General features: G+C 46.2%; 2 protein-coding genes and 1 long non-coding RNA gene across 5 annotated transcripts; 1 reads left to right on the top strand and 2 right to left on the bottom strand.

Annotated features, from left to right (window-relative positions):
- Window positions 1-122,480: 122,480 nt before the first annotated feature.
- tox2 (TOX high mobility group box family member 2) lies at window positions 122,481-247,301 on the top strand. 3 transcript variants are annotated; one of them, XM_052031288.1, is made up of 9 exons: window positions 122,481-122,922; window positions 207,552-207,617; window positions 222,988-223,233; window positions 228,499-228,750; window positions 231,125-231,352; window positions 237,886-237,966; window positions 240,232-240,645; window positions 244,583-244,722; window positions 246,258-247,301. In XM_052031288.1, the coding sequence occupies exons 1-9, from the start codon at window positions 122,815-122,817 to the stop codon at window positions 246,292-246,294; spliced, it is 1,572 nt and encodes a 523-aa protein (XP_051887248.1). In that variant the 5' UTR covers window positions 122,481-122,814; the 3' UTR covers window positions 246,295-247,301. The 3 variants fall into 3 exon arrangements, with proteins under 3 accessions (XP_051887248.1, XP_051887247.1, XP_051887249.1); XM_052031287.1 differs by having other exon boundaries at window positions 228,496-228,750; XM_052031289.1 differs by lacking the exon at window positions 237,886-237,966 and having other exon boundaries at window positions 228,496-228,750.
- A 6,040-nt stretch (window positions 247,302-253,341) lies between these two features.
- LOC127578998 (uncharacterized) lies at window positions 253,342-256,487 on the bottom strand. The gene is made up of 3 exons (XR_007957620.1): window positions 256,207-256,487; window positions 255,562-255,726; window positions 253,342-253,441 (listed from the first exon to the last, which is right to left on the bottom strand). It is a non-coding gene; the product is annotated as an uncharacterized LOC127578998 (long non-coding RNA).
- An 8,081-nt stretch (window positions 256,488-264,568) lies between these two features.
- snta1 (syntrophin, alpha 1) lies at window positions 264,569-288,111 on the bottom strand. The gene is made up of 7 exons (XM_052031348.1): window positions 287,542-288,111; window positions 274,627-274,831; window positions 273,196-273,403; window positions 272,215-272,345; window positions 269,527-269,723; window positions 269,036-269,226; window positions 264,569-265,491 (listed from the first exon to the last, which is right to left on the bottom strand). Exons 1-7 carry the CDS (start codon window positions 287,978-287,980, stop codon window positions 265,399-265,401), a joined length of 1,464 nt encoding a protein of 487 aa, XP_051887308.1. The 5' UTR covers window positions 287,981-288,111; the 3' UTR covers window positions 264,569-265,398.
- Between the last annotated feature and the right edge of the window lie 247 nt (window positions 288,112-288,358).

Genomic DNA, 288,358 nt, shown 5'->3' with positions numbered 1-288,358 from the left:
CTCCAACAATGGCCACTCCACTTATACCTACTTTCCTTCTATTCGCTGCTGTTAATTAGCCAATCAACTATTAACAATTTGTAAATGTGCCTCTTTTAGACTTCTGCAAGGTGAAACTCACAAGCACAAACACAGAGACTCGCCTTTTTTCAAAGCTTCCACTCCAAAATTTCAAAGGCACCATTCCTTTCATGACTGCCTTGTTCACTCTTCCATTGCCACCAACCACCCCCTTTATGGCACTTTTCCTTGCAACTACAAGTAATGCAATACCTGTCCTTTTACCTCTTCCCTTCCCACCATCCAGAGGCATAAGAAGCCTTTTCAAGTGAAGCAGCGATTTACTCACCCTTCTTCTTACTGCATTTGGTGTTAACGATGTGGTCTTCTCTACACTGGAGAAAACAAATGCAGATTTGGTGACCGCCTTGTGGAGCACCTGTGTTCAGTTTGCAGGGGCGACCCTGAGCCCATTGTCTGCCTCTTTAATTCTCCATCCCACTGCCACTTTGACCTGTTGGTCTGTGGCCTCCTGCGCTGTCGCACTGAAGCCCAACATAAGCTTGAGGGACAGCATGATGGTGATGTTGAGGATAAAGGGAAGGTGGCTCTTGCTTTTCCTAGAGGTAATCATTGTTTGGCATCTGCATTGGTTGAATAATAACTGCCAGTTGTCAAACTAAGTCTTGACATTATCAAAGCTCTGGTATGGGTTTTTTCATCACTAGTAGGTTGGAGCTGAGTCCATGAAAACTGTGAATGATTCACTCAACCTGGCTTCATAATAGTTGAACTAGGGGTAATTCAATGAGAAACTCCTGCACTGATATCTTGGGCATCAATGACTTACACACAGCCTGCTAGATCATTTTAATTAACTGAAAATTGAGTTTTCAAATAAGATTGTGTTTTTGCTATTATCAGAGCATTTGAAAGTGAACAGATCTAAAGAGTTGATTGCATGTTTATTATTTTCATTCAGAGCTTAATGAATGGCAGGAATGATCTGTTCTCCTTTAACCTAAGAACATTACATTCAAATAAAATTCTGATAATTTAGCTTGGATACAAAATCAAACCTGGAGCCCTACTGATCTTCTTGACTTTCCTTCCTGATCCTGGCTCAGGAACTCTTCAAGTAATAGTGACTTCCACCAAGTTGCCAGGAGGCACGGTTTTCAGTATATGGGACTGAAACATGTTTTTACTTTAATTTGCAAATAAAAGTAACCAGAAAATAAAGAAGATAAATAATTTTGTGAAATAAAATTTCCATAATTATGTAATGGTTGCAAATCAAGTTAATATAAACTGATAAGAAAAAGACCCTCTCATATATTAGCAGGTGAATATTAATATGCATTTCAATTATATGCTATTTTTCAAACATTATATTTCATTACTTCATTCAATGACTTTTAAACATCTTACTACTGGTGAGGAGCACGTTCTTCAGATGGTAGTGGATGAGCAGATGATTACCTAACAGGTGGTTCTCTTCTTTATGGAGCACCAGGTGGTAGGGAGTACATTATTAGAAAGAGTCTCTACAGATAAATCCACAGTGGTGATCATGCAGAGATGTTGATGCAATAACGTGGCAAGTTGGAACACAGGAATTGGCTGCATGGAAGCAGGAGGCTTCTCCATGTCATATGGAATATTTTACTTGGCATTTAGAAACCCCATCAATTTCTTTTGCACTCATCTGCAGGAAGCAACATGTCCCAAGGTGGTTTACAAAATCGTGAAGTAGTTTTTAAAGACAGAAACTTGGTGTGACCATTCAAAAATAGGCAAGTGTTATGAAGAGGAGTGTTTTGCCATATATCACTACACAGCCACGTTGCTGCAGGCCATGATGGCTGTGTCCGTAACATCACATTCCAAAAATTTGCATTGATACTAAGCATAAAAAAACTTACAAAACTATTGCAAGATAAGTATCTATACAAATGATGCACTTTCGGTTATAGTATTACGCAACCTAAGAATCCTCTTGCTAAATACATGCCTTAAAGAAAATGCATGTAGAGTCATTAGAAAGATACAGCATGAAAATAGGCCCTTCAGCCCACCAAGTCCATGTTTACCATCAAGCGTCTGTAGTTACACTAATCCTAATCTAATCCATTTTATTCTCCCACTATTTCTTCCATGCAGGTTAGACCTTTCTGTACTGTTAAATTCCAGGATAGGATTATGACCAAATTCAAAATTCTACTGCAGGACCTAAGGTAAAATTAGTTTTGCAGCACTGCAGAATCAGGATTAGCCTGTTACTTGTTTTAAAAAAAAGCAGGTTGTGGACTCTAAATTCTCATCAAATATATCACAGGGCTTTGTGGTTATAGTAGCTGGACAGAGGTAGGGGCAAGAAAATGTGATTGATGAGGTAGGACATGCATATAAATGGACATTAACAAAGTGCTTTAGTCTTGAAGTGGATGCAAGTGGTTGAAATATAGAAGAGTTCTGACTGAATGAAATAATGTGGCTGTGTGGTTATGTATGGCAGAACTCTTCTTCATAACACATGGTGTTAAATACCAGTCCTCCATCTTCAGATTCATCTTACATGCAGTCTGAACATGATGCAGAGCAAAGCCATTTAGAATATTGTGAATACATTTTAATGTTGTGGTAACTTTAACCTCTAGTACACGTACCCATTTCTTCTTCATTTGCAGCCACTTTGTCACATTCTGTTTCTGCCTGAAGATATATGACATTCTAGTTGCTTAACGAAATACTTTAAGCACATTTCATTGGCATTGCAGAAGTCTAGGTTTTTGCTGCACAAAGCATTTAATACTTGAAAGAACTTTTAATAATTTAACATTAATGCAAGGTGCTTCAACTTGATTAAATTTCATAAAAGCTTTAATAGGATATACAAATTAAACTAAGGTCTTTGTTGTGTCAATTAGTTTATTAACAATCAGATGGTCTGTGAGCTGAAGCAATTTGATCTGTTTTTAAAGGGGATTTCTTTAATGAAGTACAGGGAATAGAGAATGAGAGAATTTCAATTAAATATTGGCATGCATTGAATGACAATATATATTAGATATATTAAAGCTTTTAGTCTAATTACATGCATTTTCATTAAGGGATTTATTTAGCAAGAGATTTCTTAAGTTGCTTAATAGCTAAAAATGTATCATTTGTATTGATATCTATCTTGAAATAATTTTTGAAAAAATTGTGTATTCATTATTGGAATGTGGATTTTGCTGACAGTGCTGTCATTTACTCACCATTCCAAACTGTCCAGAAGAAGGTGGTGGTGAGCCATCTTCTTGAACCACTGTGGTCTTTGGCATTTGAACCCTACAATGATGAAAGACCAGCAACATTTCTTGGTCAGATTGATGTGTGACTTTCAGAGGAATGTGCAATTAGTGGTGGTTCCATGCAGCTGCTGCCCTTGTTCCTTGTGGAGGTAGGTTTTGGAGGTATCCAGGCAAGTGGCTGCAGTGTATATTATAACTGCCACATACTGTAGCCACAGTGACCTGAATGAATTGGAATGAATGTTTAGGAAGGTGGACAGGGTGCCAATTAAATGGGTTTCTTTGTTCTGGATGGTGTGAAACTTCTTGAGGGTTGATGCTATTGCACTCATCCAGGTAAGTGAAATGTAGCTCATCACACTCCTGACTTGTGCCTTGTAGATGGAATCACAGTCATAAAATTATATAGCACAGAAATAGGCCCTTTTGCCCAACTCGTCCATGCTGACCAAGGTGCCTATCTGAGTAAGTCCCATTTGCCTGCGTTTGGCCCATATCATTCTAAACCTTCCCTATCCAGTGTCTTGTAAATGTTGTAATTGTTCTAACCTCTACCACTTTCTCTGGCAGTTTGTTCTATATATCTACCACCCTCTACATGGGGAAAAAGTTGCCCCCCAGGTTCTTTTAAATCTTTTCCCTCTCACCTTAACCCCATGCCCTTTAGTTTTAGACTCTCCTACCCTGGGTAAAAGACTGTGACTGTCTATTCGATCTATGCCCCTCATTGATTAGATAAACATCTATAAGGTCACCCCTCAGCCTCCTTCGCTCCAGGGAAAACAGTCCTATCCTGTCCAGTCTCTCCTTATAACTCAAGTCCTCCAGTCCCGACAACATCCTTGTGAATTTTTTCTGCACTCTTTCCAGCTTCATCACATCCCTTCTAAAGCATAGCAACCAGAGCCGCACACAATACCTCAAGTGCAGTCTCACGAGCGTCTTGTACAGCAGTAACATGACATTCCAACTCTTGTGCTCAATGACCTGACTGATGAAGGCAAGCGTGCCAAACACGTTCTTCACCATCCTGTCCAACTGTGCTGCCACTTTCAGGGAATGATGCACTTTTACCCCTAGGTCTCTCTGTTCTACAACGAAGATTAGATCACATGGAATCCAGGGAGACCTGGCTAATTGGTACACAATTGGCTTGATGGTAGGAAGCAGAGGGTGATGGTAGAAGGTTGTTTCTTGGACTGGAGGCCCATGACTGTGGTGTGCCTCAGTTCGGTGCTGGGCCCATTGTTCTTTGTCATCCATATCAACAATTTGGATAAGAATATACAAGGCAAGGTTAGTAAGTTTGCAGATGACACTAAAGTAGGTGGTATAATGGACAGGGGGATCTTGATCACCTGAGTAAGCATGCTGAAGAATGGCAAATGGAGTTTAGTTCAGATAAGTGTGAGGTATTGCATTTTGGAAAGTCAAATCAAAGTAGGACTTTCACAGTGAATGGTATAGCCCTGGGATGTGTTGTAGAACAGAGGGACCTTGGAGTATAAGCACATGGTTCCCTGAAAGTGGAGTCACAGGTGAAGAAGGCTTTGGCATGCTGGCCTTCATCAGTCAGGGCACTGAGTATAGAAGTTGGGAGTTTATGGTGCAGCTGTACAAGATGCTGGTGAGGCCGCAATTGGAGTATTATGTTCAGTTTTAGTCACTCTTCGAGAGGAAAGATGTTATTAAACTGGAAAGACTGTAGAAAACATTTACAAGGATGTTGCCAGGACTTGAGGCCTGAATTATAGGGAGAGGTTGGACAGGCTAGGACTTTATTCCTTGGAGTGTAGGAGACTGAGAGGTGATTTTATAGAGGTGTATAAAATCATGAGGGGCATAGATAGGGTGAGTGCACTCGGTCTTTTTCCCAGTGTTGGGGAATCAACAGCTAGAGGGCATAGGTTTAAGATGAGAGGGGAAAAATTTAATAGGAATTTGAGGGGCAACTTCTTTACACAAAGGGTGGTATCTATGTGGCACGAGCTGCCAGAGAAAGTGGTTGAAGCAGGTACAATAGCAACCTTTAAAAGACAGTTGGACAGGTAGATGGATAGGAGAGGTTTAGAAGGTTATGGGCTAAACATTGCAAATGGGACTAGCTTGATTGGGCATCTTGGTTGGCATGGACCAGTTGGGCTGGAGGACCTATTTCCGTGCTGTATGACTCTGACTCCCCAGGGCTGTCACACTCTGCGTATGCCCTGCCCTGGTTTAACTTCCTATTTACACTACACTTATCCGAGTTGAATTACATCTGCCATTCCTTGGCTCACTTCTCCAGCATGGATCCCTGCAGCACACCACTGGTCACAGGCCTCCAATCTGAGAAACAACAATCTACTGCCACCCTCTGATTCCTACCACCAAGTCAATTTTGTATTCAATAAGCTAGCTCACCCTGGATCCCATGTGATCTAACCTTCCAGACCAGCCTACCTTGTAGGACCCTGTCAAAGGCCTTGTTAATGTCCATGCAGGCAATGTTTACCTATCCATGTACCCATCTAACTGTCTTTTAAAAGATTATTCACATATTGCTTGAGAAAACTTTCATGAACAAACTTAACACATTCTGTTCCATCTAATCCCTTAGCACTACGGCAGTCTAGCTCAATATTATGGAAGTTAAAATCACCTACTATTACAACCATATTATTCCTACAGCTATCTGTGATCTCCTTACATATTTACTCCTCTAATTCCCATTGACTATAATACAGTCCTATCAAAGTGATCACCCCCCCCCCCCCTTATTTCTAAGGTTGACTATTTAGACTCACTGGAGGTTCCCCTAAGAATTTCCTCTCTATTGATTAGGAGAACATCACGGCTGTTATGTTCCCCTAATCAATATCATACCTCCTCCTCTGCTCACCTCCCTTTATCACACATGTAGTATCTGTATCCCAGAACATTGAGCTGCCAGTCCTGCTCATCCCTCAAATATGTTTCTGTAATAGCTATGATATCACAATCCCATCTGCCTATCCATGTCTGAATTTATCTGCCCTATCTGTCAGGCTTCTTGTATTAAAATGAATGCAGTTTAGTTTCCAGACTTTCCTTGCTTCCTGCCTATCCTTGCATGGACTTTAACATGGACTTGGACTGCCTATCCTGCCAACTGGACTTGTTCACTTTAACTTCTATATTTGCTTCAATTTTCTCATCTGCTACACTACTACATTGGGTCTACGATGGCAGAAAGACTTTGGGTTGAGTCATCTCCTGCAGAATACCCAAAGTCTGAGCTGCCACTCCAGCCACAGTATTTATTTGGCTAGTCCAGTTCAATTTCTGATGAAGGACACTGCCTTGAGGAACTCCTGTAGTGGTGCCCTGGGGCTGGGATTATTGACCTCCATCAACCACACCTACCTTCCTTTATGAAGCATTCCCCCCTGGATGCCCATTGACTTCAGGTTATACCAGAGCTCCTTGACGCCACACTTGGTCAACTGTTGCCTTGATGTTAAGGGCGATCACTCCCACTTCACCTGTGGAAGTTGGCGCTTTGGTCCATTTTTAGTCGAAGGTGACATTGAGGTCTGTAGCTGAATGTTTTGTAGCGAAACCCTAATTGTTCATTGGTGAACAGGTTGTATGAATGAGTGTTTCCTAACAATATTGTCAATGACAAGTTACATCACTTTACAATAAGAAGGCTATTTGGCTCATAAAGTCGATGTCGAGTGTCAGAACGTTCCCGTCAGACTCATCCGCCCACTTCTCCATCTGGTTTTGTTTCTTTGTGTCTTTCTAGTGGCTTATTACAAATGAATAGCTTGCTCGGCCAATGCAGAGGGCAGTTAAGAGTCAACCACTTACTGTGGGTTTGTTGTCACATGTAAACTAGACCAGGTAAGGATGTCAGATTTCCCCCCTAACAGGACATTAGTGAACCAAATAGGTCTTTACAACAATGGAGTGTGGCTTTCATTGTCATCATTGGACATTTCAATTCCAGAATTAGAATTAGAATTTTTATCACCATCTGCCGTGGTAGGATTTGAACCCAGGTACCCAAGACTTTGCCCTGGGTATCTAGATTATTAATCCAGTGATAATACCACTATGCCATAATGTTCCCCCATGTCTCCCTCCAACACTTTCGGCAGAGAATTCCAGAGATTCACCACTCTCTGAGAAAAGAAATTTCTACACATCTCAATTTTAAATGAGCAGCCCTCTTTTTCAATCATATGTCCCCTTGTTCAAGACTCTCCCATTAGTGGAAATATCTCAACATCTACCCTGTCAAGCCCTCTTAGGATCTTATATGTTTGAATAAGGTCACCCCTCATTCTTCTAAATTCAGAGGAATACAAACAGTCTAGCCTCTCCTGACAATGCTACTATATCCTTTTTTTTAGGTAAGGAGGCCAAAACTGTGCACAGTATTCCAGGTGTGGCCTCACCACACCCTGCACAACTGTAACAAAACCTTCCTATTCTTAAACTCCAACCCCTTTGCAATAAAGCACTTCATGCAGTTTGCCTTCTTAACTATGTGTTGGATCTGTCTGCTAACTTTTTGTGATTCATGCACTAGAAATCTAGATCTCTCTGTACTTCACTCATTTGCAGTTTCCATTTAGATAATAATCTGCCTTTTGATTTCTCTACCAAGTGCATGACCTCACACTTCCCCACATTAAACTCCATTTGCCAGATTTTTGTCCAATTACTCAGTCAATGTCCTGTTCCAGAATCACAATGTCCCCATCACAACATGCCCTTCTGCCTATTTCAATATCATTTGCAAGCTTGGAAACTTTACATTTTGTTCCTTCCTCCAGGTCACTAATGTAAATAGTAACAATTGAGAGCTGAGAACTGATCCCTGGAGTACTCCACTAGTTATATCTGTCCAGCCTGAAAAGGACCCATTTATTGCAACTCTCTCTTTTCTATGTGACATCCAGTCTACATTGTGGGATTGGAATCATCTGTTGGATCTGTAATTTATGATGTGCTTCCTCATTGGGTGTAAATTTTATTCCATTTCTTTTTATGAAAACTGAATGTGGATTCTCAAACTGCCATGGCAGAATTTGAAATCCCAGTCTCCAGTGACATAAGCATGATACTGTCGTTGCTCATTTTTTGTTTTAAAAAATACTTTATGTTTGAAAAAAAAGGTATTGATATGGGCATTAGCCACCAGATTGGTTGTTAATAATATTCTGGTAGTGTCATAGTCACTGTTATTTATGTTAGCTTTCATTTAATTCCAGATTTATATTATTATTGAATTTAAATTTCCCAGCTGGCATGATGGGATTTGGATGTTTGTTTCACAATCATCAGTTGAGATGTCTGGATACAGATCCAGTAATTCAATCACAATGCTGCCATACCCATCACAGGGAGAGCTTCACCATTAGAAGACTTTAAAAAATGAAACTGTTTGAATAAGCAATGATTACTCCAACTGCTTTGGTTCTGTTCATTTATTTTTTACTTCAAGAATAGATGTTGATATCATTTCTGGTATTAGCTTTGAAGAGCCAGCGAGCCCAAGATACGAAGAGAGCTCAATTAGTATATAGACATCTGATGCAGTATGAACTCTGGGTTAATAACAATTTCTTTGCTCATTCCGATTCACACAATTAATTTAAATAACTTTTTGAGGCAGCATCCTAATGATACTAGCAGCACTCATTGTTTAAACAAAGAATTGAAATTGATAGAACAAACAATTATAATTCTTAATTCAAAAGAGAAAAGCAAAAAAAAACTACAGATGCTGTCTGACCTGTTGAGTACTTGCTGCCTTCTCTGTTTTTATTGCATGCTTAATCAATTGTTTTCTAATGGTCATTTGCCTTCTTTAAACCATTCAAATGGTGTGGCCTGGATGGCTCAAGGGGTGCACATTTGTTCTGTTATGGTAGTAAAGATAAAATGCATACACAGAAATAAAAACCAAAAATGCTGGAAGTACTCAGCAGATCAGGCTTCATCCATGGAGAGAAAATCAGTGAGCATTTCAGGGCAGTGACCTTTCGTCTGTTCTCTCTCCACAGATGCTGTCTGATGTGCTTTTATTTCAGATTTTCAACATTAAAAAAAATGTTTAAAACATTTTTCAGGATCTGGGCATGGGTAGCATTTTATTGCCTATCCCTAATTCCACTTGAGAAGGTGGTTATGAAATGTCACCTTAAACCCCTGGAGTACTTCTGGTGAAGGTACTCCACAGTATTGCTGGGGTGGGAGCTGTGATCCATGATTTAGACCCAACAATGATTAATGACCAATGATATATTTCAATATCAGAATGGTGTGTGACTTGGAGAGGAACCTGCAGGTGTTGATGTTCCCATTGCACTTGTTGCCCTTGTCCTTCTCGCTGCTACAGGTTGCAGGTTTAGAAGGTGCTGTTGGGGTAATCTGGCTGCATTACTGCGATCCACTTTTTAGAAGGCACACACCACAGCCACGTGCACCAGTGTTGGAGGAAATGAATGTTTAGGGTGGTTAATGGCGTGCCAGTCAAACGAACTGCTTTATGCTGGATGCTGTTGAACTTCTTTAGTGTTATTGGAACTGTGCTCACACACTAAAAATGTTCCAGGCAGAACAATAAGATAAAGAACATGAATTGATAGTACAAAAGACAGCAGTTGAGTTAGAATTGCAGATGTTAGCAAGAAATGACCATAAAGGTTTTGATTATGAATAAATGTCAATTAAATTACTGTAGTTTTCTTTCAGCACACTTATCTGTGTTTTGAATGCAGACTTAACTCATCGTTACTATTTGTAGTTTTCACACCCACTCCCATGTCACTCCCCTTTATTTATTACTTCCCTTCATCTTTTATAGGCCCCTTTCATACCTCCCTTATTTCACCCCTCTCTGGTACCCTGACCTTAAGTCCTCTTCCATCCAAGTGTTCACTCCTGATTAGAAGAAGCTACAGGTTCTCTCTGTGCTCACCAAGTGCTACGTCCTTCTCTTATAACAGTTTACCTGTCCTGCTGAGCAGCTGGAGATTAATTTTAATAATCTCCTTCTTGTCCAACTCATTGCTTCTACTGTATGTGTTCTACCAGTGGATCAACTTTTATTGCTCATTCCAGGTCTCCCTGCAAGATGTTCATTTGCTCGTGAACAAAGCCTTGCCATCCATCAACTTACTGTGGATTATTAAATCATTATCATGCTGACCAATTAGTTTGTTACTCTTGACACCTAGAGTCATAGACACCTGGCCTTTTAGCCCATTGTATTTGTGTTGGTCATCAAGTACCTAGCTATACTAATTCCACTTTCCAACACTCATCCCATAGTGATTCAAGTGCCCATCTAAATACTTCCTAAATGTTGTGAGAATGCCTTACTCCATTATCTCCTCAGACAGTATGTTCCAGATTTCCACCGTCCTCTGGGTGAACAAAATTCTCTCTCAAATCTTCTCTAAACCTCCTACCCCTTAGACCTATGGCCACTGGTCATGGACATCTCTGCCAAGGGGAAAGTTTCTCACAATCCACTCTATCTATGCCAGTCATAAGTTTTATATAGACATAACTTTAACCCTCTGCTCTTACATTCTGTATCCTGGCAAATGAAGGCGCATCTCCCCTTTGACTTCTTAACTGCCTTATCTACCTGTGCAGATGGCTTTGTGAATCCTTGGACATGTACACCAAGGTCCCTCTGTTCCTCAATACTTCCTAGGGCCATACCATTTAATGTGCGTATTCTAGTTTTATTAGTCTTCCCCAATTGCCACACATTTTTTTCAAGATTAAATTCTATCTGCCATTGCTTTGTTCACTTAACCAATTGATTATTATTGTAGCTTAAGACTACCTTCCCCACTGGCCTGTAATTACCTAATTTATCCCTGCTGTCCTCCTCCTTTGAATTTACCTCCTTTGAATAAAGGTACCATATTTGCTGTCCTCCAGTCATCTGACACATTCTCTATTACCAAAGAAGATTTGAAAATCTTGTCAATGACCCAGCAGTCTTGTCCTTTGCCTCCTATGGCAGCCAGGGATACATCTCAGGCCCTGGGAATTTATCCACTTTGAAGCCCACTGAGCTTGTAATACCTTCTCATTTTCTGTACTTCCACTGTTCCCCTTCCTGAATTCTCCAGCTATAATGTCCTTCTCCATTGTGAATATAGATAAGCATTCATCTAAAGCCTCACCCAAGTCTTCTGGTTTTCCTCACAGATTACCACTTTGGTCCCTAGGGCCCTACTCCTTCCCTGGTTATCCTCTTGCCCTTAGTATACATAAAATGTTTGGGGATTTTTTTCTTAATCTTGCCTGCCCTTTTGCCTTCCTAATTATTTTTCTTGGGTACCCCCTGCACTTCCTGTACTGCCATATTGCCTCTCCTGCTTTCAGTTCTCTTTTCTTGCCATAAATTATCTTTATCCAACTTTTGATATACAGGCTTCCTTGGACTTTGGCTTACCTTTCACTCTTATGACAACTGGTTAGCCCTGAACTCTCACTGTTTCACTTTGCGTGACTCTCACTTAGGTCATATGTAGACTTACCTACAAGTAGTGTGCTCCTAGCCCACTTTTTGCCATGTGGCTGCCTTATCGTATTGAAATCAGCCTTCCCCCAATTCTGACCTTTAATTTCTGGTCCATTCATGTCCTTCACCATAACTACCTTGAATAGTATGGTTGTTATCACCAAAGTGCTCTCCCACTGAAGCTTGCAATTTTTTTCCGGTTGCGTTCCCAAAGATTTGGTCCACTGCCACTTCTCTTGCAGGATTGTCTACATACTGGCTCAAAAAGGTCTACTGGATGCACTTTAAAAAATGTTGCTCTCTCTAAGCCTTTCATACTAAAGCGATCCCAAGTAACATTTGAAGTAATGTTTGAAATTCTGTACTACTCTTATCCTACTATTCTTTATACTTCTCTGTGATCAATCTACATATCTGATCCTCTACATCCTGCTATTAGGAGGCACATAACTCTCAGCCTCATGGATACACCATTGTGCCTTCAGCCGGTGCTCAAGCTCCATAATTTGGCACTGGTCAAACAGTTGGCACTCCCTGTTAATGTGGCCATCCAGGAGTGTCAAGGAATCACACATGCTGCAGGCCACTCAACACATAGGACTGAGTAACCCTGTCATACTGTTAATTCAGAAATTAACTCTTTTGCCCCATCAACCTTCCCTCACCGAAGCCCATGCTCTGAAGATGCTACACTCCAAGGCTCACCATGTACATATTATTGCAATAGTTTCTCAGACTCCCTTTTTAAACGCTGAAACAACTCTAGTCAAATCAGCTGACCACTTGTGCTAGCATTCTATCCTGAGAAATATTTTAGTGTATTGCAGCAGCACTGTGTGGAAAATTTCCCCACACAGTGTCTGAATTGTGCTCAATTATTGTCAGTATATTTATTTCCTATTACTCACCTTCATGTAATATCTTTCCATCTCCTTTTCAGAGATTTAATAGATATGTATTAACTGAAATGTGTGAACTCTGTTATGCAGTGGAAAAAAACATTCTTCCTAAACTGTTGAGATAAGAAAAGCTAATTGTGTGTTAACCTCTCACTTTCTGGCCATGATGTAACTTTTCATAAAATTCGAATATCAGTATTGGGTTTGTTCTGGTGCTTGAGTTCTTTAAAGTCCTCACAACAGTCTTTTTTATTATCACAGGGCATGGCCAGCGTCTGATCGCGTCAAGCGTCAAGCCATGATAAGTGTCAAAGACGTTGTTGTGGATCTGGAGTCACATGTAGGCCATACCAGGGTAAGGATATTTGTGAATCAGGTAGATTTATGCAATAATTTAATGCTTCATGTTATCCCTGTAGCTATTTATTTGGCTGAGGAGAATGAAATTGCTTTTATGCTAAGTAGGGTGCACACACTGCATTTTCAAACTTATGAAAAGACAGTTCTAAAATAAAAACAAACTGCTGGAAACACTCAGCAGGTCAGGCACATCTGTTGAAAGAGAAACAGAGTTAACAGTTTAGGGCAATGATCTTCCATCAATCTTTTCAGTGACATTTCTGTTTTTCTCCCCATAGACACTGCCTGATATGCTGAGTATTTCCAGTATTTTCTACAGTAAAACTCTGATAATTCAGCATCCTTGGGACTTCAGTGGTGCTAAATTAGCAGATTTTCCATCTATTGTATCTTACTCATATTAATACCAAAACACTTTTATTTCACTTTTTTACATGTGACACAGTAACATAATATAGTTTCCAGTGAACCTGGTGAGTTTAAACGGAGTGGAAACTAGATAAGTGCTCTGGACCTCTGCTTCAGCCGCACACGTGGCGCATTTTCCTGACCCCTGGTGTTCCAAATCCCAGCACTGATTCCTGCTGCACAGAGCCTGGAGCCTGATCCCATCTGTCCTTCAGACCCTCGGCACTTTGCATGCCTTGCTTGCACTGTGGACCCTCGGTTCACATTCCAGACTAATGAGTGAGCCAGGTAGAGTGATAGAGTCATACAGCATGGAAACAGGCCCTTCAGCCAAACTGGTCCATGCTGACCAAGATGCCCCATACAAGCTAGTCCCATTTGCCAACGTTTGGACCATAACCTTCTAAACCTTTCCAATATTTGATCAGCAGAGATACACTAGAGCTTAAATTTCCTACTTATGAAAGGTTTTGCTGAAAAGATTCATGTTGGGCAACGTTTTCCATAAGAACTTACAGAAAGAAATGGTCTATTGTCTTTCAACTATAATTTGCCCAGAGTCTATTTAATAATTCATCATATACTTCTACTTACCACTTGTACAAAGAATACTATAAGGAATTCACATCCTAACCAGTCTGATTGCCACAGGTGAACCAGTTCTAAAGTATAGGCCTGGAAGGCAAAGTCATGTAAAGTTGCAAGTCCAATCACACAGCCCTCAGCTGTCCTCAGTAAATTAGTAGTCTGAGGAACTATAAGGTTCTGTTCACTACATGGATGAAGAACAAAATGAAAGACATCTGGGAGCTCTGTCACCCCTGTGGACTAAATGCAGGTGTTTTACACAGAGGTCATCCAATCTGTATTTGTTTTCTCCAGCATAGAAGAGAATTGGAAGAAGTACCACAGTGAATTGCTGCTTGGAAGGACTATTGGGTCTCAGGATGGTGAGATGGAGAGAGATAAAAGGACAGGTGTTGTACCTCCTGTGGTTGCATGAGAAAGGATGAAGGAGTCACAAGGAAATATTCCCTTTGAAATGCTGAAAAGGGAGCGGAGGGGGGAAGATGTGCTTGGTGGTGGAATTTTGTTGAAGCTGGTGAAAATTGCGAAAGATGATCTGTTGAATATGGAGGTTTGGAAGGTGAGAACCAGTGGGACACTACACTCATTTTGTCAAAGGTGCAGGAAATAGATGAGATATGGTCAAGGGCTCTGTCCATTATGGTAGAGGGATGCCTCAATTCATGAAGAAGAAAGACGTCTCAGAGGCACCTTTGTGGAAAGATCATTGGAGCAAATATAATGGAGACAGAGAATGGAGTTGTTACAAGAGGCAAAGTGGGAAGAAGTATAGTCAATAACACTGTGGGAGTCTTGAGGCTTGTGATGGATGTTTGTGGTTGAGATGCCTATCCCTTGAGATGGAGACCTAGAGAATGAGAAAGGGAAGAGAAGAATCAGAGATGAACAAAGTGAAATTGAGAGTGGGTGGAAATTGGCAAAAATAATGGAATTTTTGGGTTCTGTCTGAGTGCAGGAAGCAACACCAATGCATTCATCATTTTCCCGTAAAAGACCTGAGGGAGGGGGTCTGACTTGGACTGAAGCAATGACTAGTGCAGGCATCCAACAAAAGGCCGGGTGTAGTTTGGGCCCATGTAAGTTCCCATCGCTACACCTTTGATCTGAAGAAAGTGAATGGAGTTGAGGAGAAGTTGTTCAATGTGAGGGCAAGTTGAGCCAGGTAAATACATGTGTTGGCGGAGGCGATCTGGTTAGGCCTCTGTTCCAGGAAGAAGTGGAGGACCCTCAGATTATCCTCGTGTGGGATGGAGGTGCAGTGGGATTGTACGTTCATAATATAAATGAGCTGATTGGGATCAGGGAATTGGAAACTGTGGAGTTGCAGAGGACATCAGGAATGAGAGGTGATTTTAAAACATTTAAGATTCTGAAGAGATTGATAGGATGGATTCTGATGTTTCTCCTAGTGGGGGTTTCTACAACTAAGGGCTGAGGTTTCAGAATTCAGGGATTGCCCATTTTAAGGCAGAGGGGGATTTTTCTTTCTCAGAGCACATCATGGCTCTTTAGAAATCTGCATCCAGACAGCTGGAAAATGGAGGCAGATGCTGGCAGCTATTGAAACTACAAGGAGAATTGTTAGGGTATGGAGGGGTGTGAGAAGTAGCTTTGAGCCCAAGACTGGATTAGTGGTCCATTTTATTGAATTCTGGGCAGCAGCAATGATGAGCCAATTAGCATATCTGCTCTTATTTCTATGCTCTTATGAACACTTTGTCTATTAACTAAAGATGAAAATCTTTAATGTTGGAGCAGATATTCATTAAATGCTGGATGAAGTCAGGAAAACACACACCAGTCCTCATTGAGGGATCAGCAGTGGAAAGGGTGAGCAGCTTCAAGTTTCTGGGCGTCAATATCTCTGAGGATCTATCCTGGGCCAACACATTGATGCAATCACCAAGTAGCCACGCCAGCGGCTCTACGTTGTTAGGAGTTTGAGGAGATTTGGTATGTCACCAAAGAGTCTTGAAAATTTCTGTGGATGTACGGTGGAGAGCATTCTGACTGGTTGCATCACAGCCTTGTTATGGATGGCTCCAATGCACATGATTGCAAGAGGCTGCAGAGGGTTGTAGACTCAGCTAGCTCCATCACAGGCACAACCCTCCCCACCATCGAGGACATCTTCAAGAAGCAGTGCCTCAAGAAGGTGGCATCCATCACTAAGGGACCCTCGCTATCTGGGACATGCCCTCTTCTCATTACTACCATCGGGGAGGAGGTACAGGAGCCTGAAGACCCACACTTAACGATTTAGGAACAGCTTCTTCCCCTCCGCCATCAGATTTCTGAATGGTCCATGATCCCATGAACACTACTTCATTGTTTTTATTTGCACTATTTATTTATTTTTTAATTTATAGTAATTTTTATGTTTTTGCACTCTACTGTTGGTGCAAAACAACAAATTTCACATCATATTATTCAGTGATAAAAGACCTGATTCTGATATGATATTAAGATATGTCAAATTACAATTTCATTCATCTTATTCATTGATAATAAACCTGATTCTGATTCTGATTCTGATTCAATAGAACATAGAACATAGAATACTACAGCTCAGTACAGGCCCTTCGGCCCACAATGTAGTGCCAACATTTTATCTTGCTCGAAGATCTATCTAACCCTTCCCTCCCACATAACCCCCTATTTTTCTATCATTCATGTGTCTATCTAAGAGTCTCTTAAATGTCCCTAATGTATCTGCCCCCACAACCTCTGCCAGCAGTGTGTTCCACGCACCCCCCATTCCCTGTGTAAAAAACTTACCCCTGACATCCCCCTTATACCTTCCCTCCAATCACCTCGAATTATGTCCCCTCATGTTAGCCATTGTCGCCCTGGGAAAAATTCTCTGACTGTCCACTCGATCTATGCTTCTTATCATCTTGTACACCTCTATCAAGTCACCTCTCATCCTCCTTCTCTCCAAAGAGAAAAGCCCTAGCTCGCTCAACCTATCCACATAAGACATGCTCTCCATCCAGGCAACATCCTCTGCACCCTTTCTAAAGCTTCCACATCCTTTCTATAATGAGGCAACCAGAACTGAACACAATACTCCAAGTGTGGTCTGACCAGTGTTCTATAGACCTGCAACATCACCTCGTGGCTCTTAAACTCAATACTCCGATTACTGTAGGCCAACACTCCATCTGCCATTCTTAACAACCCTATCGACCTGCGTGGCAACCTTGAGGGATCTATGGACGTGGACCCCAAAGATCCCTCTGTTCCTCCACACTGCTAAGAGTCCTGCCATTACCCTTGTATTCTGCTTTGAATTCGATCTCCCGAAGTGTGTCACTTCACACTTATCTGGGTTGCACTCCATCTGTCACTTCTCAGCCCAGCTCTGCATTCTGTCAATATCCTGTTGTAATCTACAGCAACCTTCTACACTATCCACAACACCACTGTATCATCAGCAAACTTACTAACCCACCTTTCCACATCCTCATCCAAGTCATTTATAAAAATCACAAAGGAGCAGGGGTCCCAGAACAGATCCCTGCAGAAACACCACTGGTCACTGACCTCCAGGCAGAGTACGCTCCATCTACCACCACCCCTCTGTCTTCTATGGGCGAGCGAATTCTGAATCCACACAGCCAAGTTTCCTGGATCCCATGCCTCCTGACTTTCTGAATAAGCCTTCCATGAGGAACCTTATCAGATGCCTTACTAAAATCTATGTACACCACATCCACTGCTCCACCTTCATCAATGTGTTTTGTCACATCCTCAAAGAATTCAATCAGGCTCGTGAGGCACGACCTGCCCCTCACAAAGCCATGCTGACTGTCCCTAATCAGCCTATGCTTCTCTAAATGCCCATAACTCCTGTCTCTAAGAATCTTCTCCAGTAATTTGCCCACCACTGAAGTAAGATTCACTGGTCTGTAATTCCCAGGGTTATCCCTACTTCCTTTCTTAAACAAAGGAACAACATTTGCCACCCTCCAATCATCCGGCACTACTCCTGTGGCCAGTGCGGAAGCAAAGATTGTCGCCAAAGGCGCAGCAATCTCTTCCTTAGCTTCCCTTAATAACCTTGGATATATCCTGTCTGGCCCCGGTGACTTATCTATCCTAATGTTTTTCAATAGTTCCAGCACATCCTCCTTCCTCACATCGACATGCCCTAGCATATCAGTCTGTCGTACGCCTTCCTCACAAACGTCAAGGTCTCTCTCTCTGGAGAATACCGAAGCAAAGTATTCATTAAGGACCTCCCCTACCTCTTCCGACTCCAGGCATATGTTTCCTCTTTTATCCCTGATGGGTTCTTCACATACGTGTCATCCTCTTATTCTTCACATATGTGTAGAACGCCTTGGGGATTTCCTTGATCCCACTCACCAAGGACTTCTCATGCCCCCTTCTATCTCTCCTAAGTCCATTCTTAAGCTCCTTCCTGGCTACCTTGTAACTCTCCAGAGCCCCGTCTGATCCATGGTTTATAAACCTCAGGTAAGCTTCTTTCTTCCTCTTAACAAGATATTCTGCATCTCTTGTCAACCACGGTTCCTTCACTCTACCATCCTTACCCTGCCTCAATGGGACAAACTTATCCAGAGCCCCATACGAGTATTCCTTAAACAACCTCCACATTTCCGCTGTGCACTTCCCCAAGAACATCTTTTCCCAATTTACCCTTCCAAGTTCCTGCCTAATAGCATCATAATTCCCCCTCCCATAATAGAGAAGCATCTTAATAGAGAAGAAAATGTGCCAGCTTAAAGGGTGGAGTGTTATCAGTAACCAGCTCACATTGCAAAAATTGACTCGGCTTAAATGATCTATTCTGTAGAGGTGTCTGATCCAAATGGAAATACTAGGAACTACTTTGAAATAGTTGAAAAGGGCCAGAGGGTAGTTGAAAACTTGGATGCTCTGCCTGAGGGGGTTGGTGGAGACAAATATTCTCATACTGAGGAGATATTTGGATGAGCACTTGAAACTACATGGCACAGAGGACTACAGACTATGTACTGGAAAATGGGATTAGTATTGATAGGTATTTGATGGCTGGCACAGACAAAGGGGCTGAAGGGCCTGTTTCCATGCTATATGACTCTGATTCTAACAAATACCCTCTGGCCACTGCCTTCATATGAACAATGCCCATACGCTGAGCATGAATGTTCTTCAGTACATGTGCCTGTCATACCTTTGGAGCCACTACTCTGTGGTTCCGCTTCAGGCATCTCTGACTTACCAAGAGCTTGTCCTTCTTCTCCAGAAGGGTCTGATCTCATTTCCAATTCTGATTTATTCCATCTTGCCTCAGAGGAATACTGATGTTAGTTGTCAGCTGTGCCTGGAAAATCATCTTAAATGACTTGAAAAGTTCCCTGTTCTAAATCAGCTGTTGCCTTTTCATAAGGCAGCCATGACAACACAGCTGTGGTGGCATGCTGTTTTGACATCCAACACTTATTGATCAGCTGCAACAGCACAACATTGTAGTTGAAAATCAACAGATTGCAGGTGCTGAAAATCTGAAGTTAAAACAGAAGAACGGTCCTTCCAGGTGACACAATCATCTTCCAATCTAGCATACTGCATCCAGTGCTCATGATGTTGTCTTCTCTACACCAGAGAAAGCAAATGCAGACTGGGTGACTGCTTCACAGAACACCTCTGTTGAGTCCACATGATGACTCATGGGAGTATGAAAAGAATTCTTTGGAGAGAGAAACTGAGTTAATGTTTCAATCAATGACCTTTCATTAGAGCTGACACACAACAGAGGGAAATGAGCCATAAGTGTTTTTGGGTGCAGTACTTGAGATCTTGGTGAGGAAGACCTAGAAGAGGAGTGATATTCTGAATGAAGATTTTTGAGTTATCAGGAGAATCATTCATCCAGTTCTTGGCCTCTGAAAAATTATGCCCAAAGCTTACATGGTTCCAGAAGTATGGAAAACAGCCTCTTCAAGCATTGCAGTTCTGTTAGTTATTCAGTTCATCTAGTGCTGGAGGATACATGGCAGTCAATCCATCCACTAGTATCTCCATATTCTAATGTGTTCCTATAACCCACTTGGATTGACAGATTGGCTTCTTGGAATAACGTGGAAAGAATGCCTCTGCATGTTTCTGATATTTCAATTAACAAATAAGACTGGTAAAATAAAGATAAAGAAGGAACTTGGGATGAGAACTTGCTGAGTCCTGAAGCACATAGCTGACTCAGTGGATCTGTGGCAGGTAATGAGTGAACCAACACAAGGGATAAACTGACTTATCCAACCTAACTGTGACAGATGCACCTGTCCATGGTAGTATTAGGAGAAGTGACCACCACATAATTCTTGTGGACACAAACACACATTCTTAGAGGCATAGAGTAATACATCACGGAAACAGGCCCTTCGGCCAACTCGTCCATGCTGAGCAAGATGCACATCTCATCTAAGCTAGTCCCATTTGCCTGTGTTTGACCTATATCCCTCAAAACCTTTCCTATCCATATATCTGTCCAAATATCTTAAATTTTGCTATTGTACCTGCTTTAACCACTTCCTCTAGCAGCTCATTCTCCATATTCACCACCCTCTATGTGAAGGAGTTGCCCCTCAGATCCCTTTTAAATCTTCACCCTATGCCCACGTTTTTGATTCCACAACCCCAGAAAAAACTTTGATCATCCACTTTATCTATGCTCCTCATGATTTTATACACCTTTCCCACTTCAGTCTTCTATGCTCCAAGGAATAAAGTCTGAGGCTGCCCTACCTCTCCCTATAGCTCAGGCCCTTGTGTCCTGACACCATTCTTGCAAATCTTCTTTGCACTCATACCAGCATAATGATGTCTTTCCTATAAGACGGTAACCAAAACTGCACTCAATACTTAAGGTGCAGCCTCACCTTTGCCTGTACAACTGCAACATAATGTTCCAATACCTATACTCAATGCCCTGACAGATGAGTGCCAGTGTGCCAAATGCCTTCTTTAGCACCCTTATCTACCTGTGATGCCACTTCCAGTGAACCATGTCAAAGTCAAAGTCGAGTTTATTATCATATGCATTACAGGTGCAATGAAAAACTTACTTGCAGCAGCATTCCAGGCACATAGCATCAGATAGACAACATTCACAAGTAAAACATAAATTAAACATAAGTTATACAGAATTTTTGCAAGAAAGAACACTTGTACTGCTAGGTCCCTCTGTTCTACAACACTCCCCAGGGCCCTACCATTTTTCTGTAAAAGTCCTACTCTGGATTGTCTTCCCAAAATGCAACACCTCACATTTATCTGAATTGAATGCCATTTGTCATTCCTTAGCCCACTTACCTGGCTGATCAAGATCTTGCTGTAATTTTTGATAACCTTCTTCACTGTCTACAACACCACCTATTTTAGTGTCATCTGCAAACTTACTAACCATGCATGGTACATTCTCATCCAAATCGCTTATACTGTATTGTTGTTTGTAAATGAACAACAAAGGTCCCAGCACCAATTTCTGTGGCACACCACTGGTCACAGGGAATACTCTGGACATGGTCTATATCCCTTCATTCCTTCATAGATCTCCTTTAAACTCTCCCCCTCTCACCTTTAAGCTATGCCCTCTACCCTATCTATGCCTCTTATAATTTTATAAACTTGTATCAAGTTGCCTTCAGCTTCCAACGCTCCAGACAAAACAATCCAAGTTTGTTCCCTGGAGGGAATACATGCATGGGAATACCACCACTTGTTCAATCCCCTTAAAATCTCACACCATCTGATTTGGATGTCTACCACTGGTCCTTCATCGGCACTGGGTCTAGATCCTGGAACACCCTCCCCAACAGCAATGTGGGAATATCTTCACCAGAAGGACTGCAGTGGTTCAAGAAGGTGATTCACTCCCATTTTCTCAAGGGCAATTATGGATAGGCAATAAATGCTGCCCTCGCCAGTGACAATCAGTCCTGAAAAATAATTTAAAAAACTATCTTTGAGAATCTATGACTCTATCCTGACCGTAGTATTATCACCAATAATTAAATTCTCTAAACCTAGATCTTCCTTTGGAGTTAAGAGGATATGTAATTAGTACCAATATAATTACTAATTTAACTTGACAAAGACTAGTGCTTGTTCTAATGGAATGGATCTGTGGAGACTTAGCAGATTGGATTCAAAATTGACTTGGCGATAGAAGACAGAGGGCTGTTATTCTGAATGGAGATCTGAGACCAGTGGTGTTCCGCAAGGATTAGTGGAGATCTGTGACTAGTAACGTTCTGCAAGGATCAGTGCTGGAACCTTTGTTGTTTAATGATTTGGATGAAAATGTGGGTGGGCTGATTAGTAAGTTTGCTGATGACATGAACATTGATGGAGTTGTGGCAAGTAAGGAAGGTTGCCAAAGATACAGCAGCTTATAGACCAGTTGGAAATGTGGGCAGAGAAATGACAGATGGCATTTAATCCAGACTAGAGTGAGATGTTGTACTTTGGGACATCAAATGCAGAGGAAAGTATATTGTAAATGGCAGAACCCTTAGGAGAATTGATGTACAGAGGGCTCTTGAGGTGCAAGTCCATTGCTCCCTGAAAGTGGTAACACAAGTGGATAAGGATGGTAAAGAAAACGTATGGCATACTTGCCTACATTGGTCAGGGCATTTGAGTATAAGAGTCGGGATGTCATGTTGCAGCTGTATGAAACTTTGGTTAAGTCACATTTGGAATATTGTGTGCATTTCTGGTCACTGCATTGCAAGAGGGATGTGGAGGCATTAGAGAGGGTGCAGAAGAGCTTCACCGAGTTGCCTGGATTAGAGAGTATTAGCTATAAAGAGAGGTTGGACAAACTTGGTTTGTTTTCTCTGGAGTGTTGGAAGCTGAAGGCAACCTGATACAAGTTTATAAAATTATGAGAGGTATAGAAAGGGTAGACAGTCAGAAGCTTTCTCCCTGGATAGAAATGTCGAATACTAGAGGGCATAGCTTTAAGGTGAGAGGGTGAAAGTTTAAAGACCTATGAAGGAATGGAGGGATATAGACCATGTGTAGGCAGACAGATGGGATTAGTTAAAATTGGCATGGTCAGCACAGAAATGGTCGGCCGAAGGGCCTGTTCCTGTGGTGTACTGTTCTGTAACAGGGCAGAAGGTTTTCAGTTCTCAATTCAACTGAAGTTAAGTGAGCACTGCTAGCTCTGCAGACAATCCAAATGCCACCTCAAACCAGCTACATTCTGTACAGGTATAGTGAAGATTAGCCACTGAAGTGCACCCATTAACACCAGAAATGTTCATTCAAATGGCAAAACACCAATGGAGCAATGAGAGGAACAGATGGTGAACAATGGAAAATGTTCAAGAGGTGTCAGGAGAGGTTGAGAGATTCATAAGGAAGGATGGAGAGTTAGATTAACTAAAATGATAAATCTTGAGAAGGTGGTATGAAATGTACGTCGTATTCTCCCCGTTCCATGCCTCCCAAGGTGAGGCTTACTGAAAGTTTTTTAATCCTTCTGTTAAAAACAACAAGAAGTTGAATTATCAAAGTATTTCACTGTGTGTTTTGATGTACATGTGGCTAATAAAGATATCTTATATCTTATCTCTTAATTATCCCTAATTGAGTAAATATGTCATTAACAGTGCAATTTTGTGATGGCTTAAATTATCACAAATACACTGAGTTAGCTGGTATTTTATCAGGAGCTATAACTCAGTTATACAAAACTAATAAATTAGACACATGGCCCATGTTCTGTGTAGATAATTATCAGTTTGATTGAGCCTGGTGTGGTTTCCTATTAATTAAGCTTTGATGTTTTTACTATAATCAAGAAATAATGTCTGCTGGAAGGATTGGAGGGGTGGGAGTAACTGTTTTTGTTGAAAATTGCATTAGAATGCAGTGTGGTGTAGTCCCTCCACTTGTACCCCCAAGTGTCAGTTGAGGTGGATTTCTTCTCAAGGTTTTAGTAGTGCTAGATATAATTTATCCAGAATTGGAATATGAATCTACTTGCTTCAGTGGACAAAAAAAACGAGCCTCTAACTTGATTAAGAAGTATTTTAAGCAACATGAATAAATGTTTAGATTACAGAGTTTGCCCAATGACTAAGACAGTAAAAATATTTTCAATCTGTTCAGATCCACAATCTATCCCACAGAGTTTATTAGATAAGTTAGCCTGATCTAGCAATGTTGAGTGGTTGTTGGAAAATTATCATGAACTTAGAGCACACAAACATGGCTTGCTGCCTAAAAAATGTCTGTGTACCACATGACCTCCTGCCATCCTTCTTCATCTGACTGCATCACCATATCCTTTCTCTCCTGTGTGCTTGTTTACTCACATGTGATCTGCTATTTGTGTTAACCACTTTGTGTGCCAGTGACTACCCTGTGGCTATAGAAATTTCCCAAGATAACCCTTACCTTTGGTTTCATTCACAAGTGGTGTTACCTCTTAACTTTATTAAAGACCTGTGCAAACTTATCCTTATTAGAGGAAAAAGGTCTGCTCAAATTATTGGGATTTGAGCAGTAATAGGATTAATGCAGGGTTAGTGTAAATTCATGGTCAGTGCAGACTTGGAGGGCCAAAGGGACTGTTTCCTCACTATCTTTATATGACTCTACTTGCAACATTCCAGGTTCATCAGATTTTGAAGATTAATTCCAGGATGTTCCTGTGAGAAAAAAAATTGGGGGCATTAATTATTTTTCATTTTCTTTACAAATTTTTGTTTATTTCTTATTAAAAATATACACAATGAAGGAGAAGCGCTTTTCAATATTGAAGAACCATTCAGCTGCTTTTGAATTACAATTAGTGAGAGCATCATGAGGGTGGACATATTTAGCAAACAATTGCAGGAGTCTGTGTTGGTGGGACCATTGGCAATGGGCAGCCATGTAATGAAACAGCAGGCAGAATTACCACCATTATGTTACCACTACTCCCCCACCCCTAGGACTCCTTTACTTCTAAGATATTCCATTCACCACAGAACATAAGAATTAGGAGCAGATATAGGCCACCTGGCCCTTCAACCTGCTTCATCATTCATCAAGATCTTGGCTGATCAGCTAACTCAACACCATTTTATCTGTACTATACTTTCCCCATGCCCCTTGAATCTCTGTTTTGAACGAACTCAGTGACTGAGCCTCCATATCTCTCTGCTCTCTGGAGTAGAAAACTCCAAAGATTCATCACCCTCTGAGTGAAGAAATTTAACCTTGTCTCCATTCTAGCTGCTGTACCCATTATTCTGAAAATGTGGTGTCTGGATCCTTCCTGCATCCAACCTGTCAAACCCTGTAAGAATTTTTATGAAATCACCTTTCATTCATCTAAGTTGTTTGCACCTTGCCTACTCAATGTCTCTTCATGTGGCAATCTGCCATCCCTGGAACCAGTCCAGTGAATCTTTGCTGCACTCCCTCTCTGCCAGGAAACCAAACAATACAAATTACCCTTGGTGCAGTCTCATCAAGGCCCATCATGGTTGCAATAAGATGTCTTCATACCTAAAAATAAAGGTTTTCAAAAAATCCTTTTTTCTGTTCAGTGTATCAAATGGATGATCTCAGATTTTTTCCACATTATATTCCATCTGCCATGTTCTCACCTACTCACTCAGTTTGTCTATATCCCCATAAAATCTCTTGATATTCTCCTTTCTACTCATCATCCCACCTAGTTTAGTATTGTCAGGATACTTGGAAGTATGACATTTGGTCCCCTCAGCTAAATCATTGACATAGATTGTGAATAGCTGGAAATCAAGCACTGATTCCTGCAGCATCTCACTATTCACAGTCTGCCAGTCTTGAGACAGATCTGTTGCCACTCTTTGCTTTTCCTTGTTTTCTCTCGCCTAAGTTGCTTTGATCCTGGCATTTGTTGTGCTCAAAAATACCTAGTTTTGACTTTTCTATCTTAAAATCCTTGAACACAATGCTTGCCCCCAGTCCTAAGCCCATTTGTCTTTCAGTCTTGTCAATCTGGTTTCCACCGTCCTCATTAACAATGAGGGTGGCTTTGGCCAACAACACAAATTACATTGAAGGGTCTTGATCCAAAACGTTAACTGTCCATTTCCCTCCATAGATGCTGCCTGATCTGCTGAGTTCCTCCAGCATCTTGCGTGTTGCTCCAGATTCCAGCACCTGCAGTCTCTTGTGTCCACACAAATTACATTCATTGTTTATGATTGTGACCATGGGACATTATCCCTCTTTGACCTGTTGATCTTTTGTGATTTGATTTGAGGCAGATTTTAATGTGGAAAGGGTGCTATTTAAATACAGTTTTTTTTTACAGATGCACCATAGAAAGCATACTTTTCAGATGTATCACACTTTGGTATGGCAACAGCTAAACACAATGTTTCAGGAACAGCTTCTTCCCCTCTGCCATTGATTTCTGAATGGTCCATGAACCTATGAGCACTACCTCGTTATTCCTCTTTTGCACTATTTATTTATTTTTGTAAGTTATAGTAACTTTTATGGCTTTATGTCTTGCATGTACTGCTGCCACAAAACAACAAATTTCACGACATATGTCAGTGATAATAAACCTTACTCTGATTCTGAAATGTTCCAGGGTACAGGTGCTATAGGCGGGATAGAGGTAGAGAAAAGAAGTGGGGGAGTTAGCATTTCTGATTAAGGAGAACGTCATGGCAGTAGTCACAGATGAAATTACTGAGGGTTCATCCAGTGAGGCTTTATGGTTGGAGATAGGAAATAAAAAGGGGATGATCACCTTGTTGGTATTGTACTTTATACTCCCTAATAGTCAATGGGAATTAGAAGAACAATGGAGGGACATTGCAGAAAGTTGCAAGAATAATAGGATTGCCATAGTAGGTGATCTTAACTTTCCTAATATAGACTGGGACTGCCATAGTGCTAAGGGCTTAGATGGGGTAAAATTAAGTGTGTTTAGGAAAGTTTCCTCAGGCAATATATTGAAAGGAGAAGGCAAAGCTTGACCTACTCTTGGGAAATACAGCAGGACAAGTGACTGAGGTGACAGTGGGGGAGCACTTGGAGACCAGTGACCATAGTTCTATTAGTTTTAAATTAGATATGGAAAGGGACAGCTGTGGTCCAGAAGTTAAAGTTCTGAATTGGGGCAAGGCAAATTTGGATGGTATTAGACAGGAACTTGCAAAAGTTGATTGGAGTAGGTTGCTTGCGGGCAAAGGGACATCTGGCAAGTGGGAAGCTTTTAAAAGTGAGATAACAAGAGTTCAGGATCTGGCAGGAGTAGGGAACCCTGGATGATGAGGGTTACTGAGGCTTTGGTTAGGAAAAAGGCGGCATGGGCCAAGTACAGGCAGCTGTGATCAAGTGAATCCTTGGAGGAGTATAGGGGATGCAGGAATATACTTAAGAAGGAAGGCGAGGTCCTTAATGAATACTTTGCTTCATTATTCACCAGTGAGAGAGACCTTGACATTTGTGAGGATGGCCTATAACAGGCTGATACACTAGGGCATGTCGACGTGAGGAAAGAGGATGTGCTGGAACTTCTGAAAACATTAGGATAGATAAATCACTGGGTCTGGACAGGATATATCCAAGGTTATTACGGGAAGCAATCTTTGCGTCCTCACTGGCCACAGGAGTAGTGCCAGATGATTGGAGGGTGGCAAATGTTGTTCCTTTGTTTAAGAAAGGGAGTAGGGATAACCCTGGGAATTACAGACCGGTGAGTCTTACTTTATTGGTGGGCAAATTACTGAAGAAGATTCTTTGAGACAGGATTTATGGACATTTAGAGAAGTATAGGCTGATTAGGGACAGTCAACATGGCTTTGTGAGGGGCAGGTTATGCCTCACGAGCCTGATTGAATTCTTTGAGGATGTGACAAAGCACATTGATGAAGGTAGAGCAGTGGATGTGGTGTACATGGATTTTAGTAATACAAGTAATACAAGGCTGAATACAAGGTTAATGGCAGGACTCTTAGCAGTGTGGAGGAACAGAGGGATCTTGGGGTCCACGTCCATAGATCCCTCAAGGTTGCCTTGCAGGTTGATAGGGTTGTAAGAAGGCATATGGTGTGTTGGCCTTGCGGTTAGCATGACACTATTACAGTGCCAGCCATCGGGGTTCAATTCCCATCGCTGTCTGTAAGGAGTTTGTACGTTCTCCCATGTCTGCATGGGTTTCCTCCGGGTGCTCTGGTTTCCTTCCACATTGCAAAGACGTAAGGGTAGGTTAATTTGGGTTTAAAATGGGTGGCACGGACTCGTTGGGCCGGAAGGGCCTGTTACCATGCTGTAAAATAAAATTTAAAAATTAAAAAAAATTAGTAGGGGTATTGATGTCAAGAGCCACAAGGTAATGTTGCAGCTCTATAAAACTCTGGTTAGACCACACTTGGAGTATTGTGTTCAGTTCTGGTCACCTCATTATAGGAAGGATGTGGAAGCTCTAGAGAGGATGCAGGGGAGACTTACCAGGATGTTGCCTAGATTGGAGAGCATGTCTTATAAGGATAGTTTGAGTGAGCTAGGCCTTTTCTCTTTGTAGAGAAGGAGGATGAGAGGTGACTTGATAGAGGTGTATAAGATGATTAGAGGCATCGATCGAGTGTACAGTCAGAGACTTTTTCCTAGGGTGAAAATGGCTAACACGAGGGGGCATAATTTTAAGTTGATTGGAGGAAGGAAAAAGGGGGATTAAATTTAAATTAAATTTTATTTACAGTGTGGTAACAGGCCCTTCCGGCCCAACAAGTCCACGCCGCCCATTTTAAACCCAAATTAACCTACCCATATGTCTTTGGAATGTGGGAGGAAACCGGAGCACCCGGAGGAAACCCACGCAGACACAGGAGAACGTACAAACTCCTTACAGACAGTGACGGGAATGGAACCCCAATCGCTGGAGCTGTAATAGCATCGCGCTAACTGCTACGCTGCTGTGCCGCCGTGTGTAAGGTAAGTTCCTTACACAGAGAGTGGTGGGTGCATGGAAGGCACTGCCGGCAGAGGTTGTGGAGGCAGATACATTAGGGACATTTAAGAGACCCTTGGATAGGCACATGAATGATAGAAAAATGGAGGGCTATGTGGGAGGGAAGGGCTAGATCTTAGAGCAGGATAAAATGTCGGCACAACATTGTGGGCTGAAGGGTCTGTATTGTGCTGTAATGTTCTATGTTCTATGAAATCAGAAGGGCAAAAAGGGGGCATGAGATAGCTTTGGCAGAAAAGAGTTAGGAGAATCCAAAGAGATTTTATATTAAGGGAAAATGAATAACTAGGGAGAGAATAGGTCCCCTCAAAGACCAAAGTGGACATCTATGGTGGAACCACAGAAGATGAGTGAAGTCATCAATGAATATGTCTCCTCTGTTTTTACAGGTGTCTTAAAATGTATGCAGGCAGGTAAATTACCAGGGCCTGATCAGGTATATCCATAAACACTGTGGGGAAACTAGAGAAGAAATTGTAGGAGCCCTGGCTGAGATGTATGCATCATCGTTAGCCACAGGTGAGGTGCCAGAGGACTGGAGGGTGACTAATATTGTACCTTTGTTTCTGAAGGGCTGTAAAGAAAATCTGGGGAACTACAGACCAGTAAGCCTCACATCTGTTGTAGGTCATTTACTGGAGTGGATCCTGAGGGTTAAGATAGATATACGTGCATTTGGAAAGATTGATTTGATATAGTCAACATGGCATTATATGTCTCAGGAATTTGATTCCTGAGAAGAAATAACCAAGAAGGTCAATGAGGGCAGGGCGGTAGACGTAGCCTATATGGACTTCAGTAAGGTATTTGAAAGGTTCTGCATGGTAGACTGCAATGGAAAGTTAGATTGCATGGGATCTAGGGAGAGCTAGCTAATTGGATACGCAATTGGCTTGATGGTAGGAAGCAGGATGGCTGGAGGTTCGTGACCATTGAGGTTCCTCGGGGTCAATGCTGAAGCCTCTGTTGTCTGTGATATATATATTATATGTATATATAAATGACTTGGATGAAAATATAGATGGGTAGATTAGTAAGTTTGCAGGTGACACAAACATTGGTGGAGTTGTGGAGAGTGTAGAGAGTTGTCAAAGGATACAGCAGAATATAGATCAGTTACAGGTATGGGCGGAGAAATGGCAGATGGAGGTTAATCTGAGCAAGTGCGAGGTGTTACACTTTGGGAGGTCAAATGTAAGGGGAAAGTGTACAGTTAATGGCAGGGCCCTTAACAGCATTGATGTATAGAGCGATTTTGGGGTTCAAGTCCATAGCTCGCCTAGCATAGAAATTTTGTTTTAGAGCAAATGATGTTGTGGAAACTGATGGTGCAAATGTCCTTGCACAAAGCTTGATGTTCCATGCCCAATGAAAGTGCAAGAGAGCTAATCTTCTGGCTGAATAGAGTTAGAGGGATATGGGCCAAATGCAGGCAGATGGACATTTTGGTCAGCATGGTCAAGTTGGGCCAAAAAGCCTGTTTCCATGCTTGAAAGCATGTACCACCAGACTTATAGAACATAGAATATCAAATGTAAAGGGCAAGTACACAGTTAATGGCATGACCCATAGCAGTGTTGATGTGCAAAGGGATCTTGGGTTTCAAGTCCATAGATCCCTGAAAGTGGCTGCAGAAGTAGATAGGGTGGTAAAGAAGGTGTATGGTATGTTTGCCTTCATTGGTCAGGGTATTGAGTACAAGAGTAAGGAAGTCATGTTGCAGCTGTATAAAACTTGGTTAGGCCTGCACTTGGAGTATTATGTGCAATTCTGGTGGCCCCATTACAGGAGGCTGTTACATAGACACATGAACCTGCAGGGAGTGGAGGGATATGGATCATGTACAGGCAGAGAGGTTTAGTTCAATTTGGCACCGTGTTTGGCACAGACATCATGGGCTAAAGTGCCATGTGTCCTGTGGTTGAAGGTTGCTTCTTAGACTGGATGCCCATGACTAATTGTGCTAATTGCGTTCTCTCTTATATAATTTTGTATAATTAATGTTTAATTTGTTTTTCTTCTGTATGTTGTGCCTGTGATGATATGTGCCTGTGATGCTGTTGCAAGTAAGTTTTTAATTGCACCTGTGCATACATGTACTTGTGCATATGACAATAAATTCAACTTCAACCGGTGGTGTGCCTCTGGGTTCAGTGCTAGGCCATCGTTATTTGTCATCTATATCAATGATTTGGATGAGAATGTACAAGGTATGGTTGGTATGTTTGCAGATAACAATAAACTAGGTGGTGTTGTAGACAGTGAATTCAGCAGGATCTTGATCAGCTGGGTACATGGGCCGAGGAATGCAAATTGAGTTCTAATTTGGATAAGCGCGAGGTGTTGCATTTTGGAAGGAGACCAGAGTAGGACTTTCACAGTGAACTGTAGAGCCCTGGCAAGTGTTGTAGAACAGAGGGATTTAGGAGTACAAGTACATGGTTCCCTGAAAGTGGTTTTGCAGGTAGACAAGGTGGTGAAGAAGGCTTTTTGGCACACTGGCCTTCATCAGTCAGGGCTTTGAGTATAGAAGTTGGGATGTTATGTTTCAGTTCCGACAAGATGTTGCTGAGGCTGCACTTGGAGTATTGTGCACAGGTCTACAGCCATAGGTGTTACTGATCAATGCAAACCAGCCATAACGTGAGCTGTCAACAGTAACTGGTCAGATAGCCCCACTGGTTATGTGCTCAAATGAAGACCAACAATAATAAGTTATTTCCAACTGAAAACTCTTTCTACAATACAGTTTGCATTAGTCTGTGAATTAAATTCTTTGCTATAACATTGTTAATATTGTGAGTACCACATTTCTTGCATGTATTAGCCACTCTTAAGTGATGCCAGTGAATCGAAGTGGGGCAGCATCGCCAACAACGGTGCATCTCTTCCCAATAAGCTTAACACATTCCGTGCACGTTTTGAACAGAGGGCCTCCAATGCACCTGAAACCATAGTCAACGTTGCAGACATAAGGTCAGTCTTCCGGAGAGTGAACCCACGGAAAGCATCTGGCCCAGGTGTTGTCCCTGGCCGTATGCTCAGATCTTGTTCTGATCAGCTGGTGGGGATATTTGCAAACATTTTTAACCTCTCCCTGCTTCAACCTGAGATTCCCACCTGCTTTAAGAAGACCACTATCATCCCAGTACCTAAAAAAACAAGGTAATGTGCCTCAATGACTACCACTCGGTGGCTCTGACATCCACCATCATGAAGTGCTTTGAGAGGTTGGTCATGGCACGCATTGACTCTAACCTCCCAGACAACCTCAACCCACTGCAATTCGCTTGCCGCCGAAACAGATCTATAGTGGATGGCATTTCCCTGGCACTGCACTCATCTCTTGAGCATCTGGACACCTACATTAGACTCTTGCTTATTGACTACAGCTCCACCTTCAATACTAGAATTCCACGCAAACTTATCACCAATCTCCGAGACCTGGGACTCAACACCTCGCTTTGCAACTGGATCCTTGACATCCTGACCAACAGACTGCAATCAGTAAGGATAGGCAGCAACACCTCCAACACGATTATTCTCAACACTGGTGCCCCACAAGGCTACATCCTCAGATCCCTACTCTACTCCCTATACACTCATGTCTGTGTGGCCAGATTCTGCTTTAACTCCGTCTACAAGTTTGCAGATGATACCAGTGTAGTGACCATATCTCAAATAAGAATGAGTTGGAGTTCAGGAAGGGGATAGCGAGCTTAGTAACATGGTGTCATGACAACAACCTTTCCCTCAATGTCAGCAAAAGAAAAGAGCTGGTCATTGACTTCAGGAAGGTGGGTGGTGCACATGCTGCTGTTCACATCAATGGTGCTGAGGTCGAGAGGGCTGAGAGCTTCAAGTTCCTGGGAGTGAACATCACCAGTAGCCTGTCCTGGTCTAACCATGTAGACGCCACAGCCATGAAAGCTCACCAGTGCCCCTACTTCCTCAGGATACTAAAGAAATTTGGCATGACTCCTTTGACACTCACCAGTTTTTATCGATGTACCATAGAAAGCATCCTATCTGGATGCATCACGGCTTGGTATGGCAACTGCTCTGCCTGCTTATTCTGCATTCTGTATTGTTTTACCTTGTACTACTTCAATGCACTGTGCATTGAATTGATCTGTATGAACGGTATGCATAACAAATTTTTCACTGTACCTCGGTACTATGTGACAATAATAAATCAATTCCAATTCCACAATGGTAGTTTTCAGGTGAAATGGAGTTCAAGAATTGGATACAGCTGGATCAGGGCACACAACTAAAATTTCATTTCTTCAATAACACCATTAAGCCATTTAGTTTTGTGCCCTCCACAGCATCTAGATAGGTTATTAATTTAGTAACAGCTTGTAATGTCTGTTTTAAAAGGATTTTCTGGCTCCAAGTGCAATATTGATGCTAATTTATTTTGCAGAATAAGAAATAAAATCAAGCTTACAGTCTTCATTTGCTTAATTAATATTTTGGAGTTGCTAGTTGATGATTATCATATAGCAACATTATCCAGAATGAAAGAGGTTTAAAGGTAATTCATAACATAATGTCACAAAGAAATGGTCAAAAAAGTACTTTCGATTGTGAGCCCATAAGGGAAAGATGATGAAAGGAAGATGGAATATATAGCATGCATGCATGCTAAATTATCAAGAAATAACAAAGCATTTAAATCTGATTTTATCTGTATATATTTGCTCTTTCTTGAGTAGTGTAGAAACATCAAAATAATTTAGAAAATAATTTTCAAAAATTCACATGCATAACATTAATTTTGCTGTTAATTTTGCTAAACTTTATTTTTTAAACTTGATTCCATGGGTCAGTGGATTCACACATAGCCTTATTATTCTCCTGATACTGTATTGGGTGTAGTTTGAAATGGAATGATTGTTGTAATTGAGGAAAGACAGCATCTTACATGTGCAGAGTAATGCCCAATAACAGCAGTGAGATAATGACCAGGTAACCAGTTCTTTCATAATATTGGTTTCTTTTAATGCCCTTGAATTTGCTGACAATTATTTGGACAGATTTAATTAATTATCTTCAACAAAATATCCATATGGACCAGGACGAAGACAAAAGGGAGGCACATTATTACAATAGGGAGAATTCTGATATTATCTGTGGACTATTTGACAATTATTTGTGGATTCCAGAAGCTGACAGTGATTGATTGGTTCTCCATAAAGAGCTGTTGTTGTGATCTTGCCAAGAAATTATTATTGAACAACCTCTCTGGTCCTGAAAATCTAGTTTGAGAAGTGGAGAGTCTAATTCCCTCAGTAATTACTTGAAAATTCTGCATGTTTGAAAATGAACAGTAATACTAATTTCTATTTTAGGTTTGCCCATGATATATAGATTTTTAGCTTAACCTGTGTATTTCTCAACCTTCATTGTTTTAAAAAATTATAAACTATGTGCTTTTAACCAGGTAATTTGATGTTTATCAGAATTCTTCAATCTGATTGGCTGATCAGGTCTGATTCTATGATTGGCTGCTCAGCAAACTTGATGATGTGACTATTACTGGACATTGCAGACCCTCCTCAAAAGATCCTGACACCAGTTGATATTGCCAAGGGAAGAGTCCATGCCCTGAGCTGTTGAAACTTCTTCAAAGCTGGTAGCGAGCATATAATCCAGGTCAGTTTTTCTACAAGGATACTAAAAGGGAACTTTTATAAGGTTATGCTCCTATTAAGGGTCGTTACCTTACCTCCTATACATTCCCTTCAGGAGTATATAAAATGTGAATTTAGCACGTTACTCTCATGGCCTTAATAAAAAGAAAATTTAAGGAGGTATGCACCCAAGTCCCTGGCATGCACCTGAATAAGACTGTAAACTTGTACCATTGACCTGTGGATCTGAAGGCTGCACTAATTTGAACTCATAAATTCAGACTACTGTATCTGTGCTGTTTCTTCTGCTATATCACTCTCAGTTGCTTAGAACTTTCAGTTATTACATGGAGGGTTGGGTAAGGCTGCAAACACTTATGAAATTTCACTCCTTTCTCCACTCCTCTATGCTATCACTTGAGCCACAATTGGCATCTTTCAAAATTCGTTGCACAGTTTTTAACCCAGTTAGAATCATAGTTGAATCGCATTTTTCTCGAATAGTTTTCTCCCTCCCTCACCTCTTAACTCATTGAACCTAGGGCTATAAGTTCACTCCCTTCCTTCTTTGGTAGCATGTTATGTAGAGGTAGAATTTGTCTTCGGTCTCATATACTGAATATACAAAGTGGTACTAGCAATGCCCTGTATCCTAATTCCATATTTCTGGTGCATAGTCACCTCATTTGGACCAGACTTTGAAAGCAGAGTACGATGTGCAGTGAATATTATCCTGCATATTTAATTATGTCTCCTCCTAACATCCAAAGCACTTTGCAGTTATTAATGTTGTTACAGGGTGTAGTCACTGTTATAGCCTCTTTGTTTACAGTAAGGACCAACAAGTAGCAGATGGGATAAATGAAATAAAAAGAGAAAAAGGTGGAAATACTCAGCAGGTCAGGCAGCATTTGTGGAGTGAGAAACAGAATTAAAGTTTCAATTTGATGTTCATTGAAATAAATCAAATAACTGGATATTCACCATAAAATTCTCGAGGGTCCTCCCTCTATGGTTTCACAACTTTGACAGAAGTATAATTATGGGTTTTGTTGATGTTCAGAGCAACCAGTTTGTAGAACCCTCGAGTACATTTCTGGTTGCCAGAAATCCATGTATTCAATGTTCATGTTGAGTGGTCAACTCTACAAAGGTAGATCTCTCCAAACTGCAGAACTTCATTCCTACTTCAGTTTTTTAGCTCCTTTTGTATCTTCTTTGTCTGTGTATTCTTGGATAATTTCCTCTGTTCTTCCAATAATGCCATGGGATATTTGGCTTCCACATAAGTATTGACTAAGGGCTTCAGTTTAACATTTCATCCAAATAACGGCACCTTTGTCAGTAAAGCACTCCTCCATGACCGCACAAGTATCAGCCAAGATTGTGTATAAGTCCATAGCCTGAACTCTGAATTCTCTAATTCAAGGAGGGAAAACAATCAACTGGGCTTTTGTATCTCTGACTCTCCTCTAAATTTGGTCATTTGTATTATTCAGTAAGGATATTAGGAATGGAATGTTTTTCCCCTCAACCCTGCTTTCATGTTCAACAAGATCATGGCTGATCCTGTGCCTTAGTCCTACTTTCCTGCCCATTCCCAAAAACTGAGCATCCGCAGCCTTCTGAGGTAAAGTAATCCAAAAATTTACAACCTTCAGCCTGAAGAAACTTTTCCCGATCCTTGTCCAATATGGTACATAGTTCGTTGAAAGCGGCATCACAGGTAGACAAGGTGGTGAAGAAGGCATTTGGCATGCTGGCCTCCATCAGTCAGGGCATTGAGGATAGGAGATGGGATATTATGTTGCAGTAGTACATGACATTGGTGAGTCCACACTTGGAGTATTGTGTACAATTTTGGTTACCCTGTTACAAGGAAAGACATCATTAAACTGGAAAGAGTGCAGAGAAGATTTACAAGGATGCTGCCAGGACTCGAGGGCCTGAATTATAGGGTGAGCTTGAGCAGGCAAGGACTTTATTCCTTGGAACGTAGGAGATTTAGGGGTGACCTTATAGAGGTGTATAAAGTCATGAGGAGTATAGATAGGGTGAACGCACATAGTCTTTTTCCCAGGGAAGGGGAACTAAAAACTAGAGGGATAGGTTTAAGGTGGAAAGTGAAAGATTTAAAAGGGACCCGAGGGGCAATTTCTTAATACAGAGGTTGGTGCATAAATGGAATAAGCTGCTAGAATAAGTGGTTGAGGCAGGTACAACAGCAACATTTAAAAGGCATTTGGATAAATACATGGATAGGAGGGGTTTAGAGGGATATGGGCCAAATGTGGGCAAATGAGACTAGTTTGATGGGCACCATGGTTGGCATGGACGAGTTGGCTGAAGGGCCTTTTTCCATCCTGTATTACTCTATGGCTTTATTTGGTATGGTGCTATATCAAAACATTGCAGAAAATAAAAGCTCATGGTGTAGGGGATAATATATTTTATGGATAGTACATTGGCTAGCTAACAGGAAACGGATAGTAGGCATAACTGTATCTTTTTCCATTTGGCAAGATGTAGCAAGTAATGTGCCTCAGAGACCAGTGCTGGGGCCTCACTTTGAAGGCATGAAGGCATGGTTGCTAAATTTGCTGATGACACAGAGATAAGTGGAAAGTGAGTTGCGAAGAGGACATTAGATTACAAAGGGATAAAGATAAGATATCTTTATTAGTCACATGTACATCAAAACACACAGTGAAATGCGCCTTTTGCGTAGAGTGTTCTGGGGGCAGCCCGCAAGTGTCGCCATGCTTCCGGCGCCAATGTAGCATGCCCACAACTTCCTCAACTGTACGTCTTTGGAAGGTGGGAGGAAACCGGAGCACCTGGAGGAAACCCACGCAGACAAGGGGAGAATGTACAAACTCCTTACGGACAGCGACGGGAATTGAACCTGGGTTGTTGGCACTGTAATAGCATTACGCTAACTGCTACACTACCGTGCCTGCCCATAAAAATAGGTTATATGAGTGGGCAAAGAAATGGGAAATGCAGTATAAAGTTGTTCACTTTGGCAGGAAATATAAAAAAAATCTGAATGGTAAACTAATTTTTTTAATTGGTTTATTATTGTCACATGTACCGAGGTACAGTGAAAAACTTTGCTTTGCATGCCATCCATACTGATCATTTCATTACAACAGTGCATTGAGGTAGTACAAGGGAAAACAACAACAATGCAGAATAAAATGTTACAGTTACAGAGAAAGTGCAGTGCAGGCAGACAATAAGGTGCAAGGTCATCATGAGGTAGATTGTGAGGTCAAGAGTCCATCTTAAGGGACCATTCAATAGTCTTATAACAGCAGGATGGAAGCTGTCCTTGAGCCTGGTGGACTGAGGTGCAGAGGGATTGGGATGTCCTAGTATGTAGGTACAGCACAAGGACTCAAGAAAATAAGAGCAGTGGGCCACTTGGCCCCTCAAACCTGCCCTGCCATTCAGTATGATCATGGCCAAACTGCCCCAGGCCTTAACTATTTTTCTGTTCACAATGGCCCTCAATTCTCTATTCCATCAAAAATGTATCTACCTTCTCTTTACATACCCTCAATGATCTAGCCTCTACAACCATATTCCAGAGATTCACCACCCTGTGTGAGAAAAATTCCTACGCATCTCAGTTTTAAATTACCTTCCCCTTATCTTGTAACAGTATCCCTTCTATGAGACTCTCTCACTACTTCTTGCCAAAGTGAATAACTTCACATCTACTCTTTCCCACACTATACTCTTTTGCTTTTTTACTCACCCTGTTCATATCCCTCTGCAGACTCTTATGCTCCTTCTCACATAAAATTTTGCGTCACCAGTACATTCGGATATGTTTCACTCTTTTCATCTAAGTCATTAGTATAAATTGTGAATAGCAAAGGGCCTCGTACTGATCTCTTTGGCACCCTCTTAAGCTACCGAGCATTGAAATGTTCCTGGTTTGGAGATCTTAGCATTCAGATGTTTGCTGCACAATTGATGGCAAAAGATCAGATTGTAGGTAAGCCTAGGGCCAGATTTTTTACCAAGGAGATTTCACCCGATCTTTTGCTGTCTCTTCAGTGTTTCTGCCAATCTTCACTGAAACTATGACAGATTGGGAATAACCCAAAGGAATTCCACGTATTATTAATGCTGGGGTTGCACGTGAATTTTTAGTGTAGTTCCTTTGTAAAGCAAAAGCAAAATCTAATTTGTCATAATTTTCTTTTCAGGCACAATGCAACATCCCATGCCCTCAGTTGCTACAGTACTAAATACGCGGTTTAGTCACATGAGCATTTTGGACTTGGCCTCCAAAATTAATTCAACATGCACAGGGAAAATAACTCACTGTTGGGCAAGGGGAAGAAAGTTCCAAATGTGATCTTTTTGTGCTCTATACAGCCAAATGAACTTTATTAATTTGGTGTATGTAGAATACACTAAATGGCTGCATGGAAAGACACCATGCTCATTGAGATGAAGCACAGTAACTTGCTCAGCCAATAATTGTTACACATTTATTGTTGTATAAAATATTCTTGAAGGAAATGATTTTTGGAAAGATCACTTAATCTTTCATCTGTGGGTCTGACAGCCATGTTTCGGTGAGCATTGTGTATCAAATAATTGATTTTATAGAAAAGATGAATTTATACCTCCTGGTAATCTTGAATGAAATTATGTGTGACAGATGATAGTGAAAACTAGATTTTAATGGGGCAATCTAAGGCAAAGGAAGGTAAAGATGACAAATATAGGATGTTGTGAACAAACAATATATTGAACCCTATTACCATTCTGATGGAAATTAATTAATGTAACAAGGATTTAGAATCAAACCAGGAAGCTCCTAGGGCTATGGGGATAAGCTTCCATCCTGGGTACTCTACACTCAAAGGTATGAATACAGCCTTACCATCTAAAGTTTAGTGGTGAAAATAGTCAATTAAGTTTCAATTTCTCTTAAAATGAGTGGAAGGTTAATCAGAAATATACTTTTGTACAAATATCAGAACTTACTTTATGGGTGACATGAATCATACATCGTCATGGAAAGTGCTGCTCTATCCACAATGGTTAGTATAGGATGACGTGGACTGCTCCGTGACACTCCCTCTTATTTTCGATGTTTGTGGTGTTGAACTGCATTGTGAAATTGGATCTTCTTGGGCTGAATTTGTGGCCTAACTTCCTGTACCTGAACAGTGCCAAAAGCCTGTCTGGGTGGTGTATTAGTTCCAGGATTGTTGAGGTTATTAACACTCAAACTGAAAATGTTTCCCTGAGGGCGACAGTATACATTGAACCCGCTACGCTTACAATAACCAGGTCCCCCTGCAACCTAAAGAAATTGTTGGAAATCACGCCATAAAAATATGTTTTGTAAATTAAATATCTACAGGGGTATATTTTAGAACCCAATTGTAACCAGTTTTGCATATGTTAGAAACAGTGTATTTGGCTATAAGAATTATTTAATGATAATTCAAGGGATGTATGTTCTAAAAAATAAAGGGTAATTCAAGGGATGTATGTTCTAAACAATCTAGGATTGCAGTTTTAGGGTTGGTTGTGTCTTGCTCCAATATCTACATGTTGCCTGGGTGTGAATGTGTTCCCTAGTAAGCAGATCTAGCAGGCTTTGGCTCCATAACTTGTCTTTTATGCTTCTGAAGGGCTTGGTGCTTATAGTAATGTGCTGCACCTAGCAGTAGTGAATTATACATCATTCTTGGCTTCATTTAAGTATTCTGTATTATCTTCCCATTTAGTACAAGCATGGTATAGAGAGCGATGATGTCTTGGTTGAATTTTAATGGAGAGTGGCGTGGATTAAGATTATTTAGATTGAGATTGAGGTTGAGAAATGTTATACTATGCACCAAAGCATGGATTCAGAACCCTCTTGCACAAGAGGACAGAGTTACTGATCTTAACCATGTTTCTGGGTAAAAAGTGGAAAAAAGCCATGTGCTTCTCTTTGATGGGATAGAGTGAAGCAAGAGAGCCATTGCTGAAACACCGGCCTTCAGCATACATTGTGTTAGAGCGGATCAGGGCACTGTGCCTGCTATTTTGGTTGATTTTGGTGTGGTCAGGGTAGGATCAGTAAAGTGGAAGCATGAGAGAAAAGAAGTAATAACCCTTCATTCAAATTAAATTCTGGAAATGGGGTTTTAACAAATCCTCCACATCGTCTTAGAATGGCACACAATGCCGAAGTGAAAATCATTATTTTTGATTAATTCTCAGATTCATTCAAAGGTTCCAGGTTACTTCAGCTGTAAGGCGAGCAGAAATCCCAGTGTAGTTGAGATGCTCTTCATGTTTCCTTCAATGTTGTAGCTACTAATTATATTCAACCTTTGTCTTCTTTTTTCAGAAGGCAAGCTATCACTATGGCAACCACACATCTGTAGACTCTAAAAGCTAATTGGTTTGGAGGGATGGCAGGCAGAGCGTGATCACAGAAACAATATGGAATGGGGATAATATTACTGAACCCTGGGCAGTAATTTCACAGCCAGTATTACATTCAGCAAGATTTTTCACACATAATTACTGTCTTCTTGTGAGCACCAACACTGCAGCCCTCAGGGCAGATAATGTGTATTGCTATAGAGACTGCACTGCAATAATGTAACATCCATTACATTAGACAAGCATTAAAAGAAGAGACTATCATTAGCAATACTGGAGACATTGAATAAAGATCATGGGTGAACCAATGTTTTCTGCTTTTTTACCTCATAGTAACCCTTTGAGGACCACATGGCATTTCTGCCTCAATACCACTTTTGTTTTAATGTACAGTTCTATTTTCCATGAATTTCCATGGTAAAATTGGTAAAAGTGCTAAAAGTAAAATGTCACATCTGTGTACGTCACTTCTGTACGTTGCATGTCTTCCCTGGGGACTCCAGTTTTAGGAACATATCCTTCTTGAAAAGTCCTCAGCATTTATTCACAAACTATTCTCTGCCTGCAAGAGTCTGAGCTGCTCAGTTTTCCGGTAGAACTCAGTATGGGAACACAAGAGAGACTGCAGATGCTGGAAATCTGGAGTAATGATGACAAAAAGCTGCACGAACTCAGCAGGTCGGGCAGCATCTATGGTGTGAAATGAACAGTTGCCGTTTCGGGCTGAGACCTTTCATCATGACACAGTATGGACTGATAGAACCATAGAACAGTACAGCACAATACAGGCCCTTCAGCCCACCATGTTGTGCCGACCTTTAAACCACACCTAAGACTATCTTACCCCTTCCTCCCACATATCCCCCAATTTTAAATTCCTCCAATGCTTATCTAACAATCTCTTGAATTTGACCAATGTACTGCCTCCACCACTACCCCAGGCAGCACATTCCATGCCCCAACCACTCTCTGGGTAAAAAACCTTCCTCTGATATCTCCCTTGAACTTCCCACCCATTAATTTAAAGCCATGCCCTCTTGTATTGAGCATTGGTGCCCTAGGAAAGAGGCGCTGTATGGGAAAACTTGGTGCCCAGATTGCAAGGTTCGAAAAACTTGCAAAACAAACTTGAAACTTCAACTTGTAGTCTGTGGATGTCGGCTGAGTTAAATACCATAAATCTTTGCTATTGAGTTCGCAGGAATTAGTAGCATGGGAGATGCAACCTACTAGTAGGTGTTGTTGGATTCGACTGTTTTAATTAGTTTTTTAACATGCATAGTGTTTAATACACCTCAAGTAGCTGCACAAGGAATGGCCGCTTCCTAGTTTATTGGTTCGTCCACCAGGTGAATATGTGTTTTCCCATTGGTGGTTTGGCCACAAGTATCTAATAGGTTTCCTGGTTGGACTATTGTTGGCTAAGGAGTATCTCTTATCTCAGGTATAAAAGGTGTCGTTTTTTGTTAATCACTCTCTTGCTTATCTCTCTCTCTTGCCTCTATCTCTCTCTTGCTTATCTCTCTCTCTATCTCTCACTTGCTCTCCTCCACGCACCCCCCCACCCTCGCCCCCCCCGGCCTGAGCTCATCTTTAGTTCCCTTTGTCTCAGCTCATCTCCTAGTAGTAAAGCTAGTGCCATGTGCTCTGTGACTGTTTCTTTGTTTTAAACTTTTCCAATAAAACTTTGTGAAGCACCAAGTTGTTTTCAGCTCATTCCTGGACTCCTGAAAGAACCTGCGGTTTTGAAAATAACCGGATCCGACAGTGTGAAGAGGACAGTCTGATAGACTGGGAGTTGCAAGCCAGCAGTGGGAGTGGAAGGATCAGATCAACACGTGGCAGAGGCCAGTTGGGCAGTAGGAATGGAGCGGGCAATGTAGCCTGAACTAATGATACAGCTGACAGCTTGGGTAAATGACCAATATATCCCCAAAATAATCTATTTATATTGGACTTCATGGAAATTTAAAATTCTATTTAATTTTGGATGTAGATTGCAAAAGTAATACTGTAGATTACAGTTCATCAATATTTCTTCTTCTCTGAGCTCACAACAGCCTAAATGTTTACCTGCTAATGAGGCACTTTTGAAGTGTAGCCAAGTTATTACTACAGCATGTAACACATTAAGCCATTCCTTGATTCAAGAAAGGGTTGTATTTCTGGAAAACATTCTGTTAAGCTGAATTTTGTAATTCAAAAGGCTGGGCAAAATGCACTATGGATATTTGAGTACAGTGTATTCCTACATGTGGAGAGTGGCACGCAGTACATTATTGTGAAAAATAGCTTTGTACGTAAATCAGAGTTATGTAGCTTAAAGAGTCAATGGTGTTATGGCAAACAGTGGTAAACTGAGGAATTAGAAACATAGACATAGAAACATAGAAAACCTACAGCACAATTCAGGCCCTTCGGCCCACAAAGCTGTGCCGAACATGTCCCTACCATAGAAATTACTAGGCTTACCCATAGCCCTCTATTTTTCTCAGCTCCATGTACCTATCCAAAAGTTTCTTAAAAGACCCTGTCAAAGTATTGAAATATAACTAAAGACCATTAAAACATAACAAGTAGAAGTGGGGGTAGGCCAAAAAACTCCTGTAGCCCACCTTGTCAAAGTTTGTGGAAACAGAATCTTGGAATATTTTTAAGGCAGAGGTAAATAGATATTTGATCAGCAAAAGGGTGAAAGGTTACTGAGTAAACTGGAGTTGAGGTTACCATTGGATCAGCCATGATTTATTGAATGGCGGGGCAGGCTTGAAAAGCCCAGTGGCAGCCCCCCCCCCCCACTTCCTGCTCCTAATTCATATTTTGCATGAGTACTGAAGTATGAAAGAATGAAGGGGAATGTGTTGGAAGACAGGAGACTAAAATTTGTGCAGGCAGGTGAGGATGGGAACTCAGCATATTGTGGCCTTAGTGAAAGCAGAATCATGTTCAGTGTTGGGATGGGCTTGGGTGGAGAGGGGTGATCAGAAAACTCGGCTACTGTTGACATTTTCCACAGGTGCTGATCCTTTGAACTTTTCCTTTCAATTAGTACATGAATAAGGACTCTGGAGGAGTGTCCTATTCTGACAATGAAGTTTTTACTGGCAATGGTACTCTTTCCTAGTAATTTTCTGCTGATTAATTCTGATGATTTTTCACTAAATTTACAAAAAATGTAATCTTTTCGGTCCTGGATAAATGTCAAAATGCCAGCATGGGAAAATAAATTAATGCTTGCAGGAGTGCACGCTGGGATTTTGGTTTCCTGCAACTTTGTGACTGGGAATCTGCAGCGGACCATCTCCTTGGTTGGTGCACATGTAGGTGAAATATCATTTGAGAGCTGAATGAATAAGATGTTCCACTAGCCTTCTGTGTCTCTTCACGATTCTTGATGTTCCAGACGCTACCCACACTTAGAATAAGAAATGTGTGCATATGCAGATACACAATAAATTGGAGACAGGGATAGAAACAACAGACCACATGAAGCCAGATAAAAAACTGGACCCTCTGTCTGGTAAGAAGATTAATCTGAGAGCCAACAGCCTTGGTGATCACAGTGATAGTTGAAGGCAATAAAGCATTGCTGGGCATCGTGGCAGCTAACAGAGGAGACCTGATAGGAGTATATAAAATTATGAGAGGTATTATTAGGGTAGATAATAAGAGTGGAAATATAAGAAGCTGCAGTTGCTGAATTCTGGAGCAACAAACAATCTCAGCAGGTGGAGCAGCATCAGGACTTGACCCGAAATGTCAACAATTCCTTTCCTCTCACAGATGCAGCTTGACCTGCTGAGTTCCTCCAGCAGATTATTAGATAGTCAGAGTCTTTTTTCCAGGATGGAAATGTCAACTACTAGAGGGTATAGCTTTAAGGCGAGAGGGGGAAAGTTTAAAGGAGATTTACAAGGCGAGTTTTTTTTTTACACAGAGTGGGAGGTGCCTGGAACATGCTGCCATGGGAGGTGGTGGAAGCAGATACAATCATAATGATTAAGAGGCATTTGAACAGGCACGTAAACAGGGAATAGAGGGATACAGACCATGCAGGCAGTTGGGGTTAGTTAGATCAGTATAGTCAACAGAGACATGGTGGGCTGAAGGGCCTGTTCCTATGCTGTACTGTTCTATGTTCTAAACTTATATGATTTATGTAAGAAGAGTCCAGGATAATTATTAGTTCACAATAATATGACGGGTGTAGCAAAAGTCTGATAGTCCACTATCTGATTTTTCAGAAATCCCACCCATTTGGGAGTTGGCTCACCAGGCTTTGTTTCCTGTGCTTCCTTTTGACTCAACAGGACCTGGTTCCTGTGTTCCTATATTACTGCTTAAAACTTAAGGAATTAATAGGAATAACATCAAAAGTCCGCAAAATCTACCAGACTGGCATCACAATCCTGAGGGTGCCAGATTATCAGAATTTTACTGTCTGTTGAAACTTGCACATGATGCTTCCAATTATCAATTGTAATCAGTTATGTAAAGGATGACGGTCAAGTAAAAACAATCGCATCACATGCATTGACAAAGACTGAGCAAAATTCTGCTCAAATTGAGAATGAGGCATTGGGAATCATCATTATGTTGAGGAAGTTTCATCAGTTCCTGTTGGGCAGACTTTTTACCTTGGTCACAGACTGAACACCTTTATTGGCGCTTCTTAGTCCTAACTTGGCAACTGCAACAAAGGCTTCATTGAGAAAGTAAGGTGGATCTTTCTTTTATCTCAATATGACTATGGATCAAAAATGGAACTTCAAAACAAAATGTTATTGTGGATCGTTTGTCAAGGCTACCACGTGAGAATTCAGATATTGGGAGTGAAAGTATGATCTTCAGATTGAAAATAGTAAATGATGATTTTCCAGTATAGCAATGGAAGTAGCTGAGAAAGCACAAAAGGATGTTTTAAAATAAGTACAAAAAAGCTTTAAAATGATGGACTGACACAGATAAATGTCTAGATGAAGACATGGCTGATGATATGAGTTGTTAATAGAACAAGGTCATGTTATATAATGGACACAGAATTGTCATACCAAGAGTGTTAGTAAGACACATTTTTAGAAGAGCTTCACATTGAACATTCTGGTACTTTGAGCATTAAAGCTACAGGCAGGTCTGTATATTAGCCTGGGTTGCATTAAGGTCTTGAAGCTTTAGTAGTTAACGTACTATCTGTCCCTATTGTAGAATCTTACCTTTGACAAGGTGCTGCACATGAGGCTGGTAAACAAGGTAAGAGCCCATGGTGTTAGAGGCAAGATACTAGCATAAGTAGAAGATTAGCTGACTGGCAGAAGTCAGAGAGTGGGGATAAAGGGGACCTTTCCAGGATGGCTGCCTTATGGCTAGTGGAGTTCCTCAGGGGTCAATGTAGCAACCACAACTTTTCACTTTATACATCTCCAGAGAAGATGCTTAGAGACAGGATTTATGGGCGTTTAGAGAAGCATAGGCTGATTAGGGACAGTCAGCATGGCTTTGTGAGGGGCAGGTCGTGCCTTATGAGCCCGATTGAATTCTTTGAGGATGTGACAAAGCACATTGATGAAGGTAGAGCAGTGGATGTGGTGTACATAGATTTTAGTAAGGTGTCTGATAAGGTTCCTCATGGAGGGCTTATTCAGAAAGTCAGGAGGCATGGGATCCAGGGAAACTTGGCTGTGTGGATTCAGAACTGGCTCACCCATAGAAAGCAGAGGGTGGTGGTAGATGGAGCATATTCTACCTGGAGGTCGGTGACCAGTGGTGTTCTGCAGGGATCTACTCTGGGACCCCTGCTCTTTGTGATTTTTATAAATGACTTGGATGAGGATGTGGAAAGGTGGGTTAGTAAGTTTGCTGATGATACAAAGGTTGGTGGTGTGGATAGTGTAGAAGGTTGCTGTAGATTACAACAGGATATTGACAGAATGCAGAGCTGGGCTGAGAAGTGGCAGATGGAGTTCAACCCAGATAAGTGTGAAGTGATACACTTCGGGAGATCGAATTTGAAGGCAGAATACAAGGTTAATGGCAGGACTCTTAGCAGTGTGGAGGAACAGAGGGATCTTGGGGTCCACGTCCATAGATCCCTCAAGGTTGCCACGCAGTTCGATAGGGTTGTTAAGAAGGTGTGTGAAGTATTGGCCTTCATTAGTCGGGGTACTGAGCTCAAGAGCCGTGAGGTGATGTTGCAGCTCTATAGAACGCTGGTCAGACCACACTTGGGAGTATATGTGTTCACTTCTGGTCGCCTCATTATAGGAAGGATGTGGAAGCTTTAGAGAGGGTGCAGAGGAGATTTACCAGGATGTTGCCTGGATTGGAGAGCATGTCTTATGAGGATAGGTTGAGTGAGCTAGGGCTTTCCTCTTTGGAGAGAAGGAGGACGAGAGGTTTCTTGATAGAGGTGTACAAGATGATAAGAGGCATAGATTGAGTGGACAGTCGGAGACTTTTTCCCAGGGCGACAATGGCTAACACGAGGAGACATAATTTTAAGGTGATTGGAGGAAGGTATAAGGGGATGTCAAGGGTAAGTGTTTTACACAGAGAGTGGTGGGTGCTTGGAATGCACTGCCAGTAGAGGTTGTGAGGGCAGATACGTTAGGGACATTTAAGAGGTTCTTAGATAGACACATGAATGATAGAAAAATAGGGGGCTATATGGGAGGGAAGGGTTAGATAGATCTTAGAGCAGAATAAAATGTCGGTACAACATTGTGGGCTGAAGGGCCTGTACTGGGCTATAATGTTCTATGTTCTATAATGGTATTGTGCCCAAGTTCGCAGACAATACCAAGACAGGTGGAGGGATAGGAAGTGTCAGAGAAGCAGGGAATCTGCAAAGGACTTGGACAGGTTGGCAGAGTGGGCAAAGAAGTGGCAGATGGAATACACCATAGGGAAGTGTGGGGTTATGCACTTTGGTAGGAAGAATAAAGGTGCAGACTATTTTCTAAATGGGGAGAAAATACAGAAATTCGAGGAGTCCTCGTGTTGAGTTGGTAGTAAAGAAGGCAAATGCAATGTTAGCATTCATTTCGAGAGGACTAGAATATAAACGCAAGGATGTACTGCTGAGGTTTTATAAGCTGTACATAAGACAGCATTTGGAATATTTTGAGCAATTTTGGGAACCGTATCTAAGGAAAGATGTGCTGGCCCTGGAGAGGGTCCAGAGGAGGTTCATAAGAATGATCCCAGGAATGAAAGGCTTAACGTATGAGGAGCGTTTGATGTCTCTAGGCCTGTACTTAATGGAATTCAGAAGGATGTTTGGGAGGAGGGTGATCTCATTGAAGCCTACCGGATACTGAAAGGCCTGGATAGAGTAGATATGGCGAGGATGTTTCCATTAGTAGGAGAGTCTAGGATCTGAGGGCACAGCCTCAGAATAAAGGGACGTCCCTTCAAAACTGAGATGAGGAGGAATTTCTTTTAGCCAGAGGGTGGTGAATCTGTGGAATTCATTGCCACAGACGGCTGTGGAGGCTAAGTCATTGGGTGTATTTAAGGCAGAGACTGATAGGTTTGTGATTGGAAAGGGGATTAGGGGTTATGGGGAGAAGGCAGGAGAATGAGGTTGAAAACAAATCAGACATGATTGAATGGTGGAGCAGACTCGATGGGCCAAATGGCCTAATTCCGCTCCTATATCTTATCGTCTAACCAAGCCACCAAATGCACCTTCACAGAGCTAGAGATGGCCAACATTGCATGTTTAAAGAGTATGCATAGATTATTGTGAGAAGGTGATCGATAACTACTCGGTACTCAGATAATTACTTGAAGCGGTTCAATGTGAAACATTATACAGGGTGTATGACACAGAAATAGGCCATGTGACTCAACCAATCAGTGCTGGTGTCTGTGCTCCACTCTAACCTCTGCCCATCTTTCCTCATCCAAATCATTCTTCAAAAAGTGGGAAGAAGTGTGTATATAAGTCTATGACAAATGAGCAGTTAAGTTAGAAAAGCAAATCAACAAGTGAACAAGATCTAGGATCCTTTTAGATCTCTCCATGTTTTTGAATATTTCCTGCACTACCCACAGTTAGAACAAATCCTCTTATGCTGTTAGAACAAATCCTCGGGATTGAAGATGACGCCTTCATGCCAGTTCTTTGGCTGCACATTGGCTGATTCTACAGATTCTGCCACATGGAGCAGGGGAGTGGGCAAGTTGGGAGACTGTGCATTCCTCTGCTATTTATGCTGGGCCTTTGTGTGCTCCCAATTTCACGGATCACAGCCTTCCACTCACAAAAACGATCTTCCACCATCACCCTCTGCCTTTTATTGCTAAACCAATTTTGGATTAAATTTGCCGATTTGTTGTGGATCTAACCTTTTGGACCAGTTTCCCATATGGGAACACAAGAGATTGTAGACGCTGGAATCTGGAGCAAAAAATAAACTGCTGAAAGAACTCACCAAGTCAAGCAGCATCTGTGGAGGCAAAGGGATGGTCCCTTTATATATGGGACCCTGTCAAAGGCCTCACTAAAATCAGTGCAGACTATATCAACCGCACTGCCTTCATCTATGCATTATGTAACCCCTTCAAAAAATTTAATCATTTGTTCAGATAGGACCTCCCTCTAATAAAACCCCTGTGAGTAACTTTGATTAATCCATGTCTTTCCAAGTGTAGGTTGATCCTGTCCCTCAGATTTTTTTCTATTAACTTTTCTACCATTGATGTTAGACTCACATGCCTGTAATTATTGGCTTATCTCCTGGTGCCATTTTGAATAAAGATGCCACATTCGCTGTCCACTAGTCATCTGGTACCTCACTTGTGGGCAGCAAAGATTTGAATAACTGTGTCAGGGCCCCAGAAGCATCTTCTTTGCCTCCCGTGGTAGCCTGGTTTACATTTCTTCAGGCCTTGGAGGTTTATCCATCATCAAGCCTACTAAGACATCTAATACCTGCCCAATACCGCAAGAAATTGCAGAGTGGTGGACGCAGCTCAGCGCATCACAGAAACCAGCCTCCTCTCCGTGTCTTCTCGCTGCTTTGGTAAACAGCCAACAGAACCTGGACATTCTCTCTTCTCCACCTTCCCGTCAGGCAGAAGATACAAAAGCCTGAGAGCACGTACCACCAGGCTCAATGACAGCTTCAGCCTCACTATTATAAGACTGTTGAACGGTCCCCTAGTACAATAAAATGGACTCTTGACCTCATAATCTACCTTGTTATAGCCTTATACCTTATTGGCTGCCTGCACTGTGCTTTCTCTGTAACTGTAACACTTTATTCTGCATTCTGTTATTGTTTTCCCTTGTACTACCTCAGTGCACTATTGTAATGAATTGATCTAGAAACATAGAAAAACTACAGCACAATTCAGGCCCTTCAGCCCACAAAGCTGTGCCGAACATGTCCCTACCCTAGAAATTACTAGGCTTACCCATAGCCCTCTATTTTTCTCAGCTCCATATACCTATCCAACAGTCTCTTAAAAGACCCTATTGTATCCGCCTCCACCACCGTTGCCGGCAGCCCATTCCAAGCACTCACCACTCTCCGATTAAAAAACTTACCCCTGACATCTCCTCTATACCTACTCACCAGCACCTTAAACCTATGTCCTCTTGTGGCAACCATTTCAGCCCTGGGAAAAAGCCTCTGACTATCTACCCGATCAATACCTCTCATCATCTTATATACCTCTATCAGGTCCCCCCTCATCCTCCGTCGCTCCAAGGAGAAAAGGCCGAGTTCCCTCAACCTGCTTTCATAAGGCATGCTCCACATTCCAGGCAGCATCCTTGTAAATCTCCTCTGCACCCTCTCTATGGCTTCCACATCCTTCCTGTAGTGAGGCGACCAGAACTGAGTACAGTACTCCAAGTGGGGTCTGACCAGGGCCCTATACAGCTGCAACAATACCTCTCGGCTCCTAAATCCAATTCCCCGATTGATGAAGGACAATATGGATGGCATGCAAAACAAAGTTTTTCACTGCACCTCAGTACATTTGACAATAATAAACCAATTGACCAATTTACTTTCTTGTTTATAGTGATAGCATGTACTGGAATTTCAGCATGGCCCTTCTCTGAACTTTACGACTATAATATCCTCCCCTTTAGTGAAAGATATAAGTCAGCAGTATTCATGTAAGACCTCACCTATGATGTCTGGTTTCATGCTTAGGTTGCTGCTTATTTTCTAATGGGCCCTATTCTTGGTTACCCTCTTGCCATAAGATATTTAGAAAATGTTTTTGGATTGTCCTTAATCTTGTCTAACGATGATATTCTGTGGCATCTTTTTGCCCTCCTAATTTTTTAAAATATTCCCCTATACTTTGTATCCTCCTGAAGGATTGGTCTGTTTTCAGTTTTCTATATCTGCCATAAGCTTCCTTTCTCTTTCTTTATCCATCCCTTGATATCCCTTGACATCCAGGGTTCCTTGGACTTGTTGCCTTCCCTTTAACTCTTATGGGAACACATTGGCCCTGAACGCTCATTATTTTACCTTTGAATGACTCCTATTTGTCAGATGCATACCAAGCTGAAGTAGCTACTACTAGTCTACTTTTGCCAGATCCTGTCATATCATATTAAAATTGGCCTTCCAGCAATTGAGGACCTTAATTTCCAGACCATCCTTATCCCTTTCCATAATTACCTTAAAATTTACAGAATTGTGGTCACTGTCTCCAAAATACTTTCCCACTGACACTTCAACCACTTGCTCAACAACATTCCCTAAGGTTAGATGTAGTACTGTCCCTTCTCTATGTACTGGCTTAAGAAGTTCTCCTGGATGCATTTTAAAAATTCCACCCCACTATACTTTTCATACTAATGTGATTCCAGTTAATATTTGGCAAACTGAAATCCTCCACTATTATTGCTCTATTACTCTTGCATCTCGCTGTGATTTGTCTACATGTCTGCCTTGGTTCAAACATGGACTGTAGCACTGAATTCCAGAGGTATGGAGTGACTGCCCTTGACATCAAGGCATCATTTGACTGAGTGTGACATCAAAGAGCCTTGGTAAAACTGATCAATGGGCATCAAGGGGAAAACACTCCAATACTTGGAGTCGTAACTTCCACAAAGAAAGATGGCTGTGGTTGTTGAAGGTTGATGATCCCAGCCCCAGGACATCACTGAAGGAGTTCCTGGGCCCAATCATCATCAGCTACTTCATCAAAGACCTTCCTTCCATCATAAGGTCAGAAGAGGGGACATTCACTGATGATTGCACAATGTTCAGATTCATTCAGCAAATGAACATATAACAGTACAGCACAGCAACAGACCCTTCGGCCCCGATGTGTGTGACAATGATGATGCCAACTTAAACTAATTCCATCTGCCTGCCCATGATTTATATCCCTCCATCCCCTGCCTGGTCATATGTCTGTCTAAATGCCTCTTTTATGTTGCTATCATAACTGCTTCCACTTCCTTACCTGGCAGTGTATTCCAGGCACCTACCACTCTCTGTGTTTAAAAAAAAAGTTCCCTCCCAAATCTCCTTTAAACTTTCCACCTCTCATCTTAAAGCTATGCCGTCCAGTATTTGACATTTCCATCTTGGGACAAAGACTCTGCCTATCTACCCTACCTACGCCTCTCATAATTTTATATACTTCTATCAGGTCACCCCTCAGCCTCAAACACTCCAGACAAAACAATCCAAGTTTGTCCAACTTCTCCTTATAACTAATCCTCTCTAATCCAGGCAGCATCCTGGTGAACCTCTTTTGCACCTTCTCCAAAGCCTACACATCCTTCCTGTAATGGGGTGACCAGAAATACACACAATACTCCAAATGTGGCCTAACCAAAGTTTTATACAGCTGCAACATAATTTCCCAACTTTTATACTCAGTGCCCCAACTAATAAAGGTAAGTGTACTGTATGCATTCTTTACCACCCTAATTACTTGTCTTGCCACTTTCAGGGAGCTGGGGACTTGCTCCCCAAGATCCTTCTGTTTATTTTGCTGCATGCAGCAAGACCTAGGCATGGGCAAATAAGTGGCAAGTATTGTTCTTGTTCACTTCACAGAGGAGCCAGGCCATGACTACTTCCAATACGAAAAAGTCTAATCACCCTCCCTGACATTCAAGGCATTATATTACCAAGTCACCCACCATCAACATCCTGTGGGTGAAGGGTAATCAGAAACTCAACTGCACCAGCCTCATAAATATCGTGGCTAGAAGAAATTGGGTATCCTGTGACAAGTGGGTCATCTCTTGACACCCTGAACCCTTTCCACCATCTTCAAGGCACAATGATAGTCAAGAAATCGCACTATCCAGGACAAAGCAGCTGCTTGATCAGCACCCCATCTACCTTTAAACATTCATTCCCTTTACCACTGGTGCACAGTGGCTGCTTTGACAAAATACACTGCAATTAATTGCCCAGACTACTACAACAGCACCTCCCAAGCTCACAATCTTTACATTTAGAAGGACAAGGGCAGCAGGTGAATGGGAATGCCATCACCTGCAGGTTCCCCTCCAAGTCACACCATCCTGACCTGGAGATACAACACTATTCCTTCACCGTCACTGAGTCTAAATGCTGGAACTTCCTACCCAATGGCATTGTGGGAGTACCTTCACCAGAAGGACTGCAGCAGTTCAAGAAGATGGGCCACCACCGTCTTCTCAAGGACAATTAAGGATGGGCAATAAATGTTGGCATCGCCAGCAATGTCCAGATTCCAAAATTGAGCTTGTAAACAATTGAGACAGGATTCTGGGAACCTTTGGGAATGTGACCTGAAGAATTTCTTTGTCTGACCAAATGTTTTGAACTTGGAATGGTTTAGAGTCGTACAGCACAGAAACAGGCCCCTCAGTCCCTGCCGACCTTTTTGCCCATCTACATGAATTCCATTTGCCTGCATTAGGACCGTATCCTTCTGCCTTGCCTCTGTAACTGTCTGTGTAAATGCCTTTTAAACATGGCAATTGTATCTAATTGCACTATTTTCTCTGGCAGCGTGTTCCAGATATCAACTGCTCTCTATATAAAAAAAAGTCAGGACCAGGGTTTCGACCCGAAACATCGACAATTCCTTTCCTCCCACAGATGGTCCTTGACCCGCTGAGTTCCTCCAGCAGATTGCTTGTGGACTGAAGCTATGAATTGCCTATTGCACATACTTCATGAACTTATCTCCATCAAAATAACTTCTGGCAACAGCTGTTACTTTTGGAGTCACCAAATTTCTTCTACAATGCCCCTTCACCTTAATCACTGAACACAAGCCTCCATTCGAACATAAGAAAGTAGGAGCAGGAGTAGATTACAAGGTGCCTCAAGCCTGCCCCACCATTCAGTATGACGGTTAGCTGTCTTTGGGCCAAAGGTGTCCATTCCAGCTATGGTGGCCTCCCAACTTAAGCGCTGGGCTCTTGGTTCCACTACACCATGCAATATTGTACATATTAAACAGAGTGCTACTTGATGCCTTGTCACGGCTCCCATGTGTGATAGCAGCCTCCAATTTTGAGATGAAAATCTTTGTAATACCATTGATGGGGAATTTCTAGTTCTGGATGATGAGGTTGTCAGTGCCAGGCAGTGAGGTGTTGACATGTGTCTTTGAGCATAGTTCTAGAGGATGGCATGAGCCAGAAGTAGCTTTTAACCTTTCTGGGAGAGGCTGCATGAGCTCAATGCAAACTAGAGCTGTGTAAAGTTGGGCCACAGGGTTGTCATCCTGAAGTCAATTTAGGTCATATCTATGAGATTAATGCTCAACATGTTGATAATTTATGAAGTTGGTGGCCCTGATTTATGTAATTAGGACAGGAATCAACCAGGATGTTAAGGATCAAGTCTGATGTTGCTTTGTCTGCCAGGACTGCAGGGTCCAGACACCCAGTGTTCTGATACAGACATGCAGATGGCTGGCTCGGCTGCTTCAGCTGGTGCACATCTACTGTTTTCACGGAAGCTCTGATCATTTTCTCATCTTGGTAAAAAGTCACTCGAAGTTGATTAATGTGTGACTGGTGAAGTCCTTTGTGATCACAGGCCAAACAGTTGATGAACTTAGGGCAATGTTTACAATTCATGGTCTCTTGAGGAGTTGTCCACAGTTCTGGTGGCTCAGTTTTAAGTTTTCATGCACAGTAATGGCAAATGATACATACTGAGGTCCCTGTACCCTCCTGCCTCCAGTATAGAGACTGAATACTTGGTTAGAACTGTGAAAGAAAATTTGAAGGAATGTTTGCTGGATAACAGAACCAATCAGTCTATGATCCACAGAATTGCACGATTACTTCTTAAGTATAGAATGATCGCTTACTCCACCAGATGGTCCCAAGTAGAGATGAGGACAGAGAACAAGACTAAGTCTTCTTAAACCCAATTTTGAGGTAAGGGTAGAGAAAAAGAAAAGGACCTAGTGGGGAGGTTCCCAGTATGGAGACAAGAGTGGTGGTTCAAGGTGGTCATCAACTGAAGGTACTCAGACCTCTCCTGGCAATTACAAGGTCAAGATGGAACTATGGAGTCAATGTAGGAGAGCTCAGAGCTAGGAATTAAGTTGTACAAATCAATAGTAGACACAGGAAGTTCATACAGACCGTATTTTTTAAAATTTTTAATATTTTATTTACAACGTGGTAACAGACCCTTCCGGCCCAACAGGTCCGCGCCGTCCATTTTAAACCCCCGTACCCATACGTCTTTAGAATGTGGGAGGAAACCAGAGCACCTGGAGGAAACCCATGCAGACATGGGAGAACGTACAAACTCCTTACAGACAGCGATGGGAATCGAACCCCAATCACTGGCACTGTAATAGCGTCACGCTAACCGCTCTGCAGTATTCTGTTCACTTGTGATGCCAGAGAGGATGGAACTGATGCCATGGAGAACTGCCGAGTGTTCAATAATCCAAAGGATGCGTTCTTCATGAAAGATTAGGAATTGAAAATTAATTTGAGAAGCAGATATGTTTTGCGATTAAATCTGTAAATGTATTTATGATAATTATATTGTATATAGGTAAATATATATTTAAAAGGGGAACTGATGTGGTGTATGGGGCTGTGGCACTAAATGTAAAGGTAACTGTACCTTAAAAGTTGGTGAGTTACCATAACCTGAAAGTCAATATCACATTGTTAAGCTTAGTTTCATTGTTGTATTGTGCTTACAGCTTTCATTAAGTTCTGTCACAAGAAAGAGATGTTTTCCTGTTCTCTGAGTGAGCCATGTGATACCACAATTCAGCATAAGAGAAACTGAAGACACTGCAATAGAGATTTTGCTCATTGAGTTAGATGAGAAACAATGGAGGGAATCACATGGAATACAAATACCAGCATGGACAGGTTAGGCTAAATTGCTATAATGCTATAGATGATTTGAAAATACCTGGGATTCAGGTCAGATCCCTTCTTGATGCTTAGTTGACTTTAGTCACAGGAATTGTGTTACTGCTATCGTGGTCTCAGTGCTGCCTATCCTACCCCACCACCCTGAGTCAAATAACCTGCCAATGTACATTGTTCAAGATCACACAAGGAGGCGGGCATCCTGCCTCCTGCAATGTGTGGAGCTCACCCCTGACCAGCTCAAATCACTGGGCTCCACTTCCAGTTCCACCACCAAAATTTGTTGGCAAGGATTATTATATGTGGGTTCTATAATGGATTGAGCAAGGCCTTTTGCCAGTGACTGGAGATGAAAATCTGCCCTTCAGTATTCATAAGAAATCTGAGCGAAATTTAAAACCATAGTACAGAGTGCATGTTAACAACATTAAATACAGTTTAAGCTCTGAAGGGTGTATATGGAGTCTGACAGCTTAAGATGTAGCAGTTACTTGAATATACTCCGAATGTCAGTGTATTGTCCTCATACCATAACATGACAAACTATTTCGTACTCACACTCAGTATCTGCACAATGGGATTGCAATTTCACGGTCAGATCGAGAAGCTCTTAAGGAGGGAGGTCTCCAATGTTGTTTTGATAGTGAAGGGAAAGGGAAATGAAAGTCTGAAACGAAACTATATCACATCCAAAGCAAACAGGCAGTGTTTCCACTAAATTATTAAAGAACTCATATCTTGTCAGGTTAAATTAAAATGCCTTTTAAAATGTGCAGAACTATCCAAATTTGATCAAAGAGTGCAAGGTATATATTTAGCTTTGACCAACACGGCCTCGTGGCTGTGTTAATAAGTTGGAAACTGAAAGACCATGAGTTCAAATTCCGCCACAGCAAGCTGCAGAATTGAATTTAAATGATTACAGTTTCTGGCCTTAGACATAGAAACAGGAGTGAGCCATTGAGTTGGATCATAACTGGTCTGTACCTTAACTCCAGTAACCACCTTTCATCTGTAGCCATTAATACTTTATTCTAATAAAACTGTTATCAATCTCAGGCTTGAAAATTTCAACTGATATATTCCCCACAACCATCCGCACCCCACCCCCATATCAACACTTTGGCTCAAAGAACTGGTATGTCTGTAGCACCTCACCTGACCCTGAAAACCTCTCCAACGTCTACACAGCTCAACCATTGCTCCATCAGAGTTAGACACATAGAACACTACAGCACAGAAAAAGGCCATTCGGCCCTTCTAGTCTGTGCCGAAACTTTATTCCGCTGGTCGCATTGATCTGCAACCCAGTCCTTAACCCTCCAGAACCTCTCCCATCCATGTATCTATCCAATTTATTCTTAAAACTTAAGAGTGAGCCCGCATTTACCACATCAGATGGCAGCTCGTTCCACACTCCCACCACTCTCGGAGTGAAAAAGTTCCCCCTAATGTTCCCCCTAAATCTTTCCCCTTAAATCTTTCCCCTATCACCCTAAAGCCATGTCCTCTCATACTTATCCCACCTAATCTAGGTGGAAAGAGCCTACTCGCATTAGTCCTGTCTATACCCCTCATAATTTTGTAAACCTCTATCAAATCCCCCCCTCATTCTTCTGCGCTCCAAGGAATAAGTCCTAACCTGTTCAATCTTTCCCTGTAACTCAACTCTTGAAGACCCAGCAACATTCTAGTAAATCTTCTCTGCACTCTTTCAATCATACTGATATCCTTCCTATAGTTCGGTGACCAGAACTGCACACAATACTCCAAATTTGGCTTCACCAATGACTTAATACAACCTCACCATAACATCTCAACTCCTATACTCAATATTTTGATTTATGAATGCCAGGATGCCAAAAGCCTTCTTTACAACCCTGTCTACCCGTGATGCCACTTTCAGGGAATTATGTATCTGAACACCCAGATCCCTTCGTTCCTCCACACTCCTCAGTGCCCTACCATTTACTGTGTATGTCCTACCTTGATTTGTCCTTCCAAAATGCAACACCTCACACTTGTCTGCATTAAATGCCATCTGCCATTTTCTGGCCCATTTTTCCAGTTGGTCCAGATCCCTCTGCAAGCTTTGAAAGTCTTCCTCGCTGTCCACAACACCTCCAATCTTAGTGTCATCAGCAAACTTGCTGATCCAATTTACCACATTAATCATCTAGATCATTGATATAGACAAAAAAACAACAATGGACCCAACACAGATCCCTGAGGCACACCAATAGTCAACAGGCCTCCAGTCTGAGAAACACCATCCACTACCACTCTGTCTTCTCCCACACAGCCAATTTTGAATCCAGTTTACAACCTTTCCATGGATACCTAGTGTCTGAACCTTCTGAACTAACCTCCCATGTGGGACCTTGTCAAAGGCCTTACTGAAGTCCATGTAGACAACATCCACAGCCTTTCCTTCATCTACTTTCTTGGTAGCCTCCTCGAAAAAAAATCTAATTAAGGATTCATTAAACACGATCTACCACACACAAAGCCATGCTGACTATCCTTAATCAGCCCTCGGTTGTCCAAATACCTGTATATCTGATCTCTCAGAACACCTTTCAGTAATTTAACCTACTACTGATGTCAGGCTCACCAGCCTGTAATTACCTGGTTTACTTTAGAGCCTTTTTTAAACAACAGAACAACATGAGCTACCCTCCAGTCCTCCGGCACTGCACCCGTGGCTAAGGACGTTTTAAATATATCTGCCAGGGCCCCTGCAATTTCTACACTAGTCTCTCTCAAGGTCCGAGGAAATATCATGTCAGGCCCAGGGGATTTATCGACCTTTATTTGCTGTAAGGCAGCAAGCACCTCCTCCTCTTTAATCTCTATATGTTCCATAACACTACTGCTTGTTACCCTTCCTTCCATATCCACTATGCCAGTTTCCTGAGTAAATACTGATGCAAAAAAAAACTGTTTAAGATCTGCCCCATCTCCTGAGGGTTCCACACCTAGCCGACTACTCTCCTCTTCTAGGGGACCAATTATGCCCCTTACTATCCTTTTAATATACTTGTAGAAACCCTTCGGGTTTACCTTCACATTATTTGCCAGAGCAACCTCATGTCTTCTTTTTTGCTTTCCTGATTTCCTTCTTTAGTATTTATCTTACATTTTCTATACTCTTCCAGTACCTCATTTGTTCCTAGTTGCCTATACCTGCTATACACCTCTCTCTTTTTCTTAACCAGGATCGCCGATATCCCTTGAAAACCAAGGTTCCCTTTCACTGTTAGCTTTGCCTTTAATCCTGGCAGGAACATGCAAATTCTGCACTCAAAATTTTGCCTTTGAAGGCTTTCCACTTACTGAACACATCCTTGCCAGAAAACAACTTATCCCAATCCACTCTTGCTAGATCCTTTCTCATTTCCACAAAATTGGCCTTTCTCCAATTTAGAACCTCAACCCGAGGACCAGACCTGTCCTTATCCATAATTAACTTGAAAACTAACGACATATGGTCACTGGACCCAAAATGTTCACGTACACATACTTCTGTCACCTGACCTGTCTGTTTCCCTAATAGGAGATCAAGTATTGCATTCTCTCTCGTTGGTACCTCTATATATTGATTTAGAAAACTTTCTGGAGTTCTTAGCCTATACTCTGCAGGAGTACTATCATTGGGCTGAAGGGATAGGCTCACCATCCTTCCAGGGCTTTTTAGATTGTCCTCTCATACTGCCTGTTCTGCACAAAAGGACTGGTCACTGGCTCAAGGAATGTCAACATCCAGACATCAAATCCAACAGTAACCATTTAAGGAGAAACATAAGAATGTGATTTGTCTCATCTGTATATTAATCGTGATGTGTGTGAATCTATGGCTAAAATTGTTTATCGTGTTTCTGCAATGACAAGTACAAAGAAATTTTGTCAGGCCATCAGAATCCAATCCCCTCTCATTATCTCCTTGCAGTTTATTGAAAAAAAGTCCTGTTGATTCTATTTGTATTTGTTTGTTGCAGTATGATTAATGCTTAGCTCTTGCCAACAAAAATTATCTTTACTCTATTAATTATAATTGTGGTAATTAATTATACACGAACTAATGACTGTGAGTAATGGACGTCAGCTGTGGACTTCCTCCAGGGATATAAAATGATTTTACACTAGAGACGATTATATACGGTATGTTTATATTTTTATGTGTGTATACATGCAGGCAGATACACATGCAGGAGGAACATAGAGCATTACAGCACAGGACAGGCCCTTCGGTCTATGATATCTGCACCAAACACAATGCTGAATTAACTAAATCTCTTCTGCCTGTATGATCCATATCCCTCCATTCCCTGCATATCATGTGTCCAAATAACAGCCTCTTAAACGCCACACCACCCCTAGCAGCCCGTTCCCAGGCACCCCACCACTCTCTGTGCAAAAAGCTTGCCCCGTACATCTCTTTAAACTTTCCCCTCTCACCTTAAATGCATGTTCTCCAGTATTTGCATTTCTACCTTGGGGAAAAGATTCTGACGGACTACCCTACCTATGCCTTTCATAATTTTATAAACTTCTATTAGGTCTCCCCTCAGCTTTGACCCTCCAGAGAAAGCAACCCAAGTTTATCCAATCTCAACTTTATGGCTAATACTCTCCATTCCAGCAACGGTGGTAAAACTTCTGCACCCTTTCCAAGCTCCACATACTTCCCGTAATGGGGCGACCAGAATTGCACACAATACTCCAAGTGCAGGCTAACCAAAGTTTTATACAGCTGCAAGATGACTTCCTTACCCTTATTCTAAATGCCCCAACTGATGAAGGCAAGCATGCCATATACCTTCTTTACTACCTTATGACTTACGTGGCCACTTTCAGTGAGCTATGGACTTGGACCCCAAGATCACTCTGTACATCAATGCTGTTAAGAGTCCTGCCATTAACTGTGTTACTTTCCCCTTACTCTTGGCCTCACACTTGCTGGATTAAACTCCTCCTGCCATTTCTCTATCCAATATCTGAACCAGATGCTACTTCTACTGTATCCTTTGATAGACCTGTACACTGTCCATAACTCCACCAATCTTTTGTATCACCTGCAAACTTACTAACCCACCCACCTACATTTTCATCCAAGTCACTTATATATATCACAAGGAATTTTCATTTTATATTGTGTATTTAATGCTCTCAGTCAATTAAATGTATTTTAAACTGGTATGTGAGAAAAAGCAGCAGGCAATTAGCACACAGCAAGATCTCACAACAGCAACAGATTAAATGACTGCTGAGCAGATTTACTGAATGTTGGTTGAGGACTAAGCATCAAACAGAGCAAATCTTTGCTCTTCATTGAAACTGCCAGGAGATCTTCTATGTCCACTTGAGAGGACAAGGAGAACCTTGATTTAACACCTCATCTGACTTATGACTCCTGTACCAATAGTGCACTCAGAATCAGGTTTATTATCACTGACGTATGACGTGAAATTTGTTTGTTTGTGACAGAGCAGTACAGAGCACAGAATAAAGACATAAAATTACCATAAACTACAAAAATAATAAAATAATGTGAAAGAAAGGAATAATGAGGTAGTGTTTATGGGTTCATGGAACTGTTCAGAAATCTGATGGTGGAGCGGAAGAAGCTATTTCTGAATTGTTGAGTGTGGGTCTTCAGGCTCCTGTACCTCCTACCCTGATGGTAGTAACAAGGGTGGGCATGTCCCAGATGGTGAGGGTCCTAAGTGATGGATGCCACCGTCTTGAGGCACCGCCTCTTGAAGATGTCCTCGATGGTGGGGAGGGTTGTGCCTGTAATGGACCTGGCTGAGTCTACAACCTCTGCAGCCTCTTGCAATCCTGTGCATTGGAGCCTCCATACCAGACTGTGATGCAACCAGTCAGAATGTTCTCCGCTGCACATCCATAGAAATTTGCAAGTGTCTTTGATGACATACCAAATCTCCTCAAACTCCTAATGATAGTGTGCCTTCTTGGTGATTGCATCAATGTGTTGGGCCCAAGATAGATCCTCTGAGATGTTGACATCCAGGAACTTGAAGCTGCTTCACCCCTTTCTACCACAAGTCTCCTCAATGAGGACTGGTTGTGTGTTCTCCTGACTTCCCCTTCCTGAAGTCCACAACCAATTCCTTGGTCTTGTGATGTTGAGTGCGAGGTTGTTGATGCGACTCCACTCAAGCAGCTGATCTAACTGACTTCCTATACGCCTCCTCATTTCCATCTGAGATGCTGCCAGCAACAGTGGTGTCATCAGCGAATTTATAGATGGCATTTGAGCTGTGCTTAACCACACAAGTCATGAGTGTAGAGAGAGTAGAGCAGTGGGCCTGAGCACTGTCAGTAATTGTGCGAGAGTGTCAGCTGCGATGATGTGCTCAATGCTGGAGATGGTTTGACGTACAGTTGAGAGTTGTAATATTCCAGTAGCTTCAGTCATAATGCTAAATCTTTAATTCCTTTAATTTCATCCACTATTTCTTTTAAGCAACATGGTACAGAGATATGTCACTTACTATCATGCTTAATTGCATGAAATATAACAAATTGTGTCGAAATATGATTTTGAACTATCCCCTGCAAGCATGTTTAGTACATACAGCAAAGACAGATTTCTAAGACCCCCACCACACACGCGCGGCGCGCACACACACACACAACACACACCACACACACACACACACGTACGCACATTTTGTCAACTCAGAAAATATGTACTGTTTTAATATTCTGCTCACATTGCTTGAAACTGCAGGTTCATATTCAGCTAGAGTTCTCGGAAATGTTGTTCCTCACGCTACACTTACCACCTTCCAGCACTGTAATGAGAATCCTCTCTGATTTTTCCAAACTGCCCTGACCAGTGGAGGGAGGGGAGCAGGAGGGGGTGAACTTAGTGGCAACAAGCACCAAAGGTCAAGAGTTAAATTGCAGTCTTGTCTTCATATTGGAGCAGTTTTAAGAAAAGGTTTAGTCACATGCTAATATGTGACCCTTGTGGTTATATGAACATCTCTATTGAGCTTTGTTGGATTTTAAATGGTTGATGATTTTCTGAAGTGAATTAGCAAGGAATTTGTGGTTGCATTTTCATGACATGAGCAACATTGATGTCCACACTAACAAAGCAAAATAAACAAATCCATATTTTATATATAACAAAAGGATGGCCAATATAACTATCATTGAAAATAACCCAGAAGCTAGTGGAAAGATTGAAAGTATTGGTAAGAGTACATTTTCCACATATCATGGTCCACATATTTCAATCATAGCCCCATTACTAACTCATTAAATTAATTAGTACTCTATGATCAGGTCAACAGATCAGGTCAGTGGATGTTTTTGGGTAGGTACAGAAGGTGCTTTTGCTGCTGTTGTAACAGCAGGTAACCAAGGCAGTTGAAATGGATAGTTTCCTTAGAAGACTTAATTTCAGTGGCACCTGTTTAAGGTATAGTATCTGATGTCCTACTGATAACAGTTCTTAGTGGAAAATACCATATGTTACAGGAAAAGGTTCTGCCCTTATCTGATTGGTAGAATTAACATTAAATATTCACATGGCTGCCTGGAAAGAACTGTAATGTTGAATATAGTTTTGGCAGGAAGCTGTCCAGTTAAACAAGTCTTATTTTTTGCAAGACCTGTGAAAGTTCACTCTCATAGAGTCAGAGAGTTATACTACAGCACAGAAACAGGCCCTTCAGCCCATCTAGTCCATGCCAGCCTGGTTTTCTGCCTAGTCCCATCTATCTGCACCCAGACCATATCCCTCCAAACCCCCTCCCATCCATGTACCTATCCAAACTTCTCTTAAATGTTACCAACTGAGCCCGCATCTACCACTTCTGCTGGCAGCTCGTTCCACACTCGCACCACCCTCTGAGTGAAGTAGTTCCCCCTCAGATTCCCCTTAAATATTTCACCTTTCACCCTAACCCTATGACCTCTAGTTCTAGTCCTCACCCAACCTGAGGGGAAAAAGCCTGCATGCGTTCAACCTATCTATACCCCCTCATAATGTTGTATGATTAAAAAATCTCCCCTCATTCTCCTGCACTCCGGGGAATAAAGTCCTAACCCATTCAACCTATCCCTGTAACTTAGGTCCCTCAAGTCCCAGCAACATCCATGTAAATTTTCTCTGCACTCTTTCAAGCTTATGATATCTTTCCTGTAGGTAGGTGACCAGAACTGCACACAATACTCTAAAAATTTGGCCTCACTAACGTCTTATACAACTTCAACATAATATCCCAACTCCTGTACTCAGTGCCTTGATTATGAAGGCCAATGTGCCAGAAGCTCTCTTTATGACGCTATCTACCTGTGATGCCAGTTTCAAGGAATTATGGATCTGTATTCCCAGGTCCCTTTGTTCTACCACATACCTCAGTGCCCTACCATTCACTGTGTAAGTCTTACCCTGGTTTGTCCTCCCAAAAGTACATTACCTTCACACTTGTCATGCATTAAATTCTATCTGCCATTTTCAGCCCATTTTCCCAGCTGGTCCAGATCACTTTGCAAGCTTTGATAGCCTTCCTCGCTGTCCACTACGCCCCCAATCTTGGTGTCATCCGCAAATTTGCTGATCCAGTTTACCACCTTATCACCAAAATCATTAATATAGATGATAAACAACAACAGGCCCAGTACTGATCCCTGCAGCACACTGCAAGTCACAGGCCTCTAGTCAGAGAGACAACCATCTACTACCACTCTCTGGCTTCTCCCGCTAAGCCAATGTTGAATCCAATTGACTGCTTCATCCTGAATGCCGAGTAACTTAACCTTCTGGAGCAGCCTCCCATGTGGGACTTTGTCAAAGGCCTTGCTAAAATCCATGTAGACAATGTCCACCGCCTTTACCTCATCAACCTTCCTGGTAACCTCCTCGAAAAATTGTATTGGATTGGTTAGACATGACCTGCCACGCACAAAGCCATGTTGACTATCCCTAATCAGGCCCTGTCTATCCAAATACTTATATCCTGTCCCTCAGAATATCTTCCAATATTTACTCACGACTGACGTCAGGCTTACCGGCCTATAATTTCCCAGCTTATTCTTAGAGCCTTTCTTAAACACAGAACAGCATTAGCTATCCTCCAGTCCTCCGGCACTTTGACCTTGGCTAAGGACGTTTTAAATATCTCTGCCAGGACCCCTGCAATTTCTGCACTGGTAAGCATTGCTACAGCTTGTGTGTGGCATTGCATCTTCTACAGAGAGAGTAATAAGTGCAGTTCTATCTCAGAATGAGTAAACATCTCTCTTTGCTGACAATGCATTCATTCACCTTCACAAAATTCAGTATAGGAGTGAGGAGGAAAAACTTAAGTTTCTATAAATTATCTCTCACCACCGCGTTGTACAATCTGCAATATCTTGCAGCTTGCAAGCTGCAATGTCCTCACATTTCATTCCACCAGCCTACGTATCCAACACATCATTCTCCACCACTTCCGCCATCTCCAACAGGACCCCACCACCAAGCATATCTTCCCCTCCCCACCCCTTTCTGCCTTTTGCAGGGACCACTCTCTCCGTGACTCCTTAGTTTACTCCTCTGTCCACACCCATCCCACTCCCATCCTGGGGACTTCCCACTGCCCCTGCCATAGGTGCAACACCTGCCCCTACACCACCTCCATCACCTCCATCCAGGGACGCAAACAGTCCTTTCAGGTGAGACAGAGATTTACCTGCACCTCCCTTAATATCATCTACTGCATTCGGTGCTCCAAGTGTGGCCTCCTCTACATTGGCAAGACTAAACACAGACGAGGTGACCATTATGCAGAACACCTGCGCTCTGTCCGTAACCACGATCTGCATCTCCCCATTGCCAGTCACTTCAACTCCCCCTCCCACTCCATCAAAGATACCACCATCTTGTGGATTTTGGGGAGGAGATAGGAATGGGCAGTCCTAGGTTGCGGGACTACCTTGTGCCCACCCTGCCTCCCTCTTTTGTCCACCTGTCACTGCTCTGCTTTTCCCTCCTATATATTGGGCTTGCTCTTTTCCTATCTTCAGTCCTGAAGAAGGGTCCTGACCCGAAACGTTGACCGCCTGCTTTTCTCCACAGATGCTGTCTGGCCTGCTGAGTTCCTCCAGCATCATCGTGTTTTTCATCTAGATCCCAGCATCCCTTGTTTCTGTAGAAAAACAGTGAGATCTTTTCCATCCATTCAAACAGGCAGACCAGTTCCTGGTTTAATAACTGAAATAAATGTTATTAATTTTTGAAATACATTAAGTTTTGCATCTTTACAGGGTGGCTGGATTGAGGAGGAAGATTGTCTTGGGTCATATTTCCAGTAGTGATGGAATGTTTTAAAAAAAGTCATTCACCTACTCACATATACACCATTTGTAGAGAAATGACTCATGAATTATAAGACCTGATTCTTCCAGGATATTACCAAATATGGAAAGGCTTTCTTTTCTGTTCACAGGTTGTTTCTGAAGTCACTGTGGTGTGGAACATTTCCATCTGGCTATAGCTGAGTAACTGCCGTGCTTCCCTGCAACGTCATCTCACAACCAGCATAGCTCAAGAAGGCAGCATGTCACATGAAGGTGGAAATCTGGTCAGCAAAGTGGTTATTCCTCACCCACCAAAACTAAAAACTTAGTATGCTTTTGGTGAGTTGGCAAGTAAAATTTTCCATTCCTGCATTCCACAGTAAAATAAATACATTCATTTTATTAAACTATGTTACTTCTCTGGTTGTGTAGAACTTCAGAAGTAAAATAACTTGTGCAAAACTAAAGTGAAACTATCACCGAATCCTGCTGCTCAAACATTTTAGTATCTCCTGAAGGCAATGTTGTGCACCAGGGGAAATTTCCACAGTTTGGAAAACCTACATAACAAGACCACAATCTTCTGCTTCCATTTCTCCCATTCCCTGCCCAACCTCACTCCTGCCAATTAGAGCAATCCTCCAAAGGGAATTTATAGAGTTGCAGGCGTGGGCAATTTTGCCTGGCCCCCTTGACTCTGACCAACCTTCCCTCATTAAGGGATCCCTTATGAGCTGGGGCTGAGCTGCCTGGTCTCAGGACGCAGCCGTGTCAGGCTGTGGAAAGTTTTGGGCCAAGAGGTCTGCCGTCCTTTGGATCCTGGCAGCCTTCATGCTGCTTGTGGACTCTCAGCTCACAAACATTTCTTTGGCTTCTGCACAAGGTCAGTCTGTGGGATTCTGAACAAAACAAGTTCAGGGTTCCCATTGCCACTCGGAGAATGCTTAACAACTTTCCTTTTCATGGGGCAGTGAAGGGCCACTAACCATTGGAAGTACAATGAGATGGTGGGTGGAGGTTTTTATTTGCATGTCTTTGTATTAGACATGAATGAACATAACCCTGGCTCCCAGCAGGTAGTGCACTTTGGGACAGGGACAAATGTAGATGCAGCCCTGAACATTTTTCCAATGCTGTCTGCCTTGTACTTACTCCAGAATTGTGATTAAAAACGTAGACAGACTTTTTCCTATCACAGCTGAGCCTATCTGTGTCAGTGCTTGTTCCTGTCCACATCTGGCACCCACGATATGTATTTTAATAAATGACTGGCTTTATGTGGAAAAGATGGTTGGCAAATTATCTTGTTATTTTAGGTGGGAGAGGGGTAATGGATTGTTATCAGCGATATGTTTGATTTTTCATGGGCAGTTACAAAATATGGAAATTATCTAAAACTTTGAACCACGTTCTTTGGCCAGTCACAGCAGGGTCACTGCTGATAAATTTCTGTGCAGGAGAACCTTTTGCTGTGATTACACAAAAGGTTTGATAGTGTCATTTGTAAATTGCCAGCGGCGTGGAATTGTGGGAAAATGTGGCTTTTATCGTCCTAGAAATTCAAAGAATGATCTTCATGATATCAATTCTCCTTTAAGGCAAATGAATTAAACCTTAACTTCAATTCTTATCCCTAAGTGTATTCTCTATAATTAAGAGATGAACGCAGCAAAAATGTTTTGGATAAAATTACCAACTAGTCGGGGTGGCAAATTTGATGCAGGTATAATCAAATATTAATTCATGTTGAGTTCCCATTCAAATGAAAAGACATATAAATGTGCAGAAGAACAATGAAATTTTTTTTCAAGGCAAATATTACTTTTTAATTGATGCAACATAAATATTTGATTGAGCCAATTAGATCAATGCTGAGAAAACATTATGGTAAATGTATTTTCACTAGCAGCAAAGAGCTATTAGCAGCAGCGAAGACTGAGGCTGCTGTGGCAGTAATTAAGTCTAGCAAGGCATAACTAAATATTTCTGACATTCCTCTGGCCAGGAGTTGGCTGTTACTGGAGAGTAAAAGGCACTACATTTGGCATCTGTGTAGCATCCAATAGTTGGGAATTCAATGCTCCACTGATTTTGCAGTGATGCCTCTGCAATCCTGATATATTATTACAACAATTCACTGATGAAATAATAACAAAATATGTTTTTGGGCTGTTCTCATGTTAAATAGTTTGAATAAAATGTTATTAATTACGTGTGAGAAAATGTTCTTGCAAACTAAATTGAGCTGTTTGGATGATTTTGTACAGTAGGTAGTTGAAGAATTATAGCACTTTTTACATTTGATCCCGTGTCAGTATCAAACAGTTCTTTATTCCTCCACTACTTACAGCTGCAGCCACCATTCTCCCTCTCCATCCCCACTTCACCTTAACACAACCTTGAACTCGAATAATGAAGAGCCTTCAACCTGAAACATTAGCTCTGTTTCTCTTCCCACAGATGCGGCCTGACCTACTGAATAGTTCCAGCATTTTCTGTTTTATTTTAGATTTTCGGCATCTGTAGATTTTATTTTCACCCACACATCCTCGACCACCTGCACACCAATTCCCACCCTCACTCCCTTTCCCAACTTTCTTTCCATGCTTACTCCAAATGTTCCCCTCCAAGTATTGTCTAGATAACATCAAACTCCTGGAGTACCAGTGACAGACATGCAAGCTTACAAAGGTAAGTACTGATATGAAAGACTGTTCTGCCCATCATTTTATGAAAAGCTGCAATTCCACATTCCAATATTTATTGACCTCTTAAATGTCTGCAGGGTTGTGCCTATATTGTCTTGATCTGCCTGGATACCAATCTGGCTATAAGTCTTTCTACAAAGGAATGCTTCTTCATATTAGCACTGAATCCATTCACCATTGAAAAATAGTTTTTCAGGCCAAGGCTACATTTATTGCCCCACTTGAAAAGTACTCTTGGTGGCTACTTCAGCACATCAAGAGTACCACATTGGCCAACAATATTCTTTCCCTGTTGCAAGTCCATCTTACATTTCATAATCTGAAATCACAGCATGTCTTTTTATATTAGTAGTCTACACACCCACAGCCTTTCAAATGCCCCTTGGAGCAAGAAAAACAAGTTAGAGCTAATTTTTACAGTATACTGATGACATAAACTGGGTTAATATTGAACAAACTGCTGTCATTGCAGAGTGTCAGAGCAAGATTTAATATTTTCACCACTACAGCTTCATTTGAGAAGTTTCAGAGGTGAGAGTGGAATATTGGTATACTCATGGCAAATAATTTCAACAGACCCGATATGGAACATATTTTGTCTAACTACTCCCTGGAATTTTTCAAGGCTGAACTTTTCAATTTAATTGGAGTTTCCAAGATATTAAGAAGAAGTAATAAGGTAGGTGAAGATAAACTATTTTTTAGTGTTTGAACATCTAACATGAGGGGGTGGGATCTAAAGATGAGCCATGTCTTTCAGGAGTGAAGTTATGAAATCCTTCACACACAGATTAGTAGTGTCCTGTAAACTGCAGTTGATGCTGGATCAGTAGTTAATTTTAAATCCAAGATTGATAGTGTTTGTTAACTAAAAGTATTAAGGGGACAGATTCTCATTGACTATTCGCACGTTGATCCAGGAAGATTTTTAACGCTTCTGAAATATAGTAAAGCTGCTGAATTTGTTTTTAGTCTTAAATCTACAAGTCCCACATGAGTTGCCTTGGGCAGTATTGGGAGGCTGGGTGGCACCTTGTAATGGAGTTCACCTGCGCACTGCCTACCTGCTTCCCCTTTCTGGCCGACAGTAAGATGATACTTTGCACACTGTTGCCGCAGATAGAGGTCTGCCACAAGATTTCACACAGAAATCAATCTTCTCCTATCCGTACCTACACTTTTAACCCTTTATTCCTTCGTAAGGAGATGGTTAACTACCGTTTTTAGCAACTCATTATCACTATCTTTAGCACATTCATCAGATGAAGTTTGAGAAACAGTCTGTACCAAATTTCCAAACACATGTACAAGAAATGGCATCTCCCTGCAACTGATCCCTTTGGTTCCTATGTTATTGGGATTGATTGGGAGAAAGTGTAGAAGAGAAGTTTTAACTTTTTAAAAATCATTTCAATTAGATGGCAAGTGCCATTTGAGATAACCTCTGCAGCAGAGGGAGAGAAATGAGTTATGCTTGAAGTAGCAACTTGAAGATAGTTGATGTGTGGAACTCCTGTATTTAAGGTTTACGCAGTTGAGTTGAGCTACACATTGTGCCACTGGCCAAAAGCATGACTGCTTGTTCCATAAGCCAATGTAAACTCTTCAGGTAGTTCTCAGGGAACTCGCTTTCTTACCTTACAAACCTGTCATTAGATCCAAAAGATTTCAGTAATTCAGCTGCAGATTCAGTGTTAAAGGAGTTTAATTATAAGTCTTAACAATTGAAAAAGGATTTTAACTTTGTAAACGATGCATGTGGTCTATCCTTTAAAACTGCTCAAAAGCTTAATTTTAAAAAGCACGTGATAGCAAGAAACAGCTGAGAGCACTGGAGACTGAAAAGGCAACATCGTGATTGGGGTACTGAATACATGCACACCAAACCTAGCTGCCTCTATAACCAAGCTGTTCCAATACTGTTAAAGCACTGGTATCTATTCAATCATGTGGACAATTCTCCAGGCCTGTTCTGTTCACAAAAAGCAATTGTATTGTCATCAACAGTGTTATCAAGAACATTTATTTGCCTGTAATCTACTTACTAATGCCCATTTTGGGTTTCAGCTGACCACACAGTTCCAGACCTTATCACAGCCTTGGTCTAAATGTGGATAAAAGAGCTAAGATCCAGAGGTGAGGTGTGCATCAGGGAAAGTTGGAATCAGTGAGCATCAAGGGTAAAATATTCCAATAGTTTAAGTCGGACTATCCATGGAGGAAGATAGTTGTGGTTGTTGGAGATCAATGATTCCAGTCCCAGAACATCACTGCAGGAGTTCCTCCTCATTGTGTTCTAGGTCCAACCATCTTCAGCTGCTTTGTCAATGAACTTTCTTCCTTTATTAGCTCAGAATTGGGGATGTTCACTGATGCACAATGTTAAATTTAATTCACAACTCCTCAACAATTGAAGCAACCCATGCTCATATGTAGCAAGTCCTCAAAGATTCCGGGGTGGGCTGATAAGTGGTAACATTTACACCACAAAATGGCTAGGCAATGGCCATCTTCAACAAGAGAGAGTCTAACCACTTTCCTTTGACATTTAATTGCACTACCATTTCTGAGCTCCCCTCCATCAATATCCTGGGGTCACCATTGAAGAGAATTTCAATTGGACCAGCCACGTAAATCCAAGGGAAAGTGGGATGAATGGGAGTTGGGGATGGCAGGGAAGCCACTCTGGTTTTAGCACAAATGGAGATGGAAGAGAACAAGCTCCTTCACTTGCCCATCCTTCCAGTCAGAGCCCCTGCTGAATTCCTCAACACCATGTTGCAGTCCAAATCGGGATGCAAAAGATCTTTATTCATCTTGAGAAGAAGGCATTCTCTTGGAGACCCTCTCAATAGAATCTTTACAAACTTAAAGTACATCAAGTTTTTATACTCTTGAGAACAAAGAGTGTCAGTCCAGATGAAGGGTCTTGACCTGAAATGTCAACCCATTTCCCTCCAGAAATTTGAGGTGAGGAGAAAATGGAGGAAAAATGTAAGAGTAATAACTTACTGAAACTACTTCTTCTGATATCACGAAGTCTGACATTGATGTTGTGTCATGGCACAGAACAAATATTCTTCTGCTTCAAAACTATTTTGGTTTCTTTTCATGGAAACATTTTGCTAAATCTCAATAAAGAACAATAACTGAGGCAGACTGAAATTACATTCATACCACAATCAGAGCTGCTGCTGACACAGTGCTGAGTGAGGCAGGCCAACTTGACTTGTGACAAGAGTAAACGGCAAAGAAGTTTCAGAATTTTGCCTACAAGCATTGGATCTCAGCAAATGGAGGTGATTAAATAGACATGAGAAAAAATATAAATGGAACTTAACATTCTACATTCTTTGCAAATTGTATGTGCCGAGTTAATTACCTGCCAAACCTTTACTTACCTTTTCAAGGACCTGGAATTCAAACCAAACAGGGGGAGAAATTGGATAAGGCTGAAGCAGTTTGATGACTTGCCATGGGAGATGAGCCCAGATCCACTTGAGCCTTTTTTTATCGTGGCTAGAATAACTAGCTACTAATGGGTTTAAATATCTTTTAAAGCTCTCCAACAGCTCTTAGAATTTTTATTTGATGAAATAAAAATTCCTTCAGCCAATCAGCTCTGTAGTTCAGATCAAATGGATATCAAAAGTTAAATTAGCAAATTAATCCTAGGAAATAGAGCATGGTCAATTTCATTCTCTTCTAAACCCTTTAATAACCAATTTGGTGGGAATAAAAACAGAAGAGGGAATCTAGAGTCATGTCTTAATTTAAACAGATTTGTCACAAGACATATGTTGCTGCAAGTTTCATAATGGATCAGCAGGGCACCAGAACACTGCCTCATCCTCCAGATATGTAACCAAAAGGTGGAGGGTGTGTGGACAGTGGAGTGGGTTGAGACCGTGGGGTTTGGTGCGCAGGTGGTGTGGGAGTGACGGTGGTCATATTTACTTTGTGGAAGGAAGGAAAGTGAGAGTGGTGGTGTGTAGGGAGGGGTTGTGGAGAAAGTTGATCTGGCCATTTCATCAGCAGCTTCAGTGCTGGTACGGAGATACCAAAATAGCCAACTGTAAATTACAATACCACCACAACAGAGCATGCAGCTGCAGGATATCATTTGCAGTGAAAGGCGGCATCAGCGTTGTTTATTTCCAGTGTCTGATTTTAAGTCCTTTCTGTCCAAAAATGGTTGCAAGTTACTGTCTGAAACGTTGTGCAAGTAAACAAAAAAACAGCCCTCTTCAATTTTTGCTGTTTGTTGCTTCCATGATCAAATACAAGCAGAATAGTGAATACAATTCAAAAAGAAACCTCTTTGACATTTACCAATATTGTTTTTCTGTCTTGAACTAACATTGGCTTCATGTTTAAGATGTTGTTTTACAATGTGGCAACAGCAGCTGTTCCCCTGAAGGGATTCTCTGTGCACATAAATTTTACACTTGGTAACAGCGGAGTTCAGCCTCATTTTCAACCTGGACAAGCTCGCTCCATGGAAACCCATTTTATTGGGAACAAGAAAATGCTTGACTGGAAACCATAGCAACATTAATGTTTTCTCTGGCTGAGCTCAGCTGCACCTGGACATGCTTCAGATAAAAGAGGGGCTAAGGTTAGGGTTTCCAGTACACAGATGTGGTTATTAAAGGGCTGATATTGTCAGCAATTTGTACCTTTGCAATCCAGAAATTCCTGCTGTGATCTAGCCATACTCTTGACAATGTTTAACATGGCTGTAGATTGTACTTGTGGCACCTTCGCGAGTGTCAAATGCACTGGGTCAAGTTGAAAGAAATGCTGATGAATGTCTGCCTCACCTGGAAGGGCTGTTTAGGTCCTTGGATGGTGAGGGAGGATGTTTAGGGACAGGGATTACACCTCATATGGGGAAACTGCCATGGGACAGGGAATCATGAAAAGAGTAGTTGCTGTGGAAAACAGAAAGGGGGAAGGAGGGAAGATGTGACTGGTAGTGGGATCACATTGGAGCTCATGGAAATGGCAGAGGATGATGTGAAGGCTGGTGGGGTGAAAGATGCAGACCAAGGGAACTCTGTTGCTGTGAGCAGAGATCTTGTCACAGAATAAATTGCTCTCCACAGCTGAAAGGAACAGGATCCAGTTGAGCCTTTGGTACTGATATTGCCTTTGTGGTGCATGCATCAGTTTCAGCATTGATGCACAGTATGAATGGTGGAGAATGCTGGAAGTACTCAACAAGTCGGGCAGCATCTATGGAGAGGGAACCAGCATGAGTTCTAACAAACATAGCCTGACCTGCTGAGTATTTCCAGTGTTTTATGTTTTTATTTTGGCTTTCCAGCAGCTGCAGTATTATTTTAGTAATGATCTGCAGAAACAAATACAAAGAAGTTAGAAACCAAGTAATAATAATTTGTTTGAAAGAATCCAAGGATTCATCATACATTCATGATTTTGTCATCTGCAGTTCCCCTATATTAGAGTAACTTCTATGAGAAGCACCTGTGAATCAGTGATGGAGACAGATGTCCAGGAGTCCAGATGAACAGTCTCGACCCATAACGTCAGCTCTCCATTTCCCTACATAGATGCTACCCGACCCACAGCTCCTCCAGTGCTTTTTGTGTTGCTGTCAATCAGTGATGCTATCTTGCTTCTGACTCAATAACTTTTGACCACACGTCAGAGATTTGAGACTATAATCTAGATTAATGCTTCAAAGGACTGCAGCTCTGTCTTTCAAAACTAAGACTCCATGCGTATTTTCAAGAGAATGTGAAAGGTCGTGTGGCAGCAGCACGCTGCTGGCACACCCCTCAATGAGTGGCTGAAATACCTGATTTGGTGTTTGTTGAACCTTGTTGTAGTAAACTTGGCTGTAAACAAGTTGTATATCTTCATGTGATCTGTTCCTTGAAAGCTATGGCTCCTCGAGCACTAGATTCATTATCAGGTGGAAAATCCCAGATTCAGTCCTCCGTATTTTGTGTCCTGCTGTAGTGACCAGCAACTAGGGATGACAGAAGCATGGTAATTCGGTTTCACCACAGCACAAAAAAGGAAGGCTGAGTTTATTCAAATAGGGCCCTTTGCATTTTCGGTATTTAATATGCACATTAAATACAAGCCCAACAACAGTACTTAACTGTAAGTGAAGGCCATGCCCAGAGGCAAGAAAACTATGGTGTAAGATGGTCTCACTTAATTTTTAAGTTCATTATTATTATTATTATTGGTAGTTAACTGGCAAAAAGAGTCACTTGTTGAACTGCTAAGGCAATAATTCAAGGTACACTATCCATTTTGGAAAAGGGATACTAGGGGCCTTATTTGAAGTGGGTACATCTGCTTTGTAACAGCCTGAAATGACCTAAGATGTTGTCATAACAACAGCCTCCAGGTATCATTAGTAATCTTGGTGTGTTGTGATGTTTGCAGTGCTGACAGGAGTCTGAGTGAATGGTGATCAGAAGAAGGCATGGATCGTACACAAATAACATCATTGAAATAAGACAACATTAGGTTATTGACTGAACCATTTATTGTTTGAACATTAAGTTACTGGCTTTTTTTCCTACCTCATTGATTATCTGATTAGGGGCCACTTACTGGGCATGTGAACCATACGGTGGTTACTATAATCAGTGAATTGGGATGCTAAATTGTTTGTGGTGAATCAGGAACAGTGGGCTTTGCCTGTGTCTGTGGCCTAGTACAGTATTTGTGTCCAGTGGCAGTGCAGTGTGCTTTACGGTAACTTTTAGTCATGAACATACCTCAGTGTGACTTCTCCCTCCATACACTGTTGGAGTGTCTCCATGGTGCTGTAGTCTGAAGATGTAACTGTGTAACACAATATCTGAGCGGAGAATGAATAAACAGTAACCAATGAAGTAAAGCTCCCATGGTGATTTAAAAAAAAACACTTGTGCACTCTGTTTTTCATCCTTCAATTTGGCCAGCAAGTGCACAGTAAGTTTAAAGTCCACCTGCATTGTGAATGAGTATGAGACCACCTGACCAATGGTGAGGCCTGCTCACTCACTGTATTTACTCATCAGAAATGTCTTTGACTGATCCAGCTGGATGTTGGCTTCCCGTGTGCTCAGTGTCTAGAACAATGTGTGGAGCTGGTCCCGTTGGTGGCTGAATGAGAGCTGTTTAATATGAATGAATTACCTGGAATGTGACAGGAGAGGCACCTCTCACTTTTCTGTTCAGTTCTCCATCTGGATGTTCTGCTTCCCACTGAGACGATAAAGCTCCCTTTACAATTGTAGGTACAACACTGGGTGATCTTTATTTATTTGCTACAGGGCTTGTAGCAAATTGTATGTTCCTAACATTGTGAATAACTGTCTGATGGAAGCAGCTATCTCCCCCAGTCACTGCTCCTGCACCTCTCATTCAAGTGTTCTGATGTTGAACAGAAAGTTTGAAAGGAACACATTAAATCCACCTAGTTTGCTGATGTTTCAATGAAAATGAATTAATTAAATGCTCAACCTCCATTTATTTCATATTTTTCTCAGATTTTTTTGACTCAAAGCTGCTTCCAAGCCATTTCCCTACACATATCTCATTTAGTATAAGCACACATGTGCAATGTGTGTTCCAACCTGCTGTTTGCCCCTTCACTTCTGGATTGACCCTCTTGGAGGCATCAAGTACCTTGCTCACTCCTGTCCAAGACAATCTGCCAGGGAACTATCATGGTTCCGAGTGCTGGTTCTCGATTCTGCCCCTTATCCCCATTGATGGTGCCTTGTTCTGCAGTACATGGTTACCGTGCACTACTATCTACCTAATAACACACACCTGAGTTCCATCAGGAGACTAGTATAAGAACCCTGGTTTCACAAACACTGGTTCCCAGGTTATTGGTCTATCTCTGGGTATACTTCGTCTCCCAGCTGCTTAGAGCCGTCAACTCTAGAGCAGTCCCGGTTTCACTGTTTCTTCAAGAAAACCCTGTTTCTATGTCGGGACTCCGTCTCAGAGCCCCGAGGCAAGATTCCTTTTGTTCGCCGTTCTGCGTTCGTTTCCAAGGAAGCATCCCGACTCCAGTTTCGGACCGGTGTTCTATATTTGGGTTCTCCGCGATCTTGCTCTTCATGTGACATTGTGACAGGAACACCATATTCTGTATACCACAACCATGAATGGGAATGCACCATGCAATGGATGCTTTCCTTTTGCTGAATAAATAAACCACCCACCTCATGGGCAAGTTTAAGTATTAACAGAGCTACCCACAACACTCATATGTGAGTATACACAGTGATGGTTGGATGGCTGATTGACCACATCCACATCAACTCCGATTGGTATCCATTGTGGATTTGGGATGTTGTGGTGCTCTTACTCCTACACAGCCTGAATGTATGTAGTTTGGGTGTGCTGAACAATTCTGGAATTTATTAACTTAGCAGAGACCTCAAGTTGAACCTCAGAACTTTCCCCATCATTAAGGCTGGATTCCATTGTGCATTTCACAGGACCTTTTGAGACAATTCAATAAGCACACCTTTGAGAGAATTCAGATTGATAAAATGAGTTGCAAACAGAATCTGATGGAAAGAAGGTAACACCTGGGTGTGATTTTAATCCAGAGCAGGAACTGAGCAGCCAAGGGCTGAGGTCGTGGTGAAACCTCAAGTATTCAGCACGAGGCTTCAACAAATCCAACTGCCAGGCCTCAGCTGCATCCACAGAACTCTCTGAATTGCCCCCAAACTGAATGAGTTGCTGGACCATTCCACAGGGAAGTCAAAGGACAAACACATTGCTGTGGGTCTGGGGTCACCTCTAGCCCAGACCTGGGGAAAGAAGGCAGATTTTTTTCTCATTAATAAATAAGATAGACTATCACAATGGTCTGGTAGATTCAGAATCATCATTATTGATATAGGGTTTTAAGCAAAACTGTCTTAACTTAATTAACTGATTATTTAAATTTCCCTGCTGCTGTGGTGAGAACTGAATGTGTCTTCAGGTTGTTAGTTCAGGCTTGTGGATCCTTACCTCATGGGGAGACCTGGAAATCAGGAAGGGTGGGATCCCAGGCACACAGGGATGGGGGAATGCGGCTGCTGGGTAATATTGAATCAAGCCCAGGTGAGTTAGTCAAGGTTCAATCTGCCTATTTACAGCTTCAGGCAGGGGCCTTACCTGCTCAGACAGGAAGTTAAATCAGGGGGCGGTAGGGGCATTGGTAAGGAAGCCTCATGCCTGATCTTAATCAGCTGCCTCCCCAAGTTACGTTGGGGAGCTGGGTTAAAATTGTCCTGAAAGTCAAATAACAGTAGAAATATTTCTCTTCAATTACCTGCTAGACTTCTTCTAAGAGGGCCAAATAAACTAAAGTAAAACCTTCTCTGAGTAGTAGTTTGGAATTGTTAAATTGTTACAAAGTAAGAGCAAAATCAGGACATTAAATATTAATATTAATCCGAGCAAGTCATTTCATCAGCATCTGTAATACAAACAATGCTCACTGTTCAAGCACATAAACCACTTTGCCTTCCATTACTATGAAGTGACTTGTTATCATTGACTGTGGACCTTACAACACAAGTAAACAAATTATTTTAATTTCCAATAGCATTGGGCAAGTGTGTGTAGGCACTAAGATACATGTCAGATATAAACAAGAAGAAGTAAAAAGAGGGCTGAGGAGATGAGCTGTTACAAGTTTTTCTCAGGAGGGGAGAATGTCACAAGGTGAAGTGGTCTCACCCTGTATGGCGGGATGATATGATGCAGGTTCTGCAGCCCAGGGGGGGAGTTTATTTGCTCTAAATACTGCCCAATAATCCATGGTCAGCTCTTAATACTTTGTGAGAGGATGTAGAATCAATTCATAACAATGATTGTGGGATGAGAGCCAGTATTGTTCTTCTCAAACAGAGGAGGCTGAGAGGAGATATAGCAGGGGTACAAGATCATGATAGGTTCTGATAGGATAAATAGAGGGAAGCTATCTCCATTAGTGGATGGAACAAGGACATGAATACAGAGTTAGATGGGGCAAAAGATAGAGCAGTGCAAGGAAAACTTCTGCTATGCTGAGAGTGGTTATGATCTGGAACTCACTACCTCTGAGACAGCTGGAAACAGAGTAGGGGTTGTAAACGGCAGTTGGACAGGTATTTGATAGAAAATAATTTGCAGTGCTATGGGGAAAGAGTGGGGATACGGGACTGGTGGGACAGACTTGCTGGCCAAATATCTGTCATTACAATATCTGTACCATTTAGTGTATGATATGCTGGAATTATTACAAAGATCAGCATTGATAGTTGGAATATTGGCAGCCTGTAGGGGTGAAAGACCCTCTACAGTCCAGTGGGACAGTTATTTCTGTCCAAGAGACATGGCTGGCAGTAATGAGAAGCAAAGTGCTGCAGACGCTGGAAATCTGATATAAAAACAGAATGCTGGAAGCATTCAGCAGGTCAGGCAGCATCTGTGGAGAAAGAAATAGAGGTAACATTTCAGGTCCAAGACCCCTTATCAGAACTAGATCTTGACCCAAAACATCAATGATTCTTTTCCCTCAATAGATGTTACTTGGCCCATTGAGTTCCTCCAGCAATTTGGTTTTTGCTGGAAGAGAGAAAACAGTTAGTTTTAAGATGCAGTGAGGGTGGGGAAGGGATGGATATGGCAAACAAGTACCTGTGATAGAGTGAGCTCAGAGTGCTCAGCATTGTGCAGCCTCAGATAATGAAATCTTATAGAGTGAGGGGTTGACTTGCAGGGCCAGATTTAAAAGGATGCCACAGCTAGTCGTGGATCGTCACACACCAGTAACGAGAACTTGAATGTGTGATCCACATTTGGTTCACATTTAGATAAATCATATTGCCTGTTTATCTCTGAGGGCTGTATAGCAACAGCTTCCATCTTTATTAGGACATAAATGTATGAAGATGCTTCACAAGACCATTAACAAACAAGAATTGATGCTGATATAAAAAGATGCTGATGCTAATGCCTAGCTTGGTCAAAGCAGTGGATTTTAAGGAGTATCTCAAAGGATGGAAAGCAAAGTGTAGGGCTTGCTCACTGAAGGCACAGCTGCCACTGTTTGGTTATGGTAGCATTATAGTTGTATTATTGAACCAATAATCCACAGGTCTGGACTGCTGATCCAGAGTAATGCAGTCAAATCCTAACATGGCATAGAGTTGGAGAGTTGTACAGCACAGAAACAGACCCTTACGCCCACCATGTCCATGTCAACCTTTTTCATTCATCTACATTAATTCCATTTGCTACATTAGGACCATATTCTTCGTCTTGCCTATTTCAATGCCTACCTAAGTGCCTCTTAAACATAGTAATTGTATCTGATTCCACCTTCTGTGGCAGCAAGTTCCAGATATGAACCACTCTCTGTGTAAAAAACTTACTCTTCAGATCCCCTTTAAAACTCCTTCCTCTTACCATAAACCGACCCCCTCATGTTTTGATATTCCTACCATGGGAAAAAAAGTTCTGACCATCTACACTACTTATGCCTCTCGTAATCCGATATATTTCTATCAGGTCACCCCTCAGCCTCCTTCACTCCAGAGGAAACAAGCCCAGCCTATTCAACCTCCACCTGTAATTAAAGTCCTCCAGTCCAGGCAACATACCAGTGAACATCCTCTGCACTCTCTCCAGCGCAAACACATCCCTCCTATAGTGTGGGAACCAGAACTGCACACAATATTCCAAGGCATCTGGAGAATTTCAGTTTTAGTTAATTAAGTAACTGCTGGAATAAGTAGCTAATTTCAGTAACAACGATTATTAATTACTGGATTATCATGAAAACCCAATGTCCTTTTAAGAAGGCAATCTGGCGTCCTTACATCAATAGGCTTGACTCTTAACTGCTCTCTGAGATAGCCCAGCAAGTCCCCGTCGGGAATTGTGGAGAGGCAGTGCACATGTCTTATGAGTGAGTTCAGAATCAGGTACATTATCACTGACATATGTCATGACATTTGTTGTTCTGCGGCAGCAGTACAGTGCAAACACAGAAAAATGATTATGTTACAAAAATAAACAGTGCAAAAGAGGAATAACAAGGTAGTGTTCATGGGTTCATGGACCGTTCAGAAAAGTGATGGCGGAGGGGAAGGAGCTGTTCCTAAAACGTTGAGTGTGGGTCTTCAGGCTCCTGTACCTTCCCCCCCGACTGTAGCAACGCAAAGAGAACATGTCCCAGATGGTGAGGCTTCTTGGTGATTGCATCAATGTGTTGGGCCCTAGGTACATCCTCTGAGATGTTGATGCCCGGGAACTTGAAGCTGCTCACCCTTTCCACTGCTGACCCTTCAATGAGGACTGGTGTGTGTTCTCCAGAGTTCCCCTTCCTGACGTTGAGTGCAAGGCTGTTGTTGCAACACCACTCAACCAGCCGATCTATCTCACTCCTGTAGCCTCCTCGTTGTCATCTGAGATCTGCCTACCACAGCACTGTCATTGGAATTAAAAGAATAATGACAAGATTATTGAAGTAGAGGGTGAAAGACAGCTGGAGGAGATTACAGAGATGATACAAGGCAAAGCCACAGAGTTTTGCAAATGAGCATGAGGCATGAGAGATTGCAGATGCTGGAGTCTGGAGCAACACACAAGATGCTGGAGCAACTCAGTGGGTTGGGCAGTGTCTGTGGAGGGATATAGATAGTCAACGTTTCAGGTCGAGACCCTTCATCTGGACTGAAAGTCATCATAAAAGAGGGGAGATAGCCAGTATAAAAAGGTGAAGGGGAGGGGTGGAGCAAGAGCTGACAAGGGATAGGTGGAGCAACAAACAATGCGCTAGAGGAACTCAGTGGGTCAAGCAGTATCTGTGGGAGGAAAAAGGTTGTCGGCGTTTTGGGTCAAAGCCCTGCATCAGGACTCCTGAAACGTCGACAGTTTCCTCCCACAAATGCTGCCTGACCCACTGAGTTCCTCCAGCACAATGTTGCTCCAGATTCCAGCATCTGCAGTCTCTTGTGTCTCCAAGCGATAGGTGGATCCAGGTGAGGAGGGGTGATGGGTAGAATTTTAAAATTAAACTGTTGCTTAAGTGGGAATCAATGTCAGGATGATGAGTTAGGAGAAAGTATAGCAAACTTTAGAAAGAGTGAGGAAGGCTGCCACATATGTGTTGGAATAATCAAGTTTGTAGATAATAAGGATCAGATAAGCTGAGGGAGGGAGATTCATGCTATGTTACAAAGCTGGAAATGGGCAGCCATTATGATGGCACAGATATCTGGTCAAAATTTAATTCCAGCTCACATACAATGCCAGTGGTGTGTTTTACTTTTAGACAAAGCCATAGTTGCTTTTCATTCATAGTGCTCCCCAGTGCAGGATGTCTGACAATGTGACCAACTTCCCCCTCTTCCTCCACACGTATTGCTGTTCAAGGGCTGTCTACAAAACAATGATAATGTTCCTGAAGTACTTCACTGACCATGACACACTGTGAAACATCCTGAGGATGTGAAAAATGCTATGCAAATTCAAGTCCTTGCATTAATTTTCATCATCTAACTAAAGTAGTTGAATCTGAAGTTCCCATTAACCTTCCATTTTTGTGCATGAGCTTTCCACAGAATTTGTGGTTATGTTAGGCAGCTTATTGTGGTTTCATTTATTGATACACTTCAGAATTGGAAACTTTGGTCAGTTCTTCCTCTCCTCTGGTTAGAATGGAAAGAAGTGCCCTCTGCACGTTGGTTTCCATACAGCAACATTTCATTGCTCTTGCTGTAATACGATTCCACTTTGTTGAAACGTTCTCAGTGTGATCTGTCATCTTTTAAAAATAATAGTAACAAAGAAGTGCAAACAGAATGCTGGAAACACAGAATGTCAGGCAGCATCTGTGAAGTGAGAAACAGGGTTAACAGTTCTAGTCAATAAACTTATAAATTAACAACAAAGTTATTAAATTAATGTCCTTTATTTCTGGCTCTGGATTTCTTTGTGAGTTACTCCGTTTAAAGAAGAGATGCTGAAGGTGTGGTTGCTGCAAATGACTGGAACTGAATTATTAAGCAGCACAGTATGAGATTGCTAACAATGCTGGGGATACAATTATTAGCCAGGATAACTCAGTAAATGAACAATTCCGTTGTATGTTAATTTCTCACATTCTTAATCTCGGAAACTCTTCACAGTCATGGAGAAATACAGCACAGAAACAGGCCCTTCAGCCCAACATGTCTACACTGACCATCAAGGGTCCTTTTTTTAAACTCTAATCCTCCCCTAACATTTTATTCTCCCCATGTATCCATCAACTCTTCCAGATTCTACCACTCATCTGTACACCAGAGGCAATTTACAGCAGCTTGTTAACCTACCAGCCTGCATGTATTCGGCATGTGGGAGAAACCCAGAGCATCTGAGGAAACCTACACAGTCACAGGGAGAAAGTGTAAATTCCACACAGACAGCACCAGAGGTTAGGATTGAACCTGGGTCACTGGAGCTGTGAGACAGCAGCTCGACTAGAAGTTAAACCAGGCCAAGATATACAGAGTGAATAGCAGGGCCCTGGGGAGTGTTGTAGAACAGAATGACTTAGGAATACAAGTACATTGTTCCCTGAAAGTGGAGTCACAGGGAAACAGGGTGGTGAAAAGTGCATTTGGCACGCTGGCCTTCATCGGTCAGGGCACTGAGTATGAGTTGGGATGTTACAGCTGTACAGGACATTGGTGAGACCGCATTTGGAATATTTCTGGTCGCTGTACTATAGGAAAAAGATGATTAAGCTGGAGAAGTGCAGAGAAGATTCACGAGGATGTTGCCAGAACTGGAGGCCTTGACTTAGGAGAGACAGGACAGGCTGGGACTGTTTCCCTGGAGTGAAGGAGGCTGAGGGGTGACCTTATAGAGATTTATAAAATCATGAGGGGCACAGACACAGTCTTTTTCCCAGGGTAGGGGAATCTAAAGCTAGAGGCCATAGGCTTGAGGTGAGAGGGGAAAGATTTAAACAAAACCAGGAAGAAGTTTTTCACACAGAGAAACAGGTGGTCAACGTATCAGGTCAGGACTTGCTTTTCTCCACAGATGCTGCCTGGCCTGGCCTGCTGAGTTCCTCCAGCATCATCGTGTTTTTCATTCATAATAAATGCGTCTCCATTTTACAACAATCACATGACACTGCCCGTAATCAATGTGTGTTATCTTTACTGAATGGAAAAACACATCTCTTCCTAATAAGCAACAGCAAATTTAATGAAACAAAAATGATCTTTATCTGCTGTGAAGGCTGTGTTTTTCTGTTGGCCAGTATCCAATGTGAAGGCTGCAGCTTCGGTTGAATTAACCATTTGTGCAATATAAGTCTGCAGTCTTCACAGTTTTCAGTCTGTGCCTTTCTCCTTCCCCATGTAAATAACCTGGGTAACAAGAACAAGTCATTGTTGCCAAAGCTATTCCCATCTAATTGAAATCTAGAATTACAAAAAATAAATGCCATGGAGTTTCATTCTGCCACACGGCTGCCAAAGTTGTGGCGCACACAGCAAACAAATCATTTTTACAGGGCTGCTTCTTCCATATTCACAGGTAAACCTTCTGTGCAATCATAGATGTGGCAGTTCTTTATCAGCTTAATTTTTTTCTGTGCAAGTCCTTAATGAAATAGAGGGAAAGACCATGCTTTGGAAAGTGTTACTGCAATAAAGTGACCCATCTCCAGGTAGATTTTTAAATGGTTTGCCTATTAGTACAAGCCCAACAGTAAGAGGCAGCACACACTGCTCATGCAGGGGCAGTTTGGTTTCATTTAAATGTTAGAGTAATGAGAGGAATTGTCTTTTTCATAATAAGAATTCTTTGGATCTTGGCTATCAAGAACGTGCTGGGTGCTTGCAAACCCACTCTCCATCCCATTCCTCCCTACCCCCACTACATTATCCCATTCACTAAACCATAGTTGTCTGATAAAGTGCTTGAATGATCACTTACAGAATACCTATAGACTGTGTTACAATAAACTGTCTATTTCATAACCAAGCTGAAAGGAAGATGGCTTTTGGTTTTTACCAACCAATTGTCTCTGCCTAGAACCTCATTACTGAGTTACTCTGTATAGTGTCCAAGCCCAGCCTCCTGTAGCTGCTTCATTAATAAGGTCAGATGTGGGGATACTAGTTGATGATTGTACAATACTCAATTCCACTCACAACTGCTGGACCAGTTCGGAGGGCTTTTAAGAGTCGCCATTGCTATGTCAGACCGGGTAAGGGTGACAAATCGGACAAAGGGTTTTATAGCAGTCCACTAGCTTCTCGCTCGCCATTACTGGCACTAACCTTTCATTTAGTTTATTGAATTTAAATTACTCTCTTACTTTGGTGGGATTTCAATTTACATTCCCATTTCACTTGTCTGGGTTCCAATTACTGGTCCACTGTATGACACTGTACCCCTAAATTTGGGAGCAAAGCAGACTGCTTGATTTGTATTCTGTCCAATGCATTAAATATTCACTCTCTCTGTCACCAGCACACCATGACTGCAGTGTGTACCACATACCTGATGCATTACACCAATTCACCAAGGTTTTTTCTACAGCATTTCCCCAATCTGTGATCTCAACAATGACAGAGGAGTAGGCATATTGCAGCCTAACAATCTGAAAGTTGCCCTCCAAATCGCTTCACCCTGACTTGGAAGCCTATCATCATTCTTTCATTGTCAATAAGGTCCAAACCCTGGGACTCCCTAACTAACGTCTGTGTGGGGTTACTTCATCACACGGACCACGCCTGCTTAAAGTGGCCCTTCCATTTTGGGGACAAATGCTGTCCTTGACAGCAACATCCATGCCTCATGAATTAAATTACCATAAATCACATTTGAGTAAACTTCTTACTCTGTATAACAATGAGTTTCAATGGGGATCCATAAATGATAATTGATCCAACCTTGGTCATTTAACAGTCTGTGGTCAGAGATTTCAATTGTCAGGGCGCTGAACCAAAGACTAACAGGTTAAGTAATGACCTCTGCAAGATGAGCAATGAATAGTTAGGGCTCCATTCCATTAGCCAGATGGAGTTAAGAAACAGACAGAAGGATGTAGGCTATTCAGCCCCTCAGGCTGGCTCTGGTTTTCGTTAGGATCACAGACGACCTTTAACCTTGGGATCACCTTCCTGAACGAACCACATGTCCATTGATTCCTGTCGTATCCAAAAATCTATCAATCCCTGTCCTGAACGGTCTGAGGTAATGCACTTTTGAAAGTCAAATTCTGGTAGGACATATAGACTAAATGGCAGGGACCTCAGGAGTGTTGAAGTACAGAGAAACTTTAGGGTGCAAGTCCATAGCTCACTGAAAGTGGCAAGACAGATGGATGGGGTAGTGAAAAAGGCATTTAGTATGCTTGCCTTCATAGGCTGAGGCATTGAGTATAAGAGTTGGGACGTCATGTTACGGCTGGACAAACCATTGGTTAGACTGCACTTGGAGTATTGTGTACAGTTCTGGTCCCACACTATAGGAAGGATGTGGAAGCAATAGAGAGAGTGCAGAAGAGATTCACCAGGACGTCGTCTTGAAGGGAAAGCTGTGGTTATAAAGAGAAATCAGATAGGCTGGGTTTGTTCTCACTGGAATATAGGAGGCTGAAGATTGGCCTTACAACTCTTTCACACAGAGGATGGTGGGTATGTGTAATGAGCTGCCAGAGGAAGTGGTTGAGCCAGGTATATTAACAACATTTAAAAGGTGTTTGGATAGGTACATGGATAGGAAAGGTACCGAGGGATAAGGGCCTAATGCGGGCAAATGGGATTAATGTAGACAGTCATCATGGTCGGCATTGGACAAAGTGGGCCAAAATGGCCCATTTCTGTTCTGTAACCCACTCACCAATGCCCACTTCGGGTTTTGGGCTTTGTCAGAACCACACAGCTCCAGATTTTATCACAGACTTTGTCCAAATATGGATCAAAGACATAAATTCCAGAGGTGAGGTGAGAAGAACTGGCTTTGACATTGTTAGTGTTGACTGCACTGGGCACTGGGGAGCCCTGGTGAAACTGAAATCAGTGGCCGTCAAGGGGACAATGCACCATATCGATGCACCACAGAAAGCATTCTATCCGGATGCATCATGGCTTGGTACGGCCACTGCTCTGCCCAGGACCGCAAGAAACCTCAGAGAGTTGTGGACACAGCCCAGCGCATCATGGAAACCAGCCTCCCCTCCATGGACTCTATCTATACCTCTCACTGCCTTGGTGAAGCAGCCAGCATAATCAAAGACCAAACCCACCCGGGTCATTCTCTCTTCTCTCTTCAATCAGGCAGAAGATTCAGGAGCCTGAGGGCACATACCACCAGGCTCAAGGACAGCTTCTATCCCACTGTGATAAGACTATTGAACAGTTCCATTATACAATGAGATGGACTCTTGACCTCACAATCTACCTTGTTTGACCTTGCACCTTATTGTCTACCTGCAATGCACTTCCCTGTAGCTGTGACACTTTACTCTGTATTCTGTTATTGTTTTTACCCTGTACTACCTTGTGAGGCGTTTGGTAATATTCCCCATGATAGGCTCATGTATGTATGTGTAGATGTTGTGTATTTAGACTTTCAAAAGGCCTTTGATAAGGTGCCTCACAAGAGACTGATTAATAAGATGAGAGGTCATGGAATTATGGGCAGGGTAGCAAAATGGGTGGAGAATTGGCTGGTTGGCAGGAAGCAAAGGGTGGAAATAAAAGGATCTCGTTCTGGTTGGTTACCGGTTACTAGTGGTGTGCCGCAGGGGTCGGTGTTGGGGCCTCTCCTTTTTACCTTGTACATCAATGATTTGGATGATGGAATAAATGGTTGTGTGGCTAAGTTTGCGGATGACACCAAGATAAGTGGAGGAGTAGGGAGCATAGAGGAAATAGAAAGAATGCAGAGGGACCTAGACAGTTTAGGAGAATGGGCAAGAAAATGGCAGATGAGATTCAATGTTGAGAAATGTGCAGTTGTACACTTTGGAAGTAGAAATAAGCGGGTAGATTATTATCTAGAAGGAGAGAAGATTGATAGTGCGGTAGTACAAAGGGACTTGGGGGTACTTATACAAGATACCTTAAAAGTTAACCACCAGGTTGGATCGGTGGTTAAGAAAGCGAATGCTATGTTGGCATTCATCTCGAGAGGTATAGTGTATAAAAGTAAGGAAGTGTTGATGAGGCTCTACGGGGCGCTAGTGAGGCCTCATTTGGAATACTGTGCGCAGTTTTGGGCCCTGCATCTTAGGAAGGATGTGCTGACGTTGGAGAGGGTTCAGAGGAGATTTACGAGAATGATTCCAGGAATGAAAGGGCTTAAGTACGATGAGCGTTTGTCGGCTCTTGGACTGTACTCGCTGGAGTACAGAAGGATGAGAGGGGACCTCGTAGCGACATTTAAAATGTTGACAGGTAAGGATAGAGTAGATGTGGCTAGGCTGTTTCCCTTGGTGGGCGTGTCCAGGACCAGAGGGCACAATCTTAGAATTAGAGGGTACAGTTTCAAGACAGAGATGAGGAGAAGTTTCTTTACCCAGAGGGTGGTGAAATTGTGGAACTCCTTGCCACGCACAGCAGTGGAGGCCAGATCAGTGGGGGTGTTCAAGGAGGAGATAGACAGATATCTAAATAGTCAGGGTATCAAGGGATATGGGGATAAGGCTGGCAAATGGGATTAGAATAGTTTTTTTTTTTCTCTCTCTTTTTTTCCCACCCCATTTCTTTTTCCCTTTTCCTTGGAGCAGACTCGATGGGCCGAATGGCCTGCTTCTGCTCCCTTATCTTGTGATCTTGTGATCTTGTGATTCAGAAAGTCAGGAGGCATGGGATCCAGGGAAAACTTGGCTGTGTGGATTCAGAATTGGCTTGCCCATAGAAGGCAGAAGGTGGTTGTAGATGAAGCGTATTCTGCCTGGAGGTTGATGACCAGTGGTGTTCCACAGGGATCTGTTCAGGGACCCCTGCTCTTTGTTATTATTATAAATGACTTGGATGAGGAAGTGGAAGGGTGGGTTAGTAAGTTTGCAGATGACACGGTTAGTAAGTTTGCAGATGACACGAAGGTTGGTGGTGGTGTGGATAGTGTAGAAGGTTGTCGAGGGTTACAATGGGACATTGATAGGATGCAAAGCTGGGCTGAGAAGTGGCAGATGGAGTTCAACCTGGAAAAGTGTGAAGTGATTCACTTTGGAAGCTCAAATTTGAAGGCAGAACACAAGTTTAATGGCAGGATTCTTAGCAGTGTGGAGGAACAGAGGGATCTTGGGGTCCAAGTCCGTAGACTCCTCAAAGTTGCCACACATGTTGATAGGGTTGTTAAGAAGGCATATGGTGTGTTGGCCTTCATTAGTTGGGGGATTGAGTTCAAGAGCCATGAAGTAATGTTGCAGCTCTATAAAACCCTGGTTAGACCGCACTCAGCATATTGTGTTCAGTTCTGGTCACCTCACTATAGGAAGATGTGGAAGCTTTAGAAAGGGTGCAGAGGAGATTTACCAGGATGCTACCTGGCTTGGAGAGTACGTCTTGTGATGATGGGTTGAGTGAGCTAGGGCTTTTCTCTTTGGAGAGAAGGAGGATGAGAGGTGACTTGATAGAGGTGTACAGGATGATAGGAGGCATAGATCGAGTGGACAGTCAGAGACTTTTTCCCAGGGCAAAAATGGCTAACATGAGGGGGCATAATTTTAAGGTAATTGGAGCAAAGTACAGGGGGGATATCAGAGATAAGTTTTTTACACAGGAGAGTGGTGAGTGCGTGGAATGTGCTGCCAGGGGTGCTGGTAGAGGCAGATACATTAGGGACACTTAAATGATTCTTAGATAGACACATGGATGATAGAAAAATGGAGGGGTACATGGGGGGGGGAATGGTTAGATTGGTCTAGGGTAGGTTAAAAGGTTGGCACAACATTGTGGCTGAAGGGCCAGTACTGTGCTGTAATGTTCTATGTTCTAAGTAGCCTACATCTGCATGCTGCAAGTGGCATGTAACACTTGCAGACAAAGGTACTAGATAATAACCATCTCCAACAAGAGAGTGTGTAACCACTTCATCAATGGCATCATGGTTGCCAAGTCCCCGATCGTCAACATCCTAGGGTCACCATTGACCAGAAACCCAACTGAACCAGCCAGGTACATACTGCAATGACAAGAGCAGGTCAGAGACGGGCTATCCTCTGCTGAGTGATTCACCTGATATTCTGAGGCCTTGCCACCATCTACAAGGTACTAGTGAGGAATGTGACTTGCCTGAATGAGTGCAGCATCCAGGACAAAGTAGCCCACCTGAATGGCACCCCACCCATCACCATGAACATTCATCCCCGTATCACCAGCGCACAGTGAGTACCGAGTACAAAATGCACTGCAGTTACTCACTAGGCTATTTTACCACCAAGAAAGACAAAAGCACCAAGCAAGGGAAGACCATAACCTGCAGGTTCCCCTCCAAGTTGCACACCATCCTGACTTGGAAATATATCACTAGTCCTTGATCTTTGCTGGGTCCAAACCCTGGAACACTCTGCACATCTTCACTTGGAGGACTGCCCTGGTGGAAGAAAGTGGTCCTCCTTCTCAAGATCAATCACAGAGGGGCAATAAATGCTGGCCTTGACAGCAATGCCCAGATTCTGAAAATTTAAAAAAAATCCTTAACAATGCTTTTGTCCACCTTGCTGAGTTCTTCAATGCTTCCAGTCCTCAGCTTTCTGCTCTTTTTGGCAACATTCTAAGCCTTTTTCTTTCACCTAATGCCATCTTTAACTTGTCTTGCCAGCCACTTCTGCTGTTGCTGCTGCCTGTCCATTGTCCTACTATTAATATAGTTTCCCAATTCACCCCTCATGCCTTAGGAGTTTGTTTACGTTTAAGATCCTGTTTTCTGATTGAACAAAATCAATTTTAAATCATAAGATAAAATTACATCAGGATCATATGAGACATGTTGCCCAGATGATCATAATATAATAGATGAGTGTTCAGGTACAACTACAGAAATTTGATCAGTGAGATTCAGTCTCACCCCAACCACAAGGAAATGGGTTTCTCTTCAAATTCACAGGTACTCATTTAGCACAGTCATTTGCTAACTAGATGCATTTAGCAACACAAAAATAATGCACACCTGTTGTTTCCTTTCTGTTGCAATGTAAAACTCACACATCAAAACCAAGATGTTTGAGATAAGTTGAAAGACTAAAGAAAAATTGCAAAACAAAATGCATTTGTGGTGCTGTCTGTCTCTCTCTGTCAATCACTCACTATCCTAAACTTAATATTGTGATTATTTTTCCAAAGATGTTAATTGAAGTTTACCTCTTTTATCAGTTTAATTTTTATTGAAACTGGCAGCAGCCTTGTCCATTTTCTTAAAAATCCTATCTCTTTCTTTGTTTCTCTCCCCAGCCCTGACAGTGTGTGGGCAACCTACTCCCCTGCACTGCAGGTGCAAAAGTAACCCTCACTCCCTCATTTTGATCAGATGTAAAACATTTTATTTTCCATGGATGAGCATAAAAATTCCTCATGTCTGCCATGCAGTCCGCCCCTTTTCCCCCAAACCCAAATAAGCTAGATACTAGGAAACAGGATTCTCATCCTTAAAGTGATATCTGTAAAGCACCCAAATTAACCTCAAAAAATATTTGGTACCTAATGCCAAAGTGGGAGTTCTCAAAGAGCTAATCTACATAATTTATTCAATTCCCCCTCACCCATTGTTCTTCCCCCTTACATGAGCCAGTATTTGAAAAAATCCCAATGGTCACTTGTTAGAGGCTGCAGTTGATGAGAATTATTTCAGCAGTTCACCATTGTCCACCTAGCCTTGCTCTCATGGCTGTCCAGTGACAAATTTCCTTTTCTTGTTTTTTCTGCTCAAGCAGAACATAGATTTTTTTTAATTTATATGCCTCAGTCCCCTGAAGAGATTCATTCCTTTGATGTAAAGGAGTGGTTTCTCAGTTACAAAAGGCCAAATGAAACCCATTCATAAGATCAGAAAACCAGCTCCTTTGCTCATTGAAAGCTCTTTTGAAAGTGTGGTCAGCAAGCAGGTGAAGAACTGGGAACCTTTCACTTATCGCTGTAAGGACAAATTAAGTCAAAACAAAAGGCACTAGAACTTTAGTTTTTGGAAGCAAAAATATTATTTTTCAGTTGCAGTTGCCTAACAAAGCATTCAAAACATCCAATCCCTGCCATCAAACAGAACCAGTGTATTTAAGTTTTATTTATATTTCCCTTTATTAGACTGACACTATCCCATCAATTCCAATGCAATATTCCTTTCCATCCAGAGGGCAAGATAAGCTGGAACTGGGGCTTCTCCATGTGCTTTGTAATTGACTGGAACGTCAGTGACACCTGTTTCAATTCCTAATGTCACATAGCAAGTACAGAGGAGTAGGAACACTTGCAACTTAGCTCGAACATCTAAATTGAAAACTAACACAGCAGATCACACTGTTTCGGTGTCCCTTAAATCATTTCAATTTTTCACCTTTGCCATTATCCACCTGTTATTGGATGCAAACTTCTTCCGCTTTATTTGAACGGCTGCCCTTGGTTCCACAATCACCCCTTCCACTTGGGATTTTCATTTACCCAATGATCTTCATACACAACTCTGCTGCGTCATTCCAGTTAACTCTTGTTAATGCTCAAGATCACAGATTTCCAGTGATTCCAAATCACCTAATTTGCTGCCACCAGGGACCAACCTCTTGGCTCCTCTCTGGGTAACCACCAGAGTGAGATGTGACACATTCTTCTGATGAACAGAGAAATAGGAAATGGAAATGAGAGTCCAGGCAGTCCCCGGGTTACGACAGAGTTCCTTTCCTGAGAACTGTTCGTAACCTGAGCTGTTTATAACTTGGAAATGAACAGAAGCAGCTGTGATGGGAGAGTGAACAGGCACTGGAAGCACAGTCACCGGCCGGCCTCAGTGAGTGAGTGAGCGAGTGGGTCTGCTCCACACTCCCAGCTCTGCTCGGCTTGACCCAGTCCCCGATTGTTGAATGGCCCCATTCCCACTGGCAGAAGATGCCTGCAGCCCCACAGCAGCCAGCAAATCCATCCCCATCTATCCCGCTGGTCTCCCAAATACTCACTCGTATGTACGGGGTGTCCGTAAGTCGAGGGATTGTAACCCAGGGAGGACCTGCAGACGGTAACTGAAATGAGTCTGAGAGGAATGAAGTGGCAAAGAGCAGGAGATCACAGTGGCAGTTGTACTATTTCATACAAGGTACTAATGTTAAAGCTGGATGTGGCCTTTCATCTCTGAGGAACTGACAGATGTATAAATTCCTGAATCACTGATATGGTTCAGAAACATATTGTCTTACAAGTAATCTCAAAACTTCCATGAGCATCTAGAAAAGAGAATAAAATCCCAAGAATCCTCACATTCAAAAAGGAATGTGCCGTGATCCCCAAAATTACATACTCCTCAAACTAACTCAGTACTATTCAATACATTTGCTTCTCTGCACGTGTGGCTAATTGGAATACAGATTTAGCTAATTGTGTTCGTAATGAACAAATAATAATATTGTTTGCCTAGTGAACTCATTTTTACAGAATATATGCAGGTAAACCTAAGAATCAGGAGTAGGAGTAGGCCTCTTGGCCCTTCAAGCCTCTGCACATTTAATAAAACCATAGATTGTAACCTTAGTTTTGCATTCTGCAGTAACCTTTCACTCCTTGCTTGTCAAGTATCGACTTACCTCTTCCGTAAACATATTCAGACTCTATTTGTACTACCCTTTGATGAAGGGAGGTCCAAAAAATTCACCCAATCTTTTTGTAAAATGGGACATCCCTTATTTTTAAATAGTGACCCTTGGTTCTAGATTCTCCCACAAGAAGCATTGACTCCCTTGAATTTTTCTCAGTGCCCTGCTACAACATCTGCTAGAGTTTTGACCCTTCAGTAAACACAGAGATGAAAAGCAGCAGACATTATGCTTACCCTACTTCCTTGGTTACTGATAGTGGAAAATAGTTGTCAAGTAGTATTTATCTGTGAAGTACTGTTATCCACTATTATGTATTTGGCTAATGTGCTTTACTGTAGTCAAATCAGTGCTATGATTTCTGTTGTGCAATGCTTATCTAATATTCACACCAGGAAAACATAACATAAGAAAACAAGAACCAGTGGCAGGTGTAGGCCATTCCGTAAGATCACGTCTGGTTCAGTCTTGGCCTCAACACCACTTTCCTACTTTCTCTCCAGATCCTTGACTCCCTTGTAGTTCAAATGTATTCCATTTCCGACTTGAATGGGGCATTGGTATAAGCTGAGGGGTAGGAGATTTAGTGGGGATCTGAGTGGAAAGTTCTTCACACAAGTGGTTGGAGTCTGGAACGCCTGCCTGAGGAGGTGGTAGAGTCAGGTACTTTCACATTTGAGAAACCAAGGCATAAAGGCTATGGGCCAGCTGTGGGTAAATGGGACTGGTGTGGATCAGTACAGTGGTTGGCATGGACATGGTGGGCTGAAGGGCCTGTTTCTACTTCTTCCTAATTACTTGCTGTATCTACACACTAACTTTTTATGCTTTATGTACTAGAACCCCAGATCGCTTTGTGACTATCCCACCAATGAAAATATCTCAACATCTACCCTGTCCAACCCCTTTAGGATCTCATATGTTGGAATAGAGTCACTCCCTCAAGGAATACAGACCCAAACTGTCCAGCCTCTCTGACAGGACAACCCTCTCATCCCAGGAATTACCCCAGTGAATCTCCTTTGGACTGCCTCCAATGTGACTATATCCTTTCTTTTGCTAAGGGGACCAAACTTGTGCACAGTATTCCAGGTGAGGTCTCACCAATACCCTGTACAACTGGAACCAACCATTTTTATTCTTAAATTCTAATCCCTTTGCAATAAAGGCGAACATGTTGTTGGCCTTCTTAACTACTTGTTGGACCTGTCTGCGAGCTTTTTATGATTCATGCACTAGAACACCTGGATCCCTCTGAACTTCACTCATTTGTAGTCTCTCTCCATTTAGATTATAACCTGCGTTTTGATTCTTCTTACCATCACCTCACACTTCCCCGCATTAAACTCCATTTGCCAGGTTTTTACCCAATCACTCAATCTACCTATATCCCATTGAAGATTCACAATGTCCTCATCACAACATGCCCTTCCACATATTTATGTATCATTGGCAAATTTGGAGACCTTACATTTTGTTCTTTCCTCCAGATCATTAAGGTAAATAGTGAACAATTGAGGGCCACAGACTGACCCCTGGGGTGCTCCACTAGTTACATCCCTCCAGCCTGAACAGCACCCATTTATTCCAACTCTTTGTTTCTATGTAACAGCCAATTTTCAATCCATCCTAACACACTTCCTCTGATAACGTGAGCTTTTAATTTATGCACCAGCATCTTACGTGGCACCTTGTCAACTGTCCTTGAAATCTAAATACACTACATCTTCAGGTTCCGCTCTGTCAACTTTCTCTGTCACATCCTCAAAGAATTCGAGCAAATTTGTCAAACATGATTTACCTTTCATAAACCATATTGACTAGCATTGATTATATTCAGTTTTCCTAAATTTATTCATTGATTATTGACTCTAGCATCTTGACAACAATAGATGTTAAATTAACTGACCTGCAGTTCCCTGCCTTCTGCCTTTCTCCTTTTTTGTCACGTGGGCTGCTTTCCAATTTCCTGGTGCCTTCCTGGAATTTAGTGAATTATGAAAAATTTCAATCAATGGGTCCACTATCTCTGCAACCTTTACGGGTGCAGGCCATCGGGTCCCAGCAACTTGTCTGCCTTTAGCCCCCACATTTCTCTAATACTTTACCCATTATGATTGGGACTTTTACAAAATTCCTCTCTGTTATTTGAAATTACTCATCATCTGTTATCTTTGGGATATTTGTAGGGTCCTCCACAGTGAAGACAGATGCAAAAAAATTGATTTAACGTCTGCCATTTCTTTGTTTCATTAGTTCACCAGCCTCATTCTCCAGAGGTCACACACTTTCCTTAGCCACCTCCTTCCTAATTACATATCCATGGACACTCTTACTCTTTGTTTTGATATTATGCGCAAGTCTTCCTTAAAGATCAGTTTTCTCCCTTTTTATGAGGTTTTTTGTCTTGCTGCATCCCAAAAACTTCCCAGTCCTCTGGTCTCCCACCAGCCCTCGCCACCTTGTATGCCCTACTTTTCAAATTAACCTTATCCTTGATGTCTGTTAACACAGCTCGTGCCCCTTTCTTGTGGAATCACTCTTTCTAATTGGGATAAATCCCTGCCGAGTGTTACAGGGCTGCTGTTCGAATATCTGCCACTGTTTATCTACTGTCTCTTAGCTTATTTTCCAAGTCCACCTGAGACAATACCACCTGAATACTATTAGAATTGTCCTTAATTAAGTTGAAGACAGTGGTTTTGGTCCTGTGGTGTTAACCCTCAAACTGCATCTGGAATTCTATCCTATTGTGGTCACAGAACTATGTGGCAAAGTCATTCAGTATATTCAAGAGGAAGATAGATATATTTATTTATGCTAAAAAGATAAAGAATCAGACAGAATCAGGTTTATTATCACTGACTTATATGACATGAATCAGAGATGGGGAGATGGGTCGGGGGGGTTGGGGGGGAAGAGGAGGGGAGGATTAGGATACCGCAGTGAATAATCAGTCACGATCACATTGAATGGCAGAGCAGGCCTGAAGGGCCACATGGCCTGTTACTGCTCCAATTTTCTGTATTTCTATGTCTCTGTGATGCCAGGTCGACATGACTCACCTCATTCCTTAGCACCAAATCCAGCAGTACCTTGTTCCTGCTGGGCAGGCACGGTAGTGTAGCGGTTAGCATAACGCTTTACAGTGCCAGTGACCCAGGTGCAATTCTGGCTGCTGTTTGTAAGGAGTTTGTACGTTCTCCCCATGTCTGCGTGGGTTTCCTCCGGGTGCTCTAGTTTCCTCCCACATTCCAAAGACGTACGGGTTACGAAGTTGTGGGCATGCTATGTTGGCGCTGGAAGTGTGGCAACACTTGTGGGCTTCCCCCAGAATAGTCTACGCAAAAGATGCATTTCACTGTGTGTTTCAATGTACATGTGACTAATAAAGATACCTTATCCCAGTGGAAGGTCAAGGTGTCCTCCTGAACACATTTCAGAAAATCGTCTCTCTCCTGCCCTTTTAACATTATCTCAATTGGTATTCGGGTAATTAGTCAGTTCTCGCACATCTCTGTAATTTCCCTGCTGATTTGTTCCCCAATCTTCTTCACACCATTTGGAAGGAGAGAGAATATCCCCTGTAGTGTGATCATGTCGCCCCTGTCTTGTAACTCCGAGCACATCCTCTCTTTCCAAGATTGCAATGGGGATGGTTGAGAGCTTCCTGGGTGTAAATATCACCAATAATTTACCCTGGTCCAGCCACGTGGACTCTACAGCCAAGAAAGCACGTCAGAAGGCTAAGGAAATTGGACATGTCCCTAGTGACACTTACCACCTCTTACAGATTCACCACAGAAAGCATCCTATCCAGATGCATCCCAGCTTTGTATGACAACTGCTCTGCCCAAGACAGCAAGGAACTGCAGAGTTGTGAATGCAGCCCAGTCTATCACACAAAGCAGACACCCCTCCATTGACTCTGTCTACACTTGGTATTGGAATTGGTATTGGTTTATTATTGTCACTTGTACTGAGGTACAGTGAAAAGCTTGTCTTACAAACTGATCGTACAGGTCAATTCATTACACAGTGCAGTTACATTAAGTTAGTACAAAGTGCATTGATGTAGTACAGGTAAAAACAGCTACAGAGAAAGTGCAGTGCAATAAGGTGCAAGGTCACAACAAGGTAGACCGTGAGGTCATAGTCCATCTCATTGTATAAGGGAACCATTCAATAGCCTTATCACAGTGGGGTAGAAGCTGTCCTTAAGTCTGGTGGTACGTGCCCTCAGGCACCTGTATCTTCTACCCGATGGAAGAGGAGAGAAGAGAGAATGTCCCGGGTGGGTGGGGTCTTTGATTATGCTGGCTGCTACACCAAGACAACGAGAGGTAAAGGAGTCCAAGGAGGGGAGGCTGGTGTCCGTGATGCGCTAGGCTGTGTCCACAACTCTCTGCAGCTTCTTGCGGTCCTGGGCAGAGCAGTTGCCATACCAAGCCTTGATACATCCAGATAGGATGCTTTCTAAGGGGACAAACCAAATTTCTTTAGCTTCCTGAGGAAGTAGAGGCGCTGGTGAGCTTTCTTGGCTGTGGCATCTACGTGATTTGACCAGGATAGGCTGTTGGTGATGTTCACACCCAGGAACTTGAAGCTCTCAACCCTCTCAACCTCAGCACCATTGATGTAGACAGGTGCATGTACACCACCCCCTTTCCTGAAGTCAATGACCAGCTCTTTTGTTTTGTTGACATTAAGGGAAAGGTTGTTGTCATGACCATTCCACTAAGCTCTCTATCTCCTTCCTGTACTCTGACTCATCGCTGTTTGAGATACGGCCTACAACGGTGGTATCATCTGTAAACTTGTAGATGGAGTTAGAGCAGAATCTGGTCACACAGTCATGAGTGTATAGGGAGTAGAGTAGAGGGCTGAGGACGCAGCCTTGTAGGGCACCAGTGTTGAGAATAATCATGCCGGAGGTATTGCTACCTATCCTCACTGATTGCGATCTGTTTGTTGGAAAGTCAAGGATCCAGTTACAGAGGGAGGTGTTGAGTCCTAGGTCTCGGAGTTTGGTGACAAGCTTGCTTGGAATTATTCTATTGAAGGCAGAGCAGCAGGAAGTTACAGCTGTAGAGCTGTAACTTTCTGCTGTCTCGGGAAAGCAGCCGACATAATGAAGGACCCCACCCACCCTGGATATTATCCTTTCTCCCCTCTCCCATCACGCAGCAGAGAATACGTACTGCCAGGCTCAAGGACAGCTTCCGTCCCACTGCTATCAGACTCTTAAACGGGCCTCTCATACACTAAAAGATGAACTCTTGATCTCCCAACTATCTCATCATGGCCTTTGCACTATCTGTCTACCTGCGCTGCACTTTCTTTGTAATTGCAGCACCATATTCTGCATTCTGTTTTATTTTTACTACCTTAGCATAATTATGTATGGAATGATCTATCTGGATGGCATGCAGAACAAAAGCTTTTCACTGTATCTTGGTACATGTGACAATAATAAACCAGTACCAATACTGATGCCTTCCTGATCAGTTCTGCTACCATGCCTCCCTTTTGTCCTTCCTATCTTTTCTAGATAATTCATATCTCTGTGAATATTAAGCAACCAATCCTCACCATTTTAGGCCAATTTCTGTTCTCGCCACCCCATCATATCCCCAACAACCATATGTGCTTGTCGTTCACCAGCCTTACTCACCACACATGCATTGTGATCCTGTCTTTGTGTTTCTCATAGTCCTATCTGATGTGGTGCTGTTTCCTTCTCACAACTTTATGCACCTTATTCCTCTTTTCTATTTCTAAATACAGCTGCCCATCCTCCTACCAAATGAGTTTAAATTCTTACCAACATTCCATCATTCAGCAGTAAAATGGAACATGTTGAATAACATTCTGGGCAAACCAACCTGGCACCAGTTTCCTTTCTGGCTATCTGGTTTAAAATAGGATGGAAAACCATGTATGCAACATAGGCATGGATGAGCAAATATTCTACATTTGTCATTTTAACACCACTGTATATCTGTCATGTGGTTTGGAGAATACAGAGCGTAAGAGATTTATATCGTGAATTTGAAATTAAGTACCTTTTGGATTAGGAAAAAAAGCCTGCAGATATTTTCTTCCAACAAAGTGTTTAATTTGTGATTCTTGAACCTTCTGCAGGGTACTAAATCATGGCCTGTGACCTTTCAAATAGTTTCTAAGGTGTAACAAGGACTGAATTACGTGAGAAAATGAAATTCTATGAACTTATGTTTCTTTACTCGCCAGGCCAAAAACAGCCTACTTGAGGAAGTAAAAGATTTCCCCGACTTCCCATGTAGCAATCAGACTGAAGAGTGGAACTGTTGCAGAGTGATTGACATCGTGGTGTTTGTCCGTACTGAAATATGGGGATTACTTGTAGCAGAAAAGAGTGAAAGTTGTTGCCAGTTTCACTGCTGTTACAACTGCATATTCTGAATCATTACGTGTACTTGGTTGCTCAACTATATCATTGAAATAGACCTAAGTAGCTGCAATTCAAGCATTGGTCCTCATGACACTCCACTAATTACACCCTGCCATCCTGAAGATTATCTCCCTACTCCTTTTCTCTGTTTTCTGTCTGCTAACCAATCCTTGATTCCTGTTAATATATTGCTCCAATTCTGTGAATCCCAATCCTGTATAACAACCACTTTCCCAACTACCAGTGTCAGATCATCTGGCCTGTCAATGCCTCCTTTCACCTTCTCACTTTTCTTGGGCAGCAGGGTTACTCCGCTAACTTCCAGTTCTTGAAACCTGAGGATTCTGGGAGGTCAAAACCAATCCACTCATATCTCTCCAACCACTTCTTTTAAACCCACTCCTAATGCAGAGTTTCAACCCAAAACATTGACAGTTCCTTCCCCCCACAGCTGCTGCTCAATCCAGCCGAATCCTCCAAATTCCAGCATCCGCAGTCTCTTGTGTCTCCACTTCTTTGAAAATTTTAGCACATAGATGTTGTTAGCCTTCTGACCTATTTATTTTCTGTTACCCTTTTCCCACCAGCATTTATTGCAAGTTCCTCGTTGGTCTTTAGGTCCCTTACAATTTTTGGAATATTCATTCTGTTTTCTATTGCAAAAACAGATACAAAATATTTACTTAACTGCTCTTTCATTTACTAATTCTTTGCTATAATTAAAACTGTCTTTTAGCACCCATGTCTCTGTTCACTGACTTCTTCCTTTATGCAAACGTGTAATGCTTTTACAATCTGTTTTTATATTTCTTACTGGTTTATTCTTATATTCTACTTCCGATTAATAGCTCGGACATACTTTGCTAATTTTAAAGTTCTCCCAATCCATTATTTTTCCATTATGTTGTTAAAAAAGAAGAATAAAATGTTCTTTTTTAACATCATTCTATATCTCTATTTATCTGATTCAAAACTTATTTAGCACGTCAAGGCAATACTGCTTTTCCAGTGGAGTCTTTATTTGTTGAGAATTTTAATCTAATTTCCCAATAACCTCAGCCAACTCACCCTTCAGATTGACATAACTGGACTTGTTTAAACTTAAGACCCTAGTTTTGGACTTAACATCATTCTCAAGCTTACCATTAAATGATATCATATGATGATCTTTAAGCAATCCTTTTTTATAAAATTGTGAGTTAACCCTGCCTCGTTACACAATGTTAGAACTAAAATAACCTCTTGTTTCATGTGCAGTAACCTCAATGAGCAATCTTCTGCGGAGGACTTTATCAAAAGCCTTCCACCATATTCATTCATTCCCCTTATCTCTTCCACTAGTCACACTCACATAGAACTCCAGTAGATTAGTCAATCATGATTATACTTCCATAACTCCACGTTGACCTTGCTTAATTCTATGATTCTTTAAAAGGTTTTCTTTCATTACAGTTTCCAGATGTTCCACCATGGTGACAATTGTACATTTAGATGTAAAGGGGAAATAGTTAGACTCTCTCATGCTGGAGATGGTCATTTCTTGCCACTTGTGCTATGACAATGTTTCCTGCTATTTATCAGCCCATGCTTGAATAATTTCCATTCCCCAAGAATGGTTTGGTTTATTCGGGTGTCCATGGGATGAGGACAAAAATGCAAGCACTTTTGCCAGCACTTTTGTCCAAATTTAAATTGGAATTCTATCTCATGTCTCTGGATCAATGGCTCAGAAATCCAGCTGCTGGTCCAATAACTCCATCCTATGTTCCTGTCCCCCACTGATGCTGTGATAAGTATATTCTTATATATTGATGTTGGTATGATAACACCAGTGTTGGCTTTGGTATCACAGTGACAATGTTGATTGTATGAAAATGATGATACCATTGCTGTGGTAATGATATCAGCAGCCATAAAAATGTCAATGATTTTCATGTATGGACGATGATCTAACGCTTAGTACCATAAGGGTGTTGATGATGTTACTGGTGTGATAATGATGTTAAAAGAACAATGTTAATGATGTGGCATTGTTTGATGGTGACAGTGCACGTTGACCTTTATATTATTGTCACATTTATGATAACACCATTCTCCTGCCTTCTCCCTGTAACCCCTAACCCCCTTACCAATCGAAAGCCTATCAATCTCTGCCTTAAATACACCCAATGACTTGGCATCCACAGCCCTCTGTGGCAACGAATTCCACAGATTCACTGCCCTCTGCCTGAAGAAATTCCTCCTCTTCTCGCTTTTACAGGGACGTCCCTTTATTCTGAGGCTGTGCCCTCAGATCCTAGACTGTCCTACTAATGGAATCATCATGTCTACGTCTACTCTACAGACTGGATAAAATGGATCATGAACCTTTCCTAAATGAATATTTTCTCTAAAGTGTCAGCAAGGAAATGTCACCTGCAGATGAGTTCCACAATGGAAGCTGTAACGAGGGTAGATATGCAGACTCCTGCTCCATTACCTTTGAGGGCCAGGGAAAAATCTTGCCTTCTGAAAACTGTGAAATGTGGTGGGCATACTGTGGGTTGGATGCTGTCTGGCCTGCAGTAAAAATATGCTTTGTGTAATAATTAGGACTTTGTCCCAATTTACACTGTATCATGTTGCTGAGTCATAAGCCTAGAATTCCATAATTAACAATGTTGGGGTACCTTCATCACACAGACAATGATAGTCCACCTTCTCAAGGGCAGTAAGGCAAAGGCAATAAATGCTGGCCTTGCCAGTCATGCCCACATCCTGAGAATGAATAAAAGAGAAGAGTGCCTTAATGCTGAGGCAGATTATGTGGGTGTGAATGAGAAGTGATGGTTGTTGATTTGAACATCTTGGTAAACCATCTTATCTGTCGTATCAGGTTTAGTTTCATCTCAATGACAGTGCCTGGTGGTATGAAATTTATTTGCTGTGTTTCATCTGTCCTATAGGATTTCCTGTATTGTACACTTTAAGACGAGCTCTGTGTTTTGAGAAGTGTCACTCTGTTTGGAGATCCTAATTCACCGTGGCCTGTTGTACTCCTTGTTGGGAGATCTTCTGATTCTGCTTGTATTGGTTTTCAATGTCAAGGAGTATAACCAGGTTCACTTTCAAAGTCTGCCTGGGGATTTTCAATTTGAGCATTGAATGTTAAAAATAATATCCATTTTAGTTTCTGTTTTGCACTGACTGCACATCTGCTGCTTTCTGTGGTGTTCTTGTTTGTTCTGTTCGGTTTAAAGGAAATTTGAGACTTGAATAGAAAGTTATACACTTTTGTGAAGAGCTGCAGATGAGATGCTGGGTAGCCTGGAAGTCCATTGGTATTGTAGATGTGATGGAGGGAACCTAAAAAGGCCACACTCTTTATGTAAAAGAACTGGAAAGTTTTTTCCATTTATTTTTGGCAAAATCCATACTCAATCTGCTATTTCATTTGTGGAACAACATTCTAATGACAGGAAGTATTAATCTTCCCTCATCTCAAGACAAATCCCTTTCACCATGATGAAGGCAATGTCATTTTGTGAAAAACTCTGGGTATAGCTTGAATACAGAGATGCGGAGGAATTTCTTCAGCCTGAGGGTGGTGAATCTGTGGAATTCATTGCCACAGACGGCTGCGGAGGCCAAGTCATTGGGTATATTTAAAGCGGAGGTTGATAGGTTCTTGATTAGTAAGGGTGTCAAAGGTTACTGGGAGAAGGCAGGAGAATGGGATTGAGAGGGAAAAATAAATCAGCCATGAACGAATGGCAGAGCAGACTTGATGGGCCGAATGGCCTAATTCTGCTCTTATGGTCTAATACATTAGTCATCGGAAACTCAAATAAATGAGTTAGCTCAAAAACAATGATCACATGTAAACTGGGAAAATGGAGTCTACAGGAAAGGTTGGAAGTGCATAGCTCTTGGGAGAGAGTGATTTCACTTCCAGTAACTTCCTTTCACTAACCTCCTGGTGTGTTAGTTCTACTGTTCAGGGACTGGTTTGGTTTGACCTCTGCTCCATTTCCCAATCAAGCTCCAACTTTCACTACTGGCCAGAAACACTGATCCATTTTTTAAAAGCAGCATAAGTGACTGCTCAGAACGAATCAAGGTTGTTAGTTTCCAGGATGCTAATGAAGATATGGAAAAACAAATTTCTGGCACAATAGTGAGTTTGGCCCACCTTTAATTTGGATATTGTGATTAAGCTTCTAAATATGTTTCCCAATGCGTGGTGCTAGATTGGAGAGATGGTTGGATTTATGACTGTGCCATGGGATTGGGCCACAGAAATGGAATTAACAATCTTTTGGAGCCAGCTGCCAGAGCCTGAACTATCCTGAGCTCTCTGACTTTTCCATCTGATCATCTATTCAGTATCCAAGTTAGATAGCTACCTTGGTTTAATGCCATCTTACCTGCCAGTCTAACTTTGGAGACAAATTTTTAAAAAATGCTTTTTTGTCTTCTGTAAGAGATGACTGTATGCGGAACAATAGCCAGCATTTGAAATGTTACAATCAAGGATGGTGCTTTTCTGCTTAGAAAGTCACATTATCAAAATATTGCAGAATTCACTGTGGCTGGGGTTACACATAGAAACTGTAATTTACCAGAGTAAGATGTACAGAGCTACATGAAAGAAAAATCCAGTATTGATTTTGAATAATGCAACAAAAAAGGATATTTTAAAGGAAATATGAAAGGCTTGACAAGTCATGATGTAGAGTTAGAATCAATTTGGGTCAAGCATAGAAATAACAAAAGGCAGAAAACATTTGGAGAAGTTATCTATAGGCTAGCAAGTAGCAGTTGTATGATTGGGTGTGGTATGATTCAGGAAATTACAAGAACACGTAACAAGTATAATAAAGTAATGATGGGACATGTTAACCCACATACCCACTGAACAAATCAAATTCCTTATAATAAAGCAGAAGGTGAATTCAGGGAGTGTATATAAGATGCTTTCCTGGATCAATATGTTGAGGAGTAAGAATCAGAACCAGGTTTATTATCACTGTCTTATTTAACATGAAGTGTGTTGTTTTGCGGCAGAAGCACAGTGCAAAGACATAAAAAACTATAAATTACAAATTAAATAGTGCAAAAAAGAAGGAACAATGAGGCAGTGTTCATGGGTTCCTGAACCTTTCAGAAATCTGATGGCGGAGGGGAAGAAGCTGTTCCTGAATCGTTGAGTGTGGGTCTTCAGGCTCCTGTACCTCCTCCCCGATGGTAGTAACGTGAAGAAGGCATGTCCCGGGTGGTGAGGGTCCTTAATGATTGACGCTACCTTCTTGAGGCACCACCTCTTGAAGATGTCCTCGATGGTGGGAAGGGTTGTGCCCGTGATGGAGCTGGCTGAGTCTACAACCCTCTTCAGCCTCTTGCGATCCTGTGTATTGGAGCCTCCGTACCAGGCTGTGCTGCAACCAGTCAGAACACTCCCCATTGTACATCTACAGAAATTTGAACTAATTGGGGAAAAGGATATTTTGAATCTCATTGTGCAATGAAAAAGCATTAACTAACGGTCTTGTTAAGAGCCTTTGGGAAGGAATGGCCATAATATGATCAGGTTTGAAAGTGATGTGGTTCAGCATGAAACTAGAGTCTTAAATCTAAACAGAGCTGTGACTGGTTGGGAGAACACATTGAAAGGAACAATAGTGGATTGGCAATGGTTAGCACTGAAAGAGTGCATAATTTGCTAAAGAAATATATTCCTTTATGGTATGAAAACCCAGAAGGAAAAGTACTTAATCAGTGGTGCACACGAGATATTAAGGAAAGCGTTAAATCCAGAAAACTTATAAAGTTGCCAGAAATATCGGAAGCGGATTGGGAGCATTTTAGAACTTAGAAAAGGAGGACCAAGAACTTGCTAAAGAAAGGCAGTGTTGAACATGAGATGAGTGAGAAACATAAAAGTGTAAGAACTGTTCCAGGTACATTTAAAGGAAAGGCTAGCTAGGGCAAAAGCCAGCCCCTCACTCTCACAGACTGGGGAATTTATAATGGGGAAGATGGAAATAGTAGAGGAATTGAACACGTAAGGTCTCGGCCTGAAACATTGACTGTTCATTTCCCTCCACAGATGCTGCCTGACCCACTGAGTTCCTCCAGCTGAGGAACTGAGTCTATCTTCATGGAAGGAGGTGCCCAAAACCTGCCGGTTATATGGAAATCCAGTGTCCAACAAGAATGAGGAGCTGAAGGAACTAACTATTTGTCAAAAGGTAGTACTGGAGAAGTTAAGTCTCAGAGATTTATAGATAGGCATCACAGTCGGCATGGACAATGTGGGTTGTAAGGGTCTGTTTCTGTGCTGTACATTTCTGTGGTTCGATGTTGAGCCACTCTTGGTATGGACATCAAAGTCCCCCACACACAGTACATCTACGACCTTACTACTCCCAGTGCTTCTTCCAAGTGTTGAAAACTGATTCATCCACTGCTGGAAGAGATTTCCGTGTCTATATTTGACCCAATGCCAAGAGACTTTATAGGGTCTAGCGCCTCCGTTAAGGACTCTGAGGACTTCTCCCTCCCACCTGTATACCACTGTGCCCCCATCTCTGGTGGGTCGGTCGTGTTGGTGAGAAAAGAGATAGCCAGGGATTGTAGTGAGCAGTTTGACATGTTGGCTTTAAGTTCTGTGAGGTTCTGGGGTTCGATTAGCCTGTACTCTCAGTTCAGTCACCAGGTGTTTGTAGGGTCTGGACTGGGAACAACTTTAGCATCTCTAAACTTGTTGTCTAGGTTGATGCTGGCTGCTCTGTCCAGTTTTATTCTTTCTCTCTTCAGTCTGGTAGTTTTGGTAAATGGCTTGTTGGGCTACCTTAGAGCACATTTAAGAGTCAACCACATTGGTGGGTCTCAAGCCACGTACAGGCCAGACTGTGTAAGGACTTGCTTCCCAGAAGAGAATTTCAGGATTTCTACCTGTGCCACATGCTAATGGAAGTAAGAATAGAAAGATCTGGCAGATGAATGCGTGGCTGAGTGACTGGTGCAGGGCGCAGGGCTTCAAATTTCTGGATCATTGGGACCTTTTTTGGGAGAGGCATGACCTATTTGCTAAGGATGGGTTACACCTAAACTCCAAGGGGTCCAATATCCTGGCGGGAATATTTAATTTAGCTGTTGGGGAGGGTTTAAACTAATCTGGCAGGGAGATGGAAACCAGGATGCTAGGATACAGGATGTTAGGATAGAGGAAGAGGTATATAGAAACAAGTCCAAGACAGTGTGCAGTGAAGATGGTAAGAAGGACAGGCAGGTGAAAAGTCAGGATAATTTGCTGAACAATAGAAGTACAACAAAATCAGTAGCAGATACTGGCCTAAATGTACTATATTTAAATGCACATAGCATTAGGAATAAAGTAGATGACCTAGTGGCACAACTACAGATTAATTAATATGACATTGTGGCAATCACTGAGTCATGGCTTTATGATGGATGTCATTGGGAACTGAATGTCCAGGGGTACACAGTGTATAGGAAGGATGGGCGGGTAGGCAGACGGGGTGGTGTGGCCCTGATGGTTAGTAATGATATAAAATCAGTAGAAAGGAAGGACATTGGGTCAGAAGAAGTGGAACCCTTATGGGTGGAGCTAAGAAATAGCAAGGGTAAAAGGACAATAATAGCAGTTATATATAGGCCCCCTAACAGCAGTCAGGATGTGGACTATAAGTTACAGTTAGAAATAGAAAAAGCGTGTCAGAGAGACAACGTTAAGATAATTATGGGGGATTTTAACATGAAGGTGGATTGGGAAATCCAGCAAGGCAGTGGATCTCAGGAGAGTGAGTTTGTGGAATGTCTACGGGACGGCTTTTTGGAGCAACTTGATGACCCTACCGGGGATCGGCTGTTTTGGATTGGGTGCTGTGTAACGAACCGAAGGTGATTAGGGAATTAAAGGAACCATTAGGAACTAGCGATCACAATATGATTGAGTTCAGTTTCAAATCTGAGAAGGAGAAGCTGATAGCTGGTGAGTCGATATTCCTGTGGAACAAAGGAAATTACAGTGGCATGAGAGAGGAATTGGCCCAAATTGATTGGAAGAGTAAGCGAGCTGGAGGGATGGCAGAGCAGAAATGGATAGAATTTCTACAAGAAATAAGGAAAATGCAGAATAGATATATTCCAAGAAAAAAGGTTTTGAATGGAAAAAAGGCACGTGTTGATAATGAGAGAGGTTAAGGCTAAAGTAAGAGCAAAAGGGAGGGCATACAAGGAAGCAAGAATTAGTGGGAAAACAGAAGACTAGGAAACTTTTAAAAACCTGCAGAAAGAAACTAAGAAGGTCATTAGGAGAGAAAAGACGAATTATGCAAAGAAGTTGGCAGATAACATTCAAAAGGATACTAAGAGTTTTTTTAAATATATGAAAAGTAAAAGAGAGACACGGGTTGATATAGGACCAATCAAAAATGGTGCGGGAGAGATTATAATGGATGATAAAGAGATGGCAGAGGAACTAAATGAGTATTTTGCGTTGGTCTTCACTGTGGAGGACATCAGCAATATACCAGATAGTCAGGGGTCTCAAGGGATGGAACTGAGTTCAGTTAAGATTACTAGAGAGAAGGTGCTAGGAAAGCTAAATGGACTAAAGACAGGTAAGTCTCCCGGACCGAATGAGGTGCATCCCTGGGTTCTGAAGGAGGTGGCTTTAGAGATTGCAGAGGCATTAGTGATAATTTTCCAGGAATCGATAGACTCCGGCATGGTTCCAAAGGACTGGAGGGTCACAAATTTAGTTCTGCTGTATAAGAAAGGTGAGAGGCAGCATAAAGGAAATTACAGACCTATTAGTCTGACTTCGGTGGTGGGAAAGTTATTGGAATTGATCCTCAAGGATGAGGTTATGGAATACCTAGAGGTGCAAGGCAAGATAGGTCCAAGCCAGCATGGTTTCATGAAGGGAAGATCCTGCCTGACCAACTTATTGGAGTTTTTTGAGGAAATCTCAGGTAGGGTGGATAAGGGAGAGGCTGTGGATGTTGTGTATTTAGACTTTCAAAAGGCCTTCAACAAGGTGCCGCACAAGAGGCTGAATTAATAAGATGAGGGCTCATGGAATTACAGGTTGGATAACAGAATGGGTGGAGCATTGGCTGGTTGGCAGGAAGCAAAGGGTGGGAATAAAAGGATCCTGTTCTGGTTGGCTACCGGTTACTAGTGGTGTTCCACAGGGGTCGATATTGGGGCCGCTTCTTTTTACTTTGTACATTAACGATTTGGATGACGGAGTAAATGGTTTTGTGGCTAAGTTTGCAGATGACACCAAGATAGGTGGAGGAGTAGGGAGTATTGAAGAAACAGGAAGGTTGCAGAGAGACCTAGATAGTTTAGGAGAATGGGCAAGGAAATGGCAGATGAGATTCAATGTTGAGAAATGTGCCGTTGTACACTTTGGAAAAAGAAATAAACGGGCAGATTATTATCTAGAAGGGGAGAAAATTCAAAGTACAGAAGTACAAAGGGACTTGGGGGGTACTCATGCAGGATCCCCTAAAGGTTGACCACCAGGTCAGATCAGCAGTAAGGAAAGCGAATGCTATGTTGGCGTTCATTTCGAGAGGTATAGTGTATAAAAGTAAGGAAGCGTTGATGAGGCTCTACGGGGCACTGGTGAGGCCTCATTTGGAATACTGTGTGCAGTTTTGGGCCCCATATCTTAGGAAGGATGTGCTGACGTTGGAGAGGGTTCAGAGGAGATTTACGAGGATGATTCCCAGAATGAAAGGGCTTACATATGATGAGCGTTTGTCGGCTCTTGGACTGCACTCACTGGGGTACAGGAGAATGAGAGGGGACCTCATAGAGACATTTAGAATGTTGAAAGGACTGGACAGAGTAGATGTGGTTAAGCTGTTTCCCTTGGTGGGTGAGTCCAGGACCAGAGGGCACAATCTTAGAATTAGAGGGTACCGGTTTAAAACAGAGATGAGGAGAAATTTCTTTAGCCAGAGGGTAGTGAATTTATGGAATTCTTTGCCACATACAGCAGTGGAGGCCCGATCATTGGAGGCGTTTAAGGAGGAGATAGATAGGTATCTAATTAGTCAAGGTATCAAGGGATATGAGGATAAGGCCGGATATTGGGGCTAGAAAGGAACAGTTTTTTTTCTTCTTTCTTTTTCGCTTTCTTCTTTTCTTTTTTTCTTTTTCTTTAGCTCATGGAGCAGACTTGGTGGGCCAAATGGCCTACTTCTGCTCCCTTGTCTTGTGATCTTGTGAATTAGTGAACCAGAGCAACACACAAAATGCTGGAGGAACTCAGCGGGTCGAGCAGTATCTGTGGAGGGAAATGGACAGTTGACATTTCGGATCAAGAGCCTTCACCAGGATTGGAAAGAAAGAGGGGAGATAGCCAGTATAAAAGGGTGGGGTGGAGGTGGGGAGCAAGGGCTGGCAGATGATAGGTGGATCCAGGCGAGAGGAATATGATAGGTAGGTGAGGGAGGGGGAGAGTGGGAATGATGTAAGAAGCTGAAAGGTGATAGGTGGACATGACAAAGGGCTGAAGAAGATGGAACCTGATAGGAGGGGACAGTGGACCATGTAATAAAGGGAAGGAGGTGAGGAGGGTAACCGAAGGATGGAATGTGTGGGTGACAAGCAGATGGAGAGGGTAGAGGAGGGGAAAGAGATTGGATAATGGGGGTCAGTTGAATAAAGAAAAAAGGGGAGGACAGAGAGGAGTGGTTACCAGAAGTTAAAGAAATCGATGTTAATGCCATCAGGTTGGAAGACTACCAAGGTGGAATATGAGGTGCTGTTCCTCTAATCTGCGTCTAGTCTCAACTTGGCAGTAGAGGAGGCCGTGGGCAGACATGTTGGTGTGGGAATGGGAGGTGGAATTAAAATGGCTGGCCACCGTGAGATCCAGGCTGTTATGGTGGACGGAGTGAAGGTCGAGCGGGGGTCAGCCATTTTAATTCAAGTTGGACTGAAGACACGCCTGTTTGCTCCTATTCTGCACTGGGACTGAGTCTGTGGTGGATCAGTTGGTTAGGATCACAGCATGCATATCTTCTGTAGCAGACACAGATGGAGATGAATCTCTGAAGCCAGCCAAATTTGAGAAGATCTCTTCACAGAGATCATGTCCATGATGCCTCTAGACAGATGGAATCCACACAGTGATTTGGGGAGACAGTTGAGGAGGACTCTGGAGAGGCCTTTCCCTGTTGCAGATGGCAGGGGCACCCCTCTGAGGCTACCACAGGCGATTTGTCCCCATTCTTGATGGTCACAAATGCAGGGTCCATGAGGTCCCTTGGCTTATCTTCCAAAGTCCAGATGAAGAAGATAAAGTTGTGATTTGTTGTTTGAAGTTCCTCTCTGCTAAGTTTTAGAACCTCAGCAGGGAGGATGCCTGCTCCGTAGGCCTTGTTACTTGTCATTTGGTAAATGGCCCTTTCAACCACCTCTCAGTCTGGGATGCCAGCAGACTGCACTGAATGGTGTGCTGTGGAATGGAGTCAAGTACACACATCAGGAACAGATTTTCAGTTGGGGAGGTTTTTGAAGTGTTCCTTCCAGCAGTTCCTTCCTGATTGCCTCTCGTTAACCTCTGTTCTTGGCTTTCAGCGAGCTGGCCCTTTGGGTGTTAGGACATCGCTGAAGTATCGGTGCAGGTCATTGTTATCAGCAGGTTACTGGATCTCCTGTGCTCTCTTCACCCACCATCCTTCCCTACGTCATAAGATTTTTATGATCTTACCCTGAAGGGGTGATGGCAACACCAGTGACAGGGCAGTGAATGTGGCTGAGCTACTAAATCTGACTGAATTTACATCTGACTCAACCAGGAAAGTAAATGATGCCATGGTCAGAGTAGGTGAAGGCTTGTTCAGAAGAGGGTTGGGCTTAAAGTTGATGAAAAGAAGGGAATGGACAGGTTGAATTTACTTTAAGTAGGTAAGTCACAGAGCCAGTGTGAAGCAGCCAGGGCGCAGAGGGAATTGTGAGAGGAAGGAGACTCACAGCAACCGCAGGCCAGTCAGTTCAACCTCAGCACTGGTGGGGAAGCTTCAGCAAAGTTCATCCAGGACAGTCACTTGGATGATTACAGATTAATTCACGGAAGTTGGGATGGATTTGTGAAGAGCAGGTCATGTTCAACTAACCTGAGGGGTTTATTGATTAGGTAAGAAAGGGGGTTAATGAAGCCAATGTGGTATATATGGATATACAACAATAAGTATACAATATTAATGAGTGTTAGAATATTGCTTTAGATCAAGCTTGTCAGTGAGTTTGCTGTAACATCTGGCTATAATACCCTCCCACACTGCTGTAACATCTGGCAGTATTACCATCCACACTGCAGTAAGATCTGGCTGTAATACCCTCCCACACTGCTGTAACATCTGGCTGTAGTACCCTCCCACACTGCTGTAACATATTGCAGTATTACAACCCACACTGCAGTAACCTTTGGCTGTAGTACGCTCAAACACTGCAGTATCATCTGGCTGTAGTACCCTTCCGCCTTGCTGTAACATCTGGCTGTAGTACCCACCAACATTGCAGTAACATCTGGCTGTAGTGCCCTCCCACATTGTAGTAACATCTGGCTTTAGTACCCACCAACACCGCAGTAACATCTGGCTGTAGTACCATCCAATGTGCAGTAACATCTGGCTGTAGTACCATCCAATGTTGCAGTAACATCTGGCTGTAGTACCCTCCCACACTGTAGTAACATCTGACTGTAATACCCTCCCACACCATAACATCTGGCTGTAGTACCCTCCCATACTGCTGTAACACCTAGCTGTAATACCCTCCCACATTCCATAACACCTAGCCATAGTACCCTCCCACACTGCTGTAACATCTAGCTGTAGTACCCTTCCACACGGCAGTAACATCTGGCTGTAGTCCCTCCCACACTGCAGTAACATCTGGCTGTAGTACCCTACCATACTGCCATAACATCTGGCTGTAGTACCCTCCCACACGGCAGTAACATCTGGCTGTAGAGACCTCCCACACTGTAGTAAGATCTGGCTGTAGTACGCTCAAACTGCAGTATCATCTGGTTGTAGTACCCTCCCACTTTGCTGTAACATCTGGCTGTAGTACCCTCCCACACTGCAGTAACATCTGGCTGTAGTACCCTCCCACGCTCCATAACATCTGGCTGTAGTACCGCTCCCCCCGACACTGCTGTAACATCTGGCTGTAGTACCCTCCCACACTGCAGTAACATCTGGCTTTAGTACCCTCCTTCAGTACAGGTACCTTTAGTCAATTTAGTTTTTTTTACTAAAAATGTACATGAAAGTCGGTGCACAAATGTGTCAGCAAGACGCACAAGGTCTTTGGCAGAAGTCCCACTTCTCGTGGACTGAATCTCTTTAATGCAGCAAATTGTGAATTCCCTGGTATTCAGCACAAGGCAAAGGCAGATAAATGTCACCACCTTCTGTGTTACTTGGGAAAACAAATCCCTGAGTTTTCCTCAAGAGAGCTAGTGCAGGGAGATGTGAAGCCAGACCTTGTTCCTGTGGTGTGACTGCGAGACCAGGATTTCTGTTGTTGCCAGTAACTTCTCCGACTTTCCAGGAAAAATGACCAATCTTGAAAATGTGATCAATACCAGATATTTACATGAAAATCCCAAAGGCAATCTTTAACTCTCTTAAAATGCAAACTCTATCATTGACTAGTTTCTGTTTACAAATAATTAATCACCACCAGCTAAGTTCAAGCAACATTATGGAGCTCTCCGGAATCCAATATCATCCTCCAAGCCATTTCCCCCCGTGGCCCAGCTGGTCAATGTGATGTCCTTTGTAGAATCAGAGGCTGCAGCACAATGTCTGACCCACCCCACACACTGGTGATCTGAGTTGGGCAAGAGTTCTCCGTTGTTTTCACTGTTGGCCAGTCAGTGATTAGAAACAGATCCTGCTTCTTCTTCTTATTATTATTATTATTATTATTATTATTATTATTGGTTTATTATTGTCACTTGTACGGAGGTACAGTGAAAAACTTGTCTTACAAACTGATCATACAGGTCAATTCGTTACACAGTGCAGGTACATTGAGTTAGAACAGTACCGCCCTTTTTTTTGTCAACATCTAATACAGAAAAGAAACTAAGCAATGACATAACTACAGTAGAGAATACAAACTAATACTAACGAAACACACGCAACACTACACCCGTTAACGCAACATGCAACACTTCAAATAAGAATCGCGTTTGTACCGTCCACGACACACGCGATCCCCTGAGGGGCCCACTGAGCGCGGAACTCAGCTAGGGTGCCCGTGGAAACCGCATGCTCCCTCTCTAAACACGCGCACGTAAGCATGGAAGACGGGCAGGCAGGCAGATCGGCCAGTACCCTCCGCCGCCTGCCGCCGTGTCCCGTGGATGGCCAGCTTGGCCAGGCCCAGCAGCAGACCCACCAGGAGATCCTCCGCGCGCCCCTCCCCGCGCCACACCGGCTGCCCATAAACACAGTTCCGCCCCTCCCACAGTGTGACCCTCCCTCAGTACCGCCCCTCCCACAGTGTAACCCTCCCTCAGCACTACCCCTCCCAGTGTGACCCTCCCTCAGTACTGCCCCTCCCACAGTGGGACCCTCCCTCAGTACCACCCCTCCCACAGTGTAACCCTCCCTCAGCACTACCCCTCCCAGTGGGACCCTCCCTCAGTACCGCCCCTCCCACGACACGGCCATCCCTAGGTACTGCCCTTCCCACAGTGCAGCACTCCCTCAGCATTGTGTTTTTTTAAAGCTGTTTAGAATGATTATTTTCACAGATGGTTGAAACTGAGGCACATTTTTGGGCTCATTTGATAGAATTGAGGCCTTGTCAATGGAGATTTTGGGTTCCTGTGAATGGTATACTATGCAGAAAAATCAGGGATTCATTCCTACAATCATGAAAGCTCTGTGATCCTGGAAATACTGTGAACCGGTAGATTAAACTCAGAGAAGGCAAAGTTTTTGTGCTTTTGTTTAATCAAAAGAACTTTTAGATAAAGTAGACCATGGAGCATCTAATTCTCTTAATATTCCAGCGATAATGGGATACCATAATGGCTTGTTGTCTAATCACAGCAACCAAACTCCATCAATGAATCTGCAGAGAAATACATTGAATATGCAGCACTGGAACAGGCCATTTGGCCCAACCAGTCTGTGCCAGCATTTAGGCTCCACTCAAGCCTACTCCCATCTTTTCTTATTTAAATCAGCATGACCCTCTATTCCCTTCTCCATCCTTTATTTGTCCAGCCTCCTGTTAGATGCATCCATACAATTCACCTCAACATCAACCACCCCCAGTGGGAGTGAGTTCCACATTCTCTCAGCTTTTTGGACAAAGATGTTTCTCCTGAACTCTGATAGGATTGCTTAGGAAAAAGGCTGCTCTTCTCCACAATTAGAAACAGCCACCTCTTCTCAAGTGTGAATAAACCCAGTCTTTTCCTTTTGTCTTGATTTGTACACCATTGCATTTCTGGTCTCATCTTTGTAAACCTTGGAGTCATGGAGTCATTCATTTATACAGCACAGAAACAGGCCTTTCAGCCCAACTCATCCATGCCAACCAAGATGTCTACTTGAGTTAGTCCCACTTCCCTGCACTTGGCCCATATCCCTCTGAACCTTTCCTATCCATGTACCTGCCTAAATGTCTTTTAAACATTGTAATTTTACCTACCTCTACACCTTCATCTGGCAGCTCGTTCCATACACCTACCACCCTCTGCCTTTCTCTGCTGGTCAGGAAAGACCTTCCATTTTGAAATCATTGTTACACTTTACACCACCATTTGTTCCTGTACTCTCCCCTTTAGTTGGGATGCCATTACTTTTCCTACCAGTGTTAAGCTGCCTGGTCTACAATTCCCTGGTCGTGTTCGATCCTCCTCAAATCAAGCTGCAATGTGAGCTCTCTGTCTGCCTGCCACTGCAGCTCTCTTCAATGATTTAACATGTGCAGTGATGCCTCTGCTTCTCTTCACTTGATTCTTTTAAAATGTGTGGATGCAATCCATCTGAGCCAGGATGTCCTTTGCTTTGAATTTGTTAAGTTTATTTCATATATCCCTTTATCTGTTCTGAATGCACTTACCCCATTGCTCATCCCTTTGTCATGCCCACCTATGTCATCTCCCTGAGAAATACCAACACTAAATGCAATCTCCCTATCATTGCTTGTGGGATTGCCCTGTCAATTGCTTTTTTATTAAATGGTGTAAAATATATTACTGTTTTGTTTTGTGTTCTTGGATAATTTAATTTCACATTTCCTCTTTGCCTTCCTGTTGATCTTTTGCCTTCTCTCTGAATCCCTTGGTATTTTCTACAACAGATCTAGGTGTGGTGAGGAATTCCCACTGGGAAGAAGAGTCACCTGAGTCCAGAGAAACAACATACTCCCCACACATTACATCTCCAATTACTCACTGGTTGTATCCTAGGTATTATTTTCCTTTCTTTTTGTATACCTATTCTTGTGGATGATATTGACAATTCTAGTGGGCAATGTGGCCTTGTTCCAAATTGAACCCATACCAACATCAAGATCTAGGAATCCCACCCTTTTAGACTTATAGAACAAAATCTCCAGTGACTTGGATTTAGGACAGGTTTATTCAGTGGACATCTGTTCACTGGACTAAAGCTTCACCTACAACATATAAAAGCTGTTGTAAAGAAGTCTTCATCCAACCTGCCTTGGTTACAAACAGATACAGGTGGAAGGACAACGGTGGAGTGCTCCGTCTCCACCCTCCCCCTTCATCCAATACTCTCAACACACAAACATTCCTTTTCTTCTCTCTGATTATTTCAGCGATGAATGACAACAGTGTTCTTTTACATTCTCTTCCCGTGCCAATCATGCTGTATTTTATTCTTCCAGTAAAGGCTGATGGGAGCAGGCCCACTTATGGACACTTGACATTCCAATCTCATGAAGACTTTGCTTTCAGGTTTACAATTATCAGTGGGGCCACTTCAAACCACCAAAATAGACATCCAATAGGGAAAAAGAACATTTCTTACAATGCAGTCTTTTCATGACTTTTTGTACAAAACAACTAATGCTGTTGAGATACACCTATCCAAATTCCTTTCTCTTAAAGCTAATTGTTAGGCCTTGTGAATAGATGTTTTGTTATACTTACAACGACGATGACATGCATTTGCTTGTTTAATGTATGCTATGCAGAAAAAAAGATTCATCCCTGCAATTGACCCCTAACCTTCAGAGGGCCTGCACAAAATTAAATTATAGTTTTCTTTCGTTACTCTAAATAATACTGGACAGACACTATAGGGGAGAGGTAAAGCCTGAAGCATGTAGCCTTTGATGTAGGTTCAGGACTCTGAGATTATGAGGTATGTCTACCCGATGATGTACAGGAGCAAGAGCACAGTGTCCAGCAAGGATGCATTTTATGCAATTAATCTTTGGTTTCACCTCTTAAATATTTCAACTAAGAGGAAAGCCACATTGTTTTTGCAGATACTCTTACTGTCTGCAAGAAGCTTGTGCTTTGCCTTGCATGAACAGTGTTTGTAGAATGTAGCGACCACTGTCCCTTCCTTCAGCTCAGTAAACCAGCTGCAGAGCATGCAATCTCTAACCCCATCCCCTGCTTAGCTACAGTTTCCATTCCATCTGAGGCAGCTGTTCGAAGTCATAGCACTGTCACTCCTGAGCAGTCAGAGAAAGGCCTGAGCCACAGCCTCCACTCTTCCACCCCACAGTACCCACATCTGCCCCAGACCCAGTTCTAGGGCCAGTGTTTTGAGGGGGTGCAAGGAATCCCAAGGCTAGAGGAGCAGGTCAGCCTGAACTGGTTGTCTGGAAATTTTAGGTGTGGATTGTGGACTCCTGCTAGAGCAGGAGGAAGAGGCAAATTCCCACTACAGGTGAATCAAAGCACAGCACCGTGACACTTCACCTCACACCAGGATGATCACCAGGAACCTCACATTCCCAAACTGGTGTCTCTGATACCTCATGTCAGTAAGGTTTTTTGTGTAGGCATGGTTACCTGTGATTTTGGAGACTGGAACCCTGACTGATTGGCCAATTCTTTTCTATTAATGGCTTATTTAAAGGACATCTGCAGGTTAGATTATTTGAATCAACAGCCCCTTATCTCCCAGTTTCTTTCCCTTCTCCCACGTTCACCCACACACTTGGCCCACTGTCCCCATCTGTCCACTGTACCTCCTTCAACTGGTTCCTCCGCCTACCTTTCTTATCAGATTCCATCATCTGCAGCCCTGCAGTGTCTCCTATCACCTCCAAGCCTCTGATTGTCTCCAACCTTCCCTCCCCCACCTGACTCCATCTGCCATTCATCCCCTCCTCACTTGGATCCACCTATCACTTCCAGCTTTTGTCTCATCCCTTCCCCTCACCTCTCTACACTGCCTACCTCCCCTCTACCAGATGAAGGGTCTCAACCCGAAATGGCAACTGCTGATTTCCCTCCACAGATTCTGTTGACCCGCTGAATTCCTCCACCAGCTCCTTTTTCGCTCCAGACTTGAGCATCTCCAGTCTCCTGTGTATCTTGCATAACAAGTTTTCAGGTACTTGCTTTTGCACTTTTTAAAATAACTTGCAGGATGTGGGCCTTACTGGAAAGGTACCACTGATGGTCATTGCCGAAAATTGATGCTCAGATATTGGCCTCTGTAGCACCAGGTTTTTACCTACCATGTGAGTCAATTCCAATAAAAAGAGAAACATGCAGGAACATTTTGGACTCAGTGCCAGTTGCAGAGTCCAGGCTCCTTTCTATGGGTCCTTCAATGCACAGGAGGAGTCCAGTCACGCTCAGTGGTAGCCATTGGATACCACTCCCCCTTCATTCAGCCACACTTGCCTGGTCCATAGCTGCGTGAGAAACTGGCCCACACACCCCTTGTGAATCTGTCTCAGTGTTACTTACAGGGTCCCATTACGTAATGGACCTACCCAGCTGTTCTCCTTGATCTTTCTGCCTCCCACCACTCCCTCCTCCAGTTGTGAGTGCTACCCTCTCCTACAGTGCTCCCAGGCACTGATCTCCTAACCTGGCACTGCCTCAACCCCAGGTCACCAATCGTTTAACATTGCCCACATCAGCCACCCCCACCCCAACCACCAGACCCACCCACTACCTCCCAGAATTCCTGCCAGCAACCTTCAGCCCAACCTTCCTTTCAAACATTGCCTCCTAATCCTTTGCCTAATGCCCTACCCATCATGTGGCCCTTCCCCCAGAATGACACTTTGCCCCACAATGGCAGCCCCACAACTGGCCTTTGACCCCCACCCCAAATTTACCTGATTTCCTTTGCACGCAATGAGGATGGTCTGCTCTGTTGTTCAGTGTGAACAAACTGACAGCAAGGTGCTGTGGAAAGCTGTGGGTCCTCGGTGCCATCCCCAGCCGTTACACCACCTTCCCACCATTTCGGAACCAAGCATCTCTGCAGATTTCTACAGCTACGTGTTGTACAGTGGATTGGGGATGTACAGCCCATGCAGCAGGAGATTGATTACAAGAATTTTTGCTCTTGCAAACCTTTTGGTTGTTATGTTTGTTTGGGATAAAATCCAGACCCTCACATCTTTATCAGGCTGGCATTTGATCTCCTGTGAAGCTGCTCTCCCCAGCACTGTGTTCACCTTCATCCACAGGAGCGTTTGTCCATCCGGGTATAGCACACCCTACTTAATAGAACCGAATTCCTTGACCTCTCTGCAGATCACTGCTCCATCTGATCAACATCCAAAATCAAAACACTGCAGATGCTGGAAATCTGAAATAAAAACAGGAGATGCTGGAAATACTCAGCAGGTCAGACAGCATCTGTTGATAAACATGGATTCCTTGCCCTTGTGTATGGAGGCAAAGAAGCTGGTCCAAACCTTTCTTGCACCTGAGGCTGAGCATTGTGTTCAGTTCTGGCCACAACCATGTTCGGAAGGACGTCAGCTTTTCGGAGAGGCTGAAGGGAAGTTTTAGCCGAATGGTGCCAGGGATGAGGGACTTTCGAAAGTCCCCTTAAGTACCCCTGGATTTTAATCAACGCACCTGTACCCCTGTCTTCAACTCCCAAATACAAACCATCAGGAATCCCACCCTCAGTCTGCCCCCTGCTCACTATCAGACCTTGAGGCAATCCTTTAACCTGCCTTGGTCATCTGTCCCTATACCTCCTGCTGTAGCTGTGTCAGGTTTATTTGATGGGGCTCCTGTACAGCTGTGGGATGCTTCACTTTGTTAAAGTTTCAGTAGCAGCTGCTGCAGAGTGAAGGGAAAGCTGCCGTTTATCTGAGGAAAGCTCTGGATGGTTAGCCGGCAAACGCATGTTGCCCTCCTTGGACCTCCAAGCAATGAATGTGCACTAAAATCGCTAATTCCAAAATAAAGGAACACACTAATCACTGAAATTACTGTGGTTAATCCCCAGGTTTATTTTATGTAAATTTCGAATTAGCTGGGTCACGAATCAGCCCGACCAGACTGAATTTGGACAGGCTGGGCTGAATGTGGGCTGAGGTGGCACTGTTGTGAAAACTGTGCCCTCAGATTAATTGGACTTCAAAGGCATATGGACAGACAATTCCCCATCACATATTTTATGCTATGTAGATCTAACCAGAATATCCGAAGTACAGACAAATAATTTCTTAAAAACACAAAGTGTGGGTTTATTATCTCAGCCCCACAGTCATGTTATTATACAAGGCATCCTGCCACATTTTACTGTTTCCACCTTATGTCTAGAACTAAAAGCAGTGCACTCTCTGTTATCAACAAGTCATTGACTTTCACTCCCCAGCGCTGCCCTTCCCCCCGCACACAACCCAAGTATATGTCTATCGCAGAACAATAAAGCCCAAATCCTCTCTACATATTTCACCCGTTCTTTTCCTGGGATTCTGAGTTGAGCGATATCCTTGTTTGTTATCCTTCCTACAGCACTGCACAGTGCTCTCATGTGGCTTGTTCTGTCGTCCTGTTGGGATCCTCGCTTTGTTTCCCCACAGCAGGCTGCAGTCAACGTTCTACACTGTCTGCATCACCTGGACAGCCCAAAGTGCCTCCCTTTTTTAAGTTAAATTGCTGCTTGTTAAATTAAACACTTTGAAAATAATGGGTGTGCTGCTCCTCCCACCGCATCGCTTTTCATGTTACGTTCCACCAGGCAGCATCAAGAGCAGTCTCTACTTCACATCCCTTAACTTCTCAAAGAATGTGGCTGCTGCATGTTGCAAGGATGTGTGCTAAATGTTGTACTCACTTGTTATAAGTGTAGATTCTGCACCTTTGCTGGGGAGAGTGGAGTTGCTCTACACTTGTCCTCATGCTACCCACTGGTAAATGTTCAACCTTGTATTTTTTTTCTGATTAGAAGAACTAGTCCAGGCACTCAAATTTACTGGTTTACTCCAGTGTTTCTCATGAAACCAACAGAAAGGGGACTTGGAACTCTCCTGTCCTTGATATGTGTTGGTACAGTCAGGCTCTGCAATTTTATCAGGGTGCTTTGCCTGAAGTGTAGGACCGCCTGATATTCCCCTCCCCCAGATCATCCATATCCCTTCTATTATCAACAGAGGTCGCTTGGCTTTCAGTGTGGAGAAAGCTAGCAAATGATACCCTCAGCTTAAACGCATGGGTAAACACTCTCAGGCATGCTGAGAACAGAGAGCGGAGAAAGAAACTGAGAGGGAGTGTGTGAGAGATACAGGCAGAAAGACAAAGAAAACAGACACAGGAATCCAGAAAGAAAATCTCATCAGCATTTTGTTGCAACAGTTTCTTGCTGAGCTTGTGTGCTCTGAGACTTTATTTTGTGCCACTTTCCTCAGCCCATAATGGCAAGGCTGTTCAAAGTGTGCATCTGTGTCTTGCAAGAAGGCTGAACTATTGCAGACCACAAACGGATATGAGACAAGGATGCATTGAATCTCACCCCATTCTCTCTTTTTGTTCCATTCAACAATAGAGACAGAGAGAGAGAGAGAGACTGAACGAGGAAGGAAGAGTGAGAATTATAATCAAAAATCTGCTCCCATGCACTTGGTGTTGTGGCCACTAAAAGATGGATGTGAGATTTTATCCCTCAGCCCCAACCACGGTGGGCGCCTTAGCTGCCGATCCGACCTGCCTGGGTACTGCCTCTTGCCTGGAACATTATTACTCCAATAAGGTAAAAGGCTTTATGATTTCAACTACTTACACCTTGTTTCCTCCTCATACTCTAGATGTATTTCTGAAGGTTTTGTTCTGAGGCTGTGCCTTAGGCAAGAGGATTTCTAGGCTGGAGAACTTGTGTCTTGGACAAGGAGAATTGTGTGGTTTGGGTGCGTATTTGTGTTGGTGTGTGCATATGGTTCTGTGAATGTACTTGTGTTAGGTGTGATTTGAGTGTATAAGTGCAAGTGTATTTGTCGGTTTGTATCGATTGAGTGTGCACTTGTGAATGTGTTAGTGTTTGTGTATGTGTGTGTTCTGTGTGAAGTTTTGACTGTATCTGAGTGCGTGTGTTGTTTCTGAGTATTTATGTCTTTGTGTGTTGGTGTTTGGTGTGTGTGTGTTTGTTTCTGAGTGTGTTGCGTGAAGTTTTGGGCGTCTGTGTGTGAGTGAGAACGTGTCTGATGTTGTGTGGATTTCTGTTTACAAACTTCATGGGAGCAGTAACATCTCCCGGCGGTTAAAGCGGCCACCCCGGTGTGCCTGTGCGGCGCACACACCGGCTCTCAGTCCGTCCCCAACGTCCACTCCAACTTAGCAAGCGGCCTGCGTTATTCGCCGCTGAAGATGCTCTCCGCAGCTGACGTGCACGGCGCTACAGGGAGTAGCCGAGCCATGCGACTGCTCCCGAAGTTCAGCCCCAACCCTTCGCCTTGTCCGCCGGATCTCCGGCCGTTCCCTCTCTCGGCTGAGCTCTGGAAACCTCTCCCGCTAACGTGTGCAGGCTATCAAGAAATGGGCGTTCGCCGTGGGTTTCTAACCCAACCTGTTTTCTGAGCACGAGTTGACTGGACCAGTCAGCAGCATGTTAGGAGGGACTGTTAAAAAATGTCTCAAATAAGAGTCGATGCCAGTGTCATCGATCGAGATAGTGAGCGTGCGCTCCGAGCGCCCCAGGACTTCAGAGTAAATTGCAAAGTGAGGACATTTGCAATATTAATCAATGCAAGCGTGCCAAGAGTTTGCATCTGGCTGTGCGCGAAAGGAATCGGAAACTTTGCGGCAGGAGAGGGTTATTTTTGTTTTTGACCTTAAAGTAACAAAAAATAGTCCCTGAGAGGGGAGAAGATGCAGGGAGTCCCGGGGCGGGGGCAGGACGGGGGCAGTCGACTTTGTGTGTGTGTTTGTGTATGTGTCTGTGTGCGTGTGTGTCCATCCATGTGTGCGTCTGTCCGTGTGTGTTTGTGTGCACCAATGTGTGTGTTAGTGTGTGTCCATGTGTGTGTGTCTGTATGTGTTTGTGTGTGTCCATGTGTGTGTGTTAGTGTCTGTGTCCGTGTGTGTGTCTGTGTGTGTATGTGTGTGTTTGTGTCTGTGTGCATGTGCATCCATGTGAGTGTGTTAGTGTCTGTGTCCGTGTGTGTGTCTGTGTGTGTATGTGTGTGTTTGTGTCTGTGTGCATGTGCATCCATGTGAGTGTGTTAGTGTCCATGTGTGTGTGTGTCTGTATGTTTGTGTGTGTCCATGTGTGTGTGTTAGTGTCTGTGTGCATGTGTCCGTGTGTGTCCGTGTGTGTTTGTATGTGTGTGTTTGTATGTGTGTGTGTTTGTGTCTGTGTGCATGTGCATCCATGTGAGTGTGTTAGTGTCTATGTGTGTGTGTCTGTGCGTGTGTCTGCGTGTGTGACTGTGTGCGTGCGTGTGTCTGTCTGTGTGTGTGTCTGTATATGTTTGCCTGTGCATGTGTCTATATATGTGTGTGTGTGTGTGTGTGTGTGTGTGTGTGTGTGTGTATATATGAGATGTACACTGTACCTGTATGGGTGTGAATTTCTGTTGGTGTTATATTTGACCCAGATACCCCAACCCAAACTAGGTCTGCTAGTTTCCACCTCTGTAGCACCCATCCTGACTCTGAAACCTTCTCTCACCTCCCTCCTTACCCCTGGGAATGGCTGTTCCAGCACACTCCAGCCCTGCCTCCCCCTGTAAACCAGAGTTGCTCCAAAACTGCTGGCCAAGCCCTACCTCTCCTGATTGCTGTGACCCACATTGGCTTCTGGCTAAGCAAGTGCTCATTTAAAAATGTTCACCCCTCCATGCCTCACCCTTCCTGTCAGGAAGGACCTCTGATGGATCCGTGTTCCCTGGATTCATCCGTAATTTAATCTCTCCACCACTGGCATCTTCACCTTTGCCTACCTGTGCCCAGGCTCTGGAATTCCCTCCCGAAGCTTCTCTCCTTTCTCATCCTGCCACTCTCCCTCTCTCCTCTCTCCCTCTCCACCTCTCTGCCTCTTGCTCCCCATCCCTCTCTCTGTAACGAGCAGCTTCTTTCCCATGCCAGTGATGGAGGCAGCTTCTCATGTGAGGACGTGACTCCTGGGGCCGGCCTGGGCAGTTGCAAGGGGTTCGCCAACCCTAATTCCAGGGCCCATTGCAGACCCAGCCTTTGGTCACCAGGTCTTGTATCTCAGTGACTCGGCGTCAGATGTTCTGTGAGAATCACTCCTGCCGAACCTTGAGGCGATGAGGACTGTGAAGGCGAGGTATACATGGAAGACCACAGTGTGTGGAGGCCCATCAGTGAACCCTTCCCATTGTTGCAGCCTGTGCACAGCCGTGTACTGTTACTGACAGCAAGGCATGTTACTGCCAGTCAGTCACATTGTTCCCCTTGCACAGTGCCACAGAGTGCTGCACCCACAGCACTGAGAATCCTGTCACAGGGAGAGGGAGCCAGGCAGCATCTTGGCCACATCACCATGATTACAAATCATTCTCTTCTGTGTCCTGTTGACACCAGCAGTAACTTTGGTACATAACAGACTCTCACTGTAGGCAGTGCCTGGGGATAGCAGGTTGAAGGGATGGTTTGACTGGCAGTATCTCCAACCAAACTGTGATCACTGAGCAAGCCACAGCAAAGTTGCAAAGGAGGTTTCATAATATTTAATGTTCCTCCGGCTTGTTATGAACAAGGGGTGAGGCAGAGCTGCAGTATCAAATTTGGTTTTGATGGACAACTGTGGATATTGTTGGGGTGCCCTCCACAGACCAACAGTGGCAGAGCAAACATTGTCCACCGGCAATTGGTCAACACATGCACTGGGGCTACTTTATAGCACATGCATAACGGCAAGTGTAGGAGTACACTTACATCGTCATGCACCTGGGCACGTAGTTTCAGGAGAATTGACATGTAAATATTTGTGTGTTAATGTTTATATGTAGATTTTACAATGTGAATATCAATGCGTGGATATCTATCTGCATATCTGAATGCAGATATCTATAAGAGGATATAAGTGTGCAGATTTTTCTTTAGATATTTGCTTTGGATATCTGCATGTGGTGATTTTGCGTGATTATTCATGTGTAGGTATTTGCATGTGATTATCATTGGATATTTACTGGTGGATATGTGTGTGTCACTGTGTGGTTACCAGTTGTGAATGTATGCAGGTGCATATCTGCTTGTACTTACCTGCACATAGATTTTTGCTTGTGGGTATTTGTGTGTGAATGTCTGGATGTGGAAATTTCCATAAAGATACTGTGCAGAAGTAAATGCAAGCATCAAGTAGAAACTGGAGTTTCCATGGAGTGGAAGATGCATTTCCATAAAGTCAGTGGATATCCGTGTGACAATGGTAGCAGGTGCAATGGTGCCTTTGAAAACAGGCATGGTGCACTACTGTACATGTGCTAATGTGTTCTTTGAGGTATTGAAATCTTTGACGCTGCGGTATCTTTAAGTACTTGGGCTGCATACTGTTTCACTATTGCACACAGGAGAGAGGCCAGCCAACCCAAGATGCAGGGCTACCAAGGGAAAGGAAGGCCCATTCTGAGAGATTTAAAGGCCATTGTCTTTTGTTGTTGTGAGCTTTTTAAAAAAAATCAGATGCTGGCCAACCCAAGTTATCCCCGGGAAAGGCTTGTCAGTTTATAGCACACATTCCTTCTGCTCCCATGTCAAATATCATTGATTTAGTTCAGCATTTGCTGGGTGTCTCATTGCATTATTTCCAGTGTTGGTCATAGTTGGACAGCTGAGGACATGCTCAGTGCATTGCTTCAACAAAGGAAACTTCCTATTCTGTTCATTTGGAAATAAGTTAGATGATAAGGATTTTTGCGATTATTTGTGCTAATGAAAGAGAGCTACCTTCCCTCCAACTGAGAATAGTTAGGTTCAATGTAATCTGAAAACATGACTCGAGAGGTTTTTTCCCCCACTTCCAATAAATGGAAATGTCTGAATAGAATGAATAGGAATTTATTTTTGTAAGTGTCTCTTTGACCTTTCTCCCAATGATGCCCACAGTGTCCAGGGGCTGAATCTTTCATTACCAGCCACCTGGCCTCCACCTGGATTACTGTCCTCCCCACTGCCTCGGTTGCTGCTGAGGGCCAGTGCCTGTTTGCTCATGAATGACTTTGGATCAGCCTTGAGGAGAAGATTAAACTCCAGTTTGCACCTTTTAATAGCAATATTTAATGTTTTTCTCTTTGCTGTGGACTCTGCTTCCCACTTTAAACAGAGGAACCTAGTACATCTAGAAACTGCTTTTGCTATATAAATTAATCATTTAGGTAGATGTATATGATTTCAACCTAAGAAACACCTACAGATGCATTTATAAAGAACCTTTAGTGCAGCAAAACACCCCAAGGAACTTCAGTGCCTTGTTATCAAACAATAATGGTCAACATTGGAGAGGATGGGCTGAAGATCCTGTTTCTGTGCTATATGGCTCTATGACTCTCTCTCTCTCTCTCCATCACTGCAACACCACAAGTTTAAGTCCAAGGAGTAGATTGTAAGAAGAGAGGTGTATAGAGGTGGAGGGAAATAGGTGGGAGCATCACCTGTAATGTGGGAGGGAAGAGAAGACAGTGCTGGTAATTTACTGACTGGGACTGGACAGATGCAAATGGAACCAGTATAGTTTCTTCCTGTCTGTTGAAGGAATCAGTGATGATCCAAACATGTGGTTGAGTGTGCAGATATGTCGATTCCTATGTGTGTTTATGTGTGTGTGTATACAAAACATATGTAATGTGTTATAGTACATGTATGGTGCACCAGTGTGTACATGCATACTTATGTGTGGGTGTTTATTTTAAATGTTAGAATGTCTTTATAATTCAAGGAATTGATATCAGCTCTTGTTTCTGGCTGGAGAATGTACTGAGCTGTTGTGGTGAGCAGCCAGTGTTGGGGGGGATTGAGGAGATTCTCCAGAGCAGCTGTCTGTAGACGAGGGCCCGTTGATGAAGAACAGAGCCCTCAGAGATAGCTAAACAGTGACCATGGCCTTAGCCTGGCAAATACGTATTCAGCAAAGAGTCACAGGAAAGAAGTGTGCGTGTGCCAGCCATGGGCTTTGTGTCTACCCAGCATCAGGGAGACAGGAATGTGATTCTGAAGAGTTGATGAGTTGAACTGATTTAACAAACTCATCTACAACTGATTGTCCTAAAGCAAGGGAATGAAATAACCAATACTGCCATGATTGAAAAGTGAAGAGAAAATATGTGCAGGAAACCAAACTGTTTAATTGTTTGTCAGTGAAGCAGCTTCCTCCCCTTCCCCCACCCCACTTATGAGTTAGTTTTGTGAGCTTAATGATTCTGCGGTGAATGTCGGATTCGGTCACTGCTGCTGATGCACCTGTCTGTCTATTTATATATCTCTCTATATTTCAATAGCGAGTTTCATTTGTCAAAAGAAATTAATAACCATTTCACTTTGTAATGTGCCCTGGCCAACGTTCCACCCACAAGCAATAGTGTTGATGGCTCCTTCATCCCGTCGTTGTTTTTGGAGCATTGTTTATGCAGCAGCGCCACGGTTTCCTCCATAACACACGTCACAGACAAGCAAGCAGAGTGTGGGAAGGGATTTGGGACCTTTCAGGGATGTGGCAGGGCTTCCATCTCACTGATAGTTAGTGGGTTGTTCACAGTCAGAGTATGGTTACTGGGGTTTAACCCATCCCTCCATGAAAATGGCACAACAGCAGAAGCAGTCCACTCATATACAGGAACAGGAGGAGGCCAGTCACCAGCCAAGCCCCTTCCTCTGCTCAGCCATGGCTCAATAACAGTTACTTATCTTAATTCTGTGCCACTAAAAAATCTACAGCTCTGACTTGAAAGCTTCAGTCAATCTCAGCATCAACAGCTTTCTGGATTTCCCTAATGTTCCCTTTTTTCCATGACATTTTAAAGGTGCTATGTAAATTCAAATTGTTTTTGATTCTCTCACCATAGGAAACTTCCTCAGCTCCAGAAATATAAGGCAGGGCCAAGCAGCCTGTCCCGTTAATGTAATCTCTGCATCCATCAAGTAAACCTACGCTCCCTTCCCGTACAGCCAACCCCCACACTTAAGGTCAGATTGTCATTCCTGATCCTTCTGGTACCCAGAACTGAATGAGGTATCCTGAGCAAGGCTCCAGCACAAGTGGACATCACGCCCTCCTGTCTGCACTTCAGCAAAGTGCCAAGGAAGCAGTCAAGAGAAGCTGGCTTTCAGAAATGTTTTAAGGGAGGACAGAAGAGGGTGGAGGAATGTGAGCCGAGGTTGCTGAAGGAACAGCCAGGAATGGTAGAAGTCAGGTATAGCAGGGTTTAGTATTGGAGGAGCTGAGAGATCTCAGGTGGGGTCAGGACAGGATGAGGCCACAGTGAGAGGGAAGGTGAAGCCATAGGTGGTATGGTCAGTAAGCACAGGAGTTGAGGAAATATAGCACAGTTTGTTATACTCTTGTTGTGGTTTAACAGAGATCTTGAAGGGAAAGCAGAGCATTCTGAACATTCATAATGTTCCCCATGCATTTTCTTGCTAACCAAACATCTCAGAACATATAACAAATGCTTTTCAAAGTGTACTCTGTTATTAATTAAAGAACAGAAAGATTTAGCTGTATAAAATTTGAAAACACCCAATCCTAGCTTACCTGCTGCGTTCTTTTACCTCTAAGTAAAATATACCACAACACTTATAAGTTGGTTTAAAATGCCACTCGTGGAGGGTATGTTTCAAGAGTTCTGTCTGTTGTGTGGATGTTAGGGCAGAATGAGCACTGTAATATGGCTCGTTTCTCTCTGCATTGCAGGATAGTTTATACAGTGCTGGTAGTAACACGCAACTCAGAAACCACCAGCTCCCCTATCAGCATACAAAAGAGCCAGAGCCTTAACTGATCACTGGCTGCCATGTAGTTAAGATTACCATTTGGCACTCTTCAAGGACTCTTAAATATCTGAACAACCTGTAATTAACATTAATCTAGTATTAAGATATAGACTTTACAACACAGAAACACACAATTCTGCTCAATGAGCCAGACTCCAGACTTACCTTCCACACAAGTAAGTAATCTTCAGCACATTTACCTACCATATCCAGTCACCCTGTCCAGTCTGAGTTTGGATTACCTTAGTTTTGCCCCTTCATTCACTGTGACAGCTCTGTGTGTGAAGAGCTTCCCCATGGCTTCTGTTATCGCTTTCTCACGTACCATTTCCCCTCTGTCCTGTCCCATTCATTCAGAATTTTTGTAATCTAGCTGTTGTAAGAAAAACACTTCAGTTTGTCAGTCCTTTCTATTTGTTTTCTTCAAACCAGCAGCCCCCCAGTAATTCTCTAAAGCAGGATGCCCAAAGTTCTGTGTGTGGAAGCCACTGGCAGGTTGGACCTGGAGGAGCTGGTCTGAAGGTGTTGCCGACACTTCTGTGCGTGTGACCTGTCAACATGGGGAGGGCTCTGGGTATGCACTAACCTGCATGGCTTGTTCGATTTCATTTAGGTGAAGCACAAGGCTCATAACAGTGCAGTCCTCAAACACCAAACCAGGTCTTGACCAAAGGGTTAGTGTCTGCATCGCTGTTGGTTAAGGGGCCCTACCTCACCTAGGCAGTTCCCTGTCTTCCTCCAGAAGAGAGGTAGCCACCTCCGGCTCCTATACAACCTGTCCTCTGACCAACTTCACCATCCCCACCCACCCACGGTCAACTCTTCAACCCTCCCCATCATTTGCCCAAAGCCCACCCCTGTTTTTGTTTCCGACCCTCTCCTAGCTGTGTATCCCTCTGCCCAATACGTCCCCCCATCCCCTTCAGATCCCTCCACCCACCGTGCCCCTCTGATCCTCATCACCCCCTCCATGCCCATCTGATCCTCACCCCTCCTCCCACACACAGCTCCGTTCCCTCTGTCCGATCTGTAATCTTGCTGTCGGCTCCTCTTGTTTCACTGTGGATAGATCAAAGAGGATTGTCTACATCTTCCGATGCCTTGGCTGAGCAGCTGGGAGCATGCAAACCTGGGAGTTACTTGATGGCCATGTTTGGCCCATGGGTCTTTGCTTGGTTGACTCCAACTGGAGTACCCCAGTGTCCTTCCTGAAGTGCATGGCAGAGTAATGAGTCCTGTGTACAACATTCAAACTGAGGACTGAAAGGACAGAGAGAGCCTCGCTCCTCACTGTCTCAGGATCATGCAACGCATTCTCCAGCCACAGGAGAGAAGCCATGGTGTAAAATGGGAACTGCAGCAGGTCACAAACCAATACTGTAAAACCAACCAGGCCATGAGCGTCACATTGTCTTTATTCAGTAATAAATATTGATCTGGATATTGGGGCAGCTCCATTCCTGATAGCTGAAATACTGCCTTGGCTTCTTTGACATCAACCTGCAAGGTTAGATAATATCTCAGCAGAGTTAAGGTTCGGCTTCATGTCAATATTAAGAAGGAGGAGGTGTTGGGTGACTTGAAAAATGTTGAGGCAGATGGGTTTCCAGGGCCTGTTGGAATCTATCCCAGGATACTAAGGGAGACAAGGGAGAAGAGGGACCAACCAGGAAGTTATAGGCCAGTGAGCCTTACATCAGTGAGAGGGAAATCATTGGAGAAAATTCTTAGGGATGGGATTTACTCCCATTTGAAGAAGCATGCACTTGTCAGGGAAAGTCAGCATGGCTTTGTGCAGGAGAAGTCCTGATTCAGTTTTCTGAGGAGGTGACAAAGGTGATGGCTGAGGGTAGGGCAGTGGATGTTGCCTACATAGACTTTAGTAAGGAATTTGATAAGGTCCGTCATGGTAGGTTGGTTCAGAAGTTTAAGTCATGTGGGACCCACACTGAGTTGGTAAGTTGGATACAAAATTGGCTTGTTCATAGAATGCAGAGGCTGCTGATAGAGGGGTGTTTATATTCTCTGACTGGAGGTCTGTGACCAGTGGTGTTCCAAAGGAGCATCATTGGAGAGTGAGACTGAAGCCCAGAAGTATCAGATGCAGAAGAGAGAGTGCTGCTCACTGACTGACAGTCAGCCATCACTGAGGTGACCAGGACACCAGACATCTGACACATGGCAGAGCATCCAGATTTCTCTGCAATTTTCTGCTCTTTTTCTGTTGAAACTCTTCAACGACACAGCACAATTCCTAATCACCTTGTGGTTTCCTGTGTGTCTGTGTGTGCTGATGTACATCTGTGAATGTGTTTCTGAATGTGTCTGTGTGTATGAGTGAGTGTGGTTTTGAATGTCTGTAGATGTGACTGTGTGTACCAGTTCGTGTCTGTAAGTGTGTGTGTGTGTCATGAGTGAGGTGTGTTGGGGAGGTGCCTGTCTTCACTGACCTGTGTCTGGGTGTTGGAGAAGGTGCCTGTCTTCACTGACCTGTGTCTGGGTGTTGGAGAAGGTGCCTGTCTTCACTGACCTGTGTCTGGGTGTTGGAGAAGGTGCCTGTCTTCACTGACCTGTGTCTGGGTGTTGGAGAAGGTGCCTGTCTTCACTGACCTGTGTCTGGGTGTTGGAGAAGGTGCCTGTCTTCACTGACCTGTGTCTGGGTGTTGGAGAAGGTGCCTGTCTTCACTGACCTGTGTCTGGGTGTTGGAGAAGGTGCCTGTCTTCACTGACCTGTGTCTGTGTGTTGGAGAAGGTGCCTGTCTTCATTGACCTGTGTCTGGGTGTTGGAGAAGGTGCCTGTCTTCACTGACCTGTGTCTGGGTGTTGGAGAAGGTGCCTGTCTTCACTGACCTGTGTCTGGGTGTTGGAGAAGGTGCCTGTCTTCACTGACCTGTGTCTGGGTGTTGGAGAAGGTGCCTGTCTTCATTGACCTGTGTGTCTGGGTGTTGAAGAAGGTGCCTGTCTTCACTGACCTGTGTCTGGGTGTTGGAGAAGGTGCCTGTCTTCATTGACCTGTGTGTCTGGGTGTTGGAGAAGGTGCCTGTCTTCACTGACCTGTGTCTGGGTGTCATGCCCATGCCTGGGGTAGAACTTCTTCCATCAGTTTCTGCCCTCTCTGTAGACTGAAGTAACACCTGCACCAGTTGTGAACCTTCCTCTTTTCTTTGGCATCATTAAACGCCAGGGATGAAGTTGTTCCTTTTGCTGTGCAGTTTTGTTGCAGTGAACTATATCCTCAACTTCTGCAGCCACGTCAAATTTCCATCTCAGCCCAGGTTGTTCACAGGTTCAGTGATGAACAACACCAGCTCAAACCCTTGCAAACTGGTCAGCTTCAATGCATTATTTTCTTTAAAATTAGTAGCATTCATTCACAGGTTAGTAGTTAGGTACCACAGTGTGGAATGGTGGGACGTAGGGGCAGGAGAGAGGGGATGTGTAGTTAGGTACCACAGTGTGGAATGGTGAGACGTAGGGGCAGGAGCGAGGGGATGTGTAGTTAGGTACCACAGTGTGGAATGGTGAGACGTAGGGGCAGGAGCGAGGGGATGTGAGCCTGTCTTTAGCCATATGTCACGTTGCCAGACACTTGTTTGGGAAGGTCTCCGTGAGAGAGGGAGAGAAGCAATGAAGAAGCGTTAGGTGAGTGAGACTGAAAGCAAAATCTGCTCCCAGTCACTATGATTGGATCCTGGAAAGGTCACGTCAATCAGTGGAGCCTGGTGAGGTTAGAAGCAACCACTTATGAACAACAGTTAAAATACATGGACACCACCACATACTCACGTACACACTGAACATATGCACGATCACACACACACAAATATACACTTCTACACCCACGCATACACTTGCACAGACTCATGCATATACACAGATTCACTCACGTACACACATTCACACATGTACACATACATGTACAGCATACACTCACACAACACAAACAGACAGACAGACAGACACACACACATATCTCTCAGTTGTATGGTGTATAACTGAACCAGTATAGACACAAAAGATTGCAGAGTGAGTTGCACCAGTCCAGCTGATCTAAGCCGGGATAGTGTTGGCAGCTGGATTTGGCCCAGTGCCCCAGGGCAGATAGAGTCATTGAGTCACACAGTATGGAAACAGGCCCTTTGGCCCAACTCTTCCATGCCAACCAAGGTCCCTTCCTGAGCTGGTCCCACTTGCCTGCGTTTGGCCCGTATCCCTCTAAACCGTTCCTATCCACGTACCTGTCCAAATGTCTACAGCAGTGTCTTATATAATGAAGGGGCAAAATAACCACATTTCCGGTTCTCCATTGTCGCCTGGGGACTCTTGTGAATGTTGGCCAGGGGCAGGATAGCCACAACTGTGATGCTTCCTGTTGTCAGATCTCCTGCTGTCATTGGTGAGGCTCTCACACGACACCACTCTGTGCGCAGATGCATATGACAAGAATCACTTGAAAATGCTTTATCATGTAACTTTCATAACAATGCTCCAACTTCTCTAACTCTGCTCTGTATTCCGAGAAAATAACTCTAATAACACAAAAAACAGCCTGTGGAATCTATCCAACTTTACTCTCGTATTAGAATTGTTGGCGTTTTAAGGGTAACTGTGAAAACTTAGCTTCCATCGACTTGAAAGACTATCTGGAACGTACTAGGCTACAGCTGTTGGTTTTGTTCCTGACCTTTTGACTGCAGCAAATTTTCAGCTTGTCTGCTGCCACAGGGACCCACACTTGCAATTACACGCAGCCCCTAAGATTTGATCCAAGACAGCCTCTCAGCAAGTGCTAGCAGCCTGACACATGGAGCACTGGCTTGGTTTGGGAGGCCAGACATTTTTAAAGGTGAATTCAACAACAATTAGAGTAGTGTGTTAGGTACTAGCTAGTCAGCAGAGTCTCCTGGAGACTTCAAGCAATGTTTTAAACTTTGCAATATTCAGATGTTTGAAGCTACACTAGTACCTGACCTGGACATTAAGCAGGGAGATTACAGTGTTGCCCACACTCTCTTTTGAGAGCGCTCAGTTCAACAATGGGGTGAGCACGAGGATTCTCAGCTGGTCGGCTCCCTCACCAGGAGAGGAACGCCGGTGCTGGTACATGCACGGGAACTGCCTGCTGAGGTGAACAGCCCACCTAAGTACTCAATGTCCAAAGAAGCATGAGCTCTTGGGGAAAGCTGCAGTAAGGCCCAGCTTGTGAATGAGAGGGAAAGACTGAGTTCAGAAAATGCTACCGAGAAGTGCTTTGGTAATAAACAGATTGGGATCTGGGGCATTTAACCCTTGGTAATAATGGAGTCACAGAGCTGTACAGCACAGAAGCAGGCCCTTCGGCCCAGCATGCCAGTGCCAGCCTTTTTGCCCATCTGCACTAATCCCATTTTCCCACATTAGGGTCATATCTCTCTGCCTTGACTACTTAATTGTCTGTCCAAATGCCTTTTAAACATAGTGATTGTATCTGATTCTACCATTCACAGTACATTCCAGATATCAACCACCCTCTGCGTAAAAAACATTCCCCTCAAATCCTTTAAAAACTCCTTCCTCTTACTTTAAACCTATGCCCTCTTGTTTTTGGTATCCCTACTATGGGATAAAGATTTTGACCATCTACCCTACCTGTGGCTCTCATAATCTTATGTCCTCCTATCAGATCACCCCTCAGCCTGCTTCACTCCCAGGAAAACAAGCCCAGCCTGTCCGATCTCTCCCCATAACTAAAGTCCTCCAATCTGGTGAATCTCCTCTGCACTCTTTTTAGTATCATCACATCATCCCGATGGTGTGGTGACCAGAACTGCACACAATACTCCAAGTGTGGGCCAACCAGTGTTTTGTAAACTTACTGCTGCCTTTCACTCATTGACCAGTTGACTTTGTTTACAGTTTATCCCATGGTAACCCCAGTTTTACCCTATCAGAGACATCCCCCTCCCCACCCTCCCTGAAGCCTAACCAGCTTCTTTTGTCTCCTTCCCAGTTCTGATGAAAGGACTCTGACCTGAAATGTTGACTCTGTTTCTCTTCCTACAGATGCTGCCTGACCTGCTGAGTGTTTCCTACATTTTCAGATTTTATTTGTGTTTTGTAAAGTTGCAACATAATGTCCCAACTCTTATATGTGTTCATGTTTCAACTTCAACGATCAGAATGATTTGTCTTTGATAATGAGGAAGTTTGATTAAAAAGAGATATGAAGAACAAACATCACGTGGCACTCTAAACTGTATGGCTTTTATATTGCTGCTGCCTTCACTTGGGAAACGGTGGAAAAAGGAGGAGATTTCATGGGCTAGTTAACAGTCTGTCTGGGTGGCATTGCTGTTACGTTGGTACCTTTACTCTTCCTCAGTCAAGAGCCTGCTGGTTAAATGAATACCCAGGCTTCCAGGGCCTGAGTCTAGGGACAAGGCAGCTGAGAAATTTAAATTCAGTTCATTAAACAACATCTGGAATAAGGAATGAGTTTCTGTAGTGGTGGCTGTGAAACTAAGGATTGTCATGAAAATCCAGCTGTCTCACTTTGTCCTTATGGTCACTTGGCTGTTAATAGCTCTCTGAAACGGCTACACAGTCCAGAGGCAACCAGGAATGGACAATAGGTGGTCTCCTTGGCAGCCACCTCCACATCCAGTGAACAAACAGAAGGCTCAGGGGCTGATAAACATCTGAGAGGCTGTGGAATGAATGCGCCTTCCATGGACCTTAGCCAGTTTAACCCTACTGGGTTAACTGATCCAGAGAGGGGTTTATGACCACCCACAACCCATACACTGATGTTGTCCCTACATCCAGCTTCCTGTCTCCACCCATCAGTCCCCTGTGATTATAAGTGGTACAGAATCTCACTCTCTGGGCTCTGCAATGGAAACATCAGTATTGGGCTAGACCCTCACTTCAATCCCAGTCATTTACTGTTTAATCTGATTCTATGTCATGTTGGTTTAAGAAGAAATCTGTGTCCAGCATCTTGAGGGTTAAGAAGTAATTTTGACCTTTCACCCTACTCTCTGCTATGGAATTGCTTTTCTTGTAAATTTGGCTGACCTATCAGCAAAGGATGTGGTGAGTTATTTCAGAGAAACTACAAAGTAATTGCTTTTTTATAATTAATCAGCTCATCCAAGAAGGCAAGAATTCTCAGGAATTCCAATCACCAATGATGATGCTTCTCATTGGTGACCAAGTACAGACCCATGATGGGAAAAGGCCAGCTGAAATTAGGAATGGGATGGGGATGGCGCTGGGGAACAATGTCCGACAGGCAAACACCTCAGCAGGTTCCCCGATCCGTTTTCAGTTGAGGGTGTTCTTTTTGCATCAGACAATCACGTCCCATTCACACTTACTGGGTCACTGGTGTGGTTAGTCTCGGTGGGTAGATACCAAGCTGGGTGATGACAGGTGCTGTGATCTTAGCGGTCATCTGGGATAAACTGTCCATAGTGATCTGTCCACTTAAATTTCTTATTCATTATTATAAATGCATTAACATTTCACAGTTGCCCTATGTTGCTAGGAGCCTCAACAGGGATGGGTTCAGTCAGCCTAGAGAGTGTTCTGTGAATATGTCTACAGTTGGCTGGAGTGACATTATGATCTTTGTGCTTGGCGCAACCCAATGTCTATTCTGTCATGTGTGGAGGTTTAAGGCTTGTGAAAATGTTCCCGGTTTCTGGTCTTTAAAAGTGGCACACTTCACTGACTGCAAGAATCCGAAAGTGGATACAGATCCTTGTCGCACTGATCTATGGTGGTCTTCACTCTAGAACTCTGGTCACATGCACATCACACTCTATCACTCCCTCCTACTTTATCCACCTATCCAATCTAAACCAACTATGGATTACTGTCCTGGGCATTAGGAAGGTCATATCTGAAAGGAGCAGTGACCATTTTATCTAATATATCTGCTAAGATTGTCAGAATAACCTTGGGTCACTCCTCTCTCTTGTTAATACATAGAAGGACCTTGTGTCAGATGCGTAACTGTCAACTTGTGGTTTGTTGGTGTTATTTTGGACAGTCAGATGCATGTTAAACTCTTTCAGGTCATTAATTAGAAGAATTATGGCTATAAGCACATGGCTGTTAATGGGTTATTTGAATTATTTTAATCTGATTGAAAAAATATATACTGTAGTAATTGTTAGATGACACTGAGGAGTCACTAGTAGTGTGGTGGGGTACTTACAGGGTGTCCCTGGGTCTATATCTATTACTGTGCTGAGGATTCCCTAGTTCTGTCCTCTCCCTGAGAGTGTATTGATATACACTGGTGGTCCCAAGGACTGCATTCATGTTTACAGTGTCCCTGGGAATGTACCTTGCTTACAGAGGGATCATTAAGATTGTGTAAAGTTTTACAGGGGACCACAAGTATACATTAGAATTTAGTAGGGGACATCCCCTGAAATGTGTCAGTCTCTACAGGGTCACTGAGAGTGCATCAATAGAATTGGGGTGTCCCAGGAAGTGTGTCAGCATTAAGACTGCACAAGTCCTCAATCTTGTATCAGCATAACAGGTATCCCCAAGAGTATATCAGTATTCAGGGGGTGCTGGTGTTTAAAAGGAGTGTCTGGGAGCATGGCATCATTTTACAGAGGGTCTGTAAGAGTTTTTTTGTTATTCACAGAGATATTAGATTCAGAAAACATACAACCAGCACATCCCTCCCTGAGGGCCATCAGTGTCCAGTCGTTGCAGGTTTTCAAGCTGTAGGCTGATAGATTTTCAGATACTAAAGGGATAAGGGAAATGTGCACAGGGAGGGCAATGGGTTAAAAGTCAACTTCTTACTTATTCATTTTCAGCGTTCGGAGATCCCTGGCAACACCAGGATTTATTGTCCATCCCTAATTGCCCTTTGGAAGGTGGTGGTGAGCTTCCTCTAAAGGTGCTTCCACAGTGCACTGGGGCAGGGAGTCCCAGAATGTCGTGATGATGAAGGACCAGCAATGTATTCTTGGTCAGGATACTTGGAGGGGAACCTGTAAGCGGTGGTGCTTCCCTTATCCTTATGGATGGCAGAGGGCATGGATTTGGAAGGTGCCACTGGAGTAGCTGATCAAGCAGTGGATTTTATCGATGGTACACTTTGCAGCCACAGTATGCTAGTGGTGCAGGAATGAACTCCTGACGTACTTTGTGGAGAAACTTGGGGTGTCAGGAGCTGAGGCAATCCGGCCTTTGACTTGGATTTGTAGCCATGGTACTTATGTGGTTGGACTAGTTCAGTTTCTGGTCAGTGATGACCCAGGATATGGATGGTGAGAGGACTTGATGAAGGATGGGTGATTAGACTCACTATTGTTGGAGATGGTCATTGCCTAGTGTGGATGTAATGATGCTTATTGACCCATTCCTGAATGTTGTCCAGGTCTTGCTGCATTCAGGCATGGGCTGCTTCATTTGCTGAGGAGGTGTGAATGGAATTGAACATTGTGTAATCATCAGTGAACAGCCCCACTTCACACCTGATGGTGGAAGGTCATCGATGAGGATGGTTGGGCCTGCCTTGAGGAACTCCTACACCAATGTCGGGGCTGGGATGATTAACCTCCAACAGCCACAGTCATCTTTCTTTGTGCAAGGAATGACTCCAGCACTGGGGTCTTTCTTCTTGGTGCTCACTGACTTTAGTTTCACCACGGCTCCTTGATGCCACACTCGGTCAAATGCTGCCTTGATGTTGAGGGCAGTCACTCGCTCCTCACCTCTGGAATTTAGCTCTTTGAACCATGTTTGGACCAAGGTTATGATGTGGTGTGAACAGGATCTCTAACTTCACCAGAGGTCTCTGCAGAAAGTTGCAAGGCTTGTTCTTCCTCAGGCTCTGAGCTTTGCTCTTCCTGCCATAGTTTTAGTTGAACCAACCTTCTCCAGTCCAGATCCTGGTGTGTCTGGGACTGCCTTTCCCTGCATGTAACCGTCTGAATTAATTATTTCAAGCATTTTGTTCACAAGCATATCTTTTCTCACTCTACAGAGTTAATGTGTTGACATAAAATTCCTTGTTCTCTGCTTGCCTTGAATGTAATTATATTAATTATGAATTACCTGCTCACTGGGCAATAAAATGGCAAATAGTCAACAAAATGTTCGATTTTTATAATGCTGTTTCTGTTAGTGAAAGCAGGTAACATACATTTAGTGAAATGTCACTTTGGCAAGAGAGAAAAGGGAAATATAATTACTGCTTCATGTATTGGCTGCTGAGAGATTGTTATTCTCATCTGCCTCAGAGCTACCACACGGTATCCTCACTGGGGTGGCCACTGCTGTGGGTGTTTTAATGATGCACCATATCTGAGGTATTAGATGGTGCAGGGTCAATCTCGGGACAGAGTACCAGCATTAAACAGGCTCATTTGCTTGCACATCACGTAGCATCCTGGAGACTGGGTGGGCACAATGTGTGATAAAGCTGCCCCTGATGGTGGCGACCTGTGCTGGCAGTCCATGTTTGGTGCAGAACCTGTACTGGCCTCCTGCCACCCTGCCTCACCTCAGCTGTCAGCACACCTTTCTGTTGCTTTTTCCCTCTTGCTTAGATTTCTCTTTATAATTTCTGAGCTTGGACACTTTAATTAATTCTGCTCTTATGATACCTGCTCCAAGAGAAACCCCCAGACTCAGCACACTATCTGGGGCCACTGCTGTACATCTCCTCTGCCCCCACTCTAACCCCTTGCAACCTTCATAAACTGCTGTACCTGAAATTAAATATAGACATTATACACGTGATGTACTCACACACAGGGTAATGCTTTGTAATGTCAGAAGTTATTCCATGGTTAAAGCTGTATGATAACATTGCAAAAAGGTTTAGTTTGGCTGTATACTTCAGAGTGTAGAGGTAAGGGAGCAGCTTTCACCCTTCCAGCTTGTTCAGCCACGCAACTAGAGCATGGTTGAAATCTGTTTACTCCATCCACAGCTCTCAGTTTTCTATCTCCTCAGTATTCATCAATAAAAATCTATCACTCTCATTTTTGAAGTTTTCAATTCTCCCTAAGGCCAGAGTGTTGTCAGGGGAGGGAGCTGCAGAGTTCCACTTCTCTTTGTGTATAGAGCTTCCTGACCTCACCCCTGAGTTCTCCCGAAATAAGTCAACAACTTCAGGAGAGCAGCAGCCACGTGGAGTGTGCTCTAACATCCCACTGATGTAAGTTAGTTGGTAAATTGTGTGTGCAGCAAACCTTATCAAAGGGAACAGTTCAGATTCACCCCAGCTTTTGGTTAGCTGACCTCAGGGGATGCATTCATGTGAGGTTCAGTCTCTTGTACAGAGACCAGCTGTGCTTTGTTTCAAAGTGTGAAGGGTTGCAGTAGAATTTGAATCATTACAAGGCTATCATCTCTTGTCACATAAATTGACCTATTGGTACTGCTCCTGGACAGCTCATGACCTCATCTTTGCCCATTACCAGTTAAGCACAAACAAAGAAATAGGAGCAGGTATGGCCCTCCAGCAGGTAGGGCCCTCCATTCCTCCATCATTTCACACCTGGCTTCACCAGATTTCTGCCTGCAAGCAGACTGAGACTAACAATATAATGAGGAAAGAGGTTATGCCAGGATTGAACACAACACTGACCAGACACAGCTTGAGGACTGCAGACAGTACTAGACATCACATTACAGAAAAGCTGTGATCACACCGGAGAGAGTGCAGGGGGGGATTTATGAGGATGTTTCCAGGATTACAAAATGTAGCTATGAGGAAAGATTGGTGACTTTGGGGTATTTTTTATTGGAACAGCGAAGGCTGATGAGAGGCTGAATGTGGAATATAAAATTATGAGGAGCAAAAGATAAATACAAAGAACTATTATCTCTCAGTAAAGGAGTCAAAAGCAGGAGGCATGCATTAGAGGGGATATGAGGATTTTCTGGGCACAGTCTGGAACTCACAGCCTGAAAGGTGAGAGAGGCAGAAACCCTCGTCACACTTAACCACTACCCTGATGTGTACATGAAGAGTCGTGACCTGTGGGTCTGTGGACCTCAGATGGAAAGTGGGTTTAGAATGGGGAGCCTGTTTTGACCACCATGATCTTTATGGATCAAATAGCCTTCTTCAGTGCAGTAGATTTTCTACGATCATACAAGTGTCAAAGAATCATTGAGTCAACAGCATGGAAACAGGCCCTTTGGCCCACCGAGTCTGCACCGACCATTGGGCACTCATTCAGTTCTTTGCCCACTCTCGTCAGCTCTCCACAGATTCTACCACTTACCCACACACTGAGGGTATTGCTTGCTGATCTGGAGTAATACCTGCAGCAGGGCATTGGACCAGGGTGTGGCTGACAAGACCAGCATTTATTGCCCATCCCTTACTGCCCTTGAGAAGGTGGTGGTGAACTGCCCTCTTGAACTGCTGCAGTCCTTCTGATGAAGTTGCTCCCACAGTGCTGTTGGAGGGGAGTTCCAGGACAGAATCAGCAGTGACGAAGGACTGACAATGTATTTCCAAGTTAGGACGATGTGTGAATTGGAGGAGAACTTGCAGGCGGTGGTGCTCCCTGTCCGAGGCAGTCGAGGAGTTTAGGAGATACTGAAGGAGAAGTCTGGAGGATTAGCTGCTGTGCACCATGTAGCCGGTTCACACTGCAGTCACTGCGCTGCTGGTGGAGGGAGGGAGTGCTTAGGGTGGTGGATGGGGTTGTAGCATGACAAACAATTTGCAGGCAAAAACTCCTGCAGCGAACAAAGAGTTCCTAACCTTTGGCCTAGGTCCTGGGGAGAAATTTTCTTCAAAATAGTCCAATGGAATGTCTTAGAACCACTGGGAGGGGCATGTAGCCCCAGTTCAGCATCTCGTCTGAAAGGTTGCATCGAGCCAGCGTTTCTACCTTAGTTTGACAGTGTGTTACATTAGATAGCTTGTAAATTGTATAACTAGATCAGTCAATTCTCATCTTGCTCAACAAGGCATGAAAAAAATATTGATCACTTTGATGTAGCAACTGAGAGGTTGTGTGTGAACAAGCTTTTAGTGCTCTGGGTTTCATCCACATCAAGGGAGAAAAATCAGGACATGCCTTTCCCAGGAGGTCTGTGTTGGCAGAACTTCAACCAGGCCCAAGTCTCCACCTCATTCAAAAGCTGCAAGAAGATTAAGCATGTTTACCCTTATAGTAACCCTCTGCCATACCCGAGATGTAGGCTGAATTTTGACTAAGTTAGTCCAGGAATAGGATTCACTCTGGTCAAATCCACACAGAAGCTCACCGCTTGGAAATAGGAGGGGAGCCAGTGAGGTCATTTCCATCCATGGATCGAGAAGATCATTGAGGTATAAATCATTGAAGAGGTTCGTTGATTGCACTGACAATTAGTAGATCATGCTTCAGCCATTTCTGGAGGTTTACTGAAGCTTTGGTCACCCTACATGAAAGAATACTACTCCACTAATGGTTCAATAGGAACGGCTGGGACTGTTCCAGTCTCTAGGAGCTACAGATTTGAAGTCTGCTGAAGTAAGGCTTGTTTATTCTGCAGTAAGTTCTGTGAGCAAGATAATGCTAGTCATGCAGGTGGAAGGTATAAAAAATGTTGTAGTACTTTCAGCCTGGTCTGTGGCTAAAAGACAGATGCAGGAGCCCAAATTTGGCAATTTTTGAACTAGGCAGAAGTCAGACAAAACACACATGCTGTAAGATACTGGACACCTGGGCAAGAATCCCAGGTTTTTCAGTCAGTTGGCAGTTTTAAAAGGACTTTGCATTGTGTCTGCCAGAAGAGAAACCGTGTAATAAAGATAAATTGTTTTATTTGGGAAAGGTGGGACCAGATTTCCTGCACAATATCAATCCATTGATATTGGTTTCATGTAGACATACAGCAAGTATATGAGATGGAGTCCAAGCTGGATGAACTGTGGGGTGGTGCTCTTCTACATCTACAGAGAGGGCTCCCTGTTTGTGAAAAGGATGCAATGAGTGTCTTTGGTTTGTTTAGACGTTCTGAAGGAGAACATTTCTGCCAATTTTTTGCTCTCAATCTGATCTTTCAGTGGTTTTAAGATGTTCATACATTGGTGCCTCAGTGTTCAGAGATGTGTCTTCCACCAATGCTGATGCTATTTTCATACTTTTGTCAGAACTCTGGTATCAGTCTGTGCAGGTGTTTTAGGACATTGGGTACTGTCTTACCAAGTGAGGGAGAAGCTGTGTCGGAGGCCCCAGGATGATGTACCTGATGATGAAAGTCAGGATGGAGGTTCCTGTGGTATGTTTAGTTATCAGGCAAATTCACAGTAGTTCCAGGCTGTGAGTGTGTTTGTTCACTGATGGTACCGAGAGGAGTGATCATATTGTGAGTGAGATTCTTCATGTGACATAGTAGTATCGGAGTAAAGCTCTCTCTGTACCAACCAAAAAGACTTAAAAGGGATCTGAAGGGCAACTTTTTCACACTGAGGATGGTGGGGATATGGAACTAACTGCCAGTGGAATCGGTAGAGGTGGATACTGTTAAATGTTTAAAGAACATTTAGTCAGGTAGATGGATAGAAAAGGTTTCAAGGGATATGGGCCAAACGCAGGGAAATGGAAGCAGCTCAGGTGGACAACTTGGTCAATGTGGATAAGTTGGGCCAAGGGCCTGTTTCCGTGCTGTGTAACTCTATGACTCTAAAAGGCAGGAAAATAAGAGAAAAATATAGATTGGAATATCTCTACTTTGTACCACCTGGAACAGCACAGCCTACTTTGTGTGGACACCCAGGGACAATTCCACTCCCAGGACACGTTCCTGCTCCTCCCTATTTGGGGAATATTACCCTGTATCATCAAGGGATTATAAAGAGTGAATATTTTCATGTTTCCCCACTTCTGTAATAACTGTATCCAGCAGTTAAATGTTTATTTGACAAGTAGGAGGTGAGCAATAAAACAGAACTCATTGTAGTTGGTGCACTTTGCTCCATTCTGGGCCTGCAATGCTGTCAGAAACAAAGTGGAACCATACAAAGCTGGGAAATCTCAGGGTGCATCTTCCCTCAGCTGCCCTGGCAGTGGATGGAGGCAGGGCAGTGGGCAAGAGAATTCAGTGACCTTGGTGTTCAGAGAGAGGAGAGAAACCAACCAGAGTGAGTCATACTGTCAGGAGAGGAGGCGTCAATGTAAGAGGGAGAGAAGTGATTGGTGAAGTAGTGAAAAGAGGCAATGAAGGTTCTTTCTGCTGCTCCTGATAGTGTTTGTGTGCACTTAGCTGGCAAGGGGAGTCACTGCGGCGGTTTCCAGTGACAGTGCAGCACTCTGCCACTGCCAGGGCCCAGCTTAGGTCAGCAGCAAGGTAGAAATAGTATTGAAATGGCCTGGAATACTTCCACTGCAAGTGTCAGAACAAGCAAGTAACAGGAATAAAGTTTTGAAGCAAAAAGTGTTACATTTATTTGAAAGGAGAGGAGTTGGGCAGCTGGTCATATCTCTGTTGTAACAAGCAATGCAATGATATTTTTCCATCAGTATTGTAGCTTGAGTTTGCTGCTGAATATTTTACTGAGAAACAAACATTTGCACCCACTTCATTCTCCAGGTGTGCCAGTGGTGAAAGTACCATCTCAGTCTTTTTATCTGAGGAAAAGTCCAGAGTGCACTCTGGAGGACACGATCCCTTGTGTGGGCTGTGCAGTTTATAAGTAAGAGCAGTTAGTGTTCCAGTATGTAGGAATAGATGGAATGCTTCAAGCCTACTGACGTCATTGATTAAATCACAGAAAGGAAACTGGTACTGGAGAAGTGTGCCTTTGTCAGACCAATGTGTGCCAGTCAGAACAGTGTTCAGGTAATCCGTGAATTGCACTCAGCAAGGTGCAGAGCCAGTCTCAACTATTCAACCCCATGCAGAACATTAGTATTCCTCCAGATCGGAACAGTGAGCGCAGTGCTTTCTGGCAATTTCATTACACAGGAGCAAACTGGAGTCTTCTCCTGAAACACATTCCAGTTGAGAAGTTGCTTGAGTCTGTAATTTGCTTTTTAACTAAATTCATGAAAAGATTGGTCCATCTAGGTATCAGTAATACATAGTTACTGCTTTGATAATAGTCATGTGGCCATTGACTCGGGTTAATTCCCGCTCATCTGGTGGTCCAGCTCTTCCTAGGAACACCCAGCACCAGCCTCGTCCCAGCCTGCTTCAGTCACATGCGGGAATTCTTTGTTCCCACCTGTGCATCTTGCTGCCTTCCTCTACCTTGCTATTCCTTTGTTTCAGAATCAGGTTTATTATCACTGACCTTGTCATGAAATTTGTTGATTTGCAGCAGCAGTACAGACAGAAAAATCACTAAAAGTTACAAATAAATAAACAGTGCAAAAGAGGAATAACGAGGCAGTGTTCATGGGGTCATGGACCGTTCAGAGATCTGATGGCGGAGGGGAAGAAGCTGTTGCTGAAACATTGAGTGTGGGTCTTCAGGCTCCTGTACCTGCATTATCAAACTGTTTCACTGTGGAGACAGGGAACAAATTGGCTGTATTTGGCCTGGGTCTGAAGTCTGCCTTCTCTCACTTTCCATGGGATGTGGGACGGTCTTCTCCAGCCAAATGAGCCATTGCCCTTGCTCTCAGTGATCTGTCCACACAGTGCCATCGACAAACCAGGGTTCTTCCTATTCTTGTTTTAGCTCTCCCAGGAACGCCCTTAGCTGTCATTACTTTGACCAAGCCTGTCATTCTGTGGTGTTCCTCCTAATATTAGCCGCCTTCTACTTTATTTACCCTGTTCTGTGTCTCACTCCATTCTGCCCCAGGAACTTGCTTCCCTCCACCCTGGCCACCACCTGCCTTCAATTCTGGTAGCATTCTGCTGACATAACCTTTGCCTTCTTGGTGTTCAGCAACAGACCTACTGTCTTTGTTGACATTCATTGCAGGTTTTCTCAGCTCCTTCCCACATTCATCTAGCAGGGAATGATAATGACAGAATTGTAAAAGTCACAATAATGACCATGTGATCCAGGGCTGCCGCCCAGAGTACGAAACAGAGCGGTTCATGGTGAGTGGTTGGTGAGTTAGTCTTGGTGAAGGTTACTCATCATCCAATCACCTTATTTTCACAAACACCCAGAGAGCTCAAAGTATTTAACTGAAGGGAAGCAGGAGTGTCCAGTGAACAGTGATCGAAAAAACAAATATAAGAGAGAGCATTGAAAGGAGAGAGAGCTAACAGAAGGAAAAATGTAGAGAGAGGGGAGTGAGAACAAGAATCTGCGGGGAGAGAGAGAGAGAGAGAGAAGGAGGGAAAACAAATGAAAGGAGAGATATGAGTGAGTGTGAGAGAGAGAAGTGAATGGGTTAAAGTGGTTGGAGCATTATTCTGCACCCAACTCATGTCTCACCTGGTCTCTGTCCTAATACTCACTGAGTGCTGAAAGCAGAAACCTTTCTCAGCACTGACACCCACGAGTGTTCCAAGAGTAATACATATACTGCTCCAAAAGATAAAAAACACATGGAGGTAACATTGCAGAATGAGGCAGATTTAAACAGAGGATGCAATCAAAGGTGTGACCAAGTGACAACATCACCAAATTATTCAGATATATTAAATAATACAGATTACATTACAGTAGGTTAGATCTGCAGTGTACTCGATTCACCTTGGGGAGATAGGGAGAAGCATGTCTGTGGTTGGTGGGTAGGTGGGAGGGGTAGTCCATGGGTGGCTAGGGACGGTTTTGGGTAGGCCATTGGTATAGTCTGTGCCCGTACTCCCACTCCATGCATGGGTTGCAGGTCTAAGTGTACGTCCCACCACAGAGGGTGACGCGAGCCAGTTTTGAGAAGTAAGTTGGTTTGGTGAGGGAAGAACCATCCAGCATTCACTGCTGTGACAGCTTCTGCAGATCCTAAGACCTGGGAGTGACCAGGGTCATCACAGGCAGTTTCCAGCTGTGGCACTGAAAGAGTGTGTTTTTCACAAGGGTTATGTGATGTTTATCACACGGAGAGTTTTTATACATTGGTCTTTTATTTCCTTATGAATCCTGCTCTACTCCTTTGGTTGTCTGTAAGCCTTTCTGATTTACATTTACTGTCTTGGTCAGTCAATGTTGTCTCTGCATCCCTCCTACACTCTACTTGTCATCGCTCTACCTTTCATTCAAGAACTGGGAGCTGTAAGTAGCCAAGTAGTTTGTCACCATGGACAGGATGAGCTGAAGTTTCTGTGTTTCTGTGAACCTTAAACTCCAGCTGTACCTCTTCCACTGCTCTTCCTTTCTTTGCTCGAGTGTACAGCAAGAGAAAGGCTGGGGTGTACAGCAATTTAACACCTTTATTAACTAATATTCTTCCTCTGACAGATATTAACTAAATGACCCTGGAGCAGAGGAGGTTCAGAGGGGACATGGTTGAGATATAAAATTGTGAGGGGTATATATAGGGTTGACTTCAGGAGACTATTCCCCATCTCAGAGGTGGGTAAAACTAGAGGACACAGATTTAGGGTAAGGGGGAAGAGATTTAGGGGGATCTAAGGGGACCTTTCTCACCAGAGAGTGGTGAGTCCCTGGAACACATTGCCGGAGAGAGTGATGGGAGCAGAGTCACTGACAGCAGTTAAGAAGTGTCCATACAAGCACTTGAACCGCCCAGTTATAGGAGGTCACGGGCCAATTGGTAGAAGACAGGACAATGCAGACTGTCAGCATGGACATGGCGGTCTGAGTGGCCTGTTTCCATACTATGTGACACTGTGACTCTATGATCTGTAGTTTCTTGCTCTCTATCCTCTCTTTTTGAATGTCTCTGATCGAAAGCCCTTTGTCAGGGCTGGGAAAAGTTTGAAATCAACCATGTTTTAAGTTGAGAGAAGGGAGAAGGTTGGAGAGAACAAGAAAACGTGATAAATGGAGACCAAGTGAGGCTGAATGACACAGGAGGAGGTGGTGCGTGCTGGGAGAGGGTGATGCTGACTGCTTATTTCCAGCTGATCTGCCTGGAGGAGGAGTATATTGAAGGAGGTGGATGAGGACAGAGGAAAAATCACACTGGAACTGTGAGGCACAGAACACTGCGGAGCTGGGAATCTGAAATAAAGTGCTAGAAGCACTCAGCAGGTCAAGCAGCATCTGAGAAGAGAGAAACAGAGTTAATGCTTTGGATTAATACATTTCATTCAAACTCTACAGTTCAGAAGCAAATGAAAGACTACATCTCCAGCATTCCCTGATTTTATTTCAGATTTCTAGATTCTGCAGTTATTTGCTTTACAAAACTTCCCCAGCAGTGTGGTTTTGAACTGTTGGTTAAGGGATAGATATTGGCTTGCTCCTCTCTGAACCCATGCTGTGTGATTGGCCACAAAGAGCGTTTAACACCTCATCAGAAAATTAACTCTCCAACGTTGCAGGTCTGCTCAGGATTTGCAGTCTAGATTTTCTACCCCATTCTCAGGGGCGAGACTTCAACCCACAAGGTTCTGACTCACAGGCAAGTGTTCTACCCCCACCACTGCTGACACCCAGAGCAAGGCTGAAGGCCAGGAGCGCAAAGCTTTTTCAGTCAGACACAGAGGCCAAGGACACAGAAAGCCACAGGAACACCACACTGGTATCGCCATTGCTGCAGCCCTTCTACTTGGTAGAAATCAAACAAAGCATCTTTAGTGTTGAGAAACTGATGAGTGACTTACCAGGGAATATTAATTAAACTGACTCATGTTAACAGGAGGTACTGGGTGGTTTGTTTGTACATGTAACTATAAAAAGTTTTAAACAAACAGCAGCTGGCTTTATAGCATGGATGGGTTATTGGAACAGCTGGTCTGTCAGAGTGAATTGATAAAAAACTTCTCAGAGAGTCCAGAACTGGAGTCAGTGAGCTGAGGGTGGGGGATGGGAACAGAGCACCCTACACCATCTGTTGCTCTAACGTGGCCACTGTTGAGGAAATATTCCTCAAATTCTAGCATTGCAACAGGGAAAGTTCATCCCCAAAATGGAATTTCACCTTTGTATCTGGCAGAGGCACCAAGGCTCTGCACTGCATGGTTTCACTGTTATGTACAATAAAAAGTTTGAGGAACAGACGTCTGGCTGTAAGCTTCTTGTAGGTGTGAGCTCTACCAGTTGTCCTCAGGATTGCTGGGCTGAATTAGAGGTAAAACCAGTCGACTGCCATCCCTTCTGGTCATTCCCCAGTTGCTGCTGAGAAGTGGATGTGTCTGAAGGTGAGATGGATTGAATTCAGACATCATGCTCTCCGTGGCAAAGCAGTCAGCTGGCATTCACTGGGAGCTTAGACAGTTTGGGGCTGTATTCCGTGGAGTTCAGAAGAATGAGGGGTCACCTTATTAAAACATACAAGATCCTAAGCAGTGACGGGGTAGATGTTGAGATGTTTTCAGTAGTGGGAGAGTCATAAAGAAGGGGACATAGCGACAAGATAAGGGGCCGGTTATTTAAAATTGAGGTGCATAGAAATGTCTTCTGTCAGAGGGGGTGAATCTCTGGAATTCTCTGCCCCGAGGGAGATGGAGGCCAGATCATTGGATGTATGGAAGGTGGGCAGAGATAAATATTTGAAAGATTGAGGAATTGAGGGTGATGGAGAACTGGCACAGAAGAGGAGGTGAGGCCAGCGTAGATCAGCCATGATCGTATTGAATGGTGGGGCAGGTTTGAGGGGCCGTGTGGCCTACTCCTGCTCCTACTTTCATGTGTTCTGGCACTGGCACTAGAGTGCCAGGCGCTGAAGGCTGGTGCACTGGTAATGAATTTTATCATTGGCGCCTACTCTCACTGAGAGGTGGCTTGTGGTATGGAAAGTGATTCACATTGATCAGTGCCTCAACATGAATCACCAGGTGGTGGTGTTCAGTGGGGACAGGTTGGTGAAGGAGCAGTGGTGACACACACAGGCATCGTCTATGTACTGTAACCGAGGTTGTGGTAACTTTGTTCTAGAGTGGAGGCCAAAGTTCAACAGTTTCTCATTCTCCCAGCGGGGAGTTTGTTGGAGGTGAGGCGAAACATCACAGTGTTGAAGATTGAGAAGGTTGGTGCGATATGGCACCTTTGGTTGAGCCCAGTTTGCACTGGGATTGGGTCTGTACAGGATTTATTGGTCAGCTCTTTAGCCTGTGGAGGTGATGGAGGATGGTGATGAGCTGAGCCAGATTTGTGAAGGACCATCCATAATCCCTCTCAGTTCAGGCAATAAAGGTCAAGTGCAGCCCTCAACGCCCCTGACACTTTGCTGGGACTTGTGGCCTGGTGAAGGTGATGTCCATTGGGCAGGCTGGGGCTGTATTCTCAGTTTAGAAGGGTGAGAGGTGATCTCACTAAAACACACAAAATTCTTATGGGGTGGATGTAGGGATGAGCTTTCCCCGGCTGGGGCTTTTGAACTAGGGGTTGGCATCTCAAAATAAAGGGCCACCCTTTTGGTGCTGACATGAGAAGAAATGTCTTCACCCAAAGGGCTGTGAGGGCTCAGTCACTGAGTCTGTGTGTTCAAGACAGAGATTTTTGGATGTTAAGGGAATCAAGGATATGGGGATAGTGGCGCTGAGGTAGATCATACTGAAGGTGGAGCAGGCAGGAGGGGCATAATGCTCCACTCCTGATTCTAATATTTATGTCTTGAATGAGATCTAACAACTACTTCCAGCAGTTGCTGCTGCTCGCTCTGGCGATGAGCTTTCCTCTTATTGGTTCTCAGCAGGGAGGATGCTTGAGTGGGCTGTGGATGGCCTCAGCGCTGCTGAAGAATCCCGTACGTTGTTGTGGTCAACCAGTTTCCGGACCTCCTGCGCTCTTTCCACCCACTATTTGTCCTTTAGGCCATGAGTTTTCTCTTGGTCCTCGGCCTTCAGCTACCTATCCACATGTTTACTCTCCAGTCCATCAACACCTACTGTTAGAATGTCCTAGCTCCTGATTGCCCTCATCAAGCCAATATTGGTGTTTTCTGAAAGTGAAATCATGAGTCTTGTCATTGGAGCTAAGTGTGGTGGGTCAGGGCAGTCAGGCACTGTGGACACTCTGTGGCTCATGTTGGTTGTGAGCTGCTGAATAAGTAGATCTTCTTTTGCTAGATCTTTGAGTTCTTCAACATTGATATCCTGTCAGTGAGGGAGGCAGGTTGATGGAGATTTCAGAGTGGGTTTGATGCTGGTGATCCAGCAGTCTTCCTCTCCTCCCATGTTGCGGACGACTGAAGCACATTGCTGGTTCCGGGAGTGGTAAGGCCCTTGAACTTGTGTCCTGGGCTGCTGCTGTCCCCTCAACAGACAGAGGCAATCCCAATGTTTTCATCACAACAGCTGCAAAAGGCCAACTCGGTTCTGACAGGGTTAAGACTCATTGTGATTCTGCAAAATGTAACTTCCTTATCTCATGCAAACATGCAGCAGGTGTGGAACTTGTTCCTTCCCAGAGAGGTTGGAAGTTACTGTCACCTTGCACGAGCTCTCAGAATGAGTGCAAAGTTCTTGTGCTGTCCTGGCACCTTGGCAGAGATTGTGTTATCCTTCTTTCACCAGCTAGTGAAACTGTACCTTCTCTCCCCAATCCCACAACTACATGCCTGTGTGGACGGGGTCTTGTGCTAGTGCAGGAGAGGGGGAAGAGACCAGTTGACGTTTTCAATTCAAAGCAGAAAATGCTGAAAACTCTCAATATCTGAATATCTGTGGAGGGTGAAAGAATCTTTTGGTTAGTGGTCCCCCAGTGAAAGGTTTTAAAAACACAAGTTTCACTATTGCAATTATGTGGTCCTGAAATATGAGTCATCATGTTTTAGTCTTTGAAGAGTGCCTCTTTATTGAATGAGCAACTTTATTGAATTGAGCAACTAGTTCAGCCTCAGTGGGTGTATTGTGTCCAGTTTTGAACCCCATAGTTTTGGAAAGGTTTCATGCCTTGGAGAAGGTACAGAATGGATAGTCGCAGTGTTGAGGGACATCAATAATATGGGGTGACTGAGGGGAAAACAAGAATCAGACAAATGGGATAGCGCGTTTAAAGAGCTAGTACAGGTGTGATGACCTGATTCACCTTCCACTGTGCTCTACGTCTAAGGTTCCATGATATAGTCGTAGCTTAACATTGGGCTTTGGTTTAATAAGCCAAAAAGACTGAAGGAGGCACTTCATTCAAATATACTGCTTGATCATGGTTCAGAGCAATAGTTATTATGAGCACATTTAGTTCTATAGATCTTTCCCTCCCTTACAGAAAACAAATAAAACTGCAGATGCTGGAATCTGAACCAAGAACAACTGTTGGAAGAACCCAGCCAGTCAGGCAGCATCTGTGGAAAGAGAAACCAGTGACACTTCCTCCCATTCTGAAGAAGAGTGAAACGTTAGCTGGTTGTTGCTTCACTGGCTGAATTCTTCCAGCATTTCTGATCTTGTTTCCTTCCCTTACATTCTGCACCCAGCCAGCACCCGTTGCCTCAGAAACGGTATCATCTTGTACTTGCAGTGTTGAACCCATGACCATCAGGCTCTGAGTTGAGAGTGCTGTCCATTGAGCCCTGGCTGCTGCAGCCTTTGAGACCTGGGAGAAGACGAGGCGACCATGCTCAGTGGGTGATTGGCTAATGCCAGCCATGACCCATGCTGGCTGCCAGGTTATCAATGTTCCTGAGCCTGATGCTGGGTGGTGTTTCATTCCGACGGCTGGTAAGATTCTCCTGGCTGGGACTCATTCCTCTTTTCCAATGGCAAAATTCATCGAACCATAGAAGGAGGCCTTTTGTCCTGTTGTAACCATGCAGGCTAATAAAGGGCTTTAGATTCACTCCAAAGGGAAAACTCTGTTGATGCTGCAGATCTAAAATTAAAAACAGACTTAGCAGGTCTGGCAGCATCGGTTGAGAGAGAAACAGGGTTAACATTTCAGGTTGATGACCTTTCATTGGGACTGTTCTGTTCAAAGGACATTGTCCTGAAACGTTAACACCGTTTCTGTCACTACAGATGCTGCCTGACCTAGTATTTCTCTGGATCTATTTAGAATGAACCCATTTCCCAGCTGTGCACTGCAGCTCATGAAACGGTCTGTCAGGGGGTCCTTTCTGCATTAACTGGAACTACAGGGTGATCGACCATTCTGTGGGAACCTTTCAGAAACCATCAGAGCATGAAGAACAAAATGCTCTGCAGAAATCAATTAGAAGTGAGAGTAATCTTGACATTTTAGAGGATCAAACAGGACACTGCTGGCTACAGAATGACAAATCCTAAGGATTACTTGTAAAGCATTAACGTCTGTATGATAAGAGAGCCGAGGTGTGAATAGTGGGTTAGTGTTGGACAACTCACTCACTGAATCAGGGATTGTGGTGTAGCCTTGCCTGCTGTGTGTTGGCAGCAATGCACTGCTTTCATTTAATTTTCATTTGGCAGAGAATAGAATGAGTTAATAAATTCACCAGGAGACAGAACCCTGACAATTTCTAATTGTGTTTTTTTTTAACCTGTGGGAGTTGTTTAGTTCAATCCTCGGCACAGAGAAACTCCCCGGGCTCATACATTTGGTAATGTTATGAAATCCACCTCACTTCTTAGATTCCTACTTTTTATCAGTGATTGCAGAGGAAGATCTCACCTTAATTCACTTTGACTGATAGCCTTCTTGAGCTTCCAAGGTCCCATACGAGGTACTTTAGTGTGATCTGACTTTCCATGCTCTCTGCCACCAGCTGTCTATTGAGCAGTGCTGTGGCAGCATGGGTGATGAGTTACTGGCCTTGTACCCAGGAGCCTGGACCAGTGACCCACAGACCAGAGTTTGAATCCCATTATGGCAACTAGTTTGTGTACTGGTGGCTTGAACCTACTGTGAAAACCCATCTGGTTTAATTCCCTTCAGGGGAGGAGATCTGCCATCTTTACCCATGTCAAGCTCAGCAAGGCACTCCGTTTAGGAGGCAGTTAGGGATCATCACATACTGCAAACAAATAAATAAAAAAACTCTGTTGTCTTTTCCCAACCAGATGGCCCTCGAGCTCTTCCTAAATCTGTTAACCACAAAGGAAGAGTCTTTACCACATTGGGGTAGGGAGATTCTTTGCAAAGCTCTGCTCAGGTGTAATGCCAGCCAGAGGTGATGACAAGGTCAGTGATAGAAGGTTGATGGGTGAAATGGGTTTGACGGTCTGAAGGGTCTTTACCCATTCCCTTTCTTTAGACTGAAGGCAAGAGCTGAGAAATCTGAAGTGTGTTTAATAAACCCCACAGCAGAAGGAGCAGGTACACTGCATTATTCTGCAGGAATACTCAGGAACACGGCAAAATGTATCACGTGTCATAAGTTATTTTGAAATGAAGTGATTGTGTGGGCAAATCTGTACACTACTGTGCACAACAGAATCCCCCAAAGAGCAGAAGGATGAATGAACGGATGTTCTGTTTTGGTTTAAGGGAGTAATGATGAAGAACTCGGTTTATCTTCAAATTGCACAGTAAATTTTAACCTCGGAACAACAACCTGTCACTGAAGGACAATTCCAACAGTGGGCAGTTTCTCAGTGCTGTCTTCCTTAGCATTGGCATTCTGAAAGTGCAGCACTCCCTCAATACCACCTAGTCCCTCAGCACTGCCCCTCTGACAATGCAGCACTCCCTCAACACTGTTCCTTCCATACTCCAGTATTCTTTCTCCAACAGTGCAGTGCTCCCACAGTGCTGCTGCATTTTACATTAGATTAATGTGTTTGAACCTTGGAGGGATGTTTGACTATGGGTTCAGGGAAAGCTGAGCTGTTGTCTTAGTTGGGGCAGTGGCTGTACAGTAGCAGTGTCTGTCTCCCTGCTCAGCTTCATTCTGCTCACCGGTAAGGGCAGTTGTCCCTGTTTCTCAGGCTTGATGGGGTTGCTGTGTACCTGCAAGTATTGAGTGTGGTTATCTCATCAGCAAGGCTTTTTCTGCCACTCTGCTAATCTGCCTCAACGGGAATAGTTAAATGGGTTTCTAAATGAGTGTTAATTTCAAATGAACAAACTACTGCATTTGTAAACAGCAATAAATGATGCTGGAGACACTTGTTAAATGGGTAAAAGTAATAAAGTGGGAATCTCATTGTTAATTATTGAAGGAGAGTGGGGACTTGGTGTGTTAATCTTTAGAAAACAAACAGAAGCAGAGACAGAGGATTAAAAAACATTTAGATCGACTTCAATTACTACGAAGCAGCTGCTCCACATAGAAAAACACAAGATAATTTAATTTTAATTATATTTTCATTAAATTTTTAAAAATAAATTTTACACATAATTAGCTGTTGGGTGGTGAACATTATCAATAATATCTTGTTTAATAATGCATTACCTAAGGACAGTTTGTGGTACAGCTGTCATTGACAACTCTGCCACAACCCCAGAAAGGACTGAATCTGGTTCAAAATAAATGCGCCATTGCCTGACAAGCAAGTGTGGACTGTGGAATAGCCCAGGGGTGAGTGAACAGACCTGAGAAATGAAGAATGGGACTGAGACCAAGCGAGACCAGGACGAAGGGTTCTGGAACAGGACTGAGGAACATGAAACAGGATTGTATTAGACAACAAGACTAAATGGCCCAGCCCTAGTTTCTAGAGCATGTCCCTCGTTTAGGATTCCTCAAACCAGAGGAAATTGTCTCAATCAATCCTATCAAATTCCTTAAATGCTCTAATATCTCGATTTGATGGACCTTTTATCTGTATTCGAGGACCCCAAGCTGGATCCATACACTCTGTCCTTGTAACTCAGCCCCAGCTCTAGGAGTGTGGTTAGGTAGACACCTCTGCTGAAAAACAAGTCATGTTACAAAGGGCCAAAAGACATTCTTCTCTCTCTGATTCTATGAACCACGGTTTGCTTTGTCATTAAATAATTCAAAGCTCTGCTGTATCCTTATATAATGGGCCCCATGCATTTTACAGTGGGACCAACCTCAGTTCATACTTCACCATGTTGCAGCAGTGATACTTGTTTTCCTCACCTCTGATTAAGCTCCATCATGCTGCCCTCCTTGTCAACGCTCACGTTGGGTATTGTTCACAAGTAGCCTGAACCTTCCATTGCCATTGACAAACAAATGTACTGTGATGAAATCATGTCTCAAAGCTCCTTCCGTGTAGTGTGAGGTCTTCAAAATTGTGAGGGGTTTGAGAGTGAGGAAGGAGAGACTGTTCCCAGTAGCAGGAGCTTGGTAACCAGAAGGTGCAGATTTCAAATTATTGGCAAAACGAAGTGAAAGGAGATTTTGTAACCTATCAGTTTGTTGGGATCTGGAATACACTTCCTGTTGGGTCAGGGGAAGCTGATACAAAAGGAAATTTAAAAAGTTGGATAAATAATTGAAGAGGAGACATTTGTAGGGTGATGGAGAAAGTGCAGAGCTGTTGCAAAGAGTTGACAGGCACTGTGTGCCAAATGGCCTCTTTCAGTCCTGTTCAATTGTATGTAGTACATTCAGTTTGCACCCACTTGACCTTCCTGGGTACCAATCATCTGCTAAACCTGAGGACCATGCATGTCTGCTGCAAATAAGTTTTTCATTGCACTTGTGCATATGACAATAAGCTTGACTTTGACCTTGATCTCTAAGTTAATATACAAAGTGTTTCCTGACCGACCAACTTGCTCTGATTGACTCTGTTGTTTGTAGACTCCACCCCCCATTTCAAGATGCTCATGGCCAATGTGCCCTTGATCAGAAGATCATTCTTCCAGAGCAGAGTTCTTCTACAAAGTCTTAGCACCAGACTTGCAGGCGAAGATTTTCTGCTTTGTGCTTTCGTTGTGTAATGTTTGTATATGGAGCCATCAGGAGCTGTCTTTTCCACACTGGCTTCCTGTGCTGTTGCTCCTGACCCAGGTTCCTGGGCAGATGAAGCTCCATGTATCAGGGTTAGGATTAGCAATGCAATGGTGCAGCAATGCCTGTGTGAGACTGAATGCCAATCCCCAAACCTGATATACTACAGCCTTTTACCAACCTGTTTAACTTAGGGAATACTTTATAAATTCACTTAGGGCACATGCACACTGTCCTCAGGAGAAAGGAGACATTTTTTCTTTGCTTTCTGTACACACAAGAGCTCTGTGCATTGTATCCCGTTATCACATTGTTTGCACATGGTGTCATTGTGACAAGTCCCTTCCAGGGCACTTCTCCCTTTTAATTAAAGGGAAGGATTAACAATTAAATTTTAGCGAAGGCATCAATTCTTTAAATAGTCATAAATTTAATCAGATAACTGATTTTAAAAAAGCATGGCAATTTCTTATTTGATCATTGTGGGACTTGCTGGTAGAGGGGCGATCAAATTAGGTTGCAAGGAATTAGAAAGTATGATCTGCATACTTTTGAATATTGGATCGTTATTCAAATATCTCTGCTTTAAAGGTTAATTGGACATTGCAGAGATTGTGGCTGCCAACCTGCAGTACAGCTCAGCAGTTGTAAGGACCCCTGACCGGTATTGACCAGGTCTGTGTTAGGTTGAATCTAGTTGGGGTGATGACTGAGTGGCCAGATGTGCCCTGGGCATAGAGACCAAACTTGTAAAGTTGGGCACTGGGTAAGGAGAGCAGCTACAGTAAATGTGACCACTGGAGGGGAGCGAAAAAGCAGAGATTCCACTGCAAAAAGGTAATTCATTTACTTTGAATTCTGCTTGATAATTTAGTGCAGATAAGCTTCTGTATTTTATGCAAAGTTGTTGAGCTTTTACCGTACTCTTGTATCCGATTGTGGTGAATTTGAGTTTCTGTGCTGTAATCTGAAATATGGGCTTTCAGAACAAACTGCAGCTTTTCCTGTGCAGAGGAGACAAAAGAGCAATGGTGCTCAGCAAACAAAAGCAGGAAATTTGCTGTCGGAATTACATTTAAACTCATGTTATTCAAGAGCTGCTTTGTCCAAGCCTAAATTTAGATTCTAAAGAATATAGATACTGAAAGATGTCAGATTGGATGTTCTTTTTTAATGTATTCACAGGATGTGGGTGTCGCTGGCAAGGCCAGCATTTATTGCCCATCCCTGACTGCCCTTGAGGAAGTGGGGGTGAGCTGTACGCCTGTAGTGGCGAAGATACTCCAACAATGCTGTTGGCCAGGGAGCTTCAGGATTAGGGCTCAGTGTTGATGAAATTATGGCTTACAAATCAGGATGGTACGTGACTTGCGGGGAGGGGAGGGGAGGGGATTTGGCGGTGAGGCTATTCAAACTCAGAAATGTAAGCTGAGCCAGCCAGTTGCAGAATTCAGGAACCTAAATTTTGGGAAAAGTAACCAAAGCCATTCAGTACTTGTTAGGAAATGAGAACATTGGACTGTTGTGAATTTTACAATATATATTTCAGGCTTTCTTTGTAACATTCTATAAATTGCTTTAAATTTTAATGGTGTAACCAATTTTGCACTGCACAAGTTGTGATCCACTCCAGGTTTTTGCAGCCACTGAGTCTTATTAAAAAATGCAAATTTGCTCCAATCACTTACATCTTTGCATGCTCACATTATTAATAGATTTAATGGGACAGTAAATGGATTGAAAATTATAAATGGTCAGGTTTTTATTACTTTTTTTCAAGGGTGCAAAGCGATGACTATTCAGGGACCCCTACTCTCCTCTCAAGCTTTATATTACTGCCAGTGATGAACAAAGTCAGGAAGTGATGAAATGAGCTGAATCCTGTGTCCTGCTGCACCGGACCAGTGGCTCCAGTGGGATGTGAGCAGGGCAGTCACTGGCATTGAAACAGCAGCTCCCCTCGGTTCGAAGACGATGGACATCACCTCATTCTGTTCATGGCAATTGAAACCTTTGACCCAGAAAGGTGACTGAAACTTACTTTGAGATGCTGCCAGAGAACAAATGGTTAAATAGTTTATTAAGTGATAAGCTGTTTGCATATTGACATGGCGCCAGTGTTGAGCCTCTCCTGAGTCTGTATCACAATTGTCTTTATCATTTATGCCATAACCCCATTGAATGGCCTGAACTTGACTGGAGCACATCTATGGAGAGCAGAAAGAAGTTACATTTATATAGCACCGTGGATTGAAACCCTAAACCACTGGGGAGGGTGAATGAACTTTGAGCTTGAGAGCACCCATCCTATTTCAATCAGATCCTGGAACTCTGCTGTTGAAGTAAATGTGTTTGCTGCTCAGATGGTAGGAAAGGCGTGAGCACAGGCTGTGTGGTGACAATCTGCAATGTGATCCATAATACTCTTCAGTGACACTGTGAATGGGACTGACCATCACTGCTAAATGGTTGCTAGCCCCTCACAAAGCAAAGACCCCCATATGTCTTTCAGTTGTGTTCAGTCCTATCCAGAAGAGCCCATCCTCAGCTGTGGGGAGAGAGGCAGAACAGTGAACAGGGGAGATAGAGTGCCAGGAAGTCCCACGATGGCGAGGAAAGAGCTGTCACTGTGCTGAGTAAAAATAGGATCTATGGTAAGAATGCAGGAAACCTTCACTCTGTTCTTCACTGGAATTTAATCTGCCTGCTCTAGATAAGAGTTAACCCTTTCATTCCTGACAGTGATGCACAGTTTACAGGAAACCTGCCATCCCTGCCTGCTGATGAAGGCTTGAGCCGTGCCCATATTTTGCTCTGATTTTGGTGGGTGAAGATTCCCTCTGAGTACCAGGTGTGCTAAGTGCTGGGTGATGGGGTTAATACAGAGGGATGCCCGCTGGTTGGCATGGACAACTTGGGCCGAATGGTCTGTTTCCATGCTGTATGTCATGGTTGTGGTCAGATCTAACCAACACGTTACCACTAGAGGCAGGAGGCAATCTTCACTCAAAATGAGTTTTGGAGCCTGGGTTTGATTCTCAGCAGGTTCCCCTCAGCAGGGTGGATCAAATCCTCCAGCAGAAGGAGGTTTGTGTTCTGCCAGCCACCTTCCCTCTGCGTGGAACTGTTCAGTACACCTTCCCCCCGCATGGAACTGTTCGGTGCACCTTCCCCCCGCATGGAACTGTTCGGTGCACCTTCCCCCCGCATGGAACTGTTCTGTACACCTTCCCCCTGCGTGGAACTGTTCTGTACACCTTCCCCCTGCGTGGAACTGTTCTGTACACCTTCCCCCCGCGTGGAACTGTTCTGTACACCTTCCCCCCGCGTGGAACTGTTTGGTGCTTGATTTATTTTGTTACAATGGTTAAAAATTGGAAGCAGCATGAACTCTGAAACTCCAGCCCTTTGCTCCAACCCCCTGTCTCCACTCTCGGCTGGCACCTTCTCTTAAATTCTACTGTCTTAAGTGTAGATGTTTCAAAAAGTAATGTGCTATTGGGGGCTAAAATTTGTTATGATGCTTGTTGCATTGGCTTAGAACTGCACACAGCCTTGAAGGGGCTGATCTAATTGCAGGATTTGATAGGGCAGAGAGAGAAATTACAGCAAAGCTGTTCCCTAATGGTGCACCAGTGGTGAACCAGGGCACAGATGTTAACACCAGAAGAGCCAGGCTCTCAGAGGTCATGTCAGGGGGACCTTCTCCACAATGGGCACTGGAGATCTGGAACTATCTCCCTCTGAAGGGATTATAGAGATGAGAGATGGACTGAACAATTGCAAAACTGAGATGGATAATGCAGCCCAGAGTGCATAGGTAGAGCTGAGCTACAGATCAGGTCCGATCTAACTGAATGGGAGGACAAGCTTGAGGGGCCAAATAGGCTGTCTCTGTTCCTCTGTCCCTACATTTAAAAAAACATACCAGCAACTGGAAGAGAATTACAGTGGTAAACAGGAAAGCAGGCTGAGGGAACTCGTCAGTGTGTGAAAGCTTTATTGACCACTTTGCATTAATAGTGCATCATCTAAATAATTTGCAAAGTGGGTTTCTTTTTCCAGTCAATCAATAGTGATGGTGTGCATGGTCACATTGTGTTTTTTTTTACTAACTTTATCACTGGGATGTTAGTGTTTGTGTCAACAATGCACTATGTTTGCTGGGTGTGCTAGTTATTGTGAGGTTGTTCCACTCAGTGGATTAAGCTCTGGATTGGGACTACAGGCCTGAGCTTCAATGTCTCACAGGTTGATTCAGTTCTTTATCCTTCAGAGATTGTGAAAGAGAATCCCACGTCAAGACAACTAGGGGAGAAATCTCTCCACAGTCAGTGGTGTTAAACATCCAGTCTTGTAGCAGCTGTGCCTTGCATTTAGTTCCATTGGTTTCAAATAAACCAAGTTTTGGAGCAGAGCATAGCATGCAGCCGTGTCAGTATTGTGTGGAACCAGGATGAATACCTTCTCCATAATGGGAAAAGTGCCCCTGGCTGATTGACAGTGGTCCTCCTCGGGATCAACGTCCATGGAGTCTTCTCACTAAACCTTCATTGCTAATTTAAATTGTAGTTGACCACATTATATCATCACATAGTAAGAAAACCCACGGTAGCTTTAGTCATGTTTCAGCAAAGTTGGCTGGGCTGCTCATTGTTTGCAGCTTGCAGAATCATCAGCTCCACTCAGCCAAACCTGATGCAGACACAAGGCAGGTCTGATACTACACACAGCTCGAACTTAGGTTTACTTACTCTTTGCCTTGTTTCAAATTGAAGTTGTGAATGTTACAACAAATGACTTGGAATGAAACTAATTCTCCTCATTTCATTAATCTGAGCAACTTTATCGTTCAGTCTGTGAAATGTTGGGGAAGAGGTCAATTAGCTAAACTTTAACTGGAGAAGAACCAAGGCAAAGGAAGAAAGAAGTGCATTTTTACAGCAGTGTTTACACCCCCTGGACTTCAAGAAGGGTTGTAAAGCCAGTGAAACAACTTTGAGGTGTGATCATTCTTATCACAACGGAAATGCAGCAACCAGTTACTGCACAGAAAGCTCCCCAAAAACCAATGTGACAATGATCATTGCAGTGATGTCGGATTCGAGATAAACCGTGACCATGAACATTCCCTGCTGTTCCTCACTTACTGACATGGGTTCCTGTTTGTCCACTTGTGATGGCATACATGTCTTTCCCGCTGCACAGTTCCCAGTTCCGTGGAATGCTGCTGGAGCCCCCAGCTTCCTAACTCCGAGGTGAAAGAGCTGCCAACTGAGCCAAGGACATCAGACTCAGATTAATGAGGCGTTTGCAAGTTTAGAAAAAAAGTGAACAGCTTTATTGTGAACCTGATTCTTTAAATAATGTGTTGCAATTGTTCAGTTTATTTATGTAGGTCATGCTTAAACTTGTCAAAATATGAACTACAGATCACTTATCATCTCCTGATCTTACTTTCTGATCTTTTCCCTCAGTGCTGAGTAGCAGATACAGAGTATTGTCTAGAGGGTGCCAAAGTCAGTCACTGTTCCCCTTTACCTTGCATTTTCAGATGTCTCATTTGTCGCACTGTTTGGGAGGGTTGCTGCCCAGACCCAACCCACCCCAAGCCCATCAATCTCACTCCGGAGGATCACAGCAGTGAATCCAGGACCTGCTGAGCTTTGAACTTTCAGTTCCCACGTGCTCCAACATCAACAGTCGTCCTGGTTGGTTCCAAGCTATAAACTCAGGAACTAGAGTTGATGTAAATATAGGAGAGTAGAAAAGGAGGAGGAGGCCATTCGGTTCTTCCATCCTGCTTTGTCACTCAATACAATCGTGGCTGGTCCTCTGGCTCAGAACTATATTCTGCTCTCTCCTCATGCACCTTGATGCCTTTTATGTCTAGAAATCTATCTACCTCCTTCCTAAGTATATTCAGGGACTTGGCCTCCACAGCTGCCAATGGTAGAGAATTCCACAGCATCGTCACAGACCGAGGGCAGAAAGTTATCACCATCTCAGTCTTGCACTACTGCCCCCCAGAGCCAGGGGAACATCCTTCCTGCACTAAAAGCGCCTGTTTCCACCTCTGTGATGTTCCTCAGTTCCCCTCCTGCTTCAGCCCATTTGTTGCTGAACTCTCAGCCATGGCTATTTTATCTCCAGGCAATAATTCCAACACTCATCTAGCCAATGTTCCACCATGTTCTCCCCTTGAGGTCAGTGAAGACTCTGACCTTTGCTTTGTACCCTAGCTTGAACCAATCCCATTCACTTGTCATGCTTGTACCTGATGATTTACTTGGGCCTTAGCACCCAGTTAAACATAGCCTCAATCTTAAAATTCTCATCCTTGTTTTAAATCGCACTCAACCTTGTCGCCTCTTGCCTTGGAGCCCTCAGGGATACCTACTGTCTGTCAGTTCAGTCCTCCACATGATCCCTAATGTTAACCATTCCACTGTGAGCTCTGGAATTCCCCGGTAAGCCACCACCTCTCTACCGCTCCTTCTTCCCTTAAGATGCTCCTTAAAACCTACTTCATTGGCCTGAATATTTTCACCTGCTCGTTATCAAATTCTGTTTGATAATATTTCCAACGAAGAGCCCTAGGACTTCTGTTACATTAAAGATGCTATATTAATGCAAGCTATTGTTGTTTGACATAAAGAGTCACTTCAAAGCTCAATGTTGAATGTTTAAAGACAGAATTTGCAATTTAAAAAGTTCTGAAAATGTGACTTCTGACAGACCAGGTAGAGGGTGGGAGTTGTTTCACAACTCTTCTTTCTCTTTTGCAAGAGGATGTTGTGTTATTTTTATCAGTTATATATAGTTAGAGTATTCGCATGACAATTCAACAACCAGGCCCCATCGATTTCCATGCCTTTTAGTGAGAGACATAAAGAAGGCAAGAGGCATCTTCCTCCCTGGTGATTTTGAAGGTAGTCTGGGAAACCCACACGTTTGTGCTGCTGGAATACTCATTCTGGGGCTTCCATCGAGAGGTTTCCATAGTATATACAGAGAATGCAGGGATACTCAGTAAGTAAGGCAGCATCTGTAGAGAGAAAAGCAGAGTTAATGATGGGCTGTTGATTGTGATCACTGAGGTCTCAGAATTGACGAGTATTCGCCAGGCTACTTGTGGTGCTCCTTGGCCAAGGATGGGTGAATGATCCCTGATTCCTCCTCTGACCTTTGTTGGTCTTCATCTGTACTGAAAAGTATACCAGCGTGACACTTTAAAAAGGTGTTAACAGCTCTTCGGACGATTAACCCACCAAAACTTCCTGGCAATTTGCTCCTCTGAAAAATGATTGCTTGAGCGATGTTTCAGAGGGTGTCTGAGGAACTGTAGCCTGGAATGAGTCGTCACCATCAGAGGAAAGACAAGACAATAAAATTAAGTGTGGTTTTAGAGTGTGAGGTTTGATCAGCGAACATGAACACTTATGGTCTGGCTAGATCATTGCAGCCAACCACATATTGCAACAGGTCAGCTCAAGCTGTGTCAGAGGACTGGTGTTCTAGCTAACATTAAAACTATATTTAAGAAGAAAGTTGGAATGAGTCCAGGGAGCTATAGCCCAGTCAGCTTGAGAGCAGAGAAAATAATGTCATCTCCACCATAGGAAAAGACAGAAGAACATCTGGAATCCTGAAATACAATAAGGAGGCTGAAATTATGTTGATTTCTGAAGGCCTTCTGTGCGGTGTCATGAACAAGGTCAGACTGTGCAGAAACAGGCAGGCAAGCAGAATGGAGAGCTGGCTGGGGGCAGCAGAAGGCAGAGAGTGCCAGTGTAGGGAACTCTTTCACACCAGCACCACTGCAGTCAGTGCTGAGACCACTGCATTCCCCAGCTTAGAAACAGAAATCAAAAACATCTGGGCACAAATTGGATTTCATCCCTATCTGGCACACAGAACAAGAGCTGTACTTAGCACTAGCACCCAATCAGGGGCCTCCTAAAAAATGAATAAAATTGGGAAAATTTACTTTTAAAAAATGTAATATTAGAGTGGTTTTCACCTTGATTGGCACAAGTGGAAGGCACAAGATCACAGGGCTTCGGTGCTCTCTACAGTAAGCACCATGACACCTGGTCGTGCTGTAACAAGTACACACAGTGCTGAAAACTCAGGCACATGGATGCAGTCACCAACCCCGAAGGCCCAGGTGCGCCCCTTTAGCTCAGATCTCCTCACTGGCCCGCTGTGGGGTTTGTACCTCGTTTTACTGGGTGTTATGAACGAAGGTTGCAGGTGGCACACTACTGCGCCAGTCCTTTGGTGAGGCGTAAGTGGACATGAATGACACCCGAGAATCAGGCACTGTGCATAGCTCAGTGGAGCACCATTGGTGGACCTCCAGCACATGTGGTCACTCGAGCCTTAAAGCATCAACATTGGCTTCTGCGCACATCTTGAGCATTTCAATGGCTCAGCTAGGTTCACATTCTGGGCTGTAGTTCTGAACTGGCACGTGGGACCAAATGGAGGGCTGGGGTGGGAGAGGTGAGGGTGCTGCCCTGTGCTCCACATCCTGTGCTCCACACCAGGGAAGGTTACAGTCGGAGGGCTGGGGTGACGGTGCTGCCCTGTGCTCTACACCAGGGATGGTTACAGTCAGAGGGCCGGGGTGGTGGTGCTGCCCTGGTCTCCACACCAGGGAGGGTTACAAACTAGTTACAACAAGGTAAACCTGCAGAATGGACAGATCATTGTCAGACAAATTCCAAGACAGATAACGGTTCCATTTTGGCAACAAAGATAAGTCAGTCATGTATTCTGCTTAAAACAAGAATCCAAAAGTGATAGAGGAATTAAGTGATCTGGGAGCACAAGCAGAAGTACTGACACAGGTGAATCAGGGCATTAAGAAGCAAACCAAGTCGTGATTTTTTTTCTAGAGGGACAAAATGGGAAAAGAGAGAGATTCTCTTCAACATGTGGACCGCTCTTGAACAGTCCAAACCTCATAGTGTAAAAGGATACAGAGGCACTGGAAAAGGTGCAAAGGAAGGTTAACTGGATGGTACCAGAACTGCAAAGTTATGCTGGGCAGAAGTGGATGAAGAGGCCAGTCTCCTTTCCCTGGAAAAGTCTGAGGAGTGCTACACGAGCAAGGAAGTCATGATGAATCTTTAGAAAATACTGAGTTAGCCTCAGTGGAGGGTTGTATCTAGTTCTGGTCATCTGACTTTCAAAAAGATGTGAGGACTTTGGAGAAGAGATTTAATAAAATGATTCCAGGGATGAAGCACTTTAGTTATGTGGATAAGACTGGATTGTTGATTGTTCTTAGAACAGAGAAAATTGAGAAGATTCTTACACAACTGTTCAAAATTGTGGCAAGTTTTGACAGAGTAAATGGGCAGAAACTCTTTCACTGGAGACTAACCACAGATTTACGATAATTGGGAAAAAATCCAGGGAATGGAGAAGAAGGAGAATACTTCTTGCACTGTGGAGTGTTATTATCTGGAAGGTGATAGCTGATGAGGAGATGGTCGGAGGGCTGTGGGGAAGTGTCGGGAGGGAGCATTATAACAGCAACTACGCCGGTCATTAAACACTATGGAATGTTGTGAAAGGATCGCCAAAGATGCTCGCTCTGGAGGTACAAGTCTTTTCTCACTTCCTCAGGGCTGCTGTGGGGGTACTTCCAGAATCCTGACCCAGGGATAACAAAATATTGTCAAGGATTATTTCCAAAATAAGTAAAGTTAAACATCATTTTCAATCATAAGAATATCTATGCTTCCTCAACCACTGAACTGCTAATCACATACACACTGTCCATGCAAAAGGTCGGTGGTGTTGGATAAGGTCACACACTTCCAGGAACATCAAACTGAATATTAGTTGCAAAACTGGGACATTCCCAGGACATTCAGGTCTAATTGGTCCTGGCCTTATGAAAGGCCACCATCTAATATCCTCAATGTGAGTGCAAACCGCATGCTGCAACTCAGCAGGACTGACTGAACACTGCTGGAAACCAGTCCACTGGAAATGTTCAGCAGGACTCCGATCTTTTTATGATTTGTTCAGATGATGTCGGAAGGCCAATATTTGTTGTCCATTGGCTCCTGTCCTTTGAGCTGTGCACATGACTGAACCTTTTCACAGGGCAGTTAAGTGTCAACCATGGATCAGGGGCTCCGGTCACGTATAGGCCATACCAGGTAGGGCAGCTTAGTGACCAGGTGGCTTCTGTGGCCGTACTGATATGGCACATCTCTGTGGCCTGTCCACTTGTTCCTGGACATTGAGGATGTTCAGTTCAATTGACCATCACCTGAGATCCAGGTACTTGCGTTTTCAGTTGTTGCAACAATACATAAATGTGCTCCAGTACCGGTCCTCTGGGGCTATGGAGATGTGTTCTGCAGAATACAGCTTTTCGGCTTGCTTGTAATATTAGGTGGATTTCGGGACTTTTCCCAGTTGAAAAGAGGAATTGCCACAAGTTTCTGCAGTGGAAGATCTGATTGGGTTGCTTCACAATATTCTCAGGTTAAATCAGGAAGAAGAGTTAAGCAAAGGTTCTGGCCTCTCAAGAAATGGAAGCAGCAGTTAGCCGTTCCACCCCTGTGCCCACCCTGCCATTCAATATCAAGGCTGATCTTTCACTTTCCTGCTGTAACTCCTTACCCCAGACACATTCAGTTGGCATAGTGGTAGATGAAATTTAACAGGGAGAAATGTAATCTACTGTACACTGGAGAAGTAGGTAGCAAGTTTCCTTCATGAATGATGTTGAAATGTAGAAGAATGAAGTTGAAAGATGCTTGGGAATCCAGGTAGTTCGAATACTCAAATATATTAATCCATTGGGGACCAGAAATCAATAAAAGCAAATGGATTGCTGAAGAGATCAGTTGGACGAAATGGTCCAAATTCTATGACATTGGTATTGGTTTATTATTGTCACTTGTACTGAGGTACAGTGAAAAACTTGTCTTGCATACCAATCGTACAGGTCAATTCATTACACAGTGCAGATACATTGAGTTAGTACAGAGTGCACTGAGGTAGTGCAGGTAAAAACAATAACAGAATACAAAGTAAAGTGTCACAGCTACAGGAAAGTGCATTGCAGGTAGACAATAAGGTGCAAGGTCAAACAAGGTAGATTGTGAGGTCAAGTGTCCATCTCATTGTATAAGGAAACTGTTCAATAGTCTTATCACAGCAAATTACAGCAAACACCAGTTCCAAAGCCAGAAGAAAACATAATCAAACTATGCAGTCTTCTACCTAGATGGCCAAAACCTGGCCGCATTGCCAGAGCGCATTTCACAACCTCAGGACATCCAAGTGCTTTATAGCCAATACAGTCCTTTTGAAATCTCTGCAGTAATGTTGGGAATCCCTTGACTTCTCTGTCCATGACTAATCACCAGGGCACAGATAATGAGAGAAGGTTGAAGTTTAGAGGAGGGGGGTACTCAGTGGATTGAAGCCGAGGAGTGCTGATTGTAAGTATTTCAGTAAATGCTATGAGAGGTGTGTCTTTGGAAAATGATTGATAAAGAAGTAACGATGAGAAGAAGAGTGGGCAGCGATTCACACGTGAATGGTACATGGTTTGGGAAAGAGCCTCCCACAGAGAGTGATCAGCACTAGGAATAAAGACCAGATAGAGGCAAAATTCCTGGAATTATTCAGGGAGAGGGTTGCAGGGCTGTTCCAGGTGGCTGAACTAAACTGAGCAATATAGTTATTGCTCATGTGGGTGACTGACCCAGTGGACCACAACAGCTGCACTAACTCACTGATGTGCTTTGGTTTTCAGAACAAGTTTGCAGCCAAGATATAAATTATTGAGAATAGGAATGGACATTTATCATAAATAATTGAATATTTTCAGAATTTAGTCTCTGTGCAGTGCCTAAAGCTATGATGATACTGTACTATCTCAATAATTGACATCCACTGCAGTCTCCCAAGAAATGCACAATAGATGCACAATGGAACATGTCCATTTTACCATTGTACTTCCAGCAGTGAAGTTGTCACGTTGCTGCCAACTACATTTGGCTTTGTTTGTCTTTTATTGAATCAACATGTGGCTTTCTCTGTCCATCAGAGAGAGGCAACCTTCCTTGTCTCAGCCTTGACTGGGTTCATTCTGACCTCAAGAAGGCCATCCAGGTTAAAGGATAACATTCTAACACACTGCGATATGGAAGGGAGTGAGCTGATCACACTGATGGAAAGCAAGAATGAAGAAATTGGGTCAACTGCCCCGTGGGGCTGTTAAAAGCTCCTCCAATTGGATATAAAAGATTCATGCACATTAAAAACAAAAGATGGTTGGCTAGTGCTTGTTCCCAGTTCTCTTTCATTGCTGCTTAAGATTTACAACCTCTGACGGTGTGCAGCAGTTTTATGCAGCGTGGCAAATGTGTTCTGGCGATATCCTTACGCTTTGTTTCTTAAATTGTAACATCGGACAATGCTGTGGCTGCTCAGGGAGGCACCTGTAACCAACAGACATCAGTCTTTGTATGATTTACCACTTAGATGGATCATTTCAGAAGCATTCTGTTCAAATAATGATGATTTATCAATGGGAGACCTGCTCCACAACGCCACTCACCAGCACTAACCTTGTGATGCTACAACAGCTGAATTTGCGTGGTGTTTGGTCAGTGGGAGGTAAATTAATGTAGAAAGTACTGGGAGGAAGTTGTTTAGGACCAAAGTAGACCTGGCACAGCGAGCGGCAGACAAAGCCTGGATGAAGTTGGGCCTTACCAGGATGTCCCAATGTACATCAGCTCAAGCATTCCTGGGTTTGCTCTGTCTGAGAGTGAGAGTACTCAGGTCCACCCGAGAGTCAAACCTGGACCTACACACAGTGCTTATTATTCCCCTGCTGATATCTTCCTCCTCTGAAAGACTTTTTTTTCAGAGTAAGGTTGTTATTAATCTTATCAAAACCACTTTGTTATTGTCCTGTAACCAGGAGAAGTATGTTGATTTTTACAGACCTCTGTCCTATCTCAGTGAGTTAGAACTGAACCAATGGTGAAAGAAGACTGTTCTAATACACTCCAGCACACAGCTCTGTTACCATGAGATCAGTGTCCCTACTCAAGGTGCAAATCTGGATCCAAAGTTAAATAGTTAGATGGATAAAGATCTGCCACACTACAACAAGCTCCCTCCACCAGAGGGAGAGAGGACACACCCATCCAGAACCAGGTTCACATACAGCAGGTTGTAGATGGCTACCTGGACACTTGACTGCAGATTTGGTTGGAGACAAGGTGAAGTACAGTGTTCCTAACATAGGGTATCATTTGCTTCCTCCTGAGTACAAAAAACACAAGAAAACAGGAGTAGGAGGAGGCCACTCGGCCCCTCCAGCCTGCCTCACCATTCAGCATGGTCCTGGCTGATCTACGCTGTCCTCAACTCCACTCCTCTGCCACTTCCCCATCACCCTCAATTCCACCATCTTTCAAATATTTATCTCTGCCCACCTTAAATATATCCAGTGATCTGGCCTCTGCCTCCCTCGGGACAGAGAATTCCAGAGATTCACCCCCCCCCCCCACCCCAACAGAAGAAATCTCGACACACCTCAGTTTTAAATGAACTGCCCCTTGTCTTGTAACTGTGTCCCCTTGTTTGTGATTCTCCCACTAGTGAAAACATCTCAACATCTCCCCTGTCGCCCCCTTAGATGTTTGAATAAGGTCACCCCTCATTCTTATACTTGTGGCTTGTTGTCTCCTCTTACCTGCTGCCTTCTACAGCCCGTTGGATTGCTTCTTCTGTTCCGATGAATTAAACCACTGATACTGATAGTTTCTCTTCCTACGAAGGACATCAAGCCATTACCTTATACTCAACCCCCTAATAACATTGCCTGGAACTGTGACCTTAGCTTCCAGCTAAGACACTGCATTAATGTTGCCATATCCCAAGCCTTTTGCTATTTTCTTCATTGCCTTACTGGCATTCAGACTCTTATTCACCAAGACAAGGTCCAACTTAGTGCTGGCAAAACCAGTGCCAGTCCCCAGTCTCTCCACACACCCCACCGGCTATCGGTCTTTACTGTACCATTCCACCTCATTCAGCTTTCCCCCTCAAACTCTTGCAGTAACCAAGAACATATTTGTTGGTTTAACCACATGTCATAACATCTCCAATCACACTGCTTTCCACAGCATTCTGAATCTTTTAACGGAGCAGGGTTCAGAATGGCATAACTCATCGTGACTTGGCTCACACTGTCCTTCCTGAACTCTGCTGGAACCTGCAGCCCAACAAAGCAGCCACGCAGGCTGAAACAAAGGTGGCTGTAGCTATATTGAGGCATGGTAGAAGTCAATTTTTTTTACTAATTTCAACAGATACAGTAAACTCAGGTTTCTTTTAAGCATTTATTTTAATTTTAATCAGTTTGAACCAGAGGATTACCCAATGCCTGTGGTTGTGGGGGAGACAGTTTACCATTGACAGCAAGGCATAAATGAGAGAATAAAATCTGCAGGCTGTGGGAGGGTGGGGGATGGTTGCATTTTGCTGGCTCACACTCGATGGGCGGAATGGCCTCCTGAGCTGTGACCTTTCTGTGGTTCTATGATATCATTAAAAGATCTGTATCATCACATTGGAACAGAAAACGTTCTCCCTCAATCAACAAATCATCTATGCTTTAATTCTGTTCATTTGGTAGTAACATTACAGTCATATGAAAAATTTGAAAAATAAAAAGAACTCAGGTCTTTTGGTGAAGCTGCTGGAGTGTACACGTTAATGAATTCTAGTTCAAAAGAATGGAAATATTTTGCTGTTGATCTGTGAGGTGAAATTGACAATTATCAGCATTTACTGATAAAAACCTAATTCTGCTGAGCCTGTTTATCATGCTGCATGTAGATGTTTAATTTTCTTGGGGTGCAGCCTGTGCTCCATCTCCCCCCATCTCCTGAGAAGGTGAACAGAAACCGCCTTCTCGAACAGCTACAGTCCTGGGCTGAGGGTCTGTCATGAATCTGAGTCCAGAGAGTTAGAGATGGTTCAGGGCGAGATTGTGCTGGGCTGTCCCAGTGTGTCTCCACCTCTCCCCAGTGTGAATCAGCCTCCCATCCCCACAGTTGTGTGCAAATGCAACAAGGAGAAGGCAGTCCCACCCTCTCAGCCTTGTGGGACAGGCAATAAATCCTGCTGATTTTTTAAATCCTTAAAATGTTTTTTTTAAAAGAAAGTCCACATCCTTGGAATGGTTTTTTTAAATAACCAAGTGATATGAGAGTGGCTGATTGATGTAGGAGTGAAGGGCTACAATTTAGCTACCACCTTAAGGAGCTGAGGTAGAACTGAATGTTTCAACTGTGTGTGTGTGGCTCGGGTGAAGCTCCTGGGGGTGATCAGAGCAGGAGACTGGGAATGGTCACGACAGATGGACACATAAGAATGGTTTTAACAAGAGTTCAGACCCAGGACCCTGTGAAAACAGACAGAGGGCAAAGGAATTAAGTGGATCAAAAGGGAAAGTGATTGTTTAATGCAAACAGGTACTCAGAGAAAATTACAAATGACAAATGATAGGCAAAGAGGAAAAGATCACCTCGAATTAATAGCACGGTTTCTGTGTGAGAAGTCCAGCGACAGGCTAATGGAAGGTCATAAAAAATAATTAAACGTGGCATGTGGAAAAAATTGCCACACACACCCCAAGGCAGCTGTGACAAGGCAGGGAGATATGGATGAGGAGGCTGTACAACCAGAAGATTGCAGACAAGCACCGCAGAAAGAAAGGAGAGGAGCAGTGACGAAGAGAGAAAAAGCAAATAGCATTGAGGTGAACGTTGAAGGCAGGTGGTATGAATGCACTGAAGTATCTTTAGGGGCCTTACTGTAAAGGCAAATAACAGAAGCAGAATATCTTTAACTTTCCACTAATGGTGATGTCTGGTACAACAGTCTATCTAAAGTCATACCTTCAGGCACATTCAACTCTTAAAGGTACAGTTACACACACACTGCCCACAACTAACCAGTGAGGTACATCTGAAGGTACTGGTGATTGTAGCCATCCATCAACACAGTCACTAACACTGAATGCCTGTAAATGTCAGAAACATATGAATCTGGCCCTTTGAGTCTGTTCTGCCACTTATCAGGATCATGACTGACCTCAAGCGCCATTTTCTTGCACTAACCTGATATCCCTTGTTTCCCTCAGTATTGTGAATTCCCTTGCTCTCTGTTTTGAATGAACTCAGTGACTGCCTCCACAACCCTCCAGGGTAGAAACTCCCAGTGGTCACCACCCTCTGCATGAAAAAACTCCTCCTTATCTCAATCATAAGCAGTCTGCCTACACATGGTCTGTATCCCTCTATTGCCTTTCTGTTCATGTGTCTGTCTAAATGCCTCTTAAACTGATTGTATCTGCTTCCACCTCCACCCCTGGCAGCACATTCCAGGCACCCACCACTCTCTGTGTAAAAAAACTTGTCTTTAAACTCCTCCATAATGCCTTTAAATTCCTCCTTAAAGTGAGAGGGGGAAAGTTTAAAGTAGATTAAAAATCTCCTTTAAACTTTCACCCTCTCACCATAAAGCTCTGCCCTCTAGTATTTGACATTTCTAGCCTGGGAAAAAGATTCTGACCATCTACTCCATCTGGGTCTCTCATAATTTTATAAACCTCTATCAGGTCTCCCCTCAGCTTCTGACGCTCTGAAGAAAACAATCCAAGTTTGTCCAACCTCTCCTAATAGCTCATACCCTCTAATCCAGGCAACATCCTGGTGAATCTTTTCTGCATCATGTCCCTCAAGAATATAGACCAAATCTCCCAATCTCTTGACATGTGAACTTGGCAGCCCTGGAACCAGTCAAGTGAATCTTTGCTGCACTCCTGTGGCAGGTGTATCTCTTTTAGGGAAGGGGATCAAAATTGTGCACAATACTCCAGGTCTGGTCTCACCAGGGCCCTGTATAATGAAAATAAATTCCTCAATCTTGCTATACTTCAGTTTTTCTGGCAGGTTTTTTTTGTGTTTTCATCCACAAAGATAGACACAAATTATTTGTTTAATATCTCTGACATTTCTTTATTCTCAATATAAGTTCTCCTGTCTCTCTGTGGATGGCCCTAGATTTGTCCTCGTTGGTCTTTCCTGTTCTACGTATCTATAGAAGCTCCTACAGTCTCTTTTTCTGTTTCTCACCAGCCTCCTCTCATGTTGGACCTTGCCTTTTTTTCAATCACATCCTTCGACCTCCTTTGCTGCACTCTAAATTGTTCTCTATCTCAGGCCTACTGCTACTTCTGAGAGCTTTACAAGCCCCAAAGCAATCAGAAACAAATAAAATTGTCAAATGATTAAAAATTTCAAAAATTATAAAAAATATCCAAATATTTTAAAGCAGTAAAATATCTAAAATGTTTAAAAATAGTGCAGTAACCTTAATTAATTAACAAAATGTAAATGACTAAAATTTACCCTTCTGTCGTTCGTCTCCATGGAAGTGAGTGGAGTTGCTCTGGTGGAGCCAGGTCCAGTGGGCAGTTTCTCAGTGGAAATGCTGGGAAGTGTGGGAAGTTGGCCGCCCATGGCTCGTCTTCATGAGGAATTTGGCAGCAGAACCCATGCGAATTAACCTGAATGCAATTGCATGAGAATCCCAAGCTCCTTGATGCTTACTGAGGAACAGGCAGCAACCAAGTCCTGACTGGATTATTGTCTGATTCCCTTCTCATGACAACTAAATAGACAAATGCGAGGGCATGTTGCATAATTCGGGTGTCCAGAAAGACAGTTTTCATTACATGCAGGAGAATAGAGTGAAGTCTTTTACAATTAGAGAAAATCTCAGTGTCTCTTCTCTGATTAATGGGAGTTCCTTGGAGAATGTAAACAATCCATCATCAGTTGGTTTTATATAGTTATTACACAGCGGCACTTGGATCACAGTCCGAGAGTGAGGGGCCAGGCTGAAAGGAGAGGGACGTTAATCTTTAGCATTTCCCTTCCTGAGGCAGTGGATACTTTGGGAATATTCAAGGTTGACATTTGCAGCTTTTGGTCATTATGCCAATCATACTGTAGCATTTGGAGATCAGGCAGGACCATGAATGAGATAGATGTTCAGTCATTGTCTTGCTGAAAGAGGCTCCAAAAGGCATGCACCTATTTCTTACTTCCCCATGTTTGGTAGTATATAATATCACCAAGGCTAGGAATTTGTAGCTTGTCAGTTTTCAGATGAAATGGTGTGTACCAGATCGGTGAAACTGGATGGTATCTGACATGGAGCAACACACAATCTGCTGGAGGAACTCAGCGGGTTGAGCAGCATCTGTGGGGGGAGAGGAATTGTCAACGGTTCAGGTCGAAACCGTACATCAGAACTGAGACCCTGCATCAGGGTTAGGACCTGAAACGTCAACAATTCCCCTCCCCCCACAGATGCCGCTTGACCCGGTGAGTTCCTCCAGCAGATTGTGTGTTGCTCCAGGTTCCAGCACCTGCAGTCTCTGGTGTCTCCATGATACCTGACATGGGAACACTTGATGGAATGCATTCCAAGGAGGGATATGGTACTTGAACCAGCATTGCTAGAGAGATAACGGCCAGTTATCATTGCTAAAAAGACAAATAGAAGTAATTGGCTTTTTCCAGTAACTATTAAAGAGACATGGTTGTAAACTGACCAAGACTGTGAACTAAGTATTCCACAAGACTTAACTTACAGAAGAAATCAACTAAATGGAAGCAGAGGAAGGGTAGCCTTGATATGAAAGGCCTCAGCTGGAGCACTGGGTGCAATTCTGGTCACCACACTATAGGAAGGATGTGACAGTGCTGGAGAGGGTGCAGAGGAGACTCACCAGGATGTTGCCCGGGCTGAAGCAGTTCAGTTATGAGGAGAGACCAGAGAGGCTGGGTCTGTTCTCCCTGGAGTGGAGGAGGTTAAGAGGTGACATATATAAAACTAGGAGGGATATTGATAATCTAGACTGCAGGAATCTTTTCCCCATATCAGAGGCAGATAAAACGAGAGAACGAGAGGATTTAGGGTAAGGTGTAAGATATTTAGAGGGGATCTGAGGGGGACATTTTTCACCCTGCTGAGAGGGTGGTGGAAGCAGAGTTACTGACACCATTTAAGAAATATCTGGATGAGCACTTGAGTCACCAGAGGCCAATAACCCAAGTAATCTGCAAATCTGGGGTGAGGTGGGAGGAAACCCAGGCAGTCACAGGCTGCACAGACATGCAGCCTTCACACAGACAGCACTGGAGGTCAGGATAATGCTGCCAAAAAAGGCAGTAGGCCTGAGGATTGGGAAAATTCCATATTTCAGCAACGGATGCGAGGCATTGACAAAGAAAGGGAAAGTGAATACGAGAGCGAGCCAGCAAAAAACACAAAATGTATAAAGCTTCTGTAGAAAGGTGAAAGAGAAAAGGCCAGCTACAATTAATGTGGGTCTCTTACAGACTGAGACAAAAGAAATTAGGAAATGGCTAAGAAATTAAAATAAATATTTTATGTCTGCATGCATGGAAGTTAGCACAAAAACTCTTAAAGTGTGGGTATAATTAAGTCCTTTTTGGGTTGAGAGGCTGTGATCAGTGGGTACCAGGGATTGATGCTGGGCAACCTGTTCTCAGTGTCTATCAGTGACTTGGATGAGGAGCTCAGATGCAAGATATCACACAGAAATGTACAACATTCTTAAGGGATTTGAGAGGGTAGATGCTTGAGTGATGTTTCCCCTGACTGGGGTGTCTAGAACCAACAGTCACAAGTCTCAAAATAAGGGCTCAGTCATTCAGGTGAGGGATGAGAAGAATTTTCTTCACGCAGAGGATGGTGAACGTTGGAGTCCTGTAACAAGAGGAAGGCTGTGACGGCTCAGACTGAGAATATTCAAGAAAGAGATTGATTGATAGATATTCATATATTGAGGGAGTGAGTGGATGTGGGTTTAGTGCAGGAAAGCTGCGCTGAAATAAAAGATTAGCTGGCATCTTATTGAAAGTTAGAACAGACACGAGAGGCCAAATAGTCCACTCCTAATTTACTTTCTTATGAAGTGCCGGACCTGCGTTAGTGTTGCTGTAGAAATATCAGACGTACTAGTGTTCCTGTGGAGATATCTGACTTGTTCTACCGATGCTATAGAGATAGCAGATGTAGCATTGCTATAGAGACTGTGAATACTTGCTAGCATCACTATAGAGATATTAGACCTGTGCCGATGTTACTACAGAGATATCAGACAGCACTAGAATTGCTGTAGAGATGTCGGGCTGTGGTAGCATTACTAAGTTGCTACAGGACCTGTAGGGGTATTGGACTGTAGGGGTTAGCACTGTTGTAAAGATATTGCCCAGTGTGAGCATTGCTCTGGAGATGCCAGACTGTGTGAGCAATACTGTAGGGCTACTGATTCAGTACCTTACTTCTATTTCACTTATTTTATCCTAACACAAAAGGAGGCCATTCAGCCCATCAGATCTATGCCAGCTCTCAGCAAAGCAATCCCATCAGTCCCGTTCCCACCTCATTTTCCCTGTAGCCCTACAATTGATTGTCTCCCACATGTCCATCAACTCCCCTTACCTCTCCCCAGTTACCTACCTACACCAGCGACAATTTACAGGGCCAATTAACCTACCAGCTTGTCTTTAGGATGTGGGAGGCAACCGGGGAAACACATACGGTCACAGAGAGAACGTACAAATTCTGCACAGGCAGCACCTGTGGTCAGGACCCAACCCAAGTCGCTGGAGCTGTGAGGCAGCGGCATGAACTGCTGTACCACCCTGCTGCCCATTGCTTTAGAGGTAATGACCTATGCTTGCATTGCCTGAGAGGTTCTGGGCCTTTCTTGTCAGTGCTCTAGAGATATTAAATATGGCATTGCTGTGGAGATGTTGCTGTGGAGATATTGGATCTCTGCTGGCCTTACTTTAGGGAATATCAGACCTTCACAAGTATGGCTGTAGAGATAGTGGGGCTGTGCTAACATTGCTGTAGAGATACCAGACCTATGGTAGGGATATTATAGAGATACTTGAACACTCCTGGGATTATTATAAGTTGTGGTATTATTGCCGTAGAGATATCAGACCTGTGATTGCAATAGTGTTGAAATATCAGACCGTACCAGTATTATCAGACCTCTGCCTGCATTGCTATAGTGAAATTGGACATGTCCTAGAACTTCTCTGGAGGTACTGGACCAGTATTATCATTGCTGTTGGCACTACTTTGTACGGTGTGATGGGCCGGCAGAGGCACTTTAATGGGAAATACCTCTGCCTTATCTTTACCATTAGGTGCACCCATCTGATATGGAAATGAGCTGAACCCACATAAAGAGGAAGTTTGTATTTTGAGAAAGTTAGTAGGTGAGGAAGAGCTTGGCCAACAACCCACTGAACCGATAAAATGCTGTTAAGAATTTGACAAGAGTGTAATTTGAGGGCACCTCAATACACTGGAAACCAAGGTGCAAATTATTGAATTGCTCCCGGAACGTCTGGGTTGCAACAGTTTAGGGGAGTTCATGCCACAGGTAGTAGAGCCATGGGAAGGCAATGAGGAAGACATGAGAAGGATATCAAACAGATGAAGCTCTGATGGAAAAATACCAACACGTCCAGGTCTGTGGTTCACTGCTGAGAAGACAAAAACCTGTATGTGCAGATGGATTGCCAAGAGTTTGTTTTATCAAGGATGGTGGCTGAGGGTTGTGCAAAGATGTAGAGTGAGGTGCACTCACTTCTCATCACCATCTATCCCAGACTGTGTCAGAGTCAAACCAGCGCAACACCCCGAGAATGGAGAAGCAGGAGTTTTATTTCTGTAATACAGGACAACATGAAGTCAAAAGAGTAGGAAGCAAAGACAGGTACTCAGTGAAGCTTAGGATAAAATACCTGATTGTATGATGAGGAAAGACTGAGGTGGGTGAATGCACCACATGTTGGAGTCCTGTGCTGAGGTGGGATGGAAGAGAGTAGATTTGATGTTAATGTCATTGGGAATGTGAAGGGCTGGCGGGATGGAGCAGTGCCGGCCAGCACAAAGGGGAGGTCAGTGACCTGAGTGGGGAAATATAAAGCTGTGATGGGAGAAGAGGTGGGGGCAAGGACCACTAGCATCAGGTTGGCTTCCCCGGCCAAGGACAGGAGACAGAATTACTGATACAAGCTTGTTTCAATTACCTGATATCAAATCAGAAACCATGGGAGAATTCCGGATGAATTTGAAATTGGATGTTGTGCCTCTGAACTAACTTGCTCAGAACTATGTCGAGTGCAATCACATTCTCAACATGCCAACTTCAATTTTTTGTAATTCTTCTCATTGCCATCGTAAAGTCTTCACAAGGAGCCCATTTCTGATGGGTTTTGATTGTGACCATATTCTGTGCTTCTTACCCTGTGGTTGCCTGGTTACGAGCAGCAGTTTGCTGCAGTGTTGTTGACCTCCTATATCTGAGATACTGATTGTATTAATATGTATCGCCGCTGCTAATTGGCTCATTGTTCCCATATGGGCCTGTAGTAACACTGACCTCTGTAATCCTGACCAATGAGGACACTATAGCATCCATACCCCAACACGGTACCCCAACACGGTACCCCAACACGGTACTATACATGGCACCACAATACAGTACTGCGCACGGTACCACATGGTACCACAACACAGTATGGTGCCATTTTTCAGACATCTTTTCCCATGGTAGGGATATCAAAAGCAAGTTTGGATTGGTATCCTGGTTGGCACAGACACCATGGGTGAAGGGCCTACTTCTGTTCCATGTTGTATGTTCTATGACATGGGATTAAGGTGAGGGGAAGGAGTTTTACCATAGAACCATAGAACAATACAGCACAATACAGGCCCTTCAGCCCACCATGTTGTGCCGATCTTCAAACCACTCCTAAGACTATCTAACCCCTTCCTCCCACATATCCCTCTATCTTAAATTCCTCCATATGCTTATCTAACAACCTCTTGAACTTGACCAATGTATCAGCCTCCACCACCACCCCAGGCAGCGCATTCCATGCACCAACCACTCTCTGGGTGAAAAACCTCCCTCTGACGTCTCCCTTGAACTTCCCACCCATTACTTTAAAGCCACGTCCTCTTGTACTGAGCATTGGTGCCCTGGGAAAGAGGTGCTGGCTGTCCACTCTATCTATTCCTCTTAATATTTTTAAAGGGGATTTGAGGCTAAGTTTTTTACAAAGAGTGGTTGATATCTGGAATGCGCTGCCAGAGGAGGGGGAGCAATCAGATACAATCACTACGTCTAAGATACACTTACACAGGCACTTGAATAGGAAGACATAGAAGGATACTGACTTAATGTGAGCAAATGGGGTTAGTGTAGATGAGCAGAGGGTCAGCGTGGACAAGGTGGGCTGAAGGGCCTGTTGCTGTGCTGTACAACTCCACAACTCTGTGACTCTCGCTCTCAGATCAGTTCTATTTCTCAGCTTTCTTCCCATGTTCCTGTGGACTCTCCCTCCACCACCCTCGCAGGCAGTGTGTTCCCGATTACAGCAACTTCATGTGCAAAGACACTTGGCTTTGGTGTGGCTCCCAGCCCTCCTGCCAGTGGGAAGTGTCTCTCCCTGAATCCTTGATCTATATCTCAGTTCAATGTCAAATTAGTTTATTGTCATATCCACCAGGGTGCAATGAAATTCTGTGCTTGCTCGCATGAAGCTCAGAGTAACCAGAGTACATGGTAATTATAAATACAGCAATAAATAAAAGAACTAAATCGCCCTTTGACCATTTGTAAAGAGATCAGATCCAACTGCTTCTGTCTCCACACTGATGAAGTGAAATGAGATCTTTCTTTGAGCTGCTGATTACTGGACAGTTTGAGAATAATTGTGCCCCTGCTAGTGAAGTTTGTGAAATGGCCTTCACACTGCCCACAGACTTCACCCATTCCCTGCGAGACTGCGCCAGCCTCCACTGCCGTAAACCCAGCTGGTACATTGACCTGGCTGAGCTGGGCTATGCAAGTGGTCTAGGGTGATAGAGGAGAGATTCCAGCCAGGCTCTGACTCCCGATAACCACCAGGAGTTCTGGAGTGAGGATGAAGGGCAGGTTCATGTGCTGGGCTCCTCGTTGGGATACATCAATATCACTCACCGTCTAGTGGCCGTTTGCACTAAGGCCCTCGAGGCAGCCAGGACCCGGGGAGAGAGGGAAAAGAGTGAAGCTCTCTAAAAACAGTGATTGTTCATTGTACGAACACCACTAACTGACCTGTAACTCCAGAGCCCTGTTTTAATATCTTGCTTTTGGCTTTCTTGTGAGAGGTTTGTAATCTAATTGATACTTTAGTTGTACAGTGTCCCTGATTAATATTATCTATGTGGTCAATGAAGGTAAGTACATTAATTATACACCAACATGACTGGCTGCCTTTTATGTTGATTAAAAATGCATTGCAACGGAACAGATCTCTGTGATTCTTTTTGTTGCAACAGTTTTGTTTTATTTCAGCTTTTCTCTGCTCATTCCCTCTATGTTTGACTGGAATGTTTTTGCCTGGTTTTCTTTACTTCTCTCATTTCCAGAGCAAATTTTAACCAGGCATGAACTGTGACAAATAAGAAATAATCCAATAACTAAGATGCCTCGAAAGAGATGTGCTTCACCTAGACCTTTTGACATCTTCTGCCTTTGATGGAGTGCTGTTATGAGTGAATTCTGCTCTAGTACTGGTAGTGAATGCACATACTTATCTCAGATGTATGGTCTTCCAATACAAGGTCAAATCTGTAGTATTGCCAGGGCTGGAGTAAGCAGCTCATCGGTCAAGTGGACTCTGTTGACTTCCTTTATTTTTTAATCCTCTTGTCTGCAGTTTGCAGATTTCTATCATTTTTCAAAAGATTTTAAGCCTCCAATAATCTCAGTACCAAAGAAGCCTATTCAAAGCTTCTGATGAATTGGACTGAACATTATGGCATCAGTAAAAGCAGAGATATCAAGTGCATTGTGGTTGGGTAGTGGGGAGATGGATATGGATGAATATTCTGGACAATTTGATCAGTTTCTCAGATCATGGGATTGATACATCACTGCACATCCAGAGTAGACAAAGAAAGATGTCACATAGGTGTGCAAAGTCATTGATACGAGGGAGTAGCTGAGGCTGAGTGGCTGTTGAGTTGGATTTCCGTGAGAGTCCATGTTGCTGAACACTGGTATTTACTGGGGCACACATGAAATTAATTTACATCAAGTAAGAATATGTAAAAAGATCTGGCTTTGCAGGCATGCACTATGCTTATGGTAGTAGTTAAATATTGGCCACAATGCTTTGTGTCGGAGCTGAGCTGATACACCTGGTGATGGATAATTTTACAAAAAGCAGTAATGGAGTAAGTACACAGCATGACCAATGGACCAATCAGATCCAAGCATGATCAGTGCGATCAGTAAGATCCATAGGGTTCACAGTTGTGTGAGATGTCTGGTCTTTCATAAGTGGTTGCCAAGCGCTGCTCTTGCTACTGAACCTTGCACTGCCTCACATCAGCCTTCCAGTCAATGAACGCGGCTTGTGGCCGTCACACTGGTTGAGGTCAAAGTGCAGGGATCTCAGGAAATACATCATTTCTTTACATTAGTTGCTCTTTGGAGGAACCTTCACTCTTCCTGTAGCAAACAACTTGCATTGAGTGAAATTCCACAGAGAGCAAATAAAGTCAGTTCCTTGGTTGAGGGAGACATCTGGTCCCACCGCCCTGGGGACATAGAACCATGAGATCAGGTCACGGACACACCAGAATCCTTGCTATTCTGCATTGAAATGTCAGCTGAGAGGCTTTGATCTCCCCATCCTTCTGACCCAAAAATGAGAGGGTTACCAGCTGATCCAAGGCCTTCCCTAAAATGGCGCACCCAGTTTCTGGGTGGAAGGTAATTCTTGGAGCAGAATTGCCAGCAGCAATTCCAATTCATGGAACCATCTGCAGAGGTGGAACCAAATGGCACATGGTGCTTTGTTTTCTGTTATGCACATGGTGCCCCTACTGTGCACAGAGGCCTGTGGACACACTGAAACACAACTTGAGGCCTGGTTAGATGTTAGTTAAAGAGCTCAACCTTGACTGGTCCAAGGCATCCACCTTTTCCCGGGTAGATGCCTCCTTGAATTTTCCATTCACTGATGGACACTCCTGCCCCACAACCTGAGCTTGCTGCCAATGTTCTCAGTCTCCTCCTGTCATCTGCTTACCCCCAAAGCCCCACAGTGCAATCCAAAGTCAGCAACTATCTGTCCAATCCAACACCACTCTCACAGTGCCCCTTACCTGACCCTGCCCATAGTTCCTTCCCTAATCCTCTGCCTGAGGCCTTTCTTCAGTCCACCGTCTCCATGGTCACCATCTCCACGGGAGATGCCATTCACCACTGAGCACAGCACCAAGGGCTTCACAGCTGGTGGAACATCGTATCCTCTGTTCAGGAGCACCCTCTGCAGTGGGCCAAGCAGTCCCAGAGAGTGTGGGAACTTCCCACTCCCAGTGTTGTAGGTTGCTTAATGCCCACTTACACGTGCAGGGTCTGCAATATATCACTGGTGTTCAGTGTGGCTATAGTCCGGGTGAGTGGTTGTGGGAGGTGCTGAAATGCTGAGGACTGGGATGCTCATTCACTCAGAGGTTTTGTTCTCACTTCAGTGATTTGCTCCATTGAGATTTTGGTCAGGGTTTTGATTCTTTGGAGTATTGTGAGCAGTTTTGCGCCCCATATCTAAGGAAGGATGTGCTGGCATTGGAGAGGGTCCAGAGGAGGTTTATAAAAATGATCCCAGGAATAAACAGGTTAATGTATGAGGTGTGTTTGGTGTCTCTGGGCCTGTACTTGCTGGGGTTTAGAAGGATGAGGGAGGATCTCATTGAAACCTAGAGAATATTGAAAGGCCTGGATAGAGTGGACGTGGAGAGAATGTTTCCAGTAGTGGGAGAGTCTAAGACCAGAGGGCACAGCTTCAGTATAGAAGGATGTCCCTTTAGAACTGAAATGAGGAGGAATTTCTTCAGCCAGATGGTGGTGAATCTGTGGAATTTCATTGCCACAGATGGCTGTGTAGGCCAAGTCATTAGGGAGGTTGATAGATTCTTGGTTAGTGAGGGTGTCAAAGGTTACAAGGAGAAGACAGGAGAGTGGGGTTGAGAAGGAAAAATAAATCAGCCATGATCTAATTTTGCTGCTATTTTGGTCTTATGGTCTTGTTCAGTGTGCTGAGAATAAAGCTTGAAATGTTTCCAAACTCACCGGTAGTGGGATCAGCTGCTGAACACATGGCACAGGGACGTCCAGCAACGTCACTGGAGGGGAGCACTGAGGATTTGGAACGCCACGCGGCAACAGGCAGATATTACTTTGCTGATGATTGATGTTTTAGGTCAAGGCCCTGCAACAAATCCTGATGCAAGGTCTCGACCCAAAACATCGACCATCCCTCTGCCTCCACAGATGCTGCCTGACCCACTGAGTTTCTCCAGCAGTTTGTTTTTTTGATGCAGGTTCCAGCATCTGCTGTCTCGTGTGTGTCCATTACTTTGCTAATATTGGTTAGTTTCCCTGTAAATTAGACTGAGCATCAAGAGATTGGTTGGTTGAGTACACAGCCCTTTTATACATAAAAATCAGAGTTTGAATGAAGTTCGGGCTGATATCTGGTTTTCACACCGTTAGTTAAAGTCCTGCATCCAGTGACTGCTCTGGTCCACACGGATAGCAAGCACAAACAGTTGAGAACCCTGCGGTTAACTTATCAAGGTGTTGAACTGATAGATGGACTTGATTCTGTAGAATACAAAGAAACTGGACCCTCACTGGGGGAAACCAGATGAAGGAGACAAGTTACAGCCTGGCCTGCTCTGGATTGAAACCAGGAATGTGTCCTCGTGCAAAGTGGAGTGGAAGTTGGGACTCTGTCCCAAAGGCAAAGGCGGCACGGTAGCATAGTAGCTAGCGTAACGCTATTACAGCCCCAGCGACCTGGGTCCAATTCCCGCTGCTGCCTGTAAGGAGTTTGTATGTTCTCCCTGTGTCTGCATGGATTTCCTCCGGGTGCTCTGGTTTCCTCCCACATTCCAAAGACGTACAGGTTAGGAGCTGTGGGCATGCTGTGTTGGCACCGGAAGCGTGATGACACTTGCGGGCTGTCCCCAGCACATTTTTAGCAACACAAAAAGACGTATTTCACTGTGTGTTTCGATGTACATGTGACTAATAAATATCCATCTAACTTGAATATTCATAGGCAAGATTATCAGGGACGTGTTCAGAGCAAAGAGGGTGAGTGAGGGAAGGACCAGCTATTGGCTGATGGAGCAGTGGGACAGGCACAGGGAATGGCCAACACTGCTCCAGGTGAAAGCTGCCACTCTCACCCAGAGAGACCACAGTAGGAGGTCGGCAAAATGTTACTGGGTCAGAATCAAGGAAGGTTTAGAGTCATCGACTCATGTAGCACAGCAACAGGCCCTTCTGCCCACCATGTCCATGCTGGCCATCAAGCACCGACCTACACTTCTGTCATTTACCAGCACTTGGTCTGCAACCTTCCACGTCCTGGTGCTCGTCTAGGTATTCATTCAATGCTGGGACTTACCTGCCTCCTTCACCCACACAGGCAATGTGTCCCAGAGGTCAACCGCCTTCAGGGAGAAAACATTCTTATTTAAATCTCTTCTTAATCTCCTAGCCTTTACCTGAAACCGGTGCCCTCTGGGTGTGAACACTGCAGCTGAGGGAAATGTTTTCCTACTGGTTACCCAATCTCTGCATCTCGTGTTCTGTACACCTCCGTCAGGTCCCCTCAGCCTCCCCCACTACAACACAACCACCCAGGCTAGCCAGGCCCTCCTCAGTTAAAACAGTTTCAAATAAAAAATATAGTAAAGTATTAAAATGATGTAAATAGAAATTTATTTGTAAATGTCTGCTAATTAATTAAAAGCAAATATATAAAAAGAAAAATAAACAAAACAATTAAACTTAACATTTTAGCCAAGGGCAGTGATGCCAGTGAATGGGACCACACTGGACGCCCCGGCCTTCATTGGTGTAAGGCTAAGGGTCTGTATCCAGCTGTTCCTCTGGAATCATCCCGTGTCCAGTGCAGACTGTATCCAGCTGTTCCTCTGGAACTGTCCCACGTCCAGTGCGGACTGTATCCAGCTGTTCCTCTATAACTGTCCCATGTCCGGTGCGGACTGTATCCAGCTGTTCCTCTGGAACCATTCCATGTCCAGTGCTGGCTGTATCCAGCTGTTCCTCTGGAACCGTTCCATGTCCAGTGCAGACTCTATCCAGCTGTTCCTCTGGAACCCCCATGTCTGGTGCAGACTGTATCCAGCTGTTCCTCTGGAACCGTCCCGTGTCCGGTGTGGACTGTATCCAGCTGTTCCTCTGGAACCGTCCGGTGTCCGGTGTGGACTGTATCCAGCTGTTCCCCTGGAACCATCCCGTGTCCGGTGTAGACTGTATCCAGCTGTTCCTCTGGGACCGTCCGGTGTCCGGTGTGGACTGTATCCAGCTGTTCCCCTGGAACCGTCCCATGTCCAGTGCGTACTGTATCCAGCTGTTCCTCTGGAACTGTCCCGTGTCCGGTGCGGGCTGTATCCAGCTGTTCCTCTGGAACTGTTCCATGTCCAGTGTGGACTCTATCCAGCTGTTCCTCTGGAACCACCCCATGTCCAGTGCGGAATGTATTAGAAAGTGCTGAAAATGGAGAGAGAACCAGGGATAACATTTCAGTTCAAACATTCTCGGTCTTATCGTTTCAAGAGTTTGAGGAAGACTGGCCGACATCTCTCTCCACAGATGCTGCCTGACTTGCTGAGTATTTCCTACATTTTCTGTTTTGATGTCAGAGCTCCAGTGTCAGCAGTTTGTTGCGTTTAGGACTGAGGTGAAGAGGACTCTTTATGCAGAATGAACCTTTGGCATTCTCTCCCCCAGAGGCTCTCTCACTGGGTGCATGAGGCTGCACTCGATGGCCTTTTGGGCACTGGGGCAATCTGAGGTTGTGGCGATTGTGGGAAGGGAACGAGACACAGGATCAGCTGGGATGTTACTGACTGGGGAGCAGGGATAAGGAGCTGAATGGTGTATTCCTACGGTGCTAACATCCAGTACGCTAGAGGTCCCCTTGGATAGCCATAAAGCTCCCATATCCCTACATTGAAGGACAGAGGTGCACCCCCAGTGTCTTCCTCCGTATGTATCCCTCATTCGAGAGTAGAGGATCACACATTGATGATGGATTGCAAACTAGCTCTGTGTTTCTAACATTTCAGCAGTAGCCATCATTTAATAGTCCTTTGTTGGCCCTTTTGACCATCCTGAAAGGTGCTATCGAAATGCCAGCCTTTATTATTTGCCTTTTCCTTCCCACCAGACCTGTCCCACAGTTGATGGAAATGTTGCAGCACTGTCCCAGAACAGAACTCCCGCTGCACCAGCTCATTCTTCAGTCTTCGCACTCAGAGTTCTATCAAACTGCAGCAATCTATGGTGTGTAACATGTGACAGTGTAACTGTGCAACTAATCTTTCAGCTTTTTTTGTAAAATGTTGAGATCGCATTAAGATAACCAATTATATGTTAGAGGAAACCAACATTTTTTTCCATTTACTTTATCAGATCTTGTGGTCTAACAACCCAATACACAGTAACTCTGAGTCCCATTGCAGCCACCTTCTGAGCTTATCACAGCATCTCTGTTTACCATATTCAGTTAAAGTGGCTTGTATTCTACATCCGCTCTCCTGCCCAATTAACTCTTTGGAGTAAACACAATTGTTTTGTTTGCAGTATGCAGCAGAGCAGCTTGGTTTCCAGCCACTCCATGCTGAGCGTCAGAGTATGGCCTCACCCTCCAGTCTTTGTCTGAAACTTTAGTTAGAATTAAGTGCTTTGGATCAAATGGTAGAAGTCCTACAGAAAACAAGGATGACACAAAAAGCAGGGATGAGGACATGCCATTCAGTTGTTGAGGTTTACCCTCGTATTCCTCCACACCACACTGAGCCCTCTGATGGAGACAAGTGGCCTTGTGGGAAGATGTTCCTTCAATATGCAGTTATTTCTGGCCATTTTATTTTTCTGGTCCTCTAATTTGACCAAGTCATGGTCACAATGTACCTTACCCGGGCCTTAGTGATTGAAGTATCTGCCCTTAACTAACTCTTCTCCAGAGAATATACTCAGGTGTTGCTGCTAAGTCAGTGATGGCATCAATAATCCCCTTTGTAGGTAACACAATATCAATCCGTTCTTTCGCTAGTAAGATATCTTTATTAGTCACATGTACATCGAAACACACAGTGAAATGCATCTTCTGCGTAGAGTGTTCTGGGAGCAGCCCGCAAGTGTCGCCACGCTTCCAGCGCCAACATAGCATGCCCACAACTTCCTAACCTGTACGTCTTTGGAATGTGGGAGGAAACCGGAGCACCCGGAGGAAACCCACGCAGTCACGGGGAGAACGTACAAACTCCTTACAGACAGCGGCCGGAATTGAACCCGGGTCACTGGCGCTGTAAAACGTTATGCTAACCGCTGCACTACCGTGCCTGCCCACTTTGTATCCACTTTGTATTTGCCCTCACCCACAATGCCTCTGTCTGAGGCTCTGATAACTTAAACATAAAACATGATATAAAACATTCAAAATATTTGTCATCACTTTCTCTCTTGACACTGTTGTGGTCAATGGCCCAGAGTGAAGCAGTTTTTACTGATTTTATTTGATGGAGAGTTTTTGCCTCTGCATTACTCAAGTGATGGTGATGACTCAGTTGCAATATCTGTGTGACTACTCTGCATGTAAACGTGGTCAGTGAGTGTTGGAAGACTATTCAAGGCAGCTGTCATCATGTCATAGAATCACACGGCACAATAACAGGCCCTTCGGCCCACCGAATCCATGCCGACCATCAGCCACCCTTCTGCACTAATTCTACACGAATCCCATTCCCACATTCCCCCACATTCCCATCAACTCCCCCGAGATTCTACCGCTCACCCACACACAGCAATTTACAGCAGTCAGTTAACCTACTGGTCCTCACGTCTTCAGATGGTGGGAGGAAACCGGAGCACCCAAGGGAAACCCACGTGGTCACAGGGAGAACATGGAAAGGAACAGGTCAGGATTGAACCCAGGTCACTAGAGCTGTTCATCGGCAGCTCTACTAACTGTGCCATTTTACCGCCATGTCACTGACGTCGAGTATGATTCTGTTCTTGCCCAGAGCAAGAGGTAGTCATTGGCCAAGAAGCCTGCCCTGTGTCCTGCCTCTAACCAGGGAGGTCAGACACTGGCTCTGGGGCTACTATTTTAGGCTTTGGAAAAACCAAGCAAGTTACTCTTTCCAAAACAGTGCCTGGGAGTGGGGAGAACAGGACGGGTCTGGGCTGCAGTGCCAGCTGAGATTCAGAGCTTGATCCACACAGAGGTGCTGGAAAAGATACCTCCTATCCACCAGTCACCTACTCACTGTGAGAGCAGCACACTCTGACAATGAATACAGGTCTGGTTAACAGCAGCTACAACTGGTTAATTGCACTGACTGATCAATTGCCTGTTAAGATGCTTTTAACCAATTATTAAACCACAGGGAGTGTAGTCAAAGAGAAAAGTGACAATGCGAGAGCAGAGAGAAACCAGCCGAAACAGTGCAAATCAGCGGGTTATTGAGGATGGTCACTGCAGAATGAGACTCTTCATGGAGCTGGCCGTGACTCTGTGAGTGTTTTACTAACAGGGGGACGTTAATGCTGGCCAACAGAGAACGGGGTCAGTGTTGGAAGAGGAGGGATGTAAATGGATTTGGGAAAGGATAGGGAGTTGGAACGAGCCGACTGGTGCTGCTGAACATGGGGCAGGTGATGAGGTACTACCTCGCACTGTGCTGAGTTCTCTGATGCTCACCACTCTGTGTAAGTGCATTGACCTCAGACAAGGGACTTTCCCCTCACAAACCCCTTTCCTCTCCCACATTGTACAGGAACTTCAGTACTAAGCTGAGCAGAAGTGCCCTCCAGGGGCAGCTGCACTGAGGTGAAGCTGGGCCTGACCCACCTCGCTGAGGGGCAGCTGTCTCCCACCTCCGTAAGCAGGAGGGCCACTGACTCCAGAAGTCCATCAGGTCACTTGGTTTTAGCAGACTCCACTACATGAATATAACAGCTTCATAAAACTACAGTGAAAAGGTATTGTGAAACACTGCGCATCTGTATTCTGTATTCTTTCAGTGATGCAATTTGTACATCTGACTTTGGACATCTCAGAGTTATGGTTGTTGGGGGCGAATAATGGCTTGTTATCAGATAAGATCTTTATTTATTGTCACATGTGCATCGAAACACACAGTGAAATGCGTCTTTTTGGTGTTGCTAAGAATGTACTGGGGGCAGCCTGCAAGTGTCGCCACTCTTTCCGGCGTCAACATAGCATGCCCACAGCTCCTAACTGTACGTCCTTGGAATGTGGGAGGAAACCAGAGCACCCAGAGGAAACCCACGCAGACACAGGAGAAACGTACAAACTCCTTACAGACAGCAACGGAAACTGATCCTGAGTTGCTGCCGCTGTAATAGCATTACGCTAACCGCTACACTACCATGCTGCAAGTAAGAAGGGACTGAGAAATCATTGTATAAGACGATTGCAGCAGCTGAGCAGGACCAGGTTGCTGACAGTCATTGTGTGTAAGCCTTGTGCTACACTTGCTGCGTGTACTTTGTATTTTACCCATTAGGTCTGTGATTCCTTGTTGCTTTCAGTTGTGTTAACAATGTCCAAACCTGATTGTTTCTATTTTTAAATATTAACAAATTATTATTTCAACATTTCTCTGAAAGGAAATAATTGCAAGATTTGAAAGTGCTGTGGTGGGATTATTCAGCTCAGTGACTTGTGAATCACTTTCTCTGACAGTCTGAAACTTCATTGTGTCCCCAGAATTAAAGCTTCCAGTTCAGGCTCTGGCTCAGCCCATTCACAAAACCCCTCCTAGGTTTATAGTTTTTAATGAACTCTCTTCACACAAGGTTGCCTCTTCTGGTTTGGATCCGTTCCGGGAGTTTCACCGCATGACCTGTTGTGTCAGATGTAATAGGTCACGTTAATGAATGACCCACAGCCTGGGGGTAGGTGGGAGGGGCTTCACCCCTGTCTCAGTCTGCATTGGGGATCAGTTCCATGCTGTGATCTCCCCACTGGCAGTGTGGAGTCTCTCCCCTGTCCTCCCCTACACCACTGGGCTCAGCTGCTGCCAGCCTTGGCCTCCACCACATGGCAGGGGCTGGGCCTGGCTCTGATTCATCACCAAAAGCTGCTGCAAAACCATTCAACAGCTGACAACATTTACCACAGGATCGGTGCATTGCGTCACAGCCTCCCTCTGGAATTCACACCCACTCACTAACGCACCTGGGCGTATTGGACAAGGTTACACCTGCATCATTGTTTCAGATGTTCTGCAGCCACATGAGCAGTAAATACAAATTATATGTTGCACTAAAAATACAGGGTCTGGAACCCGAGACTGTAAACAGTCTCGTAGAAATTCAGCTGGGCAATGACTGGTAGAATCGATCAGTCCTTGTGAACGGGTGACAATTCACACTGTATGTCATTGCTTGGATCTGTAAGTGAGGCTGGCTACAAACATTCTTCCCCGGGCTGTCCAATCCCCACACACGCTTCCCGGGCTGGTCCAATCCCCACACACGCTTACCCCGGGCTGGTCCAATCCCCACACACGCTTCCCCGGGCTGGTCCAATCCCCACACACGCTTCCCCGGGCTGGTCCAATCCCCACACACGCTTCCCTGGGCTGGTCCAATCTGTCGCCCCAATATACCCACCTCTCACATAATGACAAAAGATTTAGCTCCCAGGTCACTCTCAATAGTCTCCTGAAGATTTTACATAAATCCAGGAGACTCCTGGATAATGAGGAACAGTTAGAACGCCTTTCTTTGAGCAAGTTTAAAGTTGCCAGGTTGTGCAGCCAGGAAATGACTTCTGGGTTTCCAAACCCCTTAAAACCTCAGAATCAGAATCAGGTTTGTTACGTCGTGAAACGTGTTGTTTTGCGGCAGCAGTACATTGCACGACACAAGAATTACTATGTTAAAAGAGAAACAACGAGGTAGTGTTCATAGGGTCATGGACTGTTCAGAAATCTGATGGCGGAGAGGAAGAAGCTGTTCCTGAAACATTGAGTGTGGGTCTTCAGGCTCTTGTACCTCCTCCCCGATGGTAGTAACGAAAAGAGGGCATGTCTCGGGTGGTGAGGGCGCTTAGCGATGGATGCCGCCTTCTTGAGGCACCGCCTCTTGAAGATGTCCTCGATGGTGGGGAGGGTTGTGCCGTGATGGAGCTGGCTGAGTCTACAACCCTCTGCAGCCTTCTTTTGATGCTATGCATTGGAGCCTCCATACCAAGCAGTGATAGAACCAGTCAGCATGCTCCCCACCATACATCTGTAGAAATTTACAAGAGTCTAGTGACATATCAAATCTTCTCAAAGTCCTAACGAAGTAGAGCTGCTGGCGTGCCTTCTTCATGATTGCATCAATGTGTTGGGCCCAGGACAGATCCTTTGAGATGTTGACACCCAGGAACTTGAAGCTGCTCACCCTTTCCACTGCTGACCCCTCAATGAGGACTGGTGTGTGTTCTCCCGACTTCCCCTTCCTGAAGTCCACAATCAGTTCCTTGGTCTTGCTGACATTGAGTGCGAGGTTGTTGTTGCAACACCACTCAACCAGCAGATCTATCTCACTCCTGTACGCCTCCTCGTTGCCATATTAAATATATCTTGTATATCTTAGATAAATGCCACCTGCAATTTACAAAGGCAGACATTACCCCTCCCACCTTCCACATCTCCCTGAGGTTCACTCAGTTTGCTACTGGTCTCCAACAGATTCCATGTCCCCATTGACACTCACCAATTTTTATTGATGCACCATAGAAAGCATCCTATCTGGATAATAAACCAATTCCAATTCCATAAGACCCCCACAACACAACTGACTGGTTCCTATCTGTAGGAACTGCTTTGGAATTCAGTGTAAGACTTTCTCCAACAGTTCTTGCATGCATAAGACACTAGTCAACACCATGTGGAGTCGCTCAACAATGCATTCCCTTCAGCTGAAGCAGGATTGGGGATAATATTTTTTTTCCAGAGGGAACCTGGACCTAGACATTTTGAAATGATCAGTGAAATGGGATCAGATCAAAGGCAAGATACAAGAGCAAGGAGACACCAGAGACTGCAGATACTGGAATCTTGAACAACAAGCCATCTGCTGCAGGAACTCAGCAGGTCGAGCAGCATCTGTGGGGCGAAAGGGTCCTGATGCAGGGTTTCGACCCAAAACGTCGACAATTCCTTTTCCCCAACAGAAGCTGCTCAACCCGCTGAGTTCCTCAGCAGTTTGTTTGTTGCACCAGAGCAAAGAGCTTTATTAAACCAAAACCCTGGTTCATCAGCAACCAGAGCATGGGACCAATTCTGGTCACCTAACTATTAGAAGGATTAGAGTCATAGAGCACGACAGCATAGAAACAGGCCCTTTGGCCCATCCAGTCATGCTGACCTGATCTTCCGCCTAGTCCCATCTACCTGCACCTGGACCATATCCCTCCAAACCCCTCCCATCCATGTACCTGTCTAAACTTCAGTTAAATATTACAATTGAAGCTGCATCCACCACTTCCACTGGCAGTTCGTTGCACACTTTCTGAGTGAAGTAGTTCCCCCTCAGATTCCCCTTAAATATTTCACCTTTCACCCTAAACCTATGACCTGTAGTTCTAGTCTCACCCAACCTGAGGGGAAAAAGCCTGCATGCATTCACCCTATCTATACCCCTCCTAATTTTATATACCTCTATAAGATCTCCCCTCATTCTCCTGCGCTCCAGGGAATAAAGTCCTAACCTATTCAACGTTTCCCTATAACTCAGGTCCTCAAGTCCTGGCAACATTCTTGTAAATTTCTCTGCATTCTTATTGATATCTTTCCTGTAGGTAGGTGACCAGAACTGCACACAATACTCTAAATTTGACCTCACCAAACATCTTGTACAACTTCATAACATCCCATCTCCTGTACTCTGTGCCCTGATGTATGAAGGTCAAAGTGCCAAAAGCTCTCTTTATGACGCTATCTACCTGTGATGGCCGCTTTCAAGGAACTATGGACCTGTATTCCCAGGTCCCTTTGTTCTACCGCACACCTCAGAGCCCTGCCATTCACTGTGTACGTCTTACCCTGGTTTGTCCTCCCAAAGTGCATCACCTCTAGAGTGAATGACTCAGGGAGGGCATAAGGAAAATTAAGCAGACAGAGTCAGAGATGAGAGATTCAGTTGTTTGGTCAGACAGGAGAAACGGGGTTGTTCTCCGAGCAGAGAAGGTTAGGAGGTGATCTGAAGAGGAGCAGGACTGTGGAGTGAGTAGGAGAAACTACTGTATTCATATAGATGGGGAATTGTGGCCCAGAGGACCAGACTTAAGGTGATTGGCACAAGATCCAGGGCTGATGGGAGCAGTAGGCACTGAAGCAGATTCATTTGTCAGTTCCAAAAGCAAACTGATGGAAACTCGAGGGAGAGAGATGTGTAGGGGACAGAGCTGGGAAGGGACTGACGGGACTGCTCTTTCAGAGTGTCAACCTTACGCCCTGCAATAACTCCAAGGTTCCACAGCTCAGTCAGCTGTATTCATGGATTAGAATTCTTTTATCTGTAATTTTATGTATGGGACTGAAATGTTTTGTTGCAAGTTTCTATTATGAATGGGAATTTACAATGAGGAAAAGTTCAGGAAGTGCATGTACCAGTAAAATATTTTTATTTACTATATTGATATAAAATTTATACTTTGGATTGTCCTTTAGTAAATTGCTGCATCACTGATTGTGTTCTGCAGGGTATGATTCACTCCTATCACTCCCAGACCATTCCTGTGCACACAATACAAATGATACAGTTTTCATTTATTGAGCCAGCTCAGTGTGAAACATGTATTCATTTCATCCTGCTACTGTACATTTAAAAAGGGTGATAAAACTGACTTGTTTATCACTGATCATCATCTCGAAGCATGTTTTACTCTGAAGGCACTTAGTGAAATTCATCACTATGTCCCACTTATAGACAATCCACCTCTGAGAAATCAATAGTTATAAAATCTCAGAAGATCAAACACTGAGACCATGACATTCCCATTAGACTGTGTGATAAATTAGTTTGAACATACAGTATAGAAGGTGCTTGACTTGTACTACAAATGGCAAGAGAGCCAACAACAGATTCTGTCCGTAACTCTGTGTACCTAACTGGCACTCGTGGCCTCTGCTCAGTGAAGAACCACTTTACCCAGAGGGAAAGTAGGAGAGAAAGAGCTGCAGTCTGTACCCATTGACACCAGATATTCCCAGGGTCACAGGAGTGTCCCGGAGCAGTTAGACCAGGGGTGGGTCACTGGCAGCCGCTGATTTTGCAGAAAGCAGTTGAAAGAAAAAGTCTTGATAAAAAACAACAGCTCATGACATGAATCAGGGTCTTCCACTGATCCAGGTCGAATAATGCCTACTTGGGAGAATTCTGAAACCTGTAGGTTAATCCAGCTGAACAGAATAACTTCAGAGGGCGTATCATGGCAAAAGTGTAAAATGATAAAAATCACCACAATTGGACTGACTGGACAAGCCACAAGTGACAGTGATGAATGGTTTATTGTCCTTCATGAATGGTGATATACACCACCCTTTGCAGCAGGGCAGGGAGCTGGATCTCCAACTGAATAAAATGAATGTGAGTGAGGATTTCCATTGATCTCTCAGCCAAAGAGAATAAGTTGAATCTGTTCTGAGTTGTCACACCAGTTAACATTTGTTTTTTTGTTGTCTATTTGCCACACATTTTGTCACAAATTCTCTCTGCCACAGATGAACGCATTCTCTGCTCCCTTAAGTTACTTGATTATCAGCTGAAGATGAGCTGAAACAAGCTGCCTTGTGGCACTTTCCATGATTGTGGCAACTCAAGTCGTTAATATTACAATCCCGTTGTCACCTGAAATGGATCTTTATGTCTTTCTTGTGCACGATTCTTTCTGTCTTGGAGCAGAATGGTGGCTTGCTTTATAGGAATAGAGTCTTTTATTCGAAAGTAAGCAAACTGCAAAGCAACAGCTACAAGTACATTGACTTAGCTCAGTTGGTCTAAATCGCCTTAGTGCAATAAAATAGAATAACATACGTGCTGCACTTGTCCACAGCGGTGAGCCGGCATGTTTAATGAACTAACCTCCACCTCCCCAGACCTTCCTTCCTTCAATGTCTCCTGTCATAGTGTCATGGTGACACATCAGTCAGTACTTCTGCCTCACCGCTCTAGTGACCCAGGTTCAATCCTGACCTTAGACTTTGCCTGTTCTTCCTGTGATTTCCTGGGTGTCGGCTGGGTCTCCAGTTCCTCCCACATCCCAAACGCTGCTCTGTAGGGGAATGACAAAGGTAGAGGGGAATTGATGGATGTGAGAGAGAGTAAGCTGCAGGGGTACAGGGAAATAAGGAGAAGCCAATGTGACTGATAGGATTGTTCTGCCTCCCTCTCGGCCAGCACCCTTCCTCCAAAGACTCCCTCTTTGATGGGTGATGTTGTAAAATGGGCACTATCAATTCAGCCACCTGATTTCATTCGCTTTCAGCCGTGGATAATGCAGGTTACACAAGGCACGGCTGTGGAACGAAGCAGCATCGAATTTAAACGATGACAGCCACACTCATTGGGAGCAGCCAGGTCATTCTCCCTTTGTCTTGTATCTAGGGCACAGTAGTGGAGTATGTACTGAGTTACCAAACCACAGACCCCGAGCCTGCTCTGATATTCAGTGAGACCATGGCTGGTCCTGTGCTTCAGATCCACTTTCCCATCCTGCCCCTTATCCCCTGAACCCTGTGGTGTCTACCACAGATCTCTTGAATATACTGAATATCAGAACTTTGAACAAAACTGCTATTGGTGCAGGTGTTGTCCAGGGCAACTTCTTGCTAAACCACTGCTATGAAGCCTACTGGTAACAAGTATGTATTACACTGTCTTTCATGGAATGCTGTCTATGAGTTTTCTGCCCATCCTTACATTCAGATTTATTTTCTCAGATTCTGACCACCAACCAATGCCTCATCCTTGTGACAAGTCCAGGTATTCACCCTGGACAAGGAACATCAGCTGCTGCACTAACAATCACACACGCTTCACCTAATATCCAGATGATCGAGACCCAGCAACCACCAGATAGCATTTGGGAAAAGAGACCCCATGTCACTTTCCCCTCACCCCTCACATCCCCTTTCAAACTCCTTCCTCTCACCTCACCCTCTGTCCTCTTGTTTTTGATACCCATATTAAGGGGAAAAAGATTTTGAGCATCTCCCCGATCATTTACTTCTATCAGGTCACCTCTCAGCCTCCCTCACTCCGGGGAGAACAAGCCCAGCCTGTCCGATCTCTCCCCATAACCAAAGTCCTCCAGTCCAGGCAACGTCCTGGTGAAGGACTGTCTCCAGCAATGCCGCATCCTTCCTACAGTGTGGCGACCAGGATCTTGCTTATTCTGGATTGTTTTCACTGATTCCCAATTCTTCACACTGGTTTTTTGGTTGTTCACCCTCATTCCTAATCACACTGCTTTTCATTTGTTCACATCACGTTACACTATTCACATTGATTCACAGCTCTTCATACCAGTTCCTCAGTGTTCACACTGATTCCCATCTGTTCACACTCATTCCTGCTTCTGTGCTGACCTCCAATTGTTCACACATGGATTCTCAATTGCTCACAATAATTCCTGATTGTGCCCATAAATTCCTGATAATTCACACTAATTCTGAATTATTGATACTATTTCTCAATGGTTTACACTGATTCCCAACCATTTACACTGATTTCTGACGTCCTACGACATTCCTGACTTTTTATTCTGATTCTAAGTTGTTCCCATTTACTCTTGGCTGTGGCAGTCATCCCTGAAAGGCCGCCGTACACAAATGCTGTCATTTTCCCTTCAACTTCCTGGCTGCTGTTTTGGAAGGAATTTCACCCTCGCCCTTCCACCCTTCAGCAGCCCACCAACCTCCCACACCCCCTTGCCTCCTCACCCATATGGAGTTTCTGATATTCTATACTGTGACAGGTTTGTGTAAGGATAGCTGGAAAAATTATAGGAGTGAGATGGGCTCAAGGAAACACAACCACAGCCTTGCTTGGTCCACCTGCCTGAGTTCCAAGAGCCTACTGCCAGTTAATATGTCTAATCTCACACATAATAAATGGGCACTTTGACAAGACTATAGCAAAGCAGCCTTGGGCTGTGGAACTCCATCCCCCACAACTGCAGTCCCTTCGGGAGAAGAAAGAAGAAAATTAAAAGCATCAATCATTTCCCACAAATGTGGAGCCCCCTTCTAACTAAAGTAAAATATTATAACTTTTCTTGGTGCATTGATAGAAAGTCAGACGTTCATTTAAGTTGCAACATTTCACTGTGCTTACTGGGATCTGTTGGTTAAGGAATCCATTCACCATGTTTTACAACTGTGTTCTGCTGCAATTTTCACACAGTAATTCATAACTTACATCATTCTGGTTTATTGAGGAGCTTATCCCAGAAACATAGAATGGCCCATTGAGGCCTGAGTTTTCCCACCGCCCTGCCCTCTCCTTATATCCCTGCGAATTCCTTCCATTCAGATACTTCTCCAGCTCCCTTCTTCATGCTACATTTGAGCGGCCTCCAGTGCTGCCTCAGCAGTGAACTCCAGGCCCTCATCGCTCAGTGTATGAGCAAAAATCATCATCATACCACTTTCCCTTTTGCCAATCACTTTTGTTCTAAGTCCCCAGCTCTTGGCCTCTCTGCCAGTGGGAACAGTCTGTTCTCCATCTACTTTTGCTTCATAGTTTCGAATACCTCTGTCAGACCCCCTCACAACCTCCTATGTCCCAAGCCGCACCTTTCCCAGTCCATCTACACAATGTTTTTTTAGCCACCCTGCCCTACCAGTTTCAGTGACCTGCGCATGTATACCCCAACTTCTCTCTGCTTCTCCACTTTAGACTTGTGACCTCTGGGTTCACAAGATCACAAGACAAAGGAGCAGAAGTAGGCCATTCAGCCCATCGAGTCTGGTGGCAGATGAAATTTATTGCTGAGAAATGTAAAGTTTTACATGTTGGTAGGAAAATTAAGAAGAGACATATGATGAGCGTTTGTCGGCTCTTGGACTGTACTCACTGGAGTACAGAAGAATGAGAGGGGACCTCACAGACCTTCACCATGAGCTAAACTATTCTCCCATCTAGCCCCAATTCCCAGCCTTTTCCCCATATCCCTTGATACCCTGACTAATTAGATACCTAGCAATCTCCTCCTTAAATACCCTAATGATCGGGCCTCCACAGCTGTATGCGGCAACAAATTCCATAAATCCATGACCCTCTGGCTAAAGAAATTTCTTCTCATTTCTGTTCTAAATGGGTGCCCTCTAATTCTAAGACTGTGCCCTCTTGTCCTGGACTCACCCCACCAAGAGAAACAACTTAGCCACATCTACTCTGTCCAGTCCTTTCAAATTCGAAATGTTTCTAAGAGGTCCCCTCTCGTTCTTCTGTACTCCAGTGAGTACAGTCCAAGAGCTGACAAACGCTCATCGTATGTCTCTTCTTAATTTTCCTACCAACATGTAAAACTTTACATTTCTCAGCATTAAATGTCATCAGCCACCAGACTGCCCATTCCGCCAGGCTGACTCTTATCTCCTTGAAGTCCTCTATTTTGAAAGATTGAGGGCAATGGGGAGCTGGCATAGAAGAGGAGATGACAATAGTGGACAGGTTTGAGGGGCTGAGTGGCCTACTCCTGTTCCAATTTTCTTATCTCCCCTCAGTCCACTACTGCTCTAAACTTGGTGTCATTTACATATTTGCAAAATCTGCCTTTACACCTGTCCAAATAATGTGTAAATATTTACACAGTCCTCATGGTCTCAGAATACGGACCAGAACTGCAAACGGACCAGAGTCACGGACCAAAGTCGGGTGCTGAGGAGATTCGAAACAGTGTCTAGCCTCAGAAGCTCCATTGTATGTTGTAGTCAGAGCTGCATTAGCACATTCTGTTTGTAATTCAGAAGTAATTCTTTGGCCTTTAGGTGCTCTGGGGCAACTTGAAATGGAAGGCCCTGTGTAGGTGCATTTCACTTGCTTTCCAATAACTATCCACACAAGCTGCCCCATACTGATGGATAATAAGCACAAGGTGCAGCCTCCTACTGCTTTCACAAGTAGAGGCACTGAGATTTCAGGAGCATTTGTAAGGGGTATAAATTTTCACTTGAATTGGGAACATTTGATGCAGTCATGCATTTTGAGAGAATGTTTTGAAGTCTGTATCATAGAACCATAGAATAATACAGCACAATACAGGCCCTTCGGCCCACCATCAAACCACACCTAAGACTATCTAACCCCTTCCTCCCACATATCCCTCTATTTTAAATTCCTCCGTATGCTTATCTAACAATCTCTTGAACTTGACCAACGTATCAGCCTCCACCACCACCCCAGGCAGCGCATTCCACGCACCAACCACTCTCTGGGTGAAAAACCTCCCTCTGACATCACCCTTGAACTTCTCACCCATTACCTTAAAGCCATGCCCTCTTGTATTGAGCATTGGTGCCCTGGGAAAGAGGTGCTGGCTGTCCACTCTATCTGTTCCTCTTAATATTTTGTATACCTCTATCATGTCTCCCCTCATCCTCCTTCTCTCCAATGAGTAAAGCCCAAGCTCCCTTAGTCTCTCCTCATAATCCATACTCTCTAATCCAGGCAGCATCCTGGTAGATCTCCTCTGCACCCTTTCCAACGCCTCCACATCCTTCCTATAATGAGACGACCAGAACTGGACACAGTACTCTAAGTGTGGTCTAACCAGAGTTTTGTAAAGCTGCATCATTACTTTGCGGCTCTTAAACTCGATCCCACGACTTATGAAAGCTAACATCCCATAAGCTTTCTTAACTACCCTATCCACCTGTGAGGCAACTTTCAGTGATCTGTGGATATGAACCCCCGGATCCCTCTGCTCCTCCACACTGCCCAGAATCCTGCCATTTACCTTGTACTCCGCCTTGGAGTTTGTCCTTCCAAAGTGTACCACCTCACACTTCTCCGGATTGAACTCCATCTGCCACTTGTCAGCCCAGCTCTGCATCCTATCAATATCCCTCTGTAAGCTTCAACAGCCCTCCACACTATCCACAACACCACCGATCTTTGTGTCATCTGCAAACTTGCTAACCCACCCTTCCACCCCCTCATCTAAGCCGTTAATAAATATCACAAAAAGTAGAGGTCCCAGAACTAGGGCAGAGCACAGGTCTGGTGATAGAAACAAATTGAAAGGAGAAAAATAGCAAAGTGTTTTATTGTGTCACCCTTTGGATCCAATTTATGACAACATTAGTTAAATGGTCGAGGTGCCCCTGTGGTGTTAGTTGGACGGTTGAGGTGCCCCTGTGGCGTTAGTTGGATGGTCGAGGTGCCCCTGTGGTGTTAGTTAGATGGTCGAGGTGCCCCTGTAGTGTTAGTTAACTGGTCAAGATGATCCCGTGGTGCCATTAGCCCCTGTGGTCTGAGGTTTGGATTGAGTGCCGATGATAGAATGGTGATACAGGCCAGGGTTAGGATGGGATGTGAATCAGAGGGAAATGTGGTGTTCCTTTTGAGGTTGTAGGGGTTGTGGATTTGGGAGCTGCTGTCAGAAGAGTTTGACTTATCTATGGGCCAGTTAGCCGAACCCCACACCAGTCCCCATGTGTAGTAAGGGGGGCTTTGTGGATGACCGGATATCGTGGGCATTGTGTGTAGGAGGCAGCCAAGTGATTTATGTCACATCACACTATTCAAGACAAGTAGGAGACCTGTAACCAATCACCTTTCTATTGCTTTTTTTGTAGTTAACCAACCAAGTATAGAATTTACCCACACAAGCTAGTAGTTGTGAGGCGCTGATATATCTACAACGCTCTCTGAAAAAATTTATTTTCCACACATATTTTGAGGTTTTTTTCTTTGTTAGGAGGGGGCGCAGGAAGATTTGTGGTTAATTTCAACTGCTTTTTCCAGGTATGCACAGAGATACAAGCCTTTACTTATTCATATTGGTTTCCCGCCTGGGTCTGAGCCAGAGCAACACAGTGAGAGAGAGATCTTCATTTTGGTTTTGTTTGCCCTCCAGTTTGTCTTCTCCCTGACGCTAGCAGGTCGCACGAGGACACTGCCTGCTCCCTGAAGGAACATCGAATTAACCTCAGTCCCTTCTCTTCCCTGAAGGGCTAGCGATATTTCCTTTCCAAGTCTCCAGATGGTCAGTGGCCCTCTGCCACTGTGTCCCTGGCCTCGAACATTGTCGGTGAGCCCTTGGAGAGCTGCTAAAGGTGATTCTAACTCAGTGTTGGTGCATGGCCAGGGAAATGGGGCCGTTGTTATTCAGTTCAAGAGCTGTAGCAGCAAGATGCAAACCACATCTGGCACGTTCCAACCAGCTGTTGTTGAGAAACAGCCGGCTAGGTAATATGGAGGGTGCCACTGAACAAACTGTTCGGTGTGGCTGGCGCTGAACTCTGCTTACGGATTTCCGTTGATCTCAGTGAACACAGATCTTGGAAGAGAAGTAAATTTCCTGCTGTATTTTAATATTCTAGGTATAGTTGCAGATTACCATGACAACATCTTTAATTGGCATTGATTTATTTTCTTCACACATAGGAGTGGTTCACAGAGCCCAACAATGAGAGCCAGCTTGGCTCTGCTAGTTATCTTCCCAAATCTCTGTGGGTTAGAGCCTTGATTGGAGCCCAGCACACATGAGATTTGAAACCAAAGGCCAGTCTGTAATGATGGGCCAAGGTGTTAGTGACCCCTATGAACCACTCAGCGGTGACCGAGAGTTCCTTCCTCAATCGACACCATAGAAAACAGATTACCTGGTTATGTCTCTGCTGTTTTTGTGGTCTTGCCGTTGCAAGCTCTTTGAGATTGCTGCAAAACAGAAAGCAGAGCATCTGGAATAGCATGCAACCCCTCGAGTCTTTCTCAGGAGACGTGACAAGGCTCAGGGTTCTGTTCTGCTTGTTCTGACCGTGGGTTACACAACAGCCTGACTGAGAGACCAGGCTGGAGTCTGTGTTTGAGTGACAGGAACTCAGCTCGCAGTGATACATTCTCCCCCGACAGCTACAGGAAACTTACAACAAAGCTACTGGCTCCTGTGGACTGGCAGGAGAGGTGCCAAGAAATTTAACAACAATAACATTTTAATAACCTTCACAATAAAACAATATCTATCCTGACATTACTGCTGTGTAAAGTGCACATTTCTAAACAATCCTCCCTCACAGACATGGGAATGGTGATGGGGAAATAAATCTCAACTGCTTTTTGCCTCACCAAGATACACCTGCTGCAGACTGGGGTAAGGGAAGTGAGGCTTCTGGGGGGGGATGTGGGTCGGACAAGAGGCAGCAATGTGGTGAGCATGTTGGGAAGAAGCTGTTGTGTCTTATTGAAGGGAGTAGAACAGAGGACATAAGAGAAAAATGTTCAAGTTAATCTGAGAATCATTCTTTCACTGAGTAAGTTCAACAACGTCATTTACAATGCATCAAGTCGCTCTCAGGATGGCTGGAGGTGGATTAGACGGACTGAATCTGCCCATTTGATGATTTTTTAAGGTAGGGGTAGATAGGTTCTTGGTAAACAAGGGGGTGAAAGATTACTGAGGGTGGGCAGGAATGTGAGCTTACTATCAGATCAGCCATGAATAGTAGAACAGGTTCGAGGGGCAGAGTGGCCTGCTCATGATTCTAATTTATAGGTTGGTATTTCTAGTTTCTGATGAAAGTCTGGAATCCGTCACAGGTACTGACCTGATAAATAGCTAGTGCTAAAATTACTGTGCTATGTAGTTGGACTTCACAGCACCGCTGGACAGAACACAAGTTAGTGAAGGAAAATCATTGCTGTCTGTTGAGCTCCCTTGTGCCCCAGATGCACCAATGCAGAGAGGAGCCTGGACATCCAGTGCAGTCCAGCAGCATACGTCAGATCAAGTCAAGTTTACTGCCATGTGCACAAGTGCCATGAGGTACGGGTACAGTGAAAAAACTTGCCTGTAGCAGCATCACAGGCACGTAGGTACAGACCACACACAGAATAGAAATTATATGTAAATTATACAAGACATTGAAAACAGTGTGCAAAACTAGACATACGCGCAAAAAGACACAGAGACTAGTCCCTGGTGGTGTAAGAGGTGGTTTGTCATGTTTCCACTGCTGAGTAGGGTTAGGCCTGCCTGCTTCTTCTGGGCTTTTTATCCAGGCGTGCATGGCCAGAGGCACTCTTGCAGCATCCAGTTATGCATGGCCTGAGGCACTCTTGCAGCATCCAGGCGTGCATGGCCTGAGGCACACTTGCAGCATCCAGTTATGTATGGCCAGAGGCACTCTTGCAACATCCAGGCGTGCATGGCCAGAGGCACTCTGCAGCATCCAGGTGTGCATGGCCTGAGGCACACTTGCAGCATCCAGTTATGCATGGCCAGAGGCACTCTTGCAGCATCCAGGCATGCATGGCCAGAGGCACTCTTGCAGCATCCAGGCATGCGTGGCCTGAGGCACTCTTGCAGCATCCAGGCATGCGTGGCCTGAGGCACTCTTGCAGCATGAATTGAAAATGGGGTTGACAAACAGGAAACAGAAAGTAGAAATATGTGGGTCGTTTTGGGATTGGGAGGCAGTGATGGGTGGGGGACTGCAGGGCTCAGTGTGTGTGCTGCTGCTGTGCACAGTACACATCATAGTTTGGGTGAGGGAACTGAATGTATTATTTCCAAGTTTGGTGACAACACAAAACTGGGTGAAATGTGAGTTGTGAGGGGGATGCTGAGACTTCAACACAATTTACATTAAGTGTGTGGCAAATATATGGCAGGTGAAGCGTAATGTAGACCAATGTGAAGTTATTCACTTTGGTAGAAAAAGCAGAACACCACTTAACTGGTGATGGACTGGTAAATACTGATGTGCAGAGGGACCATGATGTCCTTGTACACCAGGCACGGAAAGCAAACATGCAGGTGCAGCAAGCAGTTAAGAAGTCAAATGATACATTGACCTTCATTGCAGTGGCTTTGAGTACAACCCCCATCTCCTGCACTGAGCTCCAACCAAACTGGGATCTCCCTCAATGAGCACATACCTACTCCTGCTCAGGTAGGGTGCGTTTGACTGGGAGGAGGTGTATTAACCTGCAGAAGGTCACTGGGATAGTACAGCTGTAACGGGAGATGGTGAAGTTTGGCTTCACTCCTACTGAGAGTCAGATGTCTGAGATCAGCAATGCTGAGGAACGAAAGCCCGTGTCGTCACATTTGGGTCAAGGTGATGACTTGAACGTCAGGGCTGGTGTGTGTGTGTGTGTGTGTGTGTGTGTGTGTGTGTGTGTGTGTGTGTGTGTGTGTGTGTGTGTGTGTGTACGCATGTGTCTGTGTGTCTGTGTCTGCGTGTGTGTTTGTCTATGTGTCTGTCTGTTTGTCTATGTGTGTGTGTGGGTGTGTGTGCACATGTTAACTAACCCCCCCCCACCCCCTTGATTCTCCCTCCCATCTACACTCAGGACAATTTAGAGCAGCCAATTAGGCTTCCAACCTGCATGTCTTTGGGATGTGGGAGGAAACGGAGCAACCGGGGGAAACCCACACGGTTACAGGGAGAACATGCAGACTCCACACAGACAGCATTGGCCAGGATCAACCGGGCTGGCTGGAGCTGTGGGTTGGAGGGGACTGTGCATTCTTTTACTGCACCTCTGCCCTTTGATGGTCTCAGATAACTGATGAAGAGCCACAAGGCTGGGTATAGCAGTAGCACAGAAACTGGGAAGGTGACTCCCTCCACAGCTCTGTGATGGGCGTGTGGCCCTTTGTGGTCCTGAGGCACACAGGGCACTGGGTCTGTGGCCTTCGTGATCTGTGGCTGAGCCCTCAGTCAGGGCCAGTGCTTGTCTGAATGTTCCTGCTGGTGGTGGGGGATGTACACGAAGCCCATCAGTGGAGAGGGGTGAAGTTAGCAGCAAGCCGCACCTGCTGTGTGATCAATGAGGACCCAGCTTACACAGGGGCAGCGGGACCACTGGGTGTAGGACCTGAGGTCAGCGTGTGATCAGTGAGGACCCAGCTTACACAGGGGCAGCGGGACCACTGGGTGTAGGACCTGAGGTCAGTGTGTGATCAACGAGGACCCAGCTTACACAGGAGCTGTGGGACCACTGGATTTAGGACCTGAGGTCAGCGTGTGATCAACAAGGACCCAGCTTACACAGGGGTAGCGGGACCACTGGGTGTAGAACCCGAGGTGAAGATGTCACGAATGAATCCCATCTGTTTTATTCTCAGACACTGATTTTGTTTCTCTCTTCCGTTTTCAGTTTGATGGGGACAACATGTACATGAGTCTGACTGATGCCAACCAGGACTACCTGCCAGCCAATCAGGTGAGTGGGCAGAAGCCTATGTTTTCCACCTTTTGTCTTTGATCAGCTCATTCACTCATAGAAACACGTCCCAAAGAGTGAAGGAACCAGAAAACAATGTGTCCAATCTGCAAGGGGCCTTGGTCCAGGTGGGAATGACACCACCTTCAAGTCTTGATTTGGAAACCTATCACAGGTCCTTCATTGTCATGGGGTGTAAACCCTGGGACCCCCCTCCCCACCAGCACTTTGGGGGCACCTTCACCAGAGGGAGTGCAGTGGCTCAGGAAGGCGACTCAACCCCACCTCCTCAGGGAGAGTTACGGATGGGCAGTAAGTGCTGGCCTTGGCAGTGATGTTCAGATCCTGTTAAAAATAAAGAAAACTTCTTGACGTTTGTGGGCAGTTCTGCTTACACTCAGTCTGTCCCTTTCTCTTCAGCTCCAACACTATATTCTGCATTCTGTTTTTCTTTTTACACCTCAATGTACTTCTGTGTGACATAATCTGTCTGGATGGCACACAAACAGAAGCTTTTCACTGGACCTCGGTACAAGTGAAATTAAACAAACATTAGGCTCCCTATACGTGTAAATCTGAAGCTTCAAGCACGTTACAGGCCTTCAGTTGAAGAGTAGTTGATGAGGGGTGGGGTTGTTGATGTGTCTGTTCTACTCCTGATCAGACAGCTTCCAACAACAGGTCAAGGTAAAGCATTGTGTTGTGTGGAGATTGGAGGAACTGGAGTTGTAATCACCTCTCCCTGCACCTCTCCCTTGCTCTAATCCCTCTCACAAACCTTGCCCAACACTCTACATGCCACAAGTGGTGAGCACATTGAACACTGAGAACAATTGTGGTAGAATTACTACTTTAGCATGTCCTTCTATAATAGCAGTGACCAGAACCACCAGCGTCAGCCCATAAAAACAAGAGCAGCACCGGCCCAATGTTCTGCAGTCTCTCCAAACTCAGCCATCTCGTTACTAGTTACCAGTTGATTTAAAGCCTTTACGCTTTTTACAATATTTCATTCATCATGTCTGAACCGAGTCCTCTTGCCCTGCCATTCTCATGTGCACAGTTACTGAGCTCGTGCCCAGCGATCACCATCCTCTGCAAGAAGTAATTTGAAATGCCCAGCCCCTTGCCTTGTAGTTGTGTTCTCTCACCATGTCCCCACATGGTGTCAACCTGGCTTCCAAGCTCTGGGGCATCACTCGAGACCCAGAGACCAGGCTGTGACCACGTGGCCTTGAACTCATCCCATCCTTCAACCACACCGCTGCTCTACAGAGCTCATGCACAGTCTGCACAGATGTTGACATTTGGTGGAAAACTGTAAGCCAGTAATTAGGCATTGTTAACAAACCCACTGTCCCAGCCTGCAGAACAGCTGAGGATCGGGCGAACATCCGGTAACCTCCGCCCTCATCCCACCCTCTTCCAGAGGCCTGGCCACAGCCTGCACCACACGGAGTTAACTGCGACCAGTCGCGTCTGTTATGATTTCTACCCCGGGCTAGCTGTCTCTAGTGAATTGGTTCCTTATGATAATCCTGCGAATAAAAACATCTCTCCACTTTTCTATCTCCCCACCCTTGCCCAAGTGTCCAGTGATCGGGGTCAATCACAGGGGCTGCTCGATTCAATGGTCTGCAGCCCAAGTTGTGTTTGACTCCTGCCCGTCATTGTCCCAGTAGTTAGCTGGCAGTCCTCTTCCCCATTCACATTCACATCATGGGATCATGCAGCAGAAGAGGCCATTCAGCCTATTGCGCCCGTGCCAACCCTTGTGAGAGAGCAGAATGATTGGTTCTACTCCCTGCTCTCTTCCCACGATATTCACTTTCAATTATTTATTTGTTTCCTTTTACAAACTGTTCTCACTGCCTTCCCAGGTGTTCCTGCAGCCATTACAGTCCCCAAACTGCAGCCCGTTACAGTCCCCAACCTGCAGCCTGTGACATTCCCAACCTGCAGCCTGTGACATTCCCCAACCTGCAGCCCGTGACATTCCCCAACCTGCAGCCCGTTACAGTCCCCAACCTGCAGCCCATGACATTCCCCAACCTGCAGCCCGTTACAGTCCCCAACCTGCAGCCCATGACATTCCCCAACCTGCAGCCTGTTACAGTCCCCAACCTGCAGCCCATGACATTCCCCAACCTGCAGCCCGTGACAGTCCCCAACCTGCAGCCTGTGACATTCCCCAACCTGCAGCCCGTGACAGTCCCCAACCTGCAGCCCGTGACAGTCCCCAACCTGCAGCCCGTGACATTCCCCAACCTGCAGCCCGTGACAGTCCCCAACCTGCAGCCCGTGACATTCCCCAACCTGCAGCCCGTGACAGTCCCCAACCTGCAGCCCGTTACATCCCCCAACCTGCAGCCCATGACAGTCCCCAACCTACCCCTCAAATTCACACAATACTCCCCACTTCTTCTGACGCGCCCCCTCACTGATCCCCCCCCACTGGTCCCCCCTCACCGGTCCCCCCCTCCACCCCTCACCAGTCCCCCCCTCACTGGTCCTCCCTCACTGGTCCCCCCACCCAACTCACTAGTCCCCCCCACCTCACCGGTCCCCCCCACCTCACTGTTCCCCCCCTCACTGGTCCCCCTCCCTTGGTTATCCCTTCAGGTACTGGGTTGTTACCATTGATATTCTGCCCGTTAATGGCATTGCTGTGAAGCACATCCCCATGGGCATTAGCCGAGGGGCGGTGGGGGTGGGGTACCCTTCGCACTTACACACCAAAGGCCATTGTTAAAACATCTGCTTCCTGTTTCATATTTTACATTCATGTTTGTTGTCAGTTCACCGAGAGGAACATTGTGTGTGTGCAGGCTGAGTCTCCACATCTGGTCATTAAACAAAAATATATTCCTCTAAAGTCCCTTCTGCCAACACAGGCAGCCTGGGATTAAATATGAATGATATCATTGTTATTCACCAATCACATATTTGTGGCCATTTGACCTCTGAAATGATTGAGTCGTGTAATGAAATATGACATTTGGAAATAAAAAGGACTCCTGACTATATAGAAGTGACATCTGATCAAATTAAGCTGAACTTTTAACCCTCCCCAAAAACTCACAGTAAGGTAAGCACTGAGGCAGTGCACAATTTAGCAAGGTTGCCGTGACAACGTCATCAACCCATGCATCTTACCCCAAATCCATCCCAACCGATCAAACCGAAATGAGCTTCCATCTGTGACTCTTATCAGTGGCTGAATTAATCGCTGTGTTTAATTGCTAAATCGACATGTCTCTCCCGAGCACAACCTTTCCAATGCTTCTGGGAACCAGGGAATTTCAGCCCCTTCAGTTTTAACATCTGTAATGAGGAAGTCTGGGATTTCTGGGGACAATGACTGAGCTCAGACTGGTCAGGGGAGGCTCTGTTCATTCAGGAGAGTGTCTGTGGCCTTCCTTGTCCACGGGCTCCCTGGGTGGGTGAGGAGGCAGACCCTGTGCCACTGTTCAGGAAACCCTTCCTCACTCAGAGGGCCGGAGATCGGCACTCTCTCCCCACAGAGAGCTCTCGAGGTGGTGGTCAGTTGACATTTTTCAAGATTTTTATTTTTAGAAGTCATAGATTCACACAGAATGGAAGCAGGCCATTCGGCCCACCAGATCCACACTGACCAGTGGGCACCCATCCGTATTAGCCCATCTCCCGGCACTTGGCCCGTGGCCTTCCATACCTGGGTGGTTCAAGTTTTCTTCCAACACTTCTTCGATATTGTCAATGACCCTGCTTCCACCCCTCTCCGTGCTTTTGTTGACTGAAATTCCAGGTGATATCAACCCACACTGGTGAATGAAACAAAACTTATATCCTTCAGGAAAGGAAATCCACTGCCCCTCCCCAGTCGGGCCTGCGCGTGACTCCAGTCCCAGCAGTGTGCCGGGCCCTTACCTGCCTCCTCAACTGATGGCAGTGGTGTGAGTGACAGCCACATCTCATGGATTCAGAAGGAGTGAAGGCACACATCAGTCCTGAGCTGGGATGCATCTCCTCCCTGTCCCACGGCAGCCCCCTCAGGTTCAGGAGTGTAGGCTGGCTGACCTGCTGCAGTGACACTCTGAGCTGTGCGGGGACAGTATGGTCTCTGGCGGGCAGCAGTACCTCAGTGTTAGCGGCAGCGGCTGAGGGGTGTACCCAAGAATGGAGCTGGTACACTCCCCCCCGCCGGACCTCAGCACATTAGGCCCTGACCGCAGGGGTAAACAGTGGACTACAGCCCGGCAGGTCCTGCACGGGACACGGGGAGGGAACAGTGGCCCAGCCCATCTGCCTTCCAATGGACCTTCTTCCTATTTTCAACATCAGGTGATGGTTTCTGCCCCGGAAGGAGGTGGGGAGAGGGTGTAACGTAAACTTGCAAAACCATCCTTTGAAATATCAAGTATCCATTCTCATTCAGAACAGACGTGAAAATAATCTGATCACCCGTTCACAGCACTTGTCAGAGTCGCCCGTATGAGTCTTGCTGCTTTTGTTTTAATTGATCGGCCGGGGGCACTGAGGGCAGTGAGGGAGCCGCTGTCATAGCAGGGCTGTACAGCCCCGTGCAGCCTGCCTGCTCCCTCACACAGCAAGCTCACCTCCCCAGTCCGGCCAATGTTACCGAACGTACTGATCGCTGGAGGTGTCCTAGCCCTGGCTCTGGCCAAGCACAACTCAGGCACCACTCTGAAGTCCTGAAGGAGGGTCCTGACCTGAAACGTTTACCGCCTGCTCCACGGATGCTGCCTGGCCTGCTGAGTGTCTCCAGCATCATTGTGTTTTCCAACCTTTTACCTTCCGTCGGTGTGTGCACACCCTCTGGTGTTCCTGTGCCCCAGTGGATTTCTTCCTCTGTTCCCTCCACCAGAGTATGTGGAGGAGAGCTGTGAATTCCTTACTGGAGCCAAAGGTTTCTCTCCGCTGAATTCTCAAGGTTCTGTTGACTGCTTGCATAGGGTGCGTACTGGGAGACATGTGCAGTATTTATCTTCATCGACAGAATAGATGAGAGGCAAATTCTCAATTATTCCAACTGTAAAAGGTTAAACTATCTCTGTGCAAACATTATTTGGAGCCCATTTAACAGGCCAAAAGGTTTGCATTTGACCTTAAACCATGGGGCTGACACGAGATCTTTCCATTGCTGACCCTTGGGAGTGGTAGGTGTGAATGGAGGCACTGACTTATTTCCGATAAACCCAAGTACCAGCAGCAATACTTGTGATAGGCCAGCCTCAGAGCGAATCACAGGGAAGGAGCCCAGTCCTACAGCCTGGTAACAGAGCACAGTGGCACAGCTCATGGAGCCACTGCCACATAGCTCTAGACACCCCGCTTCAGTCCTGTCTGTGCGGAGTTTGCACATTCTCCTCCTGACCTCATGGGTTTCCTCCGGTGCTCCAGTTTCCTCCCACATCTCCTGTGTGTGGGCGAGGGTAGAATCTGGGACAGTGGATGGGAGTATGAAGAGAATAATTGTCACATGTACCGAGGTCCAGTGAAAATCTTGTCTTGCATACTGTCCATACAGATCGATTCATTACACAGGACATGGAAGTCATACAAGGGAAAACAATACAGACTGCAGAATAAAGTGTAACAGTTACAGAGAAAGTGCAGTGCAGGGAGTAGTGGAGGGATAAAATGGGATTGGCGTAGGATTCACGTACATGTGTGCTTGAACGTCAGTGCACACTTGGTGGGCCGAAGGGCCTGTTTCTATGCTACGTAATCCCGTGAGTCCATAACAGGAGCATGTGACGCACCAGGATACTGTCCAGCTGAATTGGTGGAAAATCTTAGCACTGTGTTAAACAGCGACCATTTCAGCTTTTATTAAGCATGTAGACAGAAGGTAAGTGACAGTGAGCCAAATTGGGAGTAAGTTGGGAGGGGATGGGGTTTGGGGAGAGTGAGGCAGGCCCCGAGGAAGGGTGATGGGAGGAGTATTGGGTGTAATAGGGTTTGGTAGTGTCTGAGAGTGATAAGAACCACAGAAAAACCGATGCCCTCTAGTCTTAGATGCCTCCACTATGGGCAAAAGTTCCTCACCACCTACCCTATCGATGCACCTCATAACTTCAGGTCCCTCCCTCATCCTCTCCGCTTCAAGGAAAATAAACTCAACCTATGCAGTCTCTCCTCATAACTGAAACGCCCCACCTCAGGCAACACCCTCGTGAGTCTCCTCTGCACCCTCTCCATTGCAGTCACCTCCTTCCTACAGTGTGGTGACCAGAACTGCACGTGGTACTCCTAACCAATGGCCTAACCAATGTTTATGATATTGTACCACAACTTCCTCGCTTTTATAGTCCATGTCCCAGCTAATGAAGTATCCCACGTCCCACTGTACCTACCTGTGCTGCCTCCTTCTGAGATCACTGAAGCGTATCCTTTGTGCATTCCGACCAATGCCATGCAGAGTTTGATCTGATATATTGTCTGTTCATTGGTTGTTGTTGATCAGTTACATTATCTGTGATGTTTAGACGTGTTTTACTGAGACTTTTGTATCCAGCTCATTTTTCAAAGAGGGTCTGTGCAGGAATTTTAAATGTGACCACTTTAAACACATATGCATTACACCTATACACAGGCAAATGAGAATTGGAGGGGCATGTGCCCATGCTGATCCCGCCCTAATCCATCACCATTTCAATGTGAAGCAGGCTTCTCAAGCACTTCCCTTTGTCTGGCACAGTACTCCTGTCCCTTTCCTTCTGCATTTGTCCTGAGCATTTACTCATCACGTGCAACTCATTCATAATGTCAGAATTGCTTTCCTCCAATCCTCCTGTTCCTTCTGGTTCAGTTTCATCAACCGTTAGCCGATTTGAATTGAGTTTGTGAACTTTAGTCTATTTCTCGGTGTCTCAGCACCAGCTTTTGTGCATGCTGGCATTCAGAACTCTTACGTTTGATAGCAGTGATCTGCCTGAAAGAAACATGGGGCTTAAAGCAGAGCACACAGGTACACAGCAGCTCTGTAAGCACTGTGCTGGGCAAAGGGAATGTCTTCAGCTGCCTGGAGAGCTCTGACCTTCTGAAAAGAAAAGGTTAAATCTTAAATTGAACAGTTTAGAATTTACGATTCATATTTTCTTAAATGGCAAGTGAGCACATCAAATCTTCACCGGATGAAATAAATATATCCTGGGAATGAAAATGAAAAACAATACAAGACGGCACAATGGCAATGACATGCAGTCTGCAGCAGTACAGAGCAACTCCCAACCCGTGTGGGATGAATTGAAAAAACTCTATTAAAAGCACTTGAATGAGCGAGCAGAGAATTCATTGCTGGTGATCTATTTGGCTGGTGCAATATCAAGAGTCAGATTGTTGCCGACAAAATGACTTCTCAGTATTCATCTGCCTTCCTTGAAAGACCCAGGGAATTGCTTGAAACCTTCAACATGCTTTGATATAGGCACAAAAAGCCTCCAATTTGCATAGATATTTGAAGGAGTGTTCACTATTAGAACACACATTGCAGCATGGAATTAACCTCTGTAAACAGAATTAAACATTTCTTTGATGACATTTCTAAGCAGAGTTTCACAAATCTCGCCTTGCTTGTCGAGCTCTGTGCTGAGTGTTCTAACCTATATCACGGGCTTCTCAGAATTTGCTGGTGTTTTCGTACATAACCCCACCTTCCCCCCTTCAGCCCCCGCCCCGTCAGTTTTCCAGTCGTCCATATGTAGCCTCTGGAGCTGGAATCACTAGGGCAAACAGCTGATTCTACTCTCCAATTCACCGGCTTCTTAAGACTGGAATTGGCCTCAACCGTTAACTAACCCAGTGGTACTCAGAGTCCAACATGAACCACAAAACAAGGTGGTAGTGCAGAGGAAAGGTTGGAAGGAAGTAAAGAATCAGCCAGCGTTGGTTCGGCCCAGGGTTCACTGATGTACCTTTAAATTAAATTCATTACAAACTTACACGGTTCCGTTCACTGAAGTGACTGCTCTGTAATGAGAACTAAACTATCAATTAGCTTTCATATTTCCTCCTACCAGTTCTGCAATGTTTCTTAATGTTCCGGAGATTTTGTATAGATACGATTTCTGAGTGTGGGACTAGTTACACAGAACTCGTTAAATGAATTGATGAATCTGTTCCTGCCAGACTTCTTTCTTTTAATCCTTGTTGTTTCTTCTCTTCTTTTTATAAATATATAAATTATGATCAGCCTCATCAAATATCTTCCAGCAAAAAGGTAAAGTGTCACAAGCCAATACTAGATGAAAAGTAACAGGCCGCGGGAGGGACTCGGCCATTTCCCCTACGGCAGTGAATGGTTGGAATACATTCCCACAAAGAACCATTGGTGTGTCACAGGCACTGTACAGACAGATGCTCAAAGAAGGGACTTGCACAAAAAGAAGAGCCAGTGAATTACTTGTTTTGCAGCAAGCAAGGTGCCAGCACTTACAGATTTCATGAAATAAAAACAGAATGGCTGAAGCACTCAGCAGATCAGGCAGTATCTGTGGAGAGAGACATTTAATGCTTCAGGTCAGAGACTCTTCGTCAGAGTATCTGTTGACAACACTGTCAGCCATTGAGTTGGAGCCAGAGTGGGGCATTTGCCTGGTAAATTTCTGGTAATATATTTTAATGTAAAATCATTAAAAGTGCCAGCAAATGACTTGGCAGCAAGAAAGGAAGCAGAATTTTCATGGCTTGCTCATACTTCAGGGAGTTGCAGTGGAGATTTACCAGGATGCTGCCTGATTGGAAAGCATGTCTTATGAGGATAGGTTGAACGAGCTAGGGCTTTTCTCTTTGGAGAGGAGGAGGATGAGAGGTGACTTGATAGAGGTGCACAAGATGATAAGAGGCATCGATCGAGTGGACAGTCAGAGACTTTTTCCCAGTGTGACATTGGCTAACAGGAGGGGGCATAATTTTAAGGTGATTGGAGGAAGACATAGGGGGGATGTAAGAGGCAGGTTTTTTACACAGAGAGTGGTGGGTGTGTGGAATGCACTGCCGGCAGAGTTTGTGGGGGCAGATACATTAGGGACATTTAAGAGACTGTTAGCTATCACGTGAATGAATAAAAAAATGAGAGCTCTGTGGGAGGGAAGGGTTAGATAGATCTTAGAGCAGTATTAAATGTCAGCACAACATCGTGGGCCGAAGGGCCTGTACTGTGGCTGTAGTGTTCTATGTTCTATATAGATGCAATCAGTGGATCAGCCCACTATTTTAACCTGACATGTTACCGTTTTGGTGGGCTGATGAATACAACTGTAACCATTTATTTAACTTGGGCCCTTCTCCAAGTTCTGGCTTCCAGGCTCTGGGGGACCAGGGCAACCTTGTAGAAGCTCATGTACAAGTGCCTTGTGTGAAATACAGTGCCCTTTACTTCCACTGCTTTGATGCACACCGCCTTCTATTGTCTGACTGTCAGATGACTTGTTCTTTTAGAGGTTCATTACGCATACCCAGGCACCCGCTGTAAGGCAAGAAATAACAAAGAGCAGTTATTATAGTTTCATAACTGAGCTGATGGCAATGAGTTACATAAAGCAATAGCTTCACCAGTTCCAGATCTTGGTTCCATTTTGATTGAAATGTGTAGTGCTGTGTTCACACACACACAACACACACACCACACACACACACACACCCACACACACACAGAGCAAGAAAGGGACATTGAAATGAATGCACATTGTCACACACACTCACAAACAGTGGTTTTGGAAACGGGCATCTTCCAGCTTGCTGAGACCAGCACTCAGAGATGACAGGTTCCACTCCAAGAGAAGCTTCCACTTCTCTGGCCTTCAGCGGAACAAGGAGGTGCAACAGTGTCAGTGTGTTTCCACACCAGCCATCTCCCCATTCATCGGCTTTTGACCCATTCACACAAGATAAACTGTCACTTGTCTCCAGTTGATCCGAGAGTTTTTTAAGGAACAACTGCTGCCTGAAGGACTGAAAGGTTTTTATTCTCATGTTCAGCCTCAATCTGTTAAATACAAAGAAATGGTAACTTTGCTGCAATATTTTACAAACAGAGCACATGGTTCCTTCACAGTGATACAACACTGAAAAAACATCAACAAATTTTGAAAAAGATGTGAAGGTCAGAGCTATTCTCTTGTCAATGACTGCCTGGAATCCACAGAGTGAACAAGAATTGTTGCGGGGTTTCTGAGGAAAAACAATCTAAGTAACCTCAGCCCACAAACTTCAGGCAGTTACGCAGCCTTGGAGTCAGGATGTGGTTTTAATTTCAGTAAACCGCACAAATGGTTTATCCAGTTTGTACCACAATTTTCTCAGCAAGTTATTCCCACATGGGCTGCAGTGATAATCAACAGTAGGCCACCCACAAGGGGTGATAAAAAACCTTCCTCTCACACTACCAGGAGAATGGGTAGCCTGTAATAATCTCAAAGGTAACTGTGCTGACATTGAGTGGTCACACCAAGGCAGGAAGTGCCCATTCTTCTCGACCTGCGGGGCTCAGTTCTATCCTCAACTCACCAACCATCCTTGTACACACCTCCCAACTTGCCAGCATGAGTCACTGGCCCAAGGTTCACCCTGCAGGACTCTGACAGTTTCTTATCACATAAGCAGTTTCCATTATAAATCTGGGCGTAGCAATATACAGTGGACATGTATTAAAAGGACAGAGTCCTTACAATGTGTATGTGGTTCAATTATTCCCTGATATCTTGGGCAATCTTCCCTGCAGACTAAGCTTATTCCTTCTGTCACAAGCCCAGTGCGGTAGGAGACTTACTGAAACATTGCATTTTTTTTCTACATTGAAATTATAAAGAAAATAAATCAATCTCCTTTTATTTTAATTTCCAACTTTCTGTTATTTTAATAAGAGACAGAAGTTTCAGTGAAAATAAATTTCTTCTCTCTGTCCTGAAAGTGGCAGGGCTGGTGAGAGACCAGGGGACTGGGAAGTTCTTTGGAGCCAGCAGCAGAAGACTACACAGCTCGTATGAAGTGAGAAAATGATGTTTGAGAGAAAGCTTGAATGTTTTATAAAAACAAAATAAAACTTTTGAAGGATCTATAAATAGGAAGAGGGTGGCTGAGGTAAATGTGGGGCCTCAAGCGAATGAGTCTGGTGAATTAATAACAGCAAACAAAGAAATGGCAGATATGTTGGTCAGATCAGCCATGATCTTATAGAATGGCAGAGCCGGCTCGACGGGCCAGATGGCCAACTCCTGCTCCTACTTCTTATGTTCTTATATGTTAAATAAACCTTTCGCATCAGTCCTCACATTGCTGATATCCCTCAGGTACCTGATGAGCTAATTTCAAATAACATGGTAGAACTTAGAAAATTCCCAATTGCAAGGGATAAAACATTGGAGAAACACAGCAGGAGGGGTAAAGGTGGGCAGGTCATCAGGGCCTGACAGACTGCACGCTTGGGTTTTAAAGGAAGGGGCTGCAGAGACAGTGGACACATTAGTTGAAATTTTTTACAACTTGCTAAACTCAGAGAGGGCACCCGGAGATTGGAAAACGTGCAATGTGACTCCCCTGTTCAAAAGTGCAGGCCAGTTAGTTTAACAGCTATTACTGGCAAGATACTGGCGTCAGAAATCAAAGAAGAAATAACTAATCATTTAGGAAAGCTGAATATAATTAATCCTAGTCAACATGGTTTATGAAAGGTAAATCATGTTTGACAAATTTGCTCAAATTTGTTAAGGATGTGACAGGGAGCATTGACAGAGGGGAACCTGAAGATGCAGTGTATTTAGATTCCAAAAGACATTTGACAAGGTGCCACATTAGAGGCTGGTGCATAAATTGAAAACCAATGGTAAATTAATTGGTAAATTGGTTTATTATCACATGTACCGAGGTACAGTGAAAAACTTGTCTTGCATACCGTCCATACAGATCAATTCATCACAACGGTGCATTGAGGTAATACAAGGTAAAACAATAACAGAATGCAGAATGAAGTGTTACAGTTACAGAGAAAGTGCAGTGCAGGCAGACAATAAGATGCAAGGTCACAACAAGATAGATTGTGAGGTCAAGAGTCCATAACAGCAGGATAGAAGCTGTCCTTGAGCCTTGTGGTACGTGCTTTCAGGTTTTTGTATCTCCTGCCCGATGGGAGGGGGGAGAAGAGAGAATGTCCGGGGTGGGTGAGGTCTTTGATTATGTTGGCTGCTTTACCAAGGCAGCGAGAGGTGTAGACAGAATCCAAGGAGGGGACTCTGGTTTCGGAGGATGTGTGTTAGTATGGATTGAAGACTAGATCACATAGAAAAAGAGTTGGAATTGGTATTGTTATAGGTTTATTGTTGTCACGTGTACTGAGATACAGTGAAAAGCTTTTGTTTGCATTGCCATCCAGTCAGATCATTCCACACATCAGTACATCAAGATAGTAAAAAGAAAACAGAATGCAGAATGTTGCAGTTACAGTGAAAGTGCGGTGCTGGCAGACAGTAAGGTGCAAGGACCACAATGAGGTAGATTGGGGAATCAAGAGTTCATCTCTTAGTGTCTGAGGGGTCCGTTCAAGAGTCTGGTAACAGTGGGATGGAGTCTGGTGGTAAACGCTCTTGGCCCGATGGGAAGGGGGAGAAGAGAGAACGTCCGGGTTGAGAGGGGTTCTTGATTATGTTGGCTGCTTTACCAATGTAGGGGGAAGGGTAAACAGCGTCAATGGAGGGGAGGTTGGTTTGCGTGATGGACTGGGCTGTGTCCACAACTCTCTGCAAATTTCTTACTGTCTTGGGCAGAACAGTTGCCATTCCCATAAATGGGCCCTTTTCGCACTAGAAGGAGGTAACTAGTGAAGTACTGCAGGGATCAATTCTTGGCCCACATTTGTTCACTACATTAAGGAACAGTATACAATTTTTCCAAATTTGCCAGTGATACAGCAATAGGTGGAAGGGCATGTGGTGGTAAGGAAACTGTGATTGTGCAGCAGGATATAGATAGATTGAGTGAGTGGGTAAAAGACTAGCAAATGGAGTTTAATGTGGGGAAGTGTGAGGTTATGCACTTTGGTCAGAGAAATAAAAAGGCAGATTATTATCTAAATGGAGGGAGACTGAAAATGAGTGAAGTACAGAGGGGTCCAGGTGTTCTAGTGCATGAATCACAAAAGGTTAGCAGGCAGGTCCAACAAGTAGTTAAGAAAGCAAGCAGCATTCTGGCCTTTATTGCAGAAGGGTTGGAGGTTAAAGATCGGGAGGTTTTGTTGCAATTGTACAGGGTGTTGGTGCAGCGTTGCCTGGAATACTGCAGGCGGTTTTGGTCCCCTTACCTGAAGAAAGATACAGTAACGTTGGAGGCAGCACAAAGGAGAGTCACCGGGGTAATTCCTGGACGAGAGGGTTGTCCTGTGAAGAGAGACTAAATAACTTGGGTCTGTATTCCTCAGAGTTTAGAAGAATGAGGGGTGACATTCAAACATACAAGGTCCTGAGGGGCAACAGGGTAGATGTGGGGATGTTTCCACTAGTGGGAGAGTCTCGAACGAGGGGACGTAACTACAAGATAAGGGCCTGGATGTGTCAAAATTTCTTCTCACAGAAGGAGGTGTATCTCTGGAATTCTCTGCCTGGCAGGTAGGGGAAGCTAGAGATCAGAAGAAGTATTTAAGGTGGAGGTGGATAAACATTTGACAGATTGAGGAATAGAGGGGTATGGGAAAATGCACAGAAGGGGAGATGAGGCCAGTGTAGATCAGCCACGGTCAGGTTAAATGAAGGGCAAGGTTTGAGGGGCCGAGTGGCCTAGTCCTGCCCCTGTTTCCTTTTGATCTTGTGACTGACTGACCCCTTATTTTGAGACAGCAATCCACAGCCAGGGGAAACATCACCCTAGCATCTACCCTGAGAAGTCGCACAAGAAGTTTGTATGTTTCAATGAGATCATTGCTCATTTTTCTAAACTTTCAAGAAGATAGACCCAATCTGTTTAACCTTTCCTCATAGAACAATCCGAGCACCCCGGGAAACAGTCTGGTGAACCTTCACCGCACTGTCTCTACAGTAAGTTTATCCTTCCTTAGGTGGGGAGACCTGACCTGCACATTAATATTCCAGGCGTGGTCTCACCTCGGCCTTGTATTGCAGCAGAAGATCTTTATTTTTGCACTTAAATCCTTCCCTGACAAAGGCCAACCTGTTGTTTGCTTTCATAATTGTTTGCATGTTAACTTCCAGTGATTCACGTGCAGAAATACCTTCGAAGATAAACTCTTCCAATCTCTCAGCATTTAAAAAATGCTCTTGCTTTTGTACAAAATTAAGTATGATTAATTTTACAAGCAATAAAGAAATGATTGTATCATGTGTTTTTCTTTGATTGGTTAATGGAAATGAGCCTGTTTTTACAGTTGAGGTGTGTATATAATCTCCCTGTGGAGTGGAGAGGTTTATTGGGATATATTCAGCGACTGGAAGTGGAATTGCTTCATCACGTCTATAAACACGACTGCACTCACTGCCTTTCAATGTCGTCACGTTCGACAGATTTTCAATCTCATATGCATGGCAGATATCTCCTACAATAAAAACCTCGCCACTCTGTGCCATTTAACTTCACTTTGCTGACATTACTGGTGGCCCATACTTAGTGAAGTGTCAGAGAGGAGAAGACAAAGTATCCCACAACAGGGACTGTCCCAGCCCACTGGGAGCCATGGAATACTCAGGGAGACAGCGAGCAAAGTCACTACCTCCCAGCGCCAGAAACCCAGTCTCAATCCCGACCTCTGATGCTGTCTGTGTGAAGTTTGCACGCTCTCCCTGTGACAACCTGGTTGCTCCGGTTTCCTCCCATATCCCAAATTAGCCACTGTAAATTTCCCCTTGTGCGTAGGAGAGTGGAGGAACCTGAAGAAGTTCATGAGAATGTGGGGAAAATCAAAAAATGGGCGTAGTGTCTGATCAGTGTGAATTGGTGGTCAGCAGGGTGCTGGTGGTCAGCACAGCCTGGTTCTGTGCTGTTGCTCTCTGTGACTCTCAGAATCAAATAAAACTTGTGTGTTGGAGAAAAGGTTCAGTAAGGCAAACAGTCCTTCTCCTTCCAAGGACTAAGAGGCTGTTGTAGGGACTGTGTTCCTGGCACACTTCTCCATCCCACAGGGTGGCAGGGGTCCTCAGTGGCTGGGCTAGGCTGAAGTCACTCTCTTACCAGAAAGAAAAACTGTCTGTGATTTTCCTTTGTGAAAATCACGGGAAGGTAGTAAAGGTTTAAAATGGAAATCCTGAGACAGCAGGAGGGAATTGCAGTGCCAAGTTACAACACAATAAATGATGCGCAGTGAATTTATAGTTACTTTGTTTTGGTTAAGGTTCCATTCTAAATCATTTCTTCTTCCTCCTTTTAGACCTTCTCAGGCCAGGGTCTGGGCGATGAAGACTACGAGATTCCACCCATTACTCCTCCCAATCTCGGAGACCCGTCCTTTCTTCACCTGATGGATCCACACGGAGGCTACCATTCACTCTGCCACTCTGCTCCAGCCAACGGTCTCCTCCCTCAGTACCCCTACCAGGGCATGGACCTCCCTGCGATCATGGTGTCCAACATGCTGAGCCAGGATGGTCATCTGCTCTCAAGCCAGCTACCAATGGTCAGTGTCTGTCCTTTGGCAGAACAGTGGTGAGATGGGCCTTCTGTTTGAAGGTCTTTGTGTTGGACTGTGGATTTTGGATAAAGGATTAGGGTCAAAATGAGGAAGAATCTATTTAAACCCATTGGATCCCAGATCAAACAAGTAAGAGCTGTAGTCAGCCTTGGGCCTGGGTTTATGGTCAATGTAGAGCAGTAGAGTGTTGTACAGTGTCACTTGTTGGGACAATACAGCCCAAGAGATGGATAAACAAACCAAAGTTTTACTCATTAACCACATACATAAAAGAAATGGCAAAAATCCACAGTGGCCTTCTGTCAAAGACCTCAGTCCTATTGGTGCCAGGAGGATTTCATCCGGCCCTGCTACTCTCCTCCAGATAACCTGCGAGAACCAGTGTGAGAGAGAGCAGGGAATCCCGGTCCATGGGAGGAAGGAATCGGCCCTGGATGGGACTTCTCAGAGAAATTCCTCTCCAAGTCCCGGACTGAGGCTCTGGCCTTGTGTATCCCCTCGGCAGTGGTGAGAGAGCAGGGTGTGAATCACTCTCTCCCCCACAGGCAGGCTTGGCAGAGATGTATTCAGACAACTTCCACAACTTGTCCAACTCACAACTTTAGGGAGCTCGTGGACTCAACAAAAAACACAGGAGCTCTTGTTGTAGATAATTCCTCTGACAAGAGATGAGTACATGAATCATGGAACATGAAACATGCACCGCACATGCTTGGATCTGTACAGGGAACATGAAACATGGATAATACATATATGGATCTCTAGGGGGAAAGGAACACACACAGTACATGCTTGTATCTACACAGGGAAATTCAAACATGATGACGTGTAGCTCCACCTGTCGGGTGGGTGAATGGCCAGTGAGTGGGTGCACTGTGCCCCCAGCAAGGCCCATTGCATTAACTGTTGCCTTGAGTTGTTTACCACTTGTTGATCAAAATAAAGAAAAGCAACAACTCACGCTCATTATTACTCCTCCCACTTCAGATGCTGGCGGGAGAGGTGTCCATTGTTTTATTCACTGAGTTCAGTAATTAGCTGGGAGCATTCACTTTCTGACTGCATTAACCACACCCACTTTAATCAAAGGAGGACATTTGTTGGTTTTGCCCAATTATACTTTAAGATGAAGCCTCCTGCAAAGCAATTTCAAGGCAAGAGATTGAATGCAAGGTGGGGAGCAGATTTCTGCTGATATTCCATCACCTTTAACAGCTTTATTCAGCCTTGAATGTGTCGGTAGTGGGCCAATCCTCGGGGTAATGTACCTTCTCTCATTTCCAGCTCCTCCTCATTGTAAATGAGGCATCTCCACTATAAATCACTTGCCATTACAGAGAGAGGAGGGTGTAGCCTTCAGGTCCTGAAGATTTAGGTTAAGTGAGAATGTTCTATTTTATTGCTTCACTGGGAAGGGGCTGCCTATAAACGCCAACATTAATTTTTTTTCTTGTTGCCAAGGGCAACAACAGAGGGCATGATCGTTATTAGATATCTTTCCTCTCCATCCAATGTACATTTCATACAAAGTATGACAGGAGCTTGCTTTCATAAAGCACCTTTAATGTTGACAAACAGAAGTAACCAGAGCCATGCTAACAATGAGGGTGATGTGCGGGAGCTGTCAGAGCAGTGGGTTGTCGGCTCACTGTGAGGAGGAGACAGGTTCAGACTGGATATTCCAGGGCTCAGGTGGAAGACGCAGCCGTCAGTGGTGGGTGAAAGGCTCGGAGAATCCATTGGGAGAGGCATGTCCACCCCTGGCACCCCCCCATTTCCTCAACTCCACGCCTTTCCAGGAAAATCTCGGAATCCAGTGACACAAGACTCTGGATGCTGGAACTCTGAAATAAAAACAGAAAGACTCAGCTGGTACGGCAGTATTTGTGGAGGGAAGCAGTGAACCTTCAGCAGGACCTCTCCTGGGCTTGAGATGCTGCAGCCTCCCAAACACTGTTTGTAACTGGACTTGCGCTCATTGTGTGATCCAGTGTATTCGGGACATGACAGTTCCAATCACTGGCGGCTGTCAGCAAAGTGATTACTGTGTGTAATAGAAGCCTCCATGGATCTGTAGCAGGCATTTAAAAAAAGATTATCTGTAATAAGAAACTTAATATATAATTCATACCAAAGACCACACATTCTTAACCTGCCCCTGTTCCAACTGCTTGTCTCTTCAAACCATGGGTTTATTTTAACACAACACTGCATCTTGGCATGTCAATCGCAGGACACTGGGCTGAGCAGGGAGGAGATTCAGCTCAGACACTCCACATAGAAATAGGCCAATCTGCCCACCTCCCCCTTGCTAGTCCCCACCCCTCTGCACCCCTCCATCAGCACTTGCTTCTGTCCTTTACTCCCTTGTGTGTTTCCCTCCTCACTCTGGGTGAAGCATCTCCTGAACCGATTGCCCAAACCTAGAGACGTTTACCCCGTCAAACCCTCAGAAGTGTAAAGGTCATTCCTTTCTTTACTGGAGAAAACTTGACCAACCAGTTCACTCCCTCCGGATTGTAATCCCTCAGCCGTTGTAAATCTTCTCCAGTCACCTGAATCCTGTTTATGACACAGAGGCCAGAACTGTGCCCAGTGATAGCTGGTAACACAGGAATCAGATGGAAACCCCTGCTATTTCGGAACAACATTTTGATGTCACCATCTGAGATTCACACGAACCAGATGCTGGTGTCCGGTGCAGAGCTGGGATTCGAACCCTTGTCTCTCTGGTGCTGGGGGCATTACAAAGTCTGTGCTAATGTTGCCATCTGATGGTGGGTGGCCAGTACTGCACACGACCAAAGCAACGTTACACGGAAGGAGAAGCTGCTGCCCAACTGGAATCAAATCTGTGCTGTCATCATCTCAGCTCGCTGTTAAAGTTCTAACATTGTATGTGATCCCCCTCTCCGCTCTCCCTCCCTCCGCCCTCCCTCCGCCCTCCCTCCCTCCGCCCTCCCTCCGCCCTCCGCTCTCCCTCCGTCCACCCTCCCTCTGCCCTCCCTCCACTGTCCCTCCACTCTCCCCTCCACTCTCCCTCCACTCTCCCCTCCACTCTCCCTCCACTCTCCCCTCCACTCTCCCTCCGCTCTCCCCTCCACTCTCCCTCCACTCTCCCCTCCACTCTCCCCTCCGCTCTCCCTCCGCTCTCCCACACACAGAAGGAACAAGATGGAGGCTGCAGAGGGTGTCCGTCCGTCAGTGTGTGGGCTGTCCAGCGGACCCAGGTGAATGGGTTGTGTGATTATGGATGGCCCCTGTGCCATCAATCCGGGCAGTGAGGCGGGGCAGAGGGAGGAGTCCCATTTACTTCATTGGTGCCCTTTGTTGGGGGGGGGGATCCCACCACCGTTACCCGGGCTCATCCATTGTGACTCCAGACCTTCAGCTGAAAGGTTCAGTGAGCCAATCAGTCTGGGCAAGTAGTGATGAACAGTAGATCTTGGCTTTTCCACTGACACCCATTTCATGGCATTTCTACCCTGTGACTACCATAACCTTGGAACTTGATCCTGAGCACCACTGGTTCAGTGGAGTGCTGCAACCCTCTGGGATCCCACCCCTCTCTCACCCAGTACCCGCAGCCCCTCCAGCTGCCTCTGCTGTCTGTCTCAGGTTGGAAGCTGGGAAGGAGAGGACAGCCCCCCTGCTGAAGCAAGTGGTCAGCTCTTCCCTGAGAACCAAGGTGTGGTTTATGCACTACCCCAACAGCCACAACCTCACTGCCCTTCCCATGGGCTAGCATACACGTTTCCCGCTGTGATTACACAGTTATTTCTTCAACGGTAGAAGAGTAAAAACTTTTCACAGAAGGGGATGTGGGCCAGACCGCAGGGAGCAGTGATAGGTAGTCGGCTGCTCAGGCTGTTTCCTCGGGCTCACGAGGAGGAACGCCACTTGATTTGATTTGTGTTAGTGACCTGAACTTGGGGACATGGGCCATAGTTGTAAGGTTTGCAGATGGCATGAAAGTTGGAATGGCGGGGAGGGGGAGAGGTGTGGGAGGGCCTGGGGCTGGGGCAGGCAGCTGACCGATGGAATTTAGTGCTGAGGCGGGTCCGTTGTTATAATCTTGTATCTCTGCAGATAAAATGTGGGCTTCAGTAAAAGTGACCACAAAGCCGTCAGGTGGGCATAAAACTCAACTGAGTTACTGAGGCATCTAGTGCCTGTCCTGTATGTGACTCGGGTCTCACACAGCAGGACTCTGACGTGGTTTCCTGAGGCCATCAGTCGGGGTTCAGAACGTCCTCACTTGCTCCTCAGGGTAAGGAATGAGACTTACCTCTTGAGAATGAGTGGAGCACATTCTGCTGGTACAGGAGCTAGAGATTACAATGGGTTAATCTACAGAAACCCCTTCGAGGGGCATTATATCAACTGTAGCCACATGCATCCAACATCCAAATGCACAATTCATTGATTGGTTAATCAGACTACTGCCTGATATCGTCAGTCTGTCCACCGCTGGTGACTTGGTGGTGAGGCAGAGGGGTGGAGAGCACAAACTAGACTGTACTGTTACAGTACCAGGCTTTGGTCAGAGTCACTGTGGATTCCCATGTGGTGTTCTGATCACCTAACAAAAGGACAGGAGGTTCCAGGGTCCAGACAGAAGGTGAATGTCAAGGGGCAAAATTTACAGTCACAAAGTTTGTAAAATCATGACAGGAATTGACAAAGTTTGGAGAGGAAGTGTTAACCCGGAGCAGAAAACTGGCACAACATCGGGCAGTCTGTACCCAGAGAGCTCCAACCTTCTGCTCCATGTCCACTGTGACAATGGAATGATGGCAGACTTCTGGTTCACATCCAGGGAAAGGAACAGGTCTGTTGGGATAATGGTCAGTTCCTGAAACTAATCCCATTTTCCATAAAAAGAATTAGGACAAAATTTACCAATTGGCTGAGCAAACAGGATTTGAGATCTTCCAGCAGATCCTGTGAGAATTGTAAAACTTTCAGCTTGAACCATTTTGAGGCAGAAGTGACGATTGCCACAGCCCCCCTGAGGGTGAGAGTGGAGTGTCAGTGCTGCCCGTGTGTACAGGTACCCCTCACACATGTGTACAGGTGCCCCTCACACGTCCCGGCAAAGATTGGTGTCACATGTGCTGCAGGATCTGCACCACTCACCACTGTAGAACTGCGCATCTTACTGCAAAGGTTTTTCTAAAACTTGTTACAGAACCGAGTTCCTGCCTCCTGCAACTAATGAGATGTTAAAAATTCCTCTTTCTTCAGCAGATGCATGGAGTGGGCCATCCCGAAGGTCCTCAGTACGATTCCGAACCCCAGCGCCCAATGGTCAGTCGGTCAGGAATGCTGCCGCCCAGTCACATGCCTGTCATTAGCCATTCACAACTGAATGCTCAGGTCGGCCTGAATGTGGGTCGAAGCGCTCACCCGCACGGCTCACCTTCACCCCCTGGAAGCAAGTCAGCCACCCCCTCGCCCTCCAGCTCAGCGCACGAAGAGGAGGCTGATGCCCTCTCCAAGGTACAACTAATTGTTTCCTTCTACCTGCCTGCCTTTGGTTGTTCCACAGTCATTGTCGATAAGTGTCCAACACACAGCTTCCTCCACACATCCCGTCGAAGGTAAACTGGCACCCAGCGGTCTACCTCAGGCAAGTTCTGGTCCTGGCAGACACACATAAAACAAAAAACTTTAACAAGTTCCCCATTAGATCCTTGGTAACCGTCTCCAATTTATGTCGCACAACTCTGGCCTGTCCACCTGCAGTCACAACACCTCGCGTACGACTACCTGTAAATCCTTGGAAAATTGTAAAGTACCTCGTCGGGTCTTTAGAAGCAGATCCGCAGCCATCAGTCTCCCTGGAGAGGTCCAACCTCTCACTCTGCTGGGTCTGTGTGGCACTTGCAGGGATGCCTTGGTACAATGGCCAGAGATAGTCATTTATTCCATGCGTGGTCAGAGACCTCCCTGTTCCTCCCGTGTCGCTAGGGCCGTGAGGTCGGGGTACCTGCCCAGGAGTCAGGGAGCCTGCCAGAGTGGTTACAAGCAGTGATGTGCCTGGGGCAAGGGGTTGGCACAGGTTATCCTGCACTAACTCTCACCAGCTACTGGAGGGAGGGATCTGAAAGTGTGGGCGAGACCCTGGTGTGAAGGAACCCACACATGGAGGATGGAGCTGTGGAGTGGCTGGAGTGGACACTGGAGGTGGTGCTGCCCATTAACTGGGTGGTAAACAGGTGGAGGTGAGGCACCGTGTCCCTCAGCTGGTGAATGGCCACTCTGCTGCCATTACTGACTAGGGAAAGGATCTGGGTCAGCTGGGTCTGTGTGTGGCAGAGACCACCTTATCCAGGGTTACCAGGGTCTGAGAGTTAGGCTTTGTATAGTGAGGACAGGAGGGTCCCCCCGGGACCCCCACTCACGCCTGGTTAACGCTACCTTGCCTGATCGTCACTCCTTGCTGTGGGTGACGTTCCTACGGGGTTGGCAGTTCACCCCCACTGCTGACGTTAGACCAAAGCCAAGGTCAAGGTCCTGACCTCCCACAGTCAGCTCGGCACCCGTTGGAGCCCAGATGTGGGGCCCAGATGTGAGGGTCACACCCCTGTGTTTGCACATTGGAAGCTTGTGCATCTACAAAGCAAGTGGCACTTTGCAAAGATCTCCCCACGATGCCTCGGTGGGTCACACTTTCCCATCTGACTCATCAGGGACATGCAGGGAGGTCACAGAGCAGAGACCAAGTGCCTCCTCACCCACCCTGTGCAGTACATGAGGGGGTGCTGCACTGTCAGTGAGACATTGACCTGTCGCTCTCACCCATGACACGATGTGGAGTGTAGGAATCCAGGTTGGAACGCAGGGGCCAATGTCTGCCCCCAACCATCAGCTCTGGAACAGGTTAACTGGCCACTACCACTTCACTGTGTGGGAGCTCCTGTGCACAGTCTGGCCACTGTTCCTACTCCACAGCGGTGACCACACTTCATTACACAACCATTCTTCAACAACTTGCTAAGAACTGTGATGACTTTATGTCCATGTTTTTATTCAGATCAGTGGTGCAGGGTTGGAGGGGGGAAGCATTCAAAGGGATGGAGCAAGGCAGGGGGAGTAGGATGCATGGGATCACACTTTCAAAGGGCTAGCACAGGCATGCTGGGCTGAACATCTCCTTTGCATGAACGTGCCTCAGGCTTGGTAACAAAGAACCAGAAGTCCTCAGCACTCATCCAACATTGATGGTGTAAACTGATCTACATGTTGGATCCACAGCCCAGGTCCACAGGTACCTGCGTCTGCCAACCTTCAGGACAGTCCGAGACATTCCACCATTAAAGATGAAACTCCAAAACTGCTGGAAGCAAACCCAGAGTAAATGAAAGAGTATTCTTTAAATCTCTTCCAACATTTCTATTTATTTATGTGTTATAAAAATCTTGGAAGTAAGAATGTAATCTATTTGACAGCCAGACAAGAATGATCCAATCCCAGAAGAAAGGTTCTATTTGCTTTCTAGTTGGTTGGAAAGTGTGTGCTCCACTGGTGTAGGCTGGCTGAGTGAGGCTGTGGTGCCATTGGGATGGTGGTGTGGGGTGACCAATGGTGTGAGAATGGGGTGGGTGTTATTGGGAGGATTGTGAAGTGTGCTTGATGGGGGATGTGATTGGGTAGGGAGTGCAGTGGTATGAAGGTGTGGGTGAGGGAGGGAGTACTGTTCACAACCAGCTGTGGGTGTCGGGCCAGTTGGATGCAGGGGGTAGGACACTGAGCTGGAGGTAAATAGTTGGCCCCCTCGGCGGAAGAGCTCAGACCACGGAGGGTTCTCCATCGTGCTGGAATGTTGTCCAGCAGCACAGGCTGAGGAAGTCATTGCCACATTACCTTACAGATCAGCGGGGAGAAGAGGCCATCAGTGGACATCGGCAAGAAGACCAAGGCACAGAAGAAGAAGAAGAAGAAGGATCCCAATGAGCCTCAGAAGCCGGTGTCCGCCTACGCCCTCTTCTTCCGAGACACGCAAGCTGCCATCAAAGGACAGAATCCCAACGCAACCTTCGGGGACGTTTCCAAAATTGTGGCCTCGATGTGGGATGGACTCGGAGAGGAGCAGAAGCAGGTAGGGTGGGAAACAGGACATCCTTTGTTTCCTTACATGTACTTCCTCACTTCAGCTGCCGAGGTTGCAAGGATGGTCTTCAGTTCTCCGGGTTACTAATGCACCAGAGGCTGAGCTGGGCACAGGTTAGGGAACAAGAGCTGAAAAGCAAAGCACATTGTTCCCCCCCCCCCACCCCACACACTCACACACTCACACACACACGCACACACACACACACACACACACACACACACACTCACACACTCACACACGCGCGCGCGCACACACACACACTCACACACACACACGCGTGCACACACACGCACACACACACACTCACACACATGCGCGCGCACACACACACACTCACACACACGCGTGCACATACACACGCGCGCACGCACACTCACATACTCACACACACGCGCACACACGCTCACATACTCACACACACTCACACACGCGCGCGCTCACACACACACTCACACACACACGCGTGCACACACACGCACACACCACTCACACACACATGCGCGCGCACACACACACACTCACACACACGCGTGCACATACACACGCGCGCACGCACACTCACATACTCACACACACGCGCACACACGCTCACATACTCACACATGCACATGCACGCACGCACACACACACTCACATATACACACTTGCATACACACGCGCGCACGCACACAACACACACAGCATGGTGGTGCTGTAGTACGTTGTTGGACAAGTAATTCAGAGGCCTGGCGATGGGTCAGACAAGAATTGGAACCACACCAGCTGCTGCTGGACAACTTCAGTTCAATCAGCCACATTATCGAGAATAAAATTTCGATATAAAACCACCGGGTAGGACAAGAATCCACTGATCCCCAGTGGTTCATTAATATCCTACAGAGGGGAATCCACATAGTTACCCAGTCTGGCCTGAACGTAACTCCAGACACAGCCCTGACTACCCCGAAATGTCCCAGCGAGCAGCTGAGTTCAGGGCAGGCTTTTAATTTCAAAAATAAACTTTATCCAAAATAAAAAATCTATACAAGTACAAAACATACCACTGTCCCTCTTCTTTACATCCGTAGTGTTGTTCAGTCTATGCATTCACGGTGTTAATGGTAGTGTTTGCCCGCTATGTACAGAGCACCATTGCCACTCATGTGGCCTCCTGGGATGAAACACACTTCTAGTGTTTGAGGGGCTTCAACCCCGGACAGACCCTCAGTGTCCAATGGCAGCAGGGCCCCACTCTGCTCTCCTTGCCCACAGAGCCGTTGCATTGGCTGCACCGAGTTTTCACGTGTCCCTCCACACGTACCCCTGCAGCCTGGAATGTGCCAGTGGCGGCAGTAGGGGTAGCTAGTGATGGGCAGTAAGTTGCCAATGATATCCACATTTACTGAATGAGGTAAACCAAAGGTCCATGTGTTGGTGCTACCTCAGGGTAGCAGTTAACTGTGTCCATGTCAGGGCAGTGAACCCAGCTGAGTATTGACATTAAGGAGCTGGCTGTTGTCAGCTGTTTCTTTGAAGAAGTTTAGATTTAGATTTCTTCCTGCTCCGAGCCTGTTGATTGAACCTCAGATGTTAGAATCCATCGTTGTAAACAGATTCATTCTCTGATTGGCTGAAGAACTACATGTTTGGCATGAGCGATGAGCTCCCTTATTAACTAGCCTCAAAGACTCCAGTGTGAATGTGACCTCCCCAGTACCACTGCCTCTGTCAGTCATTCAGCTTGTTTGCCCATTTGGAATTTTCCCCTTCTAGATACCAGAGTGGCTGCCCAGCCCTGAGTGCCCCTGAACACCCGTCCACACTGTCCGCGATGGGCAGATGATCGGTTGAGCTGTTGCCGTATTTAGAATTGCACAGTCACGTCTGCCACATTGTTCAGTTTGCTCCCTGCTGCCAAATCTCTCTCACGGAGGATTCATGCATGTCCTCAGAGACTTTCCTAATGTCCTCATTTCCCAGTTTTTATTTGTGCCTGTTGCCTAGTGATTCAATTCATGCTCAGGAATACGAGATTAGTAATTTCACTGTCCTTCGTGTGGTTCAAGGGCACCTGTTCTGGAAACGACACTCTGAGGCTTTTAACCCCTGCCAGTCTCTGCACAATGTTCAGAAATCCTCCTGATGAGACAAGCAGACCACGTTCACTAAAAATAATTCATTCCCACTGTTAAAGATATTACTGAGCCTTAATTGGGTCGTTCGCTGCTCTCCATCGTTCTGTAGAATTGGCCAAAAATATAATTCATCACCAAACATCGAAAGGGGAGCCGAGTCAAAGCTTTCACCAGATCTGGAGTGGAGAGGTGTTGGAAACTGATTCCATCAACTAAATGGTTGAGAATGAGGTGTTCAGAGTTCGATGTAACCAGACCCTATCCCATTATTTGCTTTAACTGTGTTTTGTTCACTGGAAGCTCTAATATTTTGGAAGACAAACTGAAAGTGAATCAATTGATTTATTTTGTTTTACATGCAAATTACCATTCAGCAGAATAGGGTTTTCCAGGGAGCTCAGGGTTTCCCTATTGCACTATTTATTTTGTACTTTATAGCATTGTAATTTTATGTCTTTGCACTGTACTGCTGCTGCAAAACACATTTCACATCACATAAGACAGTGATAATAAATCTGATTCAGATTGCTTCCCATTGGCTAACAAATAACAATACTTATACTGTCCAGACTACCAACTGTCACAACTGTCCTTGAGCTGAGCGGCAGTGAATTGTCTTTACACGTGGAGTCTCTCAGCCGTACTTGAGGGAGACTGAGGGAGGCGGGGAGAGAACAGGTAAATTGGTAATTGGTTTATGGTTGTCACGTGTACCGAGCTACAGTGAAAAGCTTTGTTTGCGTGCCATCCAGACAGATCATTTCATTTTCTGCCCGATGGGAGGGGGGAGAAGAGAGAATGTCCGGGTGGGTGGGGCCTTTGATTACGTTGACTGCTTTCCCGAGGTAGTGAGAAGTGTAGCCAGAGTCTATGGAAGAGAGGGGAGAGGCCAAGAGATCCTTGGTCTAGGCATACCCCAAGTTACCTGTCCAGAGAAAGGTTATTCTTTCATCCCTGCTTCTACTCTGCTGAGAGCTGGGCAGATAGGCTCCAACCAACACTACCCTGTCCTTCCCAGTTACCTGTGAACTGGTCTGTGCCATGTCGACATCCAGCTCCAAGCTGCCGCCAAGCTCACCCTGTACTGACCCTAGTGTGAGAACTGCTGTAGAATTGCTTAGCAACCTCTGACCATCTCCATACTGGAGCAAGTTGTAGCGGTGCTTCCTGTGAGCACTTTTCTTCAGACATCAAACTTCCCTGTGTCTGAAACACATCCCATAGCAGAACTCGAACACAATCCCTTTGAGGCAAAATAAAGTTCTGTGTAATGTACCAGTAAACGAGGGTCACAGTTAGTGTGTATTTTGTTAACAGTGATCACACAGATAGAGAAAGGAAAATGGGTAAAGTGACAAAAGTCTCAGTTTTAGCAATTCCCTCTCAGCCTGACGACACTTAGATTAAAAAGCCCACATTTTGTGTTCAAATCCCTCTGCATCTGTGCAGCTGAGCCCACCCCCCACACACCCCAACTCTGGCCCAGTTTCCTTCATCTCACCACTGGCACCAGTGCCCTAACTTCACACTCCCTCATCTCTGCTACTGGCTTTGGAATGTTAGACCCATCGAACCAGGAGCCTGTGAATAGACGAATCCTTTCTTACTGCACTGTGATGTCCTGTGATTCACCTCACGGCCACTCACAAAGTGGTGTCCTGTCGCTGGAGGAATCAAACTGGGATTGGGAGACTTTGCAGAAACTTCCCTGTCAGGGTGCAGGGTGACCCTGAGCTTCAAGTTACCTGCCACTTTATTGTTCCACCTCACTCCCACTCTGACCTCTCTGGCTTTGGTCTCTTGTTGTGAGTCTTCCAACAATGCCGAAGGTAAGCTTGAGGTGCTGCCCCTCATCTTCTGTTGTAACCCTCTGGGCTCAATACTGAGTTCCAGCCTTTCCAGTTTGTGTCAGAACTGGCCCATTTCTGATATAACATCATCCATCTGTAACTCTGTAACAGGTTTTCTCTCTCCACAGATGCTGAATGATCTGCAGAGTATAACAGCATTCTCTCTAACGTCACATTTTCAGAAGCTGTTGTGCCCTGCCTCTCTCAGTTCCCACTCATTGGTCTTTCTTCTCTAACTGCCCTCATTTATCTTCCTCTATTTAAGGACAGATCAGCTGTGATTACCTGGGACTCATTCCCCTCTGAGAGATGGTGTACTTGGACAACCTTGGTCTCCTCCCTATCATAGATATTCCCCTGTTGTCCCCACCCCTCCCCTCCCTGCAACCTAAAATGTACAGTTTTCTCTCTCTCCCAGTTGTGAAGAAGACTCACAACCTGAGACATGGACTCTGCTGCTCTCTCCACAGATGCTGCCTGACCAGCTGAGTGTTTCCAGCACTTTCTGGGTTTATTTCACCTCACCTGATTGTATTGTTTTGTTCATCAGGATGTGCACAGCATTTGTTGTCCCTCTTGAACCAGGCCATGTCAGAGGCATTTATGGCTCAGCCATCTTGCCATGGGCCAGACTACCTTCCCTGGGCACTTGGGTGAACCCCTGCCATCTGTTCCTGCACTGCTGCCTGTGGGTGCTGGGGGCAGGGTGGGAGAGGCAGAGAGAGCTGTGGGAGTCGCAACAGCCCAGGCTTGGTGCCAAACCCTCCGGGGAGTCCCCTGAACTCCAGTCCCGTTCACCACCTCTTCACCGGTTCAGCCCCTGTTAAAATGGGCTTTAAGGTCGATTACATCAGAGAGGTTCAATACTACTCGGTGAACAGACCCAGCACCTACAGCCATCTAAAACAGTTAACACGGGCAAAAAAGCAGTGGAATATCGATTTAATCGTATTTGGACGAATGCAGTGCCTGAGGCAGCAGTGAGATGTGGTCCGGGGGAAGTCTGTGTCCCCAGCTCTGGGTAAAACGACACCAGCTCCCAACAAAGCCACCTGTCTTCGAGTTCATCTCCAGAAGCAGTTGTCTCTTTAATTAATGTATCATAAAACAAGAGCATTTCATTAAGTTCCAATTAGCAGGTAATTCTGCAGGGACTTCATCAGATCAGTAACTCAAGCCCAGCATATGCTCAGTCTAATCTGTACTTGTTGACCCTTTGCAACGTGGTTCCTGTGATGATCTGCATTACTTCATTCTAATTAGTAACTGTCAAGCACGATAATTTATTGAAACATTCTGTCATTCTGAATCTTATTAGTTATTCAGAGTGCTTCCAAGATTAAAACTTGTCCAGTTTCTGTATCCTGAAGCCTGGGGACTGTCAGTGACACAGTACTATTGCATCTGCCAATGCTTCACCATGCAGTGTGGGGCTGTGTAAACCTTTAACCCACAAGCAGTGCCACAGCAGAGCATTCCCACAATCTGTCCAACTAGTAACTCCTGCCTACAGTGGCCCTTTATTCTGTTAATCAAGCAGCACATTGTTCTTTCACTTTGGTTCAAAGTCTGCCTTCTGAAGGGTGAAGTGAACTCCTCCATTGTGGGAATTCGTCCAGCCAATCACAGTCTGATCCCAGGATCCCTCAGCCTTATCATTTGTTGGGAAGAATTCATCACTCTGATGGACAAGCACATCCTTGTTTGACTGTGTTCCATGGCTTGTATGTGGCAGAGGGCAGGAGGGAGTGGACGAGCTCAGTTATACCTTCATCTGGACTGCTGAGGATCTGAGTGAGGGCAAAAACAACACAGAAGGGGTTAACATGGGAATAAAATCCCAGAGGAGTTTCCCAGCACCAAGAAGAGGTATGCACGGGTAGAGGGATACAGAAGTGAAACCTCTGTATCGTTGGTCAGTCATGGCAGTAATAGAGGAACAGCTTGTAGCTGGAATCCCCATCCACACCCCACTCTCCCATCCGTTCTGACCTGCTCCACGTGTGGGGGGCTGGTCCCACAGGCTGAAGCATCCACACTCCAGCTGTGTGGCCTGAGCTGTGGCAGCACCTCTGGCTGAGCCCACACTTGAAACATCCTGACTCCCTTTGACAGCCAGCAAAGTTTGCCTGCTGGAAATGACTTTTAATATTTTTTTTAAAATCCATGATATTCAGAGACATTTAAAAACTATTAAAGTATTACTTTTTAAATATAAGTAAAATTAACTAATACATACTCTTCATGAATTAAATAGTAAGTTTAAATAAAGTGAAATAACTCTAAAACCTCACCAACTTTCTCTTTTGCTGCCACTGAAATCAGAAGGGTCTGTGGTCAGGTCAGCCCTGGTACTGGGTGTGATGTTAAGGAGTCCCGTTGGATTGGGCTGCAGTTCTGGATTCTGCAGAGTGTCCAGAATGGGACAGATATGGTGTTTAGAATCGGTCGGTAAGTCTCTGACCACTGCATGTGTCCACAGCCACGACCTCTGAACCTTGATACAGGTTCCGGTGAAAGGTCGTGATGACAGAACTTCCTGTTGATTTCACAGGCCTACAAGAAGAAGACTGAGGCGGCCAAGAAGGAGTATCTAAAAGCCCTGGCGGCCTACAGAGCCAGCTTAGTGTCCAAGGTAAGGAGTGACCTGCAGCCCGTCCTTACATCAAGGTGGGATCTTCAGGAAGTGCCGTCATTTTGTGCCAGGGTGGAGCCCCAAGCTGGTCACGTCTACTTACATACGGGGAGATCAGAATCCGGGCTCTAAGTACCAGGGTCACTACTAAATCACTGAGTGATTTAGGGAGACTTCTGTCCCCAGAGTGGAGAGAAGGTGGAGTTTGCTCCCCCGTGCTGTGGCTATGTGTGGACGGTGAATTTAAGGGAAAACTCCCAAGGGAGAAGCAGAGGAATGTGCAGAAGCAAAATACCGCAGATACTTGAATCCTGAAATAAAATAGAAAATGCCAGAAACACTCAGCAGGTCGGGCAGCATCTGTGGAGGGAGATCAGACATGACCTTTCATCAATGTGGGAAAAGTTGCAGATAAAGCCTGTTTTAAGATGCAGAGAAGGGGAGGGAAGAACAGCAGGGAAGGTGTGTGATGACCGAATGGGATGACTTAAGGTTGGTAGTGCAGGGAGGGAGAACATACAGGGAGTCAGTCTGGAGAAAGTGTATTCAGGAGAGAAGAATCTTTACCTGAAGTTACCAACTCTGTGGGTACTGGAAATGCTGATCATCTGAAATTACTGGTCACAGACTGAGACTGGAAAACGGCCTTGAATCTGGTCAGAGGCTGAGGTGCTGTTCTGTGAGTTATTGTTGAGGGAGAGGGGTGCTGGAAGGGAGGGAGGGTCGTGTGTTGAGCAAAAACACCAGGTTAGGTTAGATCAGCAGAGCTCAGTGGTTTGTTCTGCAGTTCCAAAAGGGCTGACTGACACCAGCACCTGGATGGGTGGCAGATGTCTCAATCTGATCTCCTTGTAACTGATATCAGTGAAGGCTGGAAACACGCAGCAGGTCAGGCTGCATCTGTGGGAACAGAAACTGAGCAATGTGTCAGAACGAAAATTCTTTGTGGGGTGGTCATTTCACAAGGTAATTTTCTCATCTCTGTAACTGATACCTCTCTCTCTCTCTCTCTCTCTCTCTCTCTCTCTCTCTCTCTCTCTCTCTCTCTCTCTCGCTCTCGCTCTCTCTGTCTTGCTCTGTCTCTCTCTTCCCCCCCCCCCTCATATTCCTCTGTTACTGGTATCTCTCATTCTCATTCATATGCCTCCGTTTCTGTGACAACATCAAAGAACATCAGAGAAGGACATGGTGCTAATGTTGGCAAATGGGATGAGTGTCGAGGGGCATAAAGGTCGGCATGGACGTGCTGGGCCAAAGGGCCTGAGTCTGTGCTGTTCAACCCAATGACTCTCAGAAGTTTGCTTGTCACTGTGAGAGTTGCCCAAACTGTGTGCAGCTAAATCAAATCAGCAAAGTCTGCCAGAGACTTTTCCGTTAAAGTGGCCTTTCAGTGTACGGTTCTCTGTGAGTCAGAAGAGGCTGCTGGCTTGTTCTGTGTTAAGGTGCCTCATCCACTGTTGATATTTGACGGTGTGATCACCTTGTGCTGATCTTGGACATTGCCTTGATAGGTTTGATGGCCTGATGACTTTCCGTAGTGCGATCAGTCTGCAACTGTGGGACACGTTGGGATATCTTGGACACAACTTTTTGGATCCACATCCACAAGGAACTGATCTGAAGTGTGACACAGTAGTGCATCCAGTGGAGCCACTGCCTCCCAGCACTAGTGACCCCGGTGCTGTCTGTGTGGAGTTTGCACATTCTCCCTGTGACCGCGTGGGTTTCCCCCGGGTGCTCCAGTTTCCCCCCGTCCCAATGACGTGCGGGGTCAGTAGGTTAACTGGCCACTGTAAATTGCCCCTGGGTGTGGGTGAGGGGTAAAATCTGGGGGAGTTGATGGGATGGTGAGAAGAATAAAATGAGATTGGTGTAAATGGGTGGTTGTTGATCAGCACAGACTCGGTGGGCCGAAGGGCCTGTTTCTGTGACGATGCAATCTTGTGACCATAAAGCACCCCTCCCTCCTTTGCCAGTGCAACTCAGTAGAGTGTCAGACGGAGACACAGGAGAGTGCAGATGCTGCAGTCTGCAGCTACAAACAAACTGCTGGAGGAACTCAGCGGGTCGGGCAGCATCTGTGGAGGCAGAGGGATGGTCGATGTTTCGGGTTGAGACCCTGCCTCAGGACTCGATCGGTGGGGTGTCTAGTGAACAGAGGTAGAGGTTTGAGGGTTACTGCAGGAAGGTGTGCTGGGGAAAGGAGCCGCTGGAAATGAATGGCCTTTCGTCTGACGTCCTTCCCGACCTGACTTGTTCCCACAGAGCTACAGCGACCCAGTGGAATCCAAGGGCGGACAACCATCCCAGCAGCCACACCTGCTGCCCACCAAGCAGCCCCTGTACAGCCTGAGCCCCCAGACCTCTACAGGCTACATTGGGCCCAACTCCTTCCTCCCTCCGTCAGAGCTACAAACGTACTCGGGACCGGCCCACCACAGCCTCTCGCGGACCCTCAGCTCCAAGACGGTGATGTCACAGATGCCCCTGAGTGGGTCACCACCACCCTCGCTACAGATAAGCCCCCCACTGCACCAGCAACTGTCCCTCCAGCAGCACCACCAGCAGGCCGCCATGCTCAACCAACCCATCATGCAACAGGTGCCCAGCCAGCCAATTATCTCCCACCAGATGCCACTGCAGGTCCAATCACAGCTGCACTCCCCTGCGGGGCAACAGGTGAGTGTCTCCACGGCCAGGGACAGACAATCACGGGTCAGGCAGATCCAGGATATGGAGTCCTGGGGCAGGGAGTCCCAGGGTTGGGGGCCCACGGAACAGGGAGTCCATAGGTCGGGCAGTCCCAGCGCTGGGAGTCCTGGAGGCAAGGAGTCCCATAGGATAGGGAGTCCCACAGGACAGGATGTCGCGGGGCAGGGAGCCCACGGAACAGAGTGTCCCAGGGCTGGGAGTCCCGGGACAGGGACCCACAGGACAGGGAGCCCATCCAAGCCAAGAAATTTACAGAAGTTTTTAGGTGAGGTTAGGTTGTCCTGTGGGGGTGGAGGCGGGATCTGTTCTACAGATGAGAGTGGACTGAGCAAGGAGCATCCCCCTGAACTAAGGGTAGAGGGAGACGGACTCACCAATCCCTCTGGATGGCAGTGACCAGGAAACCTCTCCCAAAAGCTATCAGGGATGCTGGGAACAGAAAGTTTAAGGAAATCTCTCTGCACAGGGGTTGTAGAATATGGTCAGGCAGTGACCGTCGCATCTTACGAGAGCAGATCGTTGACGTGAGGAGAGCAACTTTGGAATGAGGGCGGGGCAGTGGGATCTGTGCTGGTTTCTCCACACTCTAAGAACTTCCTCGACAGCTACCTGCTCCTCAGGAACCCAACAACCACAAACCACTCCTCCTGATTCTTTACAAAATTCTTCCCACCTCCAGCCCACCCGGCAAGACCCCCAGCAGGGCCTGTAAATAGGGAGAGGGGAAATGGGACCCCCCAGTGATTATACAACACCTCTGCCCTGGGGGTGTGAGAAGCAGAGGTGGAGAACTTACCCCCCTCCCACCAGTCAGTGGGACACGAGCCCCCTGCTCCACAATCACAGCCCAGTTTAACACCCGCCTGAGCTTTCTCATTCCATTGGAATGTGCAGAGAAGTTGGGCTGTGTTTAGTGTGGGAGAGCGCAGTGACACAGATGGCAGAGCCGCTACCTCAGTGAACCAGTGGTCAAAGCTCCAGTGAGGCTGTAACGTGCGATCACTGTGACGGAGTGAAACACTACAGGCCTCCCAGCAGACACCAGGAGCTAGAGGAACAGAGTTACAGGCAGATCCTGGGAAGATGTATAAACAACGGGGCAGTCGTAGTGGGTGATTTTAATTTCCCGATGTAGACTGGGGCTCCCTTAGTATCAGGGCTTAGATGGGGCAGAATTTGTTTGGTGCATCCAGGAGGGTTTCTAGAAACAATATTTAGAAGTCCAACCAGGGAAGGGGCCTTGTACTGGACAATGAGACTGGCCAAGTGATCGAAGATTCAGTGGGGGAGCATTTTGGGAACAGGGATCATAATTCCATAAGCTTTAAAATACTTATGGATAAGGATAGGACTGGTCTTTGGGTAAAAGTGCTGAACAGTACTAGGCAGAACTAGGGAGAATGGATTGGGGGTAATCCATATCTGACACATGGGAGTCTTTTAAAGACCAGTTGATTGGAGTTCAGGAGCAGCATGTTCCTCTGAGGATGAAAGACAAGGTTTCAGGAACCTTGGCTGATGAGAGATGTTGTAAGTTTAGTCAAAAAGGAAAAGCATATGTAAGGTTTAGGAAGCTGAAATCAGACGTGGCCCGAGGAATATGAAGGAACCAGCAAATAACTTAAACAAGGAGTTAGGAGGGCTAAAGGGGGCCATGAAATAGGATTAAGGAGAATCCCCAGATATTTTGTACATTTATTAGGAGCACAATGGTAGCAAAAGAAAGGGTAGGTCCACTCAAGGCCAAAGGAGGAAGTAGGAAAGGTCCTTAATGAGCACTTTGCATTGGTGTTCATCCAGGGAAAGAACAGGGCTGGTGGTGAGATTAGGGAGGGGTGTGTTGCTGTTCTAGGGTATGTTGATATTAAGGAGGAGGAGGGTGACTTGAAAAAACATTTAAGTGGATAAATTCTCAGGACCAGATGGAATCTATCCCAGGATACCGAGGGAAACAATGGAGGAGATTGCTGGGACCATGCCAGAGATTTTTGTGTCCTCTTTTGCCACAGGCAAAGTCCCAAAAGACTAGAGAGTAGCCAATGTTGTTCCTTTGTTTAAGAAGGGCAGTAGAGATAATCCAGGAAACTATAGTCCAGTGAACCTTGTGACAGTGGTAGGGAAATTAATGGAGAAGATTCTTAGGGATAGGTTTACTTGCATTTGGAAAAGCATGGATGTTAGGGAAAGTCAGCATGGTTTTGTGCCGGGGAGGTCATGTCTCCCAAATTTGATCTGCTTTTCTGAGGAAGTGATGACGGGTGGGCAGTGGATGTTGTCTGCAGGGACTTCAGTGAAGCATTTGACCAGGTCCCTCATGATAGGCTGGTCCAGAAGATTAAGTCACGTGGGATCCATGGTGAGTTGTCAAATTAAGTCCAAAATTGGCTTGGTCATAGAAGGCCGAGGTAGTGGTGGAGGGGTGTCCCTCTGACTACAGGTCTGTGACAGTGGTGTTCCGCAGGGATCAGTGCTGGGACCTGTTTGCAACGCAGATCAATGATTTGGATGAAAAAGTAGGTGGTCTGATTGGTAAGTTGGCAGATGAGATGGAAATTGGTGGACCTGTGGATAGCAAGGAAGGTTGGCAAAGAATACAGCAACATACAGATCAGTTGGAAATGGCACGGAGTTTACTTGGGGCAAGTGTGAGCTGATGCACATACAAGAGGAAAGTACACAGTAAATGGCAGGACCCTTGGGAGCAGTGATGTACTGAGAGATCTTGGGGTGCAAGTCCGCAGCTCCCTGAAAGTGGCAGCACAAGTGGATTGGGTGGTAGAGAAGGCGTACGGCAGGCTTGCTTTCATCAGTCAGGGCGTTGAGTATGAAAGTTGGGAAGTCTTGTTGCAGCTGTGTAAAACTCTAGTTAGGCTGCATTTGAAGCATTGCGTGCACTTCTGCTCACCACACTACAGGAAGGATGTGGAGGCTATGGAGAAGGTGCAGAAGAGGTTCACCGGGATGTTGCCTGGATTAGAGAGGATTAGCTATAAGGAGAGGGTGGACAGATTTGGGCTGTTTTCTCTGGAGCATCAGAGGCTGAGCAGAGATCTGATAGAAGTTTATGAGATTATGAGCATCATAGATTTGGTAGATAGTCTTTCCCAGTGTGGAAGTGTCAAGTACTAGAGAGCATAGGCTTAAGGTGAGAGAGGGAAAGCTTGAAAGAGATTTACGAGGGAAGTTTTTTAAACAGAGTGTGGTGGGTGGAAGGGACTGCTAGATACCAAGTAACGTTGAAGAGGCATTTGAATAGACACATGAACAGGCAGGGAGTGGAGGGGTACAGACGATGTGCAGGCAGGTGGGATTAGATTAGATCAGCATCATGGTCGGCACTGACACCGTGGGCCGAAGGGCCTGTTTCTGTGCTGTACTCGTTGTATGTTCTGTGTTCATCCTCAGTCCTGAGGGGGTGCCTGAGGAGAAGATCTCATCCTGAGGTGAAGCAACAAATTGCTGGAGGAACGCAGCAGGTAAGGCGGCATCTGTGGAGGCAGAGGGATGGTCGACGTTTTGGGTCAGGACCCTGCATCTTGCTCTGAATCCCTCTGCACCCACAGATGCTGCCCGACCCACTGAGTTTGTTTTTTGCTCCAGATTCCAGTCTCTTGCATCTGCCCAGAGCTGAAGTCAGGTGGGAGTCAGGAGTGAAATGGATAATTGCAGATGAAGTGGGATGTCTGCTGCTGCGTTTACACACATCCAAATCATTTCCCACAAAGATCATCAATCTTGTTCAACCCCAAAGAAGTAAGTTCACCAGTCCTGGTGACGAAAATGGTCCTTCTGTCCCTTGTAGGTGTCCCTTGTTCCTTCTGTAGCAGCCTCCCAATGTCTCGGTTGGGTTCCTGGATTACATTGTGGATTTACAAAATCTCTCATTGCTTGCCTGTTCCCTCAGGGGTACTCTCACATGCCATCGGAATTCCAGAGCACGGTGGGTGCGCAGTCTCCTGGTTCCAGTGTCTCGAACCCTCCCGTACAAAGCAGCGATTGGGATAGTGAATACTGTAACAGTGAGTGCATCATCAGTCACTGCAGGTAATTGGGGCAGGCTCAACATACACGTGGCCAGTGGTGGACACATGGGTCTTAAACACAGCTGGAGACAAAAATGCATCAGATATGATCAGAACAAGCATCAGAGAGGGTTGGAATGAGAACATGGGTTGGGCGTTGGGACAGGTTAAACACAGGAGCACCTTGCTCAAAATCAGAATTAAGTTTATTATCACTGACATATGACAGGAAATGTGTTGTTTTGTGGCAACAGTACAGTGCGAGACATAAAAATTACTATAAGTTACAAAAGTAGATAAATAGTGCAAAAAAGGATAACAAGGTAGTGTTCATGGACCGTTCAGAAATCTGATGGCAGAGGGGAAGAAGCTGTTCCTGAATCGTTGAGTGTGGGTCTTCAGGCTCCTGTACCTCCTCCCTGATGGTAGTAACGAGAAGAGGGCATGTCCCGGGTGGTGAGGGTCCTCAGTGATGGATGCCGCCTTCTTGAGGCATCACCTCTTGAAGATGTCCTCGATGGTGGGGAGGGTTGTGCCTGTGACGGGGGTGGCTGAGTCTACAACCCTCTGCAGCCTCTTGCGATCCTGTGCATTGGAGCCTCCATACCAGGCTGTGCTGCAACCAGTCAGAATGCTCTCCACTGTACATCTGTAGAAATTTGCAAGAGTCTTTGGTCACTTACCAAATCTCCTCAAACTCCTTATGAAGTAGAGCCGCTGGCATGCCTTCTTCATGATTGGATCAACGTGTTGGGCTCAGGATAGATCCTTCGAGGTGCTGACACCCAGGAACTTGAAGCTGCTCACCCTTTCCACCACTGACCCCTCAATGTTCTCCTGACCTCCCCTTCCTGAAGCCCACAGTCAGTCCCTTGGTCTTGGTGGCATTGAGCACTGATGGTAAACAGAGGCATCAGATGGGGCAACATGGATCAGAGTGGGATAAAATGGGTTTAGGATTTTGAGGTGACCGGAATATATTTGGAAACCACAGAGATGGATTTTTCACGGTGCAGGAATTTATATAGCCTGACTTACTGAAGGGCTGTGCACATCCTTAGTGTTTGGAACAAACATGAGCCCAGGTCACATAATCTCAGGTGATAATTGGTGGAGGGGCAATTGCCCTGTTTGTCCTGCCACCTCCCCCCCGCCCATGTGACTGGATGCCCTAGTCTGTGGGGCGGGGGGAGGGGTTGATGGAAATGTGGGGAGAATAAGAATTGGATTAATGTAGGATCGGTTTGAATGTGTGGTGTCAGCAGGGGCGCACAGTGCTGAACCACCTCTTCCCCGCTGCACTGTGAAACCATGATCTTGTGGTGATCTGTACAAACGCCACCTCCACTGATCCGTCCATGAGCTGTGCCTTCCCTGGTGCTGTGTTGCAGACAGAAGCTTTGGCTTGATTCTTCCCAGCACTTATAGTTGGGTTAAAGCCAGAACTGTGTGACAGGAGTTTGCTGAGGATTGTTAACCATTGGCACAGAACCAGGAGTGAGTGTTGGCTGAGCTTGCTCCAGTTCACTAAAGGAACTGTGTTTTCTTTTCATTTAGCATGTTACCGAGGGACAAGCCACTCTACCTCACCTGAGCTCACGACCGTCAACTTTACTTGGACTTCACCAAGGGAGTCACCTGTCACGGATGCCCCACTTGTTGGTAACATTGAGGATGTTACAGCCAAGCACTTGAAGTCAAGCAGCCCTCACAAGCCTGGGGCTCTCTCACCTTTTGAAGGATTCCAACCCCATACCTTTGCAAAACAAAAGTATTAAAATAAAAACTGGGTGACAATCTAACTCTGTCCTACAGTGGAAACATTTTCTTTGCCCCAAGGTTAGATCTCAACTGCTACTATCGTGAGCTGGTTTTGTGGTTAATTCCAGAGCCTCGGCCCAGAGCTTGTGCACTTACTATGTAATGATTATTTCCCCTCTCTGCTGGACAGCACCAGACTGTAGAGACAGGCTGAGTACATGGTCCACATTGGAACCGTGACTACTGGATATGATCGAGGCCTTTTCCTATTCCGACCACTTGAATAATGACAGGTTCAGCCGGCAAAGACATTAAACTTTTCAATGTGAAGCAGTCCGTGAAGAAAGCGTATATTTAGGATATTGTTTTCTGTAGTTTTACTAAATGTTTTAGAAGTGTTGACAATTCCAGAAGCTTTATGTGTTGGAGACTTATTCTGTGATTTACTTTATAGAGAAGAGAGTATTTTTTTTGTATCTGATTTTACTGGATCTCCTTGTTGGGTAACTGTTTAGAGAGGAGGGTGCGTTTGTGTATAAAATGCCAAATGTGTTTGTTTTGTTAAACATCAGTGACCAGGGTCTTTTATAAACATCTTCCATAGCTTTTAATATTCATTTGCTGCCAATGCCCAATTATTTAATTGTTTTTGATTGATGCTGCCTGGCCTATTTAAAGAAACAAATTCATCTGTAAGCCATGTTTTTATTGAGTTGCTGAGCTCTCCAAAATTGTGCTGCCGTTTCTCTGTTTGGTTTAACACCAGCTGTCAGACCTTGTGTTAAAATGCTTCCTGTCCTGCATTTCTTTCTCCCATCAGTAAATAAAGAAGTAATTTTATACTCCAGGGACGTGTAAAGGTCTCTCCTTTCCATGGGACATTCTCACTGATTTACCTTCATTTATTTCCTACACTAACTCCACTGTTCTCCTCTACACGGCCAGACACACAAATAATTCAGTTGAAGAACAGATGCTTTTGTGAAAGGATTTCAGCCAGAGACCAGGTGCTGATTGGAGCCATTGAGTGAGAGAGCACGGAAACAGGCCCTTCGGCCCATCTCATCCATGCTGACCCACATTTATTTGCCTGTGTTTGGTCCATATCCCTCCAAACTTTTTCTATCCATGAATGTCTTTTATTCTGGTTCTGCCTGTGGCCACTCTGTCTGGCCACCCCCTCCTTCCTCCGCCCCTTCTCAGTGGGCCATGCTCACTGGTACAATTTGGGAAGGGCCCAGGTCTCCAGGAAACAGCTCATTGTTCCTGCATCAGCCAGCAGCTCCGGCCCGTGGCTCCAGTCAGAGACACAGAGTCGCATTGAGTAAACAGGAAAGTTGCTGAGGTCAGACCCTTGTTGGTGAAGCCGCCCAAAGGTGTGACACTGCCCTCTGACACTCTCGCAGACCACAGGGTTTCAAGGATGAATCTGCCACGTCCCAGATTCACCCCACAGCCACCACTGAGCCCAGCCGGTCTCTCAAGCCCCAGCTGTCAAGGAGGGTCCTGATGGGGACCAAAGATATCTATAAGATATTTAAGATATTTCTTTATTAGCCATATGTACATCGAAACACACAGTGAAATGCATCTTTTGCGTAGAGTGTTCTGGGGGCAGCCCGCAAGGGTCGCCACGCTTCCGGCGCCAACATAACATGCCCACAACTTCCTAACCCGTACATCTTTGGATGTGGGAGGAAACCAGAGCACCCGAGAGGAAACCCACGCAGACACAGGGAGAACATACAAACTCCTTACAGACAGCAGCGGGAATTGAACCGGGTCACTTGTGCTGTAACAGCATTACAACTAACCACTGCAAGGAGAGAATGGAGATTGACGGGTCACCTCATGTTCACACCACCCGGGCTGGTTCATCTGGCCCACGAGTTCACTGAATCACTTCAGAAGTGGAGACACTGCTGTATTGCAGGAAAATGCAATAGCCACTTGTACATAGCAAGAATCCCACAAACAACAAGAACCAAAAAGTCTGGAAGCACTCAGTAGGTCAGGCAGCATCTGTAGAGAAAGAATCAGAAGTCCTTCATCAGAATGTAATGATGGCTGGGTAATCTATGTTCATGGTAAATTTGGCCCCTGAACACTCAGAAAACCTCATCCCTTCCTCAAAACTGCTGTGTCGGGGCTGTGAGCTAACCTTCAGCAGCCCACCAGGAGGTAGCACTTCTGACGGTGAGGCCCTCCCAGATGTGGCTCTGAAGCACTGGCTTCACAGCTCCGGTCTCGAGTGCAAGTTGAACCTCTTGACTCTGAGACTCTTGAGAGCCAGTGAGTTGCATCAACTGGGTGTGCTGGTGAGGTTTGAGATGTAAACCAGATAATGGACCAGTAAACCAGCCCAACAAGTTCTTATATCTAGGCACTTGGGATCATCATCTACAATACCATGGTTGGACGGGACAGTACTGGGTGGGTGGACCTGATGTTTGAGGTACACACACAGCCGGAATCTAAAGCCAACTTCTAACAGAGACTGGTGGTTGAGAAAGAACCCTTAGCTGAGCTGATAAAACCACTAGAAATCTCAGCAGGTCAGGCAGCAATCTGTGGAGGTGCTGGTAACGTTTCAGGTTGACAACCTCTCAATATCTGAGGAAACCTGTGCATTTCTCCAGCAGTACATGGAGTGCAGTCGGTGAATGCCATTGTTACGCTCGTTAACATCTGGGCTAATTATGCCAAGAATTAGAAAAACAAAAACTAAGCAAAACCTCAGCAAGGCACAGACTGAGAGAAACATCTGGAGCTTGGTCATCTCAACCTAATGGGCCTAAACAGGAACAGCTGGATAAGTGAACATGAAGTAAGTCTGAAGAAAATCTCATCACAAAGTGAGCCGGGCAATTGTAGTTCCTGGTGGCCACCTGGAACTCGTTCCTTCAATGCGTAAATGTAGGTCTGCCTCTGGTGAAGGAATGTTCCCGTCGGCAGTAGGATGCGGAACTCACCACCTTAAAGGGAGCTGGCAGTGGATGCACTGGGTCTCTCAACCTCCACCACTCCGAGGAAAACAAACCCAGCCTCTCCAGTCTCCTCATAACTGAAACGCTCCATCTGGGCAACATCCAGGTGAATCTCCTCTGCACCCTCTCCAGTGCAGTCACATCCTTCCTAATATGTGTTGACCAGAAATGTACATAATACTCGAGCTGTGGGCTCATCAATATCTTACAAGGTTCCCTGCTCTTACGTTCTGTGCCCCAGCTAATGAAGACCAGCATCCCAGGCGCTTTCTTCGTCACCCTGTCTACCTGTGCTGCCACCTTCAGGGATCTTTGGTTTTGTAACTCAAGATCCCTCTGTTCCTCAGTAATTCCTAAGGCCCCACCATTCACTGTGCATGTCCTGCTGCACTGCTCCTCCCAACATTCATCAGTTCATGAGGATTATGTTCCATTTCTATTGCCCTGCCCAACAACTCAATATTATTCTGCACCCTTCTCCCTATTACCAACGTCACCAATTTTCCTGTCATCAGTAAACTTACTGATCATAGTCCCTACATTTACATGCAAATTATTGATGTACATAACAAACAGGGTCCCAGCACTGATCCCTGTCACAAAAACATCACCCTCACCCTCAGTGTCCTGCCATCAAGCCAATTTTTGATCCAATTTGCCAACTTGCCCTGGATCCCATGGGCTCTAAACTTTTCCTATGTAGGACCTTGGAATTGGATTTGGAATTGGTTTATTATTGTCACATGTATTGAGGTACAGTGAAAAACTTGTCTTACATACCGTTCATACAGGTCAATTCATGACACAGTGCATTGAGGTAGTACAGGGTAAAACAATACAGAATGCAGAATTTGTCAAAGGCCTTACTGAAGTTCATGTACATTAACCACACTGCCCTCATCAATACAGTTTTTTACCTCTGAAAAATTCATTTGAATTGATCAGATGGGATCTGCCCCTAACAAAGCCAAGTTCACCATCCCTGATCAACCCTTGCCTTTACCAGTCGAGATTAATCCTCTTCCTCTGCATATTTTCCAATAACTTCCTACCACTGCCGAAGACTCATTGTGTTTGGGTGAAGAATCTCGGCTGTCTGTGTGGGGGAGGAACAATGAGGGTAAAGTTGACTCCAGTTTAATTTCTCCCCTCCCTCCTGGCTGATTGACATGAAAATGAATCCTTGTTGATGTTTAAAAATGAATGAACTGCTGATGCTGAAAACCAGTTGTGAGGCAGTCACCAACAAGGGAACTGGAGTGGTCACTGTGGCCAGAGGCCAAAGTACATCTCCATATGTCACGGGGACAGAGTTCCTGATAGAGAGACTAAAACAGGAAAAATGATGTAAGGGAGGCCATTCGGCCCATGATGGTCAAAGAAGCAGCTGACCAACCTAATCCCACTGAGCCTGTGGTCCTTCAGGTCACAGCTCTTCGAGTACAGCCCAGCTACTGTTTAGGTGCAACGAGTCTGCTTCTCCACCATCCCCTATGAGCTCCAAGTGCCCAGCATCAGTTGACTGAGAAACTTTCCCTCCTCTTCCTTCTGATCCTTCTACCAATTGCTTCAAATCTGTGCCCTAGTTTTAGATTCTCATGCTCCTCAGTTACTCTCTCTAGCCCCTCACAATGGTGTCCGGCCTGCCCAATAATTCCTCTGCTGCAAGTTCCCAGTCCTGGCAACATCCTCTGCACCCTCTCAGTGTGATCACACTTTCCTGTAATGTGCTGACCAGGATTGTAATGAGCTCAAGCTGTGGTCTCTCTGGGGGGAACACAGTTTGAGCAGAACATACCTGTCTTGGCTAATAAAAGAAAGCAGCCATCTGGTCCTTTGACCACTTTGTTGAGTATGCCAGAAGAGAGGGACCTACCACAATTTATTGGGGGGGGGGGGTACAAGAGGACTATAGGAGGGAGTCCAGGACCCCATCCGAGGCACGGAGGAGGAGCCAGGCAGGAGGAGGCTTGAATCATCCCCTCCAGGAGTGATGATACTCAACAGCATACAGGAAGGAGGTTGCAGTGGAAAGCCCAGGGCTCAGTAACTGGGACCACTGTTCTTCAGAACACACGTTAGTGATTCAGATGGAGAGGGGTCATTTCCAAATGTGTAGATGACACAAAACCTGCAGGCTGACGGAACCATAGGAGGATGACAAGAGGAAGGAAATCTTGCTGCAATCACATGTACGGCCTTGGGAGAGCCACACCTGGAGTCCTGTGCGATTCTGGGGTGAGCCCAGACGGAATAATGCTGCGGAGGGAGTGCGGTGGGGAGTCACCAGGGTTCCAGGGAAGGTGGGTTTGCCATGTGAGCAGGCTGTGCAGACTGTATTCTTTAGAATTTTAAAGAATGAAAGGTGATCACAAAACTTCAAATTCCCATCTTGCTCAACAGACATCTCCTCTGGCTGAGGGAACTGGGACCAGGGGTCACAGCTGAGAGCAAGGACGAGACTGTTTAGGACCTTGAGGGTGGTGGATCTTTGGAATTCACTTTCCCAGAGGACTGTGGATGTCCAGTCATTGAGTCTGTTCAAACAGAACACCAAGTTTCTGGAATCAGGGAATTAAAGAGATTGGGGATAATGGTGCTGAGGTAGAGGATGGAACCTGGTCTCACTGAAAGGTGAGCAGGTTCGAGAGGTGGGTGGCCAGTCCCTGCTCCTATCTCCTGTGTCCTTACCAAGTAATAAAGTTCAATAAACTATAGACAGACTGATCGATGGGATGTAACAGTTATGCAGGGAAAACCTGACACGTTGCAGTTAAGAAGAAAAAGTAGTAAGATGCACGACTCTGGCGGGGGTAAAAGAGAGTGGTGCGGATGACGCGAGCTGCCAGAAGTCTGTGGCAGAGGTGAAACCATCACAATGTTTGAAAGGCTTTTATACGGGTATGTGGAGAGGGAAGGTTAGGGGGATGTGGGCCACATACAGACAGATGGGACTGGCCTCAGGTAGGCACCTTGGTCAGCAAGTTGTTTCCATGCTGTGTAACTCTGTCTCTCTCTAACAGAGAGATGTGGGGACACTGGTGTGCAGGGCACTGGAAGAGGCAGAGTAGGCTGAGAAAGTGGTTAAAAATCACAAGAGATCCTGGGCTCTATAAAACAGACCACCAAGAACAAGGAATTCATGCTCAACCCTGGCTGGGCCAGAGGACTGAGTCCAGTTCTGGGCACCACATTCAGGTAAACGTGAAGCCTTTGATGAAGGATTTGCAGGACTGATTCCTGGGCGGAGAGGCTTTACTGCAGACAGACTGGAGATGCCTGGGGTTGTTCTCCTTGGAAGAGATCAGCGTGAGGGGCTCAGGTGGAGGTGTCCTAAAATCTGGAAGTGCCTGGACAGAGTGGATAGCAAGAAACTGTTCCCATGGCAGTTGGGTCAAGAGCTGGGAACATAGAATGAAGGTGACTGTCAATAAAAACAGCGAGTCTTTCACTGCTTCTGGTTTTTGAAAGTCTCGCTTGTTTCTTGCTGACCATAAGTGGAAAAAATATTCAAAGTGCTGCATGACCAGAGTTTTGTACCGGAGCAGTGTAACCACCTCAGGTGTGTACTGCTTGGGCTATGTGGTTCAAAGCTTTGTTGTTTTGGCTGAACAATCTAACAAGACTTAAAGGCCTCAAATTCAGTCTCATAGTACACATTGTTCCAGGACCACAAGACTGAGCTGTGGTGTAAAACTGAGTGACCGTACGTCGTGTAATGTGTAGGACAGATACTGAAACTTGACATCAGGTGTCTTCCTAACACACAAGAAGTTTGTTCGAAGCAAGCATCAGACAGCAGGCTGGAACATCTATCGGCAGAGAGACGGCACAGTTTCTGAAGACTGGAACTTCAGATATTGAAGGGACGCAACATTACTCACACGTTGTTGGGGGAATCTGTTAAAGCGGTTGAAACTGTTCAGTGTGCTTGACCCTCGGAGGGGCTTGCAGTTCTCTCTCCCTGTCCCTTGTGTTGGTACAAATTTGTCACTGTTGGCAAAACAGAACACGGGAAAGTTGGTGAAATTGCACTATCTACACACCAGAAGCTTGAACAATGTACTCCAGAGAAAACCTGCCTCCAGCTGCATTGCAAATACTTGTTGTGGGTTCCTAATGAAATATCAGATTAGTAAATACTGCACTTGGAATGAAATTTCTGCAAAGTCTTTTTACAAATTTAGCCTCAAGCTACCACCTGGCATTCCCGAACAACCTAAGTGGCAGCACAACGTTCCACTGGGATCGAGATGGTCAGTATGGAGTCAATGGGCCTGACTCTGTGACACGACCAGAAATGTTTAACACGGTGAGATTAGGGACTGGAATGTGCTGTCAGGTGGAGGCAGATTCAATCATAAGCTTGCAAAGCAGCCCACTCACACTCACTCACACGCCCGCGCACAACCCACACTAAATCACTCTCACACTCACACGCACACAAGACTCACGCAACACACACACATTCACACGCACACACACCCCCACTCTCACACTCACACACACACAGACTCACACACTCACATGCAGACTCCCACACACACCCCACACACACACACACACACACACACACCCACTCACCCAACCACACCACACACACCCCACACACACCCCACCCCCACCCCACACACCCCATACACACACCCACACACACCACACACACCCACACACCCACCCACACACACACCACACACACACCCACACACACACCCACACACACACCCACACACACACACCCACACACCCACACCCACGCACACACACACCCACACACACACCCACGCACACCCACACACCCACGCACACCCACACACACACACACCCCACACACACCCCCCACACACCCACACACCACACACACACCCCACACACCCACACACACACCACATACACACACCCACACACACCCCACACACCCCACACACCCACACAAACAGCCACACACCCCACACACCACAAACACACCCCTGCACCCTCAGCAGGAGGGGATGGGGGAGGGTGACCGATGGAGGGAGAGACCCAGTGATGCCACTGATCATGCTGGGGCTGACCCTGCTGACCCTGTGACACCAGGTCAGAACCTGGACTGCAAGGGCTGAGGAGGTCGTGTCGGAGGTGAGAGGTCAGAGGGATGCGTGTCACACGGAGAGGTCAGGCACTGGAGGCCACAGACTGGCGCCAGTGAGGACGAAGATCGGGATGGTCTAGTGACCAGTCCAATGCAGGTAGAGAGAGAGTGGCTGATACATCGTTGGGCAGCCTGGATAGAGGAGTGGGGAGAGGTCCATCTCCCCTCACAGGCGGTTGTGCAGAACCAAGGCTCGGGACCCCCATGGGCCAGTGACAGCAGCTGTGGAGGCACAGACCGAGCCCACAAAATGTCCGGAAACATCAGCGGGTCAGGCAGCATCTGTGGAGGGAGAAACCGTCAGATGCTGCGTTCCTCTCACCTGGTACAGAGCTGGTCCCTGCTGCACGGGACCAGAGTCCTGGTGCAGTGAGGAGGATGTACCTGGGAGCAGAGGTTAGTTGACAGAAATCCATCTCTCTCTGCAGAGACAGCAACCTCTCACCACTCCACTGCTCTTCCCCAGCAACAGGGTGTTGGCTCCAAGGGCAGGACTGAAGGTGGCAGGGCCCAGGGGGTGACTCAGGGTCAGCCGACATGGGGAGGACCAGACCTGGGGACGACCAGAAAATGGGGAGGACCCATCCCGGGGAGGACCTGTCCTGATGAGGACCTAGAGAGAGGAGAGGGGTCTGTTCCGACCAGCACACTCTGGGCCAACACCACCTCCTGTTGCAGACTCTGCCTCTCACCGGTCAGTGTCGACCCTCCATTAGGCGATGTAGGCAACCCCCAGTTGCCAGTCCCCAACCTCTGGACCATCTCCAACCACAGAATCTTTCCCAATGTCCGACTGCTGGGGGTTCCCACAACTGGATCTTTGTACCCACTGCAGTGTCCACATCCCCCAACCCCCTGCAAAGGGGACTGCACTGGATCTGAAAGCTGAGGCGTACTTTCCTTGGGGTTAGACTGTGGTTTAAACGTGCAAAATTCTCAATTCTTACAGTAAATAATAAAAGAAAGGTTTTTTTGTAAATACCTGTGCTATGGGTACGAGTTATGCAATAACCAACCGCCTCCTTCCGGTTCCAAACGCAGACGGAACAATAAAGCAACCCCAGCTTGTGGTCTGGAGGTCGGCCCAGCCTCCGGCAGTGTTCACTCTGCACAGTACCTGAGGTACGTGGCAGTTCATTATTAAACGCTGTGGTGAGAGGAGGGATGGGAAGTCAGTAGGTGGTTACAACAAAAGCTGACATGTTCCACCAGCCTCTAGAAAGGTTCATACATCTCACTGGGGAACTGTTTCACACCCAGAATAACAGCAACACGTCCATGGACATAAAGACGCCTGAAAGGGCAACAAATCAAACTTTAGCAACAAACATGTGGTCCTCTTCTCTTTAAAGAAAAGACTTTCACTTCAGAGGAGTTTAACTGAAACGGACGGACTCAGCCCAGGTTTCGTTGGTCCATGTTTGTGCTTCTCAGCCAGGCCTAAGTCCTAGAGCCTCCCACCACCTCAGCCACCTGGGCCCCCGCTCTGGAGCTCCCTCCCCACCTGTCTCCTGCCTCAAGACACTCCCCTGTGACCAGAGTTTTGTTCCCAGACGTCCCAGGAGGAGGCCATTCTATACGGTCATGGCTGAGCTGTCACTTCAGCCCCTACTTATATCCAAAGTACCTGTGTGAGCAGGGGTGCCGCTGCCTCACAGCTGCAGAGACCCGGCTTCGACCCCGACCTCCGCCGCTGTGGAGTTTGCACCTTCTCCCCGTGTCCGCGTGGCTTTCCCCCGGGTGCTCCGCGTTTTACCCACATCCCAAAGACGTGCGGGTCGGGGGGTTAATTGGCCGCACCCCTAGTGTGCGGGTGAGGGTAGAATCTGGGGACAGTTGATGAGCCTGAGAGAGAGAAGAGGTTACAGGGAATGGGAGGAGTGGGATTGCCTCGAGAGCTGGCATAGACTTGACTGACTGAATGGCCTTCACTATTGTAAAGAAGTCTGAAGTATAAAACGTGTCTTGAACATGCTCAGTGCCGGAGTTTCCCTCCTCAACAGAGGAATCCAAAGCTTCACCACCCTCTGGGTAAAGACATTTCTTCTCCTCAGTTTGAGACTGTGACTCGTTCGAGACACCCCGACCAAGGGAAGAGACAGCTTCACATCTACCCCGACAGGTGGATCTTTCAGGAAGTTCCACAGGTGTTTCAATGTGCCCTCAGAGCCCAGCGCCATTCCGATCGCAGAGTGCGAGGACCTCCCGCGCATCTCCTACATCCAGCAGGCCTCATAAACTCCTGGATTTACCCACGTCTGGTCTCTGAAGGGGTTAACACCGCCCCTTTCGCTTGTGTTCAAATGTCTTGCAATAAAAATGTCTGAGTGCTTCTAATCGTAAAAAGAACAGGATTGTGATTAAAGATTAAACACTTTAATTAAAGTTTAAACCATGTACACTGTTTATTCTGCGAGCTTCACGCAAGCAAGGAATTTCATTGCACCCTGTTACATGGACAATAAACTAATTTGCAAATCAAATAAAACATTACCCATCAGATTGACCTGTCAACCAGCCAAGGCCGGTGAAATATAAAAGTCTGTAGAAGGGGGGTTTGTTGGGGGAGACGTGGGAATGATCCGCTGGGGAAGTGAAGGAGATGTTACTGGGAGCCCTGGCGGTGAATGGGAAGGATCTCAGACAGACTGCGGCCCTGCTCAAAGTTTGTCACACAGACCATAACCCAATAAACCGATTGTCTGATGATGTCGGTGAGTGGGAAGCCACTGTACTTCACCAACGACCACCGTGACTCGGTTTCAGAAGTTCTTCTGACAGAAAGGGATTTGGGAATTGAAAAGTCAAAACACGACTGAATTAAAACAGAGAAGGCAGGAAGCGGCCGGCAGGTCAGGCAGCGTCTGTGCGGACAGAGTTAACGTGTCTGGTCAGAGACCTTCTCCAGTTCTGACAAAGCGTCATTGACCTGAGCCCTGGCAGTGACCGTCTCCGGGACTGACCCTGGGAGTGTTACCGGCATCTCCTGTTTCCATTGGGAACTATGGGATCCTCAGAGGTGGTGAAAGACAGTTTGGAAATGAGAAGGGGCAGATGTGAAGGGGCAGATGTGGAGCTGAGGGCAGCTGTGGGGCAGATGTGGGGGCAGATGTGGGGGGTAGATGTGGAGGGGCAGATGTGGGGGGTAGATGTGGAGGGGCAGATGTGGGGGGCAGATGTGGGGGCAGATGTGGAGGGGCAGATGTGGAGGGGCAGATGTGGGGGGCAGATGTGGGGCAGATGTGGGGGGCAGATGTGGAGGGGCAGATGTGGGGGGCAGATGTGGGGGGTAGATGTGGGGGCAGATGTGGGGGCAGATGTGGAGGGGCAGATGTGGGGGGCAGATGTGGGGGGTAGATGTGGAGGGGCAGATGTGGGGGCAGATGTGGGGGCAGATGTGGAGGGGCAGATGTGGGGGCAGATGTGGGGGCAGATGTGGAGGGGCAGATGTGGGGGCAGATGTGGGGGGCAGGTGTGGGGCAGATGTGGAGGGGTAGATGTGGAGGGGCAGATGTGGAGGCAGATGTGGAGGCAGATGTGGGGGCAGATGTGGGGGGCAGATGTGGGGGGACAGGTGTGGGGCAGGTGTGGGGGGACAGGTGTGGGGCTGGTGTGGGGGCAGATGTGGAGGGGCAGATGTGGGGGGGCAGGTGTGGAGGGGCAGATGTGGAGGGACAGGTGTGGGGCAGGTGTGGAGGGGCAGATGTGGGGGGCAGATGTGGGGGGACAGGTGTGGGGCAGGTGTGGGGGGACAGGTGTGGGGCAGGTGTGGGGGGCAGATGTGGGGGGCCAGGTGTGGAGGGGGACGGGTATCGCCAGCGGCCGGACGGGCTGAGGGATCTCTCACTCGGGTCTCTCCCTGAGTCGGGTCTCCTGCTCCCCCGGGTCCTGCCGCTCGCTGTGTGAGGGCTGCGGGTGGAGACCGACTCCCGGCGCAGCGTCGCCCCCTCCTGGCGGCCGCTCCGTCACCTCCCGGCTCAGTCCCACCAATGGCCACTGCCGCCGAATCCGCCGGCAGCAAATGTGGTAATGAACCAAAACGTCATAGTCCGTGACGAATGAGTCCCAAGGAGGGGAAGGGGTGGGGGGGAGGGGTGGGGGAGGGGGTTGGGGGGGTGGGGGGGGAGGGGTGGGGGAGGGGTTGGGGGGTGGGGGGGGGGAGGGGTGGGGGAGGGGTTGGGGGGGTGGGGGGGGGAGGGGGGTGGGGGAGGGGTTGGGGGGTGAGGGGGTGGGGGAGGGGTTGGGGGGTGGGGGGGGAGGGGTGGGGGAGGGATGGGGGATGGGGGAGGGATGGGGGATGGGGGAGGGGAGGGGTGGGGGGCACTCCCTCATCTTCATTAAATTTGGCAGTGGGATAATTTAACCCACCTGAGGCATCGGGTCAATGTCCCACACAGTGTGACCCCCCCCTCAGCACCGCCCCTCCCACAGTGCGACCCCCCCTCAGCACCGCTCCCCCCCACAGTGCGACCCCCCTCAGCACCTCCCCTCCCACAGTGACCCCCCTCAGCACCACCCACCCCACAGTGTGACCCCCCTCAGCACCACCCCCCCACAGTGCGACCCCCCCTCAGCCCACCCCCCCACAGTGCGACCCCCCCTCAGCACCACCCCCCCCACAGTGCGACCCCCCCTCAGCACCGCCCCCCCACAGTGCGACCCCCCCTCAGCACCGACCCCCCCACAGTGGCGACCCCCCCCTCAGCACCACCCCCCCACAGTGCGACCCCCCTCAGCAACCGCCCCCGCCACAGTGCGACCCTCCCTCAGCACCACCACCCCCACAGTGTGACCCCCCCTCAGCACCACCCTCCCCACAGTGACCTCCCCCCTCAGCACCGCCCCTCCCACAGTGTGACCCCCCTCAGCACCACCCCCCACAGTGTGACCCTCCCTCAGCACCGCCCCTCCCACAGTGCGACCCTCCCCTCAGTACCGCCCCTCCCACAGTGTGACCCCCCCAGCACCGCCCCTCCCACAGTGTGACCCCCCCTCAGCACCACCCCCCCACAGTGCGACCCCCCTCAGCACCGCCCCCCCACAGTGCGACCCCCCCTCAGCACCGTCCCTCCCAAAGTGTGACCCCCCAGCACCGCCCTCCCACAGTGTGACCCCCCCTCAGTACCATCCCCCCACAGTGTGACCCCCCTCAGCACCGCACCTCCACAGTGTGGACCCCCCCAGCACCGCCCCTCCCACAGTGTGACCCCTCTCAGCACCGCCCCCCCACAGTGCGCACCCCCCTCAGCACCGCCCCTCCCACAGTGTGACCCCCCATTACCGCCCCTCCCACAGTGTGACCCCCCCTCAGCACCGCCCCTCCCACAGCGCAAAGCTCCCTCACATATTGACCTTCTGGGGCCTTTGCTGTTTCTGTAACTTGGGTGTGAAACGTCGGACGTCTGATCAGTGAGTCTGCAGATGACACAAAATCTGTGGTGCTGTGGACCGTGAGGGGAGGTTGTCATGGATACAGCAGGGTGTAGATCAGGTGGAGCATTGGCAGGGTGGAGTTTTGATCCTGGTAGGGTGGGATGATGCAGTTTGGGAAGTCACATGTGGTGGGACCTGTACAGTAAATGGTGGGGTGCTCGGGAATGTTGGTGAACGGGGGGCCCTGGGTTTGAAGGCCATAGTTCCCTGGAAGCAGCAACACAGGTAGACAGGGTGGGGAAGAAGTCCGTGTGGAATGTTCCCCTTCGCTGGTTCTGGCACAAGAATATAGAAGCTGGGATGTCCTGTTGCAGCTTAGAGCAGACTTGTACGATTGTGTGTGGTTCTGGGTCACCACACAAGAGGAAGGTTGTGGAGACAGGAGAGGCTGCAGGCACTGGGATCTGGAGCAACATTTCGGAGGGACTCAGCGGGTCGATCGGCATCTGTGGGGGGAGAGCAATTCTTAACATTTCAGGTCGAAACCCTGCATCAGGATGAAAGGTGGAGAGCGGTGAGAGCCACTATAGGGGAGGGGGAGTGGTGAGGGAGGGGCCAGTGGGTGGACCGAGGAGGGGTGAAGGGTGATAGGTGCATCGAGCCAGGTAGGGAGCAGGTAGGGGAGGGGAAGAGGTGGAGGTGGCAGCTGGGTGAAAGTGGGGAGGGTGGTGACTATGTTGGAGAGAGTGCAGAGAGATTCACCAGGAGTGGAGGACTGGCGGGGGGGTGGGGGGGGGGGGGGGGAGGGTGGTGGAGGTTGGACAGGCTGGGACTGTTTTCCCTGGAGTGGAGGAGGCTGAGGGGTGACCTGATAGAGGTTTATAAAATTATCGATAGGGTGGATTGTCAGAACCTCTTTCGCAGTGCAGGGGCATCAGAAACAATTGGGCAGAGGTTTAAGGCAAGAGGAGGGAGTTTTAAAGGGGATCTGAGGGGTGAATTTTTTTTACATGGAGAGTGGGTGATATCTGGGACGTGCTGCCAGAGGAGGGGGTGGAATCAGACAGTCACTGTGTTTAAGAGACATTTACGCTGGCACTTCAATAGACAAGGCACAGAAGGATACAGTCCTAACGCAGGATTACTGCGGGTGGGTAGAAAGGCCACACACTGGGTGACCGTTTCGCTGAACACCTGCGCTCCGTCTGTAACCACGATTTGCATCTCCCCGTTGCCGGTCACTTCAACTCCCCCTCCCACACTGTCACTGATATGTCAGACCTCGGCCTCCCCCACTGCCAGGAGAGTTCCAAACGCAAACTGGAGGAACAGCACCTCATTTTCCATCTGGGAACCTTGCAGCCTAACAGCATGACATTGAAGTCTCCCACTTTAGGTAACTCCCCCCCCCCCCCCCACCACCACAATGCTTCTTCCCTTTCCTGGCCCCTTTTTACTACCTTATTCCCCCGGTGGATCTGCTCTCCCCTCCTCCCCCACACCTGCCTATCGCTATCTCTTACCTGCATCGACCTATCACCACCCTGTGCCCACCCCATGTCCACTCTTCTGTCCACCTATCACTGCTCTGCTTTCCCCCTCTATATATTGGGCTTCCCCTTTTCCTATCTTCAGTCCTGAAGAAGGGTCCTGACCTGAAACATTGACCGCCTGCTTTTCTCCACGGATGCTGCCTGGCCTGCTGAGTTCCTCCAGCATCATCGTGTTTTTCATCTAGACTCCAGCATCTGCAGTCCTTTGTTTCTCTGGTAGAGAGCTCAGTGTGGACGTAATGGACTGAAGGGCTGTTTCTTTGCTGTACCACTCTGTGACACAGTGCGGTGCTCCCTCGTCATTCTGCCCTCTGACAGTGTGGCACTCCTTCAAGTTCTAGCCTCAAGGGGAAACACTCTCTCCACATCCACCTGTCAAGACCCCGCAGGATCTTATGTTTCAATCAAGACCCTCTCACACTTCTCTCTCTGTAACCCTCCATCGTTCAGGTTTCTGTTTGTACGTCAGGATTGAAAGTGCTTCCACTGACCTGTCAGGCAGGTGTACCAGGTCCTGATACTGGCTGATGGAAGATTGTCCTCCTGACAATCACCTTCATCTCTTGGCTCTCTGGGTGACCACCAATTCCTTTCACCTTGTGTTAACCCTGATGCTTTTAAACACTTCCATCCTCTCTGTGAGGGACATCCCAGCTTCAACAGTTCCTCCACAGAGCTGAAGTGCTCATTCCTGGTAAATCCCACTGCCCACCTCCAACACCTCCTCAATATGTTCCACAGTAAATCAACTTCCACAGCCCTTTAATTCCACTGATATCCACAGTCCAGGTTAGCTCCTCCTTCTGGGACCACTCAGACTCAAAACTTCTCAGAATCGGGTTTATTATCACTGACATATGTCGTGAAATGTGTTGTTTTGTGGCAGCAGTACAGTGCAAGACATAAAGGCATAAAAATTACTATATGTTACAAAGTTATAAAATAAGTGCAGAAGAGGAATAACGAGGTAGTGTTCATGGACCATTCAGAATCTGACGGCAGAGGGGAAGAAACTGTTCCTGAATCATTGAGTGTGGGTCTTTAGGCTCCTGTACCTCCTCCCTGATGGTAGTAATGAGAAGAGGGCATGTCCCGGGTGGTGAGGGTCCTAAGTGATGGATGCTACCTGCTTGAGGCACCGCCTCTTGAAGATGTCCTTGATGGTGGGGAGGGTTGTGCCTGTGATGGAGCTGGCTGAGTCTACAACCCTCTGCAGCCTCTTGTGATCCTGCACATTAGAGCCTCCATACCAGATGGTGATGCAACCAGTCAGAATGCTCTCCACCGTACATCCGTAGAAATTTGCAAAAGTCTTTGGTGACGTACCGAATCTCCTCAAACTCCTAATGAAGTAGAGCCGCTGGCGTGGCTTCTTTGTCATTGAATCAGTGTGTTGGGCCCAAGATCTCCTGAGATGTTGATGTCCAGGAACTTGAAGCTGCTCACCCTTTCTACCATTGACCCCTCAATGAGGACTGGTGTGTGTTCTCCCGACTCCCACAGAATCCCTACTCTGAGGCCCCAATCAAGTGACTTATGCAAAATGTCTTTAAAGGTCCTTCCTCTAACGTCTCCACCAAATCAACCTCCTCATGTGCAGTACCTTAGCACATTGTTTCTGGATTCAAAGGTGCTACACAAATGCAAGGCACCCAAGTTAGTTTCAAACATTGCATCAGCAGATGGCAGCACTGAGCTACACCTCAGAAGCTGGGAGCTGATCACATTAAATAGCAACAGGCCATTCACCCCCTTTGGCTGTTCACATTCACCCCCCCCCCCCCTTCACTATTTACGCTCACACAACAAACACCTACCAACCATCGAGACTGTGTATGGCATTGCCTCCAGCGGTCGGGGTGTTGAGTTCAAGAGTCGAGAAGCCATGTTGCAGCTGTACAAAACTTTGGTCAGGCCACATCTGGAGTGTTGTGTGCAGTTCTGGTTGTCCCGTTACAGGAAGGACGTGGGGGCTTTGGAGGGTGCAGAGGAGGTTCACTAGGATGCTGCCTGGATTAGAGAGTATTCGCTAAAACAAGAGGTTGGACAAACTTGGGTTGTTTCCTCTGGAGCGTTGGAGGCTGAGGGCAGACCTGATAGAGGTTTATAAAATTATGAGAGGTGTAGATAGACAGTCTTTTTCCCAGGGTGGGAATGTCAAACACTGGAGGGCAGAGGTTTGAAGTGGGGGGGGGGGGGGGGGGGGGGGACATTTACACAGAGAGCGGTGGGTTCCTGGAACAGCTGCAGGGGAGATGGTGGAAACAGATTCAGTAGCGATGTTTAACAGGCATTGAGACAGACCCGTGGACAGGTGGGGAGTGGAGGGACACAGCCACGTGCAGACGGGTTTTGTTTAGTTTGGCAGATGCGTGGCCTGAAGGGCCCGTTCCTGTGCTGTACTCCAGAGCAGAAACTGACCTGTGTCCCCCATCACCCACTGACCTTTGAGGTGGGAGGTGGAGATTCCCACAGTCCTGGGGGCTCCTGAAAGTTCCGGTCACGACCCAGTTCCAGACACCTCCTGGGTTGTGACCGGAACTTTCAGGATCCCCCTCAGGCCTGCAGTTCTGGAGCCAGACCACCAGGCAGATCTGCTGAAAACACCGCCCCTCCCTCAGTGCAGCGTTCCCTCCGCACTGCCTCTCCCTCAGCATGGCGCTCCCGCCACACCGCCCCACCCTCCACACAGCACTCCCTCCTCACCACCCCTCCACAGCGCAGCGCTCCCTCCGCGCAGCGCACCCTCCTCACCGCCCCTCCCACAGCGCAGCGCTCCCTCCGCGCAGCGCACCCCTCCGCACCGCCCCTCCCACAGCGCAGCGCTCCCTCTCCGCGCAGCGCACACCCTCCTCACCGCCCATCCCACAGTGCAGCGCTCCCTCCCACAGCGCAGCGCACCCTCCCACAGCGCCCCTCCCACAGCGCAGCGCTCCCTCCGCGCAGCGCACCCTCCTCACCGCCCCTCCCACAGTGCAGCGCACCCTCCTCACCGCCCCTCCCACAGTGCCCCATCACCACATACCAGAACCGGAATGAAATAACGCAGCAGGCACACTGAACGATTATAAACGTCTTAGTTTTAATTCCACATCTGAGGTATTTACAGCATCACTGGCAAAGCTCATTCTTAAATTAGTAAGGATATAATGTACAAAGCTTGTTGAGAGATACAACCTCAGGGAAAGTGTTGGAATTACTCCCGGCTGCCCCTGGACGTTGGGAATATCTGCAGCCTCCAGTGTGGAGGAGCCCAGCTCCTTGGACCAGACCCTTGCCCCACCTTTGGAAACAGACTGTGCGGAGGAAACCCGAGTCCCTCGCTGCACAGCGGGCAGTACAAGGCCACGCATGTGTGGGGACATATGGTGGTGGGGTACAGGGGCCCTGAGCTGCCACCTGCCCACATGGAACAGTGACCCGAGCCAATGGGAAGCAGGCACCCAGCACTTGGAAACATTGACAGACTCAGCACATCCATGTGCAGAGGTTTATGTAAATGCAAAATCAAAACCTCTCTGTGGGCTCTGAGGGGGCACCGGGAATGTTTCACCTCACCCTGGGTAAAACTGCGTCACGCAGGCGATGTTTGAACGCAGAGAGTAAAGCACGATCTTCGAACAATCCCGATACATTCCTACCTTAAAATATTCAGCACTAGAGATGTACATAGAAGAATTTTATTTGCATATACTATAGAAAAGGTGAATTTTTGCTTCATCTTTTTAGAAAACTTGGCATCGATAACTGCAGCAGTAGTTAGCAGGCGTGGAGAGCCTTGTTCCTGTTACTTCTTCATGTGGTTTGATTGCGGACGGGGGGGAGGGGATGGGGTGGACAAGCTGCCTCCATCTCCGTCCCTCCCCCTCCGACAGGCACTTGGCACGGGCTGTCTAGGCCTGTAGGCCGAGACGGGTCACCTTGGCCGCCAGGAATGAATGAATGATAAAAACTATGGTCTTGGGGCAGGACTCCAGGTTCAGTTGCTGCAAGAGAGGAGGTTTCTGATCACTGCCTGGATGCACGGTGGCTCCCCAGCCTGAACCGACACCCGGCTCCACATTCCTGCACCAGCAAAGCCCAGTTTCAAAGTTGCCCACCATGGCCTTGTTCCTCCCCCCCCCCCCAGCCCCTACCACCCCTCCCTACCCCTGTAAACCCCCCCCAGCCCCTACACCCCTCCCTACCCCTGTAACCCCCCCAGCCCCTACACCCCTCCCTACCCCTGTAGCCCCCCCACCCCTACACCCCTCCCTAACCCCTGTAGGCCCCCCCCAGCCCTACAACCCTCCCTACCCCTGTAGCCCCCCCCAGCCCCTACACCCCTCCCTACCCCTGTAGCCCCCACCAGCCCCTACACCCCTCCCTACCCCTGTACCCCCCCAGCCCCTACACCCCCTCCATACCCCTGTAACCCCCCCAGCCCCTACACACCCCTCCCACCCCTTGTAACCCCCCCAGCCCCTACACCCCTCCCTACCCCTGTAACCCCCCCCCAGCCCCTACACCCCTCCCTACCCCTGTAACCCCCCCAGCCCCTACACCCCTCCCTACCCCATGTAACCCCCCCCAGCCCCTACACCCCTCCTACCCCTGTAACCCCCCCCAGCCCCTACACCCCTCCCTACCCTGTAACCCCCCCCAGCCCCTACACCCCTCCCTACCCTGTAACCCCCCCCAGCCCCTACACCCCTCCCTACCCCTGTAACCCCCCCCAGCCCCTACACCCCTCCCTACCCCTGTAACCCCCCCCAGCCCCTACACCCCTCCCTACCCCTGTAACCCCCCCCAGCCCCTACACCCCTCCCTACCCCTGTAACCCCCCCCAGCCCTACACCCCTCCCTACCCCTGTAGCCCCCCCCAGCCCCTACACCCCTCCCTACCCCTGTAGCCCCCCCCAGCCCCTACACCCCTCCCTACCCCTGTAGCCCCCCCCAGCCCCTACACCCCTCCCTACCCCTGTAACCCCCCCAGCCCCTACACCCCTCCACTACCCCTGGTAACCCCCCCCAGCCCCTACACCCCTCCCTACCCCTGTAACCCCCCCCAGCCCCTACACCCCTCCCTACCCCTGTAACCCCCCCAGCCCCTACACCCCTCCCTACCCCTGTAACCCCCCCAGCCCCTACACCCCTCCCTACCCCTGTAACCCCCCCAGCCCCTACACCCCTCCCTACCCCTGTAACCCCCCCCAGCCCCTACACCCCTCCCTACCCCTGTAACCCCCCCCAGCCCCTACACCCCTCCCTACCCCTGTAACCCCCCCCAGCCCCTACACCCCTCCCTACCCCTGTAACCCCCCCCAGCCCCTACACCCCTCCCTACCCCTGTAACCCCCCCCAGCCCCTACACCCCTCCCTACCCCTGTAACCCCCCCAGCCCCTACACCCCTCCCTAACCCTGTAACCCCCCCCAGCCCCTACACCCCTCCCTACCCCTGTAACCCCCCCCAGCCCCTACACCCCTCCCTACCCCTGTAACCCCCCCAGCCCCTACACCCCTCCCTACCCCTGTAACCCCCCCCAGCCCCTACACCCCTCCCTACCCCTGTAACCCCCCCAGCCCCTACACCCCTCCCTACCCCTGTAACCCCCCCCAGCCCCTACACCCCTCCCTACCCCTGTAACCCCCCCAGCCCCTACACCCCTCCCTACCCCTGTAACCCCCCCCAGCCCCTACACCCCTCCCTACCCCTGTAAACCCCCCCAGCCCCTACACCCCTCCCTACCCCTGTAACCCCCCCCAGCCCCTACACCCCTCCCTACCCCTGTAACCCCCCCCAGCCCCTACACCCCTCCCTACCCCTGTAACCCCCCCCAGCCCCTACACCCCTCCCTACCCCTGTAACCCCCCCCAGCCCCTACACCCCTCCCTACCCCTGTAACCCCCCCCAGCCCCTACACCCCTCCCTACCCCTGTAACCCCCCCCAGCCCCTACACCCCTCCCTACCCCTGTAACCCCCCCAGCCCCTACACCCCTCCCTACCCCTGTAACCCCCCCAGCCCCTACACCCCTCCCTACCCCTGTAACCCCCCCAGCCCCTACACCCCTCCCTACCCCTGTAACCCCCCAGCCCCTACACCCCTCCCTACCCCTGTAACTCCCTCCAGCCCCTACACCCCTCCCTACCCCTGTAACTCCCTCCAGCCCCTACACCCCTCCCTACCCCTGTAACTCCCCCCAGCCCCTACACCCCTCCCTACCCCTGTAACTCCCCCCAGCCCCTACACCCCTCCCTACCCCTGTAACCCCCCCAGCCCCTACACCCCTCCCTACCCCTGTAACCCCCCCAGCCCCTGTAACCCCCCCAGCCCCTACACCCCTCCCTACCCCTGTAACCCCCCAGCCCCTACACCCCTCCCTACCCCTGTAACTCCCTCCAGCCCCTACACCCCTCCCCATCTCTGTAACTCCCTCCAGCCCCTACATGCCTCCCTACCCCTGTAACCCCCTCCGGCCCCTACACGCCTCCCTACCTCTGTAACAACAAACAGACAGACCAACATAGTTATGTTGGGTGAGAGGATAATGTTTCCCCCAAGGTTCCCATCTCCTTGCCTGGCAATCTCAACCCACAAAAAATACTTTTTCCTCCCTCTTAGAAGAGCCAGTCTCGTTGGTTGGGCCTCGAGATCACCAGGACACACATCCCTCTCTGAAAGGCGACTGGTGATCATGTACCGGAATCATTCTGTGATTCAGGGTTGGTGTCCCACTCTCTTACTGGTGTCTCACACCAGAGAGTGGACCAATTGCTCCAGTGTGGTACTGAGGGACTGCCACACAGCAGTCCCAATGTACAGGAATGCAAGAGGCTGCAGAGAGTAGGGAACACAGGCCGGTCCATCACGGGCACAGCGTTCCCCACCAGTGACCACAGCTACAGGAGGTGCTGCCTCAAGACAATGGCATCTATCATCAAGGATCCCCACAGTCCGGGCCATGCCACCTTTTCGCTGATACCATCAGGCAGGAGGTACAGAAGCCTGAAGCCCCACACCACCAGGTTCAGGAACAGCTACTTCCCTTCAACCATTCGGTTCTTGAACTGACCTGCACACTCCTAACCCTACCTCAGCAATGGGACACTGTGGACCACCTCTTGCACTACCTTGCACCCTGATTGTGTCTTTGCAATATTGTTTTGCATTGTCTTTTTCTTCACTGTCTTGTATAATTTATGTCGTGTGATGTCTGCACCTACGTACCTGTGATGCTGCTGTGAGCAAGTCTTTCACTGGACCTGTACCTCACTGCACTTGTGCACACGGCAACAGACTCGACTTTCAGTGGTGCTGACCTTTGGATGTTCTTCATTGGCTGCCCAGAGCCCTGGACAATCCCGATGAGGGGTCAGATCTGCTGATCTGCTCCACCTAACCACCTCCCCACACTCTCACTGTCACCTCCACTGAGGACAGAACTTTTACCCTGATCTTGTGCTGATTCCAGACCCTCAAACTGCTCCAGGAACAGACACTCACTGAACAATCCCCCCTGACCCGCGATGTACAACCAAGGTACTCACAATCTCCCCTTCGGGACCCCCGAAGTCCAGGAACAGCACTTTGACGCCATCATCAGAAGACATGCGCAGCTTCTCGAAGGGCTGGCTGAGGAGGGTCTGAGGCCGGCCCTTGTCGGGGCTGTCGTGGTAGATGGTGAAACCCTTGTCCAGATGGACTCCCAGCTTACAGTCCCGTCCGTTCCAGGTACACGCTGAAATACAGAGAGCCACAGGTCAGACCTACCACAGGGGGCTTCACACTCCCAGACCAGTCCGGGCAGGTCACGGATGTTGGGGGGGGGGGGGGGGGGGGGGGGGTACATTTGGAAACCATGATGGGGGGGGGGGGGGCATGGAATGTGGAGACGTGAGGATCAGAGGGTTGGGGTGGGGAAGGGTCGGGACCCCAGGATCAGAGGGATGGGGAGTGTTGAGACCCTGGGATCGGAGGAGTGGGGAGTGGGGAAGGTTGGGACCCCAGGATTTGGGGGGCGGGGGGAGGAGCCTCTCACCAGTCACCACCTCCTGCACCAGCTCGGCCGCACTGTGACAACCGTCCACCAGCAGCCGGGTCCACAGGCTGAGGTCGGAGGGCGTTGCCGCGGAGAAGAGGCGCGTCTCCACCCCGCGCCTGGTGCCAGCCCTCAGAACGAAGGACAGGTCTGTGTCCGCCAGCAGCGGCCCCTTGGCAGGCCCGGAGTGAACCAGCCTGGAACACAGCACACGCGTCATTAACCCTTCGAGTGCACCGTCCTCCTCCCACCACAGACCCAGGGCCGAACCACCGGTCTGACCTTGAGCATCCAATGGTCAGCCAGGCCTCGGACCCAGACCCTGGGGACGTGTCCGACCCCCTCACCTCAGACCCACCCCATCACCCAGAGCCCCCAAACAGCATAAAATCAGCCCCTCAACCTCAGTTCCTGCCACCCCCTCCCTCCTCTGTAAATGTCCCATCAAATCTCTGCACCAGGGTCAGTCCGGACCTGCACCGCTCCATTCAACCATTCCCTCCTCTTCCCAGTCCAGCAGCAGTGGCGACGTCATCCACTCCTCCACTGATGGATGAGCCTGGGTCCCGAGCTCCGGAAAATCCTCCCTACACCTCTCCAGCCTCCAGTTCCCTGACTAAACACCACCTTCTGCGGCCTGCTCAAGCTTTGCTGATTCTCTCTCCTGTAAAGCACTTTGGGACTCTTCATTACATTGAAGGTGCTAAATAAATGCAGATCGTTGTTGTCGGAGACCAGTGGTTTCTGAGCCCTCAGTCAGCTGCTTCAGTGTGTCCCTCTCCCTGCCCCGTGTACCAAGCTCCTGGACTTAACTCCTACCCCCTGACCAGCTCTCAGCTCACCCACAGACCGAAGAACAGGCCCTTCCGCCCATGAGGGAGGCCATCTGGCCCTCTGCACCATGCCGGCTTCTTGGAGAAATCCCAGTGCCCTGCTGCCTCCTCATGGGCTGGGATCTGACTCTGCCTCAAACATTTAACTACCTTCCCTTTGAGATGCAACGATCTCTTTGGCTCAGTCGTGGAGTTCCATCAGACCCACCCTACACACCCCAACCAGCTCACTCAGGGAAGAGGAAGTTCAGTGGGAGGACAGTGGGGATTGAATTTCAGAGCAGGGAGGTGATGCTGCAACCGTACAGGGTACTGGTGAGGCCGCACCCGGAGCACTGCCTGCAGTTCTGCTCTCCTTACTTGAGGAAAGATATACTGGCTTTGGAGGCGGTGCAGAGGAGGTTCACCAGGTTGATTTGAGATGAGGGGGTTAGCCTGTGAGGAGACATTGAATTGCCTGGGACTATACTCGCTAGAATTCAGAAGAATGAGAGGGAATCTTACAGAAACATACCAAATGATGAAAGGGATAGATAAGGTAGAGGCAGGAAGGTTGTTTCCACTGGTAGGTGAGACTAGAACTAGGGGACGTAGCCTCAAGATTCAGGGGAGTAGATTTAGGACGGAGATGAGGAGAAACTGCTTTTCCCAGAGAGTAGTGAATCTGTGGAATTCTCTGCCCAGGGAAGCAGTAGAGGCGAACTCATTAAATATATTTAACACACAGTTAGATAGATTTTTGCATAGTCGGGGAATTTGGGTTTGTGGGGAAAAGGCAGGGAGGTGGATCTGAGTCCACGGCCAGATCAGCCACGCTCTCATTGAATGGCGGAGCAGGCTCGACGGGCCAGTTCCTATTTCTTTAACAGGAAAATCCAGGGACAGGATAGACTGGATGTTTCACGGATGGTTCTGTGGGAGAGAAAGCCGAGAGACTGGACCAAGAAACAGGGACTGATCTGATGGAGGATCAGTGGGTCAACAATCGAGGTGGAGGGGTCAGGGTGTTGTGGGTGGGCTCCAGGTGGACAAAACGAGCTGGATGAGAGGCTACCGTTGGAACGTGTTGTCCACAGGGGTAATGGTGGTGCAGCAACGGGGTGCCCGAGGTTAACCCTCACCTCATCAGCTCGGGAATTTCCACCCTGCTTTAAAATACATGGAATAAAAATGTTCTTAGCAAGTGTGATCTTGAAGTTATTAATCGCCATAAAAACCCAGCTAATTTAACACCCGTTGTCCGTGCCCCTCCCAGAGTCACAGTGTGCGACAGCACAGAATCAGGCCCTTCGGCCCAACATGTCCATGCTGACCTTTCACCCATCTACACCAATCCCATTCTCCTGCATTAGGACCCTATCCTCCTACACCTCATCTATCCAAGAGCCTGACTGAAGGCAGTGACTGTCTGATTCCAGCACGTCCTCTGGCAGCGCCCCCCAGATACCACCCACTCTCTGTGGAGAAAACTCACTCCTCAGATCCCCTTTAAAACTCCATTTTCTCACCTTAAACCCACGTCTTCTTGTTTTTGACATCCCTACCATGGGGAGAAGTTTCTGACGATCCACCCTATCTCTGCCTCAGTTTTATAAACTCATCAGGTCACCCCTCAGCCTCCTTCAGTCCCCGTCAGCCTCTCCCCACAACTACAGTCCTCCAGTACGAGCAGCGTCCTGGTGAACCTCCTCTGCACTCTGTCCAGCGCAGTCACGTCCTTCCGATCATTGGTACCGGAACTGCACTCGGTGTGGTCTGACCAGGGCTGAGCAACAAGTCACCAATAACCCCTCGACCTACATCACTGCCCCCAGCTGCGGGTCTGTGACCAGGGGGAGGCGGTGTGGGTCCTCACCTGGTGGCAATGAGTGGGTGCCGAGAGGCAGGGTTGTCCAACTGTTCCCTGGTCTGCGGCAGGCAGCTGTACAGCAGCAGCTCCTTCTCAGTGAGGACAGCAAGGACCGGCCTCTCCACCTCACCGGATACCTGGAGAGACACACCCGGCATCAGGAAAGTCGGGGGGAGGCAGGGCAAGAGCTGTGGGGGTGGGGGGCAGGTAGAGTGAGGGAGACAGTCAGGGAAACCATCAGCCCCAGACGGGGGGGGGGGGGAGGAGGGGGAGCAGCCGGCCCCGTGCTGACTGGGGATGGCGAAAGGTGACAGACCGTCCCAGGTGTGACCCCAGGGTGCAGTGGCTGTGGGCAGAGACCACCCACTGGGGGGTGTGGGGCTCATCTCCTGGGAGGGTCTGGACGGGGACAGGGATGGGGTGGGGGCAGGGGGGCACAATGGGTAACGTTCAGGAGGCGGAGGGCTGGGGTCAAATTTGATTGGATGAAAGTTGTACAAAGCAGGGAGGTTGCTATGCCAAGGCAGCTGGCGGGACAGGTTGTTGTTGGTGTCACCGTCTGGGACCAGGCGGACCAGATACTGCTGGACGCAAGCGACCACCAGCAGCGGGGCGGGGCACGGACCGGACACGGACTGGATGCAAGTGACCACCAGCAGCGGGCAGGGCACAGACTGGACTCGGGCTGGACGCGAGTGACCACCAGCAGCGGGGCACGGACCAGACACGGGCTGGACGCGAGTGACCACCAGCAGCGGGGCACGGACCAGACACGGGCTGGACGCGAGTGACCACCAGCAGCGGGGCACGGACCAGACACGGGCTGGACGCGAGTGACCACCAGCAGCGGGGTGGGGCACGGGCTGGACGCAAGTGACCACCAGCAGCGGGGCACGGACCAGACACGGGCTGGACGCGAGTGACCAGCCGCGGGGTGGGGCACGGACTGGATGCGAGTGACCACCAGCAGCAGGGCACGGACGTTACCTGCTCCGTCAGCCAGCCCACATGCCTCAGCTCCACGCTACCCGCGATCCCGGCTGAGCCCCCCAGCGCCCGGAGCTCGGACTTCACCCTGGGCAGCAGTGCGGCGGCGTTACCGTGGAGAGCCCCAAACCAGGAGTGGGCGGCAGCACCATCCTTCAGCCGGAGAGACACCGAGGAGCTGCCGTCCGCCGGGGACAGGTCGATGTACCTGACCGGGGGACAAGGTGGGGGGGAGAGAGAAGATGAGAGGATTATTGACACAGAATTCTGAAGTGACAAGCTCAGTTTTTCATGCTGAAAGATAATCCGTGTGGATCACAAACGGAATGAACATCAAATAAACTGCAGGTGCTGGAAATCTAAAGTGACATCAGGAGAGCTGGAAACACTCAGCAGGCCAGGCAGCATCTGTGGAGAAAAGCAGGCGGTCAACGTCTCGGGACACCTGCTTTTCTCCACGGATGCTGCCTGGCCTGCTGAGTTCCTCCAACATCATTGTGTGTTTCACATAGCGGGAGGAGGCCTCTGGAGGTGGCAGTATTGTGAAGGTCAGGGTACGGAGCGGGATTGTCTGGCACCTGTGGGCTGGGCACTTCCCCAGGGCGAGGGTGGAACCAAGGTCAGGGTTGGACATTCAGACTGAGGGAGGGGACATCCCCTCCCCCACAGTGCTGTGAATCCAACCCATTCTCCCCTCCTGGGTCACCAGCTGTATTCAAGGTTGTGGTCAGGCAGGTGCGAGCGGCGAACGATGTAGTCCTGCCTCGGGGTACAGTGTAATTCCTGCCCCGGGGCACTGCAGCTGGGCCTGGGCATCAACATTCGTCGTCACAGGGACGGTGTGGAGGGGATTTACTGGGACAGAGTTCAGCTCTGGAGATGAACTATGAGGGGCAGTTCGGACAGAGTCAGTCCCCACGGGCAGGAGGGTCAGTGGGCGGGGAATCAGCACCAGGGAGCAGTGGTGTTTTCTAACAGACAGCGCTGCCTTTGTCGGGACCTCAGCACACAGCAGATACCACAGAATTTTCCAAAAGGGGAACTGGAGGAATATTTGGAAAGAAGTCTGCAGGGAGGAGAGGAGAGGGGAGTCTGGTCAAAGAGCCGGTTCAAAGATGGAGCTGTTTGATGATTCCTGGATCCTACTGTGCGTTGTTGTGGGATGTCACAAATCAGGAATCCAGCAGAGCTGAGGCGGCAGGAAATGGAAATCCCCAAGGAAATACTAATGCAGCCCAGGGATTCCCTGTTACCACCACAGTGCCAGGGATTCCCTGCTAATTCCCACTACACTGCAGGAGATTCCCTGGAACACCAGCACTAAGTACCGATACATTGTACCTGGGACTCTTGAACCTTCCCTCCCCTCACCCCCAGTGTTTCAGGACCACCCCGTCTTCACACCCCCCCCCCCCACCCCTTCCCCGGTACCTGCTCTCCAGGTCTGGCGGCCTGGTTTTCCTTCGGATGTAACACATTTTTAGGGGGATGGTCTGCTCCTGCTCGGGGTCTCCGGGCTGGGATCCAGGGGATGGTGGGGAGCCTGAGCCGTTGGTGGGACTGGAGGAATCCCAGGACAGCAGGGACCCTGGGGACGCGTTCTTGAAGTAGGACGACACTTCCTTCAGGTACTTCACTGCCAGAGGAGACACTGTGTCAGTAACTGAGAGCCAAAGGGCCCTGTCCCTGCACTGTTCTATGTAGTGTAGTGGTTAGCGTAACGTTTTACAGCGCCAGTGACCCGGATTCTGTTCCCACCGCTGTCTGTAAGGAGTTTGTATGTTCTCCCTGTGTCTGCGTGGGTTTCCTCCGGGTGCTCCGGTTTCCTCCCACATTCCAAAGACGTACGGGTTAGGAAGTTGTGGGCATGCTATGTTGGCACCAGAAGCGTGGCGACACTTGCGGGCTGCCCCCAGAACACTCTACGCAAAAGATGCATTTCACTGTGTGTTTCAATGTACATGTGACTAATAAAGATATCTTATCAAAGTTATTGGCAGGAATGTGGATAATTTAACAGCTGGATGTGGAGGCTGGCGGGGTGAAAGGTCAGGACCAGGAGAACTCCTCCTCTGTCCTGTCTGGGTGGGGAGGGGGGGACAGGCGTTGGAGAGATGGAGGAGATGTGTCTGAGGGCTCCGTCAGCTACAGCAGAGGGGAAGCCCCGTGTCCTGGAGGAGTTCCGAGAATGGTCTGGGTGGAGACAGAGAAACTGAGAGAAGGCGTCCTTACTGGGACAGGGTGGGAGGAGTCGTCGAGGAAGCTGCGGGAGTCTGTGGGTTTACACTGAACATCGGTGGATAGTTTGTCTCCCGAGGTGGAGATGGAGAGACCCAGAGAGGGAAATGTCAGGTCTGGTCCAGGTGAATGAGGGTAGGGTGGAAATCGTTGCCATTGTGGGGGGGGGGGGGGGGGGGGGGGGGGGGGGGGGAGAGCGGCGCCAGCACAGTTGTTCACGGTACAACCCACTGCTATGGATGCTGAATTCTCCAATTTCAGGTCACCCACACCCCGTGTTCCTTTCCCACTCCCACCAGATCACCGGGTTCCCTCTGTTCACCCTTTCCATCCCGGCACCCCCGCACCCCCCCCCCCACCACCCCATTACCTAGACTCCCCCACCCCGCCCCATCTGCCCATCACCCACATACCATCTACCTTGGCTTCTGCAGTGTTCACCTTTCCTACCCTGCGTCCCAACTATAACCCACCAGCCTCACCCCTCCCTCTCGGTCCTATACACTGACCATCTCCCCTCTGCACTCAGTCCTCCACAGATGCTGCCTGACCCAATGGGTCCTTTCAACAGTTTGTTTCCCACCTCTAGTCCTAGATTCTCCATAATAGGAAACTCCTTCACCCACCCTCAGGACCTGATACGTTTCAACTAAATCCCCTCTCACTCCTCGAACAAAGCCCAATCTTTCCTTGTAAGGAAACTCATTCCCTCCAATCCCTCCCTACCTTTGTATTCAAACCTCACCCCCAGCACCCCCCCCCCCCCCCCGATCACCACCATCCTGTGCAAGGTTGGGCCACCTCTTCCCCCCCCTCCATGAGAAGCCAGGAGTTGAAGGGGTAAGCGGCAGGGGTCAGTGCCAGTAGTACTGCTGAATTCACACTGACCAAAACAATCAACTCACTTCAGCTGACAATCTGTCACTAGGTCTACAGAATGGAATTTTTCTGCAGACTGTAATAAAACAGATCACTGGCCTCTGCAGCATTCCAAATAAAGCTGCTGCCTGTTTGCGGAGACTGACGCGTCAGCCTTTACCATCCAGGCAGCGGCAACAGGTGGGGCCAGTGAGCGAGGCTCTGGCGCAGAGCTGGCTCAGTGTGTGATGAATCACTGGCAGGGGTTGTTTAGTCTGCTGCCTTCAGCAGTCTGTGCCTTTCAAAAGCAAGGGACGGGTTTGTGGAAGAGACAGGATCGTGGAGATCAGGAGCAGGAGGGTACTCAGCCCCCATTTGTAAGATCTCCACATTCCCACCCAGCCCCAGGAACCTTAAACCTTCTTGTTCACCAAGAACTATCGATCTCCTCGACACTGATCCCAGACTCCAGGACACTGGGTCAAACACCTCCCTCGGCTGATGGATCAGGACTCTCCTCTGTGATGAGGAGCACACGGAGGAGACACTGAGAGTAGCAAGGGGCAGAGGACATCCTGTGGGTGGGGAGAGGCCTGGTACCACGGACTGAGGTGGCTGAGTCCCGAGGACGGAGGGAGCCGGACTGAGTCTGCGGCAGGTACTACACCAGGGGTCATCCACCGACCTCGTTCCCACCAGTCTCCCTCTGGTAGATCCATCTGTCCACTGGCAGTGACCACCTACAGTCCCTGTGGAGACAACGTCCCACCTTCACACTGAGGACACCCTCCATCGTGCAGTCAGTCTACAAACTTGTTAAATGGGACGGACTCAGAGCAGGTCTGGCAGCTGAGAAGTGGGTGTCCCTGAGGACCATCAGCAGCAGCGGAGATGTCCACCACCACAGTCTGTAACCCCAGGGCCCAGCACATCCCTCACTCCATCACTACTGTCAGACCAGGGGACCAACTACAGGGCAAGGAGCACGGAAGGACATTCTGGGAGCAGCAGCAGTGATAACTAACGGTGATTGGGTTAAGCAGCAACATAGAACCACAGCAAAACCAGCAGACAACAGAGAGATCAGGGGCCTCACAGGCAACAAAAATCAAAGCCCTGCAGTCCCACTGTGAATGGTGGTGGAAAATTAAACAGGTCGTGGGGGGAGCTCTGTGGACATCCACATCCACTGTGATGACAGAGCCCAGTCTGTGGGTAAAGACGGAAGACTGAAGCAGTCGCACCAGGTTCAGCCGGCAGTGCTGAGTGATGCTCCATCTCACTCCGTCCTGACCTCCCCACCGTCACTGAACCTGGTCTGCAGTCAAGTCCATTCACCCCACGTGATATCAGGAAATGTCTGAGAGCCGTGGGACCAGGCAACGTCCCAGCTGTAGGACCGCCTGTGCCTCCAGCCAAGCTGCTCCAGGACAGTTACAGCACTGGCATCTCCCCGACATTGTGGGAATATCACGTTCACAGAAAACAGGACAAATTCAATCCGGGGAATCACTGTCCAATCATCAGAAAGTGACGGGACCTGTCAGCAATTGTACTTTCTCACCAGTGGTTTACAAAGTTGTATATAACCTCCCTACTCTTAATTCTACATCCTGACTAACAAAGGCAAGTATTCATACACCTTCTTCACCACCTTACTTACATGTGCTGATGCCTTCAGGGATCCTTGGGCACCCAGGTCTCTCTGTTCCCTAGTACTTCCTTGGTTCAATCGTTCACTGTGTCCTAGCCTCAGCAGTCCTCCCAAAGTGCAACCCTTCCCAGTTTTCAGGATTAAGTCCCATCTGCCATTTCTCTGCTCACTTTACAAACTAATCAACGTTGCTCTCTATCCTAAGACAACCCTCACTATCAACAACTTTGATCTTCGAGTCATCGCCAGTGTTCCTAGACCCAAGCATCATCATCGATGACCTTCCTTCCACTGCAAGGTCAGCAGTGGGGCTGTTCACTGAGGATTCTCAACGCCCATCTGCACCTCCTCAGTGGACGAAGCAGCCCATGTCTGCATGCAACAAGACCTGGACAATACCCACGCATGGGCTGGTGACCGGCAAGTAGCATCAGTGCAACACACGTGCCAGCAGTGACCATCTCCAATGAGAGAGCCAAACCATCTACCCCTGACACTCAATGGCATTCCCATCACCCACATCCTGGGGGTCCCCACTGACCAGAGGCTCAGCTGGACCAGCCACGTAAATACCATGACTGCAAGAGCAGGTCAGAGACCGGTTATCCTGGAACAAGTGATTCACCTCCTGATATCCAGAGGTTTTTCTCCCAACTGCAAGGCACACCAGCAGTGTGATGGGACGCTCTCCACTCGGCTGTGGGAGTGCACAGTCAGCCACTCGTGTTGGAGACAGAGTTTCAGGACTTAGACCCAGTGACAATGAAGGAACTGTTACGTCAGACAGTGTGTGACACGGAGGGAACCTGTAGGTGGTGGTGCCCCCCCCGTGCCTGCTGTCCTCGTCCTCCTGGGTGAAGAGGCTGCAGGTTTGGGAGATGCTTTTGGTGCAGCCAAGGTGATTTGATGAAACACACTGCTGGTGGTGGGGGGGGGGGGGGGGGGGCGGAGGGAGGGAGTGTTTAGGGTGGGTGGATGGGCCGCTGATCAAACAGCTGACTGATCCAGGCTGGCATCGAGCTGCCTGAGAGTTGTTGGGGCTGCTCTCACCCAGGGAAGCGGAGAGGACTCCAGCATGCTCGTGACTCGTACACTGTAGATTTCGGAAAGACTTGCACCTTTCACAAGCTCTGGACATCCCAAAGCACCTCACACCCAATGAGCCATGCAATGTGACAGCCAATTTGAACACAGCAAGATCCCAGAAACAGCAGGGTTGGGGGGGAGAGGGGGAATGAGAGGCAGAGAAACGAAGAGGTGGAGGGTGAAGGGCGGGCAGAGTGTGGAGGACGACCCAATTCTTGTGTCGTGAATCATGTTTGGAACTGCCGGAACTGTTGCCGGAACTTGGGCTGACCAAAGGAATGTCAGGATCCCTAAAATAACAGCTGGCCTCCAGCCACCCTTAAACACTGTGCCGGCTCTAAAAATAGGCTGCTGATCGCAGTGACCCACGGCGGAATTACAGGATGCGTGTTCTGAAGTTTTACGAGACGTTGGGCTGGAGCCGGACACTCCCCTCTCTGGATCCGGACCCTGGAATAAACACCAGGGGATGGCCGGTGCTTCACTCCTGGAGCTCAGGGGAGGGACTTCGTTCATTCCCAGGATCCAGGCACCACCAGCAGGATACACAACACCCATCCACAAATGTCCTAGTCCAAGGGGCTTTGCTGAGGATTTCGGGTGGGGTGGGGGGTGAGGGGGAAACCACGTCGGCCAGAGTGGGCAAGGATGTCAGGTCTCCTTCCCTGTTGGACAATAGTGAATTAGGTGGATTTTAAAGACAATCTGATGGTTTTGCAGTCACCTTTAAAGATAATAGTTCTTTTACAGATTTAATCTGGTGTAAGCTGAACCGAGTCAGTGAAACTCAAAGCTTTTACAAGTGCCCAATCCCCCAGTTCCTGCACTGACCTCTAACCCACCCAGATTATCAGTCCTGGTCTCGGGACCATCAGTCCAGTGAAGAAGCGCACTGCAAACACCCTCACCATCAATCGAGACAGGACTGAGGTGTAAGGGGCGTGGAACCAGCAATGGTGGTGAATAGAGGGCAAGCACACACTGGATGGAGCAAATGGTCTTCATCGGTCATGGAGATGTAGGATCAGGCAAAGTGTGATGCCCCTGCAGTTGAACATGCTGCCAGCACTTGCTGTGGAGGTGTCAGACTGGGAACTGATCTCCTGGGGCTGGGAGAAATGCAAAGCCCATTCCCTGTTGCCTTGATTGAGGTGAAGTGAACGATTGTCTCAGAACAGAGGTTCAACCCAGAGACACTCTGCAAAAGTACATCCATCAGCTGAGGTGGAGGAGCAAGGTCACAGTTACCCAGGCAACTGATGCCGGGGGGGGTGGGGGGCGGGTGGCTGGATCCCATCCTCTGCTGATCCCCCCTCAGTGTTGGGGGGCAGCAGCAGCGAATTCCGTCACTGCCCCCAGCCCCCTGGCAGCACAGCAATTAATTTTACTCCCACTCAGCGGCTGACGGACATTCGAGTCTCTGCTCCTCCCGGAAATCCACCAACGTTCCCCAAACCGCCAGCTCCCACAGCCGAGGACACTCCACCCGGTCCCACTCACACCCCTCCACAACAGCCCACAACACCCACCCCCACACTCAGCCCCCTCTCACCTCCCAGACCCCACCCCCCTCACCCCCAGTACCGTGTACAGCTCCGGTCCCACAGTTAAAGGAGGTGCTTACAGTGGAGGGGTGCAGAGGGGTCACTGGAGGGCTCAACATCTGATGGGAGGTTGAGCAGGTCAGGCCAGAGCCTTAATGAAACGCAAGGTTCAGGGGGTGGGAGAGAGACAGGGTGGGTGTGGAGAGGACGCTCCCCCCAGTTGGAGTGTGTAGAGCCGGGGCAGAGGTTCAGAACGAGGGGCGGCCCATTTCGGACAGAGATGGGGAAGGATTTCTTCTCTTGGAGGGAGGTGGAGAGGTGAAGTCACACTCAGTGCGGACACCGACAGATGGTTAAACCGTCGAGGGTGTGGGGACAGCAGGAAAGTGGTGCTGATGCCAAAATTGGATCAGGACACACTTGAGGGGCCGAGTGGCCTACTCCTGCTTTGCACATTCCCCTTCAAGGTTCAACAGGCTGGGCAGGACCAGGACCAAGAAAGGTGCTATAGAAATGCAATTCTGGCTCAGCCTGTGGACGTTGGGGTCAATGAAAGCTTCCACTGGGTATCCATGGATTTGGGCTCAAAGCAGCGAATCAGACCGAGGCACTGATAGCCCCTCCCCTGTCCCACCACCAGTGTCCAGGGAGAGACACTGACGGGGGGTGTCAAACAACGACAAGTGCGATTGGACGGGATGTTTCGTCCGCAGGGAAGACCAGCACCGGGGCCATAAACAAGCTCGGCTCTGGACCCACCTCGAGGAGAACCTTGGACAGAGGTGAGGGGGAAAGGTCTGAGCTACCATGGTAGGAAGGTCAAGAGCGAGGACCAACCTCGATCTGTCTGCGCGGACAACCCGTGGAACAGGTTCACTAAACCCACACAACATCAACAGCCCCATGGGTGGCGGGGGTGGAAGAGAAGGAGGGCCAGGACAACATGGCAATCTTCAGAGTCTCCCCCAACAGAATCTGAGGGTGACCAATGTTAGAAGCTCGGTGGGGGGGGGGTTGGGAAGGCCGTGGGATGGGAGGTGCAGTGTAGGTGCTGTGGATTGACACTGGTGCTGAAGGGGTTAACCTAACGCCAGGTTCCGTGGGCTGGGCTTCCATTCCCTCGGCAGACCCATCGATGGTGGAAGATCCCACTGGTGACAGAGAGACACGGGAGAGCTGGAGACTGACGGATGGGGGACTTCCCCTGAAGGTGGGGCACAGGATGCTGGCCTTCATTAGCCACGGCTTAGAGAGGCCACAGTGCAGCTGCACATTAGCCAGGCCTTGCCTGGAGCATTGTGTGGCCACCACGCTGCAGGAAGGATGTGATCGCACTGGAGAGGGTGAGGAGGAAGTTCCCCCGGACGTTGCCCGGCATGGAATGTTTCAGCTTGGAGACTGGAAGAGCAGGGATTGTTTTCCCTCGAGCGGAGAATACCGAGGAGAAACCAATCGGGGCACAGGCAGGAGCAGATGTGTCCTCCGATAGATTTGGGGTCAAGGGTCGGAGGTTCAGAAGGGACCCGAGGAAGAATTTCTCCACCCAGAGGGTGGCTGGAATCTGGATCTCACTGCCCTGGGCAGAGCCTCCCACCAGGTTCAAGCAGGATCAATCGGCAAGGCAGACAAGGTACGGACCAAGTGCTGGGAGACAGGATGGGGTCCCATTAGGTGGTGGGACAAGGGGGGGGGGGGAAATAGGGTCCCATTAGTGGGTTGGGGGAAGGCATTGGGGCTGGAGCACTTTCAGATTGGGGAGGGCGGGTCAATTCCAGATGTTGCAGCAGCTGGAGCGGGACCTGGTCACGGCAGCAACCCCTGGACTGGACACCCTCTGCCCCCCCCCCCCCCCCCCCCCCCAAGTCCCACTCGGTCCCAGTGACCGTTTGGCCCACACTAGGCCCCCACCCACCGTCCCGGACCAGAGCAGTGACCCTCCTCAACAGGGCACCAAATCTGGCAACGCCGCAGGCATTCCGCACAGCAAAATTCCACAAACGCGGTGAGGTGGCCCCGGGCTTCGTCAGAGTCTGGGGGCGGAGGGGGAGGGGCCCACCAGTGGGAGGGGTTGGAGCAGCTATCGGTGGGATCTTCCTGCCCATCTTCAACCAGATGCAGATGTTTGGTGGCTCCGCTGGCAGTGTGGTGCTCCCTCAGCACTGTGCCAGGTGCCGGCCAGGTCTCTGAGGGATGCACTCAAAGCCCCCATGTCCCATCCAGAGGGTCCTGGACCTCCCGACCCTCTGGGCGAGGTGGCAAACCCAGGTCCACTGTCTCCTTACCCACCTGTGGCTGTGGGACCTCACCCCAGGGTAACCTCACCTCATTCAGGGGCTGACCGGAGCTCTGGTCCCGGGGTGGTGGGGCTGCAGAAACCTCTCCTCCCGGGAAAGGGTACAGGAAGATCCCGCCCTCACTGTCCGTGGGCAGACCCCTGGCCCAGGGTCTCAGCTCTGCCTGGGCATGGCGGGGTTGGAGCCGGTCAGATCCTGGCAGGAGGGGGTCCGGTGATCCCACCAACTCTGGTTTCCCGGGCTCAGTCATCAGTCTGGGACCCTCAGGGTGCCCAGGACACGGGTCAGATTGACAGTGAAACGATGAGAAACCACCACTGGACAACAGGCGAGGGAACGGATCTGGGTACAGCCATGGGCTGCCCGAACCATCTCCCGAGATGGAACAACCTCCTCCCGTCCCACGGAAGGTGGGTGATCAGGGTCTGAGCAATGCGGGAAGTCTCGGCATGCGAGCGCACTGATCACTAAAGGTCACTGCCCGGGTTAGCGAGACCACAAGGTTCATCTCCAGAGGGATAGGATTGAAAAGTGGGTAAGTTACGTTCACCCTGCATCAACCATCGATTAGAACTCAGTAAAGGAGGTGCCGGGATTTACAGGGGGAGATGGAGGACCAGAGTAACCTTGCAGGGAACATAAAACTTTTCTGTAAACACTACCTAGTACTTGAAGGGGTAAGGATCAGTGAACACAAATGTACCCCCCTTACAGTATGGGGAGGGGGAGGTTATAATCAGGGAACAAAGAAATGGCATATCAGTGGCACCATCACCATCCCAAGGACACGGCAAACCTGCCAGAAACATCAGGGAACACAGGGTGTGAGGAGGGAGAACCGGAAGGAAGTCGGTGCTTGGTGTGAGGGAAGGTGGTGGTGGATCACCAGGGCCTGACTGTCCGCATCCCAGAAGTGGCTCCGGAAAGGAAGCAGTGGAGGTCATTTTCCAACATTCTTCAGACTCTGGAACGGTTCCTACAGATTGGAGGGAAGCCCAAGTGTTTAAAAAGGGACAGGGAGAGGAAACGGACTGACATGCTGGTCAGTCACAGGTCCAACTACAGCTCTAAGCACTCATGAAAGAAGAAGCCTTTTATCCCAGGAATTAGCTGAGTGAATCGCTTCTGGACTGCATCCAATGCAAGGGTATCCCTTCTTTAAATAAGGTGACCAAACCAGTACACAATATTCAGGAACGCTGTCACCAACACTCCATATAACACTTCCCTATTTTTAAAACTCCAATCCCTTCACGATAAAGATCAAACTGCCATTGGATTTCCTGACTGCACAGAACAGCACGGCACAGGAACAGGCCCTTCAGCCCACATGTCTGTGCTGAACACGATGCCAATCTAAACTATTCCCATCTGCCTGCATATGGTCCACATCCCTGCCTGTACAAATGCCCAGCCACCGTTATATCTGCTTTCACCACCTGCCCTGGCAGAACGTTCCAGGCACCCACTGCCCTCTGTACAAAAAATGTGCCTTTATAAACTTCCCCCTCTCACCTTGAACCTGTGCCCTCTAGAGTTTGACATTTCCAACCTAGGGAAAAAAAAGACCATCTCCCCTCTCATAATTTTATCAACTTCTATCAGGTCTCCCTCCAGTCTCTGATGCTCCAGAGAAAACCACGCAAGTTTGGGGAAACAACCCACAACTTGCCTGGTAAGTCTCCAACTTCAATGCACGAGAACACTTGGATTTCTGCACTCACTTGCAACTGCTCTCCTTGTAGCAACCAGCCCTCCCCGCGATTTCTCCCACACGACCTCGCGTTGTGACATTTGCCACGTTTTCACCCACTCGTAACTGTGTCTCCAGCTTCCCGGTCCCAGAACTATGGAACTCCCTCCGTGATCCTCCCCGTCCCCCTCCTCCTTTCAGTGTCCTCCTGCACCCACCGTGGCTCTGGCTGACAACTTTGGGCTGTTTAAGGTGATAGGTACGTTCCAGTTGGAGAGCATTCCCTCCTTTATCCTGGGGGTCTCCACAATCTCTACCCTTCCCACCAAGCCTTCAACCTCTCTCCATTTTATTCCAGGAGCCCCTCCAATCCCTGCTTTAAACCCTCCCTCCCTGCACAAGGGACTCCCACCCTCCACCTCCCCCCCGGACCCCCACTACCCTATCGGTGGTAAGAACTTTCCCCCCGTCCGATCGTTAAACCTCTACCGCCTGGTTTCACTTCGCCTGACCACTCCGACAGCCGCTGATAATTCCACACCCGCACAGGGCTCCTTCCATGGAAACATCCCCAGTCATTACATTCCTCAGGAAGCAAAACGCTGCTGGAAATCCCCACATAAAATAGAACATTCTGGAAACATTCAGCAGGTCAGGCAGCAGCAATGGAAGTGTTCCTCTCTCCACAGATACTGCCTGACTCAACGTTTTATCCCAGCCACATCCACACATCCAAGCCTCTGCTCCAGTTCTGGCAACGTTCTCATCGACCCCCACACCCTCACTGGTGCTGAGGACCCTTCCTGTTGTGTGGTGCCCAGAGCCATACACCGAGCTCCAGCTGTGGCCCAGCCACTGGTCCATCAGTGAGGCACCAACAGCCCCGGACACAGGCTGAGCAAGTCCCAGGGCTGGGGTGGGGCACAAGCCCAGGTCAGGCAAGTGGAATCCTCGACTCCCTGACCCTCCGAGCAGTCCAGGCACTGCACACACCCTGCTCACTTGATGCTCAGCGGCACAGGTAGAGTCGCTGCCTCGGAGCCCCAGAGACCCGGGTTCAATCCCCACCTCCGGTGCTGTCTGTGTGGAGTTTGCACGTTCTCCGTGACCCTGTGGGTTTTCTCCCACATCGGCCCATGATGTCTGTGAGAAACACAATGCCAATTTAAACTAATCCCTTCTGCTTGTACATGATGCCTCCTTTCCCCGCCTGTTCACATTCCTGTCCAAACACCATCATATCTGCTTCTCCGTCCCAGGCACCCACCACTGGTAAAGAACACTTGCCCCGCACACCCCCTTAAACTTTCTCCCCTCACCTTAAATGCACGTCCTCCAGTATTTGAAAAGCATCTCAAAGATGTGCGGGTCGGGGGGGGGAGTTAATGGGCCGCTGGAAACTGCCCCTAGTGTGCGGGTGAGGGGCAGAATCTGGGGGGTGGGGGCCAGTTGATGGGAATGGTGTTGGATTAATGTAAATGTGTGGATGATGGTCAGCACAGACCTGGTGGGCCGAAGGGCCTGTTTCTGTGCTGGACCCAAACGTGAACCCACCCCAACATCACCACTGCTGGTAATTCTGAAACCGTTTCACCGTGACTGACAGCCACAGGTTTCCCCACTCCCAGGGACAATCCGTTATCCACAACAATCCATCTGCAGCCCGGCCAACACACAGCGAGAGACAGGAGCCAGGACTCGGAGGGAGAGCAGTCCCAACGCTCCCAAACCCAGACCCTGTCCCCATCCAACATCTCCACCCCACCCCCGCCTCGGGAAGTGACCCTCACATCCGGACTGACAGAAACTGCAACGACTGTTGGACCGGACACCAGCCCGAGTGTTGGTTACCCAAAACTGCTGACCAATCACAGCGAGTAAAAATAATCAGAGTTCTGTCCCAGGGTGGTCTGGTACGGGGGCGGGGGGGGTGGTGGTGGTGGTCTGGTACGGGGGCAGGGGGGGGTGGTGGTGGTGGTCTGGTACGGGGGCAGGGGGGGGGTGGTGGTGGTGGTCTGGTACGGGGGCAGGGGGGGGTGGTGGTGGTGGTCTGGTATGGGGGCAGGGGGGTGGTGGTGGTGGGTCTGGTACGGGGGCAGGGGGGGGGGTGGTGGTGGTCTGGTATGGGGGCAGGGGGTGGGGGGGAGAAATGGGGTCAATTACCTCCTGCTCCTTACCCTGAAGCTCCCCAAACAGCCTCCCTTCATCCACAGAGGGGGAATTAACTCACCACCCCCTTCACCTCGAGGATCTTCCCCCCTCCTGGGGTCTCTCACAACCCCCTCCTCTCTCCCCAGATCTCCTCCCCTTCTCTCCCCCCACACTCCCCACTCCCCAATCCCCTCTTCCCCCAGTCTATCCCCCCGCTCTCTTCCCCAGATCTCTCCCCCAGCTCCCCCATGGCACTCTCCCCCTTCCCTGGGTCTCTCTCCCTCGGCTCCTCCTCTCCCCCCTCACACTGACTCCTCACACCTACCTCACCCTCCCCTCGCCCCCTCAACCCCCCACCACCCCCTCAACCCCCCACCACCCCCTTGATCCCCCCTCCCCAACCCACCCCCTTAACCCCCATTCCCCCCAACCCCCCTCTCACCCCCCACCACCCCACCCACCCCCTTAGCCCCCATTCCCCCCAACCCCCCTCTCACCCCCCACCACCCCACCCACCCCCTTAGCCCCCATTCCCCCCAACCCCCCTCTCACCCCCCACCCACCCCCTTAGCCCCCATTCCCCCCACCCCCCCACCACCCCCTTAGCCCCCATTCCCCCAACCCCCCTCTCACCCCCCACCCACCCCCTTAGCCCCCATTCCCCCCAACCCCCCTCTCACCCCCCACCACCCCACCCACCCCCTTAGCCCCCATTCCCCCCAACCCCCCTCTCACCCCCCACCACCCCACCCACCCCCTTAGCCCCCATTCCCCCCAACCCCCTGCTCTCAACCCCCTCACCACCTTAACCCCCCCCCCTCCCCTCACCTTCCAGCACCACCTCCCTGCCCGTTTTCTTCAGCGCCTGCACCGCCTGGTCGTGGGTGGCGTCCCGCAGGTCGGTGCCGTTCACCGACAGGATGGCGTCTCCGACGAAGAGCTGGCGGCTGTTCTCGGCGGCGAGGCCGCGGAAGATCTTGGAGATGAGGATGGGCATGTGGTTCTCGCGGCCGCCCTTGATGCTGATGCCGAGCCCGCCGGACTCCTGCTTCACGATGCGGACGGTGCGCTTGCGGCCGGAGCCGGGCTCCGCCCCGGGGCCCGGGGGCTCCGCCTCGGGCTCGCCGTTGCTGAGCGCGGGGCCGCCCGCCCCTCCGGCCGGGCTCAGGCGCAGCGAGTCCTCGGACAGGGAGGCGAGGAGCCGCCGCCAGCGCTCGGGCTCCGGCTCCGGGCTCCGCACCTCCAGCAGCCCGCTCCGCAGCACCATCGCAGCGCCGGGCAAGGTCAGAGTGTCCGGGCCCGGGACGGCGGTCTGCGACCCTCCTCCCGCTGCTCGGCACCGGCCCGCCCACCGTTAAAGGGCCCGCCGCCGCCGCAGCAACTCCCCCCCCTCGTCCCAAACTTCCCCACAACTTTCCGCCAACTTTGGACAACTTTTCTCCGACTTTGGACAACTTTTCACCAACTCGTTCCAAACTTTTGGAAACTTGTTCAGGACTTTCTGCAAGTTTCTTCCCCACCCCCCAAATTTTCTCCCGAGCTCCGGTCTCCAAGATTCCAGCCCCCTCCCTCCCGAACCCGGCGCCTCCGCAGCTGCACGTTGTGCTCAGGGCCAAGAGCTCCACCTGTTACCTTGGCCCCGTCT

The sequence above is a fragment of the Pristis pectinata genome, chromosome 16, assembly GCF_009764475.1.
Source record: "Pristis pectinata isolate sPriPec2 chromosome 16, sPriPec2.1.pri, whole genome shotgun sequence".
Taxonomy (NCBI): Eukaryota; Metazoa; Chordata; class Chondrichthyes; order Rhinopristiformes; family Pristidae; genus Pristis; species Pristis pectinata.
This window is presented reverse-complemented; position numbering and strand designations above follow the sequence as displayed.

Bases quoted from the DNA above. Each gene is read 5' to 3' on its own strand.
- tox2 (XM_052031287.1), top strand. From the start codon at position 122,815: ATGGATGTGAGATTTTATCCCTCAGCCCCAACCACGGTGGGCGCCTTA. The intron at 237,967-240,231 runs GTAAGGAGTGAC...TTGTTCCCACAG, and splicing joins GAGCCAGCTTAGTGTCCAAG to AGCTACAGCGACCCAGTGGA. The intron at 244,723-246,257 runs GTAATTGGGGCA...CTTTTCATTTAG, and splicing joins TGCATCATCAGTCACTGCAG to CATGTTACCGAGGGACAAGC.
- snta1 (XM_052031348.1), bottom strand. From the start codon at position 287,980: ATGGTGCTGCGGAGCGGGCTGCTGGAGGTGCGGAGCCCGGAGCCGGAG. The intron at 272,346-273,195 runs GTAACGTCCGTG...GTGTCTCTCCAG, and splicing joins TGGGCTGGCTGACGGAGCAG to GTATCCGGTGAGGTGGAGAG. The intron at 269,227-269,526 runs GTGAGAGGCTCC...TCTGTATTTCAG, and splicing joins GGTGCAGGAGGTGGTGACTG to CGTGTACCTGGAACGGACGG.